The sequence below is a fragment of the Aricia agestis genome, chromosome 1 (genome assembly GCF_905147365.1).
Source record: "Aricia agestis chromosome 1, ilAriAges1.1, whole genome shotgun sequence".
Taxonomy (NCBI): Eukaryota; Metazoa; Arthropoda; class Insecta; order Lepidoptera; family Lycaenidae; genus Aricia; species Aricia agestis.
The window spans coordinates 9083499-9371856 of record NC_056406.1 but is presented as its reverse complement, the minus strand read 5'-3'; the positions used below and the strand labels follow the sequence as shown (position 1 = coordinate 9371856).

The window sequence follows — 288358 nt, the reverse complement described above, 5'->3', positions numbered from 1 at the left end:
AATTTATAACATTTTAATTTTTTTGTTTTCTTGTAAAAAAAAACGTAGCAAGGAACATGAAAACTGTCACCCATAATTAGAACGCACAAACTATAACATTGAATTGACATAAGCCGACTATAACAAGGCGTAGGTCCGTCAACTGCCTAGGAATCAATTTCCTCGTACGTACCATACATTGCAGTTACATATTTTATAAGAGTAGGTTCACACGGCACAATCATGCATGATGCACGTTTTTTTGCAGTATACGTCTTAACATTCATACGCCGAATGTACTGCAACAAATCGTGCAGTACAATCGACGTGTGAATGGTTCTATAATTTTTATACATTGCGCCACTGTACTTAATTCGTTAAGACGTAACTTACTGCAAAATAACGTGCACACTTACAACGTTTACACTACTAAGAGTAGGTTCTCATGGCACAATCTTGCACGTTTTTTGCAGTACTATATACGTCTTAACATTCATACTTACATCGATTGTACTGCAACAAATCGTGCAGTATAACAATCGACGTGTGAATGGTACAGCTATATACATTGTATGCGCCACTATTTATTCGTTAAGACGTACCTATACTGCAAAACAAAAAGTGCAGGAAACGTGCAGGATTGTGCCGTGTGAACCTGGCCTAACAAAATCATCTCAGTTATGTTCAAAGGAATTTCAATTCCTTTACATTCTCCGAATATTTTTTTAGTTGATCGACTAGGTATTAACTCAATCTATACTAATATTATAAATGCGAAAGTATCTATGTCTGTCTGTCTGTCTCGCTTTCACGCCAAAACTACCGAACCGACAGTTGTATACAGATAGTCTAAGGCCTGAGAAAAGACATAGGCTACTTTTTTACTGGAAAAAGGGTTGTAAGGGGGTGAAAATACGAAAATTTAAGAGGTGGTATCATTATACATTCGAGTTCCGATTTTTTTCATACAGTGACGTAACCTTAAAGTGCCTTAAACCTATCAATGATAAATAGTTTATGGGTAAAGTTGTGTAATTGAGGGGCTAAATAAGCTTTAAAATTTAGCATGATAATATATAAAGTTTAATTTAAAAAAATGAAATATTATGTGCACACTGCACAGCTGTTTTGATTTAAGGGGTACCAGGGTTTTTTTTATAAAAGCTTTTGACACCAATTTTGTTGACATCGCGCGCTATAAACTGAAGTCCACGCGGACGAAGTCGCGGGCAACAGCTATACACTGTATATAACAGCTTCAATAACTTATGCGTTCGGCTGTATCTTTTTTTTTTTGTATGTTCAACGATAACTCAACCGTTTGTGATCCGATTTTAAAAATTCTTTTTGTGTTGTATAGGGTTTAACTCAAATTTGGTACCATGTTCACAAAAGTGGTGGTGAAGAAATCGAGGGGACTCCTTGAAATTTGTATGGAAACATATAGAGATTTCAATTTTTTCTGAAGCATTCGAGGTAAATGCTACCATAAAGTAAGATTTTGCACCAGGTTATACCCTGGATCCGAAGGTACCCAACAGAACTTTTGAATCCTTATAGATACAGGTTCGGAGATTTCGGCGTCTTTTAAACAACTGAAAGCATAAGCCAACACATCAATTTAATTGATCATCATCATCACAAAAATAATTATGTCATGGGTCATTACATTATGACCCAATTATTGATGCTTTTCGTGATATTTTGCTGTTTGTGGACCGATTTTCAAAATTCTTGTGTTGTTGTATAGGATATAATCTTGATTTTGTATAATAATCATGAAAGTGGTGAGCTGATGATGGGATCTGTGAGCAATCGAGGGAAATCCTTGAAATTTATCAAAAGACTCAATATGTTACGAATAAGAATAAGAGAAAGTTCATACGAAGGTGTCTCTTGGTCCAAAGGCACTGAACAGAACGCCTGAACCTTTAAAGATAAAAGTTTTTTATCTTTAAAGGTTCAAAAAAAGCATTTACCACAATTTCGCTTACAGTAACTTAATGTGAATAGTTAACATTCGTAGTGGTTATTTACGCAAAAGAGTGAAATTATTATTTTTAACAAAAAATTAAAACCGAATTCCAAGGTAAAAACAATAATAATATGAACTTAAAAGTATTAAATAACTCTTACTCTATAATACCTAGTGCCTTTTTCAGAATTCGTCTAAATCTCAACTATTTATGTACATACTACAGTCTTCATTACTTTGAAGTCGGTACCAGTCCCAAAAGCTTCAGATATTCTGACATTGACTGAACTCACGATAAAATTAGCTGGTACCGACTTCAAAATAATGAAGACTGTAGTACAGAAATAGTTGAGATTTAGACGAATTCTGAAAAAGGCACTATTATAGAGTAATAGTTATTAAATACTTTTAAGTTCGTATTATTATTGTTTTTACCTTGGAAGTCGGTTTTAATTTTTTGTTAAAAATAATAATAAATTCAGTATTTTATTTCCCACGCCTGTGAATTTTTTAACATTTCCAGAAGCAATATTATCCGTTTAGCTGGTTTTTTTTTTAATGATATAGGGGGCAAACGAGCAAACGGGTCACCTGATGGAAAGCAACTTCCGTCGCCCATAGACACGTGCAGCATCAGAAGAGCTGCAGGTGCGTTGCCGGCCTTTTAATAGGGAATAGGGGAGAGGGTAGGGAAGGGAAGGGAATAGGGGAGGGTATGGAAGGGAATAGGGTAGGGGATTGGGCCTCCGGTAAACTCACTCACTCGGCGAAACACAGCGCAAGCGCTGTTTCACGCCGGTTTTCTGTGAGGACGTGGTATTTCTCCGATCGAGTCGGCCCATTCGTGCCGAAGCATGGCTCTCCCACGTACGAAGTGGTAGAAGGGACAAAGACACTTAACTGGACTCTAACGATTTTTTCCACTTTAAAACTTCAAATTTCACAAATGGATCCCTAAATCGGAAAACGATCTGTGAATACTCGTAATATTTTGAAAAAACCGATCCAACGACACCTCACACGGTGGGGTGGACGCGAAAAAAAAACATCCCCGCTTGATGTGTTATAGGGGTAGGGTTGCCATCCGTCCGGATTTCCCCGGATTTTTCCTAGTTTGAAGGGTGTCCGGGGACCGTCTGGCCGGGTTTTTGAAAAGTGTCCGGGTGAAATCCGGAGACTTTTGAAATCCAACTTTTAAGCCAGGCAGCAATAAACGAAAGATAAAAACTCGCTAAGCATACACACTTTCTTTCTGCTTTGATCAAAATCAAGTACGATTTCAAGGACTTAAGTTCATCACATTTTTACAGATTTTTGTTAAAAAAATTGGGACGTATTAAGTAAAAGTTTTTAATGGGTGTCCGGGGAAATAGCCATATTTCGACCAAATGTCCGGGATTTTTGTCGTGCTAGACTGGCGACGGCAATAAAGGTGATGGCAACCCTATATAGGGGAGGTACCGTACTATACGAGACTTATGAAAGCCTTTTTAAAAAAATAAACTTTAATTGGCTAAATTAAAATCACACTTAATTATAATGAAATATAAATTAGGAATAGAAATCGGTTAACAAAAATAATTCGACCGACTGATTCGGAGATTGAAGTGAGACTGCTCTGCGTCCGGCGTCTCTCTTATTTTCTGCTGACTTAAGAAAATGAGTGTGAGCATAATCGCTTACATTGTGGGGTTATAACAGTACCATCATATTTTAAAGATTTTATATAAGTACCATTTTATCGGCATCGTTAATATATTGTGCAATTACGGCTTTATAGGCCACGAGCTTTTGCCCGCGGCTTCGCTCGCGTTAAGAATTATTATTATATACAAACTTTCATCCCCTATTTGAACCTTGAACCTTGAACCTTGAGTTTGGAATTTATCAAAATCCTTTCTTAGCGGATGCCTACGTCATAACATCTACCTGCATGCCAAATTTCAGCCCAGTCCGTCCAGTGGTTTGGGCTGTGCGTTGATAGATCACTATATCAATCAGTCAGTCACCTTTGAGTTTTATATATATAGATATAGTCTCTGAGCAAAACCGCGGACAGACAGACGGACAGACAGACAGACGGGCGGACAGACCGAAACTATAAGGGTTCCTTGTTCACTACGGAACCCTAAAAATAAAGAGTTTGTTATTTTGTTTAAAAGCGCTGAATTGAATTGAAGATAGGTTAAAAAGTGACTTATAATATGATACCAAATAAAACAGAGCATTACTTGATAATTTGTTTCCTTAATTTATTTAGTTAATAACAGTGGCGGATTTACCAATAGGCTAAGTAAGCTGGAGCCTAGGGCGGCAGATTTAGAGGGGCGGCAAATTTAGCTCAATTTTTTTTATCTTACAGAAATAAAAAATCCCACCAAAATATTTCTTGTAAAATATTGCCGAGATGACCACATAAGGTTTACGGTTTACCCAGTGAAAAAGAAAATATGAGATCTCATGTAGAGCCAAGCTTCTGAATCTACACGGCCTAAACTCTACTGACCCTAAATTAACCAAATTCTACATATCAGTAAGTATGTATGGCTTCGCCGTTTCGCTACCGCACAGGGTGAAACCTTGGTGTGGTCGTCTCAGATTTTTTTTTCAAAAAATGTTTTTGTTGGAATATGATTGTGAACTAAACTAACGTGTTGAATTTCAAAGGTTAGTTATGGGGGCGGCAAAAAGTTGAATAGCCTACTGTACAGGCGGCAAATTTGTAAATCCGCCACTGGTTAATAAACGAATAAAAAGTTTTTTTTATTTTTTTTTATGAATTAAGGGGGCAAACGAGCAAACGGGTCACCTGATGGAAAGCAACTTCCGTCGCCCATGGACACTCGCAGCATCAGAAGAGCTGCAAGTGCGTTGCCGGCCTTTTAAGAGGGAATAGGGTAATAAGGGAGGGTAGGGAAGGGAAGGGAATAGTTGAGGGTAGGGAAGGGAATAGGGTAGGGGTTAGGGGATTAGGCCTCCGGTAAACTCACTCACTCGGCGAAACACAGCGCTACCGCTGTTTCACGCCGGTTTTCTGTGAGAACGTGGTATTTATCCGGTCGAGCCGGCCCATTCGCGCCGAAGCATGGCTCTCCCACGTATGAAATTTCTCGTTAGAGTGGCCTTACATGGTCCAGGGTCCTTATTACTTGCACAGATATAGAGTAGAGCACAGGGAATAGGCGGAAATTAATGTACGGCTCTCGCAAGATACCCTATTTACTCGGGCGGAGCCGCATGGATGAAAGAGTAGGTACCTACATGATATTGTATTTATACGACTATTCTATTTAAGGATAATTATCTTTAATCTTCACGGGTAATTGGCCCCAGGCTAAAAGGTTGGTATTCATTTAAGTCACGAATTGGCAGCGACGTTATAGCACTTGCACTCATATTAACTATTCACGTGTGCATACGCTAATACGCTAAACAATGGCATATATTATTTTGTTCCAAAAAAAAAAAAAATGCGGAATTCTATGCATAATACCCTAATGGAGATACACTGATATCTATTATAGGTTTCAGTAAATTAAAGTCTATAATTTTAAACACTTATCACCATTAGTATCAAAATATATCAATATAGGTAATCTATACTAATATTATAATTCTGCAGAGTTTGTTAGTTTGTTTGTTTGTTTGTTTGAACGCGCTAATCTCAGGAACTACTGGTCCGATTTGAAAAATTCTTTCAGTGTTAGATAGCCCATTTATCGAGGAAAGCTATAGGCTATATATTATCACGCTAAGACTAATAGAAACGAAGAAATAGAGGAAAATGTAGAAAAACGGGGGAAATTATTTGAAAGGGCTTATTTGAACGCGCTAATCTCAGGAACTACTGGTCCGATTTAGAAAATTCTTTTAGTGTTAGATAGCCCATTTATTGAGGAAGGCTATAGGCTATATTTTATCACGCTAATACTAATAGGAGCGAAGAAATAGAGGAAAGTGTGGAAAAAACGGGGGAAAATTATTTGAAAGGGCTTATTTGAACGCGCTAATCTCAGGAACTACTGGTCCGATTAAAAAAATTATTTCAGTGTTAGATAGCCTATTTATCAAGAAATGCTATAGGCTATACTTTATTGCGCTAAGTCCAATAGGAGCGAAGAAATAGAGGAAAGTGTGGGAAAAACGGGATAAATTATTTGAAAGGGCTTATTTGAACGCGCTAATCTCAGGAACTACTGGTCCGATAAAAAAATTCTTTCAGTGTTAGATAGCCTATTTATCGAGAAATGCTATAGGCTATACTTTATTGCGCTAAGTCCAATAGGAGCGAAGAAATAGAGGAAAATGTGTAAAAAATGGGGGAAATTATTTGAAAGGGCTTATTTGAACGCGCTTATCTCAGGAAGTACTGCTCTGATTTCAAAAATTCTTTCAGTGTTAGATAGCCCATTTACTGAGAAAGGCTATAGGTTATATTTTATCACGCTAAAACTAATAGGAGCGAAGAAATAGCGGAAAATGTGGAAAAAAATGGGGGAAATTATTTGAAAGGGCTTATCTCACGAACTACTGGAGCAATTTTTCTATTATTTGGCACAGATAAGAAGTAGACCACGTAAAGGATCATATGCTATTTTTGTGGACTAATTTGTCTGTGAAATATCTAATTTACGCGGGCGAAGCTGCGCGGAACGTTATATTTCGCGTGGTCTTGACATCACGCGTAAACGGCTGGACCCATTTTGCTGAAATTTGGTATAAAGATACTTTGAGTCCCGATAAAGATCATAGGATACATTTTGTCCCGGAAAAATTTACGGTTATTGCACAATATACTTTTATCATTCGCGCGTCAACTATTCAATCTATTTTGATGGAATTTGGTATGGAGATACTTTGAGTTTCCGGAAAGGACAAAGAATACTAATTATGTCCCGGAAAATGTACGGTTCCCGCACAATAAACTTTTATGATTATCGCCTAAACTATTCAATCTATTTTGATTTTTGATGGAATTTAGTATGGCAATACTTTCAGTCTCGGGAAAGGACAAGATATACTTTTTATCCCGGAAAATATACGGTTCCTGCACATTAACTTATTATATATTAACTTTTTTTTATGAAATAAGGGGGCAAACGAGCAAACGGGTCACCTGATGGAAAGCAACTTCCGTCGCCCATGGACACTCGCAGCATCAGAAGAGCTGCAGGTGCGTTGCCGGCCTTTTAAGAGGGAAAAGGGTAATTATAGGGGAGGGTAGGAAAGGGATTAGGGTAGGGGATTGGGCCTCCGGTAAACTCACTCACTCGGCGAAACACAGCGCAAGCGCTGTTTTTTTTTAAATGAAAATAAGGGGGCAAACGAGCAAACGGGTCACCTGATGGAAAGCAACTTCCGTCGCCCATGGTCACTCGCAGCATCAGAAGAGCTGCAGGTGCGTTGCCGGCCTTTTAAGAGGGAAAAGGGTAATTATAGGGGAGGGTAGGAAAGGGATTAGGGTAGGGGATTGGGCCTCCGGTAAACTCACTCACTCGGCGAAACACAGCGCAAGCGCTGTTTTTTTTAAATGAAAATAAGGGGGCAAACGAGCAAACGGGTCACCTGATGGAAAGCAACTTCCGTCGCCCATGGTCACTCGCAGCATCAGAAGAGCTGCAGGTGCGTTGCCGGCCTTTTAAGAGGGAATAGGGTAATAGGGGAGGGTAGGGAAGGGAAGGGAAGGGAAGGGAATAGGGGAGGGTAGGGAAAGGAATAGGATAGTGGATTGGGCCTCCGGTAAACTCACTCACTCGGCGAAACACAGCGCAAGCGCTGTTGGACGCCGGTTTTCTGTGAGAGCGTGGTATTTCTCCGATCGAGCCGGCCCATTCGTGCCGAAGCAAGGCTCTCCCACGTATAAAATGATATTTATGATTTTCGCCTAAACTATATTTTAATATATTTTGAATCTGGGACAAGGAATGTTTTTTGTCCCGGAAAAATGTGCGGTTCCCACACAATATACTTTTATGATTTGAGCGTAAACGACTCAATCGATGTACGGGAACAACTATAAACTAAAGTCCACGCGGACGAAGTCGCGAGCAACAGCTAGTTAATAATATTATCGTACTTATTTAAACATGTATATAATAATATTGTACATACTTGATGGAAAAGTAGCATTGTAAAGTAGACTTTATAACGTAGTTATAGTTATTAGTAAGTAATTTTTATTTATATTAAGTACTATGTAGATGTGTTATCATCGGTCAGTCAAGGCTTGGATACTATTAAAATATAAGTAGGTACTTATACTTACTTAAAAAAGATTACGATTATTACATATAGGCTATACCACGCAGAAAAGCGACGCGAGCCGGGCCCTCACAAAGCTCGGCTAGTGTAATATTTTATAATATGCTCCGTAAATTATGTGATACCAGTTGTAACTCATATTATAATAATAATTATGTAATAAGGCTCTAATTTTGAACAAGAATTATTGCAGATCAAGTTGACTGAAATTATGGACATTGGACAGGTACCAGGGTGACCATATTTAAATTACAGATCCTGCCTTACTTTGGTCAAAAAACTGCCAAATCCTGCTAAAGCCTGTAGTAAAAATGCCCAAATACTGCCATCTTTATATTTTACTGTTGTTTTAAAGTAAGAAAAGTAAAAAAAAACATATAATATATTGCATTTTTTATTAGATTAAACATTCGCATCGTCTTCTTCCATTTCTTCATCTTTAAACATAGATTTCTGATTTGTTCATGCGATTCATTTTGTAGGTTTGAAGGAAAATTTGCAATCACTACGCTCACCATTCATGCAACATAAATGCAACATGTTTGTTTATAAAATCAGCCAAGTGCGAGTCGGGCTCGCTCACCAAGGGTTCCGCACCGTTACAAAGAGAAATCAGAAAGTACCTACGCTTATTTATATTATTTATATAATATAAATTATATTGTAATTTAATTATTATTACTATTAATAAGGATTTTGTGAAAATTTAAAGCGTTTAGCTGTTGCCATTATTGATTACGAGCAAAAAAATCACGTTTGTTGTATGGGAGCCCCCCTTGAATATTAATTTTATTTTGATTTTAGTATTTGTTGCTCCGGTTGCTTGGTTTTAGCGGCACAATACAAAATAATTATACTGTCTATTAGAATTTCGCATTTTGCCTATTGCACCCCAAAAATTATCTACACTTAAAACAGAATTTGAATTGCTACTATCAGATTCTAATAAATCACTGACTTTTTTGATGCAAAAATAACATTTATTTTTCATACGCCAATCCTGCCAAAACCTGCCAAGTTTTTAAAACGTCAACCGATCATGCCTCAGGCCAAAATAAGACGCCAATCCTGCCAAAATGGCAGGAACCTGCCACATATGGTCACCCTGACAGGTACATACAGAGGCATCTAGTGGTAACTGCAGAAAGTACTGTTATAAAGTAAGTAGTGACATCTATCAATTGAGGCTAAAAATAATTTCCTTTTGGACGATTTAGTGACATCTATTGACAGGTTTACAAATTACGATGCTTTTGAGTTTTGACGTATCAATGAATACCTGCGCATAATCCAACAAAAGTTAAAAGTCCTCAATTGGCATTTCAAAATCTATGATAAGATGGTTACTGTATTTGGTCGGTTAGCATTTATTTCGATTTCATTCAAGTAACAAGTACAACAGCTTGTATCTAGCTCAGTAGCAAGTAGTTATAAGTACTTATAGTACCTGCGATTATTTTTGGACTATATTCTGACTTGTTTGACCTAAAAACAAAAGTTTACTGTTTAAATTATAAACTGTGTTATATAAATAGAATATTTTGAACAGTGACATAAGTATTTTTACAAGTAAAAGAAGCATAGTTTTAATTTAATGTTGATAATATTATGTATTTATTTTGGAATTTATAATATAATATTTGAATAATGTTGATTAAATAAAGATAAAATATCATGCTTCAGTGAAAGTGGTATTGCTACCTGTTTAGCTAAAATAAGTAATTGTTATAAAATTTAAATAAATAATCAACGAACTCGTTACTCGTATTTAGTAAATAATAAATAATGTCTTTTGTTAAATGTTGTTTTAAATCCAGTGATGGACATGACTTTCTGGACTCTTTTATTCAAAAATGCACAGACCCAGGCTGTAAGTATTTTTAGTACTTATTTTATTTTTAGAATACCCCCTATAGTGCGGCATTCCGCTCACTGGAATATGGGAAAAACCCCTGTCAGCGGCTGCCGCCCGTCACTGGAATGGCACCGGGTCAAATTACACGCTCAAATTGTATGGCTTCAAGGCATTTGCCCCTTAGTGCCGCATTGCAATTAAAAAGAAAAAGAAAGGAGCTTATCTGTGGTGTCTTTACCACGCTCGGCTTGGTACAAAATAAAAAAGTTAAATGTCAATGAAAAATGACTATTTACAGTGACTAACGTCATACATTTAGGTGAAAAATTTCGGCGTGTTCGCATTGATTTTTATAAACCAAGTGAAATAAACTATGGAAGCGTTAGTAATGATTTATTATTTATACTCATTATACCAGATTTTCATTAAAATTCGATAAAAATATGTATGTGACGGTAAAATTATCAACTGACAAACCGCGAACGTGATTTTATTGTCATCTTTACAACTAAGGTATTATTGAAAACATAAGTAAATGTTATATTCAAGACAAACAACTTATTAAGTTTTGGATAAATTCAGTGGGGGGATGTATTTCAATCATACAAGTTTATATTTCAATAAAATACGATCGCACTTCCTATTGTTGACACATAAAGGCGGCCATTATAAAGTCATTGACCTCCGTGTATGTCGTAATCTATCGATTTGTTTGAACGTATGTTCTATCTATATCTTAGAAAATATATAATATTTCTGGTAGTGTTGATAGGCACGCTAAAAATAATGTTTTAATAAAGATCTGATTTTCACACAAGTTTTTATGTTATTTTATTTCTATCCCCTACTCAAGATATATTTATTGTAGCTTTGTGATGCTTTTGTATTAAGTAAATAATATACTCAACTTACTATAAACAAAACATCTGTGTCCATAGAAGCATTAGTCATTTAGTTGTTTGTAGAAATGTGACACCCACTTTTGAGGGTTCATTCAAGTGGCTGACCTTTGTGATTATTTTAAAACATGTGTTGTGTAAATAAAATGTATGGTGGCATGTAAAGTTTTGTTTGTATATTATACCTAATGTGCTGAAGTGTAAATAAAATACAATTTGAGAATCCAATTTTGTTTTATTTAAATAAAAATCATAAAATTGTTTAGATTTTACATTAGCTTTTTTTTTAAAGTTCTTTGCTAGATTCATTTTTATATTTAGTCAGACACAAAGTTAGAAGAAAATAAAGACTATTTAATATACTTTATGATTGTTAATTTAAATTAACATCATTCCAATTAGAATCTGGGAAATCTAACTAGAACCAAATTCAAAAAAAAAAATACCCCCGTCTGCGGGTGAGACCAATATTGGTTTCGACAGATAGCAATAAAATATATATTTGACAGCCGCTGTATAGGGGATACATATTTTGCCTCTAATAAAATTTCCATATTGATTTTTAATTCACCTTTGGCGCCACTCGGCAGTGCCGACTGCCGAGTCTAGCCGTCAATATTTTTTTTCCTTTAAAATGGGTGAAGCTGGAAGCAAAAGATTCAGTGCACCATTTTCTAACTTTTGTAAAACTATTTTATTTTCTATCCTGTTGCGTTACATAAATAATTATCCAGCATTTTAATTGCATGCCTAGGTACTTAACCTAGGTACAAACATGTGAAATCTCAAGTGCAAATATACAAAAACCTAGAACTTATAAAATTGACGTTTTTCATATTTGATACGATATCTGTGAATTATTATCTGTGAGCTCCCAAAATGAGTCAGATTTTGATATCGTTGACTTTAGTGTAAACAAAAGTTTTCGATGATTAATGTTATAAAGACTTAAAATAAACGAAAAATATGGCTCAAGGTAAGTTATAAAATAGCTTTTTAGAGTAAATTTATCTCGTCTCAGCTGATTTATTTTGATGTAGGTTTTATGACATCTGCTCAAGGAGCGCCATCTTGGCAGTAGGCAGAAGTACATCTGTCATTTAACATTTTGTCGCGTTTATTGCAAAAATCTTCGTAATCATTTTCAATAATATATATTGGTAAACTAACGACACTGATTCGTACTGTGCTGTAGACAACTTATCTTTAATAATCATGTATTAGTTATCAAGTGTTTGTGTTAAATTGACATCGATATTATCTGAAGTAAAAATGACTACAACTACCGTGCAGAATCAAACAAAAACTACTAATACCACACCTGCAAAACCACAAAAAACCTACGGAAAGATAGTGCTAACTCTTCACAACTGTTTACTGCCGGAATCAGCATTTAAAGAAACTCCATCACAAGCAGATGGATTGGACCATGAAACAGAAACAGATTTACGAATCTTGGGATGTGAAATGATTCAAACCGCGGGCATCCTTCTCAAACTTCCGCAAGTAGCTATGGCCACGGGTCAGATGTACCTACAACGCTTTTACTACTCAAAATCTTTTGTTAGATATCCAATGGAAACCACTGCAATGGGTAGCATATATTTAGCGTCCAAAGTAGAGGAGAAACCGTGTCGAATAAGAGACGTGATTAATGTTTTTCACCATATCAAGCAAGTCCGTGCTCAAAGGACAATATCACCTTTGATTGTTGACCAAAATTATATTGAATTAAAAAATCAAGTGATTAAAGCAGAGCGTCGCATTCTAAAGGAACTCGGCTTCTGTGTTCACGTGAAACATCCTCACAAGTTAATTGTGGTGTACCTTCAGCTTCTAAAATATGAGAAGAATAAGCAATTAATGCAAATGTCCTGGAACTATATGAATGATGCCCTGAGAACCAATGTATTCATGAGATTTCCTCCTGAGACTATAGCCTGTGCTTGTATTTACCTGACAGCTCGTAAAATTGGCTTGCCTCTGCCAAATAATCCACATTGGTTCCTTTTGTTCAAAGTAACAGAAGAAGATATACGAGAGGTATCAATGTGTATATTGCAGCTTTATAAACGTCCAAAGGTTAATCCGGATGATCTAGAGAGCAAAGTTGATATGTTAAAAAAGATTTATCAAGCCAATAAGCATATACAAGCTCAAAAGGAAAGAGACGCTAAACAAGACGAAAAGAAAATTGATTCTCCAACAGCATCAACATCAAGAGATTCAAAGCGTGAGTCTAAAAAAGAAAAGTCTCCAAAAACTCCTCCACTCTCATCTAAGTATCACAGTAGCCATAAAAAGCGTGAGAGAAGATCGCGATCACCATATGATCGAAAAAGAGAATATTCAAGCAAAAGGCACAAGTCTAGGTCTCGTGATCGGGATACAGAACGGACAAGAGACAGACGATCTGATGACAAACGCAGTCGGGGTTCATCAAGAAAATATGATGATTATGAGCGTTCCAAGTCAAGTAGAGATAGCCGTGATGATAAAAGAAAGCATTAATTTCTATTGTTACCTATTCAAACTTTGATTCTAATAAATTAATAATACATTCTAATATTTTGTGTTTTTACTTCTTATCATTCCTGCTTTTTGAAAATATTCAATATTATTTCTGTATCTGATCATTAAGATCTAAGAATAAGAAAATATATAATTTTTTTATTAGTTCAGTCTGATGAAATATATCTTTATTATTAAGCAGGTATTTGTTTAAAGGTAGAATTTGTTCTTCTATTGTTGACAATAATAAAAGTTACTTGTTACTATCATAATTATTGTCATTAGTCATTACAATTAGTAACAAGTAGCTTTTATATTGTTATACCTTACATTACATATTTGTTATTTATTCATTGAATTGTACTAAAATATCAAGTACGCTGGGGGGGGGGGGGTCCCCTAACGTACAAAAGTGGCCAAGTGCGAGTTGGAATCACCCATGAAGGGTTCCGCCCCAGGAAATAGGCAACATGTTTAGGAAATCAAAAATATTTTTTTATACAATATGTACCGCACCGATTTTAATCGGCGAAGTACATATATTATTGTTGAAATTGGACAAGTAAGATGGATAGTAATGGGGGGGGGGGGGTCCGTACCTCCATGACACCCCCCTTATATACGCCCAACGCCCATGCTACTTAGTAAGTTAATTTTATTTTAATATTCTTTTAAATTTCTTTGAGATTTATATTATATATTTAAATCAAGTTATAATTTAAAAAACTTTATTAAAAAAATCTGTAAGAAGCTTACTTAAGGGCGGGCTGTAACATTTTGCTGTGTTTTCTAATAAGTATTATGATCCCGGAAGACGATTGACTTAAATGAAATTGAGATTTATTTAATCATTGTATACAAGCTGTGCCCCGTGGTGTTACCCGCGGCTTAAGTAATATAAGTATAATAAAATACTATGAAAAGTACCAATGATAGGGTCAAAACGGGTCGATTTAACATTAATGGTTTATGGTAGTGATGATGATGATGATGACGAATGTAATTTGCATAGTAGCATATATGCTTTCCGTTCTTAAAACAACGCCGAAACTCCCAAACTTGTATCTTAGATATTCTATAAAGAGTCAGGAGTTCTCTCAGCATCTTCCGAACCATGGTATACTTTGGTGCAAAATCTTACTTGTTAGTAGTATATGCTTAGAATACTGCTCACGAAACCGAAGTCACCACAATATGTTTCCATATAAATTTTGAGGAGTTCCCTCGATTTTCACAACTTTTATGAATATGGTACTAAATTGGAATGATAACCAGTACATCAAAAGAAAATTTTTGAAAATCGCATCCCAAACGGGGGAGTAATCATTGTTCAACATAAAAAAACGAACATAACACCTCCTCAATTTTGAAAGTCGGTATAATAGTAGCCTATGTGTTATTCTGACATGTAAGCTATTACTTTATTGTAAAGTTTAATTAAAATCCGTTCATTAGTTTTTGCGTTAAAGAGTAACAAACATCCATACTCACATCCAAACTTTCGCCTTTATAATATTATATGATACTAGCTGTCCCAGTGAACTTCGTGTCACTTTAAAACCTTCCCTTTAAAGCATTTGACCGCATAGATCACTCTATTTTACTAAAAGAATTATATAATGCAGGAATTCATGGTAATTTGCTGCGGTGGTTTTCGTCTTATATAGCTAATCGTTCGCAAGCTGTCGCTATTAACGGCTTTATATCTTATTGGACTATTGTTCCTTCGGGTGTCCCCCAAGGCTCACTCCTAGGTCCTCTCCTGTTTGCGATCTTCCTTAATGATATATCACTTTGTTTTAAACACTCAAATTTCTTGACTTACGCGGATGATAAAAAAAAATTCAAAAACATTAGTTCTAATACTGATTCTCAACTACTTCAAGAAGACCTTGATCGATTTAATGAATACTGTCTAGCTAATAAGCTAGATCTCAACATCTCTAAATGTTATGCCTTGACTTTCTCGCGAAATATTAAATTAATAAATTTTTCCTATAACATCAGGGGTACTGTACTTAAGAGAACAATTAATATGAGAGACTTGGGAGTCATGGTAGACTCAAAATTATTATTCGATAAGCATATTGATCTCATAGTTAACAAGGCGTCAAAGGCTCTTGGTTTTATCATTAGGATGAGTAGAAACTTCTCTTCTCTAAAAGTATGCAAAATTTTATATTGTGCTTATGTCCGAAGCGTACTAGAATATGCATCTGAGGTTTGGAACCCCAAATATCACATTTATGTCAATAGAATAGAATCCATTCAAAAGCGGTTTCTACGCTTCCTTCAATTCAAAAGTGGTTACTACTTACCGACCTATGTGGACAGATGTAGACATTTTCATTTTTTACCGTTAACGATTCGCAGAAATATAACAGACTTGTCTTATCTAATAAAAATAATCAATGGTAACATCGACTGCCCATATCTTCATAATAAACTACATTTTAACATCCCTAAAAAATATTTTAGAAATTTTGTTTCACTTTACTTACCAACTTACAACACATATTGCCTTATATATTATACAGAGTTCACTGTGAAAGCATTCAGCGCTGAGAGACCAATTTTTTTTACTTTTGTATGGGGAAACTCGTGAATCGTGACCCATAGGGCACTTGTCCATACAAATCACATAAAAAAATGTTGCTCTTTCAGCGCTGCTACTTTCACAGTGAACTCTGTATAATATATAAGGCACACATACACTCCACCCTAAAGTATTATCACTTAGTTTTGTTACATTCTGTATTTTAAACAATTCATAAGTGACCTTATCAGATTTATTTCTAGAATGACCTTTTCAGGAGACTAATCTTTTCCTGCTGTCACCCCTCTTACGGGTCACTGACTTTGTCTCTGTATTGATATAATTAATTTTAGACTATTGTCCGATGAACTGCAGATGTCTATTTTTGTGTGCTATCCCGTTTATATTTAACCGAAACTGTCGCCCGTTCCAGTTCTGAATTAGTACTTTCGTGCCCTTCTTTGTGAAACGTTCAATGTCTGTGTCTCTCGTTTGAAATCACATTTTATTATATCTAAAATATTTTTTATTCCCTTACAACGCTCACTGACTAACGTTACCGTCATTTTTGCAGTATAGGTAAATAACGCATGTGGGAATAAACCTGGGCACTTTTTCAATCGGCGTCGGTAAAACTGCTAGATCTGGTAAAAGGATATCCGTTTTGTAAGCGACCTTCGAAAGGTGCTTAAAGTTTAAGCAGATATTCAAGAACTTTGAATTTTGATACTCTCTACTTATCTTGGTGTCTACAGTCTATGTGAAATTAAAATAGGCTAAGTGGTAGCAGTGACAAATATCGAATTCAGTGCACGGCTATACAAAGTAGGTGCTTTCTGCAAACAATGTTATAGTCTGTCAAAAAAGTGAAGAAATTAAAAAGTGGCAACATCGTAGTGTCATCCCTTTCAAATCAATCTAAGAAAAAAGGGATGACACTACGATGTTGCCACTTTTTATTAGGGTTCCATACCCAAAGGGTAAAAACGGGACCTTATTACTAAGACTTCGTTGTCTGTCCGTCTGTCTGTCTGTCTGTCTGTCTGTCTGTCTGTCTGTCTGTCTGTCTGTATGTCGCCAGGCTGTATCTCAAGAACCGCTATAGCTAGACTTCTGAAATTTTCACAGATTGTGTATATCTGTTTCTACTATAACAGCCGATACTAAAGACAAAATATTATTAATATTTAAGGGGGGCTCCCATACAACAAACGTGATTTTTTTGGCCTTTATTGCTCGTAATCAATAACGATAAAAGGAAGGCACTTGAAATTTTCACAAAGGCCTTATATAGGTATATATTATGTGTACTTTAATAATTAGTAATAATATTTAAATAAAATAAATAATTAAGGGGGGCTCCCATACAAAAACACAATTTTTGGCCTATTTTTTCTCTATAACGGTACGGAACCCTTCGTGCGCGAGTCCGACTCGTACTTGGCCGATTATTAATTTCTTCACTTTTTTGACAGACTATACATATTACATATGTAGAGAAGTAGCCTTTTCTGGCGGAACGTCTTTAAGGATTACTTGGTTTTGATAGGTAGCTTGGAAGTTTTAAACTTCGGTAGTGTGTACCGAGCTTAAGCCTCTTATTGCTTCTTGTATGTATTTCCTAGTGTTCGAACCATGTTGACACCCCAGTAGATAAGTAGGGCATCGGGTCCATTGAAGCGTGTACTATCTTTCTTATCACGGGCGTTTATTATCTCTCGACATTCTAATGTGCGATTCTTGAAGTATCGGTCAATTTGTATTGGTTACGAATGTCAGCTAAATAACAAACAGTGGACTGTTATACCTAATTATAGTGAAATAAGTGCTTTAGTGAACGCGTCTTAGGCCGGTATAAATAGTCAGTACTCAAGATGCATCTCGGTCTCAAGACGCGGATCGGCTCTATGATTGGTCCAAATTTTGACAGCCACACACCTTAGTGCTTGTGTCAAAGTGCCTGTAACTTAATTTTAGGGAATCTGAGTTGCTAGGTATAGATTGTACACATTAGAGATTGTGTTATCACTTATCACTTATCAGTGTTTCTTGATTACTGTTTATTTTAATACAGTACTGTTGAATTCAAGGAAAAATAACGTGTTGAGTTTAGGCAAATTTATTTTTACGAAGAATTAATGCCTACGAAGACCGCGGAATGGGACGTAGACTTGCGCTACAACGAAGACTATATCGAATGAGACTCTCTGACTACTACAATATGGAAATATACATTAATGATGTATTGAGTACCGTTCAAGATCTTGATGATATTGGTAAAAAAAAGATAGAGGATGTCTCAGTGGCAGCAATATTATTTGCCTAAACGCAACACGTTATTTTTCCTTGAATTCAACAAGTACGTACCTAACTACTGCGTATTTTGTGCTTAATTAATATCGTTCTTTGGCTTATAAGCCTACACAGCAATTATCAACAAAACAATTATCAACAATCAACAAAACTTGGTTGACTACAGTACCCTAAAATGGAACCCTAACCAGCAGATTTTTTGTATATTTGTAGGTTAATAGTTATATAATTTAGGAGTAACATTGTCCTACGAAGAACAATCCATATTTTAGGATCATCAAATCAAAGTATTAAATTCTTTCTATCTCTGTTAGCTACCACTTTCAAGATTTTTCGCACTTAAAAAAGTTGTTTGTCTTATCAAAATAAAGCTACTCACGAAAAATTAGCTTGTTACTAATAAAAAAAAAATTGTTCTAGGGCTCCTAGACTATAATAATATTTAAATAAAATAAATAATTAAGAGGGGCTCCCTACCTATTTTTGCTCTATAATGGTACAGAACCCTTCGTGCGCGAGTCCAACTCGCACTTGGCCGATTTTTTACTTTTTTTCACTTTTTTAATTCATACTGATATTTTTTATGGTTCCGTATTTATTATAATAATTATTTTATTTGTTTATGTTGTGCTTCCTGCTTCCTTCTTAAATTTAATTTAAACAAAAACGTTAAAATAATACCAATGACTGCTGTGTATTTTTAAAATACACGGCAGTCATTGTACAAAATACTATTTTGTAATATTAACTAAGTAGAACCAATTTTACACTATGTAGGAATTTCTTGTGTTTCTCGGGCATTTTGTTCTTAGCTGGCAACTTGTAAGGCTTTTAGTGTCGCGATCGATGCTTGCATAAGTCTCTACTTGGTTGACATGGTCTTTGCTTGTTTATAAACCTGAAGAGTATGTTTGCTTGAACGAGCTAATCTCAGAAATCACAGGACCGATTTAAAAACTTATTTCAGTGTTAAATAGCTAATTTATCGAGTAAGGCTATAGGCTATAATATATTATCACGCTAAGACTAATACGACCAAAGAAACTCAGGAAAATGTGGGAAAAGCGGGGGAAATATTAGAAAGGGTTTATCTCACGAACTACTGGAGCAATTTTTATGGCAATATTTGGCACAGATATAGAGTAGGTACACCACGTGAAAGGAGTATAGCTATTATATGGGAAAATGTACGGTTTCCGTAAAATTACACATCTAGTCATTTATTATTTTCTGATAATTGATGTCCCGAATGATCATATTCTTAACTGGATAGAAATATGTATGGCACCTTATTCACCTACGGTGTCCCTTCATTTAATGGCTATTTATCGAATACCGAGCAAAGCTCGGTCAAACAGCTAGTAATATTTAACCCACATTGTCACCGAATGTCTTTTCTTTTAACGAAAGTAATAATAAACTAAAGTTCTTTCGTTGAAAGAAAAGACATGGTATTTTAGCAGAAGGTTGGCTTTAGCCTTTAGGAATTAGGTGGTACTTCATAGTTACCTACTTTAAATTGAGTAGCTATTAAGTACCTACGTGTGAATCCAACCGCCAATACGTGCTTCTGATACTTTGTTAATTGTTAGTAACTCTCAACAGGAAAATATTATTGTTATTTTGACGTTTAAATTCATTTGTTAAGGATAAATTTAATGAACCCACCCAATATTAGTAATGTTTCCGTCACGTAAGCTGGTGCATCGGACATGCTTCCTACTGAGCAGAACCTTATACCTCACATGTAAGTTATGGTTTACTATGGCTTTATGTAAAGAGCTTTACATTTGCCGAGTAGAGTGTAGAGACAGTGCTCTATCGTCGAGTAAAATTGGCCGAGAGCAGCACAGCAGCGAGTGCTGCTGAGTGCTTGGCTTTGAACACTGTCTCGCCACTCTTCTCGGTAGGTGTGATCAAGCCAGAAGAGATTAGTTATTATACGAGTTTTTTTTTTTATGAAATAAGGGGGCAAACGAGCAAACGGGTCACCTGATGGAAAGCAACTTCCGTCGCCCATGGACACTCGCAGCATCAGAAGAGCTGCAGGTGCGTTGTGTGGGAAGGGAATAGGGGAGGGCAGGGAAGGAAATAGGGGAGGGTAGGGAAGGGAAAAGGGCGAAACATAGCGCAAGCGCTGTTTCACGCCGGTTTTCTGTGAGCCCGTGGTATTTCTCCGGTCGAGCCGGCCCGTTCGTGCCAAAGCATTGCTCTCTCACGTAAAACTAGTAACGCTGGAATATAAACACCATTTCACGTTGCCCCATGATGGACAACCGTGATTGCGCAGCAGTACCTATGCACAATCGAAGTCGATCGTGGATAACCATAGACGATTATGGCAATACGTTCATGATTCATGATATTATATATAGCAATTGTCCACCATGCAGGATCAAGCGAAGATACTACATAAAGTTTTACATACACCCATAATATTGTAAGACCTACCTTTTTAGATTATGTTCTATTCATCTCTGAACTCTACATAGGTAGAGTTCAGAGTTCAGACACATAAGATGTTGAGAACGTCATCACTAGACATCGGATTATATGTACGATCAAAGTGCCGAAATATGCATGCAAATATGCACGAAAAAATGGCCGAAATATGCACAAAATATGCACAATCAAGTCACTTAGTATTAAAATATATTATTTTTTTGAAGAGTTTTGCGGTGGTGCCGTTAATAAAAGCGCCAATTTTTATAATAACATCAAATCCAGGATTTTTCATTTCTTAAACAGCACCAATAATATTTTTCTACCAACGTTTTCCGGTTGCAATCTTAATGCCCATGGAAGTTTATTAAATCGTTAACTACTTTATTTCAAATTTTTTACTAATGTTGCCATCTACAAAAAAAAATGTTGTTTCTAGAAAGATATTATACCTCTTAGATAAATGATTGGTCTCGTGCGCGCGAGCGCGAGACCAATCATTCATCTAAGTTATACCTATTGGGTGTATTGCATTCTTTAAATGGGGATGGAGCCATATATTTGGAGTGTTTTGATCTATCGTACCTCTGTTTTGTGGCCTCGGTGTGTGTCATGATAGCTAGTTTGGAGACTACGAGGGCATAAAACTACCGAAATATGCACTATCAACGAAAAATTGCCAAAATATGCACTATCGCCAAAAATGTGCTATTATATGCATTTGCATATGCAAGTATGCAAATGCATATAATCCGATGTCTAGTCATCACTCTTTCGATCCTAAAATAATATTATGTTATTAGAAGTTATTTGAACTCATTTCACTATCATTATGTTTTGAATCTAACATTTACAAGATTAACTTTTACGGCATATTTCTGTTCACATAATATTGCTGCGGATTTTAGTCCGCTTTATATCGTGATGCGTGTAGTGGGTACATTACTAGTACTTTCTGTGCCTGTGTTATTTCATGCACAGTGTAGATTTTACAAAGTAAGAAATTATATAAGTAGGTATGTCAATACAATTTACCAGCCCGCTGCCCGTACAATGTGACTTGTAATAACTCTAATTAGATAATAGTTGCTAAGTTTATTTTTATTATAAGTAATTGATGGCTTGGCTTAGAATACCTACAGTTATTGCACGAAAGGCGCCAGGCTGTGTACCTTTGTAAAACTCTTCCGCGTTGAGTGAAATATCAAGGTCATCTACAGGACATTGTCAACTTCAGAACATCAATCCCGCAACTTTGCCTTAAACGGGAGAGAGCTGAGAGACCATGGAGTTTTTATAGACCTTATACGGCTGGGCTAAGAGCGTCCGTGGCCTAATGGGTAGACCTTCGGTTCGCACTCCTAGAGGGTGCAGGTTCGAACCCGGGTGGAGGCGTGTACCTATGAGATATTTTCTGATCTCAAGTACATAATACGGACGCTCGTACGGTGAAGGAAAACATCGTGAGGAAACCCGCACATAGTTGGTCCCAGACGTATTGACTAGTTCTTTCCTCTGGACTAGGCCGACTATGATGCGAGAATGCCGTATGCGCTTGGGCAACCATACGGACATTTAAAAATCTTGTCCCAGGCACTAGGTACAGTATTTGAGGAGTGGTTACTTCGCTCTGAAAAATACTGTATAAATCATCCACAACGGATGTAAAGGCCTATTTTTTTTTTATACGGCTGGGCTATGCTGCATACAGCATATCCCGGTTGATGGTCCCCGTCGGGGATGAGGAAAGCTTTTTCCTATGTAAAAATACGCCTGTATACAAGTCGTTCTTTATTTAAAAAAAATTCAATTTTTTCCCAGGTTGCTGCGGCTGCTGCTCCGCCCTCCGGCCTCGCTACAAGAGGCTGGTGGACAACATCTTCCCGGCGTCTCCCCAGGACGGCCTGGTCAAGTCCAACATGGAGAAGCTCACCTTCTACTCCGTCTCCAGCCCCGAGAAGCTCGACCGGATCGGAGAGTACCTGTTCCAGAAGGCTTCTAGAGACATCTATAGACGACGGCATGGGTGAGTGCAATATGGAAAACAATCGAAAACTAATCTTATAGTTTATATTTGTCCTTGTCTGATACGTTAGAAAAGCTTGACAGATCGGACAAAACACTGTATTTACAACGTTGCTGACGATGTAAATACAGTGTTTTGTCTGTTAGCACTCGAAAATCTCTGATTGTAAGTGTCGCTATGATCATAACTAGTAATTTCAGTATCTAACCTAACGCTAAAACACTTTTCCTTTAAATAGGTAGGTAGCTTGTACACTTAATTAAAATTAAAAACTGAAAATCTACGCCAGCATTACAAGGAATGGATTTCCTTGTTAAAATTATTTAATTTTATTTGGTATTATGCTATTATTAACATGAAATTAAATAATAAATATGTAAAAAATTATGTACGTTTTACGTCAATTACAACTAGCTAACCCTGACCTTCGGATCTTTGTAATGGATATTACTTAGGTATATTATGTTGGATTATCTTAATTCTTAAACCGGATTGATGTTTCTTTGCATACAATAAAATATCATTTTTAGAAAAAATGTAGTACATTTATTTAATGTTGAGGTAAACCATCTAACGACTTATTGTTTCTTATTCCTAGTTTTTTAAAGACGGACGCACTGTAGAACTAACGTATTTCCGGACACAAGTATCGTTTTTTTGAGCTCTTAGTGTCTAAACACACCATGCCGAAAATACGCGGCTGAAGTTCGGTATGATTACGCTTGTAATGTATTTTAAATTACCGATGACATAACATGCCTAAATTACGTCGCGTTATATTGTATGCGTATGTCATTACTCATTGCTGACTTAATCATGCCGAACTTCAGCCGCGTATTTTCAGCCTAGTGTGTTTAGACACTTAGGGTTTTTGGCGCAAGCCTGGTATTAGAAATTAGTACATAGTAGCAGCAAACTTGACACCTATTGTTATCATCAAGAGTAGTAGAGTCAAGATAAGCGTTAAGATAATCGTATCTTAAGTGATCGTCGAAGGTAATTTCAGGTCCATCTGGTGACAAACCACTTCAAAATACTTATAGTTTAACAAGAAATGGTTTTACATTGCCAAATTATTGTGTAACACATTTTGGCACCGTATAGAATGAAGTCAAGGTTTTCTATGATGTGTACTGTGTACATTTATGTTGGTTCCTGTTACTTAACTACAGAACAGTTCGATATGTCGTTTTGGACGTACCAACCATCTCTACATTAAATCTGTTCTCATATACTTACCTATTTCAAATAGGTAAGACGTATAGTATAATATGAGTTAAGAAAAATAAACAAATAGCCTTGTTAGTATAGTTGCACGATCAAAGTACTCTTGGACAAAGTTAACTTTGACAAAGATGGGTCTGTGGACAGAAAGAATTAATTAGATCGTAGCGCTGTGGGTCAACGGCGAAATTTTACATAAAGCGTAAACCGGAGTTTGGAAATGATTTGTGTTGTGTAAAAACTTAAAAGTAGATAAGAGTTAGTTAGTTTGTAAGTCTGCTTCGATCATGGCAACGTAGCTTAACAGATATAGTTTGTATATCTTAGCAAAATCAAGGAAGTGTATCCGCAATGCACAAATGCACTGTTGGCTACGATCTCATTACTCGCCGATACCATAGAGGAGACAAGACAGGGCATTTTTTATCACTATAGCCGCACTAGGGGCTGTAGCTCGTAATAAAAAAAACACGTCATGGTTTACAAACTATTAGTTGTTAAAAACGAGTCCTAATAAAAATTTTTTTCAGGTTCGTAATAATAGCGATGGAGGCTATGGACCAGCTGCTACTGGCGTGTCACTCGCAGACGCTGAACCTGTTCGTGGAGAGCTTCCTCAAGATGGTGCAGAAGCTTCTGGAGTCTACCGATCCGCAGCTCCAGGTTCTGGCTACACAGAGTGTGAGTACTATTGTTTATGGCACTTTGCGAAATCTTATAAATTATAACAATGGCGCAAGAAAAAAATGTTAAATGTTTGGCGTTGTCCCTAATTCCCATCAGCTTAAAATCAGACCGCGCACGTAAAGATACGTAAATTGATCTGTCGCTTGTCTCTTTTACTCGTGCCAATTAACGAATTGCTATGGATCACCATGGACCATGGTCCTTTGGAGACGAAATAGCCAACGTGCGTGACTAAAATAACGTAGCGACAGGTCAGGGCCCGTACCACGAAACGGTTTTGGGACTCAAACAATCGTACGAGAATGTTACGTCCTACTCTAACAAACGTGAAATGAAGTTGTTAGAGCAGGACGCGGCATTCTCGTCCGATTGTTTGAGTCTCAAAACGGTTTCGTAGTAGGCCTGTAGTTTACGAATAAATGGAACCATTTATTGCCATTAAGTACACTGCAACTGTCTGTATTTCCAACATACAATGATTTTACTTTCTATGTCTATACAATATATCATAGGATATCGATTTTAATATTTTTTTCAGTGGTTATATATTTTATACCAGTGCGACGCCGGGGCGGGTCGCTAGTGTATACTAATTCGTTTTCTGTTTCCTTAGTTCGTACGATTCGCGAACATCGAGGAAGACACGCCGTCATACCATCGCAGGTACGACTTCTTCGTGTCGAAGTTCTCGGCGATGTGTCACAGCAGCCACCACGACAGGAACACGCAGGAGAGCATACGCCTGGCCGGGATACAGGGGTTGCAGGTGAGATCATACCTAAATAATTATACGTGGGAGAGCCATGCTTCGGCACGAATGGGCCGGCTCGACCGTAGAAATACCACGTTCTCACAGAAAACCACGCCGGTTATGTTACGGTTATGTCACGCCATTAGGTGACCCGTTTGCTCGTTTGTCCCCTTATTTCATAAAAAAATAAAAATATCAGGGAATATTCGTATCCGCATATGCGGAACATCCGCATCGATTTTAGACATCCGCATCTGTATCCGCGTTGCGTTACCATATTGCATACCAAAACAATTACAGAACATACCATAATATTATGTACTATCAGGGAAGTTTATTCATAGGCAGATGGCGGACCAACGGGCAACGTAGTTTGGTCGGGCTATGTTAAACCCAGCCGTCAGATGCTGGTGTCCCTCAGGGCTGTGTGCTGCCTACTCTATTCATACTGCATATCAATGACATGTTACAAACCAACGGCATTCATTGCTATGCGGATGATAGTACAGGTGATGCTGTATATACCGGCTCCCCTAATATTTCTCGGCAAAATGTCACTGAGAGTCGAAACGAAGGTGGAGAATTTTTTGGAGAAGGTCTCGGAATGGGGTAGACGTAACTTAGTCCAATTCAACCCCGCCAAGACACAGGTCTACGCGTTCACCACTAAAAAGTCACCAATGGTCGTTTATCCTCGTTTCGAGTGCACATCTTTAACCATCTCCCCTAGCATTGAGATACTTGGCGTCAACATATCGAGCGAAGTCCAGTTCCGGTATCATCTAGAGGGTAAGGCCAAATTAGCCTCGAAGAAGCTTGGTGTTCTTAACAGAGCGAGACAGTACTTCAGTCCGGACCAACATCTACAACTCTACAAGGCGCAGGTTCGGCCTCATATGGAATATTGTTCTCATCTCTGGGCAGGGGCGCCAAAATACAAACTGCTCCCTCTGGATCGTATCCAACGAAGGGCCGCTCGAATTGTTGACTGCCATAGTGTTTCAAACAGCTTGGACCCCTTGGAATTACGCCGAGATGTAGCTTCACTCTGCATCCTCTATCGGTTGTATCACGGGGAGTGCTCTGAGGAATTGTTCGGAATCATACCACCTGCAACTTTTCGCTATCGTCCCACGCGAAAAACATACCATCCTCATCACCTTGATGAGTGGCAGTCTTCCACAGTGCGTTTTTCGCGTAACTTTCTGCCGCGCACTGTAAAACTCTGGAACGAACTGTCACCAGCAGTATTTCCGGACCGATACGACCTGCAAACCTTCAAGAAAAGAGCGTATTCCCTCTTAAAAGGCCGGCAACGCACCTGCTGCTCTTCTGATGTTGCGAGTGTCCATGGGCGACGGCAGTTTCTTACCATCAGGTGACCCGTTTGCTCGTTTGCCCCCTTATTTAATAAAAAAAATATATTGTAACTTACATTGACTTGACATAATTCGACCAAATAACGTAGATCCGTCAACTGCCTATGAATAAATTTCTTCGATGGTACTTCCACTAGACAATTTTTTTTTTTAGTGTTATTACTTAACGTCTATACTTATGTGCAAACTATTTATGCGGCGGGTCGGGCCTCATTTTCCATTCATTTTTATGACTTATCGCGGATTTGCACCTTACATAATGTGCGCGTACTTTTAAGGTACCACGAAGGCACGTGCACATTATGTCGAAAAGCGGATTGAGCTGCGTTATCTGTTGGTGTATTTAATGACTGTGGCGATAGGTCAGACTTATGTGCGCTTACTTTAACACTAATCGGTCAAAGTCTTTAACATTGCTAAGGTCAACATAATCGAATTATATGTCTACAGTCTAGTACTTACCAATTAGGCGAGTTTACTTAATATTATTAAGATATTTCAGATAATCCTATACGGTACCTAGAGCTTGTCTAATTTGAAATGACGCGCCCCACCACTTCACAAGTTGATATAAATGAAAAATTTTGTACCTACTGTGAATACGAGGGGGGATTTTAAGTTAGACAAGCCCTAAAATGTTTATTTTAACAAGCACGCGCTAACTAAGAGATACTTGACCGCTTTCATATAAGGGCGATATGTCACGTTTCTGAATCTTTTCTCTAAACTTAGATTTAAATATTTCTTTCGAGGTTAGAAAATATACACGTTCTGTTTTTATTTCAGGGTGTTATTCGAAAGACGGTGTCAGATGATTTAGTGGAGAACATCTGGGAGGCGCAACACATGGACAAGATTGTACCCTCTCTGCTGTATAATATGCAGGTAAGCTAACATACTTTGCAAAATCTGGTACTACAATTGAGTCACAAACTTCTGAGCCTCTTACTCTCTGCCTAGCGAGGTGCTAGCGGCCTTGCAGGAGCTCCAAATTGTTAAAAATTCCTTAGGAAGAGTGCGGGCTATTATGCGATAGTTGAATGCAGCACGTCAGGCGTCGATTCCTTTAAACTTTGAGCTCACGCGCGGATTCTAACGTTGCTATGCAATTGATTGTTCAATAACACTTTCAAGATGGCCCTATATACTGGTCCTCACCACCGGTTCGAGAATTACTATAATCGAAAACACACTGAATATATTTTTCAGTGTGTTTTCGATTTGCAGAGCATAATGCGAGTCATGTGCCACACAATGCCGAAATGTGTTTTGAAAGTGCTTGATTATGCGAAGGGTTACTGTAGTTGAAACATTCAACGTCGACTATTATGTCGCATAATGCGGTCTAGTGTTGCAAATGGTAAACACACTAAATAATTTTCATACATTTCTTCTCAGAGCGCTGAGAAGTACGAGACGGTGTCGTGCATGGACACGGACACGCGCGACGGCGCGGAGGAGGACCCGCCCAAGCTGGCGGAGGCGTGTCTGCGCGAGCTCGTCGGCCGCGCCTCCTTCGGACACATACGCTCCGTACTGCGACCCGTGCTCACGTGAGTAACACGTACTGACTGTGATATAAAATGTGTTACGACTCGTTAATATGACAGAAATAATTGAGATACGGACTACAATACCGCCAATAAATGTGTGGAGTTTGGAAAATCTATGGCATATTACAGCGAAAGCCTTGTTTATTATAATTTATTAGTAATTACATTGTTTATTTTCAGTCACTTTGACCGTCACGAGCTGTGGGTGCCCAACGACTTTGCAGTGCACACATTCAAGATTATTATGTTCTCTATTCAAGTAAGTATTGTTTGTCTAAAGTCTAAAGAATTATGATCAAAACCCGAATCAAATTAAAACCTTTTTTTTTCTTGTTTACATGTAGTTAAAAATTTGATTTGTGTTATTTCGATAAAGTATTACACCTATTTTTATACATAGGCGCAGTACTCGTACAGCGTAGTAGAGGCGTTGATGCAACACTTGGACGCTGCGGCGGGCTCGGAGCGTGCACGCCCGCGCGTGCGTGCGGCGCGTGCGGCCGTGCTCAGCAATATCGTGGCCATTGCAGCGGGCGACAGCGTCGGTGTGTTACTCCCTATAATTATATTGTTAGTTACTGAATGAGTATGGATAATTTAATGAAATTAAAATTTTGGAATTGTCTAAATAAATAACGATACCGAGGAAACGATAGAAGAAATATGGATTTTAAAGTCCTCGCGGTGCGTTGGTGATACGAAAAATTAAATTCATTTCGAAGTCTTTTGTAACTTTGCATTATCTACGAATTTGATAAATTGTTGTCAATTACTACTTTCAGGTCCATCTGTGTTGGAGATTATCAATAATCTTCTGACGAATTTGAGGGCTTCGGTTGCAAGAGATTCTGATGTAAGTTATGTTGCAAGAAAAGCCTAATAAATTGTATCATGTTTTCATTCAATCAACATTCAATTTTGTTCATTCATTCAATCATTCATAATGCTTTAATGGTAAACTAATCGTTAAGGTCACAGGACACATATCAACTCGGAAAGGGATCGACATTCGGCACCGTATCGCCTCGAGCCGTTCAATATTGTTTGTATGAAACTCCCTACTGCAACGCACACTAAGCGGAACCGTAACATAATCGCTTCGCCTCGGAACAGGCTCCGAACCGGGATGCGACGCGTGGTCAACTAGCAGTCTCCCCGCTTACGGCTCGTCGTCCACCCGCCTACAGCTCTCCATACTCAACCTTACGTTTCTTCTTCCACCCTTGCCCCTTTCCCGTTCCCCGAGCCGTAAGCGAGGCGTCGCCTAGCCATAGCCGAGTTGCTGTGACCTTAAGGCTTAGTAGTAATTTCTCATTAGTATTTTTTTTATAATTACAGAAAGAATCAGATGAGAAACTTTACCAAGATGCTCTGATCAATGCTCTTGGAGAGTTCGCTGATCACTTACCCGACTATCAGAAGATCGACATTATGATGTTCATCGTGAGCAAGATACCAAGCCAGCGCGGCAAGAGTACCAAGGCCGATGCTATGCTGCAGAGCATCCTGCTCAAATCTTTGCTGAAGGTATCTTTAGTCACAATATAGCTGTGTAATGATCTAACTGCCGCACTCACTCATTCAACTATTACTATTTTAACTTAATAAAGAAATGGGCGGAACATTTATGAATTGTATATCAAAATCTTCATAATAATAAAGCTTAGAATAAAATAGAACCATTAAATTTTTGTGAGTACGGCTGTAAACTAAATAGCCACTTATTTATAGTTCATGTTATGTAGTATGGAAACCTTACTAGTAAAAATAGTTCATATTAGATATTAAGCTGCCCCGATACTTGTCACATGTGAGAGTGCTTGGTGAACTCACGTTGCTTTGTTGCTGTATCACATGTTATATAATGTTAAATATTTTTAGGTAAGTTCGTGCGTGTCATTTTTATTCCCAATGATAAAACGATTTTAAACTTTCTTTGTTTGAAATCTGACGATTTAGCTTGTGGGTATATTTGGATGGAGGCCACAAAGGAAGATCTTCCGACTGATAGAGGTGGTATGCTCGGTCAGGCCGGAGCCCACGTGATACATTTCAGCTGTCGTATATATACCAACGCGCATAGAAAACTTCGATAGCGCGATGCTGGAATGTTAGTCGAATTGTGGGTATCGCCATAAGCTTAAGTTACCTTTTATGAGCTAGATCAATTTAGCGATTTATTAATGTTCCTCTGGTTTCCTAAAATAACAAAAAATGTATTATGATTACTTGTTAAAAATGATTTTAAAGTTCATTATCTATTTAGGTAGGCAGCACATACCGCACAGTGGAACTGAGCAAGGCGTTCCCGCCGGCTTTCCTCGAGGCCTTGCTGCGCTTGTCCAGCGCCGACGAGCCGCGAACCCGTGCGTTGCTACAGCGTATACTGCACACGCTGTTGGACAGACGCACCAACCTGCCGTCACTGGCCACGGTCACGTACGTAAATTATACGCAAATTACGTCCGCATACGTACTCAATTTTGCCATCTTGTGACTTATGTGTATTCATACTTATATGAATGAAAAACTCGGTAAAAGTTTTTGCTCGATGAGAATATTTCTATTTTAATTTATGTGGGAAGTTAATAATACAAAATGTTTATTTTTCAGTGTAGATTATGCAGAATTAGGTCTCGTGGTTGAAAAATGTTCTCGCCCGGACCTCATCTTCATCAGCAAACATGGATATGCTATATTCAGCTCGCTTTATGATGGTAAGTCTGTTAATTACTTGGCAAAAAACTTAACCATTAAAAAAATATATATGCCTTCGATGTAGCCAGTGCTACGAATTCGATGATTTTTATCGTACTGCCATAACATAACTCTCTTGGCGCTCTTGGCTAAAGTGATATACTCAAGATAAAGACAAAGTAATGTACTATAAACAATTTATACAATATCATTGTATCAATTCAGGTCTTCAATTGGAATCGAACACGGCGGAGAACGTGAGCGCGATCTACACGACGCTGGCGCTGCTGTGCATTGAGTTGGCGTCCGACGAGACCGTCTGTGACATGTTCCAACTTGTTCTCTCGTGAGTGTCTGCTTCCAACTTGTACCATCGACATTTTGTCGGATTATGTCAATTCTATATTATGAGTCCTTATCTGTCGGCTGGGTTTGACGAGGTCGAGAACGTCGTCAACTACATCAGTAAGAAGACATCCCTCCACTTGAGGGTCGAACGTCTGCAGTCTCGCCACAAGGTCAACTTCAGTTCCTTTGTGGTGAGAGTACCGACGCATCTTCTATCGACCTTTGAAGCGGAGGAATTCTGGCCGACTGATGTGGCCTATCGGAGGTTCCGGGGGAGACTCCTATTCTATATAATTGATATGTATGTTAGATATAAGGTATTTGTTATATGGGCCTCTGATGCCCGAAATAAATGATTTGATTTGATTTGACATAACGCGACCAAAGTACGTAAGTCCGCCATCTGCCTATGAATAAACTTCTCTATCAACTTAAACATAAGCGAGTACTATCAAGTACTCGCTTATGTTTAAGTTGATAGCGACTACGTTTTGGACTAGCCACGGACCATTGATACACAATTTAACTACCCCTGAATAATTTAAACGGATATTGATGTATTAAATGCAAGCAGTGGATACTCCAAGCTGGACCAGATTAAAACAATTACAGTATTATACTGCATTGTTAGCACTGGTTTGTTAATGTAGTTATACTGGTAACTCACTTAGCGACATTTAGTCACCAACAATTCAATACAAAATGTTTAGATACTCATGTTTCCAGCTAGCCTAGCACCGAACGCTAGCAACGCACCTGCTGGTCTTTTAATTTTGCGAGTGTCCATGGGCGACGGTATTTGCTTTCCATCAGGTGACCAGTTTACTCGTTTGCCCCCCTTAAATTAAAAAAAAAAAATGAATTCCCCAGAATCCAGCAGTCAGCGCTATCGAACCCGGTGCTGACGACGGCACAGCGCTGTCAGCTCGCCACCATCGCGTTGGCGTTGGCGGCGCTAGTGCCGCACGTGCTGCGTCTGCCGCGCGTCAACGAGTATATAGCACAGGTATATTATACGGTCTTGTACCATCGAAGAAGTTGATTCATAGGCACCTATGAATCAATAGGCTACTTGACCTATACTCAATTTCATTAAACAAATGCATATTTCTAGTAGAACTTGGCCTAGGAAACCGTATTTCATCCATATCATCAAATAAAAGCTGATTGATGAATAAAATCGATTTGAAAATATTATTTTTATGGGTTTCTACTGTGTAAAATATTAAAATATTAGTTTTTTTTTGTGAAAATGAATGATTAAGAAGCGATTAGCATGAAGAAAAAAAGTAGGTCATACTTGACCGTCTGCAAGAAGAAATAGGCTACTGCCTATTTCTTCTTGCAGACGGATCTACGTCTTTTGGTCGAGTAAAGTCAATTTAATTTTAGTCGAGATCTGCTGGTTGGGTTTAACATAACGCAACGTAACCGAATTACGTTATTGTGCAATCAACTTCTCTGATAGTAATTACAATACCGCTGTAGATTATTGTTGAATTAAGTCTAATGGGACAAGACAAAAGGTCAATCAAGGATATTTTGTGGTTGTTTATATGCGGTGGTGCATAGAGCCCCGTCGGTCGTCGTATCAGTGACGAACGACAAGACAGTGGGTATATAATCAATGTGGGACGACAAGATAGTGGCGATAAATTAACACGGGGGAGAGCCATGCTTCGGCACGAATGTGCCGGCTCGACCGGAGAAATACCACGTTCTCACAGAAAATCGGTGTGAAACAGCGCTTGCGCTGTGTTTCGCCGAGTGAGTGAGTTTACCGGAGGCCCAATCCCCTACCCTATTCCCTTCCCTACCCTCCCCTATTCCCTTCCCTTCCCATCCCTACCCTCTCCTATTACCCTATTCCCTCTTTAAAGGCCGGCAACGCACCTGCAGCTCTTCTGATGCTGCGAGTGTCCATGGGTGGCCGAAGTTGCTTTCCATCAGGTGACCAGTTTGCTCGTTTGCCCCCGTATTTCTTAAAAAAAATGTTTGTTGAAATTGTGCACACAATGATTTTTTAGGACATGACCATTATCGTAACTAATGTTGCCGTGTTATATTGATTCTTTATTTGTTAGACAGCTGTTGTAAACTTTGCGACACTCACGCCCAATATCATACGATAGTAAGAAGTGTTCTGTAAACTTTAATCCGTTACTCTCTTGTCTCTGCATTGTCAACCTTATAATATTACAGCCATACGATTGGTTTTTTATATTAACCCTAAACTTGTTTACAGATAGTAGACTCGAGGCGCGAGGAAGGGAACCACCTCTTGCCGCCTCTACTCGACGACTACGACATTCCGCCTTCGAAACAACCGAACAAACTGCCCTACCTTATGATCGACCAGGTAACCTATCAGCTATTAAAACGCGAAAATTATGCCAGTAAAAATGTATAGTGGTTTTGATTGCTAAAGGCAATGAACAACCAACCAATTTGCTAATAATTTTGGCAATGTTCGACGTTCGTTACTGTATAGATATTGACAGACGCCGACGATAACTGCATAAAACAACAAGACTTGGACTACATTTGTAGGCTCGAAACATCAATAGAACTGTACCAGAACTGAAAAAATATTATGTTCTCAAATTATGTCAGATGGCGATAGCAGAGCGTTTGACGGCGGACGGAGCAGACGCGTCGCGTCTCACTACGCCGTCGCCGTACGTGCCCGGCGCCGCGCACGCACACAGACACAGCTGGCTCGAAACCGGTGAGTACCAAAGCTGCGTATCAGTTAAAGCCTGTCCACACGGGCGTTACGTCAGCGTTGCGTCGACGCAGCGTTACCGTTTGACGCATAGCCGGCCACACGGGCGCTGCGCTATCGCTGCGTTATTACGAAGCAGTCTTGACGTAAACACCCCCCCTCCCGCTTCGTCTCAGGGGCTGCTGTCCGTCATGTATGCGTTGCGCGCTGCTGTTACGACGCAACGCGCCGTGTGAACACCTTGTTTATCTGTATATAAAACAACGAAACGACAGCGTGCGTCGACGCAACGCGCCTTGTGGACTGGCTCTAATTCACTGCCACTTTTATTACTTTTCTACTTGCCATTTATTTCAGCCTGCATAGGCTTATTTGTGTCACCGTAAAGATGTTAACTACAATATTTGTGTAGAATTGCTTGCCACTAGGGGCGCTGTTTTGATACCATAAAAAATTAAACTTCTTCACGGCGAATGAATCTCTTTGAACAATTTACAAAATGCTAATAAATTATCAATACAAAATATTATGTAACTTTCCGATTGATACGTTTTTCTCGTTCGTATGTCTATAGGAGCGGCGCAAGGTCGCGATAGCTTGGCCGATATATCCGCCGGGCCGGTCACCGAGTTGGACAGCGCTAACAGCTCGCCAGGAGTACAACGAGTAAGTTGCATAATAATATCCTAAAAACAGCAGTAAAAATATGAAACACGGCAAAATTACTTCACGCGACGTAGCGTAATAATGGATTATAACTTTGATATTAATTATTCATAACTTTGACCCCTCACTAAAAGATATACAAAGAATAAATAACCTATTTTTTGTGTGTTAAGTAATGCGTTATAAGAGACCAAAGCCTATGCAAAATTCATGTCATTTTTTGCCAAATTAAGCCACCTAATCGAATTAACGTTAAATTTAAGTTATATTGTTTGATATCAGCGAACAAAATACGACGGCCTTGATGAAGAATACAAGAAGTTTATTGACAAGTATAGTGGTGATCATCTCCCCAATATGCAAGATTTCGGGATATACGTAACTATAGATCATAAAGTTAATATTCCTAGCGGAATAGAGAAACAAAGGCCTGAGCAAGAGAGATGTCACTATTAGTAACACTGCGTGGTAAAAAGAGACCTGTGATACATGACAGCAGCACTCTTTTTTTGACGTCCAATCGGCACGTGCCGCACGTTGACAATTTAATCTCATAGAAATCATGTTCAATCATGCTTGTGTAAGTGTATACGTACACATATTTTACACACAGATGAAACCAATTTCGGTTTCGTTTGATAGCTCGAGATTGTTGCCCTATTCCGCTAGGTATATTAAATTTATGCTATAGCATAAAGTTAATATACCTATCTATAGATTGAGTTTAATATTATTATCATGTAAAAGTTTAAATCATAAAAATATATCACTCAAAGTTTTGTTTAAAAATAAACAGCGGGGCTAAAATGGTTACATTTAGCAATTCCTTTCAATCAATTCAGCAAATGAATTGTCAAAACTGTCAAACTGACAAATGTCACATCAGTACAAAAATACAGAAATGAATTGCAAGCAGAGTTGCATTATGCGATTTAAAAAAAATGAATCATATTATGATTCATGTCATGATTCTTCAAAGCGACCATTTTAGCCCCGCAGTACAAAAATATGAACCTTAGTCTTGGTTTAAAACAATGAATAGAAAGTTTTTTTTTAAATAAGGGGGCAAACGAGCAAACGGGTCACTTGATGGAAAGCAACTTCCGTTGCCCATGGACACTCGCAGCATCAGAAGAGCTGCAGGTGCGTTGCCGGCCTTTTAATAGGGAATAGGGTAATAGGGGAGGGTAGGGAAGGGAAAAGGGTAGGGGATTTGTTGAGTTTTTGTTATTCGTAGGCATAGAAGGATATTATTTATATTTTTTGTTATGTTTTGTATAGAGATGTGGCATTGATTTTTGGAATTGGCAACATGAAGATAAGGACTCATTAACCGATGAAATGAAAGAAGACGAAATAACACTGGTTTTATATTCGATTGAATATTATATTGTGTATAAGTAGTTAAAAATTGTATTTACTATTTTTATAGATATTATTATTCTATTCACACACGAGTAGTAGTAGATTACGTATATAGGAAGTTAAAAGCATCTTAAATTTTCCACTTTGCGGTTGTTGTCTACTATGATTTAAATGTCTCCAGACATTAAAGTCATATAGTGGCTCCTGCGAGTCTTAAGGTACCATTCCGATCAATGCGGCAAGCGACCGCGACTGACAAAAATTCAAATAAAATGCCACTTTACGATAGCTACTTCACTGATTACTTGTTTTATTTGTATTTAGTAATGGCTGTTGCAAAACAACACACGTAAAAAATGTGAAGGTGAATGATCATTGTTTGTTTACTCTGCTTCGCAGCTTCATTCATTCAATAGGCGCCGCAGGAGAGTCAGTGTGGTGCTGACAAATAGTTGTAGCTCATGCGGCCTCTATTCTGCTGTTCTTATGGAACCGTAGGGTTGCAAAAGTTGTGCCTATTTGGCTTCGGAGTGGCTGCTCGAGGTTTGCGTGCATGCTTTAGCCTTGAGCTTAGCGTCTTTGCGATCAACCGGATTTGCTCCAAAGCTCATAACCAGCTAGTTAATTCTACATGGGAGGCTATAGGTTTAATTTTGCTCTACGCCACTACAAAGCAGCGGCGGCGTGGGTCACTATAGGCTATACCAAGGTCGGTAGAAGATGAAACCTATATCTTAAGTCACAAAGTGGTATTTTATTTTAATTTTTGTCGGTCGCGTACGTTTTCGGCAAAGATCGGAACATCACCTTTACGTCAATTAAACAGTGGATGATAATGATTATTATATAGCTATAAAGATAATAATATAATATTAATTTCCAGCACCAATGTTCGAGTGAGAACGTGAGTCTGGAGGCGCTGCGTCGCGCGGCGTGCGGTCCCACGGAGGCGGACAAACGCGAGGCAGAGCGACGTCGCGCGAATCTCAACAACACCTTCCGCACCGCACCCTTCGATCATCTGCTTACGCTCACGCAGCCTAAGGTATGTTGAAATTAAGCTCCTTACTAAATAGTAACAATAATTAATAAGTTATACAATGTTTTGTCTCTGTTTGAAGCTACTTTTTCAATATTAGACAAGTACAAAACCTTGTATAGTGTATCCATGTGTTAATATTTTTATTTTATTTATTGCAGTTTTTTTACTTGGTATTGAACATTTTGAACATACTGTAAGAACTTCTAAGATACCGGCCGCGCTCAGAGATTTAATGATGATTAAACTTCAATTTGATAAAGAGTTTGATAGATAATGTATGGGGCTCAAAATCTTTATTTAGTGACCATTAACCCCGCGATCCACTTGACGTTAAAAACGATACGAAACGATACGCTCAAAATGCCTCCTATTTTGAGCGTTTTGATCGTTTTAACGTCAAGTGGAACGCGGGGTAAGTAGTTAATTAGTATTCGTCTCTGAGTGCGGCAGTAAGATATAACATAAAAATATTTTGCATTGATGACAGTTTTTTTTTTCAATTAAAACATAATTTTCCAAATAACACCATAGATAATATATTCGTCTATTATGTCCAGTACGAGATCCAGGACAAGCTGGAGGAGATATTCAAGTCACTGTCGGAGGAGCCGCTGCTGTGCAGCACCAACTGCAGCTCGCCCGCCAAGCGCCTAACGCCGCCCTACTCTTCGCACTTCCCCGACCTCTTCCTTTACTGAGTTAGTTTATATTCTAAGATTATTTCTAAGTGCTAGTTTAGCGCGTTTCCCGTGCAGAAATCGAGCGGTTAAGTGTTAAGGTTGTAATACAACACCTGTCCTAAGCTGCGAGCGGTTAAAACGCACGGGTCCAAACGGTTTCGCAAAAGCACTTAACGAATGTTAGGCTCAGTTTACACCGGCGCGGAATGGAAGCGTAAATTTAGTCTTACTAAAATGCGAAAGTATGTATATTTGTCTGTCTAAAAACTCTTTGTTTAAACGGCTGAATAGATTTAAGTGAAAAATAGAATGGATATAGGTTTAATAGACGTTTAAACGTAAAATGTACGGTTTCCACGCGATCAACGAAATTCGGCCCAACGGATTTGCGGGCTTCCTCTAGATTACATTTATTTCCAAATCAATCTCACTTGTATTATGAACTAATTTAAATATGTTCTGATGTTTATATTTTTTAAGATTTTTCGCTGAACGAAACTTAAAATAACTTTTAAACTTGCAGATGCTGGAGCTGGACCGGTTTATAGCTTTTGCTAAATAATCGAAGCTATCAATTATGCGCTACTGCCACGAGTTACTTAATGCTTCCAGTTATATCGAGCACACTATAATGTATGTGTATCACTTATCATGTGTTATTGCAAAACTGTAGCTGTACCATGAGTTTAAAGCTATAGTATTTATCGATACTCGATACCGACTACGTAAATATTTAGTATGGCGATTTTAGTTCCACAAGTGACCGCTAGAGGCGCTGTAAAATTTACGTAGTCGGTATCGAGTATCGAAAAATACTGCTTTAAACTCATGGTAGAGGTACTGATGTATTAATAAAAACGTGTACGTAATCACTTATCATGTTAAATTCAACTAACGTTTTTTGTCGTGTTGAAATATTGCTATTGATACCTCGATCGTAGCAATCGCAGACATAATAGATTTTCAATTGTTATGCGACAACCGGGGATTGATGGGTTAAATGTTGGGGAATTAATAACCTAAAAATAGTATGTAGTTTGAAAAACTTGTAATAAGTATGACAATATTAGAAAAGGAAAAATAACTTTTAAAGGTGAAGGTAATGTAACTGAAATGATTCAGAAAATATGTGGACGACAAAAGTGTACTTTAGTAGCTGAAGTGGTGGTGGAACTATGAAAGCGTTAAACATTACGCCGTGTTAATGTCAATTATACAAACGTTAATTTTTTAATTTTATTATAATTTGTATTTATTATAATAATTGCTTTTGTCACATTTTCTTTTCCGGAATAAGCTCAAGTAAACTATCTTATATGAGTGGAAGTTGAAACATTGTGCTATTTTACGTGATATTAATATTAATATTTTTTTTTCATACGAATAAGATGATTATGTTCTAGTACCGGCCTAGTTAGACTTACCAACTCGAATGCAATACTGATATTATTGAGAATAATGGAATTGTTGAACAAATAATTGGAGGTTACGGTATAAAAGTATTCTATTTAAAAAAAATCTAAAATATCTTGTAAATGATATGATTAATTTTAACTAGAGGTTGATAAAATGGTTATGAAGTTAATGGTTCAGATTTAAAATATTTGCGATTTTGCGTATTACATATATATGATGTAATTAATAGTATTCAAACTGTGTTGTATGGCCTTCGGCAGTCTGAGTTTTGCTGTGGAAATGTCAAATAATGTATGCAAATTGCAAAATGACGATTCATGAAAGCCAAGAGTTTGTGGTCTACTGTATGTGTAATATTATTCTATGTTACATTCCATTTAAGGTTAACGTGTAACGAATATAACAAACGAATCTCACAGTATTCGTAGTTTTCAGATATTTTTATTTATTCGTGGATTTATAAGCAGCTTAAATATTATGATATTCTACGATTTACTATTCTTGTTCAAATAAATGCTTTTCCTGTTATTAATGGCGAATGATACAATATTCAAAGGTGTGTAAAATGTAAATTACTTTGCACCATGTAAAAACTTATTTATTGTACATACTTATGTCTTATACTATAATTTTATTATCATACGATATCGCGTGATAAAAATAGTAATGTTCTGAATTGTTTAGCAATCTACAATTTTTTATTCTATTATTATAATCAAAGGTAACAGGTGAAGCATTTTGGTTAGTCTTTTAAACTTTGATAAATGTATCTTACAAAATCTTAGCATTTCATATACTGTACCTTTTTTTTCATCCCGGGGGAAATGGGGACTCCCCCACGAGTATGTGGAGCTCGCTGCGGCCGTAAGGATGGTAAGTGACCGCAGCCCTACCCACTAAAACCCGTCGGTACTCTTCGTCTTCCCGTTGCCGAGTCGCGAGAACGCGTGAGCTCTACTCCGTGGCTCGACAATCGACCGCCCGCGTATCAATAGTTCAAATGTAATAAGCCTTGACGGTAGAAACGTTTTTGTAAGTATTTATTTGCATTTAACAAATTACAATATTATGTATATTTTTTTTCAAATTATACCTATTAATTTAAAAAATATTTATGAATGGACAACTAGAAAAAATATTTAATCATTTTAGTAAAAATACACTTCATAGCTGTACTTTCACAACGTAGGTGTTCATTAGGCGTGTGACTTGCTAGAGGATTGTCAACTCTATTCTTGATAGCGTTAAGTTTGATATTATTTAAGATTGTTGAATCGTTCCAAAACTATATTCGATGTATGAATTAAATGACAAATCACCAGTATTTAAGTGTATATGATATTAATATAATTTTGTTCGTAATGTTTATTGTACCTATTTAGTTTTATTGAGGTTTTGTTATATATTTTTTCATGGTTTGGTTACGGTTAAGAGCAATTTTCGATGTCTATTGTTTCTCGTCAACTTTTTACCTAATTTAAAACTCTTCTATGTAAGCAGTACGTTCAATACGTGTTATTTTATGTCTTTTGTGACAAAGATAAGTAAGTTTCTAATTATTAAAATTGTGGAAATATTGTTTATAGAGAAGACGTAATATTATGTACTTGTGTACTACTTCGCTGACTTATTGTACTTAGGTTGTGTTGAAACAATAATAATGGTGACAATGACGTGTATTGTTTCATTTTTCTCTTATTTAGGCTAATTTGGTTTTAGATACTAGAATAAAAATACTTTCAAGATCATATTATTTATAGCTAAATCGACGGTCAAATATCATGCCTTCTCTTCAATTTTGAAAGAACAAGTGAAAGATAATCATATGAAACTATAGTACATCAACGTATAACTTAGACTAGGTAAAGGCGTAGAACTAATTAATAAAAATATAACAAACATTTACAATAGCTTTATTAAAATCACTATCTATGTACAAGTATTTATTTGTTATTACAAAAAATATTTATAGGGTATTTGATGACTTACGTCGTTTCGTTTAGACATATTTCAATTCCAGAAAAAATTACTTATTGTAAAAATGGTAATAAAAGTATAGAACTAATTTTTTTCTAAATCTTATTAGCACCAGTGTTACCCACAACAAAAATATTGTGATTAGATTTGTGGCAAGTCTTAATGTTGTATACCTAAATATAAAGAAAGTTATTGAAAACGAAAGTAGAGTTATACAATGACTATTGTCATACCCCCTTACTAATAAACGTTGTATAAGCTTTGAACAATACAGTGTTTTGTTCCTGTCACACAAGTGACATTTTTAATTGGATTGAAGAAGACAAAACACTGTATAGTTATACAGTGTTTTGTTCCTGACACACAAGTGACATTTTTAATTGGATTGAAGAAGACAAAATACTGTATAGTTATACAGTGTTTTGTCTTCTTCAATCGAAGCTTATACAGCGTTTATTAGTAAGGGGGTTAAAATACGCAGGATTTTATAAAGGAAGCCTTTAAAATGTATTATTATTAGATGTAACTTTTCTATCTACATAAAACTTATTCGAAGGAACTTTATTGGACGTACATTATATTAGGTTTAATGGAGCCCAAATGAAATAACACAAAATTTTATAAATTAAAAATAAGATGTTTTCATAATATTCTAAATAATTTGTCTAAAAAAAAAACCCTAAAATAATGCAAAAATATCTAAAGATAACTTTGGCAGTTGTAATAAATATGGAAACAAAGTAATAACGTTTTCCAGACATACATAATTGTGCTAAAACATGAAAACCATTCATTAACTTTACACAAATAATGAAATAAAATATTTTATAGTTCGTTATTGCTTATGTATGGCAACTTCACAAATGATGATCGTTTCTGACATGTTTGTAGGCCACGTTTAAACCACTTCAAAAAATTTGAGCAGGATATAATAATTTGAAGATCATTTTGGTAACTAACTAGTTAATACGGATAAGAAAACTTATTTGTGCGCGCTGCCTTTCAAGGACACGTCTTGGGCCTCCTACACAAATTAACTATCTGCAATATATTGTCATAGACGAGTTCACATTTCTTACCTCAATTCACTCAGTACAACATTTAGAATTTACACAATTATTATATGTACACATAAAATCTGATATTATTTAAACACTTTAAAATGACGAAGGAAAAAAAGAGAACTCTCTCTTTCTTTGTCATTTGGTTGAGACTGAAGACATTTTTTGGCATAATGATTATTTTACTGTATGCTGTATGACTGAATAATAAAATTATGACACTTCATAATATCAGGATACAGTGTGAATTTTTTTCACTCCTTTGGGCAGTTTTTAGCTGAGATGATATCGCTTTTTGTTTTTGCTTTTTATGATCGTAGATATGTTATATTCTATTCAATCATATTTTCGTTACACAGTTCGAGTCAAATTTGTTATTTAGCTAGAAATAGGAGATAGGATACTTTCGCATGGCCAAACTTTGCCATTCCTTGCAATTCATTGTCCACTAAAAGTGGCATTTTGCTAACGAGATTTGTGTGAGGTTTCGAGACATTAGTCTATACTCTATGGGAATCGTATGACGGTGGTGCCGACTGCCTCCTCCCCGCAAGCGTGCGCGAGAGCGGACTCGAAGTCTTGTGGAAGATACACCTGAAAAATATGCAGCATGATGAATTTGTTGTTGTAATTTATCTCAATTCTCAATAATAAATTTAAATTCTGATTGAATTGACTATCCCGCCCATTGCGAAGTCTCAGTAATAGGGTCCCGTTTTTACCCATTGGGTACGGGACCTTAAAAACGTTCGACCTAGCTAAAAATTTCTACAAAAATGTCACGTTAATATGAAAAGGCTCACCATCCATGCCCTATACAATACGCTACAGTAGACAAATACCTTATCCAGCACGGGCACGAGTTGTCCGGCGTCGACGAGCAGTCGCAGCGACTCCAGGCCCGGTGCGAGTTGGTGCCGCTCCTCCAGCCAGTCCGTGTGACTGCCCAGACCCACCATCCACTACGAATATAGACTTATATAGTTTGGAAATCAAATGGTAGTAATTAGTATAAAGTTTTGTCAAAATTGAATGATAATAAAAATTGAATCGTCATTATAAAAATACAAAATCGAATCGATCGATGTTTCGATGAATAATACTCGTAATGTTATAAAAATATAAGATCTTGTAAATCTTGATGGATTTTTTTAGATGTAGTCCAAAATTAAAACTAAAAAGTTAATTCTGAATTAAAATATAAATATATTAAATGAAATATAATATGAAAGACGTAATAGAACACACTATGATTTTGATGCCTAGGAATTAGGTTACTTTAATCCAGTTCGGCACAAGTAAGCATTATTTGACTTACCCTGAGCGCCCTGAAGGTGTAGAAGGATGCGATGAAGACGGCCCACAGCGGCAGCGGCAGGCGGTCCGTGATCAGCGGCCGCGCTCGCAGCTCCACCAGCGCACTACGAGGCGCCGTCGCCCTGAAATTAATTATAAAAAATCTTATACTTATATAAAATTCCCGTGTCACACTTATTTATTCATACTCATTTAGTCACTTCAATAAATTAACTAGCTATATGACCGAGCTTTGCTCGGTATTTGATAAAACACGAATAAAATGACATTTTCTAAAAATGATTCCTAGCCAGATCTATGTATCGCCCCCTAAACCCCCTATATACTAAATTTCATGAAAATCGTTGGAGCCGATTCCGAGATTCCAATTATCTATTATATATTATATATATTATCTATTATATATTATATATAAGTATTGATTAGAAGATTTACTCCTAAAATTGAGCTAAAGGTAATTTTAAGAGCATGGCTAGTCAACTTGCACTTTCACCAGAAAAATTAATCTTTCAATAGTATAATTGTTCTTAAGACCATCCTATCGTAATCTATAGAAAGAAATGGTTGTAAACTATTTTTTCTCGTAATTATCTACCAGAGTATTATCAGACTGGCGTTGGACTGGCGTAAGAAGAAGGTGTTCTGTTCGCGTTTTGGTGATTTTTCAGTGCAATACCATAGAGAACCAACATTTCTGGTGGCCTTTCTGTTTTATATTACTTATTGTGAAATATATAAAATATTGTCTGTATAAGATTATTAGGTAGTTGCTTATTATTTTTAAAGCAAGCAAATTATAGGAACCTCTTCATCGCCAGAATCTTCACTATCATTATCTGTTTGTAGTTCATAATGGTTTTCATCAAGAAACGATTTTTAAGACGGTGAATGGTGATTATTTTTCGCAGCTTGATGAAAATAATTGTCGATTCGTTGCTGAATCGATGACTGATGACTTTGAGGGCAAAGAAAGTTGATGTGACAGTCTAGCGCTAACCTTTTTAGGGTTCCGTACCCAAGGGGTAAAAACGGGACCCTATTACTAAGACTTCGTTGTCCGTCCGTCTTCAAGAGCCGAGCTATAGCTAGAATTCTGAAATTTTCACAGATTGTGTATTTCTGTTGCCGCTATAACAACAAATAGGTACTGAAAACAAAATAAAATTAATATTTATTTAAGTATACCCATATTTTTTGGCCTTTTTGTCTCGTAGTCCATAATGGCAACACGTAGGCACTTAAAATTTTTACAGAATCCTCAAATATTACTTTAACAACTTTAATGATTGATACTAAAGTTCTACTAAAATTAAAATAAAATAAAAATAAAGGGGTGCTCCGATACAAAAAAATCACAATTTTTGGCCTATTTTTTTTCTCTATGTATAATGGTACGGAACCCTTCGTGCGAGAATCTGACTTGCACTTGGACGATTTTTATACTTTTCCACTTTTCTCCGAAAGGCTCCTGTCTTTCTAATATTATAATATATCTCCTGCTTTCTTCATGCTTGCAGAACGCTGTCCTTTGTATACTTAATACTCTTAAAATAAAATGTTTAAAGCCTAAGTTCCCTAATGAAGGAGAAAACAGGACTTTCACTAGAGTATACCTACACTATTGAGTATCTAGTCAATAATTCTATTAAGTATAGACTTAAAAAAAAGCCTAACAAATCCATCTAAAAACCTTTTTGATTACTTTTAGAGTAATTGTTCTACAAATAATTTCAATTCTTAAAAACTATTTGTGATAATAAGTCTATAGAGTAATTTAACTACAGCAGCGCTTGTAACAGAGCAAATATAGTCCATAACAAATCAATTTGCTCTTAACTCAGTGTAATGAACTAATAAAGGCACAAGGAACACTAGATATTTTTTTCTATTAGAAACTTAGTTCTTATTCAAAACCATGTATAGAATGCCAATGTCTATTTTATCTATAAAAAAGCCATGATTAGTACTCCTAAAGTATAAATAGATTTAAGGCGTCTGAAGTGTGCTACTTGGGCAGTTGTTTACAATAATACCTGTAAATTAATATTTTATTCATTATTATGCTTTAGAATGAGTAACAATATATTTTAAATACTGAATTCAAAATATGTCACAAAAACGCGGCATTATGGTCACGTGATGTGTGACGTCATCGTTCTTGAAACAAAACAAGCGTAGACAGAGCAAAAGTGAGTTAAAGTGTTTAACGTGACTGTCAATTTTGTTTGACACTTAACGATGACGTCACTGCTTCAGATTAGCGTTTCCAATCACGTGACTTACAGTTAATAAATAATTTTTTTTCAATGTAAAATAAAATAAATCAATAATTATTTTTTCGTTATTTGTATTGTTTTAGAGTTTTTATCACTAAGTAAATCTATAAAATTTAATAATTATTTTAAAATTTTAAAACATACTGTCAACTCCCGGATTATTAACCTCCTTTTTTTAAGTCGGTTAAAAACGAAATGACTACTACTTTAAACATACATGTTATGTCTACAGTTGTAATTACTTGCTACTTCTATAGTCCCACAAAAACTTTTCCGTCTCAGTGCGTACGTATTTAAATTCGTACGCCACTAAAACGAATCGCTTGAGCGAGATGTATAAGTTATACTGTCGCCTACTCTACACGTTGCAGTCATGGGTTTTGAAGTTATCTATAGCAAGCACTCTATTGATCGTAGACTAGATTTAATAATATCCTCCACTGCATGTTCATATTTTTATTGCGCCAACGTGGAGAAGCCGTAAACAGTGGCGTACTAACTTGAGCAGCACTGTGGGGTGCGGGTGCGGCTGGGGCGGGGCGCCGGGGCCCGCACACGCCAGCACGCCGTCCCAGGGGCCCGCGCGTGCCGCTGCCGCCTCCAACTGTAGCCACGAAGCCGCCGCCGCCGCCCCGCCCTCCATCTCCACTATCTCGTGTGCCCCTGGGCATATAAAGGTACCATCGAAAAAATTGATTCATAGGCAGTTGACAGACCTACGTCATTAGGACGGTTTATGTCAATTCAATGTTATTCGTGATCTATCGGCTGGGTTTCAGCTTGACCAAATGCTACCAAATTAGGTGGAGCCGCCATCTGTCTATGAATCAACTAACAACTTCTCTGTTAGTACAAAGTGTCATTAAGTAAACCGACCACAACAATCTCAGGTTTGAAAAAAGAGAAAATCGGATGGATCATGATTGTCCAAAATACATTTACACGCGTAGCACCGTCTTACTAGCTTATACGAGTATAAGGATTTGTCTTTGCCAAGTATCCTTTCCAATGTATCAGGCATTTATAATATAATTTATATGGAATTTTAGACAGCGAGTATTCAAGTTTACATAATTCGTTGTCTTTATGTGCACATATTATTATGTATTTACATTACTTAGCTTGTAGAATGTTTCGTCCTTGTCTCGACTGTTCAAGTATGTCAAAACAGTTTAAAAAATTGTCTAAGATAACCAGTCATCTGATCAGTGACTGTTCAGCTATATCAAGACATTTAAAAAATTGACTAAGATAACCATAGTGAGTATAAATATTTTATTATCTAAAATGTGCGCCATACAAGGCCTGTCCCACTCGCGCGTTTAGGTATCGAACTGTAAGTACCCCTTTAAAGGGACTCACAAACGAGCGGTGACGCGCGCGCAAGATTTTTTGTCGCATATATCTACGTACTGATTTAACCGCTGTGACATAATTGTTTTGTGACATAATTTGTAATTTGTGACATAATATTTTATTGTATTGAGTTATATAATTAATTATTGTCATTATTAAATTTTAGCTTGTCTTTATTTAATTTATATTATAATTTATAAGTATGTTATTGTAGCGCATGTACTTATTACCAATTATTTTAAATTTATATTGCAGTAATAATTTGAATGAGTGTAATGATGTGTATAATTGTAATAGGACTTCAGTTTTATTGTGATAAGTTGTAATTTTTTTTTAATTTTATGCAAATGTATTACTCTGTTGTCTGTAATTATACCTGAATAAATAAATAAAAATAAACAAATTGTTATTAATCTTATAAATATGAACAATTGAAAAAAGTCAAAGAAATATTTCAATAAAGTAATTTAAGACTTTAAAATACGAAAAAAGATAAAAAAAAATACAAAAACATAGCAAATAAACCAATTTGTTACAAACAAACCGCATACTACACATAAATAAACACAAGTTACTATGTTTAAGTTGTAAACAAATCCTGACCAGCTCCTACACTATAATCGAATATAAAACTATTATAAAATATACGTTGGGTTACTAAAATTTGATTATTACTATAAAAAAGTTTGCTATTAGTAGCTATAGTAATTAAAAGAAGATTATTTTATTTTCTAAAAGGTGACAATCTTGATTTCGTCAGAAAGGGTACCTCTTACGCGATAGAAAGAGAGCGTACATGTAGGCAAAAATAATTCCTAGCACTGCGCGGTCGGAATTTGAACTTTATAGTATCGTAGCATGAGTTGTTATTTTTTTAAACGGGTTTCACGAGTGGGAATTCTGTTGGTACTACTAATATATATTCTGTGGCCATACTAATAAAGGTATAAAGCTAGTAACTATAGTTTGTGCGTTCTAAGATGATATGGGTAACAGTTTTCATGTTCCTTGCTACGGGTTTTTTTACAAGAAAACAAAAAAAAAAACGAAATGTAATAAATTATATTCCATCTACAAAAACAAAGGTTTCCTATAATTGTAAATGAATAAAAATGAAAAGATGCTAAATGCTAACTTATTAATAAAAATTATAAATATTAACTGTGAAATAGGAGTACTACTATAACTGTGAAATCTACACTACTATTATAAAGAGGAAAGATTTGATTGTTTGTTTGTCTTGAATAGGCTCCGAAACTACTGGACCGATTTAAAAGATTCTTCTACCATTGGAATCCTACATTAATTCTGCTGAACATAGGCTAAATTTTATTTTGGAAAAAAATAGGGTTCCGTAAGATATTTGGGATTTTCGGACGCAAGGTGTAAAAAATCAACCAGAAATGTTACTTTTTTCGCGTACGCTGCCTAAACTATAAAAGATAGAACCATAAAATGTTCTAAGTAATTGTAGATCTTTTAAATATCTACAAGAAAGTCCGCGACACACTATACCTATCTATGTCGAGTGAGGCACAATAACCATTTTTTTTATTAAAAAATCTTGAAATGTTTTTGGACTACATTTAAATGCCTTTATTTTACTCATGGCATTAATTCTTATCAAAATAAATTATTTCATTACTAAGTACAGTTAATGTAGATAATATTTGGTCTTTGTATGATTAAAATTGGACGTTTGGTTTTAATGTTATGGCAAAAATAATATACTACGATTTCTGCTGCACGTTGCGAATTGGGCGTCGTCAAGGCGCGCCGCGCGGGTGTGCTCGCCCGGAGAGTCCACGTAAATATTAATTATTATTACCTCGATCATGGGAATCGCAGACACAATAGATTTATAATATAATAGTTATGCGAAAGCCGGGTGCCGCTTCATTGATGGGATAATATTATAGTGCTTCATTAATTCATTTCGTTTAGTGTAAACCATTTTTATGTTCTGCTTAACATAAAAATTGAGTAAGAAATAAAATCAATGTCCACCCGTGCGAAGCCGGGGCGGGCCGCTAGTAGGAGTATAAAATTATTGTTACGAAAACATTTGAAAAATGCCATATGCATGAAACGGAACTTATGTCAATAGAGATTGACTCTGTTGAATCGAAATGAAATCGATAAAAAAGGGCGGCCATCTTAAATCGCCGGCACCACTGAAATGTCAGTACGAAATCGATAATTTCGATTGCAATTCCTTTACGAAGTGATTCGATATGTTTAAACTATCGATTAATTTTTGTTAGGTAACTTCCCTACTATTGTCAATTATAATGTGTCACGCATATCATCATAAAACGCACAAACTATAATATAAAACTATACGAGAATTTCTTACCCATCTGTTTGAGCGCTGGTGCGAGCGCGCGCGGCGTGGCGGCGGTACAGCGCGCGCCCCAGCTGCTCAGCAGCTGCAGGATGGCGCAGCCTTCACCACTACTAGCTCCCACTATCGCTACCCTGTGATATGTAATCAGTAATAATAATTAAAAATCAGAAAAGTGCGAGTCGGACTCGCGCACGAAGGGTCTCGTACCATTAGAGAGAAATAGTTAGAAAAAAATCTGTTTTCGTATTCGGCGGAGTCACTCCACTCTCGCGCTTCCAGCTCTGAGGAGCGAACGACGTTTGCAAAATACAATGTTTCTTTATTTATTATATAACAATAATAATTCATAATTAATCATACTAGCAATACCACAATGAAAATGTTTTTCTTTTCTAAATTAAACTTAATTTAATACACACAACTTCAACGCAAGCATTTTACCGTTTCCCCCTACAGTTGTTGGGCGAGTACCGCAACCGGTCTAGTGCCCGCAGAGCGAGCGCGCCCGCGTACGGCAGCGACGCCGCCGCGTCCGCCGCGAGGCTGCGTGGCCGCTTCGACACACGCGTACTGAAACAGTCATGATATTACATGGTAAAATTGATCAATGACAAACATTGTAAACGCACGTTTTCTGTATTCGGAATTTCGTGAAACTAGCGCAAACGTTAGTTTCTTTCACGCACGAACGCGCCAGCTTGTGCTTAAAACGTAAGTGCGGAATTCATTCCGTACGGAGAAAAACGAACGTGTTAATTTATTTTCTACTGATACCATGCTATCGGAATTCCGAATACAGAAAACGAATTCGGAAAACGTATGAATACGGCCGGGCTTAAGGCGGCGGATCTACACTGCGACGCGGCGGCGCGACGCCATACGACACGGTCAAACATTATTTGTGTCAAATCGTATGAGGTTAAATATTGAGCTACGCGACGGAGCTAACGAATGAAATGTGTACATGTAAACCATGAAGTGTCGCGTCGCTCCACTTCAGCGTAGTATTGCTCAGTGCAGTCTCTTCTTTACTGCGAACATTGTTATGATAATTTTGTCCATCAACACAATATCTCCAAAAGGTTTCCGACTATTGATAAATCGTGAAGTATGGTCAGTAGTCACTCACCTCCTGATGACGAGTAGCTCGCTGGCGGCGCCGCCGGCTCACCCGCTGAAGCAGCCCCACAACTCGTCCCCCATCTTCAGCTCGCTGACCCCCACGCCCACGTCTAGCACCACACCTACCAGTGGTCACTCACCTCCTGATGACGAGCAGCTCGCTGGCGGCGCCGCCGGCCCACTCGCTGACGCAGCCCCACACCTCGTCCCCCATCTCCAGCTCGCTGACCCCCACGCCCACGTCCAACACCACACCTACACGAATAGTATAGTTGTTTGTTATGTTATTTTGCTATCGTGGAATTTACAAATATACTTATACAGAGAGCTGACAGCATTTTTTAAAATCTATAGTGTCCTCCTGCTGGGCAAAGGCCTCTCCCAAGGTCTTCAATTTTTCTCGTTCTAGTGCGAACATAGGCCATCATGGCTCATTTCACCATCTTTTTCAAAGCCCGTCTCGAAAAGAATTTCGTTCTTTTTTTATTCAGTTAAATAATACACGGTAAAAAATTATTACAAATTCAGACTAAATTACACATAATAATTATTATGATGTAAAGTGTGCTTACCAGCAAACCCTCTACCGACGGTAACAGGTGATCGTGTGAGTAGGGACCGCAGCGCCGACGCCCTGCCCCTGAGCACGCCTCTGTCCGCGGGGCACACGCTGAACGCCTGCACACGCACCAGCACCTCGCCCGCACCCGCCCCTGTAATGTGAAATGATAGACATAAATTAAAAAAAAACAACCCTCATGCAAATCTATATCAGTAATCTGAATACAAAATATTGAGTGTTGTACTGGAAGTTGATTACAACCTTTCATGAAATAGATAAAACCTAAAAAAATGCAGGCTGTTTTTACCGGGTGATACCGCGTCCTCGACCAGTATGACAGTCTGGTCTGACTGCGTGTGTAGCGCGCGCGCGTGCGGGCCGTTGGGTGCGCGCGTCGCCGCCCGCAGCCCGATGATCACGCCCGCACTGCCGCCCACCATCGCGCCGCACACAAATATTATCATACTCCGACGCCACACTAAAAACATTGTTGTGTGAATTGCTGGTATTTTAGAATAATTTAAACTTAAATTATGACGACTGTAATGCCCATTACAAAAGTCATACTAACTGTGATCTTTAAACAGGGCAACTAGTTCTTGGTACAGCACTACAGGTGACAGTGGCAGTGCTCCCTCCCTGACCCTCTGGGCGGCCTCTCTTCCCCATGCGGCTGCTCGATCCCTACTCTGGGCTATCAACTCATGGTTCCATAGCTCTTGGAAAGCTTCTCGTATCTAAAGAAAAAAAAACTTAATGTTGCATGTGACATGTTCACATGTACCATCAAAGAAATTGATTCATAGGTTGTTGACAAACCTACGTCATTTGGTTATGTCAATTCAATTTATTGTGATCTGTAGGTAGTTACTAGTATCTATAAAAAGTTATGTTTTGCATATTATATGTACATATTTAGTAACAGTGTTGTTCATGTATTTTGTAAGCATGCAGCATGATCAAGATGTAATGCCTAAATAGCTAGTCATATTGTAGCATGAGCAAAGTAAATAAAGTATTAGCCATGAGGCATTGAATCATTGGGTTTTTGTTATTGCAAAAGACTAAGGGATATCGCAGACGACAGACGTTTTGTGTGATCGAGTCAGCGGCGCCCATACAGTCGGCATGGCTTTACCGACTGTATGGGCGCCGCAGACTCGATCGCACAAAAAGTCTGTCCTCTATGATGTCCATAATAAAATATAACAGGGTTATAACTTATAACTGTACAAAATTGTATACCCTTTGAATGGCTTCTGCTGTTTGGTGGAACACATCTTGGACTTTTGTTCTGCTTGAATTTGCTGCAACTTTCGCTGCCTCCTGTATGTTTAATAAATCCAATTATAAATTGAATTTTACTTGATTATAAGTAACAGAATATTTGAGAAAATTGTTTTTAATTCAAAATAGAATCAAAAACTTCATATAAATGAAAACCGAGATACGGAAAAAAGATTTTCCTTATTTTATAAATTGTACTTAGGTATATATAAAAAAGAAACATTTCAAATATTTATTTAACTTTTAGTATCATAACTTTAAATTATAAGTTACACATATTAAGTATGTACTTATACATATTTAAAAAAAATCTTCTGTACAAGACTTACTTACATTCATAAACATAATAATTAAAAACAATATTATGTACTGTAATACATTTTGTTTTTCTTACACAATTTTACTGTACACATATATAATAATAATTGTGAATGTAAAAATATGCAGGATCTCTACATTTATTATGATTTTAATTATTACCATGAGAAGTGTTATGATAAATAAATAAAAATGTAGTTGTAACACTTGTAACTATGTATATCTTATATAATGACTCCAAGGATTTAATTCTTATCAAACACGACCTACATTAGAGAGCCAATATTTGCTTTAACTTTGGCTCAGCGTCATGTGATTATGTAAGATTCAGGGTCAAGAGAAATATAGGCATAGAAGAGCCATACTCAAAAAGCCAGAGGACGTCTGTTATTAACTAAAACACTGCTATATTACAAATAAATTATAAAAGCCTCTTAGAAGGCGCTGAAATAAAGGAGTTACATACATGAAGTGCTCCGATTTTTTCTTCTGCTCTATGCTTTAATTCATCCATTTCAGGAGCCAAGAGTTGGAGGTGGGTGTCGAATTAAACCAAACGAACTGTTACTTCATACCGAAACTCGTCTAAAATTTAACCTTTGGCCGTAATCCATTGCGAATAAGATTCTCAAAATAGATCCTCATTGCCAGTATAATGCGCGCTGAAATTATTATTGTCAGATCAGTTATGATATTTAATCAAAAATATATATAAAATTTATTTTAAATATACCACATTTTTGTTTATTTTGTAAATATTCACTATTATTAAGTTCGTACCCAAACATAACCTCAAAATATTTTGACTGCGACTGACAGACAGCTGAGCTCTTGACTTTGAAGTTTGACACTTATGACGTCTGTCAAAAGTGATTTTTTTTGGCTCTTGGCATTGATGATTGACACCGGGGGTGTACTTTGCCACTAAAAGCTGTTTACACACACACCGCCACCGGTGCCCGCTTCATTTATATTCAACGTAAGTTTATATTTATCCTTGTGTTTCATTTGCCCTTACACACGGCGCCGCCGCGGCGGCGAAAAACGCTGCCGCTGCGGCGCCGTGTGTAAACACGCATGTAAAGGTAGTCAGTCTTCTTCATATTATAATAATATTATTCATCCAAAGACCCTATACTTATGGACCAACAACACTGATGAAATACTCAAACCAGATATGTTACCACCGCGCGCGTTGTGAAGCTTCAAATACGGCCCAATTGGGCCGTCTGTTGTTTAGTCTGCATCGAGCGCAGTCACGAACGTGCCGCGTCTTGTCTTACCTAAATAAATTGAAAATGACGTCGTGCGTGTTTCGAAAATGTACCAATTATGACTCGAAAGTAAACAAAACACATGGAATCTCTTACCACATGTCTTGATTTATGATTGCAATAAATACCTCGATTATTTACATTTTCAATTATTTTTTCGAACAATCTCGAAAAATCGAATTTTCGTCATAGCTCAGGCGAAGAAAGATATAGCGATACGATTCGACTTTTAATTAAAAATAGAACTGTCTCTTTTATGTAAATGGTTTTTCGTATCTTTTGTTTCACTTATCTGTCAAATTTGTCAATGTCTGCAATTTTGAATTTGAAAATTGTTCGGAAGAGATTTAAGCCGGAAAATAGTATGGACGTAACATCCTACTATCCTACTTCCTACTAATATTATAAAGGCGAAAGTTTGTTTGGATGTATGGATGTGTGGATGTATGAATGTTTGTTACTCTTTCACGCAAAAACTACTGAACGGATTTTAATGAAACTTTACAATAATATAGCTTATACATCAGAATAACACATAGGCTACAATTTTAACCGACTTATAAATGGAGGAGGTGTTATGTTAGTTTTTTTTTATCTTCAACGATTACTCCGCCGTTTGTGAACCGATTTTCAAAAATTTTCTTTAGGTGTATAGGTTATCATTCTAATTTGGTACCATACTCATAAAAATGGTGACCTGATGAAGAGATCCATAAGTAATCGAGGGCACTCCTCAAAATTTATATGAAAATATGTGTTGACTTCGGTTTCGTGAGCAGTATTCTAAGCATATGCTACCAACAAGTAAGATTTTGCACCAAGGTATACCATGGTTCGGAAGGTGTTAAGAGAACTCCTGACTCTTTAAAGATACAAATTTGGGAGTTTCGACGTTGTTTTAAGAGCGGAAAGCATACTACTATACAAATTACCATCATTTTAATCATCATCACTACCATAAACCGTTCTTTTCATAGTCTTTTATGATATAATCACTTAAACCGCGGGTAACACCGCGGGGCACAGCTAGTATCTGTAGAAGTAGAATATCATCACAATAGACATAACGACCAGTAGTTCGACTGCAAAGAAACGGACAGGTTTCAATATCTGTCAAATTCGTCGGGTTTCACTAGGATTATGAATGGAATGTGCCTCGCGCTGGCTGATATAATTTATTTTTAAATATTTAAAATAAAGATTTCAAAATTGGATTCTGACAATTTTAATCATATGTGCCAAAACACAAACAACAATACGACCAAAGAGGAACACGTCCATCGTCATATTTTTAAATTCGTAGGTAACAAGTTAACAACCCTAGCGACGATTTTCGTCATAATACGTCAAATTAAAAAATTTCAACATCAGTAATTCTAAGTCGGCATACTCTATCATTCTGTCTACTCTGATATCATTGACCAACAACGTTTTACTATAATTATTATTATCGTCATCAGTCATGTCTAAAGTCTAGTGAATGTCAAAGCAGTCAAAGAATTAACTTTCGACGGAGTTTTGGAGGGAACACAAAAAAACCTTTCTGGAAGTTGCAGCATTTTCCTACAATTAATAACGAATAGCTAATGGTTAATATTCCATGAATATTACACATTAAAAACCCAGTTAACACAATTTTAGGAAAATAATACAAAAACACACAACAGCACAGCTCGAAACACACAATGCTTTCACATTCCCGGCAAAACTCCTCAAAAGTGATTAGTAACTATAAAGTTAATATACCTAGCGGAATATAATATTAACTTTATGTTAGTAACAGAACAGATTGATCTGCTGACGTTAATAGTTTTTATTAAAATAAGGACGTCTTAATAATATTATAAAGCCAGTAAGATCCTTCTCCATGTATTAAACAACAGATTGGCACACTATATAACCAGACAGAATATATCCAAAGAGCAAGCGGGATTCGTAAGGGGCAGGGGTACCCGAGAACAAATTCTAAATATCCGTCAGCTAATGGAAAACAGCAGAGAATTTAGTGTCCCACTGGTCCTATGTTTTGTGGATTACGCTAAGGCCTTTGACTCCATCGTCTGGTCCAAAATGCTGGAAGTGATGAGAGAGATGGGCGTGCCTGATCATCTTATATTTTTACATCATTTTATTTTTACAGAACCTATACCTAGAAGGTCGATCAAGGGTGCGATTAGACAATGATCTGTCAGAGCCGTTTGCTACAGAGCGTGGTGTCAGACAGGGCTGCATCCTCTCCCCACAGCTGTTCAACCTCGTAACCACCAACAATAAATAATAATAATAAAAACTTTATTTACTTTAACCCATTTAGACCCAAATGAAACTGAGCCATGGAACATACAAATTTTCTTTAGTAATTTATAGAAACCAATAAAATTATTAGGAAAACACTAAAAAACTTAATTTTGTTAAATTCTTATATTAAAAAAAATTGCCGTCCTCAAATGGGGCCAATGGGATCATACAGTGTGAAAACGGTGTCGATACATATTTTATGAATGTACCGTGTTTTTACACATTTCTCAAATTGCCTTTGACCTTTTTCATGACGTAATGCTAGCCCATCAGAACAACGCGATTGTTGCGACAGTTTTTCGGGAAATTGACCATTCATGTTGCAGGTTTGGCAGTACAGATATGTAAGTATTGCTGGTTGCAAGATTCTACCGCTTGTATGTCTCAAGTAATGACGACCAAATGCCGCCAAAATTGGAGCTGATGCAATTCTTGTTATTATTACTTTGATGATGCAGCCGCCATGCGTTTGCCACTGCCACATCCAGCATTTGCGTAAACAGTACCACTAACTTTTGTTTCGTATAACAGTGCGAGAAAATCGATTGACCAGTAATTGACTTGACGCCACGCATATCCTTGTTATAGCTTTGATAAAAATGTAGGAAGTTAACGTCCACATTCTTTTAACAGTAATACATCCGTTTACTTTTCCCAGAATAAAAACGCTGTAATAGCTTCCCCCGATTGCATAGACATTATAATCCAGCCGATGTACAACAAATTCTGATTTAGTTGATCGAAACGGTAGTCAAACTCGTCGTTTTCTTTTTTTTTCATATCCTTGACGAATACGACAGGACACTTTTCTGTATTGCCTTAGCTAACAGTATCAGTTGCACAATAGCCAGCTACCCCTTGGAATAGTGAAAAACTGCTAAAGAGACACATGGTTGCGAAGGAAATACGAATAAATAAATCTTTCCACTGTCATCTTCTATCATAGCAACTTCCTGATGTCTGTAGTATTTATCATAGCTATTGAATACCCTTCAGTTCATTGATTATACGATATTGATCGGTGGACAAAAATTGGAATAATTTACGTCCAATGTGCCCATTGGCCCCAAATAGGGACACTTGTATAAAACTACTCCTAATCTTATAAAGACTAAAGCTTTTCACACTAATCTGTGTATTTTTTATAGGTTATAGTGTAATGAGCTCTTTCAAGTAAAAAAATATAAATGCCTAAAAGAAAAACTTTAGAAAAAATAATTCGAAATGACGCCAAGTTAGTAAACTTGGCGTTATTTCGAATGTTAGAAACAGCTTCAGAAAAATCGTTATGAAACACTGTGAACTATTTTAATATTATTTGTTCCTTCTAATAATAAAAAATACACTTTTAACAAATTGACACTTACATTAAAAATAAGTATAAACTTGAAAAAATTTAAGTAATTTTAAAAGTGTCCTCGTTTGGGCACGGCGGGTCTATATGGGTTAAGCATAGATATCGAAGTCTCCTAGTAGACACACACAACAAGATTGGGAGGATGGGATTAAAATTAACGGATACCTTCTCAACAACCTAAGGTTCACTGATGACACCACCCTTATAAGTACTTGCGAAGTGAAACTTGCTGAACTTCTGGCACGGCTCAAAAAGGTTAGTCGAGACTTTGGCCTCCAACTCAATCGCAAAAAAAAACAAACTAATGTACGTCGATAGGCTGAACCAAATACGAAAGACATCCTTACTCCAAGATCTCCAACCCGTAGAGAAGTTTGTCTACCTAGGATCGTTAATAAGCAGCAATGGTAATTGGTAACTGCGAGAGCGAGGTTGTCAGACGGGCCCAAATGGCTAAATCTGCAGTTGGGCGCTTATAAAAGATATGGAAGAACAAGAACATCTATCGCAGCACGAAAATAGCACTAATGCGTTCCTTAATCTTTTCAATATTTTTATATGCCTCCGAGACATGGACACTAAAAGCACGTACTCGAGCCAAGATCGATGCTTTTGAGATGTGGTGCTGGCGCAAAATGCTCGGCATCCCCTGGACTGCACATCGGACAAACACGTCTATACTCCAGCAACTCAAAATTACAACCCGCCTGTCCACTCTTTGTCTACAAAGATCACTCGCCTTTTTTGGCCACATAGCCCGCCGGGAGCCTAGTAATCTGGAGAGTCTCATACTAGCTGGGCAATTAGGGGGGAAAATAGGCAGAGGCAGAGTGGCTACAAGATGGACAGATGCGATTGTCAAGGCTGCTGACTGCAGATTCTAGGAGGCACTGCATCAAGCCAAAAACAGAGACAAGTGGAGAGCCCTATCCCGGAAAGCAAATTTTGGTGGTCACGTCCATCAGCCATGAGGATACGACTAGGAAGGAAGGAAGGAATAATATTATGCACTAACAATAATACATCAACGTTAGTACAATAGTACATAAGAAAGTTCATCAACTTTCTAGAAACTCGTGGATGGGGGACGGGGACAGCTGATCATTGTATATTTTGTAGGCATAACAAAAAATGCTGAACTAAGAGGACAAGGGAAAAAATATTGCAAATAATAAAATATTACGAAGTAATTATAATATTTTCTATTTAAGTTTATTCTGTAATTTCAAGTTGGATAGTGTTCTCTTCACTTTCGCGACTTTCTTTCTTCTCTGTTATGACTTCAACTATCCACGGGATGCTATAGGAAACCTGAAAATATAAATATTACCCAAATACTTAGGTCGCAAGAAGTCTTAAACATAATATTATTATTAAGTTACAAAACCAAATATCAATTTGTGCCAACCTTGGCGTATATGCCAGGCTTCGATTTATTGGCACAGTCTTCGGTCCCGGAAAATATAGCGATTCCATAAAGCGTTCCCGCCGGATTCACGTTAGTGAAGTGGACAGCGGGATCTCCAGTGTCACCCTGAAAAAAGAAAAAAAACATTTTTAAACTTCATAATAAGGGCAATTTGAAAATCGAATAACTGGCGAGTTTCAGAGGGACCATTTTTCGGGGGTTAAAAAAACATACCGCACACAGAGCCACCCTGCGATCTCTCCCCTGCAGGCACATGTGGTCGTGTTGCAGGTAGTAGTCGATGCCGTACTTTGCTCTGCAGACTTTCTTCGCCACCTCATTCACAATCATACGACGAAGCTCCTGGTTCACGCCTTCACGTATTATACCGGTTGTCTGGAATAGTCGATTATCATCAACACTCGTAGCAATATAATCGGCAGGATGGTAACCCCGGATCGTGACAAAAATCTAGGCAAAAAAGTATGTAGACCGTGTGCCAAAACAAGATGGCGCACGGCCTTACCCTCTTTGTACAAAACTTGAGACTCGCGAAACTGGCGTTGGCGACATAATAATAGGTGCCCGTTCCATTGCTGTCGCAAGATAGTTACGTAATCATCCTGGAGGTTTCGGGTATAGCAAGACTTCGACTGAGACTGAGTAAGACTGATTGACTCTACCTGCTACACCCTACAGGGACAGGCATCAGGCATCCTAGTACTTTTTCCTTTGTTCTTAATAATAAAATTATAGTGTAATTACCACAGATCCATATCCAGTGACGACAGTTTCTCCGTAATAAGCCGGCAGCTCGGTGTCGCGCGCGGCCAGCGCTACGGGCCGGATGCGATTATTTAGCTCTGCCTTTGTGTTCATCTGAAATAACAAAATCATAAATTGTTAAAATGAAGCGAATAAGTTCGTTCATTGTGCTAAATCTGTTTTGATATACTATGATGAACGAACTTATTAAAGGTGTGTCGGACTACATACCCTTACATAATATATATATACCACTTTCATAGCCAATGGCTATGTAAAAGGCGTGCTCACAGCGTTTGTATAACCATTTTGTGCTACCTGGGCTCTGATATCATAAATTATAATATTACTAGCTGTCCCGGGGAACTTCGTGTCACTTTAAAACCTTCCCTGGACATCTACGAATATTTTAAGACTAAAATTAGCCCAATCCGTTTAGCCGTTTTCGAGTTTAAGCGTTACTAACACAATTGAAAATCCATTTTATATATAAAAGTGTTGTTTTTAGGCTTTTTCAGGAAATTTAATTATTTTTTTAGAATTTTTCTCTCCGTAAGAACCATCCTCGTACTTCAAGGAATATTTAAAAAAAAGAATAAGCGAAATCGGTCCAACCGTTCTCGAGTTTTGCGCTTAGCAACACATTCAGCGACTCATTTTTATTTTATAAGATATTTTATCAAAATGTTTTTGTTTGAAGGTAACCACAAAAATCCTTATAGTCGGTTGTTGGTTGCTCCTGTTGACTCTGGAGTCTGAAGGTACTAAAGGTTTCTAAAGTACTATGGAATAAATAGAGCCAATCAAAGTAAGATACTATTTCTCGCGAAGCAGTTTATACCTTGACGAGAGCAATGTTATGTTCGGGGTAGTACACCCTCTGTTTGTAAGAGGGATGACGCACGATGTCCACAGCTGACAGAAGCTTCCCGCCGAAGTCTCTGAACACTGAGCCCAGCCTTATCGTCACTTCGTCGACCGTTGTACTTTGCAAAAAGGGTTTCAAATTTTAATCCCTAATTTCATAATAATTAATTTGTTACACAAATGTGTAGGTAACACACATACATTATAATATTATGTAACAAATATTGATCTCTACATAGAGACCATAATATTATGTGCACCTTTGTTAATTAAATAAAATAGTTTCCATATTTTCTTATGCTCGTGGAATATTATAGTTTTTTTTGTGTCATTGATTTGCCTTGCACATAAGCTTATTATATGCATTATGCAAAAGGTTGCAACTTACTGAAGACGAATTTGGCTTCTTAATGAGCTATGGTCAAATCTTTTGTTACTAACTATTGTATATTTTATTACAAACTTACTAATCGAAACACTGCGCAGCTGTTATCACCCATTCTGTCGCAACCAGCGCTCCACCACACCAATGTTTGTCGTGTAATCTTAAAAAAAATATAGTACAGCTAGAGTCATCTTAAAATCATGCTTACATCATCAAAATTTCTTATATATCTTTCTTTTGTAGGTAATTAATGACTATGATAAATTCTGTAAATTTAATTGCCTTTTTTATAAATATATTAAAATACCAACCAACTTTATTATTATTTAGCGCAAGTTATTCTATAACAATACAAATTTTCTTGTTCTAATTAAGTCAACTTTTAAGTTAATTTTCACTTCGCTTTAGTTACTATCTACATAATATATTTATTAGTGGAAACTTGTTATTGGCTCTTAGTATTGTAATGAAATGAAAATAAAATAAATAAATAAAAATAGATGAGTGGCGATAGTGTCGGGAATGTAGGTGGCCTCTACGCCGTAGGCCCTCTACGCCGTAGGCCCTCTACGCCGTAGGCCCTCTACGGTTTAGGTCTTTCTGCCTCGTAGCGTCTATAGTATAATAATTTTGCTGTGAAAGTTGCAGTATACTCGTAACAAGCGCTGAAAGAGTAACTTTTTTTGTATGGAAAAATTCAACACGCGACGCTTGCTGATACAAATCACAAAAAAAATTGCTATTCCAACGCTGCTACTTTCACGGTGAACTCTTTATACACAGGGTGTAACAAACAAGTGATAATACTTTAGGGTGTGTGTGTGTTTCTTGTAGAGAGTTCACTGTGAACGTAGCAGCGCTGAAAGATCAAATTTTTTTTCACTTTTGTATGGAGAAACTCGTGACGGTGGGGCGCTTGCCCATATAAAAGTGAAAAAAAAATTTTGTTTTTCAGCGCTGCAGCTACTTTCACACTGAACTGTCTACAAGGATCACGTACACACCCTAAATTATTATCACTTAGTTTTGTTACACCCTGTATAACTTATAAGGGACACACACCGTAAAGTATTATCACTTAGTTTTGTTACACCTTGTGTTAAATATAGCCGTATGTAGAGATAGGGAGATCGCAGACGTCAGACTTTTTGTGCGATCGAGTCTGCGGCGCCCATACAGTCGGCATGGCGCGGCCATCGGCCATCGTCTGCGATCTCCCTGATCGCGACTTTAATACTTTACCTTACTGAGACTGTGTAAGGATAGTCTTCAAGACACACCACCCCAGTTTCGGTGGTCAATCGCTTTCGTCTGAGATGCCTCAAGTCCTCAGTCCCTTTGGGTGGAAATTCACATTCTAAATCGTCACGCTGCCTAGTTGCTATAAACAAAAATAATTAGTTTGTACCCAAAAAGCAATTTTGAACTATTTATGTTCTTTAAAATAAACCAAGTCCATTTTTATTTTGATACAATTCGAAAAGCACGCGTCTAGTCAGATTTTATGCAATAGTCAGTTTAAGTAAAAAATAGTCTCACCAAAAACTTTTAAACTTGACTTTATATAAAAATACACTATGAATATAACAAGCAATCTAAAGTTGTTCATTGTGATTAAAATTGGTTTAACATTTGCGCCTAAACTAAGAATACTGCTAGGAAATGAAAACAAATTTTGTTTGTTGAATGTTCAACTAGGTAAACCATAAAAGAAGAAAACTCAATGTTTTCCAACATGATTCATATGAAAAGGTAGTCACGTAACGGAAAATGTGTGACTTTAATGGCTTAGCTTAGATAATAATTAATCTGTATAGGTCTATAATAATTATTATAGTCTACACATTGTGGCCTAAGGGTCACCGCAGATATATATTACAATACAAGTTGGCCTACTATCGTCTATCGTACATCTAAATTGCGTAGTTTCACAATTAAATTGGACAACTTTTTAATTTGTAGGTTTATTATTTAGTTGTACAATTTAGTTGGATGCAATGTGAGAGCTCTCATAAGTCGCTATAGCTGTTGGTATATACTATGCGATTTGGTTGGCCAACTTGAAATTGTATGTCTGCGGTCGCTCTAAACTAAACTTGTAGGTAAGTACTGAAAATGATAATACTATTGTTTTTTTTTATGAAATAAGGGAGCAAACGAGCAAGGGTCATCTGATGGAAAGAAACTTTGAACTTCCGTCTCCCATGGACACTCGCAGCATCAGAAGAGATGCAGGTACGTTGCCGGCCTTTTAAGAGGGAATAGGGTAATAGGGGGAGGTAGGGAAGGGAATAGGGGAGGGTTGGGAAGGAAATAGGAGAGGGTAGGGAAGGGAAAAGGATCGGGGATTGGGCCTCCGGCGGCGGAAAATACCAGTGTTTCAGTAGTATAGTAATTTTTTTTATTTCTTTTATTTGCTTTAATTTTGAATGCATTGCCTGGAAATGATCGTTTTCGTTTATTCCAGCCAGACATAATGATCAATTATTTTACAATAAAATGTTATGAAAAATGTCACATCGGTTAATTGCAAGCACGTAGGACTGAACGAATGATTATTATGACCATTTCACGTGTGCTTCTTTTGTTCAATTCTATCAGACAATACAATCACAATATGCATCACAAAAAATTGAAGCCATTGTTAGCTGATATGAAATACTTTATTTTTCTAAAAGTTTCAGATAAATGAGAATTGTATTTTACTTCGTATTGAATATTGATTAATCATTTACCAGAGTTTTGGTGACTACAGGCGTTTTTAATTTTTTTCTTCAGTCCATTGTCAACTCAAACAAAAATAATGATAATTAAGTTAACAGCGCATATTTTTGTTATGTCTTATCTGATTCATGTATTTTATGTTAAAGCAAGTGAGAGTGATGAAAGCATAATATCCAATAATATTATAGACGTTAGAGTAACGGAGGTTACAGCACAGGATTCACGCAGTGCCGAGGAAATTTCAGGTAAGACAAAATGTGTAACTTTGTCAAAATATCCTGTAGATCGTTAAATCTGGTCTACATAACATATTAATCGGGATGTGCTTACTAATAAGACTGCTTTGCGTAACTCACAAACAAATAATTTATTTTATACTTGAAAATGTTTTCTCCTGGCGAGAAGAGCCAGTGTAAGAACCTAGCATAATTTACCTAAACTTTTTATTAAAACATACCAAAGAACAATATTGTGTAATATGTAATTTTGGTCTATTATTTTTCAAATATGTTTAAACAGATATCAAAGAAAAGGACAGTAATCAAGATGGAGTAAAGAAGAAGAGGGAGGTAGAACTACAGAGTTCACGTACTAAGCAAAAGTTGAAGTATTACTTTTCAGTCTCTATCCAAAAGCGTGGTGCCCATTATGCCACTGGAGCAATAGTTGATACTAATTGGATATTAAGCGTCGCAGAACTTTTCTATAAGTAAGTAAGAAAAAATATATTATTTTAATCTTGTTCGATAATTTTACCGGAATTTCAGAAGAAAATTTGTCTTATTACTTCGCTGAGATAGTAGATCAATGGCGCTTAAATTAGTAGTCCTAAGATAAGAAGGCTTTGCTTTTCTTTCTTATATGCCACGAATATGTAATAGTACAACCTACAATATATAAATTGTTATATTTTGCAGCGTTCGCGAGTCAATCAATCTGTATAACGCGCGTGTGGGATCGTTCAATTGCAAGAAAGGTGGGGTAGTGGTGCCCCTGAAAGGAATAGAGATCCATCCCAAGTACAAGTACGGGCTACCCAACTTCGACCTCGCCTTACTCAGGATTCCTAAGATAGACACCGATATTGCGAACTACGTCCACCCAATACAGCTAGCTACTTTTGATGAAAACCAGATACCGTCGAAAAAGTTTTGGAGCACCTACTGGCCGAGGTTGATTGTGAGTTCAGTATGAAGGTTGTTGCGAATATACCAACTGAACAACATGAAATATCAAGTGTTTGTTCATGTTTTTTTTATTTTTTATTTTATTTATTTATTTAATTCAGGCATCTAACTAAAATCTAAAGGCTAACGCTAACGCTAGCGCTACAGAATGTATGCGATTGTCATCGCTTCGCTAGCGAATACTAATGTCAAATCCATACATTTTGTAGTGCTAGGTTAGCGTTAGCGTTTTGCCACTTGTCTACGGGGGATGATCAACATAATGCCTTACGAAATGGGCTTGGTCTATAATCACTGACCTCTATAATAATACACTGGACAGGCGATCGCTATCAATAAAATTTGCCTATTTGAAAGTCGCCATATTGGCCCTGATTGCTATGTGAAAGGAGTAGTGAGTGTACTTGGAACTACTATTTTGCAAACGGCGGTTGTAATTTTCTATGTAATTAGTTCACAGTACGCTTACCGCGGCGCTTCAAATCGGCACAAAAAATAGCTGTCATTTTGTACGGCATAGCCTATCCAGTGTATTAGGTCAGTGTCTATAATCCAACTTTCAGGTCAGAGGAAAAATTCTTTCGCTGAGCGCAACAGAGCGCCACAAGCACAGCACCATGCGAGTTTCTCCACAACAGCTGATACCGAGGAGTGACTGCAGGGAGCTGCTAAAGTCGTCGACAACCTTACATAACTCCAGCATGTGCTTGGCGCCTATTGCGTCGTATCATAGTGGGTGCATGGTGAGTTATTTACTAGGAGAATATGACTTGATGGGATTTATTAATTTCTAGATTTTTATTTCTGAGCATTTTTTTTTATTTGTCTTCTTAAGATCTATGCAAGTAGGCCTTATGCTCGCTTTACACGGGTGACTAACGGGTCGATTTTAGTCGCGCGGCAAGTCACCAGTCGAATCGCCTGTCCAAGCCGAGTCGCCACCCCATTTACACATTCTACAAAAATTGCCTGTGCCGCCCAAGATCTCCGCTATGTATCTGCAGTAAGCGATCGCTTGCGACTGAGCGTTTGCACGGTTGATTTCAGTCACTAGCCGCATGCGGCCATTGGCCGCATGACTTTGGGGCTTGCGGCATTAGCCGCATGCGGCGTGGTCGAATTGCCATTTATACGGTCGATTTTCGCCGTGCGGCATAAATCGTGCGGCTTTAGTCACCCGTGTAAATCCAGCATTAGTAAATAGGTTTCCTACCACGGTCCATAGGTAAGCTGTTTTCTATATTTAACTTCTTTCAGCCGGACGCCGGCGCTCCCATAGTGACTCACAAGTACCTGTGGGCCATCACATCGGGCTGGACGTCACCAGACTGTCCCGACAACAACAGTCCCACCATCGCCACCAAAGTGTCGTCAAAGTTCGTGCTTCCCTGGTTGAAGTTGGTCCTGAATATCTCTACGAGCTTAGAAGAGGATATGAATTGATGCGTGGCGAAAAAAAACAAAGTTATATCAAGTTTACTGTTTGTTTTATTTTTTAAGTCGCATTGTTAATTTTTCATTGAATAAACCGTATAAAATTTATCTTATTGAATTTAGCAACGATTATACCAAAGTTATGTTTATTTTGATTTTGAAATAAAATGAAGGAAATATTGGAGCCTAAATTTAATAAAAAAACATGTTATAAAAATGCTATAATTTATTCATAGAAGAACATCAATTTGTTTTTGAGGTCTACCAGCTAGTATTGCACGGATTTCTTCATCACTCTTGCCTTTTGTCTCCGGGAGGAAAAAGTGGACAAACGTACCACCAGCCAAGTTTATAGCACCGAAGAAGAAAAACGCAGTGTATTGTCCAAAGTTATTAGCTATCGGCGTGTAGATCGCAAGTGAAACGAAAGATTGGAACCAAGCGTATGTTACAACAGCGCCCACGACTTTAGCTCGAACCTAAAAAAACACATTGGAATTAACACAATAACCAAAAGGGCTGTTTAACCGCGGAACCGTGCATTATTAATTCTTCTTCATTTAACTATCTTATTCTATATAACTATACATATAACTATCAATAGTACTAAAAATATTGTATGTAATTAAATAAATTATTATTATTATTGTAAGACCACTCCTGGACTCCACGAGACAGGTCTGACCTAGTGTGGAGTCCTCTAGTAATAAGTTATTATTTGTAATATTTAATGCAATAAAGAATTTATTTATTTATTATAAATATCCTTTCCCGAGGCTCGAACTATATCCATATTTTCTTTCATTAAAATCCTTCCAGATAAAGAAGGTGAAAACACAATTACTGACTGGCCGTCACATTTTTGAGTAATAAATAAGTAAGGATAGATGACTGTAAAATAAGCCATTGATTACCTGAAAACTAAACATCTCCGTCAGTATAACGTAAGGTAGTGGGGCCAACCCGCCCGCGTTCATAGCCACTATGAGCAACATGGAGCTGACAGGTAACCAGCTCGGCAGCCTGTATCCCATTCTCTGAACCAAAACTATGCTTCCCAGAAGTGTCATCCATATGGTGGACATGAAGAAAGCGCCAATGAGAAGAGGCTGAAATAAGACAGTTTTAGATCTATTAAAGTTAGTGAATCTATACTTACATAATATTATAAAGCTGAAGAGTTTGTTTGTTTATTTGTTTGAACACGCTAATCTCAGAAACTACTGGGTATTTAGCCGAAACTTTTTCATCTTCGCTTCGTTATAGAATCGCCGATCAAAATGTATGGAATTGACATAAGACGAGTCGAACGTCAACGTCATATTAACGAACGCTAATGTCAATTCCATACACTTTCATCGGCGATTTTATAACGAAGCGTAAACGAAAAGATTTTGGCTCACCCCCCTGATCTGATTTAAAAAATTCTTTCAGTGTTTTATAGCCCTAATAAATATAGGCTATAATATATTTATTATTACGCTAACACCAATAGGAGCGAAGATACAGAGGAAAATGTGAAAAAAACGGGGAAAAATATTTGAAAGAGCTTATCTCAACTAAACTATTGGAGATTTTTTTATGTTATTTGGCACAGAATATAGAGTATAGTCCACGTGAGACATAGGCTATTTATTTGCGGGAAATGTACGGTTTCCGTGAAATTACGGGAAATGTACGATTTCCGTGAAATTATTAATTTACTCGGGCGAAGCCGCATGGAACCTCTAGTAAGTAATATAAAATCTTGGTTTTCACAAAAAAAATATGAAATTGATATCTATTATATTTATTTATTTTGCCATTGTATAATAAATTATTATCTTTTGTTGTCTTTTTTTTCTGTTTTTTTTAATTGCTTATTTTATTATAGTTAGTATTAGTATTACTTTAACGAGCATAATATATATTATTGTTTATCTTAATGTCACTATTTGTGCACGTCCTATCTGCTGTTTTAATCCTATCTCTCTCCGTAGGGCTGCTGGAAGAGATTTCTTTTTAGAAATAAGCAGATCCTTTGTGCCGTCTTTCTGTATAAACTGTAATGTGTAAAATGTTTTCTGTGCACAATTTATAAATAAAATATGTTATCTTTTAGGGGCAATTTCAACCAAGAAATGGAACACGTTCTGTAAACACTGAACTGGTGAACGAACGTCTAAACGTATTTACGCGTTTATAACACCGATTTTCATTTCACCAGCATATACTAAACGAGTTCACAGCAAATCCGCGTTTTATCTTCTGAACGCCCAACGTTCCAGGTTTAGGGGGATTTCACCAATCACACTTAAAATTTCATTTTATAAAAAATCTTAAAATTAAAAAAGGAAGAAAATGAGCTCGCTCTAAAAAGAGCTAAATTGTGATAAGTATTTGTATAGTCAGGACATTAGAAAAAAGGTCAAGAAAGTAGACTTTTAAAATTATTTACCTTTCTTCCGCATCGTTCTACAATGGACGTAAGGATACTAGAAGCGATTATCATAATGAGGGGGATTCCCAGGGTCTGCAGTTCTGGTCGGACGGAAAACTCAACTCCGGTGGACTTGAGGATGGAAGACGCGTGTGTCACTATTGCGAAGGAGCCGTTCAACGCGTGAAATGTGAAGAGGCAGAAGATGAGGACGATTGCACGACGGATAGGCTTCAGTTTCACTGAAATTATTTGGTAATGTATAAGAAATAAGTAATATAAATACTTCAGTTTGGAACAAGACAAAAAGGTTTACAGCCACAACAGTATAGGGTGGATGCTGCTGTCGGCTTTCTTGTAATTATGACTACAAACTCGGAATTATCAAATGGGCCACGCACAGACATAGGTCAAGATAGATACCGCATGTCACTCCATTTGTATGAAAACGAGAGTGCCACTTTTTTCCTACCTACTGTGACGTACCGAGGATAAGAAACGTGTCCATTACTAGGCCAACATTTCTATTTGAATTTCTACAGCTCAATACGGCACTTTTAGGCATTTAGGAATTTTAAAAATTCCGATTGACGTCCGATTCTTATCGATAGCCGACTAAAGAACAGACTTTCGAAAGACTAGCATTGCTCGTCGTTTGGGAACGCGATATGGCACGCGAAGTACATACACATGCGGTATCTATCTTAATCTGTGTCCACAGACACAGCCACGCGTATAACTAATGAGTTAATAACAAGCATTATTTAACATGGTAATAATTAATAAGGTAAAACAAGCATTATTCTAATTATACTTACAAATATTTCTTATGCTGGGCAAATCTTTGAATTGTTCTTCTTCGTGTATCATTGTATCAATTTCATTCCTGACCATTTTGCTGTCGACATTCAACCCTCGTAGGTAAGCTAGAACGTCAGCTGCGTCCTTGAATAATATAAGGTTTAAATAATATAATTTTTATATTTTTGTATTAATAGACAAGTTAACGTGAGAATCTCAAAATACTATTTCTTATATTTTTATTTATAGGACTAAGGGCCTGTTTCATCACTTCCTGATCAGTGCCGGATAGGCTTTCCACCACTTAACTTGACAGATAGAGTATGGATAATCTGTCAAATAAATTGCGGATAGCCTATCCGGCACTTTATCAGGAAGTGGTGAAACAGGCCCTCTGTGTAGGTACATGATGTTATTTAGTATCCAAAATTTGTTGAAGTGCTCATGAAAATGAGCAATTTTTAGTATTTAAATTTGAATTTTATGTACTCACGTCTATTTTTCCTTGCCTTACAAGAAAAGCAGGAGAATCAGGAGCTTTGAGCATTAAGAAAGCAGTTAAAACAGGCAGTCCAACGACTAAATACAGCACTGTATGGTAGTCCAGAAAAGCGCCCATAGTGAACATAGTGAAAAGTCCAATATTCGACATTAAGATAAGAAACGATCCAAGTATTCCCTTCATACTGTCTTGACTTATCTCTTTTACATACAAAGGTATTACATTGAAGATCCCACCGGATGAAATGCCAAATATTATCCTGGCAACTAATATCACTATGCTGGACGAATATGCTACTTTCAATGTCAGTGCAATCTGAAAATTTATATAATTCTTATGCTACGGCAGAGATACGATAGAGGCTTTAAATTAATAAGAAAATGATAATAAATGTATGTTACATAGCCGATAGTACTCTGCAGCGATAACAAACTTGCAAAAAAAGATCAATTCTAGCATAACGCATGACGCATAGTTGATTGTTTCAAAAGAACAACCTCAAATGTGAAAATTGCCCTCAACAACCCTAAACATTTCTTCATTTGTCCACTTTGGCTCACCATTTTGTCTTGACATTCTAGTATACAAGATTCTTTGCAATTCATTAGCATCAATTAAGATTCAACAGCATCGCCGCGCTGAGCGATGTCATGGCAAGCTCACGTCAATGAAGCGATTCTATTGGTTCTCAAAAACACATTCCTCGCAACACATCTCTGGTGGAAACGCAGGCTTATGCTAATGAATTGCAAAGGAATCGTGTATACTAGATAATAGATATACCTGCTGAATACCTGCTTCAAACTAAATAATTACCGCTTGTGGCACAGCTACCATGATCACTCCAATTTTACTCCCATATTTATCAGCGATGTACGTATACACGGAGACTCCGAAGACCGCCGCAATACTCATGGAGCTGGCTATCCAGGATATCTCATCGTCAGTCAGAGCTACTCCAGTGGGAGACGTGTCAGATTGCAACACTTTGGTCATGGGCGAGATCCACCCACTTTCCATACCACCAGTGAAACTTAAGCAGTTTGCTGTAAACCATGTTGTACTCGTAGTACGTATTTCAACGAAGTGTATTAAAGGTAGAATGAGAAAGTATAAGATGCTAAATACAAAATATGCTTGAGAACATACATTGACCAGTTTGAGAGAGCCTCAGCTCATAAGTGTCTTCTATTGGATAGTAAATGGTATATGATAATAATTGTTACTATTCTAATTTTGTTACATTTTGGGTGTGGTGGACAAAGCAACACTTTCGTGCACACACTTTAGCTCCCTACCACGTAAACATTCCTATTCATACACATCAACACATCCCTACCTAGGAGCGCGAAAACCACTTGTCTGTACACATGTCCTTTGTTCTCGCCATTTTCCATTGTGGCACCAATATCTAGATATGCTACTAGTAGCACCCGGCTCCAATGGCACGCAGTGAACTGTTAACAGTACTCGCCAAATATAGCATCTTATCCAACATATTTGCGCTGATGTGTGTTTAGGCTTACGGAATAATATATTTTATTTACAAGCAATGTACATAATGTATAAATATATACAAGATAACGTGTTTATTTATATTTTTAAAAGGTTGTCTTGGAGTTCAAATCGAATACAACATTTTCAAATTATTCAATTATTCAAGTTCAAATTATTCAAAAAAACGATTTGAATTTTTTTGAGGAAACGTACTCGTATATTGAATTATTTTTCTATTGATTGCAAAAGGAACATTTAGTTTTAGAAGCCGGATGGAGAACAAAAAAAATGTTTTTCCATTAACTTCTTCTGAAGAAAACGGAAGAAGAAACTATACACTGCATGGTTAACTCTGTTCCCAGCAGCAAAGGCATCTGACTCATGAAAGACATCCTCGACACCGTGCTGAGTGAGATGCGCGACATAAATGCTTTTATTTTATACGTGGGAGAGCCATGCTTCGCGCGAATGGGCCGGCTCGACCGGAGAAATACCACGTTCTCACAGAAAACCGGCGTGAAACAGCGCTTGCGCTGTGTTTCGCCGAGTGAGTGAGCTTACCGGAGGCCCAATTCCCTTCCCTATCCTCCCCTATTCCCTTCCCTTCCCATCCCTACCCTCCCCTATTACCCTATTCCCCCTTTAAAAAGCCGGCTACGCACCTGCAGCTCTTCTGATGCTGCGAGTGTCCATGGGCGACGGAAGTTGCTTTCCATCAGGTGACCCGTTTGCTTGTTTGCCCCCTTATATCATAAAAAAAAGCGGCAGCTTCTCAATCTACCTCTCGTCGACGACATTCGTTCCACCAAGGAGGAGATGTCTGCTTTAAAGCAGCATGTGACTTTTCCTGCAACAAATTGGACGAACTAAGCGGCAGAGTTTCAGAAGTTAGAACTAACACATGCAGAGACTTCAAGAGAAAGTCGAATCAGAAATGGAAAAATTGGAATCTGAGTTGAAAAAACTCGGTCAGTTCCAGACGCCAGGCAAGCTGGCTAAAAACAGTTACGACAACTTGTGAATTGAACATAATTTATCACATTATGAATTTGGAGATCACCGAGTTACCCGAGGTTCGTGATGATAGTTTGTAAGAATACGACTAATCTTCGAGCGAAATAACGCGTGTGCATCGTGTACAACAGGTAACCCAAAGAAGCTTAAGGGGGCGACTAACCCTAATGTGTCGATTTTATAATTCATTTTTATACTTGAAAATAAGCCCCGAATTGTTTTATTTTCTAAAATTAGATACTACATTATATTTCCGAGATTTCCATCTGAGCAAAAATACGATATCTTAAAATATTCTCGACAGAAAAAAATCACAAAGATGCATCTAATATTCACGATTTTTTCATTTATTGCCATAACCGTGCATTGAACTAAGTTAATATTTTAACACATTGTATAAAATTCTATCATTGAGAGATCGACCTAGCGGATTTTTAAAATGTTGTATATTTATCGAGTTATTGAGAAAAAACTAATTTTGCGATGAATCCGCGTCGTTCTTTTTCACCTGGCATATGAAAGACGGGCGTGAGTGTGAAGAGAGAAGGACGATGTTTGATTTTTGAGGTTAGTCGCCCTCTTAAAAACAATATAAATGTGCACTACATTGAAAAACATTTCACTGAATTATTTTCTCCTTCACCCTTATATTATCCATCGCGAGACTTTGTCACGACTAACAAGATCAGCAGCAATAATATAAACTTACTGTATTCTTTAGCTGCCAATTTCTTTAAAACCAGTTAATGTTTTTTGCGTGAAAGTGATAAATATTTAGATATACTTAATTAAGGGCTTATTTTTTACTACATAAACGCCTTTCAACTGTTATTTAAACTACATAATACAACGCGTCACAACTCACGTCTTTCTACTTGTGACTTGTAAGTTTGTATGCCAATATTGGTATTGGAATTATTTCGTCCGACGGCGGTATAATTTGTCATTGTTTTGTATATCATGTTGATTTAGAGACGTAGGATCTACGCAAACTAAAATATTTAATAGCAATTAGTAACAGTAAACATGACACGGCGAAGTATTTTGTATAGAACAATGGTTCCAAAAGTGAGCCTTGCGGCACTCACGATTGCGAGGGACATATTGGAGACTGGATTTCCCAAACCGCTTTTTTGCGCGTCAAGGATGAAAACTATAATATTTTTTCAAGATATCGTTTTCATTTTTGATTTTAAAAGTAAAACATAACGCTTATAATTTGGGCCTATTCTAATTTTTTTTAAATAATTATTATTTTCCAAGAAAATACACATAAACAGGCGATTTCCAATTTTGGTGGCTTGTCGCCGAACTATTTTACTCAATATCTAGACCGATTAGCAGAAAACTTGATACTGGATTAGATTTTTATTTTTATGTAGTCGTTTTATATAGTTGACTCTTCTTATATATGAATTTTATTGTACTAACTTCTGTAGTTGAGTTTTTATGACACAGTTTAGGTCTGTCGCGGAGAATTTTTAAATTTTGGTGGGATTTACGAAACGTTGTTTCTACAAAATACCATTCATCCCTTAAGCATAAAAATACGCCATTTACTACTGTGGGCTGGGTCCTTCCAGTTTCCAGCCAGAACTGGAAGAAAACCGTTTTATCACAAAACCCCCGATTTTATGCAATTTTGGTGTACTTAAATTATCCTACTTGTGGCAATAATATCATGTTGTTATTTTGAATAGAGTTTTGGTTTGTTTATAGTTAAGTTAATGTGCTATAACTTTAGTGCACCGTGTAGTTTATTTTTCTCGCAAATTCCAATTTTGGTGGGTAAATTTTGGTGGGTAAGAGGGTGTGTAAAACATTATAAATTAACCAAATACCATTGATTCTTGAAGCATAAAAAATACGCCATTCACTTCATTCTGTCACAAGCTAACTCGTCTAGGTGGTGGTTGTCGTAGGTACCAGTTTCCCGTAAACACCAATTTTGGTGGAAACAAAAATTTCCACCAAAATTATATAAAAAATGCAAGTTGTCGAAATCCACTCTGGAACACAATATTGGTAAATTTTTGGTTTTGATTCTCAATAATAATACTAGCTAAGGTTGTAGGGCTACATTTCTGGGATGCCTTGGCACCGTGACCGGTTACCGCTTCTACGGCAATGTATAGAGATAGAGCGCAATCAAACAGACGCAGGCCCTGTAACCTAACCCTATAGTTGCTTGGGGGCTGGGGCAACCAGAACGAGCAAAAAATTTAAAGTCAGGTTAGGATAAAAATATGTTTGAGAACCTATGGACTGCAAACTATGATAATATGTGATAACACGGGGTGATTATTATTGTTATCAGGTCGAATATAATAATATATTGCATGACTGGTGAGACATGTTCAATACTCGAGGACGTGATATTTGGCTATTATATTAGTTGAAAAAAAAATATAAAAAAATTATATCAATTGATCACTGAGTAAATGTTATAAAGTTAAATAATAATTATTTACCCAACGCATGGACACCGCGCGGGAAGGGTAGCGGCGCGGTGTTTCTTTGATGGCGCACGCCGCCGCGCCGGCCGCATAGTATGCCTACTTGCCTAGCCGCGTAATTTACTTAGTGTCCATGATTTATTTATTTAAAGGGAAATTCGGACAAAGATAAAGTACCTAATTTTATAATATAATTTTAATGAGAATCGAGTACAGACTACTCTCCTTAAGTATTGATCATGTCTCACCAATCATGTTGACAGTATACTGTATCTAAGTATATTATATTCCAGACATTATCCAGATAATTTTTTGTGATGTTTTGTTTTTAGATAGTTTATTGTTGTTATTTAAAAAAAATATAATTAAAGTTCAAATCCACATTTATGTAGCCCAAATCCTCACAAACGTATTGGCAACATAAATATTAGTAGGTTATATTGTATTGTTGTAATGAAGTATATTTTATGTGCTACCAAACAAGTTTAATGTGGAGGAGGTAATGTGGAGATACATTCTGTATTTATCAGCAGGTATTGTCAGCACGCAGCAGGTAACAATTAAATTTAAAATATTTCTGCATGACTTAATAAAAATATTTCAGTATTAAATATATTTTTAATATTAGCAGGGATAATTTAACAGAGCTACGACAGGGTTACACGTTCGTAGCCGCGTAGCACCGCGTAGGCTGCTACGCGTAGCCGACTCCTGCCTCTGTAGACAAGTAGCAAAACGCTAACGCTAACGCTAGCGCTAGCGCTACAAAATGTATGGATTTGACATTAGTATTCGCTAGCGAAGCGATGACTTATGTCAAATCGCATACATTTTGTAGCGCTATCGTTAGCGTCAGCGTTAGCGCTTTGCCACTTGTCTACAGGCCCTGACTCACTGGATAGTTGGATACATCTACAGGGTGTAACAAAGCTGTGATAATACTTTAGGGTGAGTATGTGTTCCTTGTAGATAGTTCACTGTGGAAAGTAGCAGCGCTGAAAAACCATTTTTGTGATTTCTATGGGCAAGCGCCCTAGCGTCTCGAGCTTTCCCATACAAAAGTGAAAAAAAAATTTGCTCTTACAGGCTGCAACTTTTACAGTGAACTCTATACACACCCTTAAGTATTATCACTTAGTTTTGTTACACCCTGTATTATTGTAGGATATCAGTAAATACTAAATAGTATTCTTATTTCTTAAATATAGTGCTCCTTATCGATTTCGATAACGGCGACCCCATAAATTAAGGATTGTTTCTATTATGAGTCCTAATAAGACTTGCTAGACCGAACTTGGTTTTGAATGTCCTATCATATTATGTGCTACCGTAGAGTTGGCCAGCAGAGTTGTAAGTATAATGTAGGAAGGCTTAGGTCTCTCTTTACGCAGTTGGCGCTTTTCTTCAAGCGTCTGTAGACGGTCTTTCTCAAACTTTTTAATCTGGTATTGGTCGTAGACCGCCAATATGTCCGCTTGGTAACAAGCCTTCCCAACAATAGCACAGACATTCAAGCGTCTTTTGAGAACATCCTTATATCGCAGATGTTGTCCACCTTGCTTAATGTTTGCCCTCTGCCAACTCTGAAATAAGACGGCTCTAGGCATACGTCGTAATTTCGTATTTTTACCGACTTCCAAAAAGGAGGAGGTAATATGTACGGCTGTATGTATCTTTTTTTTATTTTTTTTTATTTGTATGTTCAACGATAACTTAGCCGTTTGTGATCCGATTTTCAAAATTCTTTTTGTGTTGTATAGGGCTTAACTGGAATTTGGTACCATGTTCACAAAAGTGGTGATCTGATGATGGGATCCTGGAGGAATCGAGGGGACTCCTTGAAACCTGTATGGAAACATATAGTGATTTTTCTGAAGCATTCGAGGTAAATGCTACCAAAAAGTAAGATTTCGCACCAGGTTATACCCTGGATCCAAAGGTACCCAACAGAACTTGAATCCTTAAAAATACAGGTTCGGGGATTTCGGCGTTGTTTAAACAACTGAAAGCATAAGCCAACACATAAATTTAATTGATCATCATCATCACAATCATAATTATGCCATGGGTCATCACATTATGACCCAATTATTGATGCTTTTCGTGATATTTTGCATCGAAGCAGATGTTTTTGATGATTATTTCGCTGTTTGTGGACCGATTTTCAAAATTCTTGTGTTGTTGTATAGGATATACTCTTGATTTCGTATAATAATTACGAAAGTGGTGAGCTGATGATGGGATCTATGAGCAATCGAGGGAAATCCTTGAAATTGATCAAAAGACTCAAGTGGTTAAAATGTTGTTTCTAGTAACTTAAACATATGTTACGAATAAGAGAAAGTTCATACGAAGGTGTCTCTTGGTCCAAAGGCACTGAACAGAACTCCTGAACCTTTAAAGATAAAAGTTTTTAAATTGCAGGATCGCTTAGATAACTGCATCTGCCACAATTTCGCTTACAGTAACAATATAATGTGAAGAGTTAACATTCGTAGTGGTTATTTACGCATAAAGCCTTATCTTGTAGATAACTAAAAAGAGTGAAATTATTATTTTTAACAAAAAATTAAAACCGACTTCCAAGGTAAAAACAGTAATAATATGAACTAAAAAGTATTAAATAACTCTTACTCTATAATAGTGCCTTTTTCAGAATTCGTCTAAATCTCAACTATTTCTGTACATACTACAGTATTCGTCTAAATCTCAACTATTTCTGTACATACTACAGTCTTCAATACTTTGAAGTCGGTACCAGTCCCAAAAGCTTCAGATATTCTGACATTGACTGTACTCACTATAAAATTAGCTGGTACCGACTTCAAAATAATGAAGTCTGTAGTATGTACAGAAATAGTTGAGATTTAGACGAATTCTGAAAAAGGCACTATTATAGAGTAAGAGTTATTTAATACTTTTTAGGTCATATTATTACTTATTGTTTTTACCTTGGAAGTCGGTTTTAATTTTTTGTTAAAAATAATAATCTTACATACGTCGCAAGTCGCAATCGTTGGTTAGACACACCATTTTTCAGTTAGGAAACTGCATCTAATAAAGAAAGGAGCTGCATTAATGCACCATCGAGGAAAGTGATTCCTAGGCAGTTTAGAGACCAACGTCATTTGGTCGGATCATGTCAATTCAATGTTAATTAAGTCTATTGTGCTACGTAGGTCCCCCATCTGCCTAGAAATCAACTTCTCTGATAGTACAATTAAAATAGGAAATCAGGGAAAGTATATATTTTACTCACCGAGGTTCAAGGTTCTAGGTTAAAACATCATTGTCTAGGTTAGTAAAATACCATGATTATCAATATGTCGTAATAAAAAAAGCTAATTGTACAAAAACATTTATTTTTCATTTATACCAAATATTTACAGATTCATGTCACCGAGGGTCAGGCTAAGTCGTCTTTTCAGTCGTCGTCAACGACTTAAGTTTTACATGTCGTTTTCCCTTAAAGTCTATTAGATATATCATAGAAGTCTGCCATGCTACGGCATCGCGTCTTCTTTGCTGGTTCCCGTTAGTATTCTTCTGATTTCCTCATCGTTTTTCCCCTTGGTCTCCGGCACGAAGATGGCCACGAATATCGCTCCTGTGATGTTGACTACGGCATGAAGGAGGAAGTCCATGTACTGGCCGAACATGGAAGTGATGGGAGCGTATATGAACACGCCGACGAAGGTCAGGAACCACGCGTAAGATACTATGGTACCTGATACTTTATTTCGTACCTGTAAAAAATTTCATTTAAGAACAGGGTCTGGAGTTCAGTCAGTTCAGTAGCTCTACCATGAGTTTAAAGCTACAGTATTTATCGATACTCGATACCGACTACGTAAATATTTAGTATGGTGATTTTAATTCCGCAAGTAGCCGCTAGAGGCGCTGTAAAATTTTCAATACTAAAATTTTACGTAGTCGGTATCGAGTATCGATAAATACTGTAGCTTTAAACTCATAGTAGAGCTACAGGGGTTCGCTAGAAACCGTAACAGAGGTTCATACAGTCAAAAGTTTGAGAGACATTGATTTATTAAACTCGGAAGAGGAGAAAAAAGTCTAAAAGAAATTGATAATAATTTGAACATTTTTGTATTAAATATTCTGTCTTGTGATATTGTATTGTAGTTGAAGCAGTGAATGGAAGAACACAATAACTAACAGTTAAAAAAATGCCGTCTTTTTGCATAAAGTAAATGGAGGCTTTAGGGACGGAAAATGGTTTAAAGAACTGTGCATTTTATGTGTAGCCAGATATATTAGGCAGGTGATGAAGCAGATAAGTTACAAATATTGAGATGAAAATCAGGAGGCTTAAATAAGACAATATCAACAGATAAAGGTAATAAGGAAGATAATCATATAAACATTCCGAGAGCAAGGACATAATATTATATACTACATTGATAATATATTGTTTGTAAATTATTGTGATGGACGATAGCACATAACTTTACTCATATAGTTCAGTCATTGGTTTGTATGTTTCTTTGAATAGGCCATATTCCTGAAAACTATTGCACCGATATAGTTGAAATCTTCCGACATCTACAAATTTCTGCTCTAAACGCAAAATGGGCAAAAACATTAAGGAACTAGTCACTAAATATTTACCTGAAAACTGAACATTTCAGTCAATAAGATATACGGCAAAGGAGATACACCAATGGAGTACATAGAGACAACCATAATCATCGCGAGTATGGGCACCCAACCCGGGACGCTGCCGCCGGCTCGGAGTATCAAAATTGCTGCAGCCAGGGTTACCATGGATATAGCAGTTACGACGAACGAACCAACGAGCAGCCACTGTAACAAAACAAATTTCAGTTTACTCTCAAATTTTTTACTAGATGATTGAGTAGTTTAGAACGAAATTATGTAAACTGGAGAGTGAAGAAAAAGTATCTAGTTTATTATCAGGGAATCAGGGAAATGCATTCACAGCAAAATGGTGAATTTACGCATTTTGAAGGGTTTATATTTTTATGATTAGATGATAATAAGGCTAATTATTAACCTTGAAATTAATTCCTGATGCTCTTTACAATAAAATTTTAATAACAAAAATCCATACTTCCATGCTAATATTATAAATGCGAAAGTGTGTCTGTCTGTGTCTGTCTGTCTGTCTGTTACCCCTTCACGCCTTAACCGCTGAACCAATTTTGCTGAAATTTGGTATGGAGATACTTTAAGTCCCGGGAAAGGACATAGGATACTTTTTATCTCGGAAAAATGTACGGGTCCCGAATTTTGACGCAACGGAGTTGCGGGCGTCATCTAGTGGCTTATAATTTTTTACCAGTGTAACTAGAACTATTAATATGAATAATGTAATGAATACCTTTCTGCCGCATATTTCCACAATGAGAGTGAGTATAAGCGACGAGATGATCATCACGAGAGGAATGCTGAGTGTTTGCAGCTCCGGGCTGATGTTCATTTCCACTCCAGTCGCAGCCAAGATGGCTGAAGCGTAGGTCACGATGGTGTAGGCTCCGTTCAGCCCGTGGAAAGTAAATATAGCTCCGATAAAGATGTATCCACGACGCCATGCTTTGTCAGCAACTAAAAGAAATAGTATTATGGAAATAGTGCAATTATCATGAAAGACTCGCATATATTATTGTCTTGGCATTTCGCGGGAAATTGCACAGGTAGAGTCAGGATAATATCATACATACTTTTAACAGTAATTGCTTTTGTATGATTTTTTTAGTTTAGAATATGGTTGTTGGAAATAGTTTTTCTGGTTACTATCAAGGGCTATTCTTGATTTCAGACTTAGCAAGTGTCTTTTAAATATGATAAAATTACTCTTACACATTGCTTTAAAAGTGATAGCAGGCATGGATTTGAATTTGTCGTCTTCCTTCCTCAACGTTTGCAGTTCAAGTTGCACCAGTTTGTCATCTCTGTCTAGACCTCTGAGCAGGGCAATAGAGTCCGCTGCTTCCTGAAAACAATATAAACTCTTTAGTTTACTTATCTTTGCATGCATTTTATCATGCAGTCTAATTTATGCAGTGTCGCTAAAACTCAAGAACGGCTGAACCGACTTAGGTAATTTTAGCCTTGTAATATTCGTAGAAGTCCAGGGAAGTTTTATATTAGGAGGGATAAGATACGAAGTTCACTGGGTCATCTAGTCATGTTTAGATGATGTTGTTGTGCTTGAACCAATAAAAGCATTATTATATTTATGTACTTAATAAAGTTTTAAGACTGTATGATATAATATAAACAAATATCACCTACCTCTATTTTCCCTTCCCTTACCAGGAACGCAGGGGAATCGGGAGATTTGAGCATGAGCAGTCCAGTCAATACCGGAAGGCAGATCGAGATGTACAATACTACATAGTAGTCCAAGTACGCTCCCATTATGTACATGATGAATACCCCTGTGTTCTGCGTCAGTACAAGCAACGATCCTAGTACACCTCTGACTTTGTCTTCGCTGATTTCTTTTACGTATATCGGAACGACATTGAAGACACCTCCGGCAGCTATTCCTGCGAGTATTCGGGCGATGAGAAGTGTTGTGCTCGTGCTGTACACTATTCTTAAAGCCCATGAGATCTGAAATGAGAAGAATACAATTTTAGCCCTTTTTTGATCGAAAATATATTTACGTATTACAAATTCAAGAGTGTTTGTCTGTTACCTCTTCACGCCTAAACCGCTGAAGCAATTTTGATCGGTAAGAAGAAATTAGAAGGAAGATTGTTTTTATCCCGGAGAATTTTACAGTTCCAGCGTGATAAACTAATTTGGGCACAACAAATTAGCTGACATAAAACACTTTTCGACTTACCGTTTGTGGAACAGCCAGAAGTATAACTCCGAGTTTGCTTCCGTATCTCTGCGATATAAACGAATAAAGAGGTACAGCGAATACGGCCGCCATGCTCATGGAGCTGGCTATGAGGGACACCTCGTTTTTAGTCAATGGTCCGCCGGTAGGTGACGCGTCACTCTGCAGCATCTTCGTGATCGGGGATATCCAACCACACTCCAGACCATACGACATAGTTAGGGCATTCGCTGGAAAATCAATCGTTTGTAACCACTTTGTGAAGACGCTTATTGCATGTTTCACTTCTCTCATCTTAAGTCCTCAAATAGCTCGGTTTCTATTTATGAAATAAGTAGTCAAGAATATAGAATAAAAAAATAGCACTGGTTTGAAAAAAAAAAACTTATGATATTGTTTCCTAACTTACCTAAAAGCGCGAATCCCCATTGTGAATATGTATTGCCAGATTTCGTGTTACTTTGCACTGAAGCTCGTTTCTTCATTGTGAATGGTGATGGTGACTGGTTGTTTGATCACTTACCGGCGAATGCGACTGGTACTTTCATGTCACCTGAAAATATATAATATTATGACTTATGTACGGAGTCTGCTCAGGATGTAATGATAACGGATGTTTCGTTATCAATTGTATACAAGCTGCTCTGTTTCTATTTTAATAAGTAATTTTATTTTATGGAATCTATTTCATCAGATTATTGAAAACATTTTCATTTTAATCATTTGTACGTCCCTCTAAACGTCTTGTGGTGTACAGAAATAATAATATCTACCGTACATTCATCATGATTAAAAAAATAATACATTTTTCGTTACAGTTTAAACATAAAATGTATCTTATCAACATTTAATATTCTCACGGGATTAAGATTTCAGTTATTACAACTTGCAAGGATTTTGTAAGTTATGCTACAAGTGTAGCAAGACATAATATAGGTACAGTTAGTTCCAGAGCTTGACTGAGTGCTAATATAATTTTATTATACACTAGCTGTTGCCCGCGACTTCGTCCGCGTGGACTTTAGTTTATAGTTGTTCCCGTACATCGAGTCGTTTACGCGCAAGTCAGAAAAGTGTATTATGTGGGAACCACACATTTTTCCGGGACAAAAACATTCCTTGTCCCAGATTCAAATTAATATCTCCAATCTCCATGCCAAATTTCATCAAAATACTTAGATTAAATAGGTTAGGCGAGAATCATAAAAGTTTATTGTGCGGGAACCGTATATTTTCCGGGATAAAACGTATCCCTTGTCCTTTCCCGTGACTGAAAGTATTGCCATACCAAATTTCATCAAAATAGATTGAATAGTTTAGGCGATAATCATAAAAGTTTATTGTACGGGAACCTTACATTTTCTAGGACAAAATTAGTATTCCTTATCCTTTCCCGAGACTGAAAATATCTCCATACCAAATTCCATCAAAATAGATTGAATAGTTTACGCGCAAATCATAAAAGTATATTGTGCAGTTACCGTACATTTTTCCGGTACAAAATGTATCCTATGTTCTTTTTCGGGACTCAAAGTATCTTTATACCAAATTTCAGCAAAATGGGTCCAGCCGTTTACGCGTGATGTCGTGACCACGCGAAATATAACGTTCCGCGCAGCTTCACCCGCGTAAATTAGATATTTTACACACAAATTAGTCCACAAAAATAGCCTATGATCCTTCACGTGGTCTACTCCTTATCTGTTCCAAATAACAGAAAAATTGCTCCAGTAGTTCGTGAAATAAGCCCTTTTAAATAATTTCCCCCGATTTTCCACTTTTTCTTCGCTCCTATTAGTAAAAGCGTGATAAAATATAGCTTTATAGCCTTTCTGGATAAATGGGCTATAACACTGAAAGAATTTTTCAAATCCGATGACGGCGTTTTTTACGACGCGCGTCTTGGATTCTCACGACACGGCGCCATACGACGTCGTGCCGTGTTTTTGTGTCCCGGCCCTTATAGGTTTATGGTTGTAACCAACACATTTTTTTTTAATTAGTAGTTTCTTGCATCGAGGAAGGTTTTAGGCTTTACATCACGCTGCGACCAATATAGGCACGAATAATAGAAGGAAAATGAAAAACTTATTTGAACGCGCTAATCTTACAAACTTTTATACCGATTTTAATGTAATTTGGCATCATAGCATTATAGAGTGAATCACGAGGAAGGATATAGGCTACTTGTTTGCTGGAAAATGAGGGGGGTTCCTGCAAAATTCCTTGTTAACGCGTATAACATACTTACAATATTTCAACCTGGGAGAGCCATGCTTCAGCACGAATGGGCCGGCTCGACCGGAAAAACACCACGGGCTCACAGAAAACCGGCGTGAAACAGCGCTTGCGCTGTGTTTCGCCGAGTGAGTGAGTTTACCTACCCTATTCCCTTCCCTACCCTCCCCTACCCTTTCATTCATTCTCTTTATATTAAAAGGCCGGCAACGCACCTGCAGCTCTTCTGATGTTGCGACTTGCGAGTGTCCATGGGCGACGGAAGTTGCTTTGCATCAGGTGACCCGGTTGCTCGTTTGCCCCCTTATTTTATATTAAAAAAATATTCTCTGAGGTATACACTATACATACTTCTGTATATTTTCTTCTGTTGGTAACTTCTTATGTTCAGGGGCCTGTGGCACGAGACTTATGTGACGTTATAAATCAAAGATAAGATAATTACAGTTAACAAACACATAACTCAAATGCCCAATATTTGTTCAGCACATAAATATAGATTAATATATATATTATATAATAATATATAGTTTATATTAAGCAAACTGTATGCAATATACAAGCTTTATACGCCAACTTCGCTGTGCGGCAGCCGGCATCACGACTACTGGTATTGATATAGCTAGATAGTGAGTTGGGCATAATTGAAATACTCGTTATTCTAATAAGTAGTAACTAATTAGTTTACTAATCTAATTGCAAACTAATTAGAATACATTTTAATCTGAATACATTGTAGTTGAATTACTTTAAAATTGTGGTTATGTAGATTACACAAAACAATCGATTCTTATGCAATCCAATATCAAAGAAATCTAATTAATTTCAAATTACTTTTGTACAATTACTTTTGTAATTGGTTTCGACTCATGTAATATTTTTAAAGTGTCAGGAGTTAAAAACACAAAAATTGATAAAATTTATCGTCGGACAAAAGAAATGGCGACTTCAATGTAGCATTATTACTGATGATTATCCATACGTCTTATATACTTAATATTATAAATTGCGAATTTATAATAATACTAGACGTTCCGCGCGGCTTCGCCCGCGTAAATTAGGTATTTCACAGAAAAAAAATTCTACAAAAAAAAGCCTATGATCCTTCACGTGGTATACTTCTTATCTGATCCTAATAACAGAAAAAAAACCGGCAAAGTGCGAGTTGGACTCGCCCATGAAGGGTTCCGCAGCAGCAGTACCTAAGGTTTATTTCTATGAAATTAAAAGGTTTTTGATTTATTTTATATTCACTACTTGCTAGATCTCGTTCAAACTAATTTTCATTGGTAGTTTTTATAGTTATGTACATCATATTTATATTTTTTTTTGAATTATCATGACTTTAGAAGTCAGAGGGGGGGGGACGGGACACATTTTACCACTTTGGAAGAGACTCTCTCGCAAAATATTCAGGTTAGAAAAAAAATATGTTAGAAACCTCAATATGATTTTTGAAGACCTATCCATAGATACCCCACACGCATAGACATAGGTTAGATGAAAAAAAATTTTTTTGTTTCAGTTCTGCCTATGGGGACTAGGGTGGAGCGATAATGTATAAAAAAATTTTTTTTAATTTTTTTTAATGGCATAGCAATAAAAAGGTGCTCTTTGATTAGTAAATATAGTTTACTTGTCTTGATGTTATGAGGTGCCCCAACCCAATTGAAAATTCGAAAAATACGAATTTTTTGAAAACATTGATTTAGTTTTGAACTTTTGACAAATAGTATTTTTCTATATTTGCTGTTCCTTGTAAAAAAAAACTATATTGTAATACATTAAATAAAAGCCTGATGCCTTAGCCAAGACCTTTTCTTTATCGCATTTCTATAGAATTGCCGATCAAAATGTATGGAATTGACTTAAAAATTCGCGAATATGACGTCTACGAAATTCTGCACTTTGTTGTACATCGTTGTTTTTGTATTTTTTAGGAGTTTCAGAAAAAGAGTATAAAAAGTTCAGATTTTTTTATAACAAATTGTTAAGTTAATAAACAGTAAAATTGTTGATAAAAAATTTTTTTGTTTTTGTAACCATATTGAGGACGATCAATCATGATTTTTAAGAGGAATTTTTTTTCTAAACTAATAATTTAAACAAATAACAATTGAAATATTAAAAAAAAACGATTATAAACAATAAAATATTGTTATTAAGAAAAAAAATTGTTTCTAAAAATCATAATATTTTCAAGAGAATAAAGGTAAGAATTTTTTTTTTTTAAAAGCATTGAAATAGTCCATTGGTTTATAAATTTTTTATTAGCAAATGGCGGAAAAAAAAAATTTTTTAGTTAATACATGTCCTTCATTGATATGAAAACAATTACGTGATAATAAATGAAACATATTTTTTTTTGACAATATCACTTGGATTTCTAGTTTTTTGTTCAAGTTAAAAAAATATTATAAACAAAGTATTAAATTTTTTTTAACTTTTATGGCGTGATCTTGTTAAGTATGTTTATATCAAGGGCTCCACGAAGTGAAAAATTTTTACGAAAATTATTTAAGATTTTATATTTTAAAGTACAATGAGGACGGAAGTTCGAAAAAATTTCGTTAGTTAACATTTGTCTAATTTGTTGAAAAATTAACTTGAAGTTAAATTTCCAACGGGAGCAAATTCTTTGAAGTGTTCGGAACACACCATAAGCTTTTGAATTTTTTAAATTAATATTTAATACCTTTAAAAAAATAATCAGTGTGACGTGCTCGGTTTTGAAGCCGCGTGCGCTACCTAAAAATGCCGCGCTTACTTTCAGCGTTAAATTAGAATTATAAATAATAGAGATAGAATTCCGGGAGTTGGGAGTTTTCTTATGGAAATTTCCTCCTTTTTAAGAATCTTTTTTTTTAAACTTCTTAAATGTTAATAGTTTCGGAGTTTTTAACAAAAAACGTAATACCTTTTTTTGGCAACCTAATTTGCTTATAACTTTTGCAATTTTTTGTGTGCTAATACACGCTTCCGATACATTTTTCTAGACGTCTTCCCGAATCTAATGAGCTATCGAACGTATTTTTATGACCCTTATCTCTGTATTTCGCCATTCTCAACTTATCGCTTAGACTAATAGGGCTTTTTTGTTCCATTCAGGGTGATAAAATAAAACTTGGTATTAGTAGACCAATTACAATAATAATGAAATGATATTAAGTTACATACTAATATTTTGGAAATTATTAAAAAAAAATGTTTTGTCTAATTTAATATAACTTTTTGATGTTACTGGCATGTAAGTATAACGTATTGTTGGGATCGATCACTAGGGGCGCAGCGGGAACTTATCAGGAGCAAACCAAAAAAATAATAGTACTGGTAGTGGGTCGGGCCATTCATGCGCCCCCCAGAGTCTACGCCCTGTGCCTGGGCACCGGTGGTACCGCCCTATTTACGGCACTGTGTATTAATGTGACTGAAAAATTCTAGTAAAATCGAGTGTTCACCTTTCCATAGGCAAATTATGTCATCAACATATCTATACCAATAAACAATAATTATGGTCTCTCTATGATGATTTTAGTATTGTTGTTTCTAGATCATCCATAAAAAATATCTGCGCACAGAGGAGACAAAGGGCCGCCCATAGCTAGTCCATCAGCTGTTTGTTTGTAAGTCTTGCCATCGTATATAAAATAATTTTGTTCTAGGCAAACCTTAAAAATAGCCTTCAAATCAATAATCTCTTATACATCTAAATGTGAAGTGCATAAAATTTCATCTATTATATTCAGACATTCCTTCACAGGTATATTTGAAAATAAGTTTTTTGCATCGAACGATACTAAAGTTGCGGTTTCTGGGACTTTAACTAATCTTTTATTTTATTTATTAAATCAAGACTGTCATATATTGTATAGCAAATAGCTAGTAGTAAATTATACGTTATCCCGTACACAGTCCGCTTACACTTAGTTAATATGTGTACAGTAATTGTAAGTTCTCTTATGTTATTGAACCATTGTGTATCATTTGTGACAGGAGGAGAGAGTGAAAGTACATTTACATTATACAAACACTTTGTGATTTGTCTATTGCTATATTCTTTAAAATCTTGTATGTTTGTAAAAATAATTTTTCGGGAAGAATATGTTCAATTGACGAGAATGTAAGCTTATAAACACCAATGACAGATCTATTAAAATGGCCAAAACCATGATTTATATCGCATGTTCCACACTACACAAGACACAAGTACACAAGTTAAAATAAACTTGAGCTTTTGTTCATGACATCCTTCGTCACATGTTCGTGGAACAATCGTTTCACGAACATATTCAGATTACGATTCAACGGAGTCAGAGTGATACATTACAGCTTTAGTTCTCTCTCCATTTTTTAAAACAAAATTATATATTTTTAAGCAGAACAAAGATTTTCAGATACGATTTAAAAGTTCTCTAGTCTCCGTTTCCTATTTTCAAACCACGTTAAACAAGAGCCCTTCAGGGCCTTACCTGCCTTTTGAACCAATTGAAATTTGCACCAGATAAATTCAAAATCACACCTCAATATTTTGCACTATACTTTAGCTCAATCGTCTTGTTTCTTTCGTTAGCACTTGGCAGGGCGACGTCATCGTTATTCTTAATTTAGATTTTACATAACTGTCTCAATGTTGGGTTCGAAAATACATAATATTTTAACCAGTTGGCATCCATTTTGTTTTCACTGGAAGGAAAAAAATGCATTAAAATTCAACGGCGTAAAGGCCAATCCCAATTCTGATGCCAGAAATGGCTTAGGCTTGCAAAATTAAAGTATTGTGTAAATCATAAACACAAGTAATAAAACATGATTTATTGCACTAGTAAATAAAATACAAACACTTAATACTAAGTCATTTATATAGATGAGAAAAAGAAAAGGGTTGAAAATGGACCCAAGGGTCCCACACCTAGTTTTATTTTGGTTCCATCAGACCTTTTGGAATTAACTTCTACTTCTACCTTCTACGGGTAAGGAACCCTTAAAAGGGGAAAATTTCTCTCTTTTTCATTATCTTTGTTATCACTTTTTGTTGACGTACATAACATAATGCGAAAAGACTTTTTCCCCAACTGATTACATAATTTATGAAAATTTCAACCCTCTAGCTAACCGTTCTTGAGTTAAAGCCTGGAGACAGACATCGAAGTCTCAGTAATAGGGTCTCGTTTTTACCCTTTGGGTACGGAACCCTAAAAAGCCAAAGTGCCTAGGAGTTTTTTTACGCACACATAAGAAACAACGTAAATAGCAGTATTGCCATTTAAGGTGGAAAGTTTAATCCGTAAATTAATATTGCCTATATAATAATATTTAACAGTATATTTTATCTTAGAAGTTTGGGGTTCTTAAGTATTTCTTGAAAGTTTTTCAATCTATATAATACTAGATGTCCCGCGCGGCTTCGCCCGCGTAAATTAGGAATTTCACAGAAACCGTACATTTTCCCATAAAAATAGCTATAAATACTCCTTTCACGTGGTCTACTCTATATAAATGCCAAATATTACTATAAAAATTGCTCCAGTAGTTCGTGAGATAAGCCCTTTCTAATTTTTTCCACGTTTTTACCACATTTTTCTGAGTTTCTTCGGTCGTATTAGTCTTAGCGTGATAATATAATATAATAAATGGGGGATGGAGTTACCCGCGTCCGTAGGACTTACCACCTTCCCCCGGGTGGTGCTAAACGGGTAACAACATGGGGGCTTGTGCGCGGAAATAGGTCGCGGAGTTACATTGTGGGGGCGGTCTCGCGCAGCCATTACATGGCCGTTGTGGTATCGTCTCTGTAGTGTGGCTCCGCACCGTGGTTCTGAGTACAAGCCTTCATGTCAAGAACAACGCCGAGTCTCAGGCGGCGGTCAAGTAACCTGATCAACCAGCACAACCAGCTGGGCTGTTAGTGTAGGTAGGAAATGACCAGCACAACCCGTTATCTCGTGGTCATGTTTCGCGAGACCGGGGGCCTTAGCTTAACCGCCCGGGTCGAGAGGTAGAAAGCCTCAATAAAAAATTACTCCAATCCTACGGTGAGTTACGCGCCAATAGGATGCATGGCTGGCGGAAGGTTCAGTCACTAGCGGACAACCTCGGTGGACCTGGCAAACACCGTTGAACTGCCTTCTAGGGGGAAAGGGCGTCACCCTCCTAGCGATCATATACTTCGACCCTACTCGTGGGAACAACATGATGAAAGAAACTAATGAACAAACAAAACCCCCAGAAAAAGCACTTGTGCAACAAATATTTCACCCAGCACTTTTCACTCGACCTCGGTCCTCCTCTCTTAGCAACATCTCATCAACCAGACCTGAAAATGAGCACAACCCTCGCAGTGAAATTATTGACTGTGACAATGATGATCCACAAACTACTACAGCAAATATTGACAATTTACCACCACCATGGCAAAGAGTGCCAACTATAAGAGGCACAAAAAGGAAGAAAGTCTCGACACCATCCCCTGAAAAAATAGACCTGTCAAATAGCTTCAGTGGACGTCCAACAGATGAACAAGAAGTCACGGAAGATATCAAGAAAATTCCAAAACCTCCACCCATAATCTTATATGGCATAGAAGATCTTAAGAAACTTACAGAAGTCCTAGAAAATGTCGTTAGCAAAACTGACTTTACTTATAAAATAGTAAACAAAAATCAATTACGGATTTCCTGCACTAACGTAGAAACATACAAGAAAGTTATAGATACTGTTAGAGAAAAGGGCCTTATAGGACACACATTTAACAGGAAAGATAAGCGACCATACAGGATAGTGATTAGAAACCTACATTACACAACACCTCTTAGCATTATCAAGGATAATGCTAAGAGGTGTTGTGTAATGTAGGTTTGTGTAATGTAGGCTAGAAAGCACAGGCAATACTGTTGTTGGTGAAATTATAAACGCCAAGTATGGCCCTGAAAAGAAACCGACCTCTACTTTCTTTGCCAACTTAGCTCAAGGACCGAATAACAAGCTAGTAAAAAACCTGAAATACATATATCACCAATCCATAATAATAGAAGATCCACGTAAACAAAAGGCAGTTGTTCAATGTCAAAGATGCCAGCAATATGGCCATACAAAAAATTACTGTATGAGACCGTATCGATGTGTGAAGTGTGCACAACCTCATAAAACTGCAGACTGCCCAAAAATTGATCGCAACTCTCCAGCTCAATGTGCTCTGTGCCTTGGTGATCATCCAGCAAATTATAAGGGTTGTGAGGTATATAAAGAAATACTATCCAGAAAATCCATCAAAACTGGCATCAACCGAAAAACAAATCTCACAAGACCTGCTAATCCGAATATTGAATCATTTGCAAACCCGAATATTGAGACATTTGAAAAAAATGTCTCTACAGACGACAATAATGCCAAAAACCGTCGACAGTATAATGAAGTCTTGAGAGGAAACAAAACCGCAGAACGCGAAGGCGAACCCACAACAACACCTACAATTGAAAAAATGTTCCTGAAGCAAACTGAAAAAATGGACCTTATCCTTCAACAAATGAGTACTTTAATTAGCCTCATAACAACACTAGTCTCGAAAATAACAAAATGACCTCCCTCAAAATAGCAACCTGGAACCTGGACGGATTGTCACCGAATAAAGACCAAGTTGAAGTCCTGCTGCACACACATGACATTGATATATTACTTGTTGCAGATACCCATTTCACGTCCAACAGCAGTGTCAAAATAAAGAACTACCAAATATATGCCACCAACCATCCAGATGGCATGGCACATGCAGGTGCAGCAGTGATTATAAAATCTAACATCAAACACAGCGAACATCTGCAGTTCAAAAAAGCACACATTCAAGCTGCTACTGTTGAAATAAAAGATCGAAATGAAACATTCAATGTCTCTGCTGTCTACTGCCCTCCCAAACATGCAATAACTGAAGAACAGTATGAGGAACTATTTAATCACCTTGGACCGCGATTCATAGTTGGGGGTGACTGGAACGCAAAAAATGTACACTGGGGCTCCCGACTAACAAATACTAGAGGAAGAGTCCTAAAGAAAAGCCTGGATAAGAACAAACTTACCACGATCTCAACAGCAGAGCCCACAAACTGGCCCAGTGACCCAAATAGATTACCAGATGTGATATACTTTTTTATCATCAAGGGTATAAGTTCTGTAAATCACTGCATAGAGACATGCCTGGATGCTGACACAAATCACGTTCCAGTCCTACTAACCATCGGTACTACAGCGTTAAAAGTGACAAGAACACCGAAGCTATATAATAAGCGCACAGACTGGTCGTCCTTTCGGGAACTTATACATGACAAGCTGGACCTAAATATAGCTCTAAAAACAGAAGCCGATATTGATCAAGCTGCAAAAACCATCACCACAATGATACAAAAATACTGCTGGCACTGTACACCAGCAAGTAACGCGCTTCCACCGAAAAGAAAAGTATATTCTGAAAACATTAGACAGAACATTAAGGAGAAACGTAGACTGACGCGTGTGGCATATAAGTAGACACTCTATAGATAAGGCAGCACTTAACAAAGCAGCTAGAGAATTAAAAATCCTAATTCAGGAAGCCAATGATACGGCGATAGAAACTTACCTAGAAGGACTGACTGCAACAAAGGATACTGACTATTCACTCTGGAAAGCCTGCAAAAATTTTGATAGACCCCTGCATCATAAGCCGCCACTGAGATTGCGAGACGGAGAATGGGCTAAATCGGCGAAAAGTAAAGCGGAACTATTTGCAAAACACTTAAGCCAAGTGTTCAAACCAAATGACCCGTCGTCTGCTGCTGACGAATCTGATATTGATTTAGTCCTTAATCAAGACTTCCAGATGGACCTTCCACCTAGCCCAGTAACACCCCGCGAAATCCAAAGAAACATCAAGTCTATGGATAATAAAAAAGCCCCTGGATTTGACCTAATTGACAAGAAGGTTTTAGAGGAACTACCACGCAAAGCTATAGTGTTTTTGACATTGATTTTTAACGCCATGCTGAGAGTAGGGTACTTCCCTGACCTGTGGAAAGTATCTCAAATAATTATGATCCTTAAGCCTGGAAAGCCTCCTCACGAAGTTACCTCCTACAGACCCATTAGCCTGCTGCCGATATTCTCGAAACTGTTTGAGAAATGCCTGCTTCAAAGACTGATCTCTGAAACATATAAGAAGTCAATAATACCCGACCACCAATTTGGCTTTCGAAGTAAACATTCAACTATAGAACAAGTCCATAGAGTATGTAGGAGAATTAGAAAGTCTTTTGAACTCAAAGAATATTGCTCATCGGCATTTCTTGATATACAAGCAGCTTTTGACAAGGTGTGGCACAAAGGGCTGTTATTTAAAATAAAGTCCTACTACCCCACACGTTCTATGGAATTCTCAGATCTTATATATCTAACAGAATTTTTCAAGTAAGAGAAGGCGACTCTACATCTCAGTTTTACAACATAGAAGCAAGTGTGCCTCAAGGATCGGTACTTGGACCCTTCCTCTACCTTATCTTTACATCTGACTTACCTGAAACATCCAATGTCACCACCGCCACCTTCGCTGATGATACTGCTCTTATAGCTTCCAACAAATGCCCAATTAAAGCTTCACAAGCGCTACAAGCAAGTCTGCTTAAGGTGCGAAAATGGCTATAAAAATGGAGAATAGCTGCAAGTGTCAACAAATCGGTTCATGTCACATTCACCCTCCGTAAAGAAGATTGTCCACCTGTCTCTCTAAACGGCACACCGCTGCCACACAAAGACACTGTGAAGTATCTGGGAATGCACCTAGATAGAAGACTAACTTGGAAAAACCACGTAAAAGCCAAAAGGGACGAAATTAACTTCAAAATCAGGGGCCTAGATTGGCTGATAGGCCGAAACTCCAAACTGTCTATGGAAAATAAGATTCTTGTGTACAAAACAGTGATAAAGCCAATCTGGACATATGGCATACAACTCTGGGGTTCTGCCAGTGCTCGCAACCAATCCACCATACAAAGAGTCCAAAACAATATACTCAGACAGGCATCAAATGCACCATGGTTTCTCAGAACATCAGAGCTACACGATACTCTCAACATGCCAACAGTAAAAGAGGAGATTACTGCCTATAATAGCAAATACAAATGTAGACTCCAGAACCATCAAAATGTTCTAGCTGGACAGCTAACAATCCCAGAAATAAAACGTCGTCTAAAAAAGAGACGAGACATATTTGACCAGGACAATCAGTGATATGACTGACTAAATAATAAAGGGATGTATTCCACTGGGACTACCACCCTACACTAAGAAGCCAACATCCCATCTGCTTATAGCCTGAAGGCTGATTGCAAGATTCACGTAAAAATATATATATATATATATATATATATATATATATATATATATATATAATATAGCCTATAGCCTTACTCGATAAATGAGATATCTAACACTGAAATAAGTTTTTAAATCGGACCTTTAGTTCCTGAGATTAGCGCATTCAAGCAAACATACTCTTCAGGTTTATAATTTATTAAGTACAGATTTTTTTTAATTATCGCTTGACAAACTCGAGCCTCGATCTAAAAGACTATGAAAAGGCTCATAATCATGGGACGATGCATGGTATAATATTATGGTAGTGATGATGATGATGATGAATGTAATTTGCATAGTAGCTATATGCTTTCCGTTCTTAAAACAACGCCGAAACTCCCAAACTTATATCTATAAAGAATCAGGAGTTCTCTCAGCACCTTCCGAACCACGGTATACCAGGTATACCTCGGTGCAAAATCTTACTTGTTTGTAGCATATGCTTAGAATACTTCTCACGAAACCGAAGTCACCACATGTTTCCCCATAAATTTTGAGGAGTTCCCTCGATTACTTATGGATCCTTCATCAGATCACCACTTTTGTGAATATAATACCAAATTGGGATGATACCCTACATACCAAAAGAAAATTTTTGAAAATGGGTTAACAAACGGCAGACTAATCGTTGAACATAGGAAAACGAACATAACACTTCCCCCATTTTGAAAGTCGGTTAAAATTGTAGCCTATGTGTTATTCTGATGTATAAGCTATATTATTGTAAAGTTTCATTAAAATCCGTTCAGTAGTTTTTGCGTGAAAGAGTAACAAACATCCATACATCCACACATCCACACATCCACACATCCATACATCTATACATCCATACATCCAAACAAACTTTCGCCTTTATAATATTAGTAGGAAGTAGGATTTAATTACAAAACTAGAGATCGCCCAATGGTCGAAAATCGACCTTAGCTTCAACGACATTAGGACTACTACCTATATTTTGTAAAAAATATTGACTTTATCATTTTTTTTTCAACTCTTGTCTCTGGGACTTAGCTGATCTTAGACTGGCCGTGTAAGCATTGTCTAATAGTATCTTAGATTCACTAAAAAAAACTATAATCCATTTTCAATTTGTCAACTTGTTGTCAACAGACTTCAACCATAAATAGAGTATAATTCGTACGTATAGGCTTGTCACTCAAAAATCTGTCATTTCTCATGTGTGTGTGTTGTAGTGTGTGTAATGTTTTGTTTGTTAAAAAAATGTATGATAAAATCATAATTTCAAAATAATATTAGTTCGATGCACTCCTTCACCATATAAACTATAACTGTGCAAAATTTCATGCACCTACGTTTCCCCATTTTTCATAAAAAGGCTTACAAAGTTTTTCGTTCACGTATTAATATTATGATACTTCGCTTAGATACTGTTACGAGAAAAGTATCAAAGGTATTATAAATAAGGAATGCTGTCAAATAATAATAACTAGTATTGAAGACTAGATTAGATTTATTGTTTCCTTGTAATTTTGTAATACAACATTGTAATACATTTTGTATTTTTTAACAAATTAATTAAGGACATGAATAGTTGAAGTGAGTAAGTAACATTTTGAAAACTGCCTTTTTTGCAATTAATAGAGACTTCAGGACCGGGAAAATGTTTTTAAAATAAAAAAAAACGGTGGATTTTATGTATAGCTATTTATATAAGCTAGATGATGAAGTGGGTAAGTTAAGAGCGTGACTTAGGTACCCAAAATTGTCAATTTTATATTTCATTTTTATGCTTGCAAAAAAGCCCCGCATTGTTTCATTTTCTAAACATAGATACTACAATAGATGACGCCCACAACTCCGTTGCGCCAAAATCAGTTTATCGCACGGGGACCGTACATTTTTCCGGGATAAAAAGTATCCTATGTCTTTTCCCAAGACTCAAAGTATCTCCATGCCAAATTTCAGCAAAGTCGGTTAAGCGGTTTGGGCGTGAAGAGGTAACAGACAGACAGACACACTTTCACATTTATAATATTAGTATGGATTATATTTCCAAGAATTTGATCTTATATCTTAAAATTTTCTTGATAGAAAAAAATCACAAAAATGCATCAAATTTTCACGAATTTTTCATATATTGCCATAAACGTGCATTAAACTAAGTTAATATTTTAACACATGGTATAAAATTCTATTCTTGAGACACTGACCTAGTGGATTTTTAAAATGTATATTTATCGAGTTTAAGAAAAAACTAACATGGCAATTATTCCGCGTCATCCTATTTCACCTGGCAAATGAAAGACGGGCGTGAGTGTGAAGAGAGAAGGACGATGTTAGATTTTTTAGGGTTAGTCGCCCTCTTAAGCAAGATTTGTTATGTTGTAAAATAGTAGTTTCCCACTTCATCCACTCATGTTTCCAATTAGGGAACTAAATAATTTCTACTTAGCGACATTTGAAATCTGATACTTTCATCTAGAGAATAATCCTTTTAAGGAAATAATATAAATAACACAGGCCCCTGAGTATACTGTAATGGTATTCGTTATTATTTTCAGAAACAAAAATAAAAACTTGCTTACTTAATATACTTAAATTAACCCTCATGTACATACCTAATACTCTATCCTTTACCAAGTATACCTCATAAAACTGAGAATTTAGGCAAAGACAAAGATAATTTGAACACATGCTTGAACTTGTCACATAAAAATATATTATATCCCTGGTAAGGCATAGATTTTCATTGATATAAGTACGACCACAGAAATTGCTTTATAGTTAAATGGCGAACCAACGCGATTTGGTCGAGTTTTGTCAAGTTCAGTAGACAGATTGTGATTAACATCAACAGAACCCGACCGAATAACGTAGATCCACAATCTGTCTAAAAATCTCTGATCAGCAGATCCAGTGAAAATGGTGGCTTACGTATCAATCACTTATGTAGAGTTCTGGCAATCGCCTTTTGCTCTACCACTTAGTACTAAGCGTATTTCTTCGCTGTTCTTTCCTTTTGTTTCTGGTATGAATACAGCCACAAATACGGCTCCTATTAAATTGCACGCCGCGTATACAAAATACACTGTGTATTGTCCATACGCGTTGGATATCGGGGAAAAGATCGCGATGGCAATGCAAGTGGAGAGCCAGGCGTAGGTGACCACCGCTCCCATTACTTTGTTCAGTATCTGTAACAAAAAAAAGTAAATTAATGAGGACAACAAAAACTTGTAATTGAATAGACAGGCCACCGGAGAAAAAACAGGTAAAAGAAGTCCCGAAGTAGAGTTCACCGTTCACGATTTTATTATTTCGTAAGGGTCATATTTTCACTTAATTATCTAATTACAACGTTTTTTTTAAATAGGTAGGTGAGTATTTAAAATATACTAGACGATGAACTTAAAATACACTTTAAATTACACTAGAAACGACTCCGCGCTAACCCGGTGCAACTTAAAATTATACTCTGACAAACGCAGCATCATTCACCTCGTCTTCTTGTGAACTGACGTCTTGTGCGACCTACTTGTTTACCAAGAATATGTTATTTGTGCGAACGAATTCAAAACAACTGCGTTTTTCATTTTTATGACGGCATTGTTATTGTAAAGGTTATTTACCTGGAAGTGGAACATTTCTGTGGTAATGAGATAAGGTATGGGCGAGAGAGCCCCCGCGAAGGCTGTGACGGCTGATATCATTGCGACGACAGGCAACCATCCTGGGATACTCCCCCCTAAGTGCTGCACCAACATCCCTCCACCTAGTGTCGCCATAGAAACTGCTATGACGCAAAAAGCGCCAATCGCTAGTACCTGGAAATATTTTTAACGTTATTTTTGACTTTTCTAAAATAGGAAAATAGGAATCCTATTTTTAGATTTTAGTAATAGGTATACCTTTAAATGCCGAACGTTTTAAATACCTATGAATTTTTGATCACTTAGTAACATTATTAAAAAATACCAATCTTCTAAATATTCAGGAAGTAGGTAACTTTTAATAAATATTATACATTGGAAATATTACCTTCCTCCTGAATCTGTCAATGATGACGGTGAGCAGTATAGAAGCAACGATCATCACGATCGGTAGACTCAGGGTCTGCAGCTCCGGGCTAATGTCGTACTCCTCAGTGGAAGCCAAGATGGCGGATGCATAGGTAAGGATGGTGAAGGTGCCGTTCAAAGAATAGAACGTGAACATAACAAACATTATGATAACTCCGCGTCGCCAGGACTTTTCTTTCACTGAAAAGAAAATGTAGGCTTTATTATTAGAAAGAAATTTGGTAAAGAAAAAAACATTTACGGTTTATTTTACTGAATTTACATACGCAAAAAGGTTTTATAATTTTGGGAGGCATAATGAGTCACTACTTAATTTCTACTTACAGATGCTTATCATGGACACAGCTGGTAGAGACTTGAAGAGAGCGTCCTCGTTCCTCATATAATCTATTTCGTTTTGGACGACTTTCTGATGTTGATCCATTCCTCTGAGACTCGCTATGGTTTGGGCTGCTTCCTAAAAAAACATGAGATAGTTTAATCACAATCTTTACTACACAGAAACTTCAAAAGTTTAGCGCAATTACTTAACAAAAATTAAAATTATTTTCAAAGAATCTTACCTCCATTTTTCCCTGTTTCACCAGGAATACAGGAGACTCGGGAGCTTTAATCATCAACACCGCCGCGAATATCGGCAATCCGACGCTTAGCTGCATTACCGTGTAATATTCTAGGTACGCTCCCATCAAGTACATGCTAAACATTCCGATGTTCTGACTGAGAACTATCAGGGAACTCAGTACCCCTCTCGTCTCATCTTGACTTATTTCCTTCACGTACATCGGTACAACGTTAAAGATTCCACCAGCTGAAATTCCTGATAAAATTCTCGCAGCAATGATGGATGCGGTTGAAGAATTTACGATTCTTAAGATCCACGATAGCTGAAAGCAGATATTATTTCTAATGAAAATGCTATATATATAGAACTTGAAGAAGCTATTGGAAATCTCTTGGAGCCAAACATTGGACAAAAACCTTCAAATGTAGTAAAATAATTAAGGTAATCTTACCGCTTGAGGCAACGACAGGAGGATTACGCTTCGCTTGCACCCGTATCTTTCGGTGATATATGAAAAGATGAGCACTCCGAAGACAGCAGCAAAGCTCATGGCACTGGCTATCCAGGTAAGCTCATTGTCGGACAGCGCCTTACCAGTTGGGGATGAGTCGGACTGTAAGAGTTTGGTTATGGGCGACACCCAGCCGCTTTCCAGCCCGTAAGACAGCGTTGTCATGTTAGCTGTAAAAATGCAGCAAATTAAAATCCCGTAATAGTTTTTACGGGTATAGAGTCGATTTGATCTATGCTGTCATTTTACTGAAACACGACGTATACAAAATACTTTACAAAATAGGCATAATAAAATCTACAGGATAACAGGACTCAACAAAAACTGCGCAGATTAAAAAAACATTTGAAAGTAAAAAAATAATAATAAAATATTTTTTACCCAATAAAGCAAACATGAATTGCCTGTACGAATGACCCTCCTTCTTTCTTTGTTCCATGACCATAGCGAAAGATTTCAAATATTATAATCAAAGTTTTTAGTCCAAAGAAGTGAACACTCCAACTATGTGGCTCGTAGTGCGAACAATACAATATATAGAAATAAGGAATGACCAGTCACCTAAATAATTAAAGCAGCAGATGAAAATATGATAACACCAACTTGCGTCATTAAAAGTATACAAGATGTTCATCGATTGTTTCTAGAACTTTGGGGTCATCTTGTAGCAAAGCCTATAAGCGTAGGATTCTGAAAAAGTTGGCAAAGACTCCTAAAATCTCGTATAGATTTTATAGACGTTGGTGTTACGCGCGGCCCAATCGCAAGACAAGTTTTATTCATTGTGTGAAATTGTGTAATGAGACTCGTGGTTTGGATCATGAGGTACCTATGCAGTTCTATGAAGGGACCTACCATCCCTTATCAGACACTGGAGGGCACCGTTGTGCCTAATAAGTTACATCAGCTCTTGTCGCTGTACAGCAGGTGACGCCGCGTTAAAGTAAAATACCGTTTTGGATATGTTTTAGATTGCTTGTTTTCTATGAGAGGCCGGCTCGGCCTCTCATAGAAAACAAGAAATGGAACGGCAAGAAATGTAAAGGGCGTAAGCGACAAAACGGATTTTGTCGCGTAATTTAAAAACCATAAATATATTTCATATAAGCTATGGGCAAATTAAAGTGTATGCTTGAACCAATCTATGTACAAATTTTGGAAGCTTAAATGACTCTCCTCTATTGGCAAAATTAGAATCCCTTTTATTACAGAGGTCTTATTGATTGATTATTCTGAGTTATAAAAGTTGACCAATCGTGTTATGCTATGGTTAATTCAAGGACAAAGACATGATAAATACTGACAATGAACTTTAATTTCTTAGCTTTAGTCATTGCTGAGAAAAATCGATATTGCTACAGCCAAGCCAATCGCTATCAAGGCTAAACCTTAACTTTTGTTTTACCACACATTACAAAATAGTTTGGCTTGACTCTAAAGTAAGTTAAAATTTCAAAATTTTAAACTTAAATTATTTGAATATACATTAATTTATTCGCTTTGCAATTCACACAACTACATTGCCAAAAGCTTACAGAATTGTTTCGATTGCTTGGCTAAAGCTTTAAATTAAGTCTTTAAATATGCGTGTTCATCAATGAATTGATTTTCCCGCGACTCCGTATGCGAAAATCTTATATAGAGAAAACCATACATACCTACATTATTCATGATTTCTTCCTATGGTCAACTCTACATGTGTAAGCAAATTCTAGTATCAAAATTAATCTAGTAGTTTCGGAGCCTATTTGATTGGAAAAAACCATTGCTCTTTATAACATTAAATTTATATTTAGTTGTATAGATTAGGCATAGCTGTTGAGTATTAGCTCGGTAATTAATGGCTTATTACAAAGTCAATAGCTGTTTTAATCCAACTGTGTAATTCCGTGGCTTCTTTCAACTTTGACTAGGTACTCTTAGTTTTCCTTAATTAATATTAACTGACACTAATAATATTATACTAGCTATTTGACCGAGCTTTGCTCGGTATTCGATAAAACACGAATAAAATGTCATTTCCTAAAAATGATTCCTAGCTAGATCGATTTATCGCCCCCGAAACCACCTATCGTTGGAGCCGATTCCGAGATTCCAATTTAAATATATACTGTAAGAATTGCTCGTTTAAAGATAAAAGATTTGCCAATAATTAGGTACCTATAATATTGAGTTTTTTTTGTTTTTATAGAGAATTTGATTATAAGACACAACAAAGACTCTACCAACGAAAAACACGCATATTATTAAGGTAACCTACATTCAATCGTCCTGTACAGTTTTCGAAAATTTGCAAATAATTTTCAGTTAATTTCCATCAAATGTACGGTAAATATGTTTGCATTTTGATTAGTGCAGCCACACGAGGGAAAACTCAAGTTCTATTTGACTTTCGTTTATCTCTACGTAATACATTGTTTATGTTTGGGTGTGGTATTATTCTAAAAATAGAAATCTAGAAGTTTTCTGAATTAAAAGTACTAAGATAGTGGTAGATTTATTTGGTCTTAGTAGGCTGTGTTGCTAGGCGGCAGGCTTGGGCTAGGTGTAACTTTCGATGAGATGACAACGGGAAATATTGCACTCAACTTCCTATTCCTGTTATATCCTGAATAATTTTCTTGCATATCCATAGACGTTTTACTCCTAGCTTAGCTTGTCCTTTCATCAAAGCTATGCGTCATTACCCATTGGTTGCCGCCGTGGTGTCCGAGCAACTCTCGGTAGTAATGATGAGTAGAAAATATATTTTGTAGTGGGCCAAAACTCGTCTTAAAATATGAACTTTGATAGGGAAAAAGAATGTAGTAATAGAGCTAGAAATTAGAAAATTATCACTTCCTATTTTTATGACTACATAATATTATTAACTAGCTGTTGCCCGCGACTTCGTCCGCGTGAACATAGTATAATAACAAAGATGGATACCTACTCCGCTAACAAATATGAAAAGAGTAAAATATAACCTCCTCCTTTTTGGAAGTCGGTTAAAAAGTAGCCTAAGTTACACCTTACTACATCAGCTATCTACCAAAAAAAGTCCCCGCAAAATAGCTCCAGCCGTTTCAGAGATTAGCCGGAACAAACAGACAGACAGACAGACAGACAAAAATTGTAAAAAATGTTGTTTTGGTGTATGTATCGTATATAAATTCATATGCATGTAGTAAAAAACGGTTCTTTCAATATTACAAACAGACACTCTAATTTTATTTATATGTAGTATAGAGTATAGAATATGTATAGATTAATTACTGTTAAATATGGTTCTTATGCATTATGAAAATGTTTACATTATAAAATTACGTTAAAAGTCATGTATGTGGCTCTCAATATTTTATTATTTAATTTCTGTTCTATATTCAACCAAAGCGTTATCTTTTATCAGTGAACACACCTGGACATTTTATTTGAATAATTATTAAATAAAGTGCAAATATTTCGGTATTTGCAATCTTGTTGTTAGTAGAATAATATACGTATTCTAAATATGTAGGTATCTAGTAGATACGGCCATGGCGCTTACACAGTTATACATACCTACTTGTGTTTACATACTTTCCGCGTGTCGCTGGGCCACTGAACGGACCCGCCTAAGGCGAAAACTGCAGCCGCCCAGTCAGCGGCATCTGCTCTACCAGCAGAACATCCGCGCGGCTTCTGCTGCTTTCTCCGGGATAGCGGTCCGAGCTTATTTTCCTGTTCTGAGGGTCCGAGGCAAGCTCGTGCGAAATTATTATTATATATTATATTGCCTATTATGGCGGAAGTTGACGCTCATGTTGAGTGCGTAGACCAGCTAGTTACATCAATAGCGCCTAAAGCAGTTGTGGTTCGCACACTTTAACTTTATGAAGTTACGTTTTTGATGGACCCCCAAAAATGTTTTGTCTTTCAATGCATAATATTTAACTCCATGCTGGTGTTTGATGTCACATTATCTAAAATCAATTTACGTTTCTCTTGCGCAGCCCTTGCAACCCTTTGCGGAGGCCCAGAGCTCCGCGGTCCGCGGAGTCGAGCGCTCACTTTGAAAAAGGCTGGTCTAGGGATATCAGATATATTTTTATGAAATATTTGTGAAATATCTAAAAATCTGATGCCGTGATGGAATTACCTAGGTAACACTGAAAATGTTTAGAAAATGAAAAACGGCTTAATGTAGAAAGTTGACAATACTTTTATTGTTTTTAGAAGTAATCTCCGTTCCTCTCTACACAACGTCACATTCGATGGAATCACCGAAAAAGCAGTGGGTCCAGTCTTCCTTAGGGGTCTCTTCTGTGGCATTTTCGTACGCTTTCATCGCATCTTCAGGGCTCGTAATGCGAGTACCTCGAATTTTATCTTTATTTCTTGAGAATAAATTAAAGCCGCAGGGCGCCAGGCCAGGACTATATGGCGTATGACTCAATATCTCAACACGTGCCATAGTCAAATATTCAACAGTCCGTCTCGCGGAGTGCGCTGAAGCATTGATGTGGTAAAGGAGTGTCCTGCTTTGAGGGCGCTGCTGTCGAAATTTTTCAAAGACGACAGGCATACAGCGATTGACATACCATTCTGCAGTAACTGTCCTTTCATCTTCTAGCGCAACTGTCGCAAAATTACATGTCCGACCAAAGAATGAGGCAATCATCTTTTTGCCTTGACTTCTTCCTTTCTTTACCTTAGTTGGCCAAACCTCGAAAGGAAACACCCCTTGAGCTGATTGTCTTTTGGTTTCGGGTTCGTAGCAATTGAGTCACCGCCGTTGAACTTATCTAACATTTGGCGACACCAGTCCATGCGAAGGCGTTTCTGGTCGTCGATTGAAGTATGGGGAATGCATCTGGTACAAAGCTTCCTGAATCCTGACGCCTAAATGTTCATATAATATTTGTTGAACTTGACTCATAGCAATGCCTAGGCTTGCCCGTATCTGCTGGTAGGTCACTCTTTTATCTCCCTCTATCATGCGTCGCACAACACTAATGTTAACTTCAGTAGTCTCTGTTAAAGGACCTCCCTCACGCGGATCATCAGTGAGATTGCTGCGTCCACGCTTAAACTCGTTAAACCAATTGTAAATAGTGTCACGAGACGGGGCTTCATTATGAAATGGTAATAGCAGCCTATCAAAGCTTTGTTATTGAGTAAGCCCACAACGAAAGTCATAAAAAATCATTAACTGAAAATTTTCTCGCGTTAAGTTCATTTTCACGTGTAACAAGAGTTTTAGATTTGCCGCCCATTCACCAGGTGGGTGAAACTTTCGAACAAAAAAAATTGGGTTCCAAATTTAAACGTAGCAACTAAATTAAGTTGGATAATCTGTGCAATTTTTAAGCAAGATCGACTGTGATTGGTTGATAAAAAAGACGAAGAAGAAGTTTAAAACTCAAAGTTAGATTTTCAGTTAGTGAAAATTATTTTGTAGCAACTCTTTCAAAAATTGTAAATTAGTGGATTAATTATTGAAAAACAAAAGGTAAGCCATTGTAAAATGTAAATATAACCGTAAATTGATAAATTGAAGCAAAACATAACTATGTCATACTGTGTTCTAATACAAAGTATGTCATAGTGATTATTTGCATATTTGTATAATAATTTACAACTTAAACTATAATAATATGAAAAAGATAGATTAATATTTCATGGAAAATATTATAATGTATCAGTATGTATGCAGTTAATTTCGAAAATGTTGAAATGTGTCTATTGATTTATTGTAGTAATTAATTGCACGTTAAGGTTATGAACTATAATAATTTATGTAGGTATAGAAATGTAGTAAATGAAAAACTTTTCATTAATTTCAGATTTTTAGGTCCCTGTACTAGTTTGCAACATTTTAGTCTGCAGGCAATGGTTGTTAAGAAGATTTAAGGAGAAGGAAGGTATGGGATTATGAGAGGTGCGGCCACTAAGGGAAAATCCTCTGATCGAGTGAGGTGGTATACAGCTGGCCTGAGCCCACGCGATATATTTCAGTTGTCGTATGTACAGGGTCTAACAAAACAAAGTAATAATAATAGTTATGTGTGTATGTATAAAGATGCGCGTCCACTGGATCGGAATCGGAGCGTAAGCAGCGGACGGATTTGTTGCCTAAGCCTTGTGGATTAAATCTGTTTTATTGTTTTGTGTTTATTTAGCTATGTACAATAATTTTTATTGAAATAAAACATTTATTTGAGCTCATTTCTTTTTTTTTAAATTTTTGGTATGTTTAGAGTGGAAGGTTTTGCACTTAAAAATTTTAACTTTAGTTTCAATTAAAAAAAAAATGTTAATTTTTTTCTTCTAAGTCCGACCTCTTGTTACGTAGTATATGACATTCTCTTTGCCCATTCACCAAAACAAACGACAAATCATAGACTTAATAGGTTTATGCTTAGAGTATACATTAGCAAGCTATAGAGCGCGCGCATCGCTCGTTCCCCGTTGTGCCGATCGTAAGCAGAAGTTTTATAGATACTTGTCAAACGTATAACGCAAGTCTAGTGATGTTCCATGCGCCATCGTAAGACGCTTATAGGAAAATATGTTCACACTCGTGCTTACAGTTCATACCTTGTTAGAAGCACTCTATAGCTTGCTATAATGTTTACTCTATAGGTTTATGCGACAAATAAATGTAATATTATCATAGACTTAATATATACTGTCGTATAGACCACCTGACAACCCGAAAATGCGTGACCATTTTCGATCTGTCAATGTGTGCGTGTGCTAGTGATGTATATTTTACTATCGATAGTATAGTATTTTGCTATCGATAGTATAGTCCGTTCGAGTTATTTTACCTGAGTTTCTATAAGAAATAAATAATATGCAACTTTGACAGATTTGTATTTCAAATTAGGTATCATAAATTTTAATTGGCAAAAAAAGGTGACGATTGAAAAGTAGATACACATTTTCTTTTGGAATGATTTTTCAATCGTCGGATATGTTATGACATGAGGTTCTTATAGGGGTAAATAATATGCACATAACACATTATAAAGTTACTTATTTATTACTCAGGTAAAATCTATCTGGTAAATCATCCCTTACATTGAAAGTAAACGTTGAAAGTAAACAACACACATAGTATATTATATTTTATTCTTAAATTAAATATATGTCATAAAATATCATAATATTTTTTATTACAATTATTTTTAACCGACTTCCAAACAGAAGGAGTCTAGACGTTCGGCTGCGGATATATTTTTATGTATGTTCAACGATTACTCCGCCGTTTATGAATTTTCAAAATTTTTCTTTTGTTGTACATTGTATTGTTCCGAGTAGGTATCATGTTCACAAAAGTGGTGGTCTGGTGATGGAAACCATGAGAAATCGAGGTGACTCCTTGATATTCAAATGGGAACATAATATTATGGTCCCAGAAAACGTTCAAAATCTTTCGATTAATAAATTTAAAAAAGTAGTCAAAGAACGTTTTGTGCCAAAGCCTATTATAAGGTCAATGATTTCATAAACGATGGCACATCTTGGGAGTAGAATGCTGAATTACTGCTTGCAAGGCTACTTCTACATGACTTACAATTATTATGTATCTATCTATGTTTATATTGTATAATTTTTAGTTACAGCATTGTAAATTTTATTTTAAAAGATTATTTTTTTTCTCACTTTTCTTGGTAAAAAGTGGTCCCCGTGCGAGTTTCTTACGCCGGTTCTTTTCGTCGGCTTAGGCACCATATATTCTGAAAATATATTTTATTTTAGATTTGTTCAGAAATAAAGCAATTTTGATTTTGATTTTTTAAAACACCAACTGTAAGTATAGAAAACCTTAAGGACAGCTAAAAAGAGTAAAATTATCATTTTTTAAACAAAAAATTAAAACCGACTTCCAAGGTAATGACAATAGTAATATTATACTTAAATGAACTAAAAAGTATTAAATAATTCTTATTCTGTACTCAGTATTAATTCTGTTCTCAATCTTCATTATTTTGCAATCGGTACCAGCTAACCTAATCGCCAGTTCTCTGACATAACTGCAACTTATATACTTAGGACTGGTACCGATTTCAAAATTATGAAGATTGAGTACAGAATAAGGATTATTTAATACTTTTTAGTTCATTTAAGTATAATCTTAAATGAACTAAAAAGCAATAATTGCTTATAATTGCTTATTTTTAATAATTGCTTCAGTAACAAGTGCAACAGTATGTCAAACTACTGGCACAAATAAAGTTGGAATAGCTCCTTTAACCAAAATAGTATTTATTCTACTTTTTCTTTAAAAATTTTCAATGAAATGTTTGCTACATATTGTTGAATTTTTCTTGGGATTCCAACCAACACGCCCAATTAATTTCAGCCATTTTCCTCTTATTAGAGGATCTTGAGGGAATCTGTAAAACAAATGATTATGATTATATATAAATATAAACCTTCCTCTAGTTTTAGAGTCACTCTATATTATAGTAGTTATATTATATTAGCTATATTATACTATATTATATTAGTTAAAATAAGATAATATGTCCTTTTTAGTCCGGCCGCACATTATCCGAATTTGTGATCACTAAAATTCGGACGCCCCGCACAGCTCATACATTTTGACACGTCAGAAATTCTTTTAGTATGATGGGCCTACAACAAAATGTATGAACAGAGTGCGTTCCGCCGGGCGTCCGAATTTTTCTGATCAGAAACTTCGGATAATGTGCGGCCGGGCTTAAGGTGATAAATATAAAGTTAAATGTTTTTTAATTTTAGTTTTATGTTATTGTAAAATATCGATAAGCATATCGATAAATTTGATTCAAGCACTAGCGTATATGTAAAAAATTATGATGAAAAATTTTTCTTCAAAATTTGTGTAATATAAGAACAATAGTACCTTTAGTTACGCAAAATATGAAAGTAAAAGGGAGGATTCATAATATTTTATTTGAAATCTATACTAATATTATAAATGCGAAAGTATCTCTGTCTTTCTGTCTGTCTGTCTCGCTTTCAGGCCAAAACTACCGAACCGATTGTAATGAAATTTTGTATACAGATAGTCTAAAGCCTGAGATAGGACATAGGCTACTTTTTTACTGGAAAAAAGCGTTGTAAGGGGGTGAAAATGCGTAAATTTGTTCAAATTAAGTTGGTTCCAAAAATTCAAAATAGATGGCGCCGTGCGTCTCCTACATCGCGCTAACGCTTGCCCAGAAGTCGTTCTATAAGAGGTGGTATTATCGTATAGTCAATTTTTTACGTTACTTATTTTTTACGTTACTTATTAAATCAGTACTTTATCTATGCAGTGACGTAACCTTAAACCTATCAATGATAAATAGTTTATGGGTAAAGTTGTGTAATTGGGGGGCTAAATAAGCTTAAAAATTTGGCATAAAATATAAAGATTAATTTAAAAAATTGAAATATTATATGCACACTATTAGGGTTGTTGAGAAAGTGATTATGAGGAAGAGCCTCGAGGAAGAGGAATTTTCACGCGCAAATTTAGAGGATGCGGATGAGGAAGAAGATATTTTTTGAGGAAGAGGATGCGGATGAGGAAGCGGATGAGGAAGAGGATGATAGGAAATTATAAATACTAGCGGACCCAACCCAAAAGTCTTTGTCCTATCTATCCATAACTAGATACATAGTTATGGATAGATAGGATAACGTAGGTATCAGCAACCCTACTGACACTGCACAGCTGTTTTGATTTAAGGGTTACCAGGGTTTTTTTATTAAAGCTTTTGACACCAATTTTGTTGACATCGCGCGCTATAAACTGAAGTCCACGCGGACGAAGTCGCGGGCAACAGCTAGTAGAGAACTAAAGACAGAATAGAGCAAAAATAAACACATCGTAGCAATTAGGACATGAAGATTAATTACCTGTGAAATGTATATTTTTCAGGATTATTCTTATGATTTACACTGCAAACAATTACAGCACAAGTTAACATTTTTAAATATAAATAATATTTATTAAAAATAACAAACAAATTGAACAGTATATTGGAAATACCGAAAGGGCATAAAAACGACTGACGACTTTTGACGACCTGTCAAATAAAAGTGCTTACAATTTTCATTAGACTGCCTCTCTCTTTTCATCTTGTTATAATTCCATAAAGGATTTTCTTCTCTCTCGCACTCTTTGTTGGTCTTTAGCATTATAGGTTTATGGGTTTAAGATATATTTTTGATTTATGTCACACTTGACAGTACACTGATATTTTTTGGAAACACAACCCATATGTAGTCAGTGATGCCAACCTGCAGATAATTTCAGATCGGTGAGGAACCAATAGAAAATCTAGAAGTGTCTATCCTTACGCCATCTAGTTAAGATTGTTAAAATTAAAATTAAAAAATATAAATGAAAATTCCTCATTAAAAGCAACTTTTGTTATAAAACCACTTTCATAAACGCAATATTTAATATACCTATCCGGCGCCATATTGGCAATAGCCAAGAACTAAACATGGCGGTCTATAGTGATGGGACACTCGGTTGATATTTGTCGAGGATATCGATAAACTAAGATGTTATAAGTGAGCGTCCTGTTATATTATATATATTAATATCAAAAATGATTTTTTTATATTATATAAAAAAAATCATTTTTGCCTATTTTGTCTCTATGTAAGTACATAGAGACAAAATAGGCAAATATGTTTTTTTTTTATATAGGAGCCTCCTTAATTTTAATAAAACTATTTAATTTATTTTAAGTTTATTAATTATTATTTAAGTTGCCATTATTGATATCGGGCAAAAATTACCAAAAAATCGGACAAATACTAGTTGTACCCGCGCACGAAATGTTTACAGTTTATTTTAATTTTACCATCAATTATTATTATTATTAAAGTATGTATACAACTGAGTATTTTGCGAACATTTCAAGTGCTTATTTTTTCGCGATATATCGAATCCAATATTGATATTTTTTTAAATATCGATATATCGATATTTTCTTTCAATTTCGACATCCCGATAATACGACACTTTGACAGTTTATGTACCTCGGAGAACCGGAACATAAAATGGCGGACCGGCCACAGTATTTTGATTTGGTAGAGACCATTATGCCGAGTCCACTTAAAAATGTCAATGGTCAATACAGTCAACACTGACCTCTATAATACACTGGACAGGCGATCGCTATCAATAAAATATTCCTATTTGAAAGTCGCCATATTGGCGCTGATTGCTATGTGAAAGCAGTAGTGAGTGTACTCGGAACTACTATTTTGCAAATGGCGGTTGTCATTTTCTATATAAATTAGTTCACAGTACGCTCACCGCGGCGCTTCAAATCGGCATAAGAAATAGCTGTCATTTTGTACGGCATAGCCTGTCCAGTGTATTATAGAGGTCAGTGACAGTCAAGGAGTCAAGTCGGTCGATTCAGTAAGGTGGTAGACGCTTTACTGAAACTTTCGATGGAGTTTTGGAGGGAACACAAAATAGCTCGTTTCTGGATATTGCATCACTTTCCCACACTTGTGCACGATAACGAATATCTAATGGTTAATATCCTACCAATATTACACATTAAAAAACCCCATTAACACAATTTTAGGAAAATAATACAAAAACACAACATCACTCTTTCACATGCCCGACAAAACTCCTCGTCCATCCTTGTTCTAGAACTGTAGTCTTCTTTCACATAATATTTTTTTATGGCATTTTTAAAGGCTCCCGCAGACAGCGCGATATAATATGGCGCGTTCCTTGCACACAGCCGCGATTTTATCGACCGATCTCCGAACGATCCGAAACTCTGGTAAGAAATTACGAGAGAGCGCCGCGCCGGGACCTGTGTTGCCAACTCTTCAAAAAATTTTCTCCTAAAGCATCTTAAAAGATGCTTAAATTTTTTGAAGAGTCCCTGTTTAAAAACAGGGACTGTAACCGGTATTTCAATTTTACCGATATTTAAAAATACCGATTAAAATATCGATTCACGTATCGATATTACTCGAAAATCATATTATGTTTCATATTATGATTCATATTGTGAATCATATTATTATTTTTTGTGCTCTGCCCAATAACTACAGTAGGTATAACTGTCCAATCACTAGTATACATAGTTTTTTTTTCTTACCATAAAAATATAAGCTAATATATACGTGGGTCACACTGAAAGTGTTTAGAACTAGCCAGTTAGAAACATTACTAATGAAAACTTTTTTAAATTACAATTTTAGAACTCTTTGGTAACATATTATTCATAAACCTATATATATTAAGTCTATGGTTGGAACCATAAACCTATAATTATTTATTAAGTCTATGACTGCGATAATAACGCCGCAGCACGCAATAGAAGTATATATCGTAAGAACGCGGTATTGCCAGATGTACGATATATTTTTTTAATTTAGTGGGAAAAGATAAATATTGTGGGTTTCTAAAATTTTTTGGGGATATTTTTGGAAGTAAAATTTTTACAGCATAAATAATTTAATTTCGTTTTTAGTACTTACTGTTATTATCATTTTTATTGATAACAATAAAAATGATAAAAAAAATTATAATTTTTAATTATAATAATTTTATTATTATAATAAAATATAAATTTAATAAAATTTATATTTTATATTATAAATTTTATTAAATTTATATTTAATATATAATAATAATTAGAGATTATCTAATTTGAATAATAATAATTATTCAAATTCAAATTAGCAATTCCTCTCGATTGAGATTTGATTAATTGATTAATTTAGCAGGTTGATTAATTTAGATTTATATAATGATTCATATACAGGGTGTAACAAAAATAAGTGATAATACTTTAGGGTGGGTACGTGTTCCTTGTAGAGAGTTCACTGTGAAAGTACCAGCGCTGAAAGACCAAAATTTTTTTTCACTTTTGTATGGAGGAACTCGTGACTCTCGGGCCCTTGCCCATACAAAAGTGAAAAAAATTTTTCGTCTTTTAGCGCTGCTACTTTCACAGTGAACTCTCTACAAGGAACACGTACACACCCTAAAGTATTATCACTTATTTTTGTTACACACTGTATAATGATTCATATTATGATTCGTATTATGATTCACAATATGAATCATAAAATGAGTCGTATTAGGAATCATGTTATGATTCATATTATGATTCATATTGTGAATCATATTAGGATTCATATTATGATTCATATTATGATTCATATTGTGAATCATATTATGATTCGTATTATGATTCACAATATGAATCATAATATGGAACTTAATATGATTCATAATATGAATCATAATATGAAACATAGTATGAATCATAATATGAATCATAATATGAAACATTATATGAATCATAATATGATTCATTTTATGATTCATATTGTGAATCATAATACGAATCATAATATGATTCACAATATGAATCATAATATGAATCACAATATGAATCATAATATGAATCATAACATGATTCATAATAAGACTCATTTTATGATTCATATTGTGAATCATAATACAAATCATAATATGAATCTAAATTAATCAATCTGCTAAATTAATCAATTAATCAAATCTCAATCGAGAGGAATTGCTAATTTGAATTTGAATAATAATAAGATAATCTCTAATTATTATTATTATAATAATAAAATATAAATTTTATTAAATTTATATTTTATTATAATTAATAAAATATATTTTTTTATCATTTTTATTGTTATCAATAAAAATGATAATAATAGTAAGTACTAAAAACGAAATTAAATTATTTACGCTGTAAAAATTTTACTTCCAAAAATATCCCCAAAAAATTTTAGAAACCCACAATATTTATCTTTTCCCACTAAATAAAAAAAATATATCGTACATCTGGCAATACCGCGTTCTTACGATAATTATAACTTCTATTGCGGGCTGCGGCGTTATTATCGCAGTCATAAACTTAATATAATATAATTAAAGGTTTATGGTTCCAACCATAGACTTAATAATAATATATAAGTTTATGAATATTATGTTACCAAAGAGTTCTAAAATTGTAATTTAAAAAAGTTATCATTAGTAATGTTTCTAACTGGCTAGTTCTAAACACTTTCAGTGTGACCCACGTATATATTAGCTTATATTTTTATGGTAAGAAAAAAAAAACTATGTTGAACATTGACTAGTGATTGGACAGTTATACCTACTGTAGTTATTGGGCAGAGCACAAAACACAATATTTTAAGGTATCTAGCTTTACAGCACAGACATGAGGCAGTTTTTAAAAACTGCCTGTTTTTCTTTAAAATCAGGCGTTCAATTTCTTTAAAACAGACAGTTTTTAAAGCAACCTTAATAAATTTTGTGATTTTTGCTTTGTCCAATGACCGTTACAGTGTCCAATCATTAGTCATTTACCCTTTTTCGTATTATTTACGTAAATAATTAATGGCCGTGTTCGTCGGCGTATTTTTGGACAAACCTTTTACTGCGCATGTCCAAAAGATGTCATGGCAACGCCATAACAAGTTGCTGGTCAAGTCGTAAACAACGTCTTAATTGTTTATACATGATTAAAATAATAAAAGCTAAACATAAATACATAAGCCTATTGTCTAACAGCCGCACAAATAATTTATTTAACACTATGATAGAGTTTGATTATTTTATTTTGGAAAATATGGATATGGATCACTTGGAAAAATTTAAAAATTTAATTGTTTTTTTTTATGAAATAAGAGGGCAAACGAGCAAACGGGTCACCTGATGGAAAGCAACTTCCGTCACCCATGGACACTCGTAACATCAGAAGAGATGCAGGTGCGTTGCCGGCCTTTTAAGAGGGAATAGGGTAACAGGGTTGTCGTTGCCATGGCATGACATGATTTGGACATGCGCAATAACTAGGTTTTGAAGCGAATGCGCTAAAAATTACGCCGACCATAGACTTAATATATAGCATTATAGGTTTATGACGCCGACGAACACGGCCATTAACATGAATTTTTTGATGGATGGATGATAGAAGATTTGCCATAAATATGATACTGTCAGCTACCTGTGAGTTGTGTTGTACTTGTGACATAGGTCACTTGAGTTTTGCCGGGAATGTGAATTGTGAAAGAGTGATGTTGTGTTTTTGCATTATTTTCCTAAAATTGTGTTCTGAGTTTTTAATATTATGTAATATTGGTAGGATATTAACCACTATCGTACACAAGTGTTTCCTACAGTTTTTAAAGCAACCTTAATAAATTTTGTGATTTTTGCTTTGTCCAATGACCGTTACAGTGTCCAATCATTAGTCATTTACCCTTTTTCGTATTATTTACGTAAATAATTAATGGCCGTGTTCGTCGGCGTATTTTTGGACAAACCTTTTACTGCGCATGTCCAAAAGATGTCATGGCAACGCCATAACAAGTTGCTGGTCAAGTCGTAAACAACGTCTTAATTGTTTATACATGATTAAAATAATAAAAGCTAAACATAAATACATAAGCCTATTGTCTAACAGCCGCACAAATAATTTATTTAACACTATGATAGAGTTTGATTATTTTATTTTGGAAAATATGGATATGGATCACTTGGAAAAATTTAAAAATTTAATTGTTTTTTTTTATGAAATAAGAGGGCAAACGAGCAAACGGGTCACCTGATGGAAAGCAACTTCCGTCACCCATGGACACTCGTAACATCAGAAGAGATGCAGGTGCGTTGCCGGCCTTTTAAGAGGGAATAGGGTAACAGGGTTGTCGTTGCCATGGCATGACATGATTTGGACATGCGCAATAACTAGGTTTTGAAGCGAATGCGCTAAAAATTACGCCGACCATAGACTTAATATATAGCATTATAGGTTTATGACGCCGACGAACACGGCCATTAACATGAATTTTTTGATGGATGGATGATAGAAGATTTGCCATAAATATGATACTGTCAGCTACCTGTGAGTTGTGTTGTACTTGTGACATAGGTCACTTGAGTTTTGCCGGGAATGTGAATTGTGAAAGAGTGATGTTGTGTTTTTGCATTATTTTCCTAAAATTGTGTTCTGAGTTTTTAATATTATGTAATATTGGTAGGATATTAACCATTAGATATTCGTTATCGTGCACAAGTGTGGGAAAGTGATGCAATATCCAAAAACGTGCTATTTTGTGTTCCCTTCAAAACTCCATCGAAAGTTTCAGTAAAGCGTAGCACTTTACTGAATCGACCGACTTGACTTCTTGACTGTATTGACTTTTACTTATATCGTTTTCGGCATCTACACTGCCCCGGGGCAAGGTGGGCCGACAGGATACGGAAACATCCGAAGTTTAAATAAAGAACATAAACCACGTACCTATTGCATAGTACTAGTGCAATACGTAGTATAAGTTCCGTAAAATGGGGGAATCGGGTCACTTTCCAAGTTCAACATTGATTTTTATTGACTTTATCTTCAGATTAATAAGAAGAAAATGTATCAATAGAGTTCCGGTGGTTCCTAGTTTTGTTTGCAATACATCACAATTTTAGTTTATTAAATAAAATATACAAAAAGGTCCAAAAACTTACTAGACCCAATTCACCCACAGTCTGGGGTGAAAAGGGACGCATATGGGGTTAATAGACATTTTTGCTAGGGCTGCCACTTTCCCGATGTTTCCAAATAGGTATTACCTACTCAGGTACTTATATGAAATAATGTTTTTGGCATAGCTGTATAGGTATGAGGTATATATTATACAAGAATTAGTACAAAATCAAACAACAGATCCAATCAAGCATTATCACATTATTATTATATTTTTATATAAATACGAGCTGTTGCCCGCGACTTCGTCCGCGTGGACTTCAGTATTGACATCGCGCGCTATAAAGCGCGCGATGTCAATAAAATTGGTGTCAAAAGCTTTTATAAAAAAACCCTGGTAACCCTTAAATCAATACAGCTGTGCAGTGTGCACACAATAAGTACTTCATTTTTTATATTAAACTTTATATTTTATGCCAAATTTTAAAGCTTATTTAGCCCCCCCAATTACACAACTTTACCCATAAACTTTTTATCATTGATAGGTTTAGCCCCAATTTCACCAACGTCTGTTAGTGTTAACAGCTTGTTAAAATGTCCTGTCTTCTCTTTCATTCATATGAAAAACGAAACAGCTAACGTGATACTAATTCGAGCATTAACTTTAACAGTCGTTAGTGAAATTTGGTCTTAAGGTTACGTCACTGCCTGCACAGATAAAGTACTGAGTTATTTAATACCGTAGAATAGATATAACAATCGAAAAAAATCGAGACTTAAATGTAAGATGATACCACCTCTTATAGAAAGACTTTTGAGCAAGCGTCAGCGCGATGTAGAAGACGCACGGCGCCATCTATTATGAATTTTTTTAACAAATTTACGATCCTTACAACCCTTTTTTCCAGTAAAAAAGTAGCCTATGTCCTTTCTCAGGCTTTAGACTATCTGTATACAAAATGTCATTACAATCAGTTCGGTAGTTTTGGCGTTTGGCATGAAAGCGAGACTGACAGACAGACAGAGATACTTTCGCATTTATAATATTAGTATAGATTATGTGCACACTGCACAGCTGTTTTTGGGTATTTTGATTAATTAAGAGCCGCGCTACACCGGAATGGCAGCAGCGAGGCGAGCACTTTCAGCGCTGCCATTCCGGTGTAGCGCGGCCCTAAGAGGGGTACCACTTACCAGGGTTTTAAAAAGTTTTTAAATTTGACACAAATTTTGTTGACACCGCGCGCTATAAACTAAAGTCCACGCGGACGAAGTCGCGGGCAACAGCTAGTTATGAATAAAAACAATAATATATAATAAAGTAGGTATGATTAGTTCTGTTACAATAATGAAGTAAAAAAAAAACGCCATCTGTTTTCATTTATTAGAATTAAAATGTTGATTGCATTGATATATTTTCTGGATGGAATATAGGCCAACACGGTACACTCGAACTCCTTTATTTTAGAGCGCCTTCTGCTGTCAACTTGTCACATATATTAGAACTGCAGTAGGAGTTCTATAAGATAAGATAGATTGATTATTATTATACCAAGTGATAATATTATTAAACATAATATTCTAACGTATTAAAAACTATAAACAAAAACATAATAACTAATAAGTATGATTAGTTCTATGTTACAATGAAGTAAAAAATAAAACGCCATCTGTTGAATCGTATTAGAACTAAAATGTTCATTGCATCGATATATTTCTGGATTTTTTATAATATTATACATAAAATATATTTAAGATTTTTGAAATATTATTTTAATACACATCCAAGACACAGGAACATTGAAAACTTTTTGTTCCGCCTGCGGGACTCGAACCTGGGCGAACCTGGATTCGCCCAGGACCCCCGGGATGAGCGCGCCACGCGCAATGCGAATTAATTTTCATCGATATTTTCATGGAAATAAGATATTTTCCCACATCAAAATGTAGCCTATGTCCTTTCTCAGACTCTAGAATAACTGTGTACAAAATTTCATTGCAATCGGTTGAGTAGTTTTGGCGTGAAAGCGAGACAGACAGACAGACAGACATACAGAGATACTTTCGCATTTATAATATTAGTATAGATTGAGTCACTCTTCTTCGTCGTCTTGTAACTCGTCTGGTGTTGCGACTTGCGTTCCTGATCTTTAAAATTCCCAATCCCTCACGCACTCAGCAAAACACAACGCATGCGTTGTTTCACGCTAGTTTTCTATGAGGTGATGGTATGTATCCGGTCGAGCCGGTCCATTCGTGCCGAAGCATGGTTTTTCTCCCCTTTAAACAACAAACACCGGTACGAAGAATGATGATAAAATAATAATACTAGAATATATCCATCGTGACAACCCTATCCATAAAGACCCAATTCACCCATAGGCGTCCCAATTCATCCAAATTAGGTCCCTATTAAACACATATTCAGCCCAATTTCCCCCACATACGACCCTTTACACCCCGATTTTTTCTTAAAACTACCTTAGTGATAAAAAATTTAAATACTATTTAAAAAAAAACTGAAATCCACTTACTTTCTTACTTATTCAATGCCTGAATATCCGCTACAACGGATGCGATATTCACTTTCACACAATTATTCCAAATAAGTAAAGAAAATTAAAATGTTTTTCGGAGCAAATTTCAGACGATTTTGACTCAACTCTTTGAAGACCGTTATTTTCATCAAATTCAATGACAGGACGAGCAAATGTTGCCAGAATATATAAAAAATGTTGTAAGCTTTAAATAAAAAAGCTTACCATAGAGTGTAAAATTAAGTCTACATCTATATATCTATGTTGAAAACACTTGTCATTTGTCAGTTGTCACTTGTCACTTATCACCTGTCAATGTCACAATTCAAAAAATCTAGACCGTGCTGTTTTGTTTATTAAAATTAAAACATTTTATTACATTTTTTTCTTTCAAAAGGATGTGATTTTACAAAATACTATTTTATAAAAGCAAAGGAATATAAAGTAGTGAATATGGGCTTGCTATCTGACCCAGAATACAGTTCAGTAAGATGGGTAAAAGTGCTGAGAAGATTACACTCTCCTCTTTGCATTTTATGTTATCTTGGAGCAATCCTGTGGTTTTTCATGTTAGCAAATCGTGAATTCAATAATGAGACGTACTTTTCGGAGAATGCTCTATTACCTGGGCTCGTTACGAACGAGTTTAACGGAGAACAAGCAGCCAATAGATTTTACACCGAATTCCTGCAGGAGCTAGAGGTAAGTAATAATTGATTTTAAGACACCCTCTATCCTCATAGTGTAATAAACTGGTAAAACTTTAACATAATAATTATATGGTTTCTTCTCAGGAAAAATATGATGAAACTGATGAAATGCCCATACCATGGCTTGTAGCAAAAATGTCCCAGTTGCACCTAGAAGTATATACTCACAACTTCACTCTGAATTATCCATTGGGGCAAGGACAGGTAATGTTTTATTTTTTAAAGCTTAAGCTTGTAAAGTCCTAGTACCAGACTGGATTTATCTAAATACCATAATGTTTATAAGCTATGAAAGTCCTTATTGTTTAGTAAACATTGCTGGATAAGATTGTTTTTCTAAATGTAAATCTGTATTCAGATTCTATAAATATGCATCTATTTACAGACACTGAGTGCTTAGTCAAGTTTAATTCGCTAGTTTTGATAACAAAGTGAGATGTAAAAATGTATGGGATTTGATGTAACGCATCACTAAATGTCATGGCGCTTGCAATGTGTTAAAATTTTTGAAAAATTTTTGACATCTTACTTCATTATCAAAACTAGCGAATTCAACTTGACTAAGCACTCAGATACTTTTGTAGGTTGTGTTAGAATTCAAATACATAAACAATTAAATCAATCTTAATCTCAATCTTATGCCAATTTTAAATATATCAGGTATTCAAAGGTACCAATGTGTATGGTATTCTCCGTGCTCCGAGAACCTCATCTTTGGAAGCAATAGTTCTGTCTGCTCCTTACCGATCCATCTCCAGCCACCAAAAGGGGACTGCAGCTGGAATTGCTTTGATGCTAGCGTTCGCACAATTTGCTAGACGTAAGTACTTGATTAAATTGTTTTGTTTGATGCCACAATTAACAAAACTTCTTCCTACAGTGACTAACATAAAAAGTAAATTACTAAAGCCTGGTCAATAGATATTGAATTTCAGCCATTAGCCTGCAGCTACATGTCTCTTTCAATTGGACACAAGAGTATTGGCATCTTATTTCCACATTGTACATAGTTATTATGTGTAAATGTTATGTAAACAGGATACTAATATTTTAGTATGCATGTAAAAGTGATGAATAGATGAATTTTTCTCCATCCTGTGACCAGACTTAATTTTTTCTTAAACAACCTTTTTTTCAGCACAAAAGTACTGGGCGAAGGATATAATTTTCCTAATCACTGAACATGAACAACTAGGAATGCAGGCTTGGTTAGAAGCTTATCATGGCTTGAAGAGAGATTCAGAAACATTCTATTCCAGCCTCGGCAGTTTTGTGCTGCCTTACACATATGGTCCAGACTTTGGAAAGCTGACCAAGGGTTTTGAATGGTTGAATGACCATAGCAAATGCTTAGACCCAGGTACTTTAAAGGGCAGATCAGGATCCATACAAGCGGCTATAAATTTGGAGTTCCATACACCAAAAATAAGTAAGTAGGACTAAACTATTTCAATTTAATGTATTGACAAATTTAAATTACTTGTAAAATTTTCATATAGGTACTTTCAGAGTTTGTTAACATACTTAACAGAAAATTTACAGTATTTACAAACTTTTTTTTTCAGAATATATTGAGGTTAAAGTTGAGGGACTAAATGGTCAGCTGCCAAACCTAGATCTAGTCAATTTAGTTCACAAGCTGTGTGTAAAATCTGGAATACACCACTCATATAAAAATAGGTTAGTCATGTTACAACAATTATCTCTTTAAATTATGTAAGATGAATAATATAAAATATAAGAATCAATTAAAAATCTATAACTGCTACCATTAACAACAATAAATTGTTAATATAATAAGATAATTAATTTAATATAATAAATAACACTCTGCACTTTTGCAATGTTATTTATATAAATTGTCTTACAGTTACTCATGGATAAGAAATCTTAACCCAATGGACGAATGGGTTAGTGGCATTTGGACATTGCTTGGCATGGTTTCTGCGCAGATTGCTGGTGTAAGTAAATTATTTACATACAAAATATTACAATAGAGTAATACCTTGTATGAGTATTAGAACTTGACAGCACTAGATATTGCCTTCAACTTCATTTGACTTAAAGTTACACACATTGGTGTGAAAAATTATCCTTTCTCATTTCCAATGACTATAAAAATGTCTTTAAAGCAATAAAAATCCGCAGTTTAGGCATTAAGAAAGAACAGATAGACACATTTTGATATTAATTGTAACATTATGCATTAAGCTGATCGCATATTAATTCCCCGCACCGTACGCGCCGCCTTTCGTGACGTCATTTCATACAACGAATTCTGGGATGCGGCGCGTACGGTGCTTGCGGTGCGGACAAATGTGTGATACTCACAGGTGCCAAACGGGAATCACGGTCTGTTCCATCGTTTTGGAATCGAAGCTGTAACCCTGGAAGGTCGGGACGCTAACGATCCTATCGCCCCCCGCGTGTCGGCGCTCAGCTCAGCCAACTTCTACAGACTTGGACTGACACTGGAAAGTGTACTAAGATCTCTAAATAACCTGCTAGAGAGATTCCACCAGAGCTACTTCTTTTATATGCTGGCAGCGACGAATCGATTTGTGTCAATAGGTAAGATTTTGAAGGCTTAAAGAAAATTTGAATTACGATTTTTTCTCTTTTTCATTTGTACATTTTTTTTCCAAAATCAACAAAATAGTTTTCAAACTGAAATGTTCTACTTAGGAAGCCATATTTTGTATAGACATCAATCATTATTATTGTTTTTCAGGTCAATACATGCCTTCACTGTGCTTACTCTGTGGTGCTATGCTCATAAAGGCTCTAGCTCTATATGTCTCCATGCAAAAGGAGCAAGAAAAAGAAGAGGAAAGTAAGGAGAAGCAAGATACAGAAGAAACAGAAGAAAAGAAAGACACAGATTATAAAAAAGATTTTAAAACAAGGCGCGAGATAGATGCAGCGTTAAGCAGTAATATAAGTGTAGCAAATATCGGAACAAATTACTTGTTAGTGCATTTATTAGGTTATGCAGTTATGAATTTACCCGTTGTGTTCAGCCAAATCGGTAAGTTGTAAGATTTGAATTCAAATATTCCTTTTTTACTTATGAATACTATGAATTTTTAAGTTTGAGTATATAAGTTATGATGGGGCTGGCATGCCATGTATAGCAAAAGCCAAGATTTAAATAAAAATATTAAAAAAAAGTTGAAGTATATTTTTCGGTCATGTGAAGTTTCCAATATGCCAGACAGAGACAAGCAAACCTTGTATATTATACATAGTTAAGTCAGATAGAGAGGAAGTTTTTATTTATGACTAGCTGTTGCCCGCGACTTCGTCCGCATGGACTTCAGTTTTTTTTTAATCATAAAAAGTTTATTGTGCGGGAACCGTATATTTTCCGGGATTAAAAGTATCCCCTGTCCTTTCCCGAGACTGAAAGTATTGCCATACCAAATTTCATCAAAATAGATTGAATAGTTTAGGCGATAATCATAAAAGTTTATTGTGCGGGAACCGTACATTTTTCGGGACAAAATTAGTATTCCTTGTCCTTTTTCGGGACTCAAAGTATCTTTATACCAAATTTTAGCAAAATGGGTCCAGCCGTTTACGCGTGATGTCGTGACCACGCGAAATATAACGTTCCGCGCAGCTTCGCCCGCGTAAATTAGATATTTCACAGAAAAATTAGTCCACAAAAAAATAGCCTATGCTCCTTCACGTGGTCTGTGCCAAATAACAGAAAAATTGCTCCAGTAGTTCGTGAGATAAGCCCTTTCAAATAATTTCCCCCGTTTTTTTCCACATTTTCCTCTATTTCTTGGCTGCTATTAGTCTAAGCGTAATAATATATACCCTATAGCCTTTCTCAATAAATGGGCTATCTAACACTGAGATAATTTTTTAAATCGGACCAGTACTTCCTGAGATAAGCGCGTTCAAATAAGCCATTTCAAATAATTTCTCTCGTTGTTTCCACACTTTCGTCTATTTTTCACTCCTCTTAGTCCTAGCATGATAAAATAGAGCCTATAGCCTTCCTTGATAAATAGGCTATCTAACAGTGGAAGAATTTTTCAAATCGGACCTGTAGTTCCTGAGATTAGTGCGTTCAAATAAGCCCTTTCAAATAATTTCCCCCCGTTTTTTCCACACTTTCCTCTATTTCTTCGCTCCTATTAGTATTAGTTTAATAAAATATAGCCTATAGCCTTCCTCGATAAATGGGCTATCTAACACTGAAATAATTTTTCAAATCGGACCAGTATACAAACAAACAAACAAACTCTTCCCAATTATAATATTAGTATATATTCTCTTAACTTCATTAGCGCATATTACATATATTATCATAATATTAATACGCGAACGAAAAACTTTGTAACCCTTTTTACGAAAAATGGGAAAACGTAGGTGCATGAAATTTTGCACAGTTATAGTTTATATGGTGAAGGAGTGCATCAAACTAATATTATTTTGAAATTATGCTTTTATCATATTTTTTTTAACAAATAAAACATTACACACACTACAACACACACACATGAGAAATGACAGATTTTTGAGTGACAAGCCTATACATACAAATTATACTCTTTTATTTGTTAATCGTTATAGTCCGTTGACAACAAATTGACAAATTGAAAATGGATTATAGTTTTTTTTTTATTGAATCTAAGATACTATATTTAGACAATGCTTACACGGCCAGTCTGAGATCAGCTAAGTCCCAGAGACAAGAGTTGAAAAAAAATAATAATGTCAAAATTTTTTACATAAATTAAGGTCGAATTTCGACCATTGGGCGATCTCTAGTTATTATAATTACTATCACTGCATTTTATCGTTTTCTTGTCCTTTTCAGGTGCAGATCAATTTGGCCAACCCTCCGAAGTCTCCGTTTACTACGGACTCATCATCACATCAGTATTAATAACGGTGGTGTCACCGTTTCTATTGGGGATCTTCCGGACGAGATTATCCCATGATGAAATGACTTTAGTCAATATTCTGTTGCTGGTTGAGCTGGCGACCGCCTGCCTGGCTATAGGCATGCATAACTATCCTCTTGGACTGGTTATAGCGGTCACTTATACACCGTTAGCGTTGCTTGCTGGAGTTGTTGATAGCGAGTCGAAAAGGTAAATTAATTTTTACTACTTTTTACTATCATGAATAACTTGCTTGCGATGAAGAAGTTCATCGAAAGTATTTTGTTTTATTTAAAAATTTTTGAACTGCGCATGTGCAGCTTCAGCTAAATAGAAATTATCATCAATGTTTGTCAGATTTTAGCACATTATACTGACACAAATTTTCAACTTAGCGCATGCGCAATGTGTTGAAAAACGAAACGAATACGACTATTCAGGGCTCGGAACCGGTATTTTTTAAATATATAAAATTGTTCAAATTGGACCAGCAGTTCCTGAGATTAGAGCGTTCAAACAAACAAACTTCCGCTTTATAATATAATATTATAATATGATGAGATTAGTTAGGGTCTAATCACACAGAACACTTATTCAGCTTTGTTCAGCTTTAATACGATACACTATAGCACTACTTTGATAATATTAGAAATGAAATTAGAAAATACAATACAACAAAGTTTTTGTTAGAAGCTTATCTTCAGTTTTGTTTTTAGTTTTTCGTAGTGCTGCTGCTAAAAATAAATGGATTATGGATAGGTACTGCTACTTCACGTTATCTATGTATGAAATCGTTGTTAATTTAAATATGTAGTGTCTGTATTATTCAATTTAATATTTTTGTCCTAATGGTCGATATTATCTGAATCTGGAAACATTTCATCGATAATAGAAAAGACAGTTGTACATCACTAGTATTAGTTCCAAATACTCCCACTACTGCTATCAGCGCCAATATGGCGACATGATGGCGACTTTCAAACGTCATTTTTACGTCAAATTTAGTTCCTATCCCTAATAATGGGAGAGCTGATTCCGCTTCAAATAGGCACAAAAAATAGCTGTCATTTCAAAGGGTATCATCAGTCCAGCGTACTTGTATAATGGAGGTCAGTGGAAAGAGACTAGCAGCATTAACACTTATTCAATTTAGCGTGCATTAGGTACTTACGGATGCCCTACATTACTTCGTGACTTATATTTGTACTCCTACAAATTACGGTTTTGCCACCTTCAACTAACATCATCTTTTGTTCCAGCACATTCCTTCTGATGCTAAAGAGGTTATTCTGCTTGGTGTTGCATCCGCTGTCCGTGTTGACGCTGTCTATGATTGTGTATTCGAGTATTCTTTTCCCGGAGGAGAATTTCTTGTCTATGGTGGGGCGAGGGAGGGATGCAGCCATGCAGGCTGTCATGTTCGCCATTGTGGACTCTATGGTAAGATATACTTACACCTTCTTAAGAATAAAAATATATTTTATACAGCTAATAACTATGAAAGATTAACGAATATTATTAATTATTAATATTATGCATTAACACCTCCATCCTGGGTATCGCAGACACAATAGGTTTTCAAATGTTATGCGGCAGCCGGCTGTCGCTTGGGGATTGATGGGTTAAGCTCCTTACTAATAAAAATATTTACGCAGTCGCAGCGTATAGCTTCTCTGTTTCTGCCTCATAGGCAACGGTCTATGAGGCAGAAACATGGACAACGGTCTATGAGGCAGATACATAGACAAGCTAATAGATATACCTACGCTGCGTAAATATTTTTATTAATAATCTATTTATACTTTATACCTTACTAGACGACAGCCGCAACTCCGTTGCGCCAAAAATTCGTTTATCGCACGTTTATATGTTTTTTCGTGTTGAGAATCCTATGTCCTTTCCCGAGACTCAAAATATCTCCTTAACAATTTTCTGCAAAATTGGTTCAGCGGTTTGGGCGTGAACACACAGACAGACAGACACATTTTCGCATTTATAATATTAGCATTAGTATGTATAGTTAGAGTAGCCTAATCAGAGTTCATAATTTTTAAAAGTGTTTGTGGAAATTTTCTTTATTTGGTCCGTATTAAGGTCCTATCAGGTTTAAGTTAGTAGTTAGTTAGTTAGTACAGATTTTATAGAGCACTGGCTCTGAAAGCTTTAGTGGACTGCCACACGGCGCGTTGCGTCAGCGTTGCGTCAACGCAACGCTGCTGCTGCGTTGTTTTACATACAAATAACCAAGGGTCTAAACACACTAGGCTGAATTACGCCGGCGTAATTTACGTGTCCAAAATTACGTTCAGCCGCTTATGTCTGATGCGACACACTATAAATAACGCGAAGAGTCGAAATTTCGCGGCGTAGTTTCCGTTGCGGAACGCGCGCGTAAGTGAGTATTTAAAATTCTCAGATGTAATGTGTGCGTTAACGCTTTGGAGTTAAGGTTGGATTTGCTATGTTCGGGTTTGATAATTCCGTTGCGTATAGTGTATTGCTATACAAAACATTACCGCCGAATCGCTGCCGAACTTTACGCTCTACTCGGCTCGACGGAAATTCGGCTCGCGACGGAATTTCTGTTGCGTTCCGTCCGTATTTTGTAAGCGTTTGAAACGCGGCGGAATTTGCGTCGGCGTAATTCAGCCTAGTGTGTTTAGACACCAAGGTATTCACACGGCTCGCTGCGTCGTCGCAACGCACAGACGACGGACAGCAGCCTCCAAGACGAAGCAGGAGGGGGTGTTGACGTAAAGAGTGCTTAGTAATAACATTGCGACGACCCAGCGTCCGTGTGGCCGGCTATGCGTCAAACGGCAGCGCTGCGTCGACGCAACGCCCGTGTGACAGGCTCTTAGGTTCAGTTCAGACCGCATCGCGACTTGCATTTCTAAATAATATTAGGATTTCAATGTATCTTGCGTGACGTCTCACGCAACTGGAACATGAAACCGTTTTGAGATTCAAACAATCGAACGAGAATACCGCGTCCTGCTCTAACAACGTTGTTTTACGTTTGTTAGAACAGGACGCAGCATTCTCGTTTGATTGTTTCAGTCTCATAACGGTTTAGTGGTCGGGTCCTGAAGTCAATTACTGAAGTACAGAAATGCATCTCTCGATATCTACGCGTCGCGTTGCGGTCTGAATTGACCCTTACATGCTTTCATATCAATCCTTCAGTACCAAAAAAATCCGTCTAGCACTCTTGTGTCTTTGACATGTTGCAAATAAAAAATACAATGTATTTTTCTTTTTCAGATATACGGCAACTGGCTATTCAACGTCGGCGCTTGCGTGATCTTACCCACCTGGATCATATTCTGGCAGATCCTGTGTAATAGAGTTCGGAATGAGTAATTTATTTAGTACAATTTTCACACAAGTCATTCCAAAGAAATAAAAACATTTTTGACGGATTCTCCTATTTTTAATTTAAGGTTAAGGTGCCTTTCTTATGTTATAAACAGTAAACATTTTATTCTAAATGCAAACAAAGTGACGTGACGTGAAAAAAAAAGTGACGTGACGTGAAAAAAAAATACTTACGTCTTAACGAATAAACAGTGGCGCATACATGTATAAAGAACCATTCACACGTCGATTGTACTGCACGATTTGTTGTGACTTGTGTCAGTAAAAAAACTAGGCCTTTACATCCGTTGTGGATGATTTATACAACGATATGAAAATACTTCTACGTTCTAATTCTATGGATTTATACAGTATTTTTCAGAGCGAAGTAACCACTCCTCAAATACTGTAGTGCCTGGGACAAGATTTTTAAATGTCCGTATGGTTGCCAAGCGCATACTTCATTCTCGCATCATAGTCGGCCTAGTCCAGAGGAAAGAGCTAGTCAATACGTCTGGGACCAACTATGTGCGGGTTTCCTCACGATGTTTTCCTTCACCGTACGAGCGTCTGCATTATGTACTCAGATCAGAAAATGTCTCATAGATATACGCCTCCACCCGGGTGCGAACCTGCACCCTCTAGGAGTGAGAACCAAAGGTCTACCCATTAGGCCACGGACGCTCAGTGTGTCAGTAATGCCATTATATATTATAATTGTATGCGCCACTATGACGTATGCTGCAAAAACGTGCAGGATTGTGCCGTGTGAACTTAACCTAAGGAGTACCTCGACTTCAAACAAACGGGCGAATATACGAGTGTGGGCGCGATTGTCACTTTACGGCATTACGGCGCGCGCCGGCCGGCGACTGACTACGTCAAACGTATCGAGATCTCTTCTGTAGGCCTACTACGAAAAAGTTTTGAGACTCAAAACAATTGGATGAGAATGCCGCGTCCTGCTCTAACAAACGAGAAATTACGTTGTTAGAGCAGCAAAACGGTTTCGTAGCAGGCCTACTTAGTCGGCCTACTCGTTAGTTCTGTTTACTCTGACAGCCGATTGGTTTAAATAGCTGTTCAATCAATAGCTATTTAAACCAGTCGGCTGCGACATAGATATTATGTAGATTATAGTATTATAATTTATTTATGTACTTACAACACAATAGTGCATTTAAAAAATGTGTTTCTGACTTTATTATATTGCATTAAACACGTGGTATTCACCCTTGGAATTACCAACTTATGTTTTGACGAGACTTAAACTAAATTAAGTAATAACTATTATCTCCGCTTTATGGGTTGTATTTTGGCATAACCGGACGATGTTGAAGGAAAACTGCCTAATATTAAGCATGTGAATTTTGGCTAAAACAAACAACAGGGATTCTCACGCTAATAACAAAAAATTAATTAAAATTTGCAATCTTTTTTAGACTGGCAAAATATTTTTTATTTGTTTTCAGATTTTTAGCAAAAATTGGTAAGAAAATTTTCAGAACAGTTTTAAAGTTTAGAATTATGCAACAAAAAACCGGCCAAGTGCGAGTCGGACTCGCGCACCGAGGGTTCCGTACAAAAAGTAATAAGTTTATATTTATTAAAAAATATATATTTTGTAATGTAACTAAAAATTTAAGGTTTTCGGAATTTTTCCTTTATGTGTGCTATAAAACGTTGCTTCATGCCAAATTTCAAGATTCTAGGTCGACTGGAAGTACCCTTTAGGTTTTGATTCCCTTGCGAGTACTTGCGAGTTTCAAAATATGCAGCTTAAATTGCTGTTTCTTTTGATTGCGTTGACATAGAAGTTTGATTTTGTTACAGCTTAAAGGTATTATAGACCTGAGTATTTGGTATGAATTTCAATTTAATACCTCTACGCGTTTATGAGGAAATGGGTAGTAAGTTTAAAATTATTAAAAAAAAAAAATTATGTGATGTAACTAAAAATTTATGGTTTTCGTAATTTTTCCTTTATCTATGCTATAAGACGTTGCTTCGTACCAAATTTCAAGATTCTGAGTTCACGGGAAGCACCCTGTAGGTTTTGATTCCCTTGCAAGTGTCGAAAATTTGCGGCATAAACGGCTGTATCTTTTGATTGCGTTGGCTTAGAAGTTTGATTTTTTCACAGCTTCAAGGGACAGTAGACCTGAGTAATTGATATAAATTTCAGCTTCATACCTCCACGCGTTCCTGAGAAAAAGGGTCTTGACAGACGGACAGACGGACAACAAAGTGATCCTATAAGGGTTCCGTTTTTTCCTTTTGAGGTACGGAACCCTAAAAATTACTGAAAATAGTGATTGTGTAATGTAGAAATGGGAATTATTCAGCAAATACTCGGTACCGTGCTAAGTAAGTTCATAAATATAATTGGATTATTTTATGATAGCTTTACAACTTTACGCGTCTGATGCTGTAAAGACAGAATGTTAATTTGACTCATTGGCATGGCGCACTATCATGTATTTAAATAGCGATCATGTTTTCTTGATCTTACTGCAGGTGAGAGAATCTTCTATCAATAAAATTACTATCAGGGTCTCTTGTTGAGAAATTTTATATTTTATAGTACAAGATAATTTATACGAGATAATAATATATGAACCAATGTGGTTTCCCTAGAGGCACTGGATTGATATATAGGCTACTACGGTAGACGGTAGATAGGAATTTGGCCGCTATACCGCGAAATCACAAGCGTCAAGCCCTTTACAATTAAGGGCTTGACGCATCGAAATCACAAGCAATTTTACTTATGTAAATAATTTACATAAGTACAATTGCTTTCGAGCTATATCTAGCGGCCAAACCCAAATTTGGTTTTGACCAAAATCCCTAAAACAGCGGTTCCCAAACTGTGCGCCGCGGCGCCCTGGTGCGAAAGACAAGAGGGGCGCCGTGAGTCGATCCTCCATCATTATTCGAAACCACACAATACATTATAATATAAATTGCAAAAAAAAAAACCTTGCAGATGATGAAATAGGTACATATTCGTTTATAATTTAATATTATATTTTGCCTGCCTAACCTAATTACTTTATTTATGTATCTTTTTGTAATAGTTAGCCAAAGTAGGGCGCCGTGACTAAATATTGAGACGTGTAACTGAAAAAGGTTGGGAAACCCTGCCCTAAGCGTTAACGTACTTTATTTCTTCTGAGAATTTAAAAAGGTGTGCGGATCCGCGCCCATTGGCGTGGATGCGCCCCACCAACGCCGATTGGCCTCGCAGAAGTGATGTACGCCTACGCGTTACGCTCTGGAGTTAAGGTTGAATTATCTGTGTTCAGTTTTTGGAAATTCGCTTCGTAGCGCTTCGCTTCGCTTCGACTCTGCTCTATTATAAATTGACCCTTATAACTTATTTGTTTGATGTGTACTTTAGGCCGCGCGTAAAATCTGTGCTCGGATTCTGTTATCTTAATTCAACTTTAGAACAGCTTCAATCGTATCAGTTCGGTTCCTATCAAAGAGACTCCTAGTAGTGAGGAGTGTCATTTCAAAAGGACTTATTTCCACTTTTGGAAAAAAATTAAGTAATGATGGGAATCCATTCTCTGCATACGTTTGCACCTCTATACTAATTTGTTAATTACGAAAACACATTGTAAATTTGACTTTCAATTTACGTGTTCAAAACAAATACGTATTTGTTTTGAATATTGTTAAGTTTTGAAATAGGACGTTTTTTGCATTAATTGAAAAATTGGAAAAGGTGGAAATAAGTTCTTTTGAAATGACACTTCTCAATTATACAGGCCAACAAAATTGTTTTTTTCCTGAAAACTAAAAGCTGTACCTGTAAGAACTTTGTGCCATGATCAATGATCATATTACGTTTGTAAGAAATTTTCTTTCTATCAGCTCAGGTTTTTTAGATATTACATTCGAATTTTCATTTTACGCCATTCGAGAATCAAATTGCAGTTGAAAGTTTTTCATTAGTTTTCATAAATATATTATGCCAGAGTAATACACTTCTTATCGAGGATGTAACTAATTGTTTCAATGGGTTATGACTAAATTCCTTAAAGTTATGATGGTTTTTAAAATGCTTTCCTGAGTGGAAAAACATATTTTGTGTGAAAAAAAAACAGTTTTCAACATTTTTTTTTCAGTTATTTACATACAAAATTTAATACTTAATGGAATTTAAGAATGCACCTGATCCTAACTTGACTACATACTTAAACCGATCTTGAAATCTGTAAGGTCTAGAAAACTGTTTTTTTCGATAGTTTCTTTTTTTTACAAAAAACCTTGTTTTAGACACATTTTTGCTTGGATCTTCGAAGTTTGCTGTATTTTATTTAATATTTTTTAATATCTAAAAAGACATTGATAAAACCTACATTTGTTCAAAATACTTTTTACATAATCATTATTCATTATAGTTCGTCTTTTATTCAAGTAAAACTAACTTGGCGATGATTCCGCGTCGTCCCTTTTCACCTGGCATATGAAAAACAGGCGTGAGTGGGAAGAGATAAGGACGATGTTTGATTTTTTGGGTCAGTCCGAGCCTTCTTAAATTAAAATCTAAAATAAAGGTGTGTATCTTTACTTACCATATTTTATCAAAACTCATGAAAATAAATTATTCCAGACGCTGCAAGATGATTATGAAATAGATTAAAATGCGTGATTTTTGAAAATTTTAAATGAAATATCTTAAAAACCCCAGCTGATAGAAAGAAAACTTAGAAAGAAATCAGGACACAAAGTTCTTACAGGTACAGCTTTTAGTTTTCAGGAAAAAACGACTGTTGGCCTGTGTTATTATATCAGCGCGCGTTTGACGTTGGATAAAATATCCCTCTTCACTTTGGGCCATAGTCGTAACTCGACGTCAATGATAAATGAATTTGCCCCACGGCTTGTTCGTACAATTGCTTGTTGGTTGTTGGTTCCTCAATCCTTGTGGATTAACGTGGGGAGGCCGCACAATATTTTGTAGTTTTGTTATACAGTGACTACATCGAAACTGTATTAATACCGAATTTGAAAAGTAGAATCAGTGTGCTGAAAATTTGTAGTATCTTAATTAGAAGTACATAATCACTTTAATCCCTTGAGAGCCAAATTACTTTATGTCATAACATTTAGTACATACAATAATATTTAGATAACGTTCTATATAAACGAAAACATCTCAACACCGATGTGACTGGCGCGTGTTTTGTTTCTACCATGGCGGGAATTTTTATGCAACTTGTGGCCACGAGTATCAGTGAGTAATTAAGTTTTTTTTTAAAGTGTAAGTGCAAAAAGGTTTTAAAATAAAAAAAACGGCCAAGTGCGAGTTGGACTCGCCCATGAAGGGTTCCGCAGCAGCAATAAAGTTTATTTTTAGGGTTCCGTACCTCAAAAGGAAAAAACGGAACCCTTATAGGATCACTTTGTTGTCCGTCTGTCCGTCCGTCCGTCTGTCAAGACCCTTTTTCTCAGGAACGCGTGGAGGTATGAAGCTGAAATTTATATCAATTACTCAGGTCTACTGTCCCTTGAAGCTGTGAAAAAATCAAACTTCTAAGCCAACGCAATCAAAAGATACAGCCGTTTATGCCGCAAATTTTCGACACTTGCAAGGGAATCAAAACCTACAGGGTGCTTCCCGTGAACTCAGAATCTTGAAATTTGGTACGAAGCAACGTCTTATAGCATAGATAAAGGAAAAATTACGAAAACCATAAATTTTTAGTTACATCACATAATATATATTTTTTTAATAATTTTAAACTTACTACCCATTTCCTCATAAACGCGTAGAGGTATTAAATTGAAATTCATACCAAATACTCAGGTCTATAATACCTTTAAGCTGTCGGAACCCTCGGTGCGCGAGTCCGACTCGCACTTGGCCGGTTTTTTTATGAAATTAAGAGGTTTTTGATTTATTTTCATATTTCAGTTGATTAAATGAAAGTTAAATTAAGGTTTACCATTTATGACGTATAAAAAAACTACTGGCTAGATCTCGTTCGAACCAATTTTCGTTAGTAGTTTTTGTAGTAATGTACATCATATATTTTTATTTTTTTTAGACTTTACAAGTAAGAAGGGGGGGGGGGAGACACATTTTACCACTTTGGAAGAGTGTCTCCCGCAAACTGTTCAGGTTAGAAAAAAAATGATATTAGAAACCTCAATATGATTTTTGAAGACCTATCCATAGATACCCCACACGCATAGGTTAGATGAAAAAATTTTTTTTTGTTTCAGTTGTATCTATGGGGACCCCTAAAATTTTTTAATAATTTTTCCATTTTTGTATCAAAATCTTAAAGCGGTACGAAGGCTGCTATTTATGTATCCGGAACTGGCCACTTACAAGAACAATATTTAAAAAGTAATTACAACATTTGAAAATAGAACTCTTTGGTTGAAGAATACATTTTGTTTCATGTGACTGTCAATTATTTTTCCATTGTGGCGTCATTTTGAAAATTGCGTGTCTTCATTTGCCATGGATTTAACGCGTGAACATTTTCGTGCAATGATTTACTACGATTTTCGGCGTGGGCTAAATCAACAACAGTGCTTTATTCAACTCACCGCAACTTTTGGAGATGAAGCACCATCAAAAACCACTGTTTATCACTGGTACAGTGAGTTTAATCGTGGGCTCACGCTCATGCTCACGAATGAAAATAAAGAAGGTCGCCCAAAAACAGCTGCTGTCCCACAAAATATAGATGCTGTGCGGGAACTAATAATGCGTGATCGTCATGTTACATATCGCGAGATAGAGGCGTCCTTAGGCATAAGTATGACGAGCATACATAAGATATTACACGAACATTTGGCTGTAAAAAAAATATGTTCGCGTTGGATTCCGCACAACTTGACAATCGATCAAAAACGGGCTCGTGTCGATTGGTGCAAAAAAATGATAAAAAAATACAACCGTGGTACGTCAAAAGCCGTTTATATAATATCTACACAGGTGATGAATCTTGGATCTATGCATATGACCCCGAAACTAAACAACAGTCAACGGTGTGGGTGTTCCAAGATGAGCCGAAACCAACAAAAGTTACTCGTGCAAAAAGTACTTTGAAGCAAATGGTCGCCTGTTTTTTTGGAATTAATGGACATGTGGCTACAGTGCCATTAGAGAATCGTAAAACGGTTAATTCTGAATGGTATACGACCATTTGTTTACCAGAAGTCTTTGAAGAAATAAGAAAGGACAACCGACAACGCAGAATCATATTACATCACGACAATGCTAGCTGTCACGCCTCAGCTGAAACAACTCAGTTTTTGGAGGGTCAAAAGATCGAATTGACTGGTCATCCGCCGTACAGCCCTGATTTGGCACCTAACGATTTCTTTTTATTTCCATACGCGAAGAAGAAATTACGTGGTCAACGTTTTTCGAGCCGCGAAGAGGCTGTTGATGCGTTCAAAATGCACGTTTTGGAGATACCTCAATCAGAATGGAAAAAGTGCTATGAAAATTGGTTCCAGCGTATGCAAAAGTGTGTCGATCATCGCGGCGAATATTTTGAAAAGCAATAAAACCATATTAAATGATATATGTTTGTTTCTTTTTTTAATTCCGGATACATAAATAGCAGCCCTCGTACAGACTACATCTACTTACCAAGTTTCAAAAGAATAGCTCTTATAGTTTCGGAGAAAAGTGGCTGTGACATACGGACGGACAGACAGATAGACTGACAGACAGACAGACATGACGAATCTATAAGGGTTCCGTTTTTTGCCATTTGGCTACGGAACCTAAAAAAGGGTTTACAAAACGTTAGCATTTAGTCTGTCTGACTGTTACCTCTTCACGCCCAAACCGCTGAACCGATTTCGCTGAGGTATGGAGATACTTTGGAGATACGGTTCCCGCGCGATAAACGAACTTTGGCGCAACGGAGTTGCGGGCGTCATCTAGTCTATATATATAAAACTGAAAGGTGACTGACTGATTGAAATAGTGATCTATCAACGCACAGCCCAAACCACTAGACGGATCGGGCTGAAATTTGGCATGCGGGTAGATGTTATGACGTAGGCATCCGCTAAGAAAGGATTTTGATAAATTCCAACCCCAAGGGGTACAAATAGGGGATGAAAGTTTGTATATAATAATACTTCTTGATGCGAGCGAAGCCGCGGGCAAAAGCTCGTTACATATAAAATACTTTCCTTCCAGTTAGCTACCTTGGCGTGACCATGGGTATAATGTACACGTGGCCGTCTTCTACGTTCCTTCTCTTCGCGTCTCCGAACACGACTCTCAACCGGCCGATGACGAGCACGGAGCTCTCTCTGCTCGGGAGTCTCTCTTCCATCGCCACTCTCATCATCACGCCGTTCACCAGCAGCGTGATAGATTACTTGGGAAGAAAGAAGTCGTTTCTACTGCTGGGAGTTAATCAAGTGGTATGTTAAAAATCATTATTATTATTATGCTGTTATCATTATCCCTGCTAAATAGCTAAATAGGTTATAGCTGCTAAATAGGTTATAGCTTCCTTTTTGGTTACTATCTCTTTTACTTTCCAAAGCATAGTTAAAGCTTATTCATAGCATGTGTATTAAAAAGCTTTTAAATCTTTCGAATGAAACATTCTGCACGATTTGAACACACCCCCTAAATTCTTCTTGCGAAATTCATGAATTTGGATCGTTTTGATCCATCGCAAAACCCAAAACCTATTTTTTTTTTTTGATGAAATAAGGGGGCAAACGAGCAAACGGGTCACCTGATGGAAAGCAACTTCCGTCGCCCATGGACACTCGCAGCATCAGAAGAGCTGCAGTTGCGTTGCCGGCCTTTTAAGAGGGAATAGGGTAATAGGGGAGGGAAGGGAAGGGAATAGGGGAGGGTAGGAAGGGAATAGGGCAGGGGATTGGGCCTCCGGTAAACTCACTCACTCAGCGAAACACAGCGCAAGCCCTGTTTCACGCCGGTTTTCTGTGAGAACGTGGTATTTCTCCGGTCGAGCCGGCCCATTCGTGCCGAAGCATGGCTCTCCCACGTATATAATATGTACATTTTTCCGGGACAAAAAGTATCCTGTGTCCTTTCCCGGGACTCAAAGTATCTCCATACCAAATTTCAGCAAAATCGGTTCAGCGGTTTGGTCGTGAAGAGGTAATAGACAGATAGACAGACAGACGGACAGACAGACAGACACACTTTTGCATTTATAATATTAGTATGGATGGAAATGATTGATTTCAAGTAAGTGGCTGCCCCAACAAATACCAAACGCTCATTATTTTTTAAACACGCTTATATAGCTTGGGCTATATTTATGTAACAGAATCTTTTATCTCCAGTAGTCTTATTAAAACTTTGCATACGCTTAAGAGACAATAACAATGCAATACTTTGTTAAAATTTTTGAAAAGTGTATTTTTTTAGTTTTTTAAACTATATTTTTTTCAGTTGACATGGACTATCCTAGCAAGCTGCGACCGAGTAGAAGCGGTGCTCGCCTCCATGTTCATATCCGGATGTAGCGGGTGTATGATGCTCGTCATACCTATGTACATTTCGGAGATCTGCAAGGAGAGTATCCGAGGATCGATGACGTCAGCCGCCGTTATATCCTTGGGTATAGGAATGATGCTGTCCTATATTTTCGGAGGTTACCTGGAGTATCACGTAATGAACTATACGTGTCTGTCCCTGAGCGTGCTTGGGGTGGTGCTGCTGATGATGGTGAAGGAATCGCCGCTGTTCCTACTCCAGAAAGGATTTGAGAAGGTAATGCATGATAATATTTAGAGCTCCCACACATTACTGCGAATTTGTGCGAATGGGGATTGTCCATTTTTTTTTTTAATTTTGCTCATTACAAAAACATTTCGAGGAATAAGGTCAGTGATCGTTTTTCTGTATATAAACGAAAATAATACCCATTAGTTACTTATATTTTTGAACAAATATGTTTAACCTTTGTTTGACCTTCAATGGCGTTAAATTAGCAATAAATTCGACCAACATTACGTTTCGAACTTTTGATAAGCTTCTCAGTATCAGCTTTCACATAACGAGAACTTGCATTTAACGAACCAGCCATTATAAATAAGATTGAAAGGAAAAAACATACTGCAGTGGTCAATTATTGACCGCCGATGATGACATTGATGACGTCAGAGCGAAACTTTAAAAATTTATTGAGAAAAAACTAGCCAATGAATTTCAAAATTATTTAATTTATATTCTTAAAATACCCTATTTTAACGAAAAATAAAATAAAAAGTACATGTGATTTTTTTTTGACAATGCCCATTTGCATCGCAATTCGCAACGTCATTTTTTTATTATGAGTGTTGTGGATATTTGCGATGCGATGCGAATTCGCAGTTTTGTGTGGGAGCTCTTAGCCGGATTGTCTAAATCTTAGGCCCACTTGCAGTAGTTTAATTCCTAGTAGTTTGTCAAATTATCATGCCTTGTCTTTCATAATGATGACAGAAATCAAGGACCGATCTCGCCCCCCACCCCCCTTAGATCGGGCCCTGACAGAGCTAACATTTATTTATTCACGACTAACCTTAGCTAAGACTGATACATCAGTTAAACGTAGTACTGTGGTTACATCTAAGTATAGTATATTTGTTTTTTTCTCCCCTAAAAATAAACTAAGATTTCAATTATTTTGTTAAGTTTACAGTTGCATTAATCTACAGCTTAGTTTTGATAAGAGAGATACTTGTTTTAATTCAAATCATGACAATAAAATTCAGAGCACTTTTTATCAGTCACCATAAAAATGAGTTCAGCAGTTTGGGCGTGAGAAGGTAACAGACAGGCAGATAGGCAGATGCAACTTTTCGAAATTATAATATTAGTATGGAAGTACCTATGGATTATGGGATCTATCCAACAAAGAGCGGTCACGCGTTCAAGCGTTCTGCGTTCGAGCCACAGAAATGGATATCGAGCGGTCAGTCACGATAGGCTCAAACTGATTCCTAATCTATTATTTGGTATTTTCAGGAAGCACTAAGATCTTTGGCATTCTATAGAGGAGAAAAAATTACGTCGAAGGAAGTTATTGAGGAGCTCGAAACTATTAAGCGCACTCTTAATGTCGCCTTAGACGGTAATTAATATTATACTTTTTTTTTCTAGTCTATGCTGTCCCACTACTGGGCAAGGGCCTCCCCCAAGGTCTTCCATTGTGCTCGCTCCTGTGCCACTGCCGTCTTTACTCCCACGTCCTTGATTCCAGTTTTTGAGCGCAGTATACTGTTTCTCATTTTATCGAGAAGTTCAACTCCTAGCATACTGCACTCCATCGCTCTTTGGCATACCCCGAGTTGGGACTTTTGCAAATCGGTTAATGACCAAGTTTGTGCACCGTAGGTTAGGACGGGCAGAATGCACATGTCGACGAGTCTTCGCTTCAGGGAGATAGGTAAATCCAAGGGGGATTTACCTATCATCAGCGTCTTCATGGACCAGCTCCTCCAGGCGTTTTCGATTCTGCGATCGACTTCCTTCCCATGTCTATTTTTAAAGGAGACTAACTGGCAGGCGCGGTCCGAAGGGGGGGGGGGGGGGTCACAGAGGACATGACCCCCCCCCCCCCCAAATCTAAGGTCAAATTGAAAAATCTCAAAATCTTGCCGAATAATAAAATAAATTTTCTAGCTACCACCACCACCACCACTGCGGTCTGCGTCCGACCTTAGACAGCTGTCAACCCAAACCTTCCGAGGGCGCAGATAAAATAAATAGTGTAGTGACTAGTGAGTGACCCTCCCCAAAATTTCAGGCTGCGACCGCGCCTGCTAACTGGCCCAAGTAGTTGTACTCGTCCACATATTGCATTTCTTGCTCGTCTACCTCGACCCTACGCTTCGTGCTGCACGAATATTATACTACTTAACACAAATTAAATAAATTACTATAGAGGTAGATTATAAATAAAAAGGCGTCAGTTTGTAACCGTTTTTTTTAGAAATTGTAGCTAGTACATATTCCTTCTTGGTAGCCTTTGGTTTTTGGACTTTTGAAGTTTGGTGGGCATCGCCACCTATATTATTTAGCCGTATTCTGAAAAATCTTCGGTACAGTCAATAACACATAATCACTATGTTGCTGTATGCCAAACTACATCTTTATACCTTTTTCCCTAATATTCGTGAACGGCTGTTCAAACACTGGATAGATAATATTGATCACAGCGTATCTCAATTCCTCAAAGTCATGGAAATTTTAAAGCCAAAGTTTACGGGTTTAAATTAGTGCCATCACCTATGTGCGAGTGCTCAGACCAAAGGCAGTATGTTTGAACAACCACTCATCATGTTCTCTAGGAGTGTAGTCTCTGGCAAGACGAAAGAACTACAATGCAAAATAACCTATTTTGTTAATCTGGAGTCGCATGCGTTAACAATTTTCAATATTAACTGAGCTTAGTAGTCACAATTTACTAACTTTTATTTCCGTGGTGCCCCTTAAGTTATTTGATTTTCTGTTATTGCAACATTGTGCTATCTCCCGCTTTGTATGGGGAGGGAAATTGGAATCCCTCCTACTCCTCCTACTTTCTTCTGATTAATTTCGTTGCGGGTCCCAAGAGAGTTTTGGCTTGTCGCTCGGGCCCCTGAGATCATATCAAAGGGTGTTCGACCGCTGTCGATCCTGGTGACACAGGAGATACAGTAGTAAGAATGTGTGGTGGGCCAACGACCGTTTAAAAAAAGTATGCCAAACCATTGGGATAACCAATCTAAATGGACTAAAATTCCGAACCCTCATCATCACACTTTTTCAGCCATGCCGGCAGAACGTCGCATAATTGAGACGTGATGGGTTTTGTATTTTCTACTGTCGGCTTTCATATTTGCTGCTAGATATTAAAGAAACTTAAAATTTCAGAGCAAACGCCTGAGGAAGAAAAACTAAAAGCAGATTTAGATAAGCCAAGAGAAAAACTCTCGCGCTGGGCATTCCTAAGTAAGTAAAATTACTACTTACTTACTTATTAAACCTTAACACTACGAAAGTTTCATTTTTAACATTCGTTTAGTCAATGTAAATTGACTTTTATAACTAAAGTCCAATTCTACGAACCAGAATTACAATACATAATAAACATTTTATTTCCAGAGAAATCCAAGTCCTCCCGTCGCGCGTTGCTCGTGGTGATCATGCTGTACACCGCCGCCATCTTCCAGGGCCTGGTAGTGGTGCAGGTGTTCGCGGAGCCGCTGTTCACGGAGGCCACGCCCACCATCTCCGCGACGCTGTCCAGCGTGCTTATGGCGCTGCTCTCCACACTCGCCGGCTTCGTTGGCGCGTACTTAATTGAACGATACGGGAGACGGGTGAGGAGTTATTATCTTCTAGGGCCTGGTAGTGGTGCAGGTGTACGTGGAGGCCACGCCCACCATCTCCGCGACGCTGTTCAGCGTGCTCATGGCGCTCCTTTCCACACTCGCCGGCTTCGTTGGCGCGTACTTCATTGAGCGATATGGGAGACGGGTAACTGCACTAATCGTATACGCGCAAAACATTATCCTCAAAATATTTTCAACGGATTGCGGACATAGGCGATAGGTATTTGGTCGGTTTATGTCATGTCACGTAGTCGTTATCTGTCGGTTGGACTTGACACAATCAGAGCAAATGAAGGTCCGCCATCTGCCTATAAATACATTTTTCTGGTAGGTGGGTACATAAATAAAAATATAAAGAACCACAAACAGAGGTCACCTTGTATAGCTATATGTGATGAAAAAAAACGTAAAAAAGACGGTTGTAGATGTCAGATGAAACGGTGGTTAAAAGAAAGGAAAACGTTGAGCCATTTAATCATTTTAAAGATATTGGACTCTGATGATTTTCTCAATTATTTTAGAATGGACGACAATGCTTTCAACGAATTATTAGAAATGTTGCGACCCTTAATTGGCTGCTGTTAAGAGCGTTTACGTCGTACGCATAAATTCAAGTTTCATGTAATTCAGTGCACTTTTATTCACACAGAAGCAAGTGCGACTGTGTGCGTGAGTTGGTTCATTATAGTCAAATCAAAAGATTTTGATCCGTGCGGAATGCGGATGCAATGTCGATGCGAGTCGATTTATTATTATTGATTATGATTTACTATTACATTTTAGCATACTATTACTACCATAGACTTAATAGGTAAATACTGTCGTATAGACCACCTGATAACCCGAAAATGCGTGACCATTTTCGATCTGTCAATGTGTGCGTGTGCTAGTGATGTATATTTTACTATCGATAGTATAGTATTTTGCTATCGATAGTATAGTCCGTTCGAGTTATTTTACCTGAGTTTCTATAAGAAATAAATAATATGCAACTTTGACAGTTTTTATATTTCAAATTAGGTATCATAAATTTTAATTGGCAAAAAAAGGTGACGATTGAAAAGTAGATACACATTTTCGTTTGGAATTATTTTTCAATCGTCGGATATGTTATGACATGAGGTTCTTATAGGGGTAAATAATATACACATAACACATTATAAAGTTACTTATTTATTACTCAGGTAAAATCTATCTGGTAAATCAGCCCTTACATTGAAAGTAAACAACACACATAGTATACTTATTATATTTTATTCTTAAATTAAATACATATCATAAAATATCATAATATTTTTTTTACAATTATTTTTAACCGACTTCCAAAAACGAGGAGGTTAGACGTTCGGCTGTGGATATATTTTTTATGTATGTTCAACGATGACTCCTCCGTTTGTGATCCGATTTTCAAATTTTTTCTTTTGTTGCACATTGTATTGTTCCGAGTAGGTACCATGTTCACAAAAGTGGTGGTCTGGTGATGGAAACCATGAGAAATCGAGGTGACTCCTTGATATTCAAATAGGAACATATGGTTATTTTGAATTTATATGATGTATTTTGACAACATTTTTTTGTAAACATTTTTTTAAGCTTTTTGCATTAAATATCAATATAATTAATAATAAGGTTTTAAAATACATTAAAAAAATCAATAATTATTTTTTTCTGAAATACTCAATTACGGGACCAGACTGATGTGTCGTGAAGCATTCATAAATAGCTAGCGACAGCCAGACTTTTGTCATTTAATAAAAGCTGAAAGTTTGCCTGTTTCTGACCACTACAGAGGTAAGAATGACCAGCAACTATGGAGTTTCGGTCGCGACTCGCGGTTACTTAAGGAGGTATCCAGTTCTGAAGGTCTACCTGACCTTCGAGAAAGAGTAAAGTTCAATATCATAGTTTGTATTCTTCGCAGTTAGTTGAGAAATCTCGTCTTCCAGAGCTGGACATCTTTGACAGTTGTTTCCCACTGCCAGACACCCTCATGACTCAAAGTCTAATACTTTAAGAAGGTTTAAGGGTGCCTGGCAGTGGGAAACAACTGTTAATTATTATTTTTAACAAAAAATTAAAACCGACTTCCAAAGTAAAAACAATAATAACATCCATATTATATGAACTAAAAAGTATAAAATAGTTTTTCCTATCTAATAGTGCCTTTTTCCAGATTCGGCTAAAAATCAACTATTTCTGTACTCAATCTTCATTTTGAAGTCGGCATTCATCAGCATCATCATTACTACGACAGCGTAGTAATGATGATGCTGATGATGAATGTAATTTGCATAGTAGCATATGCTTTCAGTTCTTAAAACAACGCCTAAACCCCCAAACTTGTATCTATAAGGGATCCGGAGTTCTCTTTGTATCCTCGGAACCATAGTATACCTCGGTGCAAAATCTTGCGTTTTAGTAGCATATGCTTAGGATGCTTCTTATAAAACCAAAATCACTGTATGTTTTCATATACATTTCGAGGAGTTCCCTTGATTACTCATGGTTTCCATCATCAGGTCACCACTTTTGTGAAAATGGAACCAAATTGGAGTGAAACCTCATACAACAAAACAAAAATTTCAAAAATCGGTTCACAAACGGCGGAGTAATCGTTGAACATACACAAATAAAAATTAAAAAAATATATATATCCACACCCGAACATATAACATCCTCCTTGGAAGTCGGTTAAAAATGTCCGGCACTGAAAGAAGTGATTGCTACACTTACTGTAAATAATATAAGCTATGAAATTCAGCTTTACTCTTCCTCGAAGGTCAGGTAGACCATCAGAACTGGATACCTCCTTAAGTAATCGCGGCCAAAACTCCATAGTTGTTGGTCGTTCTTTTCTCTGTAGAGGTCACAAACAGGCAAACTTTCAGGTTTTCTTATAGCTTTCAGCTTTGCAGATAGATATGATTTAGGCATGAAACTAGCACATATTATTCTATTAACTGTACTAAACTTCGGAAGTCGGTCAAAATACTGCTATTCAAATACGAAAGGTACCTTTTCTGCGTGTTGGTTTTCACATTCATCTTTTTCCGTTATTGTTTCTTCAGTTGATTTACTTTTATATTGCCTGAAATACAAACAGAAAGCACACAAAACATGTTATTTGTAAGACTAAGTAAGTAATTAAATGAAAAAATAAGTTGAAGTAAGGATAACAGTGATAATTATAGCAACATTTTGGCCTCTCTTGCCTTTTCCAAACTTTCCAAATTTTCTACATTTTTGCGTTTTCTTTTCTTTGCTAAAAACATCTTCATTTTGTTTCCCATTAGTTCTGTAATGTAATGTATTTTAATAGTAAAATTATTTTCCGCCATAAAAAATACATACATAAAATATAATATATTACTTACCAACAAAATAAAATATTTTTCTTACCAAAGAACCAAGATTTTTCGATCGCGCTATAAATGTTCACCAGTCTGGTATGCGCGACTAGGGTCAACAAAGGTCATGCGCAGCACGGAGCGATACGTCCTTCCTTCAGCAAGCCTCGCGGCGGACTAATTTGAATTGCTTTGCGCGCAGCGATTTATAGTAGTTTTAAAATATTTATAGAAAAAAAATGACAAAATATTTGTTGATTTTTAAAATGTATGTTTTTAATTAAAGTGTTCTTCTATCATATGAAGCTATTATTATATTGAAATAAGTAAGCTCAATAGGTAAAAATAAGGTTTTAAATTCTTGATATTTCTCATTCTTTGAATTGAAATTTCTTATAGTAAAATAACAAAATGAAAAAAATTTTTCTCCTAACTGTTTGCTTAAAGATCTTGTCAATAGGTTATTATTTTTTTCTTATTAGATATGTCGCTGGTTTCGTAAATTAATAGCTTCGAAACTGATACTAAAACGGAATTTAAGAAAACCTCTGTTAAGGTATCGAGATTTAATGTACAAATACTCTAAAAATCGTATTTTTTTCTCTACTTACTGTAAGGACAGTGAAATTTCCTATAAAAATAAGTAATCAACATTTTTATAAAGATAAGTGGTTGATGACTTATTCAAGTTTTAAAAGTACAGTTTTAAGCCAAATTGAGCGTGAACGGCGTAAACGCTCTTAAGCATTAGTGTTTCATTCCACATAAAATCGGATTTTGAGTTAATAATGCAGTTTTGTTCTTTATAACATAAGGTTTACGACAGTGAAATCCATTTTTTTGAAAACCAACTGTAGCGTATTCTAGAGTACAAAAATGGTTAATGTTTATTCCTGTAAGTGATGTTTTGTATATAGCATTTATGTAGTATGTTTCTAAAATGATTTGCGCTTAAACCGCTGAACTGATTTTGATAAAATTTTGTATGCAGATACTTTGAATCAATTAAAATTACATTAGATACTTTTTTCCCGGAAAATGTACGGTTCCCGCGCAGTCAACAAAATGATTTTGGCTTATGATATCGATATAGAGTACATGTAGATATTAGTGTAAGGTTTTGGAGAAGGACATAGGATAATATTTTTTATCATGGAAAATGTTCGGTTTTCACGCAATAAACTTTATTAATTTGCGTTTAAACTGCTGAACCGATTTTGATTAAATTTAGTTAATGTAGAAATAATTAGTTTATCACGTGCAGAGTTGGGCAAAAAGTAATTAGTAATTTTAATCAGATTACAAATTAATCAGATTGATGAAGTAATTGTTGTGCATCTGAAATTACCCGTAAGTTAATTAGTTAATAATATGTACTTATAAAATGTATTCTAATTTTAGTTTGCAATTAGATTAATAATCTAATTAGACTAACGAGTATTTCAGTAATTATGCCCAATGTCCAATGCTGGTAATTATAATAAATAAAAACCGGCCAAGTGCGAGTTGGACTCGCCCATGAAGGGTTTCGCAGCAGCAATAAGGTTTATTTCTATGAAATTTAATGAAAGGTAAATTAAGGTTTACCATTTATGACGTATAAAAAAAGAACTACTTGCTAGATCTCGTTCAAACCAATTTTCGTTGGTAGTTTTTTATAATGAACATCATATATTTTTTTTAGAATTATCATTTCCTAGAAGTTAGAGTTTCCCCCCCTCTAACCCCTACTTTAGAAGTTAGAGGGGAGGACACACACATTTTACCACATTGGAAGAGTCTCTCTCGCAAACTATTCAGGTTACAAAGAAATTATATTAGAAACCTCAATATGATTTTTGAAGACCTATCCATATATACCCCCACACGAATAGGTTAGGCAAAAAAAAATTTGTTTCAGTTGTACCTAGGGGAATCCCTAAAATTTTTGATAATTTTTCAATTTTTGTATCAAAATCTTAATGCGGTTCACAGACTACATCTACTTACCAAGTTTCAATAGTATAGCTCTTATGGTTTCGGAGAAAAGTGGCTGTGACATACGGACGGACAGACAGATAGACAGACAGACATGACGAATCTATAAGGGTTCCGTTTTTTGCCATTTGGCTACGGAACCCTAAAAACTCCCACACCGGTTTCGGTGGCGGTGGCCAGTTTCAATAAAACCAGGCCAGTTACGCAGGAGTAATATCATAGTGCCCAAGTGTGTGCGCAATACATTAGAGCTCTCTGCGGGAAGTGCGTGAAGGGAAGAAGAAGCGATAACTCTCTGTCTTTTCCCGAGACATAACGTATATCTGCATACCAAATATCATCAAAATCCATTGTAGCGGTATAAGCAGAAATCATTAATTTATTTAACGCCTGGGAACCGTACATTTTTTCGAGATAAAAAGGATCCTATGGCCTTTTCCGGGACTCAAAGTATCTCTATATCAAGTTTCATCAAAATTTGTTCAGCAGCTTAGGCGCAAAATAGGAAACTTTATAACGCGGTAGCCGTACATTTTTCAAGACAATAATTATCTTATGTCCTTTCACGAGAGTCAAAGTATGTGCACACCAATTTTCATCAAAATCGGTTCAGCGGTTTAGGCGCAAATCATTTTTGTTTATCATACGTATACCGTACCTTTTACCCGGATGTAAAGTATCCTATATCCTTTCCCGACACATAACGTACCTACATACCAAATATCATTGAAATCCATGTAGCGGTATAAGCAGAAATCATTTTTATTGAATGCCTGGGAACTGTACATTTTTTCGGAATAAAAAGGATCCTAGGTCCTTTTCAGGGACTCAAAGTATACCCATACCAAATTTCGGAAAAATCGGTTCAGCGGTGTGGGCGTGACGAGGTAATTTTATATAATAGGACATTAATGTTATATGTAATAAGCCCTATAGCAATATAGCATTAACCATTTTTATACTTTTTCTCTTAAAAACGAATGTAAAATTAACTGCTTTTTTCATAATCATAATCTACGCATTTCAACAAAAAAAAAATGATACCGCACAATAACATTTTTTTGCTTAAAATAAGCAGAAAATAAAGATTATTCCAAAAAAACTTAAAACGCCGATTACTCAAAACTAGTCCGATGTGGGATGACACACCAATGCTTAACAGCATCCATTAAGGGTTCATTAATCACTGTTGATGCGAAAAGCTGTGTCTGTGGAGGAACGTTTAATAGCAACGTTAAGATTTTTGGCTACTGGCGCTACACACTACATGCAACGCATCTGGCGATCAATGTGCGACTGAGCGCCAACAAGCGTCTACACGGTTGCGTTTCAACTCAATGTTCTCTATTTGACTGAACTACTGACTACCAATGTAATTGAAGGTTATTGGTGGGTCAACCAAAAACAAGCGTCTACACGGTTGATTTTTGTTCCAACCCTACCAAGGTGACCTCTGTTGGTGGTCGGAACCGATCGTGTATACGGCTTTTAAAGGGTATGTATGTGTCCGTTATATAGTATTTGTGAATTGTATGGACAAGAGCCCCAGTGTCATAAAGCTCATACAAAAGTAAAAAAAAAAATAGTTAAGAAAAAGTAGTTTTTTAAACTCTGACATATCTATTGCAGCACCTAATGATCTACGCGTCATCAGCCACAGGTGCATGCTGCGTGGTCCTGGGGGTGCAGATCCAAGTGGGTTTCGGTCCGAGCTGGTTGACCACGGTGCTGCTATACGTGTACTGTGTGTCCTACACCCTGGGCGCGGGAGTCGTGCCGTATGTTATCAATGCTGAGGTGTTCTTGCCTGAGGTAAGGATTCATTAATTAATTTAGGTATACCCGAGGAAATTCATTCCTAGGCAGTTGATGGGCCTATGTCAGTTGGTCGCGTTATGTTAAACCCAGTCGCTTTGGAGAATCATTTTATGAATCATAATATGATTCATTTTTTGTAAAATCGCAAAATGCAAGTCTGCTTGCAATTCATGTCTAGTAATTTGTACTAATTTGACATTCGTTAGTTTGACAGTTTTGACAATTCATTTGCTGAATTGATTGAGAGGAATTGCTAAATGTGACCATTTTAGCCCCGCAGATCACAGCTCTTTAACATTGAATTGACATAATCCGACAAAATGACGAAGGTCAGTCAACTGCCTATAAACCAAATTCTTCGGTGGTACCATCGTACAAATTGATTCAAATTCAGAAGCTATTGTTCCCAAGTTCATTACACAAGAGCTTCGTTATAAATTATTGCGCTATTTTGCTATAAAATCCACTTGTTGGTGGTATCATGACATGATCCTATTTTCAGTTCTTTTTGTAATATGTTTATTAATCTTCTTGAAATTTTCTTTTCGTACTGTTTCAGATAAAATCGTTCGCATCAATGATCTGCATGGAGTGGGCGTTTCTGTGTAACTTCGTCGTGCTGTTCATATTCAACCCTCTAGTCACTGCAGTCGGTTAGTTTTATATTGTTAATCAAATACCAAACTTATTAAAAAGTAGGTATGTTTGTGGATCAACAAATACTTATTTCAAAAGTCATGAATCATGAAATACCCACACGAAAGTCGAGTCACATTGTAATTCGTATATTGACTTATCACAATTCACAACTTACCTCTTCTTCGCTCATGAGTAGACATCGGATTATATGCACGATCGAAGTGCCGAAATATGCATGCAAATATGCACGAAAAAATGGCCGAAATAGGCACAAAATATGCACAATCAAAAGTCGTTTAATATTAAAATGTATTATTTTTTTTAAGACTTCCGGTGGTTTATGTACACCAATAATAATTTTCTACCAACATTTTCCGATTGCAATCTTAATTAGGGAATGCAATCTTGATCTTGCAAGATCAAGATTCCACCAAGATCTTGAGTGATTTTCCAAGATTCAATCTTGAAAGCCATCAATCCTGAATTTCGAAATCCTGTTCGCGATCTTGACAAAATAGTCCAAGATTGTAACAAGATTTCGAGATTTTCAGATTGTTCATACCTGCGCGGCAAAGCGTGAACCACAGTTTAGGGTATATATTATAGTAGACAGATAAGCGTCTTAGAAGAGTTTGACGGCTCACGAAACGAACATTTGATCTATATCCTGTGGTTTGATCTAGCGCCATCTGTAGTTAAAACAAGTAAACTTCACAGGTGCGTACTGCGTATGTGTGTGTGTTAGCGTTTGTATGTGTGTATAGGATAGGATAAGGAGCAGGCCGCAGCGCAGACGACAGACTATCCGTGACACACTTTTTAGTCCGTGGAAGTAGAACCTATGCAATTGCCAAATTATATGCAGTACGTCTGCGCTGCGCATCGTGTGCGTTTCTGCATATAATTGCATAGGTTCTATTTCCACGGACTAAAAAATGCGTCACGGATAGATAGTCTGTCGTCTGCGCTGCGCCTTAACTTGTCAGATTTTTATGTTTCAAAAACTTGAATTTGTAAAAACTGAGTTTTTTTATGTTTAGTTTATATAACAATACCCAATTTTCTCAAAAACAAATTCTTTGAAACATTACATAATATTATATTACTTGATATTAAAATACTGGTTACTATCAATTTGCAGCAAAAAAACGCTTTTATTTCAATTATTCTGCTCAATCTCGAAAATCCCGAAAATCTTGATTCGTGACCAAGATCTCGACCCCAATCTCAACAGGATCTCGAACTGACTAATCTTGATTCAGAAAAAAGACGCCAAGATCTTGAATAGTCAATCTTGGTCTAAGATTGCATTCCCTAATCTTAATGCCCATGAAAGTTTATTAAATCGTTTAGTACTTTATTCAAATTTTTTACTAATGTTGCCAACTACAAAGAAAAATTTTGTTTCTAGAAAGATATTGTACCTATTGGGTGTATTGCATTCTTTAAATGGGGATGGAGCCACATATTTAAAGTGTTTTGATCTATCGTACCTCTGTTTTGTGGCCTCGATGTGTGTCATGAATCATGATAACTAGTTTGGAGACTACGAGGGCATAAAACTACCGAAATATGCACTATCAACGAAAAATTGCCAAAATATGCACTATCGCCTAAAAAGTGACATTATATGCATTTGCATATGCAAGTATGCAAATGCATATAATCCGATGTCTACTCATGAGTCATGAATATATTCTATATGGTTCCCATAGTTATGCGCTAGTGAGTAGTGACAAGCTATACTTAGGTCAAAATTCAAATTCATTATTTTTTCATGCTTTGTAACCGGACTCCATAGTCCGGTTACAAGCTAGCGAGCTATGACGTCACACCGTTATGCCATCATAACGGTGTGATGTCATAGCTCTGTTTCCGGCCCTTTCTAATATTATCTCTCTTTTTAGGTCTCGGGATCATATTCTACATGTTCGCAGCGTTTTGTTTCCTGTCGAGCGTTTTTTGTTGGTTCTTCTTACCGGAGACCAAAGGATTGGCCGTCGATGTCATACAACAGTCTTTTGTTAATAAATGTTACAAATGAAGCACAAGTTTGTTTATTAAATCATAAGGTAAGTTACCTTGTGGCTTGTGTCACTATTACCTACTAATGCAGATGCGGACGTATAAACCGGCAGGGTTATTACGTATCTTGCGACAGCAACGCAACAGGCATTTGACAGCAGATAGTTATTGCATAGCTGTTGCAAGATGCGTTAATATTAGTTATTAGCCTGCAGTTTCCGTGACGGTAGCCATTTTTTTTAACTATTCAATGCTAACTACCGAGACATCAGCGAAACTATTATATTTGATTGGAAAATAAGTACACAAAACAATAATTTCAAACAATAACATTTTTATTGGCTGTAAAATATACATTTGAGCAGGTTCACAAAAATATACCATTTTATTCCTCGCAAAATAAAAATATACAAAAATATCAATCGGTCATTTAAAAGTCACGAAAATAAATATTCCTTAGATTAAAGCAGCTACGAATAATTAAAACCAAGGAAGAGTAAGCCCGGCCGCACATTGTCCGAATTCTGATCAGAAACAGTTGAATTTTGCCGGACCGCCACACCGCACACTATCCGAAATATCCTTCCGGCGAGTTCGAGCTCACTCGGCTCAGTACAAAATGTAAGAGACAGCGCGGACGTTCAACTGTTTCGTATCAGAAATTTCGGACAATGTGCGGCCGGGCTAACTGTGTCAAAAAATTTGTACCGATTCCACAAAATGTGACCCGAATGCATGCAATTACTTTATGCAAAAAGAGACCCGAATACAATTTTGTGTAATTATAAAAGTGACAATTACTGTCCACAGCTTTATTTTGTCAATTTGAATGTAGTGTTTCGTAGCTATTGCCATATTATTTTAGTGTGCGAAAAGAACCTTGAGAACCAAATTCAAAACGATTGAAGTGTGTGAGTTATGTTTCCTTAGTTTTTATTATACGTAGAATTCAGGCTTATTTTACCATTATTCGCTCAGCTTACATAATATTATTTGTTGTCTATAATAACTAGTTAGCTAAAAGTTAGTCTTCTTTCTTAGTAATTACAACATTTTTTGTAGATTTTTTGTATCAGATCCAGTCTAACAATTAATACTTATTATACGGTGGTTATTCACTTATTCTACTGTGCTATAATTCTAAATCTATTCACAGCCTAATGTTGCCTTGCATCAGATCATCATACACCTTTTCTGTTAATGGCACGTAATTCCCAGTCTTCTGATCCATGAAGTATAGCGGATCGTTGTGGAGATTCAGCTTGTAACCTTGTTCTATTAGCTCCTTCTTCCTCAGCTTGAAAGTGACTGTCAGAGGTGGCTCAGGCAGTATCCTGAGGAAGATAGGCCTGGCGTACGCTGGCAGGGACGAGCGCAGACCTTTGGCTAGAGATTCTAAATCCAGTTTCTTCTCCGGATCGGCTATGGCGGCCATTCCCGCTTTTCCTTCTACGTTGGGAATCTGAAAACACATTTAAGATAATAATATTTTTTTATATAAGCATAGATAAAACGTTTTAAAAATCTGAATAAAATGCGGCAAAAAAATAAAAGCCCTCTTGCGGCAATGTTTCTTCATCAGACATCATATTTCTAGGGTTTCATACCCAAAGGGTAAAAACGGGACCCTATTACTAAGACTTCGATGTCTGTCCGTCTGTCTGTCTGTATGTCTCCAGGCTGCATCTCAAGAACCGCTATAGCTAGTTTTCTGAAATATTCACAGATTGTGTATATATTCTGTTGCCGCTATAACAACAAATACAAAATAAATTAAATATTTAAGGGGGACTCCCAAACAACAATAGATAGGCACTTGAAATGTTCACAAAATACTCAATTGTATTGATACTATAATAGTTAATAATAAACTTTAAATAAAATAAATAATTAAGGGTGTGGTGTAAAAAATGTATATTTTTGTATGGGAGCCCCATACAAAAATATACATTTTTTATCTATTTTTGCTCTATAATGGTACGGATAACGGAACCCTTCCTGCGCGAGTCCAACTTGCACTTGGCCGATTTTTTTGTTTAATATTTACGTAGAGTAGATAATAGTTATGGCTTTAACAGCAAGTTGACCCAAAAATATTTTAAACTACAATGTATTTAGAGGTGTATCAATAGAGAAAGGTGTATCGCTAGAATGTCGCTCTGACAATACTTTCGCAATATTGAAAGCGAGTTTAAGGTCATTTGTGTAATGTGTTGCAATCCTCCTCCGAATCGTAAGACTTGGGCATAACAGTCAGTGATAGTAATTTTGACTGTAGCTCATTTAAAGTTTTTTAAATGAGTTTTATTGATACTTATTATTATTGATTACTTTATTGATACTTACAGCGACGCCGTAAACTATCGCATCTTTTAGGCCAACTAAGTTACTAATGACCCCCTCTACTTCAGCCGTAGAGACGTTCTCACCGCGCCATCTGTCAAGAAAATTCACCAAAATAAACTAATACTATACTAATAATACTCCCCACACCGGTTTCGGTGACGGTGGCCGGTTTCATTGAAACCAGACCAGGTACGCAGGAGTGATTTTATAGTGCCCAAGTGTGTGCGCAGTACACAAGAGCACTCTCTATTACTTTACTCTCATAACCCAGTGGGACGGAAGACCGACACGACCGGCGAGAGATCAGGCGCAGGACCGACTTTTTACATGCCCATCCGACGCATGGATCATCTTACTTGTCAGACAATCAGGTGATCAGCCTGCATTGTCCTAACCAAACTTGGAAATAACATGTTTCCAACGCGGGATTCGAACCCACGACCTCCGGAGTCGAGAGCGACGCTCTAACCACTAGACCACGGAGGCGTCAATACTATACTAATGTAAGTACGTATAAATACGATTTAAAGAAATATCCACCGGAAAACTTATTCAAACAACGATTGGTTCCTGTTCAACGCGATTATTTTTAAATATTTTAAAACAAGCCTGACCTGAACGTATCTCCAGTGCGGTCCTTAAAATAGAAGTATCCGAAGTGGTCCATGACCAGTATGTCCCCTGTGTTGAAGTAGCAGTCTCCTGGCACTCGCACGTTGCGCACCATCTTCTTCTCCGACGCCGTCTTGTCCGCGTAACCCGCGAATGTTAGGATCGCCTTCCTGGGATCAATCTTCCCAAGTAATAGACCTGAAATAGAGCAGAGGTAATTTACCTTTTTTATACGGGCCACAAACACCGTTGGGTCTTGGTGTATACGGGCCGTAACCTACATTTTTACATTCTTGAAAATTTGCGATTTAGAAGTGGAAAAATTTTCACGACTTTCACGACGACATTGCTCTATATTGCCGGTGGGCGTGAATTTCAAAATTTTAAATTCACACGGGCAACTGATAAAGTCCCAGCGGGCCGCAGGTTAAGTAAAGCTGTACTAGAGGTGTACATTAAAAGGTGGTAGAAGATTTCTCATTAGTAATTAAACGTTTGTATAGTCAGAGTGCGAGCTTTGAGGAATAAGGGTCTGAGGACTAGGACGGTGCAGGACTGCTCTAGATAATAGAAATTTTCTCGCCACGTCTTCCTAAAAATTCCTTAAGATTTTTCGGAATTCGTGAAATGAGTTAGTGTAGGTATGTGTTCCTCGTAGAGAGTTTACTATGAAAGTAGCAGCGCTAAAAGAACAAATATTTTTTTCACATTTGTATAGTAGTCCGTGAGCCCGGTCCGAAAATGCCTACGTCACGTGACATCAATATAAAATGCATGGCACACGGTCGGAAAATATATGCCAAGCGAGGATCAGACGACTTTCGCATCTGAAATTAGCCGGAAGTCGGAGAAATCCCCTCACTTCCGGTCAAATTTTTGGTGTCTATTTACGTCACGTGACATCAACGTGAAACATGTGGCAGCATATAGCCCTATAGTTGTAGAGTAGGGAAACATAAGTCTGTCAATTTTAAAATGGCCGGAAGTACTTGACAGACGGCGTCAAAGTTGGTCCTTGGGTACCCTTTTTTACGTCACGTGACATCTTGATGAATTCTTTTTTAAATGTTTTGAAATAATAGTGTCTTAAAGAATAAATGAGGCTGCCAAGCCAGATCTGGCCGTAAGTTCCATAAAAGTGATTGTTAAACTGCTCGTGAATTATGAGAAAATCGCATGACTAAACAACATGACCGTTATTCGAGGCTTAATATTGAGATAGGCACTTCCATTTCCCGCCTACTTTTAATGATTTTACCGCCTAGTACCGTCACATCCGGGTCGAATCAGCTCCTCCCGCCATTACCAGGTGCTTGGTGGAGCTTGCGAGGTGAAGAGCGAGGTGGGAAGCGTTTCCCATCTTTAATCATTGGCGTTTCGATTCCCGTCGATTGAACACTCTTCCAGTTTATTAAATAGAGTCATAAAAAATCGCCATTTTATGAGCTTGCCATTCCTAAGACTCCAGATGATTATTTTAAGTATTTACTCGAAATTCAAAGGCTAAATAGTGCAAATTGGAACGATGTTCGCTATGCGGATACGCAAAAATTATACAACCATACGCCAGGTTATTGCGAATTAGAACGAGGTAAAGGCGTATGATTCAAACCGTCATATGTCTCATTCCGATAAGTCATACGCAGCAATAACCTTCTGTGTATTAAAACAACGCGAAATTATACAAAATAATTTAAGTTCTTTGATAACATGGGCAGATACAAGTGGCTTTAATTCAGAAGTGTTAAGTACTAACCTTCAGGAGTTATTTGTTAAAGGTGAATTCCATAAAGTTTCTAGAGATTTATTGCAATTAGCCTGTGGTCATAGGTCAGAAAGTATTGAATATCTATCTTACTCATGTAGGCATTCCTTTAATGAAATTGACCTTGAACAAGATTCCACCCTCTTGTACCAATTTGTTTAATGCTAACGCCTTCATAAATGCTCTAGAAAATGCTGGTGGTATTCGCAAAATCTTTTAGCCTAATAATAATACAGGTTTTGAACGCTCTTCGCAACCTGGTACCAGTAAACGATCAAACCAACCCTCGGGGGAACCGGCTTCATACAAATGTTAATCTCGTGGTAATTATAGATCGTACGATTTACCTGTAGATCGTTGGAATTATTGTTGTCCACTCTCGGGGAGTGGTTCACATAATCATGGCTCTTCGGGAGAGCCCAGCCGATAGGAGCCACATCATTATAATGGCCCTAAGCACACAAAACAAAAGGATGGATCCGTGGTGGAGGCTCAAGAACCGGATCAAGCCTATAATGCCTAGCGAGGTGGTCGTAAGCGGTATCATTCTCCCTCTGCCAATAGAGGAAATTCTAGAAGATCGAGACAATGACTCGAGACATTTTCAGGCCGGTCAGCTACAACAATTTCTGGGGAGGTGGCAAGCGATCGGCGCACCAAATGTAATTTTAGAAAGGATTCAAGGGTATCGGGTACCCTTTGTAAAGAAACCTCCACTTGCCATGCCAAATAAACGGTTTGCCAAAACGAGCAAATCAAAGGAGATGACTCAAATAATACAAAAGATGAAATCTCAAGGTATCCTAGAACGAGCAAGGATTTCTCCAAGTTTCGTTTTTTCGATGTTTTTGGTACCCAAAAGCGATGGATCGATGAGACCCATTTTCAATCTGAGAAACCTCAACCAGTTCATCAAGCCAGACAAGTTTCGCTTGATAAACATGCACCTAATACCGGACTTCCTGCAGGAGTGCGGTTGGCTATGCAAAATAGACATTTCCCAGGCGTATTTCCATCTTCCGGTTGCGATATGTCACAGACGCTTTCTGAGAGTCATTCACAAAAACGAGTTGTTGCAGATGACTTGACTTCCTTTTGGACTAAGTACAGCTCCGAAAACGTTTGCTACAATATCCAATTGGATAGCTCAGGTACTCCGCAATCAAGGTGTTCGGATTGTCGTTTACTTTGACGACTATTTCTTGGCTCATCAAGACCAATCCACTTTAAAAAATCACGTATACATGCTTATAGCACTTCTAACACATCTCGGATGGCATATCAATTTCGACAAATCCATACTAGTCCCTAAAAAAAATTTGGTGTTCCTGGGAATCCAGTGGTTTCCTTGGGAAAACAGGATAGCACTTCCGAAAGAAAAGTGCAACCAGATCGTTCAAAGTTTAATTGCGATTTTGCAAAGAAAGCATGTCACCTTTAAACAGGTGCAAAGCACCGTGGGTCTGCTAAACTTTGCCAGTTTTGCAGTAAAATATATGAAATCTATTTATCAAATATATAAAAGTAAACTTAACTTTCTTAACTACTAAAATAAACTATCTACGTTAAGTGTGTCACTGGTAAAGTAAGGAGGGAAGGAACCTTACAAGTGACTCAAATAAATAAGTCACTTAAATAAGTGAGTTGCACTAATTGTAGGATATGTAGTATAACGAGTAAAAAAAATCCACAGCCGAACATATAACCTCCTCCTTTTTGGAAGTCGGTTAAAATATTCATTAGACTAGTAAAGTGGAAGAGTGTTCACTCAACGGGAATCGAAACGCCAATGATTAAAGATGGGAACTTCTTCGCTCTCCACCTCGCTCGGAAGCACCTGGTAATGGCGGGAGGAGCTGATTCGACCCGGATGTGACGGTACTAGGCGGTAAAATCATTAAAAGTAGGCGGGAAATGGAAGTGCCTATCTCAATATTAAGCCTCGAATAATGGTCATGTTGTTTAGCGATTTTCTCATAATTCACGAGCAGTTTAACAATCACTTTTATGGGACTTCCGGGCAGATCAGGCTTGGCAGCCTCATTTATTCTTTAAGACACTATTATTTCAAAACATTTAAAAAAGAATTCATTAAAGATGTCACGTGACGTAAAAAAGGATACCCAAGGACCAACTTTGACGTAGTCTGTCAAGTACTTCCGGCCATTTTAAAATTGACAGACTTATGTTTCCCTACTCTACAACTATAGGGCTATATGCTGCCACATGTTTCACGTTGATGTCACGTGACGTAAATAGACACCAAAAATTTGACCGGAAGTGAGGGGATTTCTCCGACTTCCGGCCAATTTCAGATGCGAAAGTCGTCTGATCCTCGCTTGGCATATATTTTCCGACCGTGTGCCATGCATTTTATATTGATGTCACGTGACGTAGGCATTTTCGGACCGGGCTCACGGACTATAGGAAAACTCGCGTGACGCTAAAGTGAAAAAATTATTGGGTTTTTCAGCGCTGCTACTTTCACAGTGAACTCTCTACGAGGAACACTACACACCCTAAAGTATTATCACTTACTTTTGTTACACCCTGTATATTTGGTAGTATTAATATACCGTATATTTGCAGTCAAAATTATTTACCTGGCTCATGAGGGCCACAGCTGATACAGGTTCCGTCTTTGTTCCTCAATATCTCTCCTGTAATTTCGTCACACCTGAAATATACCATATAAGTAAATATAAGCTATTTATTATTTACACGAAAGCCTATGCATTGTTATAACATTACGAGTTGAATTTGTATCAAAACTTACTTGACTAAAGTAAGAGGATAGATGGACGAAACCAGGCGACTCAAAAATCCGATAGCACCCACTTTGGAATCCAGATTTACTGTAAGAAATAGTGTGACATTATAACCTATTGAAAATTAAACGTATCAGTTGCATAAACAATGGGGCTTATTAAAAGCGAGACACAGAAGGTGTGGCACCACAGCTTTACTAAAAATTCGTGTGGAATTTAACTGCAGCTGTGCATTATGTTTCTAACTTTATTAACCTTACGAACTTTTGCCCGCGGCTTCGCTCGCGTTAAGAAGTATTATTATATACAAACTTTTATCCCTTATTTTAACCCCTTGGAGGTGGAATTGATCAAAATCCTTTCTTAGCGGATGCCTACGTCATAATATCTACCTGCATGCAAAATTTCAGCCCGATCGGCCCAGTGGTTTGGGCTGTGCGTTGCTAGATCACCATGTCAGTCAGTCACCTTTGAGTTTTATTTATATAGATTATTATTAACTTTTATAAGCCATAGAAGTTGTAACTTCATACATACTGTAGCTACTTGTTTTAATAATCTAAATACCTAAATTGCTGTTCCCTTCAGTAGCACCGTAGAATTCAACCACGCGTTTTACTCCAAACCTCTCGACGAACTCTTGCCAGATCTGAGGTCGAAGACCATTGCCGACCATGACCTTCAATTTGTGACCACGATCGTGCGGCCCTGGGGGCACAGTCAGAAGATACCGGCATATCTCACCGATGTACTGCGCTACCTGTAATTGAAAATGACAATAAAATTAGATGCTAGTAATGATGTAGAGCAGCCTAGAGGTAGCGTAAAAATTATTTCATATTCGTGCAATATTTACTTTCAAGATATGACGCAGATGCATATTTTTGAATTGCGTTGTATCATGTATGTATTTAAGCAAAATAACTCAAGGAAGATGAACGGAGCGAACATTAAGTAGATAAGTCGTAGCCTTTTGTACCGTGCACTTATATTTAGCCACATCGCTCCAGTAGTTGCTGGCTGAAAATTTCTTCCGCAGCACCACGGTGCAGCCCAATATGACGCACTGACCAGCGCCCAGCACCCCGCCCGCCGTGTGATGAAGAGGGAGAGGATCGTAGATCACATCTGACGCGGACAACCTCGCGGAGTTATGCACTCCTAGTGGGATCAGGAGGAACCTGCAAAATAAGGGATAATTTTTATGAAACTGGATGTAGACCACATGGTATTGATTAATGCATCAAATCACAAAAATGTAGTGCTGAACCTTTTAATCCCCAAGCGGCCGGATCCGGCCGCCACAGATTATACTGCAGCCATTCCGTCTACACCCAAGCGGCCGGATGTGGCCGCGCTCTTTCGTTCGATTGAATTACGTATTTCGTCGACTTAGAGACTACTTTTGTATGAAGAAGTTTGGTTAGTTATGATCTACGATAAATTTGCCACATTCTGAATGCAAAATATTATACAATCTGTGGTCGACGAATATTTGTCAGTCATTTGAAAATCGTGAATTTTTCGTGTGTGTTCTGCCATGTTGTGTTGTTTGTTTGATATTATTGATGGATTTAACGAATGTAAGTAGTAAAATAGTTTAATTTATTAATTATAATTTATAAATAGTTTTAGATAATCATTTGAAAGAAATACTTACATCGTAATAACTTCTAGTTTACACGAGAAAATTTGGTTTTTATTTATGGGATTTGAACGCGATTTGTGTAATATTTTTGTAAATAATTGACGTTAAAAGCGTATATTATCGTGTACAAAACGATTTAGATCCTAGTAATAGTATATAATAGTATCGTTTTAGTAAAATAATCAAGATAAAAATTACCTATTTATAACGGCTTTTTGCCGGCCGCGGCCATTTTGAACTTTATTTGTATTGCAATAAGGACGAAGTTTGCTTGTGTATAATACCAAAACCGGTTTTTATTACTCTTATCTCTTATCTGTTTATTGATAACAAGTTAAGTTATTTCAAAGAATTGTTTACATAAACAGTTTGTATAGCTCTGTGTTATTGAGATTATAATAATGTATTAATATATTTGTTGCGAAATAGTTAGAAACATAGATTTCAAAGTTTACAGTGGTGAGACAAATATCACATCTGACTAAATACTATATTATGATGGCTTGATAGATAGAAAATTTAACATATATTATAATATTTTTCACACAAACATAAAATATGGATTAGATGTAAGGTTATTACATTATTTGTACAAAAAGGGGTAGGCCGGGCGCCATTTTTTTTTGCAAACCACGTACCCTACATTTTTGCAAAGATTTTGGACATACATACATACAAAGTTTAAGTTAAAGAGGTCACAATGTACGTATACTTTTTATGTAGGTACGAGTAAGTAAATATTTTAATAAGCTCCTTTAAAGGGAACCATTATTCAGATAACCATATTCAAGGCTTTACCTTGTATGCGTCACGATGGCTGCCTTCGGGAAACCTGTTGTGCCACTCGTGTAGATATACATCAACGTGTCTCTGGGCTTGGCTTGCACCACTTCAGTGAAGGGTTCCGCAGATATCTCATTCAGCTCCGTGGCTAGAGGTATCGTGTCTTGTATCAACGAAGTCGTCTCCCGTTCAGGTGAATTGTACTGGAATAGCGGCATATCTGCGAGCTCGTTCTGAACTTCTTTTATTGCTGAAATTGAAAATTATTTGATGAAGCTAAAAACTTGATGTAAGATATTTAAATCTAGTTAATTAGCATATTTCAAAAAAATGTCGAATAAACAATATAAAACTCGAAATATAAACATGCTACCATCTCTACCAAAAACGCGCATGGTGAATAATATTCATCATTGGTAGATATGCCAAATTTTTGGATCAGTATCTACCTGTACAGGGTGCAACAAAACTAAGTGATTATACTTTAGGATGTGTATGAAGAGTTCACTGTGAAAGTAGCAGCACTGAGAGAGTTACTATTTTTAACCGACTTCCAAAAAGGAGGATGTTATACACACACTGGCAAAATTAGCGGAACATAGGTAAAAAGGGCCAAAACTTGAACTCAAGTGGGTCGGGCTTTCTGAAAGCCTTTTTTATAGCTTCTAAGCTCATTCAAGAAATAAAATATTGAACAAAACTGGCAAGTTGACAGGTTTTTATAGCAATTATGCCCTAATAAGTGTTTTTCGATTATTGACGTTGTAAGTGTTCCTGATAAGAATGGCGTTTTAGCGGGGTGCAAGGTATGCTCAGCTCATTTGATTGTTTGGTTTTTGGAAGAACACATTGCTTAGATACAAAATTAGTGATTTCCCAGCATCTGCGACAGCTAGAGCTGTAACCACGATAGAGAAAGGTCACACCTACCGTTCGGTCAGTCAGGCCTTAGGTGTGTCGGCTTCCGTGGTTCATCGTAACTTTCAACGCTTCAGAGAGACTGGATCTTACGTTCGGAGACGAGAACAAGGCAGATATCGGGTGACAATGGTTCAGGATGACCATTTTGTAAGGAAACAAAACTTAAGAAATCGACCTCAAACTGCTATGCAGACACGAAACCTGTCGGAACAGGTCCAAGATGAACGTGTAAGTGATTGTACAGTAAGAAGAAGACTCAAAGAAGTTAAATTAAACTCAAAAGTGCCAGCAAGGGCACCAAAACTTGAGACAGGACTCCGAAGAGCCAGGCTAAGATTTGCGCGTGAACATCAAAATTAGACAAGTGAGTGAAATCTTGTGATGTACAGTGATGGGAGCAAATTCTGTGTACATTGTATTGACAGGCGATAAAGAATGTGGATAAATCATAAGGAAAGCTACAGGCCATCAAACTTACCGGAAACAGTGGCCTATGATTCAGGCTTCGTAATGGTTTGGAGTTGCATATGATTTGGAGCCCGCATGGAGCTGATGATTATAGATGATGGTACTTTGACAGTACAGGGCTTTAGCACCGACATCCTGGAACTGCATGGTGTGCCTTTTACACAGTTTTAGGTAGTAATTTCAATTTTATGTGCGTCCATAGAGTAAGAAAATCGGGCATTATTACCTAAACGATGCTGGCGTAGCCCAGGTGGAGAGGCCAGCGTGGTCTACGGATGTAGATCCGATTGAAGACGTGTGGCATATCAATGGGTGAACGGTACGAGTTAAAACTCCAGCTCCAAAATGTGTCCAGGAGCTCGAGTTGGCGCTACTGGAGGAGTAGGAGAATATCCCACAGGAAATGATTGACAATTAAAATGCAAGCATGGAATGGCGTATCCAGGCCCTCTTGAGATCCATAGAAGGCATTAAACGCTTTTAACATGGCATTTCTTTAATAAAAATGGAGAATTTATCTTAAAAACTTACTACTGAAATTTCAAAGATTTTCTTAATTTTTTGATTTTTGCTAATTTTTTTTTTATTTTTCACGTTTTTATGCCACAAATTTATATAAAATTTATTGTTTAATAATCAATTAGTAAATAAATAAATAAATATATAAAAATCAGTGAACAATTTAAAAAAAAATGAAAATTTTGTTATGTTCCTCTAATTTTGCCGGTGTGTTTATGTTCGGCTGTGGATATATATATATTTTTTTAATTTGTGTATGTTCAACGATTACTCCGCCGTTTGTGAACCGATTTTTGTTGTATTAGGTTTCACTCCAATTTGGTACCATGTTCACAAAAGTGGTGACCTGATGATGGGATCCATGAGTAATCGAGGGAACTCCTCGAAATTTATATGGAAACATATGGTGATTTTGGTTTTATAAGAAGCATCCTAAGCATATGCTACCAAAACGCAAGATTTTGCACCGAGGTATACTATGGTTCCGAAGATACTAACAGAACTCCGGATTCCTTATAAATACAAGTTTGGGGGCTTAGGCGCTGTTTTAAGAACTGAAAGCATATGCTACTATGCAAATTACATTCATCATCATCATCATCATTACCACGTCAGGGTCACCAATGTCACCAAAATTAAACATAACAAATTCAGCCTTAACTCCAGAGCGTAAGGCACACATTTGACATTACTTCTGAGAAGTAAGCTGCTTCGATAAAGTAACATGCATGTCTCACTTCCATATAAAGTAATACAAACTGCGCGAAATTGCCGAGATATTATTTACCTACTATTCTGGAAAACAACCTAATTTCAACCTTATGCATTGCGTTTAGCGTTCATTAGTACAATAACTGTCTGCCGTCTAGCTTTAATCTGTCAAGCGAGCGGCGCGGGGCCGGGTGCGCACTAGCGGCGAGATAGTAATAGATAGTATGCAACCGCCCGCGCCATAGACCACACGCACCAGGGGCATAATTCTCAGGATGTGAGAAAAGTTCTTACGAGCGTAACACAGTTTGTGTATTCTCAAAACTTCACATTCAAATATTTCGTGCAAAGATCGCTCGAGTCGAACGAGTGGGACCGGTTATAGATGTCCGAACTCCGAATTCGTACACCACATGTGGCCGCTTGGGAGTTGAAGCGTTCGAGACCGGTTTCCTACACGATATAATTTGTTGCTAATAGTTTGTGTATTCTCAAAACACTCGAAATATTTCGTGTAAAGATCGCTCGAGTCATACAACTTACAAGTGCTAGGGACCGATAGATGTCCGAATTCGTACACAAATTCACCTCCTATTGGTGGATATGTAGCAAAGTAGTTGTCAAATAAATAAATTACGAACAAATATTCGTGCTTGTGTTTCTTTAACGATATAATTCCCTACTTATAAGTTAATGTGTTTAAAAGAAACTATTTATAATTTCGTTAAATTAGAGTAGCTTGTACAAATGTATATTCTGTGGATTTGCTGAATTAGACTATTAAAATTTTATCAGAACTTTTGTTCTATTATGTATAATATGGGAACTAATTTTTTGAGCGGTTATTTAAATATTTGAGATGTTATTATGATAAGTTTAGGAAAATATTGAGCAGTTATTTAATTTTATGGCGGTTGATTAATTATTGCGACTGTAAAACATGGACAGTCATAAAAAAATAATTGGGCAGTACAATAACTGAATGAGAGATAAAAATGATGGAATGAGCGGTTCGATAACCTAACCCTCCATGGGCGAGTTCGACTCGCACTTGGCCGATTTTATTATATTTTACCACCTCATTGTTTAAAAAACTGCTTAGAATGAGATTCCTTACAGACAAATTCCGATTCGTTACTGCCCACACGAAAAAAACACTATCATTCATTAATTTTTACCGCTCATTTAATTATTTTACTGTTCAACAATGTTTTCAATGATCCATTTCATTATTTACTTGTTTACTTATTATATAACTCATTTTTGTTTAGTTTACTGCTTAGTTTTAACTGCTAAACTAGTTATTACACGTGCCATTTATAATTTTTAACTTACCAAAACTGCAATTTACAACTGCCCCTTTAATTAAATAAGTGCCTTATAATATTAATGTTTAATACAATAAATAAGTACATCTTCTTATCTTCATACATTATTTAAAATTCTCGTGTCCTTACTCCTCCGAAACGGTTTTACTGATTATACTCCTATTAATCCTTCGATCGTGGATTCTTGGAAATCTATTGTTATTCTATTGTGTCTCGCTCACCGGTGAGCTTGTAATAAGATACGTAGAATAATATAGTGTATTAATTATTCTACGTATAGTACGCGATAGTTTACTAGGTAACTAAAAAGAGTGAAATTATTATTTTTAACAAAAAATTAAAACCGACTTCCAAGGTAAAAACAATAATAACATCCTTATAATATGAACTAAAAAGTATTAAATAATTTTTCCTATCTAATAATGCCTTTTTCCGTATTCGGCTAAAACTCAACTAGGTATTTCTGTACTCAATCTTCATAATTTTGAAGTCGGTGCCAGTTACAAAAGTTTCAAATATTCTGGCAAACTGAAGATTCAGCTATATCTGGTACCGACTTCAAAATGATGAAGATTGAGTACAGAAATAGTTGAGTTTTAGCCGAATTCGGAAAAAGGCACTATTAGATAGGAAAAATTATTTAATACTTTTTAGTTCATATTATAAGGATGTTATTATTGTTTTTACCTTGGAAGTCGGTTTTAATTTTTTGTTAAAAATAATAATTTCACCTTTGTATGGGAAAATTCATGACGCGCGCCCATACATATTACAAACAAAATTGTTATTTCAGCGATGCTACTTTCACAATGAACTCTATATAAGGGACCCAGATTCACCTATTATCATTTAGTTTTGTTACACGTTGTAATATAATATGTTTGCATATTATAGTTACCTCCACATAATTCGTCTCCAAATATAACGGCTTTGCACCCCACGATTTTCAGACAGTACACCAGTTGGGCAGCTCGTAAGTTTGTGTTGACTAGCGCGGTGACCACCCCTAACTTGGCCAGGCCCAGCCATATGAACACGTACTCAGGCTGAGTCTCCATGAACAAGGCGATCACCTCACCAGTCTTAAACCCTTGTCTTTTGAAATACCAGGCGATGCGGTTTGTGAGCTCGTCACCCTGAAATTTTAATATTTTAATATGAACAAGGGTAACTTGTTCATCTTTTGTTTTTCTTTTATAGCAAGCCTAATTTAACCTGTTTTGTGTTTGTACTAATTATTTAGCACTTGAGCTCAAATAAGTTGGCTATTTTATTTTTTAAATGTAAAGATTTATCATACTCATCTGAATTACTTAACTTCTATTTGCTTTATTGTTTAATATTTGTTTTAGTAAAGACAATTTTAAATTAGAGATGAAACGGATTTTAATTAATGAGGTCTATATTATGATGGTTCTCATTGTTCAAAATAATGAGATTTTTTCAGTTTACAGATAATGTTATGAAATAATATGTTGTCTACAACTTGGTTACTCTGAAATTCGTTTTTCAAACGGATGCCGTTCATATTATCGCAGAAACTGTCCGAGATGTCCTTTCGGGACTCAAAATATCTAGAATATATCAAACAACTACCTAAATTAAATACAGCGTTTAGCGTTAAATGGTAAAATACTGTTCGAAAGCCCGACAGACAGACATTTCCGCATTTGTAATATATTTTATGTTGTTTGATTATACGACTTCTCGAAACATGCTTGCCTATATAGTATACTAGCTGTCCCGGTGAACTTCGTGTCACTTAAAAACCTTCTCTGGACTTTTACGAATATTTTAAGACTAAAATTAGCCCAATCCGTTCAGCCGTTCTCGAGTTTTGCGCTTAGCAACACATTCAGCGACTCATTTTTATATTATAGAAGATATAGACAAGCATGTTTCGAGAAGTCGTCAGCCCGTCCCTAACTCGCTCGCGCAGAGTATTCAGTATAGGTACTATCAGAGAAGTTAATTCATAAGCGGATTGTGGACCTACGTAAATTGGTAGCGTAATTCAGACCGCAACACGAATTGACAGATTTTAATTGCGTGAGACGTCTTGCGAATCTCTCAAATTCATACTAATTTAGGAATCGCGTTGCGGTCTGAATCAACCCTTATGTCAAACCCAGTCGATAGATCACGATTCACGAACAATGAATTGACATTCCTCGACCGAGTGACGTCCGTAACCTGCCTAGGAATCAATTTCCTCGATGGAACATCTAACTGATCATTATTTGTCACTTACTATTAGTAAACATTAATTAAGTAATGGCTTATCATAAGACGTGCTGTTATCAAGACATTAACCTCTGTTATCTCACAAAAGTACATCTTTACTACACAATCTTAATCGAATGTATTGTTTTTAGGTAAGTACTAAATATTTCTTTCTATTTTAATTTCTAATACTATAGTGTACACGGCGAAACATGGCGGTAGCGGTCATTGGCCCTTTTAGTCTAGGCGCTATATATGAAAAATATATAGCGCCTAGACTAAAAGGGCCAATGACCAGACCACTGAGCCAATGAGCACTGTATTTAGAATATTCAAGAATAAAATTTACCTCTTATAAAGGTCACACAGATTATTACAGATTCATCGGAAAACCTCTTGGTAACTCTTAGAATGATAATCTCCAACTTTTAATGAGCTCTAAGTGATATGCTGTATATTCAGTTCACATCGAGTATGCAAAATACAATCTCGCCCTTAGACTAGGACCATCTGACACTTAATTGTCAATCGCAGTTTGTATAGAAAATGACAAGACAAGTTTGACAGGCAGTCAATGACCGCTACTGACATGTTTCGCCGAGTACAGTATACTTATAGTTATTAATTTATTTATATTGTATTCTATTTTATCAATTCTTCGGTTGTTTTTATTATTTTTAGGATTCCGTACCCAAAGGGTAAAAACGGGACCCTATTACTAATACTTCGATGTCTGTCCGTCTGTCTGTCTGTGTGTCTCCAGGCTGTAACTCAAGAACCGCTATAGCTAGACTTCTGAATTTTTTACAGATTTTGTATATCTGTTGCCGCTATAACAACAAACACTAAAAACAAAATAAATTAAATATTTAAGGGGGACTCCCATGCAACAAACGTAATTGTTTTGCTATTTTTTGCTCGATATCAATAATGGCAATACAAAGGCACTTTAAATTTTCACAAAATACTCAGTTTTATTTGTACTTTAATAATTTATAATAATATTTTAATAAATGAAATAATCAAGGGGGGCTCCCATACAAAAAAAAAACCCTTTTTTCGTCGTATTTTTGCGCTATTGCGGTACGGAACCCTTCGTGCGCGAGTCCAACTCGCACTTGGCCGATTTTTTATTAATAATATGCTATCGATAAATTACGAGAAATTACTTTTTATTAATCTTTCTGAGTCATATTATAAGAGATCTTTATGAGCAGTAAGTAATTACTAAGTGGGTATATTATAACTATTGTTTTCAACGTTATATTTTTAATTACCTCTCGAAATGTCAATGATCTATCTCCCATGATAAAAGCCTTCTTGTCTGGGAATTGTTTAGCCACTTCATCCCATCTTGTCACAACTGTTGTACCATTTCTCTCCCAGATCCGTACCCTGGACATTGTAGTCAGAAGAACTCGAACGCCTCTGGAATAAAATATAAACAAATGAAAGTTGTGCAAGATGCTGAGCGTTTTTACATAATATATCATCATAATAATTATTAACCATCTTTTTCTATCTCTTGTATTATGTCTTCGAAAAATCAACATATTCTTTCATAGTGAATGCATAGACATTCATTAGTTTGGGCTTTTAATTATCAACTAATACACTCATTACTGAAACTCCTGTTTAGCAAGAAAAGTTAAAAAATATAACCACCCACAACAAATCATTCGTATGTAAATGTAGAGATTATTATACTCTTTTGTAGCTAGTACGGTATATTTGGAGAACGCTTGAAACCACAGTATAGCCACAATAGACATAACTACCAGTAGTTCGACTGCAAAGAAACGAACAGGTTTCAATATCTGTCAAATTCGTCGGGTTTCACTAGGATTATGAACGGAATGTGCCTCGCGCTGGCTGATATAATTTATTTTTAAATATTTAAAATAAAGATTTCAAAATTGGATTCTGTCAATTTTAATCACATTTGCCAAAACACAAACAACAATACGACCAAAGAGGAACACGTCCAGCGAATATGTCATAGTTTCAAATTCGTAGGTAACAATTTAACAACCCTAGCGACGATTTTCGTCATAATACGTCAAATTTAAAAATTTCAACATCAGTTCTAAGTCGGTATTTTTTTTTTTATGAAATAAGGGGGCAAACGAGCAAACTGGTCACCTGATGGAAAGCAACTTCCGTCGCCCATGGACACTCGCAGCATCAGAAGAGTTGCAAGTGCGTTGCTGGCCTTTTAAGAGTGAATAGGGTAATAGGGGAGGGTAGGGAAGGGAAGGGAATAGTTGAGGGTAGGGAAGGGAATAGGGTAGGGGTAAGGGGATTGGGCATCCGGTAAACTCACTCACTCGGCGAAACACAGCGCAAGCGCTGTTTCACGCTGGTTTTCTGTGAGAACGTGGTATTTATCCGGTCGAGCCGGCCCATTCGTGCCGAAGCATGGCTCTCCCACGTATATATATATATATATATATATATATATATATATATATATATATATATATATATATATATATATATATATATATATATATATATATACTCTATAATTCTGTCTACTCTGGTATAGCAATATTAGTTACTAGCTGTTGCCCGCGACTTCGTCCGCGTGGACTTCAGTTTATAGCGCGCGATGTCAACAAAATTGGTGTCAAAAGCTTGTATAAAAAAACCCTGGTACCCCTTAAATCAATACAGCTGTGCAGTGTGCACACAATAAGTACTTCATTTTTTATATTAAACTTTATATTTTATGCCAAATTTGAAAGCATATTTAGCCCCCCAATTACACAACTTTACCCATAAACTATTTATCATTGATAGGTTTAGCCCCAATTTCACCAACGTCTGTTAGTGTTAACAGCTTGTTAAAATGTCCTGTCTTCTCTTTCATTCATATGAAAAACGAAACAGCTAACGTGATACTAATTCGAGCATTAACTTTAACAGTCGTTGGTGAAATTTGGTCTTAAGGTTACGTCACTGCCTGCACAGATAAAGTACTGAGTTATTTAATACCGTAGAATAGATATAACAATCGAAAAAAATCGAGACTTAAATGTAAGATGATACCACCTCTTATAGAAAGACTTTTGAGCAAGCGTCAGCGCGATGTAGAAGACGCACGGCGCCATCTATTATGAATTTTGTGAACAAATTTACGACCCTTACAACCCTTTTTTCCAGTAAAAAAGTAGCCTATGTCCTTTCTCAGGCTTTAGACTATCTGTATACAAAATTTCATTACAATCGGTTCGGTAGTTTTGGCGTTTGGCGTGAAAGCGAGACTAACAGACAGACAGACAGACAGAGAATCTTTCGCATTTATAATATTAGTATAGATTATGTGCACACTGCACAGCTGTTTTTGGGTATTTTGATTAATTAAGGGCCGCGCTACACCGGAATGGCAGCGGCGAGGCGAGCACTTTCAGCGCTGCCATTCCGGTGTAGCGCGGCCCTAAGAGGGGTACCACTTACCAGGGTTTTAAAAAGTTTTTAAATTTGACACAAATTTTGTTGACACCGCGCGCTATAAACTAAAGTCCACGCGGACGAAGTCGCGGGCAACAGCTAGTTATGAATAAAAACAATAATATATAATAAAGTAGGTATGATTAGTTCTGTTACAATAATGAAGTAAAAAATAAAACGACATCTGTTTTCATATATTAGAATTAAAATGTTGATTGCATTGATATATTTTCTGGATGGAATATAGGCCAACACGGTACACTCGAACTCCTTAGAAATGCAGTAGGAGTTCTATAAGATAAGATAGATTGATTATTATTATACCAAGTGATAATATTATTAAACATAATATTCTAACGTATTAAAAACTATAAACAAAAACATACTAACTAATAAGTATGATTAGTTCTATGTTACAATGAAGTAAAAAATAAAACGTCATCTGTTGAATCGTATTAGAACTAAAATGTTCATTGCATCGATATCTTTCTGGATTTTTTATAATATTATACATAAAATATATTTAAGATTTTTGAAATATTATTTTAATACACATCCAAGACCCAGGAACATTGAAAACTTTTTGTTCCGCCTGCGGGACTCGAACCCAGGACCCCCTGGATGAGCGCTGGCCACGCGCAATGCGAAATCATTTTCATCGATATTTTCATGGAAATAAGATATTTTCCCACATCAAAATGTAGCCTATGTCCTTTCTCAGACTCTAGAATAACTGTGTACAAAATTTCATTGCAATCGGTTCAGTAGTTTTGGCGTGAAAGCGAGACAGACAGACAGACAGACAGACAGACAGAGATACTTTCGCATTTATAATATTGGTATAGATGTCATATTGCTATACTGTGCTTGAAACGTTGATTTGGATTTGACATTTATAAGAACACCATTTTGGACAATGATATTCTATGTTACTAACGTAACTAGATTGGAAGTTTACGGTAGCAACGCGTTGCCACTTCGAAGATGCCTGCAGGCATATCTCACATACATAATGACATAACGAATATATGACTTGACAGCAATGATATTCTATGTTACTAACGTAACTAGATTGGAAGTTTACGGTAGCAACGCGTTGCCACTTCGAAGATGCCTGCAGGCATATCTCACATACATAATGACATAACGAATATATGAATTGACATTGTCTTTTGAACAAAAAAGTGGTTACGCATTTATGAGAATCTTTTGTAAGACATTGCTACTCTAGTATTTTAGAAACTCATTGCTTGACAGTGTCTTTTGAACAAAAAAGTAGTTACGCATTTCTGAGAATCTTTTGTAAGACATTGCTACTCTAGTATTTTAGAAACTCATTGATTTTGGAGTTTTATTATTGCATCAAAATGGAGCAGCCATAAAGTTAGATCCAAATAGAAGAATTAGGGTACTGATCGGATAATACTCGTGTCCAAAGTCCAGGTGCCTATGGAAAATTTTGTAGAGGTGTTGTGGCCTGTCAATTTGCCCAGCTCCATGCGCCGGACGTCAATGATTACTCTATTGAGCGTGATAGAGTGAGGTGTTTACCATTGGACCTTGGCCTCGTCGGATCGGACGATTCAAAGGGGAACGTGTCTTAATATACTTACTTATTATGTCAGGAGTAAGGACCCCTGGAAGTTTCTTGGCGTTACGCTTCTTTGGTTAGTAACCGAGATCAATCGGTTTCAAAGTTTTCAAAGTTTATTTGGGACTAGACGACGTACATTGCATGTTTTGTACTACGGTCTACGAGTACTGTGTGTAAAGAAATTTGAATTTAAATCTCAAATTGATACGTCTTGTTGTGTAAGTAGAAGTTTCCTATTGTGTGACAATAATATTCCTTTCGCTGATTCGGGTAGTCAAAGTTGGACCTTTGGACACTGATAGCAAGCGGTAGGTACAAGGGGTCGCAGTCGCAAACAAAACAATTAGAGAATAATATTTAGGTCGTTTACTTACATAATATCGCGGAAAAAGGTTTTCTTCCAAATGTAAACCCATTGGTATCTGTGACCGGTTAATAGGTATGCTGATAATGCTATCGTAAGGGGCAGAAGTACGATATAACTTGATGACAGCCATATTAATATCGAGCATACACCAGCTATCGACGCTAGTATTTGGTACTTCCTTCTTTCGGCTTCTTCGAAGCGCACTCCATTTTTCTCTGTCATCCTGGCTTCTGGATTACTGGATCATAGTTTTGGCAAGATCTGAAAGAAAAAATACGTTATAGAAGAATATTAGCAATAAGTAGGAAAATAAATGGAAAGTTTGTAAATGATACTTGTTTTAAAATTGTTATATCGTCTAAAAACATTCAGAAAAGCATACGTTCTCATGTTTAGAATTCTTTGAGCTATATCTTATGCCAGTTAGTCTGACGCCAGTTTCGTTATGATATCTGATTGGACTGTAATATTGTGATTAAAAATTGCACGCAATTCTCAGTTCCTTATACCTTGTATGTGTTTCTTGTGTACTAAATCAATGCAGTCTTAGCTCATCGCACAAATGCGAACCTTATTGTTGACTAGACATATAGGTACTTATATTGTATTATTATACTACACCTCACTTATGTTATTATTCTGAAACCTCACTAACACTATTCACTAAATGGATTACTAAGGTCTCTACGTCTTTACTTATGTATCGCTTCGTGATTAACTTGAGAATACTTAATCGTTTTCCAAAAATTTGGACACTTCGAATGTTTAGTTTTTTGGTTTTAATAACATATTATTTTCACTAAAATATATGCTATAGACTAAAATATAACTTATTAAATAACTAACCACCTAAATAGCAATATAATTTAAGACTAAAAAGTATGTAATATTAATAAATAAAATTACTAAAATGTAAACTATTCAGTAAAAGCTACTCGTTGGTTTGTGTTTATTAAATTGCTGTATTTGACGTAAAAGCCAGCCAGCTTATGTCAGTTGTGTTGTCATGATACGAAATTACTACTCAGTTAACAATGGAGAAGTGAGTTTTGTGTCACGTGACCACTGACTGGCTGGAAAATAGAGGTCATGGTACCAAAATGCGAGCCAGTCAGTATTCTGGCTGGCTTTAAGAGCTCATGATAGAGGCCCATGTCAATTAAGTGACTATGCTGAACGGGTGTAAATGCCAATATACACCTAGCACAGTATGCGTACTTACCTACTTTTTCATAGCACCAAGTCACATAATATATAATAGTACTCCGTATACCAAGTGTTAGTTCTTAACCTAACCGAATAGACAATGAAGTCGTAAATTAGTTTCAATGCGTCATAACTCATAACTCATAAGAGATCTGTTAAACTTAGTATTGTCACAGTATTACATAGGGTATATATTGTAATACTGTGGTATTTTTAAAGAAAATGAGTACATGTAATTTTATCTATGTGACAAAACATTATGCATGCTTTTAAGTTTTGCAGCAAACTTAAAGTGACTGCTAGGTGCGGGGTATTTTCCATTGGCGGAGCCTACAAATAAGTTATATTATGTTCAAGCTGTAAATGTTTTCAAATCAAATTTTCAGCAGATCTACTATGATAGAGGTAGAGGCAAAAATGTCGTACCTACTGAAAAGTAAAAAAATTATGTGACTTTCCTTTCAACGAAAACTCTACTAAGTATATAATAATATTTTTGTCTAGGTTTAAATATGTTCCTACCTGCGTCTTTATGTTGCCGCAAATTATATGCTCAAATATATTATGTAATTCATTTTCCACACCCATATACAATGTTGCCATTGTAGTATGTTTGTAGTACTACTAAATCACATTGACCTTTGTTGAAGGGTTCAACAAGCGGCCGGTATGTATCATTGATTCTCTCGCGCTATTGGATTTCTCACCGCGACATTGTATACCGTTTGTAAAAACCGCGATACTGGGAAATATCTTGTTAAATCAAGGGTTCATAATTATTAATAGTGTACACATATTGCAATCATAGAAAATTATATTCTTACATGATGCCGTTCGTTTTATGATTATTTTAAGTTCGTACTTTGTTATTCTCTCTACCGGCAGCTTCATGATTTCTTATGGATCCATAACAATGGAAACTGCGTTTCAGTTTATTAATTCCTCGCAATTTGTTACATGAACTCAATAATGCCGTTTCATGTATGCAGACCTCCATCATCGATGATTCGCATCATTATTCTAATTTCAAAATTGGCCAATTCATAAATGCACCATGCAATTTGGTGTCGTGCTGGTGACAGTGATGTAAGTGCTATGCACAATTGCACGTGCAATGGCGATACAATTTCCTGGTTAACAAGACCAGGAAGTACCAATTTGAATTATCGAATTTAGAATTTGAAACCCATAGTTTACTCCACATAGTACTTGTCTGTTAGTACATACTTAAGTATAAGAGCTGATAATATTTTGGAATAAGTGTGATCAGCACAAAATTATTATTATTAGCGGTCGCGTTGTGAGTGACTGCTTTTTGACGCTTATTAATTCATTTTAAGGGCAGCTGTTTCACCACTTCATGATATAGTGCCGGATAGGCTATCCACAACTTTTTTGACATAATATTCTTACTTGACAGCTAAAGTATGGACTTTAGCTGTCAAGTTAAGTGGTGGATAGCCTGTCCGGAACTTTATCAGGAGGTGGTGAAACAGGCCCTAAGGATTGCGTCGTAACTCGTATCTATATAAAATACTTATAGGTTTATATTAAACCTGTTGATTGATAGTTATATTAAAAAGTGATTCTGTGTGGTTGTCTTATTCAAATTTTAACTATATTATACAGATAATATACACACTACACAGTCCGCGACTTTGTTAAGAGGATACACCAGGGGCTAGAGAAATGAAAAAAAGTACGTGTAATATCTATAGCTGTCTCCCTTACCTCAAGCCTATACCGCAGAACGCGATAGAGACAACTGCAGAAAATCCAGAAAATCAACGATTCGTTCTCCCCTGATTCCTTCTCCAAAACTTAACCGATTTAAGTACTTTTTTCATTAAAGATTAAAAAAAGGCTTGAGCTGTGTTCCTATGTTTTGCTTTTTTTTGTATAATCTAGCCAAATCTGTTTTCTGGACGTTTGAACACAGCGGAAAATCTGGCCATTTTTTTAGGTTTTTGAACGTTCATATCTTATTTAATAATTAAATTATGAAAAAAAAAGAAAACATAGGGACATTGTATTAGTGGCCGTAGATATTCAGGAAAAAAATTATAACTCTACTAGCATTATCCAGGGAGGAAACAGGGGACAACGCTTGTATGGAAAAAATGGCGGTGTGGAATCCTCTTAAGCTGGCCTTTTTGTGTGGTTGACGTTTATTGTCCGCGACTTTGTTACTCTACTTATTCTCGTAAATGTTCATTAAATACGAAACGAGCACATCGTGTTTAATTGACACAGATATTGCAGTTTGTAATAAAATATGATTACTTAAATGCAAAGTTATTTCATATTTGTAATTAATTATTTTAGTAAATAACAAAGTAAGTCATAAAGTTCACTTGTAATGTAACATTAATCATTATAGACTCATTTTTGAGCATTACATTATCTCATAAAATAAAAAAAATACATTACAAAAATACCTCCCTGACCGACGAGCATTCGCCATTCGCGTGTAATGTAATAATATTAAATATTCAATTTTGACCATTACATTACAATATAGACTAGCACGAGTCGACGCATGAGTACCGAAAACTATTCCACCTCAATTTTTTTATGCGATCCTCTCCAAATTGCCCTCCTGATGATATGAATGCATGTTGCCAGGGTGCAACCGGTGCCATATTGTTTAAACAAACATTGTTTAAACAATTGCAAGGAATTGTTATTTTTCAACCAAACAATTTTTTTATATTCTTTATTGAAATACCAATAAAAAAGGTTCTATGACTTTTTACGATAAAGTTAATATTTTTAAAGATATGAATTTTTAAAGGTTCGAAAAACCTCAAATTTGGGTACTTTCGGCCGATGAAAAATATATTAAAAGAAATAATATTAATAATAATGTCAAAGAAATATATTTTTTAAATTCTATATAAGTACAATATTTAATAATATTGTTAATAGAGATTTCAAAAAATTTCATTGTTTATATCTTTTTTTTATCTTAGCAAAAGTAGACAAAAAATTGTGTTTTTTGTATGGGAGCCTTTTGTGTTTTTTGTATTGATTCTTAATTAAACAATCACTTTATTTTAATTTTATTATTAATTATTAAAGTACAAATATAATTAAGGATTTCGTGAAATTTTAAAGTGCCTTGCTGTTACTATTATTGATTACGAGCAAAAAAGGCCAAAGGAAATGCTCAAAGTCGAATGTTACATACATTGTAATACTCGGATCTCCTTCTCTCTTCTTCGTAATATTATTTGTAAGAAAAATTTTAAACAATGCAAATGTTTGTTACCGAAATCTTTTCTTTCATATTTTGGTCGGTGAACGGGAAGAATGAAGATGCCCCGTAATTATTTCAATTGGAAAATTGACTAAACAAATCCAGGTAGCTTACTGTACCTACTCGTTTTTAGGGTTCCGTGCCCAAAGGGTGAAAACGGGACCCTATTACTAAGACTTCGATGTCTGTCCGTCTGTCCGTCCGTCCGTCCGTTCGTCCGTCCGTCCGTCTGTCGGTCTCCAGGCTGTAACTCAAGAACCGCTATAGCTAGACTTCTGAAATTTGGACTTTGGATTGTGTATTTCTGTTGCCGCTATAACAACAAATACTGAAAATAAAATAGAATAAATATTTAAGGGGGGCCCCCATACAACAAACCTGATTTTTTCGGCCTTTTTTGCTCTATGTATAATATCAATAATGGCAACAGGTAGGTACTTGAATTTTTCACAAAGTCCTTTCTTATATTTGTACTTTAATATTTGATTATAATATTAAAATAAAATAAAAATTTTAAGCCCATACAAAATTTACAATAATAAAAAAATGTTGGCCTAATTTTCCTCTATACCGGTACGGAAACCTTCGTGCGCGAGTCCGACTCCCACCTGGCCGTTTTTTTTTCCTCGTCAAATTTAGAGGCAGGATTACTAGTACTTAAAGAGTTAAAATTCTATTGGTCTCTAGTAGAGTACGAGTAAAATTTTCAGTGTCCAGTAAAGCACAATTTTCAAAGTTCTCTACACCATATAAATAAATCGTTTGTACGGTTGTATAACATGTCAATTGATTTCATTTTTGTTACAATAAATATATTTAAACCCGTGCGGTGATGAAATTGATTCCTAATTTATTCGCCAATTAAGAGAGATCAGTTGAGTGAGCGATCGCTTGTAGAGCAGTTAAGTATAACAAAATGGTAATACTAAAAATACTAAAATGTGTTTATTTAAGTGAGTGCTGAGCATTTTTGTTGTTAAAAAAAGTAAAAGATGAGGAAAGTCTTCTTAATTACTAACATTTTTTTGCAAATACCTAAACATCGAAAAAGTTAATTGGAGATCTTAATATTTTATAGTAGTAAACATTAAACAAGCGAATCCCTAACATTTTGAAAACACTACGTCGTAATAATATTATAATGTTGACTTACATCTTCACTAATTCAGGAAAATTTCAGGTAAGTGCCTATCACTATTAGTGCAAACGCAAATATTGAAAATATTTAAGTTCTCTAAGCCGTAAAGATTAAAAATATGAAACGTCGCTCTACTGAACAAGCAATGTAATACGCGAAACAATAGTAATAGCTATTTTTGGAAGAAAGTACCTTTATTTCTGTGTTTTTCACCGAGAAAATCTAGTTTAAACAAGTTCACTGTGGTATTTGCACCGAGATAAGTTTGTTTGTTGAGCACAGCACCCACAAGAACAGTAACGCTGCGACTGCGCACACGCAGCCGGTTAGGAGTAGGGAGGAGCAAGTTTTAGTTACTACAGTTAAACAGTTGACCGATATTAAAGTCTTGATGATTCATGTGCAATTGTTACCCTTTAATAATAATGATTTTTATTAATTACCTGGTATAATAAGAATTAAATACATGGTTTATTCAATACTAGTAAGGTTTCTTTCATTGTCTTTCTCTCTTCACACTTACCCTCGTCATTCATATTATAGAAAGTCCGCGCCGCGGAATCGGCCCGAAAACAAATTCAATAAAATATTATGTACAAAATCAAAAAAAATCCACTAGTCCAATCCCTCGGTAGGTAATAGAATTTTACATTACTTATGTATTAAAATATTGACTCAGTTGAATGCAACGTTTTAGAAATAAGTATACTTATTGTAAAAACTTGAAAATTAGACCCATCTTTGTAATTTTTTGTATACATAATAGTATAATTTTTTTTACGATATGGTGTTTTCGCTAATACAGATTAAACATTAAACAATTCGTGGCTTACATATTATCAAGTATCAAATTTAAAAATGAATTATAAAATCATCAATTTTGCTTTCTACGCCCTCTTAAATTATAAGTGAATATTCGTTTGGAACGAAAATAAATCGGTACTACTTAACCCTAGAAGCCCAAACATATTTTTCCAGCTATAAAGCCCAATCATACGTCACAACGACGTGTATATAGTAAAGTCACTCGATTTCACCTTTTTATTTTAGAATATGCAGATTTTTTAAATTATTTATTTAAAGTATGTTATAATGAAATGAAAAAATGCAATTTTAAAAATATATAAATTTAATTAATACTACAATAGACAAAATAACAAAAAAAAATAACAAATCCTCTCAGGTTTTTTCTTATAATAATAAAATTTCTATTTATATCAACTTTTTAAATGTTTCTCCTAAAAATTAAATCATCTCTTATCAATAATAAATAAGAAAATGTATGTAATTCAGTCTCTAAATACATTATTCACAAATGTTAATATTATGTTCTCCGCATACCGCTTTTTTGCATTTCAAGCACTGCGATTTGTTCATCCGCCTTTTTTATAGGAACAAAACCCACGATATCGTCGTTTTATTTGGTTCAGGCTCATCACATGATGTCCCTGGTATTGTCTGTGGTGCAGGTTTTATTATATTCGTTAAATTTTGTCGCACATTCTTCTGCAAAGTAGGTGTCTCCAAATTTTTTGCCATCCACGGTTCCGTCAACTGTGTGCTCAATATCTCCATAAAGTCTTTACGACTAACTGGTTTTTCCCTTTGGTTTACTTTGTTATGAAAATATATAATATAGGAATTCACAAAAGCCATGTTTAAAATACCATAGAAGACCGCCATTGGCAACCTATAAGTTTTCCTATAAGAACTAAACTAATTCCGGAAAAGATGCAGGATTTTGTGGGTTTTATGGTCCATTTTCTGGACTTGTATTTTCCACGTAGTCCACCACTTCATCTTCTACGTCACTCATAACATCATCATGAGTAACACAATCTTCATCTTCAGATTCTGTATCAAGTGCCAAAACATCATCTTCATTTGCCGAAATAGCAGCAATTTCATCTTAATTGAGCTGCCGACTGGACTTCATGGTATGGTTGGATCCAAAAAGTGAATATAGAATGGAAAACCACTCAAAACAAAATATAATTAAATAAAAATCCGAATAATAAATCATCAAAGCTATTAGCAAAAGTTACAAAAAGCCCAAACATACGTCGAATCGACGTGCAACATGTGTGTAACAACAAAATGTCGGAACTTACCGAAGCGAAACAATCGTCCCCTGTTTCGTCTCGGCGGCTACTAAGTTGGTTCGGGAGTTTGCAGCGATCCGATCTTGCGCGAGAAAGAGAGAGCAGATTTTCGTCGGAGTATACGTCGAAACGACGTAGATTGGGCTTCTAGGGTTAATACAATTACATTACGTGCCACATCACTAGCTTCCGTTTAATGCTCTCTCATTCATAGGAGTTATCGCCTGTCGGCCATTATTCCAAGGAAATTGGAACTTAAATCCCTTAACAATATGGCACAAAATCGATTATCGGTTTCTCTTGCAGTGATTAACTCTTACTTGAAACAATGGAAAATCAACTTTGTTTTAACTAAGGCGCATGTACATGATAGGTGCGTTGACATTTGAAGCAGATTCAAGAGATCATACTATCAGGATACTCCTGTATCATGGAATTATACTAAAACTAGATATTATAGCCCATACAGAAAACCAATAAATATGCATCCCTCAATGTCTTCTCTCAAAGTCCTTAAAATGGATTTAAATTATCTCTATACCAAATTATATTATTATGTTTTAAATTATGTATCTAAAGCAGTTTAAAAACTTATGTGTGAAGAAGTAACAGGTCGACAGACTCATTTTCGCATTATGTATAGAAGTAGACTCCATCTCTATGTTGTAGAAATGGAAAGAAAGGAAATAAAAATAAAATGCTTTTCTGTTTAAAAATCCTACAACCACTAATACTGTTTCTTTCTAACTAGAAGAGTCTGGATAACATCTACTGTCAGTTCCTTGGTCTCAGGCATGTAGATGAAAGAGAAAACGGCAGAGGCGAAGCATATAGCGCCGAAGAGGTAGAAGACGCAGCCCAGACCTATCGCCTCCACCAGCGGGTTGAAGATGAACAGGATGATGAAGTTGCAGATCCACGCCCATTCCGAAGCTGCCATCGTCATTACACCTCTGACCTGAAATTGATAGAAAAGATTATATGCCACCAAAAAAAATTTCATCTAAAATGTTGCCGAGACGACCACATAAGGTTGCCCCTGTGAAAAAGCTTCTGAATCTGTACGGCCTAACTCTACCTATCCTAAATTCATATTATACATATCAATAAATATGTATAGCTTCGCCATTTCGCTACCGTCGAGGAGGTGGTAATTCAACCAATTGGTGAAAGTCTCATATAAAACTCCACCCCCAATTTTAGGGGATGGGGGGCGAAAGTTTTAGTTTATGAATTTTATTGTTGGTTGTACACTAAACTTAGATTACATACCAAATTTCAGCTTTCTAGCACTTCAGGAAGTAGCCAAATATTTTGATGATCATCGGTGTCAGTGACGAAATCGGTGTATTTTAGAAATTAATAAAATCTAAAGTAGTAGAGCTATTTAATTCAGAATTTTATATGTTAAATTAGTTTATTCTAGATATCATACCCAGAGAATATGAGCTATCTGGTACATCGGAAACCAACTATATGTGTCTAAACACACTATGCCAAAAAAACTCGGCCGAATTTCAGTATGATGCCTGCAATGTATTTTAATTTACCGATGACACACCATGTCTAAATTACGTCGCGTTATATTGTATGCGTTTGACATTGCTGACGTACGTCATGCCGAACTTCGGCCGCGTATTTTCGGCCTATTGTGTTTAGAGTTTAACGGTCTTACCACAAAAGATTGAAACATATTACTTATATTGAACAGTTGTTTTGAGACCATTATGTACTGAATTTTAATTTAATCAACGGTTCAACAGGTGTTTAAATATTTTGTAGTAAGACCGGAAGACTAAGATGGTTAAAAAAACGACGAAATACTTCGAGAAAAGGTAGGTACTTAGTGCCCTTGCGCTTCGTTTGGCTCGCCTCGCACTACCGTGCCCTAGATATCCACAGCCGAACACTGAACGTCTTCATTTTTGGAAGTCGGATTATGAATGAACAATATGGAAAACCTTTTATTACGTACCTATTGCAATCAAGTATTGGCAGATAGTTGATATAATAAGGAGTAACTTAGGCTACTTTTTAACCAACTTACAAAAAGGAGGAGGACATATTTTTACTTTTTTATTTTTCACCTATGTATTTTACATTTTTTATATAGATTTATATATAGATTCAGTTGGGTTTGACATAACCAACCAAATTACGTAGGTTCGCCATCTGCCTATGAATCAACTTCTCTGATAGTACAATACTCTTTTTGAACGTCGAGTCTACAATAATGTCTACCACTATCGATCGGTTCGTCATTAAAGTTTTAATCGACATTCGACATAAGGAGGCACAAAATTTCATAGAAATTTTGAAATTTTATCAGCGTATATTTTGTACCTCGATTAGCCGTTTGAACTTTAGAAGGATCATTGACACGAGATACTTATATTGCGTTATTGATACCTTAAATCTCTTAGTGCGCCATTAACCAATAGGTTGATAATGCCTTAAGTCTAAGCCTAGCCTAGCCTAGGCTCTAAGCTAAGCTTAGACTGACTTAGAGTACAGCTTATTGGCAAAATATTGATGATGAACACAGCATAGCATAGCTTACCACTATCCTACCTACCTCTGGCAAAAACAGCTCACTTATGACAACATAAGGTACGGTGCCGGCACCCGCGGTGTAGAAAATACAGAAGGCGTATAGAAACACAGCGGTCACCCAGAATGGACCCCAGTGCAGCTGGATCTGAGTGCCTAGAGCCACGCAGCTTATACCAGTAGCGAATGACGAGTAGATCATTAAAGGCTGAAAGAGAGCAGGCAACTCCATTGAAAATGATTTCGCTTAAAATAGTCTAAATTAAAAGAAGATTAGAAGCCTCAAAGGAAATTGAGTATTTTTTTATGAAATAATGGGGCAAACGAGCAAACGGGTCACCTAATGGAAAGCAACTTCCGTCGACCATGGACACTCGCAGAATCAGAAGAGCTGCAGGTGTGTTGCCGGCCATTTAAGAGGGAATAAGGTAATAGGAGAGGGTAGGGAAGGGAATAGGGGAGGGTAGGGAAGGGAAAAGGGTAGGGGATAGGGCCTCCGGTAAACTCACTCACTCGGCGAAACACAGCGCAAGCGCTGTTTCACGCCGGTTTTCTGTGAGCCCGTGGTATTTCGCCGGTCGAGCCGGCCCATTCATGCCGAAGCATGGCTGTCCCACGGAATTAGTGAAATAGAGTAATATCTTTTAAATCGAATGAATGCAAATCACGAAATTCATAGTTATTACTATCCTTATTAGATCCTAGTTCCTACTTACCCTTCTACCAGTCAAATCTGTTAAATACGCAGCCACGAAGCCGACAATAGTGTTGACTACGGCAAAGGCAATGCTAGTGATATTGGACGAAACGTTTGGCATGGCCTCTCGGAACAGTGGTTCTGCGTACACCTGAGCTACGACAAGTCCTTGGAAAATAGCAAACGTGTATAAGGCTGTAACTACCATCAAACCCTGACGAGTCGACTTAGACTTTTCTGTGAAAAACAAGTGAATTGTTCTAGACAAAGATTTGTCAGAAATATCAATTTGTAACTCTGAATCTCTGAATACACAATTTTGTTAACGACGTAAGACTTAAAAAATTATATTAACTTACTGATAAATTGGAACAAAGTTAACTTTTCACGAGGCTTTCCATCGCCCTGTAACTTCTCGTTTTCTGGTGCATCATCTGGAAAACACAAAAGCAATTTTCGACTAACCCCAAAAATCAAACATCGTCCTTCTTCACACTCACGCCCGTCTTTCATATGCCAGGTGAAAAAGAACGACGCGGTTTCATCGCCAAATTAGTATTTTCTCAATAACTCGATAAATATACAACAGACAGATAGAATTTTATACAATGTGTTAAAATATTAACTTAGTTCAATGCACGGTTACGGCAATAAATGAAAAATTCGTGAAATTTGGATGCATCTTTGTAATTTTTTTCTATCGAGAAAATTTTAAGATATTGTGTTTTTGCTCAGATCGAATTCTCGGAAATATAATGTAGTATCTAATTTTAGAAAATGAAACAATTCGGAGCTTACTTTCAAGTATAAAAATGAATTATAAAATCGACACTTTAGGGTAAGTCGCCCCCTTAATATTTTTTATTTATTACCTCAAGCGGCCACATCCGGCCGCGATAAAGGTGCCAAGGTGCCACGGGACAATTTGTCGTTTCGATCGATCGTCAAGAAAATCGTCCAATCGATCTTTTGAGCGTAAAATCGTTTGCGATATTGCTACACACGTACAATTTGTCGTTCTATTTTAACATCGAGTAGATAAATCGTTACGATAATTGTCCCGTGTATGGCCACCTTAACAAGGGCCCTCTCTCCCTAAATTAGCAGGTCGATTGTCTGTCAGTGCGAATATCGACGTAAATGACATTAAAATAACGTTCATAACAGCGCGCCTTGTACGGTGGCGGTTACGCTTACGACGCTCGCCGCGTCCATGATAGGGCGAAATAGGAGAAAAAACCTTTTTAAGGCTTAATATAATACATATTTCAAAAAAGTAAAAAAAACCAAATTATTAACTTATGTATTGCAAAGCAGTAGATATTTTTTTATATATTCTATTGATAAATAATGAAGGAGTAAAGTGGTTTCATTCAATGATTTAGAGGTGATTTGGTTGTTTATTTCTTTATTATGTGATACCGATAGAAAAAATATGGCAAAACCAAATTACGTATCATATCATTTAGATTACTAATTATTTTTTTCAGATATAATTTCTCTGTTAATTCCGATGAAAAGTTGTTTCATCTGCACGCTTTTTTCGAAAGAGCAGCCTTAAAGGCACATTAATAGAAGCGTAGTAGATTGTGGAGTCATTATTTTGCGCAGACCGTTCTATCTTGAATTAACTAATCTGTAGCTAGATTACATTACATACTGTTTCCATTTATCTTTGTTTATAATCCTCGTCCTGAGCAATATAATGCAAGTATCAATAAACTATGTTGTTGGCTGAAGAATGGCTAGATAAAAATAGGGACAATAGATTCAACTTTATAAAATTGTTAATATTAAGTACAAGCTATAAAATTCTTTATAAGGCTTTAAAATAATTAGAAGTTTTCCTACCATCCATTTCAGGGTTCAGAGTTTTGTGAATCAACGCCATTGCTTCCAAAACTTCCTTAGATTCCGGTTTCGTTCCTCTATAAAATGCAATATTACGTGCAGCTTCCTACGAATAAATAGACAAAATATGTTATGTGTTCTTCTTTTTTAAGTGAAGTAACGAATTATGAATCTTTAGTAGCTTTGCTGTTGTGATTTCAGAACATTTCTACGACTAATCACTAGGTCAACAGTCGACACTAGTTGTTTTGCAATTTATAAAACGGACTGTGGCAACTGGTATACAGTTTCAGTTTTTAACCGCCTTCCAAAGAGAAGCAGGTTATATTTTTAAGTATAAATAAATTTAAATTGTTTAGAGCACTGGTTGTACCTACTTTATCCTGGCCTTTCTTCATCAAATACGTTGGTGATTCTTTGACCAAGCTCAATAATAACACTTGAGTGATACTGCAGGTTAAGCAGGTGTATATCATGCCTCCGTAAGATAACCACCCTCCGATGAGGTAGGACAGCAGTATCCCAATACCGTAGAAGATAATGGAACAGGCCGTCATGGTGCCTCTTATCTTCTCATGACAGATCTCCGAGATGAAGACTGGTGTGACGTTGAAGAGACAGCCGCTGATGCCCGATATTGACATGGCGACCAGCACCAACTCTACTCTCCGGCTTACGGCAACTACGATCCATGCAATCTTAAAATATGAAAAATATTTTACTATAATATTTCAATAAACTATTAAACTGATAATACGAGTATTTCACATACAGTTACAGTAAAGAGATCATTTAATCTTATATCTTTAAACGACCAATTCTTGTACATATATATATATGTAATTTTCATGAAATTTAGTTTAAAGGGGGTTTCGGGGGCGATAAATCGATCTAGCTAGGAATCATTTTTAGAAAATGTCAATAGCTAGTGAATAGGTAGATACTAATATCATAACCATACAAAAGTTTGATGATTTCTCTATCTTCTCACGTCTCACTTCTGCATTGTGGCCAACATCAGACTTCTAGTTGTTGGAACTTACTAATATATAATTTATTAAAAAACTTGCATCATTTTAAATATTTTAAAATGCTTATAATAATAATAATAATAATAATAATAATAAATCTTTATTTCAACCCCACAATTCAACGCCCCATTTCAACCCTTTATAATGAAACTCACAACTTGAGGCAAACTGAATATAACCGACGTGTACTTTCTTCCCACATAATCGACCACAAACCCCGAAATGGGGGTGCTGATGAGGGCCGTACAAGAAGACAAGCTCCCGAACAGAGCCACCTCAGTCTCAGTCATTGGCCGGTTGAGGGTTGTGTTTGTGGACTCAAACAGTTTCACGGTGGACGAAGGCCAAGCAAACATCAGGCCAAAGTTGATGCATGTCGTGCTTACTGAAATAAATTATTACTCGTAAAGATACTAGTAAAAACATAATTATTATTATTATTTCACAATCAGAAACTCACTTTCAAGTTTCACGTGCCGTTCATGGTATTTAGTATAAATTACATATTGGAGTGAGCACACTGAGACGGGCCGTGCCGGGGCTCATCGCAAAAATCCGCCTCCATACAATTTGTATGGAAGCGGATGCGCGTATCGCACACTGTGTCGGGGCGCAGCGGATTTCCTCTTCCATAAAAATTGTATGGAGGCGGATTTTTGCGACGAGCCCCGGCACGCTGAGCCCCGGCACGGCCCGTCTCAGTGAGCTCACATACCTTTATAGCAATAAAGGTATGTTTTTTTTTTATTAATTTAATTTAGGGCCGTTTATGGGCTCTGCGCCCATATACTTTTTTTGCTATCTTTGTATTGTTTTTCGCACCCAGGATAATTGAAATAATATCATTAATTGTAATAATTGTAGTCCATCACGCCATGGACATTTTTTTTCTTTTTTTATGTATAATAGAATATAATATCATCATAATATAATACAATAGTTATAATAATAATATAATATAATAATATATAAAGGTATGTTGGAATCGCCAAGTATTTTTCTCTTCCTCTACTCAATTTTTCCTATAATAATATTATTTATCTTTGAGGTGTACTTATAATGTTAAATGTACTATCACAGGAGTTGGTTCATATATGCACTAGGCAGATGCGGACTTACGTAATTTGGTCGCGTTATGTCAAACCCTGCCCAATTATCACAAATTCATTGAATTGATATAGTCCAACCAAATGACATAGGTCTTTAAACTGCCTATGAATCAATTTCTTCGATGGTACAATACCAATTTTGAATAGCAACATTTTGAATTTAGAATTTTCATCTTGCTTAGTTGAAAGTGTAAAATTATTTTCAAGCATTACAAGCGCTCGTACGGTGAAGATTGAAAAGAGCCTAATTAAACTCTCAATGGTGGTCTTAGACATTTAAATGCATGTTCTTGAATATCCACACGGGCTTTTAAAATAATCTGTCCTGGCGCTTTTAGAAAAGAGTGGTTACTTTGTTCCGAAAATGCTGTACCTATTAATTATATTACATATTTATATTATATTACAAGTTTAGGTACTTACTCATAAATGTACACAGCACTTGCTTTAGTATCCCCATGGTATTTACTTTTGTCTAACACCGTATGCTTCCGCCTTGCATCTGATTGTTACAGATTGGCACCTTTGGATACATGATTATACTTTATCAAGTAATATACAACATTCAGTAAACATTAGTAATAGATAATATAGAGAGCAATCTAGTTTATTGCACTATATTTTCTTTCGCTACCCAGTATCTAATATGACCCATTATAGTAGGCACTCATCGGGTTTATTTTAAAAACAATTTTAAAGTTATTTACGATAATTTTATCATATTTTGCCCCATCAAATCTAATAAACGCAGGTTCATCGCATCAAATTTACAAGCGGATTGAGGTTTTTTCTTCTCTCTTGTTCGAAATAAATATTTGAAAGCAGTGAAGGGTTAGAAAGTTGGAATTAGAAAAAAAGAAATAATAATAGCAATAACTTTATTAAAACTAATAACATAATTTAACAAACTAAATAATATACTCAGTCGTGTTATTAAACTCAGGTACTTAATAATGTTTCTTCCTAACTAAGAGTGTTTGGATGACGTCAACTGTTAATCCTTTAGTTTCGGGCACGTAGACAATAGCGAATACAGCAGAGGCGAAGCATATAGCGCCGAAGAGGTAGAAGACGCAGCCCAGACCTATCGCCTCCACCAGCGGGTTGAAGATGAACAGGATGATGAAGTTGCAGATCCACGCCCATTCCACCACAACCATCGTAAATACGCTGCGAACCTGTCAAAATTACAAGTGTTTCAATCCGGGAATGTAATGAAATCTTTGATGCCTAATTGTTAAAGGGCATCATGAGGGCAATTTGTATCAATTTTATATTATTAAAGTCTAAAATAATTATTAAAAGTGAAGTCGATTAGGTAGATGGAGGACCTACGTCTTCAACATGCTAACTGTTTTTTATGTGACATCGAGTAGGGTAGCTAAGAGCTGTCATTGCAATTTTATAGGAGCAGGAGGAGCAAAAACTAATTTTAGTGCTAAAAGCTAATGGTCGACTTTCCCCTTGGCCCATACGAAATCCATCATCCGTCGTCACTAACAAAAATAAACTAGACCACCAAGTAACAAGTCTTGTACATAATCATGAACTTACCTCTGGTAAGAATAATTCGGCTACAATCACATAGGGCACAGTTCCTGCTCCAGCAGTGTAGAAAATACAAAAGGCGTACAGAAACACTCCAGTCAGCCAGTGTGGTCCCCAGTGCAAGTGGATTTGAGAGCCCAGAAGAACGCAGCTTATACCGGTCACGAACGATGAGTAAATCATCAAAGGCTGAAATGCAATGTCTTTAATGATGAAAAGTAGTAATTATGGGTGAAGGTAAAATTAGATTCCTTATTACACGAGCAATTATTACTGTTTGGTAAAGTTTTGTCACGACTATTTAAAGCAGGTAATCAATATGACAAACAAGAGCCAAACGAGAACATTATAATAAAAGTAGGAAAGAAGTTTTGCTATATCAAAAGCATTTCGTATTACAATAGCAACTTACCCGTCTACCAGTCAAGTCTGTCAAGTAAGCTGCAACGAAACCAACCACCGTATTTATCACAGCAAATGTCACACTCGAGATGGTTGCTGAAATCGTCGGCATAGCTTCTTGGAACAAAGGCTCTGCGTACACCTGAGCTACTACCAGTCCTTGGAATATGGCGAACGTGTACAAAGCAATGATGATGAATAATCCCATTTGTGTAGATTTTGACTTCTCTGAAAAAGAAATATAATATTATGTTAACAGTTAACAAACTTTGTTTAACTGCTCATTGTTTTGTTTATTTAAAATCTACAGAATATCTTTTAAAATATATTCTGTAGATTTTTAATAAACAAAGGTTACTCGTATTGGCTAGAAAATTAACATTAGTAATTATTGTTGATCGACTCACTGTGACTATTTTGTCTATGATCACTTATTTATCAGCCGGGCTACTAGTAGTAGTTATCATTATTAATATCATCACTTACTTATAAATTGAATCAATCCAAGCTTCTCCGGAGATTTCACTGTGTCGTTCAGCTTTTCGTTTTCTGGGCTCTCCTCTGAAATAACAATACCTATAGATACTTACATATATTTTTTTATATTTTATAAATTAGATAACATTAATATCGTATGTAGTATGCTTGTATATGTTATAATAATGATTATTTATGAAGTAGAATAAAAAGTATTAGGGCCAACCCACATGTACCACAACCACACCACATCGCAACGACAAGACGTGGAGCAGTGGTTACATGCGAATGGTGTCGCTCCACAATTCACACGTAACCTACAGCTTTAATTGTAGTTGCGTTGTGGTACCGACAAAATGCCGACGTGGTTGCGTTGTCGCCAGTGGTTGCGATGTGGTTATGTACGAAAGTCAATGAAACGAAGGGGGGGGGGAAAGAGCGCGAGCGGTGTGCGCACACTGTCATTGCATCTACGCAACGTTGTGGTTGCGATGCGGTCGGCCGTGGTTGCGATGTGGTCGGTATCACACAAGTGGTCGACAACGATTGCAAAATGTGGTACATATAAATGGTCCAGTTCATTTACAATAGGAAATATACGCCCGACCACGTGGTGTGGTTGTGGTTGTCGTGCGGTTGTGGTACGTGTGGGTTGGCCCTTACGCTCATATAATATTATGCATCAAAATTTTTAACGTACAGTTAAAAATAGATACGCATCTCCATTTTTCGACTTTATTTCTATGCATTAAGATTCAAATGTGATAGACCGGATCTGTCTTCCACCGTACGTAAATAAGTGACAAGTTAAGCGCCATTATTTAGACATAGTAAAACCACGTGCACATAACACGGAGATTATAAGATATAAAATAATAAAGGTGTTGTGTGATTAAACATAGGCATAAAATGTTATTGGCCCCTGTAAATTCTTATAGCACTGGAAAATCCAATGGAAAAAAAAATATTTTCCGTTGAAACAATGTACAAATGACGCAAAAAAATACTAGCCTGATGCAAAATGCATTACATTTAAGATAATTAAAACCTCATTACCGTCATCTATTTCAGGATTTAGAGTTTTCTTTATGATCGCCATTTCTTCTAAAACCTCTTTTGAATCGGGTTTCGTTCCCCTATAAAACGCTATTGCACTAGCCGCTTCCTGAAAATAGCACATACTATGAAGTTTTCAGATTTTTCTGTCTAGCGTTTAATATAAAATTCACAACTATTGTATTTACCTTATCCAATCCTTTCTGCAACAAGTAGGTGGGTGATTCTTTCACCAAAGTCAGCAATAAAATTCCAGCTACGCTTAGAGTCAAGCAGGCATAGTTCATAGCCTCAAAGGACAAATACGCTCCTAGGACATAAGACAGTAATATTCCAATACCGTAGAAGATAATGGAACATGCTGTCATAGTTCCTCGTATGTTCTCGTGACATATTTCTGATATGTACACCGGTGTCAAATTGAAGAGACATCCGCCTAAACCAGATATACACATCGCGGCTAGTATTGTCTCTACGTTCCTGTTTATGATTATGAGGGTCCAGGCAAACTGAAATACAGAAGAGCAAGATCGTAGCAATAACTCTAAGTTTGGCCCATTTGCACCAGTATAAGCTATTGTTAGATTTAGAAAGTAACACGCCTTATCTTTCATAAATAATAATATCAATAATAATAATATCTATGGACGCTTCACACCACGTCAGTCTGGTCCCGTGCTATGTATCTACCTGATGGACTTGTGTTACGGGTACCAGACAACGGAAATATATTTAATACTTTTATACTGTACATATTATATTTAAGATTTTTATTATATGATACACATATTTAATTCACATGCATGACCCAGGAACTTTGAAAAATTCTTGTTCCGTCGGCGGGATTCGAACCCGCGACCCCCGGCTTGAGCTACCAACAGCCCACCAACTGAGCCACAGAGGTCGTCAATGTGATTAAAAAGAGTAAGATATTATAATTCCAGATTAACCATAAGAAGTGGGTCACATATGCATTGGAAAAAAAATGGTTTAAGGAATGTGAGTAGCTGGACTGATTATGCTTCAATTAAAAGCTCAAGAATTAAAAGTTCAAGTTCAGGTTATTAGTCTGTGTACTTACAACTTGAGGTAAACTAAAAATTATAGTGCTATATTTTCTTCCCAGATAATCCATAAGGAATCCCGAAACTGGTGTGCCAATAAGGGCAGTAACTGAAGACAAACTTCCAAAGAGAGCTAGCTCAGTTTCGGTCATTGGACGATTCAAAGTCGTGTTTGTCGATGCAAAGAGCTTCAGTGTAGTTGAAGGCCAGGCGAACATCAGAGAAAAGTTCACGCAGATGGTACATACTGAAACAAAACGTTTATAAAGCAAGTGTTTTTAAAATCGTGATTTTTCACATCGATTAACAGACGATTAGGTTTTTTGGACGTTTGAGATACAATCCCTAATTGGTTTTAAAACACATTTTTCATTAAAATATTATATCTTATAATAATATTCTATTATGAACCCCAAAACACTTGTTTAATTTCGTTACACTTATTTTTAGTTACTTTAGTTATTTTTTCAAAATATTTTTATTATAATAAAAATATATTAGACTGGATACTGTACTCACTTATAAATGTGGAGGTAACTTGCCGTATTATTGAAGTCATAATATTATTTTTCTATTATATTTTTCTTCAAATAATTTTTTAAATTATCGTTTTTCGTCTTTCACTAATTGTAATGACACTGCCTTCTTCGTGATCCAGCGTGGATTGATGTGTGGTGAGCATGCTTTTATTTTATCTAGCGAGTTTGGTTAAAACAAACAGTACTGACTTAACGTAATTTATTGGACAAAGTTTCGCGCAATATTTTTTACGATTTTCTTACCAAAATTGTAATTAATAAACAGGGTGAAATTTTAATTGCGCACTGTATAATTATTAATAAATTCCGGCCCAATATATTGACCCTTGTTAAAAATAGAAATACACGTATTTTTTATTTTATAAGCACTCAGTACTCAAATGTGGAAAAATAGCTTCCGAAAGTTTTCCTAAAAGACTCTACGCGTCGCCGGCGCGTAGTGTCCATTGCCTAGGAATTGTATAGACTGTCTAGTGTCTACAGGGTGTAATAAAACTAAGTGATCTTCAGGGTAATTCAGTGATAATACTTCAGGTAAAAATTTTGATCTTTACTTCTCTTTTCACGGTGAACTCTCTACAAGGAACACATACACACCCTAAAGTATAATCACTTAGTTTTGTTACATCCTGTATATGTATAAACATTGTCTAGGCATTGCATTCAATGCCGCATTACAATATAATATTATAATCTTTTTATTTAAACCTTCTATCTTTCTAAATAGGTCGCTTTGTGGTTAATATTACCCAACATTTTTGACAATTTGGAAACCTTTGGAATGTTTAGGCAGGTAATTGCAATTTTTCACATGAGGCAAAGAAATTAATTTTTGAAAATATCAGATCATTTAAACGCAAAGACTGTATTTGAATAAAAAGATAAAACACTCACAATCTCTTACAACAAACAAGTTTGAATTATAAAGATTAAAATACATAATTCACTTGGACGATTACGCAATACACGACGACTAAGTTATTTTTAACCCTCGACGCAAACAGGGGGGGGGGGGTGTTATGAGTTTGACATGAATGTGGGTCTGCTTGTGACATTGTAGAATTCCTAAATTATCCTGATTTACAGAATTTTATTTCTTCTTTGAAAACGACGGATATATCGGATGGCTTATTTCAAACTTTGTTTTCGGTTATATTTTACGGAGTATTTTTTTTCATATTTTCGTTAAGTTTTTATTGATTTAACAGGGAAAAATAATTTTATGGCAAAACAACGTTTGCCGGGACAGCTAGTGTGAAATAAAAGTATAAAGTTTAGTTTGGTTGTATTTAATCTGTTTTACAAACTATTTCATAAATGGACACCAAAATACTTTAATTTTTGCAACAACATTAATTAGAAAAATATTCCTATGTTTATACTATTTTCACTATTTCATGAAGGTGAAATACTTAAATTGAAATATAATGCAATATTATATTGAATTTATGTATTATTATATAATATATTGAATATTATAATAAACTGAAATATAAGTTTTGATAACGCAACATAAAATAATATTTGACTTATAAGTTTTTAAATACCCAACTAATAACCACATTCTTTTTGTGTTTTGGAAAATTTGATACTTAATATATTTTGTCACTGCTTTAATATAATAGAAATATGAAATTATTATTAGAAATAGGTATTGTTAAAAAATCTAAATCTAAGCGGCTTAATATGCCTAGCCGCAATTCTATGTTTCGTCTTGCCATGGAGTTATGATTTTTTATGGGTCAGTTCATATTGCATCGTGACGATGACATTATTTCATGTTTTATGCAAAACGTATGATTGGGTTAAAAATAATTATAAGCGTTTCTTCCTACATAAAAGAGCTTATTTTTATACGGATTTGTGAGCCCGTTATTCTAATATTATGTATATTAGCAAAGTTCTGCTATTACTGACTGAATGTAAATAAAAAATGAGTCATGATTGCCAAAATACGTCTACGACATATTATAAAAATCTACACAAAACAGAGCCACGTTTCAACTAGGCAACATTTGAAGCTCAACATGTAGCCAACATTTTGATCGTGCAACTTTTATACAACGTGTAGTAAAACTAAGCGATAATACTTTAGGATGGGTATATAGAATTTACTGTGAAAGTAGCAACACTGAAAGAACACATTTTTAGTGATTTCTATGGGCAAGTCCCCGAGTCATGATTTTTTCCTTAGAAAGTTGAAAAATATCTTACTCTTTCAGCGCTGCTACTTTCACAGCGAACTCTATATAGGTCCCCTACACACCTTATGTATTATCAGTTAGTTTTGTTACACCCTGTATAATATCAAGGTTTTCTTTTTAATACTTAAGTCCCCTTTCCGCTTTCGGCCATGACTAAAAAGGATAACTATATGAATTCCACCATGATTACTAAGCTGTCTACAATATGCCTAAATCAACGATCGACGATCATGCTAACGGTAGCTGATAAGAATGATGACTTTAGGTAAAAAAAAAAAAAGGTAGGCACTTGAAATGTATACAAAATACTCAGCTATATTTATACTTTAATAATTATTAATAAAATTTAAATAAAATCAATAATTAAGGGGAGGCCTCCCATACAAAAAAACACAATTTTTTACTATTTTTGCTATAAAATGGTACGGAACCCTTCGTGTGCGAGTCCAACTCGCACTTGGCCGATTATTGGAAATTTGCATGGGCAAATTCGTGACACTGGGGAGATTGCCCACGTCTTACGGCCGTTCCCAATATTTGATCTATCTCTGGTTTTGCCCTACTAGAGATAGGAATGTGAGCTATTCCTATCTCTAGTAGGGCAAAACCAGAGATAGAATTCACGAATTTGCCCATGCAAATTTCCAATAATCGGCCAAGTGCGAGTTGGACTCGCACACGAAGGGTTCCGTACCATTTTATAGCAAAAATAGTAAAAAATTGTGTTTTTTTGTATGGGAGGCCTCCCCTTAATTATTGATTTTATTTAAATTTTATTAATAATTATTAAAGTATAAATATAGCTGAGTATTTTGTATACATTTCAAGTGCCTACCTTTTTTTTTTTTTTTACCTAAAGTCATCATTCTTATCGAGCAAAAAATGTTTTAAAAATCACGTTTGTTGTATGGGAGCCTCCCTTAAATATTTAATTTATTTTGTTTTTAGTATTTATTATTATAGCGGCAACAGAAATACACAATCTGTGAAAATTTCAATTCTCTAGCTATTACCGTTCTTGAGTTACAGCCTGGAGACAGACGGACAGACACATAAAATAACTAAGCTCAGTAATAGGGTTCCGTTTTTACCCTTTGGGTACGGAACCCTAAAAATGCACTTTCAACGCTGCCGCTTTCACAGTGAACTCTATAATATAAGAAACACGTTAGTTTAAGCACGTTCGAAATCATAATATTATACCCGGACCCCGGTTCCATCATGTGGCTCATGACATGGAGAGGCTAATAATGTAAGTCTTCCAATTGCAACACTAGAGCGCATTATGCGGCATAATGTTTTTTTTTATGAAATAAAAGGGGCAAACGAGCAAACGGGTCACCTGTGGAAAGCAACTTCCGTCGCCCATGGACACTTGCAGCTTCAGAAGAGCTGCAGGTGCGTTGCCGGCCTTTTAAGAGGGAATAGGGTAATATGGTAACTACGTTACACACACTGCTGCTGAACAAGTTGCGCGGCCACGTGTTGAGCCCACAAATGCTGCTTGGTGGATTCCTGTCTTTACAATAACTAGCGTAACACACAAGTTGATTGTGTTTAAATTCCTAAGAATAATTGACACAACAAATAACATCTATTATTACACAAACATGTATAAAATTAATTTTATAAAAAAGATACGAGGGATATGCAACTATTTCTCTGTTCGTTGAAACTGAATGGGAGATATTAGACTCCATTAAAACAGTATCATTTCCATTTAATCAACGTATAGCATTATTTGCTAAATTAATACTGATACAAATAACAAAATTGTAACATTGGTTGTACTGACATAATATTATAGTATAATTATTAATGCCCCTAAAATCTGGTGGACATTACAAAATCAGAGTCAGATTAACCTATGTACAATGTATTGCATGTTTTCACATCATATCACTTGCATATCCCTCGCATACTTCGTCCTTGGCTTACAATAATTAGTATTTTTATGTAACAACTAACAACATTTATGCAAGGTACGTGATTTTCAACACTTCTTTACCTTATATTTTTACAACTAATAGGAATATTTTTGTGCTGTACGACATTTTATTTTATTAACCATGGTCATTCGAACATTTATTTTGTAATACGATAATTTTTTGACAATTTAGTAATTTTCTACAGTACCTATTGTTCATGATCTTTCCATTAAAATATCCCCACTTTTTCTTAAAATACAGTAGATGAGTACTAAGTATTGATCATAACTGTCTTACATTAATAATAATGTTATAACAAAAATCGGCCAAGTGCGAATCGGACTCGCGCACGAAGGGTTCCGTATAGATACAGAGCAAAAATAGGCTAAAAATTATGTTTTTGTATGAGACCCCCCCTTAAATAAATATTTATTTTATTTTGTTTTCAGTATGAAAATTTGAGTAAAAATTTCAGTATGAAAGTATGAACATTTCAGAAGTCTAGCTATACCGGTTCTTGAGATACTGCCTGGAGACAGACAGACGGACAGACAACGAAGTCTTAGTAACAGGGTCCCGTTTTTACCCTTTGGGTACGGAACCCTAAAAACTATTTTTTTCTTTCTCATGAATAAACGACTTAGCAGAACTTACTGAGATTATCATTGAACATTAAAATAAACTTAGTACTGAAGAACAAGTTACAAACGAAGTTTACATAACCTAACACTTTTTGATGAAATATTTAAAATGTCATGTGATACAGAAAGTACCTTCACATTCACAAAAGTGAGTGGGCAAGAAACAAAAACTTCAACCGTGTATAAAAATAACAAAATATCAACTATGTATATGTCGTAGGACGATTTGATAAATCGAATTTTCGCGAAAATTCTAGGGATTTCGCGAAAACACGGATTTATCAAATCATCCTACGACATATATTCAAACATTCAATACATTTATACTATGTTATTCTGTATATTAATTTTTTAACTACTTTCCTAGATCCTAGGTACCTTCTAAAAGTTACAGATATGATTTTCTATAGGTACAAATTACGAATTTTAGTACCTACGTACTCCTATTTGTAAAACTCCTCGTGTAAATAAAAATGTACTCCAAAATAAATTTATCAAGTCTTGATATTATATTCATTACTTTATGTCTTTACCTCAACGATCTTGTGATTTCAGTCACATCTCGGTGCTATCACATTTCACATAAATTGGCATATTAATCGTAATTTTACGCTTTGGCATTTCAATCGTAATTCCTATCTTCCACCGTGAAGACTTCCGTCTTTGATTGTCATCGTCCATTCTTCTTCTTCTCTCGTATCAGGAACCAGGGACCTTCTAGAGCTTCGTTGATTTGGTCCTGCGATTTGCCCTTGGTCTCTGGTAGAATGTAGTAAATGTATCCAGCACCGAGGAGCGTTATGGACGCACAGATATAGTATGTTGCGTGCAGCCCGAGGGCGAAGGCCAGGGAACCGAAGTATCGTAGAAGCAAGAAATTGCTAAGCCACATCCAAGATATTAAAAAACTAGACGCAAAACTTCGCACCTGAAAAGTGAAAAAAGATAAATTAAACACCATTTCAATATTTTAAAATAGAGGATAAATAGACGATTGCTGAAACTAGCATTAAGGTACGCCAATTTACGACTCTATAATGCTAAGTACTGACATACGGTTTTGCTCGATAGTTTTACTCCAAATCGAGCAATAACCACCGTGTGGACCGCCAAAACTGACAGCTCGAAGGCTCGCTTCGAGCTGGCTCGATGGAATTAAATATGTCAAATATGTCATTTCCTTCGATTTGGAGTAAAAATATCGAGCAAAACCGTATGTGAGTATTGAGCATGAGATATACTTACATTCATAGAAAAAAGTTCTGATATTAGCACAAAAGGCACTGATCCGAGGCCAACATTATACAAAAACAGGACTAGAGACAATATAAACACCGGCAGCCAAATCTCAAAGTCTCCTTTGGTTTGCTCATAATTATTTACATGCGTGATATTATCCGCAGTAAAATTTTCATCGGCTATTCTGTGCCATGGCTTCACTTCGGCTTCATTTTCTATTGCACTTATATTTACTAGCGTATTGTTTTCGTAAATTCCCAATTTTCCGTCTTTGTCGTTTGAATTTCTCTGAGGCCACCAACGGGACGAATACCAGGAGTGCATGTTTAGATGAGGATCACAGTACACTCCGAGAACTGCTAAGCTGAAGGCTATTCCTGAGCACGAGAGAAGCAGCAGGGTCTGGAAATTAGAACGCCATTTTTTAGGGAGACATTAATTACCTTAATGCTAAGTACTCACATACGGTTTTGCTCGATCGAGCAATAACGTCGAGCGAACCCGCGGCTCGGGCTTTCGTCCACACATTAACATTGATCGATAGTTTTATTCTAAATCAATATATTTCATTCCATCAATCCGGCTCGATCCGGTTCCATCAATCCTTCGAGCGGTCCGATGCGAGCCTTCGAGCTGTCAGTTTTGCGGTCCATACAGTAATTATTACTCGATTTGGGGTAAAACTATTGAGCAAAACCGTATGTGAGTACTTAGCATAAGGTTAAGAAGAAGAAGGTTTTAAATAAGATGGTTTTTCTTCGTTAAGGAGTTACCTTTCTTCCGGCTTTATCTACAGTGATTGTAGCTATAGCTGCACCAAGAACTAGAGCCGTGCCACACAAAATAGATCCAGCTTCTGAAGACTCAAACAATGTGCGTGATTCGGTCCTGTTGGCAACGAAAGTAACAACTTCATTACCCGTTCAAGGGCATCTTATTATTTAATTATTTCTTATAATAACGCGAATATCGATCAAACAATAGACTGAATCCGTAATTGCTAGAAACTATTTCTAGCCATTACGGATTTTGTCGTGGAGCACTTTTCTTATTCCCGACTATACGGCCCTGCCACTACAAAAATATTTGAGTACCATTGAGGAAATTTATTCATAGACAGTTGACAGACCAACGTCCTTTGGTCGGATCATGTCAATTCAATGTTAGTCGTGATCTGTCTGGGTTTGACGCAACGCGACCAAATTACGTAGGTCCCCCATCTGCCTAGGAATCAACTTCTCTGATAGTACATAAAACTAATATTCTTTTAATTTTTATAATAATATGACAATTTCTTACCCGTTATATATAGTGAAATTGTACGCTGTTATGTTCAGAATTGGCACAGGATGGACAGAGTATCTGAGAACTGCAGCAGCGAAGCTATTGACGGCAGCCGCCCCGCTGCCAACTGCAGTGAACAGCACGACACAGCACGATATTAATGCTCGACGAGATGCCCGGTCATAAACTGAAATTAAAACATAAAAATTGTATTCAAATGTAGTCATATCACGTATTATGTTACTCTTACATAATATATATTTTTTTGTTTTTAAAGAACAAAAGAAGTTCCCAGAACCAGAAAGACAAATTATACTTGAAGAATAACATTTAGGTAATACGAAATAGATCTGTTATCTATTTGGTATTACCTAAATGTTATTCTTCAACAATAACAATCTAAACACTAAAAAGTACAATCTGAAATATACAAACTTAAAGAATTAAACTTACATAGTCTTTTACATGAAGGCTCCTGCTTTTGCTCCCTTTCTGAATTATTTGACTCCAACCCGCTACTTCTTTTTATCATCGGCTGGAATGTGTCTGAATCTCTTCTTCTCGACACTTCTTTTCTTCCGTAACCTTCTGATATTCTTATTCGCACTTCCTGCTGTTCTATTACGTCTGTTAAGTCTTCTCTAAAATCTGATCCATCAAACCAACACATTACTTTGGCTGCTTCCTGAAAGCCATCACGCAAAACATAAGAAACTGGAAAGTAGATATTAAGTACTAGATAAGGCCCGTAATTCCGTTGCGCTAAAATTTATTTATCTCGCGGGAATCGTACTAAAAAGTATCATATGTCCTTTCCCGGGACTCGAGGGATCTCCACAAAACAGCAAAATCGGTTCAGCAGTTTGGGTGTGAAGAGGTAAGACAAACAGACGGACACACTCTCACGTTTATATTGAAAAAAAATTATTGATTTGTTTGCTATTATCTTTTTCTTTGACCTTATAAACTTCTGGAAATCTGCGTACACTTACTTGTATTTTTCCAACCCTGATGAGAAAAGACGGAGTCTCTGGCAGCCAGACGAGTGAAATTAGGAGTATTAAAGGTGGAATGTTCATTGACAAAGCCAAAGCGTGGGCTGAAAGCATTCCGCCAGCTGAATATGCGAAAAGAATCCCACAGCTGAAATTTATAAAAGTTAAATTTAATAAAGGTTACAAAAACAATTATTTCGGGTATCCGAATAATTATTTTTGTTGTATAGACCCCCTTTCTTTTATTATTAGTTAAATCTTCATAAAATTAATCAAGAAGACTTATTTTGAAAATGTCTGATAAAGTTGCGTAAACAAGTAGGTACTATGAACCTATAGTATGTTATTAATGAAATCTATCTTATACATTAGAAGTTTGTAGAGGCATTGCACCAACCCTAAAATGCAATATATTATACAAAAAAATACAAAACATTATCACCTGCAGGCCAAACAAGGCATGGCGGCTAACCCTCTGGTTTTGGGCGCTATTTCCGCGCAGTACAGAGGTGATAAAGCTAGGGCCCCGGCGCCGCCCGCCCCCGCCGCCACGCGCGCCGCCCAAACACCGCGCCCGCCGCACCATGCTGCTAACGACCAACTCACCTAGAAAGAACAAGAGGATTCAATTTCGTACTAATTTTAAAATAATGATTTTATTTATAATATAAATAAAATATTATGTATCCAGTCAAAAATCTTTGAGAAATTTGGACTTTCATTAATCTACTCAGGCCTCAGGGTTTGGCCTGAAGATATTTTGTGTTGTCTCAGATAGGGTCTCAAAACTGTCTAAAGGTTTGTTCGGTAAAATTGGTATTTCATCTTTATAATAACGGTCATTTTGAGAAGAGGTAATAGTAATACTATATTTTGTAAAGTACTTTAACACAACACACACTTGTTGTTTCCTTATTTTATGTTAGTTTTTCATACGAATTATCTTTACCGAAAATGATTTGATGATGAAAACATATTTTATTCAGTCATTTTTCGCATCATGTCTCCGTTTACCTTATGCGGGCTCCACGCTCGCGGCGCGAAAGCCCGCGAAGGCCGCGAACCGCGAGTATGGAGGGTTTCACGGCTTTCCCCGTCCGCTGTCGGTTTTTTGGCCTGCAACAAGGGCTCGGGAAGCGCGAACGCAAACATCATCCACACTCGATTTTATTCGCTGTCGCACACAATGTCAGAGCAGCAGCAACAGTAACTTCAACGTCAATTTTACTCAAATGCGCGAACGTAAATGCGAAGATTGCGAGCGTAGAGAGTCGTATTTGTTTGCATCATGTTCACGGTGCGTTACATCCGTGAATCGCGATCGCAATTCGAAGCCAGCATAAAGTATGACGCGAATAAATGTGTGTCATGAAAGTGTAATGGACCTCAATCTTAATCTTGGCACGTCTCTGAATAGCGTAGTGAGACTAGTGAGATGGATTGTGGCGGTAGCATTTATTCAGATGAACCAGCCCTACGAAGAATTTTGGTATTTATCTGAATTTTGATCCGTGATAATAGCCACATGATAGACAATTACGGGCTATCACATATTATATCACTGCAATATAGGCCGTAAACATTATACCGGGGTCACCAATCTTGCTGTGTTCAGAAACTACGATAGCACGATTCAGGATTGTGGAATGTGGATACCGCTACAAGATAATTTATGCAAAAAGGCAAGAGGAATGATCGATTTTTGGGTCGCGAGGTCACATATTATCATCTCCTTCAGTTTCACCGAAAAATTTTATAGTTTTACGTTTCATGTACTTACTTTGATAAATACGCAAGTAGTGGCTAGTATAAGTAACGTAATATACAAACATACTATAAAGTTATATAAAGTAAGTACTTTACTAGCGAAATAAATAGCAAAAGTATCTTTATCCAATCCCAGAGCACTGCTATTAAGCCTCTTTACGGCCTACAATATTTATTAAGTAATCTAGAACATATAAGTCTTACTCTATTTAACGACATGTAAACGTTTAATGTTTCTCAAAAAATGTATTACAACTTCAAAATCTGGGACCAATGTTTCTAGAGTTCATTGATTTGTGTTTATAATTAACGACGTTAGTGGAAGAACCAGATAACTAACATTTTGTAATGTGAGGGCAATAAATATTATTCACTTTTTCCTTATAATTTTAACAAACACATTTACCTACATCATCATCTCTACTTCATCATCATCTGGCTATACATAAAATACTCATTTTTTCTTTTAAATCATTTTTCCGGTCTTAAGACGTCCCATTAACGCAAAGAACGGCTTTTTGTCAACTGTTACTACTTACCTGCTTATTCCACTAACGTCTTCATTATTATTATTTTTAAAGCTAGGAAGAAACGCTAAAAATGTAGTACATGACCCGAAATAGATTTTTTCTTTTCACCCAAGCCGGTCGTTTCGTGTGCTTAAAATAAATAGAGGTTTTATAGTAAATCCAAAAGCGTAGTTTGGGTCTACAGTTTTATGTTCTTAATCGTCAATAAAGAGGAGAGCTCGTACATTAGCGTCTCGTGTCACTACTTTTATGGGGACCCTTAATGGCTTTCTCATGCAGCTTGTGTTGAGTTGATGCTGTGGTTCCTTTTTATTTACTTTTATACTGTCTTTTGTTATAGTCCAGGCTCCAGCTACTATTCTTCATTAAAAAAATCAAGTACATATTTTGTAACTTTAACGGAGCGAATTCTCCTAAAAAACTAGGAAGTATTTAAAAAGAAAAACTTTGTAGATGAACCATTGTAATTTCCGTCCTATGAAGTTGCCTCATTAACAAACAACACTTTTACAACTCGTCGAGTTTGTTAATAAAATGAGAATAAGTATGAAAAATTATGGCACATTTTACGAAGACTTACTCGGTTTTACTGTGTTAAGTTTAAAGTGGATTAAGCCATATCTACTGCCCACACTCGTTTGACAAAGTGTATATTTTATGCCGAAAAACGTGTCTCAATAATAAAGTTAATATCCTAGCGGAATAGAGAAACAAAGGCCTGAGCAAGAGAGATGTCACTATCAGTAACACTGCGTGGTAAAAAGAGACGTGTGATACATGACAGCAGCACTCTTTTTTTGACATCCAGTTGGCACGTGCCGCACGTCGACAATTTAATCTCACAGAAATCATGTTCAATCATGCTTGTGTAAGTGTATACGTACACATATTTTTACACACAGATGAAGCCAATTTCGGTTACGTTTGACAGCTTGAGATTGTTGCTCTATTCCGCTAGGTATATTAACTTTATGGTCTCAATACTATTATATTGAATTACTTTTTCAGCGTCAAATATAAATAATATTATTATTATAACAAACATAATGTTCCAAATTACCTGATGATCATATCGTAATCAATGAACTGTAAAATGTGGTGTTTATACATTGCACACACGAATGCTAATTTGGGTTTGTATTGAAAACGTCATGTCGGTATAGTATAAGCGTCATTATTTTGTACAAATGGGGTAAGTACCAGGGGCTTAATGCTTACCCATTCAAGATTGAAATCAGGATAAGTGTGTTTGTGCGCTGTAACGTCGATTTAGATCGCCAAATGATAAGATTTCGATCAATCCTGAATCCCAAATGAATATACTTAACAAAACTCAATTCAGTGCCTGCTCTTCTTCCTTCAACCATCTACATTTATCTCTGTCTAATAAGATTACAGAGGAAATACTTACTACGTTATTTGAATAACTTTATTAAAAGGTTGCCCAAATAGTAGTACTTTCAGAGAAGTTGATTCGTAGGCAGATGGCGGACCTACGTAATTTGGTCGCATTATGTCAAACCTACCCGACAAATAACTACTTACATTAATTGACATAACCCGACCAAATGACGTAGGTCCGTCAACTGTCAATGAATCAATTTCTACGATGGTACAAAACTAATTATACGACGTAGTCATGAGGTACTCGCATCAATTCAGCGGTTAAATGAATAGGCGCATCGGATCCGATCCAAATGAGATTAATTTGAATTTCAACAGATTCGCTTCGATGCTCATTTGCTCTTTGTCTGTTGTGATATCGGAATCGCACGTCGTTGCATCGCAAATTAAAATTAAAATGCAAAGGTCACTCTTCAATACGTTGTGGCTTCGAATTCCGTTGAGAAAAGCAAATGTTTTAAACGTTTTCTGTTTGCGTTAAGCAGACACAAACATAAAATTACCCATCTGGCTAGATCAACGCGAACATTCAAAAACAGGATTAATGGAATTAACGGCTTGATGGAATTAAGTATATCGATTTAGAATAAAACTATCGAGAAATGCTGAATGTGTGGACAAAAGCCCGAGCCGCGAGTTTTGCTCGACGTTATTGCTCGATCGATCAAAACCGTATGTGAGTACTTAGCAATATACAGCATTGCTCGATAGTTTTAGTCTAAATCAATATAAATTAATTCCACCGAGCCGGCTCTATGTGAGCCTTCGAGCTGGCTCGATGCGAGCCTTCGAGCTGTGAGTTTTGCAGTCCACACAGTAATTATTACTCGATTTGGAGTAAAACTATCGAGCAAAACCATATGAGAGTACTTAGCAATATTATTGTACTGTGTTTTATTGTACGCTAGTGTGAATCTTAGTATCGAAAATTATTAATTACGTATACACTATACAGCATAAAGCATTCCATGCATAGGGCCTAAGACAGTATTGTAAAAATTTAATAAAGACTACTCAGTACTCACAATAAAACTCAAACAGATACAAAGCGCGCCCGCCTTCCGCCCGCGCGCGTCGGCCAGTATCGCGAACATGGGCGCGGCGGGCAGCGCGATGAGGCAGGGCAGCGCCGCCAGCCACGCACCTCCCGTCAGAGCCTCGTTACCCAGCACCCCGGACACCCAGCCCGTACTGCAGCCATGGGTGAAGCAGGAGAGGTTGTCTGAAAGTAATGTTTCATTAGACAATATGAGGAGCCACTAGGCTACTGCTTGATTATTGGAACGAAGTTCCTTATCGCGCGTTCAGCGTAAAGAGGGCTAGAAAGAACGTTATTTGACCTCGACACTTTTTTATTAGTACCTGCATAGTAGGGGCAGAGGACGTTGATAGTATTCCTGTGCGTCAACTAGATGGCGTTTTTTGAGAATAAAGTACAGTGACAAGTTGTTAGTATTCCTGGGCGTCAATAGATGGCGTTTTTATTTTTATTTTTGAGTGTATAATATGTATACAGGTTTTTTGAACATAAGAAATAATATTTAGAAAATCAGAAAGAGCCCGGAATAAGTCTAATGGAAAAAGCCGCTGCTGTTTGATCCATGCAGTCAAAAGTCTCATGCTAGCCTTTCAGGGACAAAATCCTTGGGCCTAACTTCAAATATTTTTAGAATACTTAAATACCACTTTTACTTACAAACACAAGCAGCTACTAATCGACGCACAGTTCCACGCCACCGTTTTGATGCTGTTCTCTCTATACGATTTCTGGAACAAACAAAAAATTATATTGGTATGAACTATAATCAATAGTATAATATTATATTATGCTATACAGGGTGTAACAAAAATGAGTGATTATACTTTAGGGTGTGTACGTGTTCCTTGTAGAGAGTTCACTGTGAAAGTAGAAGCGCTGAAAGACCAACATTTTTTTTCACTTTTGTATGGGGAAACTCGTGACGCTCGGGCCCTTGCCCATACAAAAGTGAAAAAAAAAATCGTCTTTCAGCGCTACTACTTTCACAGTGAACTCTCTACAAGGAACACGTACACACCCTAAAGTATTATCAGTTATTTTTGTTACACACTGTATATACTAGATGAGTTGCGCCAAAATTAGTTTATCGCGCGGGAACCGCACATTTTCCGAGATAAAAAGTATCCTATGTCCTTTCCCGGGACTCAAAGTATCTCCATGCCAAATTTCACCAAAATCGGTTCAGCGGTTTGAGCGTGAAGAGGTAACAGACAGACAGACACACTTTCGCATTTATAATATAATATTAAATATTAAAATATTAATATTATAATATTAATATTAAATATATTAAATATTAATATATAAATTAATTATAGTAGGCATTTTTTCGCGAATTGAGTCGGAAAACTTAAATGAAAGATTTATATCTATTAGATTATGATCATTGTAAAATTATGAATTGAAGACGTCAGTGGAAGAGCACGATAAGTAACAATAAAAAGACTGTACCTTTTATATGTACTTAGCCAGATATTTATTATTAGCCAGGTGATGAAGTACATTAAAGTTACAAGGTTTGTTCAAATCATTAGGGAAAAAATGAGTAAATGTCCGTATGTTGCAAAATTTTACTTATCGTGTCGTACAGTAGGTACTTATGCATTAAATTTTATACTGTCATATCTAACGGTACCATTTATAACAATAAATGTATGATATTACTGCTTAATTTAAATAAATCTCATTAAGATGGAATTCACACGGCTCGAAGGACCAAGACGGAGGCGGCACAGATGCGACGGATGCTAATTTGAATAATACAATTTCATTTGTTATATTAAAAGCTTTCTTACGCATAGAAAGTCCTCGTGATATAAGCTTAAAATGGCGACTAACAATCATTATTAAGTTTAAGCTTAGTATTGGTTACAAATCTTGTCGTAGTAAAATAAACGTTAATAATATTTCGGACTCATTAATTTATTCATACAAGCATTAATATATTAATGAGTGTTACCGATATTAAAAATGGCGCCTTTTATTTAAATATACCAATAACAAAAATATTTCCGTCAATTTCAGCACAATATAAAGTTTCCGTAACCTACGCTAGGACCCCAATTAATTTTAACGTGTCTACGGAGGGCACTTACCCTTTGGTCTCATATTACCAATAAATCTCTCGTACGAGCCACGCGCTAAAATATATTTACTTGGCAGTTTAATTTAGCCAGAAGTGGTATGGTGCTAGAGCATTACAAAAACCCTAAAACAGGTCAAGACGCTTCATTTGCTTACGTTTGTAAGAGCCTTGGCAAAAATGTAATAACTTTGTTGGAAGCGCTGTTAACAGGCGAACCGTTACAGATATTTTTATGGTTTATACCTTGTAAGATTGTCAAACGACAGTACCGTATGCGTAATAATTAGTGATTAGAATTGAAGACAATATATGAGAGGTTGAAGTGGAATTAATTAAATTAAAAACTAACTTTTTTGCATAAATGGATGCTTTAGGACAGGAAAAATCATTTTAAGTTAAAAAATGTGGATTCTCAGTATAGCATTGTTCAAATTATGTTGCAAAATGTAAGTTACCCACTTCATTCACTCATGTCATCAATTATAGTACACACGAAATATACAGTAGTGTCAAATTTTTGTGATTGATGCTATCTCTACCTCTGGTTGTAATAACTTTCTTTCTGAGAAAGAATTACATATAGCAAAATTGTCTATGGATAGAGGCTTTTCCCATCTGAATATCATAAATAAACCTACCTTATATAAGTAGATACACACAGTCAAAAAGTTGAGAAAATAAGTTACTGTAAAAAATATAATATTATATTGAACTAAGGTGCGTAAGAATGCAAGGTGTAATGTTATCACATCAAATTTTTGTATAACAACATTCACAAAAACTGTATAAAATGACACCATGCAGGTTTACCCAACACCTTTTATTTGTTAATCAAACTGAACAGACCGGGGCTTTAACACAGGCGCGATATTATGCTGATGTACCGAAATGTGAGGTGTTGCATAAAATTTGTATAATGTTTCATGAAAATTACATGAATACGAACGCTAATGTGGTATCGTACATTTTGTTATTATATAATTTCCCGGGAGTGATGAAATTAGGATATCTAGTGGCGTCTGTCTGTCGGTACTTTCACCTTGACAAGCTCTACAATATTCGTAGAGCAATCTGTTATGTTTTACTACTTTTCCGTCTGGTTTGTATTATTACTGCTTTTTAATTCTTATAATAATATTAATTTTTTCTAACCTGAATAGTTTGCGAGAGAAACTCTTCCAAAGTGGTAAAATGCGTGTCCCCCCCCCTCTAACTTCTAAAGTAGGGGCATGATAAGTCTAAAAAAATATATGATGTACATTACTACAAAAACTACCAAGAAAATTTGGTTCGAAGGGGATCTAGCCAGTAGTTTTTTTTGTTCGTCATAAATGGTAAACTTTAATTTAACTTTCATTAAATCAACTGAAATATGAAAATAAATCAAAAATCTCTTAATTTCATAGAAATATACCTTATTGCTGCTGCGGAAACCTTCATGGGCGAGTCCAACTCGCACTTGGCCGGTTTTTTTCTTAACTTAATTTAAATCTTCACACCATTTTAATTTACTATCAACGAAACGTAAACGAAGGAATTTTCAATTGTGTTAGTAATGCTAAAACTCGAACACGGCTAAACGGATTGGGCTTATTTTAGTCTTTAAATATTCGTAGAAGTCCAAGGCCTGTAGACAAGTGGCAAAGCGCTAACGCTAACGCTACAAAATGTATGCGATTTGACATAAGTCATCGCTTCGCTAGCGAATACTAATGTCAAATCCACACATTTTGTAGCGCTAGCGTTAGCGTTTTGCCACTTATTGTCTACGGGGGCAGGGAAGGTTTTAAAGATACACGATGTTCACCGGGACAGCTAGTTAAATATAAATTTTGTCAAACAATTTTTAGCTTTCTAGAGTAAGTTATTGTAATGGGTATTTTTTTTCATTTATTATTATTATATTATTCATTTAGGGCCTAAACACATAACCGCGTTGCGGCACTGTACTGCCAAAATCGGCGGTAAAACATTCCAAACTCATAAAAAACCGCTGATTTCAGCATTTTGGTGCGCTGTTATATTTCGATTTTCGACCCTTAGACCAAAATGAATTGAAAGGGAGTATTGTACTACGTGAACGTACTAGTGTGAATAAATAGGGCCTGCAATATTGAACTTACCCTTTTCCGCTCCCCTATAATCATAAAGAGTGGATTGCTCCGGGTAATGCAACAGCAATAGGGAAATGGAAAATAGCTATCTAGAATGTAAGGCTGGCAGGAAATTAATATGACTTGAGAATACAAAGAGCTATATTACTGTGTGTGAGCTATATTACTGTGTAGATTGAAGTTAAGTCTAGTACTCAAGTAGTATTTTTTACGAAATTATGTTGATTTGAAATACAGGCAGTACACTATTGCAAGCATTTGTCCTAACTCCTATTACAATATGTTCAACGTCCAAAGCTGTTTTCCTCTCTCATAAGGATGAGGAATAATTAATAATCTAGATTTTAGCTCAAAAATGCAATCCAAGTTCAAACCCACTTTTTTAATTAATGGGAAAATGCTTTACGCATCCCCGGCAAATTGGGGATATCGGCCGGGGTATGTGGGACTCTACCTGCGTAGTCTACCCACTAAAACCCCATGGTGCTCCACTCATCGCTTAAGGCAGAGTTGCGGGTACAATAGAACCTACCGCAACATTCAAGTTCAAACCCAGTGTATATAAATTAATAGTTTGAATTTTAAAGTTATAAAAATTTAAAAAGCGGCTTCGGTATAATATAAATGCAATTTATGTATTCGCGAACATTGGCGTGTGTTTTTTGCGAATGTGCAATTATAACAAGGCAAGTTTTCATGGCAAGAAACTGGTCATGCTTTACAACTATAAGGAACTTAATTGCAGTAGTGAATGTGTGGCGGAAAAAGAGCTCGAATAACTTTGTTTTTGTAGCAGATTTAATTTTACCAATGTTTAATGCCTTCTCTTTTAATGATACGACAAAAACAGAGGTAACATGATATTAAATCGACAAGTATAACAGACGTTGACAAACTTCGAGTCTCTAAAAACAGACAATAAAATATTTAATTATTGTGTCAATATTTAATTTAATCTTTCTTTGTTTTGTTTCAACATTGAAAGTTTTTATGCTCTCATGTTTTATAGTATTTAAATGACCCCTACACTCAACAGTAGTTGCACGAAAAACAAATTCGAAAATATTACCGTTGCCTTTTATTTCCTAACCTTTATAGCTAGGAGCTGGAAATTACTGATGTCGATAAGGGTTTTTCCGTATATATAAGTTTTAGCTTTTATGTTGGCCTACAAAATAGCCTCTACAGTCTACATCTAACTAGATTTTTTTGTGGTATAAAATTAGGGACCTTCAACCACATACTTATATGGTCGTTTAAAAATAGGTCATACTTAGAATGTCTAAGCGGTCGCGTGTTCACTATCACACTTCCTGCAATATTTACCTTCGTGAACTGACAACAGTAACTAGTAAAACAAAAAGCTTAGCATAATTATTTACGAAAGTCTGGCGGCTGCAACACGAAATTTGTCGGAAATATGAAACCGCTTAGCAAAGGCATAATACTTATAAGCATTAAGCAAGCATAATTAGTAATTTTGTTGTAATAACTAGACATTAAATCGACAAGTATAACAGACGTTGATAAAATTCTCACTTAACCCAAGTTAATTACTCTTAGAACGTAGGGCATTATACTTACTCTATAGGGTGTTGTAATATGATAAGATTTATGACGATGAATCCACTCTCCCCCGTCATGTCGGTCCGTTGTGGGCCGTGGCCCGTGGGTGACACTGACAGGGAAAATATTGCACGTTTTGTGATACACAAGCGCAATATTTCCTCGTTTCGTGAATGACAGGATATGCGCAGTTAAATTATTTGGATGTGTACAATTATGAAATAAAACAATTTTGATTTGATTTGATTTTGACAGTTTATCTAATCGCTCGATTAATAACGAACGTACAGAGCTGTACGTTCGTTATTAATGGTTTAAACGTTTAGCGTTGAGTTTATTAATACAAGCTCTAAACAAGAAAAATTAATAAGCAGTGAATCACTAATTGTATCCCATCTAGTATCTACTATTCACGTGATTTTTTAATTATTTGCATATTCAGAAGAAATTATCTTATAGAGATAAAATATATTCACTTTTTAATCATGTAATTTGACTCTAAGCTAAAACCTTCAATGAAAATAGCCCGTCCCTTATGATTTAAAGTATGCAACAAGGTACTTCCGAACTAAAACGTAATTTGTTCTGAACCAAACTATTCTCAACAAAAACAATCGTGACAAGTACTAGACTTGGACTCCAGTTTCTCGAGAACTAATTACTATGAGGTCACTGGATAGACAATGTACTATAATAGAAAGTTTACTGCAATCGTATTTGAACCGTAAAACAAACGCGATAAAAGTTAAAATAAAATAACAACGAGACGCCACTTTTCTAGACTTTTCCAATAAACAAAGGGTTGGTAGGGTGATATATTTTTCCAGTCACAGTTTTATAATTGGAACGACCGTGTAAAGAAATTGGATCTGAAAAAAAAACTTCGAGTCTCTAAAAACAGACGATAAAATATTTAATTATTGTGTCAATATTTAATTTAATCTTTCTTTGTTTTGTTTCAACATTTAAAGCTTTTATGCTTTCATGTTTTATAGTATTTAAATGACCCCTACACTCAACAGTAGTTGCACGAAAAACAAATTCGAAAATATTACCGTTGCCTTTTATTTCCTAACCTTTATAGCTAGGAGCTGAAAATTACTGTACGACAATGTCGAACTTCACTCGGAAAACTCGAATTTTCAACCCCAATATACGTTCGCAATTTCGAACAAACAACCCTAAAATATTCGGGCTGATGGTTGAACCGAAATTAAGCGTATTACTATGCTAGCTACGCTTCGGTCCAATCTTTATGGGGAATATGCTAACTACTGAACGAAACGACTACATGTGGGCTCTATCAACTGCCAAATCAGTAACCCAATTCTACTATTTTAAGGTACAAGTAGGAACCGAGCGAAACGCGACAACTGCAGAAGACGTGTCGTCGCGACATTTCTATGTAGTTCTATAAAACACCCTCCGCAGCTAACGACACTTAATTTATAGCAATACACAGAAACCAGTAGTGTCGCGACGACACGTCGTCTGCTGCCGCTTCATATTGTAGCCGGCTTCCAATGCGTCCGCGAGATCACAAGCGATTGTATGTAATATTTACATACAAATTGCTTGTGATCTCGTGGTATAGCCGCCAAACCGCGCGTTCGGTCGGACGCATATAAAACAAGCCTTAACGCAACATTAATATTGCGATCCAAGCACGTACTTTGAGCCTTGTTCTTATCCAGAACGTTTCCTATCAAACTACAAGTTGGTATTTGTAGTTAGTACTTAGTAGTAGTATGGTTTGGTTTGATAAATACCTAGATTCCGACTGAGATTGTTTTGCTGGTTCTACTCAGCGGCCGCTTGAACGCCGGCACGCCCGTCTTTCATAATATGCCAGATGAAAAAGGACGAGACAGATTCATCGCCAAATTAGTTTTTTCTCAATAACTCGATAAATAAAGGATATTTTAAAAATACGGTTGGTCACATTCTCGATAGAATTTTATACAATGTGTCAAAATATTAACTTAGTTTAATGCACGGTTATGGCAATATATTATGAAAAATTCGTGAAAATTAGATGCATCTTTGTGATTTTTTTCAATCGAGAAAATTTTAAGATATCCTGTTTTCGCTAGGTCGGATCCTCGGAAATATAATGTAGTATTATGTTTAGAAAATGAAACAATTCGGGGCTTATATTTTCAAGTATAAAAATGACAGAGAAATAAAATCGACAATTTAGGGTTAGTCGCCCGCTTAAGTTTTAGTTACATTAACACTGTCTAACACCTTTAACATTTTCTTTGAAGCGTAAAGCACCAACAGATTAGAAGACTTTAGAAAAAGCCGTTTATTTTTGATGCGACATTTATAAAGCTAAAATTCTTATCCTAACAGAGTGTTCTGTTGTGTGTAATATCTCAAACTCATCTAGGACATCAATACTCGTTCGTCGAAATACCTCTATTATTCTTAGGCCTTACGTACAGCCTTTGTTCGTTTTATCGCATTCTCTTTTTGTGTAGTAAATGTTATTAAAATGTACTGAATAGAGCTGGAAGTCGGTTCTATTTATTCATACTAATATTATAAATTCGAATATTTTTTTAAAATTATTTAGGAACATATGTATCACCCACTCTTCTTGCTAATGCCATTTTTTTTATGCGCAGGGGAAACCCTATATGGGTGCCCCGGGTTGGGGATGTGCCTCAGTTAAGCTGAAGCACCCCGGGGGTATGTAGGACTCCCAGCGAGAAGCGCCGGGCTTACCCACTAAAACCACCTGCGGTTTGCCTTCAGCCATATACGGAGGGATATCCTGGATCTGTCTAACACATGACTTCCTCCTCGACCGGCCGGTCTACCTCAAAAGGGACCGGGTTTCCACCAAAATAACGCTTCGGCAAACTAAAGCATTCCTCTCGGCGCCGGGACTAGCTAAGCCGGGCAGGTTCCAATCCTGACCCGGAGCCCCGGATTCTTGCTAATGCCTATCTTGTTGGCTCTTAATATGAATTAAGTTGTGCATAGTTAAGTAATTTTTTATGTTCATATAAATGAAATTATAAAAAAAAAACTATTTCATAACCCTGCAACAATCATAATGTTGTCTTTAAAGAATAATCGATGTTAATGGCCACACAATAATCTATGAACAGCAGCAATTTGAAAGCTCTTTAATAATTAAGCAACGAACTTTTTAAGCTCTAGTGTAACTCGCTAGAAAATGGGCTTAAAAAGTGGCAAATATGTGTGTCAGCTATTAGTCGAGCGCTAAAGGCGTTCAGCATGAGGGGCTTTTCAATACTTGTCCTTGAGTTTGAGAGCCGCTGCCAGCTTTTTGTTTGAAACTACTATTTGTAACGGCATCTGAGTGCTCTTTTTATATGAGCCTCTAATTAAAAAAAGATAAATTAGCAAAATCTAAAGCGCTCTTGCCTTTGACGATCTTTTGATATGTTTGAGTGACTTCCGCCATCTTCTACCTACTTTAAAAAGTGGTGTTTTGGCTGTGAATTCATAATTCATACATTCAAATCCAATAGCGTGTCTATCTATGTGTTACGTCGTGCTTTATCCACTTAACCGATTTTTACATCTATCTATATATATAAAACTAAAAGGTGACTGACTGACATGGTGATCTATCAACGCAAAGCCAGCCAAAACCACTGGACGGATCGGGCTGAAATTTGGCATGTAGGTAGATGTTATGACGTAGGCATCCGCTAAGGAAGGATTTTGATCAATTCTACCCCCAAGGGGTCAAAATAGGGGATGAAAGTTTGTATATAATAGTATTTGCTAACGCGAGCGAAGCCGCGGGCAAAAGCTCGTTTGGTAATATAATGACAATGGTTATATGATAACACTTTAAGATCCGCAAAATGTTGAATAATAAAAATGACACATTTAACAAAAAACTGTATGTAGCTGTTCACAATAATAGCTAAACCCGCTATTAAACCCGATAGGTATAAACTCTTCTGTGGAAGGTCGTTTTTGTGATGCATCATCGGATCACGTCCCTCATTGAAGGGCACAATATAGAGAGTGAAAATAAATTTAAAGGGGTGACATGCATGGTTGCATGCGATAGACTAAAACCAGTCGGAATTCTATTTGTTAGAAATGAAGAACGTTCATAAAAATATTTTTCTGAATTTTTTGGAAAAATATTTTATTCTGTGTTACGAGTTACGAGTATGTATGATACCTATTCAAACATGGAATATATAAAATGTTTGGATTTATAGGTTATTTATTCCCACTTCTATTTTCTGTTCATTTTAATCTTTCATTTGGCGTCTTTTACTCCAAGCAGATGCTTGAAGTGAAAGATGCAAAATGAAAGTTTATCTAGCAAAAGTAAAACATTCATACCAACAAATAAAATGTAAGATACAAAATGAAGGATACAAAGTGAACAAAAAACCATCTAAATTTATGGTTCAAGTATATTTTCTTGGTTATGCGTAGCAATAACTTCAAAGGAACATCAGGTGTCTCACTGTCAGTAATCTAAGTTGTGGGGCTCTGAATAAGTAAAGCGGACGATCGATGGATACAACTGCTGTTATTGACTGCACAATCCAATAATAGTCTTTACCTACTGTATTGTAGAAAGTTATACTAGCTAATATCATTTAAAGGCGAGTCTGCCTGTATTTCTGTCTGTCTGTTACCACTCAATCTATTTTTAACCGACTTCCAAAAACGAGGAGGTTATATTATGTTCGGCTGTGGATATATCTATATATTAATATGTGAGAGAAAAACTTTGTAACCCTTTTTACGAAAAATGGGGAAACGTAGGTGCATGAAATTTCGCACAGTTATAGTTTATATGGAGAAGGAGTGCATCGAGACAATATTATTTTAAAATTATGCTTTATCATATATATTTTTAACAAATAAAACGTTACACACACTACGACACTACTACTAAAAAAGATGACAGATTTTTGAGTGACAAGCCTATACATACGAATTATACTCTTTTATTTATGGTTGAAGTCTGTTGACAACAAGTTGACAAATTGAAAATGGATTATTGTTTTTTTATTTAATTTTAGATACTGTTAGACAATGCTTAAACGGCCAGTCCGAGATCAGCTGAGTCCCAGAAACAAGAATTGAAAAAAACTATGATGAAATCAATATTTTTTTACAAAATATAGGTAGTAGTCCTAATGTCGTTGCAAGTTAGGTCGAATTTCGACCATTGGGCGATCTCTAGTTATAATAAATATACAGTATATATTTTTTTATGTTAATTGTTATGGACCATTTATCCAGTTTTCTGCTAATAGTTTCGTCGCGATAAACGGATTTAGGATTAACCAAATGGCGGGAAAAATTTTGTTATTGTCCCAGAAAATGTCTTAGTAAGTCTTGATCTCATAAAAAGAGGCCCAAATCACATTAGTAATTAAAACAAAATTGCGATCGTCAGATTTAATATTTATATCTTATTCCTTCTTTAGTAATAAATAATAGTGGTGTATAAAGAAATCTAACTCCCACATTGTGAATTTCGCAAGATGCCTTGTGCGGTACTAAAAATCTACAATGAAGATTTCCATCTAAAGAGAGAAGCGCTGGTTTTAAGTAGGTAACTCCACAAGTTGAAATACCACAGGGAAAGCGCCCACGGCTTCGGGATCAATGTTCACATTGAACCCACACGTGCACGTGCCATATCAAAATTCACCTGAACATTCTGATATTTGGGCACGAGTCCACGCCTTATCGCTATTAAAATGCACCTGGATATCGCTTATAAAATTCACCTGGATATCGCCATTAAAATTCTTTAGGGTATGTCTGGGTATGGGTCCACGTGCCAAAATGAACTTGTGATACCACGTAATTTGGACATCTATACCCCTCTTTGGTCCAGTTGTTTAGAGCGTGGCCCTTAACTCCGAGTTGAGAGCCACGCTTCCACAGTCGTCCGTTCCACTGGGTTTTGAGAGTAGAGGAAAGAGTGCCCTTGTGTAATGCGCACGTACTTGAGCACTATGAAATTACTCCAGCGTAACGTCCTGGTTTTAATAAAACCGGTGTGGACATCTATATATTAATACGCGAGCAAAAACTTTGGATCCCTTTTGACGAAAAATGAGGAAATGTAGGTGAATGAAATTTTGCACAGTCATATTATATATATTTGAGGTCGAATTTCGACCATTGGGCGATCTCTAGTTATTATAATTTGGACACGAGCACACGTGCCATTCGTTATCAAAATGCATGAGTATCGTTCTTGAATTTGGGCACGATTAGATTTAGCTAATTCGGGCAGGAATATAAATCACATGGCCGTGCACAGGGAAACTGATTTACATACCAGGCGACTGCTCGCAAACGACGATAAAATTTGAATTTGAACTACTAATCTTGCTTTCATAAATTCGGATAAAACTATTATATTCCTAGTATTTGTTCTAATATTTTACATGTTTGCGTATTTGTGGTAGCGTGTATTTGTAATACTCAGTTATTCGTTTGTTCCTTTATTATTATTTGTTGAAGCTAATGAAACTACCTATAGCTCTACAAGATAGAAATATCAATAGTTATTTTATTAACATTCGAAAACAAATATTATGGCTTTGAGCAGATGCCTCGTGGAACGAATTCGATGTCTGTCTCTCAAACTGAAAATTGCTGATTATTACCAGTCGTTCCGCGCTCGTTAATAAGTAAATTTTCCTGCACATTTCCCCCCAAAAAGCAGCCTATATCCTTCGCATTCTGTCTGTTCTATATCTACGCCAAATTATAAAAAATCTGCCAAGAAGTTTGTAAGATTAGCGAGTACAAACATAATCTTCAGCTTTATAATTATAAGTATAGAATATAGTAATTAGCTCAAGAGTCTTGGCATAACCTGCGAAGCCTCAAACGTCATTCACGTCCAATATCCGCCGACAGAGCGAACGGAATGGACTCGGTAATGGCTCCTGAAAATTAAAACGAGGGCTCAAGCAATCGCTTACCGCACTAACTGCTACACCGATGTTACTCCATCACGGTCGACCGGGTGTAAAGCTCCAATTTAAACTGCTATTTGAATAGCTCGGTTGTTACAGACGCTCATGTTATTTTTATTTTGGTATTCGGAAAGAACAGAAAGCCTTTTTACCCGACTACGAAGCCAAAAATAAGAGTGTTGGACTATTGATAGTCATACCTATATTCATAATACATATAGGTAGGGTAGTATATAGTGTTTAGTGTATGTAATATGTATGGTGTTAAAAATTAACGTTTATGTGTTTTTTATGTGTTTTAGTTTTTTGACTTATCACTTGTTTCATAACTCATTGTTATGTATGCGTAGCCTTATTTCGATTATTCAAACATTATCAAAATAATACTTGATTACAAGAGAGAATGATCTATGAAGATGAATATATACTCACTATGAGCTCTTATCAGCTATTCCGTCTTATTTATTGTCCATCTAAACACTTATATACAGAAATTACAAGATCATCACATTTTTGGCAAAAATCCGAAAACACCATCAACATAATATTATGTATTTGCATAGAAATTCAAGGCTATATTGCACAGAGTATATTGTACTAGCTATCATAAATCAAAACTATCAAACAAGGAACCAAGTTTGTCGTTTGGGCTTTGGGCTTTGTAAATACATCGACGATACAAGTATATGGACAGTCATGGCCGTTACAAATTCTAGACCTAAGATACAAAACGGTGCAAACTCCACATTAACAATGTTATTTTAGTACAGTCAAACAGATGACCTCAATAATCTCACATTGAACAGGTATCTGACACCTAATATAGGTAGGTAGCTGTAACATAGTAACATATTATTACGTTTGTACACAACATTTTATCTTTAGTAAATCTATTTTCTTCAGATTTACGCTTCAACATTTTGTTTTCTTTGGCTGTCAGGTAGATTTCGCATCGTAATTCGTATCAGATAGAGTACTCGGCCCGGACAAGTTAAGACGAGATATAACGTTGATGAGTAGTAAGTATATGCACAAATGTTTCTTACTTGAAAGGTCATTGTACCACAGAAATATCAAAAATTAAAAGGAATATAAAATTTTCTCGCCCCACAAAATTTCGCTTAAGCCCTCATAATGTTCATAGCAAGTGACCTGTAAGGCGGAAGATTAATGGATTTGGGGAAACCCGCTAGTTAGGGAGGACCTTGCTGGTTAAGATGTTAGTCAAATATCGTTTATTTGTTGAAATGAGTTTTCCTTTCGGCACCAATGACTACGTATTATAATATAGTGTTATTTCTTGACTAATGAAATATAAATCGTTAAAGCCATGTTTAGGCAAAATTGTTACAGTCTTCTTGATACACGAAATCAAATAAAGTGGTACAAACTACAAGTACAGATTAATAGGATGGCACAAGTATTAATTTTTTTTCCACTCCATGGTAACACTTTATATTTATTGATATAATATATCATCAAGTGTAGTGTAATTCTGGTAAAATTATAAGCCCCATGCTCTACATAATATCGATCGTAGTCGATCATCGTAGACATCGATAAGGTACTAGTCGTAGGTCATGTGAACTCATACAGTGCAAATTCCAAGAAAATTAAAGTCTATTTAAGACAACTATCAGAGCTAAGTTGATTCGTAGGCAGATGGCGGACCTACGTAATTTGGTCGGTTTCGTCCACAGACCTAAAACAACGGTTTCGTCAAACCCAGTCGACAGATTACAACTTATATTGAATTGACATAATTCGACCAAATTACGTAGATCCGACAACTGCCTGAATCAATTTCTTCGATGTTACCAACATAGTTTTTTTTTATTGAAACTACAAAGGTATTAATAACAACTAATAATTATTATGAAAAAGATTACCAAAATATTTTTAAGTATAGTTTTGATTTAAAGTTTTATCTTTTTGTCAGCTATTTTTAAAAACCTCTCCATTCTCGCTTTACGAGTAATCAGTACCGCATCATAATTGCATCAAGTCAAAAATAATTACACATCAAAGCGATGTGGTGATGAAAAAGCTGTATGAAACCAAAGCAAAGAACCTAATGGGATTTATAATGGATTACTCGTATACAACCATAGCGTCTGGTACATTATCAAGGTTACCAGATAAAGTGGGTATACTTATAAGTAAGTGGGTTAAGTCTTGCATTGAAATACAAAGATAAAATAAACACAATTCCTTCACCTTTCCTTTGACTTATCTAAATTAATTTTATGATCAAAACCAAACCAAATATAGAATTGGAAAACTATTAAAAAATCTATTTCATTAATAACTTTAAAACAAAACAGAACTGACGGTAACTCATAGTCTTATAATATACTCAAAGTTAGAAACCTATCAGATAAACTAATTATTATTAGTAAACTCTTAAGAAAACCTAGACTATTTCTTTGAAACTTTGCATTGATATGACTTGACTGCTTGCATTTCAGCGCTGATCAATAAAGTACTCGTACTTTGAAAATGTTCGAGGAATTCAACCCTCCTAACTTAACTTAAACCTCATACAACTTCAGCATTTGTATAGCTCTCGAGTAGAAACCACGCAATGGCAAAGTTTATATGGCTTTTCTCCTGCGCGTTTATATTTTGCGAGGTTTTCTTGCTAATGTTAAAGTCTTAAATATCAACAAAGCTTTTTGTAAGTAAAACTCGAAATTATCGACACGTTATACCCATTTTGAGGTACAACATGAGAATAACAACACAAAACTAAAATAAAGTTACAATGGCCAGATAGCAAAAAAAAAACTAATAACTATACTATAAAACTAAAATAAAGTTACAATGGCCTGATAGCAAAAAAAAGCTAACCTAACCTAACCTAACCTAACTAAGTAAGCACCAAGTTCGAAGAAATCGTAACAGAAAACAGATCAAGACCTTCTAGAGTTTTCCCAACAGTCCTAAATCTGTAAAGTGTGACGTCAGGCATTGTTATAGTAGTTTATAACTCAAACAGGATGGCTCTAGCAATTCAATTAAGTGTCTGTCAACAGAATGGAAAAGTTATACGGACATGTTTTGCAAACTGATACCTCGCTAATTGAAAAATAATGAAGTTTAATAGAACATAGTACCTAATCATAACAATCAGCAGTTTTGAAATATTTGAAAGAATAAATTAACCTAACATGCTTCAACTCCCAAGCGGCCACATGCGGCCGCGATAACAATAGATAAGCTATTGTGTCTGATTTTTGTACGATCGAGGGATTATGAAAAACTTCTATTATAATTTAAAGCTTTCCTACTAAAAATATAAAAAAAAACTCATTATAATTTAAAGCTTTCCTATTAAAAATTAGAAAAAAAATATATGCTACTTGGATGTACCAATAAAAAATAAGGACATTCATCATCATCGTAGCAAGCGGTGTCCTGTAGAAGTCCAAGGACTTGCAGGTATAATGACACTCAGAATGGTTAAGAGATAAAGAGTATAAGCCCATTAAAATACGAAAATTACTTCGAAATAATTACAAATAGAAATATATATCGTACAATATCGTGTGACGTGTCCAATACAAAGTAAACAATAGAAAATGACACCCTGAAAGTGAAACCTGCGTCCCCGACATTAGAATTAACTATTTAGATACGTGTCATTTTTGAACCGATGCTATCGGCCTGAAAATAAACCACTTTTCATTTATTTTTAGATAAATCGATGCGGACGAATAACCCAAATAGATTTCGTTCGGTCATAACTCATATGTTGTATATAAATATAATGTAACTGTTGTAATTTTTATTGAGCTCTGGCCATTTAGTAATCTGTGTTTTGGCCCACCACACACTCCCACCGCTTTATCTCCTGTGTCGCCAGGATCGGCAGCAGTATCTAACCATGAAAACCCTTTGATATGTTCATGTGGCGATACCCACAATAAGAACCACATTTCTACATCGCGCTATAAGTTTTCTAAGTGCGTTTTCTAAGTGAGCTTCGGCCTGAGAGCATACCGCCTCGCTCGGTCGGAAGATCTACTTTTGCGGCCTCCACGTATATCCCACAATCTCAGAGAGCCCGAGGGACGTGTCACGTCCTAAAGCTATCTTGAGACCCGCAAAGTAATTAATGAGAAGAAGATATGATTAAGTATCCTTTATGTAGCTGTAGCTTGCATAATCTGGTATGACATGGAGAGGGTACACCTTTGCCGTTTTAAAACCGTAAAGTGAATATACCTAGCGGAATAGAGCAACAATCTCGAGCTGTCAAACGAAACCAAAATTGGTTTTCATCTGTGTGAAAAATATGTGTATGTATACACTTACACAAGCATGATTGAACATGAATTCTATGAGATTAAATTGTCAACGCACGTGCCGACTGGACGTCAAAAAAAGAGTGCTGATGTCATGTATCACACGTCTCTTTTTACCACGCAGTGTTACTGATAGTGACATCTCTCTTGCTTAGGCCTTTGTTTCTCTATTCCGCTAGGTATATTAACTTTATGTTTAAAACCGACAATGACATACATCTGTAATAAAAGAACTGGCATGCTGGCCTCTTGTTATTATAACTCTTTTGTAAGAAATGTGCCAGCGTTGAATATACCAGCGTTATGAGCTATTATATTCGCGGGAGTTTCAAGAGTGGCAAATCAGGTTTCGAGTGAGACAAGTAGCAATGGGTCAATGTATATTTTTAACCCACCGACAAAAAGAGGGGTGTTATAGTGTGGCCGCACACGGGCCACACGCGACAGCCAGAAACGCCGTTTTAAGCTAGTCTATTGATCGTAAAGTGAATCGTTGTAGTGTGTGGCGGCCACCGGCGTCAAAAAATGAATGAAAACTACAGGAAATATGCCGGTAGCGGCGTTTTGTGGTTGTGGCCGGTGGCCCGTGTGCGGGAGCCCTTAAGTTTGACGTGTCTGTCTGTTTGTCTGTGTGTGTGTCTGTCCGTGGCATCGTAGCATCCAAACGGCTGGACCGATTTCGATCTAGTTTTTTTGTTCAAAAGCTGACATTATCGAGAGTGTTCGCTATTTATATCGTGTATATATTCATAGTATCGTGTGTTAGCTATTTAGCTCATCGTCATCAGTCCACTCAGTGCAGAACAAGTTGGTTTTATTTACTTCAAATTTATGAATCGGGGGTTGTTTTTACATTTATTTAATGAAATAAGAGGGCAAACGAGCAAACGGGTCACCTGATGGAAAGCAACTTCCGCCGCCCATGGACACTCGCAGCATCAGCGTTGCCGGCCTTTTAAGAGGGAATAGGGTAATAGGGGAGGGTAGGGAAGGGAATAGGGTAGGGGATTGGGCCTCCGGTAAACACACTCACTCGGCGAAACACAGCGCAAGCTGTTTCACGCCGGTTTTCTGTGAGAACGTGGTATTTCTCCGGTCAAGCCGGCCCATTCCTGCCGAAGCATGGCTCTCCCACGTAAGAGCATGAGCACATTTCTTATATTTACAGTGTTTTGCATCAACCTTTAGCTAAAGTAGGTAAGTCCTATGTAATATGTATGTTTTTATAGATATTTCTACTACCACTGTCAATCTGGACCACGGCGGCGTTAAATTAAATAATAGGCTGACGCCAAATATTAAACAATCAAGAAGTCGGTTAATAACTGTTGAAGATTCTGTTAATTGTATTTACCTAGAACCTTAGAAACCTGGCTCATACCGAGAGACTTGCTAACTGCTTAGTGTTTAATCGAGATGCATTCAATGAATTTCAACATCGAAATTCGCAGGATACGTAGTTTAAAGTACTGTCACTTGGCGATTTGATTTAAAATTCATAGATAGGTACTCAACCAGTAACAACCCTTATCCCGATCTTACAATAGAACGATAACGAAGTCAAATCACAGTATCACTTAGTTAATTGTTCTTTCATCCGTAGCAAGCTGTTACCTCAATTATCTTGACCATTAAATAAAAGCTGGAAAGGAAGACAGCCGCAATTATTGCTTTCAGTGGGACGATTGAGGATTGATGAACTCGAGTTACTAGCGCTGGTTGCAATCAGAAATTTTCCACACAATTTATCAGCGATCGGCATCCTGACATTTAGTAATAGCTCCACAAAATTAAATTCTCTTTGGTATCAATTCGCGATTGAATTGGATACTTGGACAACTTGGTATAAAGTCACAACTGATTTTAAAACTGGTAAGTACATAGACAACTTACATCATAATATTAAATTAATATTACAAATACAAAGTGTCTGTCTGCTACCTCTTTACACCCAAACCGCTAAACAGATTTTGCTGGGTATGGAAATACTTTGAGTTGGGAAAGGATATAGGAGAAATATAATTTTGGAAGAATGTAATTACGGTTTCCGTCCGATAAAAGAATTTTGGCGCAACGGAGTTGTGGGCGTTATCAAGTTTGACGTAATATCAAATCAGTAGATTTAGGTACCTATCGAAGTTAGTAATAAGAATTGTGTCAAATACGGCATTTGTTAAGGCAGGTGCCGTGGAGTTTAGCGACGCTTAATGCGTCGCTAAACTCCACGATGCCTGCCTATATAATAAGACTAGATGTCCCGCGCGGCTTCGCCCGCGTAAATTAGGAATTTTACAGAAACCGTACATTTTCTCATAAAAAATATTTCCCCCGTTTTTCCCACATTTTCCTGAGTTTCTTCGGTCGTATTAGTCTTAGCGTGATAATATAATATAGCCTTTAGTCTTACTGGATAAATGATCTATCTAAATCGGATTTTTAAATCGGACCTGTAGTTCCTGAGATTGACGTGTTCAAGCAAACACTCTTCAGGTTTATAATATTAGGTAGGTATAGATTTTTTTAAATTATCGCTTGACAAGCTCGAGTCTCGATCTAAAAGACTATGAAATGGTATAATATGGTAGTGATGATGATGATGATGATGATGAATGTAATTTGCATAGTAGCATATGCTTTCTGTTCTTAAAACAACGCCGAAACTCCCAAACTTGTATCTATAAAGAATCAGGAGTTCTCTCAGCACCTTCCGAACCACGGTATACCAGGTATATCTCGGTGCAAAATCTTACTTGTTGGTAGCATATGCTTAGAATACTTCTCACGAAACCGAAGTCACCACATGTTTCCCTATAAGTTTTGAGGAGTTCCCTCGATTACTTATGGATCCTTTATCAGATCACCACTTTTGTGAATATAATACCAAATTGGGATGATACCCTATATACCAAAAGAAAAATTTTGAAAATCGGTTACCAAACGGCGGAGTAATCGTTGAACATAAGAAAACGAACATAACACTTCCCCCATTTTGAAAGTCGGTTAAAATTGTAGCCTATGTGTTATTCTGATGTATAAGCTATATTATTATAAAGTTTCATTAAAATCCGTTCAGTAGTTTTTGCGTGAAAGAGTAACAAACATCCATACATCCACACATCCGTACATCCATACATCCATACATCCAAACAAACTTTCGCCTTTATAATATTAGTAGGAAGTAGGAAGGATAGTAGGATATAATAAGCAGACTTATTTCTACTATTTTACCACCTTACCTAATGCAATTTGCTTATGCACTTATTTTCTCATTTTTATGAAGCTACAAAGGCGTGAGTTGATGAGTACACCTGTGGTCTGAGTCACTGTTGTTGACATGCTCATACTCTAGCTTGATAACATCCACTTTTTACACGTGACACATATTCTTGTCAAGGAAAATCGTAAACTTTACTATATTGAATTACAAGTTGTTGCCAGTAATTTTGTTGCGCAAAACTGTGACATCCAAAAATACATTGTACCCTGGGAATTCTTCGTCGTGACAAAAACTTCCCTTGGTCCATTCCCAGCGTCAGATGCATTCCCTAACCATTTATTAATTTTAGAAGCAGTAATGGCCATAAGCATTTTCTCATTAATAACATTATAATAATAATAATAATAGCTCCCACACCGATTTCGGTGACGGTGGCCGATTTCACTAGGCCAGCTACGCAGGAGTAATTTTATAGTGCGCAAGTGTGTGCGCAAATACACAAGAGCACTCTCTATTCCTTTACTCTCATAACCCAGTGGGACGGAAGACCTACACGACCGGAGAGAGATCAGGCGCAGGACCGACTTTTTACATGCCCATCAGACGCATGGATCATCTTACTTGTTAGACAATCAGGTGATCAGTTTGCATTGTCCTAACCAAACTTGGAAATAACATGTTTCCAACGCGGGAACCGAACCCACGTCCTCCGAGTCAAGAGCCGCGCTCTATACCACTAGACCACGGAGGTATTCTTACCATGTTAATAACATTAACATGGTAAGAATACTTCGAATTTCAGTTGCAAACATCTTCAGAAGATACATAGTGCAAAAGCGTATCGCTAGAAATTTCCACAAAATCCATCGACACAGTGGCCGTGTTAACAAGAACAGTATAGCCTAAAGCTGTAAATCGAGAAACCCAGTCCCGCATCCAGTGAATAACTCAAGGGGCTTAGAGAGCATAGCCGAGGAGCTTAAAATAACAATCTGCTAGTGCCGGCTCACACGAACATATCAATATTACTCAGAAATCGCTTGAGAGTTACACAATCTGCTCAATACAAAAATTGGGAGATATTGAATATGAATTTGTGCGAAACTAAAATTTCTTTCACAAAAAATTAAAATTTACTCACTAAATATTTCATGTACTTATCTGGTATTTCTTACTTTATTAGTAAGTCGAACACCTGCACATTTTTCCGGGATAAGAATTAAGATCTGTCCTATGTCCATTTTCGAAACTCTAAGTGCACCCTATTTCGGTTTAGCAGTTTTAGCGATAAAACGAAAAAATAAACTTATCATAGTCAAACTAGAATTTGGGTGTTATATTTTGTTTTCGCATACTGGCGTGGCCCAAAGATAATAAATTATGATCCAAAATCCAAAATTACTTTAATGCATATTCATCAAAAAAAATCTACTAAACAAGAACGAACACAAGAAACTTGTCTCGGCTTGATCATTAAAAGAATTGTTCGCAATACAAAAGAAATCGCAAGGGAAATGAGAACAGAGTCATATGGAACAAGAAAATGAAGTTTTGACCCAATGATAATATAGAAAACAACTTTTGCAACAGCATTTTCATGTATGATTTGAATCACTAGGCTATAAGTCACAAACAAAAATTTTGTCATCCACGAATTTTCTACGCAAGAAAGTTTGTTTATTTATTTTGAATAGGCTCTGAAACTAATGGACAAATTTTGGTGACATTTGGAAAAAATATACCACGAACCACAGAGAAGGAGGAGGACGATTCTTTTAATCGCCGGAAAGTGTACGGTTCTGGTGAGGTTCTGTTTTTATACAGGTGGAACCGCGCTAAACATCTAGTTTTTATACAATGGCATTATTACATAAAATATATTAAACAGTTTATAATTATTATTACGTAAAAGCTTTATGACTCGCCTCACGTTTTGGTCCATTGTCCATAGGTAGTTTGGACTTGTTAACATAACGATCAATACTAGCCTTATTATAAATAATTTAGTTTTAAATTAGCTACAAGTGCGACTAATAATAACATTAACCTTGAATTTGAAGTTGAAGAAAAGCGTTAAAATATTAAGTGAATCCAATATTGTAATACATACTTTTGTGGTAAGATTTAATAAGTATTACCGTTTATTACAATATAATATTTGAAATACAGCGACTTAAATCTTCGCTAGGACAAAACTCGTAGGCTGAACTCCTGAAGATTTTCTGATTAGTTGATGGCCATACAATTAATATTGGTTCTTCTTTTTTTACCGCTGCCTGCTAGACTTAGGCCAAGTACGCACCGAAACAACATCCGTGTCCGGTGAGTACCTGTGCAAGGCGGAAGGTGAGGGGTATACTAATATGCGAGTTTCTTACGTTGGTTCTTTTCGCCGGGTTAATCACCGAACCAGTGGTGGCAGGACTCATGTAGACGTTCTTGTTAATTTTTAACCGAAATAAAACATTTTTAATTATTTAATTTTCAATGGTCCTACGCCATCCAAAAGTAATATGCTTTTACACTATTTTGCCAAGCAGAACGTTAAAAACAAAACATTTAGTCCTATTTCAATTGAGTTAAATGTAACGTAAACATACTATGTGAATCTTTTCAAGTATCAACAGACGGGGAGCGCAATTGTTATTGGAGAAGAAATAAAAGCAACGAGCTTCAAAGTGGAAAGGCTTTTATTTTGTTTACAATTGTTTAAGTTATCCCTGGGCCGTGAACCGTTTCTGGAAACGTTTAATAAGGCTTTGATTTAATATTTCCAATGGAGAACCAAGGATCTTGAAGGCTCTTGAAAATTAACTAGCAATTTTAAAGAGAATTCTTATTTGATGTCAAAATGTAAATAGGGAGACATAAATTATTTTATATTTTATACATAAAAAATGTGATAAAATATAGGTATTAAAAGATTTAGGACCATAAGCGAAGATAGTAATAATAATGATCTTCTTACAGTTTAGATTCTCTATATAGATCTTATCGACTGTTATAAAAATTATATACATGGGGCACACTAAAAGTTTTGCACTTCTAGCTAATCGGAACTATTTGAGTTTTGAATGTTATATTTTTTTAAACCTTGTAACCTTCCTAGCAACATAAAAAAATTTGGCGGGAAATCATTTGTCAATAATTATTGTTTTTTATCACGCATCAAAGTTCTACGTACGCAACGAAATAGGATAATTCCTATTTCGTTGCGTACGTAGAACTTTGATATTTTAGAGCGATGATTTTTTATGATTTTAAAAGTTCTCTCTCTCCGCAAGACTGTGCTGCTCGTCTTCAAAATGGTTTTGGGAAGAAAGTACCTTGTTTGAGCACCGTGAGGAGATGGTATACTGAATTTGAGAGAGGTCGAGTTTCTTTACATGACGAATTTCGTGAAGGGCGGCCTTCAACGAAATTAACGTGGCTACTGTTAAGCGGCTAATTGAAGAAAACCTATGAGACAATTTGAGGACTATTGGGGATTGGTATGAGCCAAATTAAAAAAAAATTACACGAAGAATTGTGAGTTCGGAGACTTTGTTGTCGTTGGACCCCTCATGAACTGAGAGCAGAGCAGAAGCGGGCTCGCGTGGAATGATGCTCACAGATGCTACTGAAGCACGCCCACGGACATTCTAATGCTGTTTATGACATTGTCACAGGAGACGAAACGTGGATTTGTTGTTTTGAACCCGAAAACGAACAGAAATCTTGTGAGTGGGTGTTTGAAAATGAGAACAAGTCAACAAAAGTGAGGCAGGCAAGAAACGTTGGTAAGAAAATGATCGCGTTTTTTTTCTGACCTACGGATCCCATCTGTACAATTCCACTTGGAGATCAAAAGAGTGTTAATGCTGAGTGGTATACTACCATTTGTTTACCCAGGTTATTAGAAAAGATTCGCGAAAGACGACCAAAAAGCCGCATTCTCCTACATCACGACAACGCCTCTTCACACACGGCCAACAAAACAAAGTCATTTTTAGGTTCAGAAAAATCACAACTCGTCACCCATCCTGCACATAGCCCCGACCTAGCACCCTGTGATTTCTGTATTTTTCCCAAAATTAAAGATTTAATGAGAGGTTTCACTTTTACCAACTCCGAAGAGGCAGTGATAGCGTTCAATCAGCACGTAGAAAACATGCCTTCAGATCTGTGGTCCTCCTGTTTTAAAAAATGGTTCGATCGCATAAAAAAATGTTTAGAATGTAAAGGAGAGTATTTTGAAAAGCAATAAACATAATATTTTGGTTATAACACGTCGTTTTTTTAAGTTACGCAAAACTTTCAGTGTGACCTACGTATATTATGTGAAATAATGAAAAAATTATAAAATAATTCGGTTGCGACTGCGTAGACTCAACAGAAATCGTACTTCACAATTTATTTCCGGTAAAATAACATTATATTCCTTCTCATTATCGAACTATGTAACTCGAAGCTTATATTATGAAGCAAAAGAACAAATTAGTATTTATATAATCTTATAATATTATGCAATAAAGTATAGAAATAGATATACAGACAGAAAGCGCCATTAATAATAATAACTAGCTCTCGGTTTTCAAACGTGTTGAGTTTTCGCATGATTGGGCAGTTAAACGGAGTTATATTACAAGCGCTAATAACAAGCTGGTGTGAACTACGTAGGTATCGTAGCTGCCAGTATAAACTACATAACGTAGTTCCAGCTTTAAAAAAGCTAGTAAGCTGTTAGGGTATTACTATATTTTTACGTGTCAATATATTATGTAAAAGATAATTAATAAATAAAATAAAAATGAAAAAGGCTTTAATTTCACGTTTGTCCACAGTATTTATGTTTTAAACTATTTCAGAATACATAATAGGTTGGGGGAGAAGTCTTTTCGCATTACAGTATGTATCAACTTGTCATAAAATCTCTGGGGCTATACCAATTGTATATCTGGTTGATTTTAGTATCATTAAAAAGTTTTACTTTTACAGAAGACAATTCCAAATTCAAATTAGGTAAATGTGAGATTTTCGTTTGTTTTTCTTATTGTTAAAATGAGTGATTCTAATGAAGAAATTTGACACATTTTAAAATTTTGTTACAAAAAAGGTAAAAATGCAACAAGATGGCAAAAAGTTATCGAACAAAATGGCACCTATATACTTACTTTAGTAAATTTTAAATAAAATTTATTAAAACACCTTTTAAATTTTTATATAAATGCGAAGAAATTTTTTCCCCAACCTATATACAATATAGACATGAAAAGATAAACATAGAGACACCTTCACGCATTCAAAATATAATAACATTACTTTAGGGTTATTGAAATATCTGCTACGCGTTGGCGTGGCGCATTGCTACGACGTAGACCGTAGTACATACTCGTACTATGTACACATGTAACATTTTCATTTTGATTTTAAATGTACGAATATTACAATAATAATTTTTGTAATTAAAATGTTTAATTTATTATTCATTATTATTTATCTAAACTAATAATTAAATTTCAAAGTGTGCATGTCTATATTCTGTCTAATATTTTTTTCAAAATTAAAATGCTGGACCGATTTCGATGTTTCAGATAGAGATATTTGGAGTCCCGAGAAAAGACAATAAGTGGTTTATCTAAGAACGTACGGTTCCCACGTATGATAAAAAATTGACACAATTTGTAGAAGGTGAGGACAACATCTACAAGTTATAACTAGAATGCTGTTTAGATAACGTTACGACACATGAAAATCCTAATAATATTATTTCATACAGGTAAAATGTACTTAAGAATGTGTGTATTTAATATATTATATATAAAATTCTCATGTCACAATGTAAGTTACCGTACTCCTCCGAAACGGCTTTTCTTTTCTCCGAAATTTTATATGCATATTCAGTAGGTCTAAGAATCGCCTACTGGCTACTTTTTATATTGATAAGTGCATTTGTTGAATAAATAATAGTAAATTATTACAACTCGCGACTGACAGCGACCATTGTTCGTGCAACGGGATAGCGATGGACGTTGCCATGGGTATACTTATTCAGTCACTTCAATAAAATAATATGTGCGAAATACTTTATATGGCAAAACAACGTTTGCCGGGACAGCTAGTAATATTATATAAAATATGTGTATTCAATAATTTTAGATACCGAGTAGCAAATGTACAAGAAAATTCGTACACTTAAGTAGGCATTGTTATACCTATCTTGAAGCATCACTTTACTTTCGTATCGAAAATACATTAACAAAGGCTGGTGAAGAGAGGCCTTTACATTGTTATCAGGTTACTTTGATCTATCTGGGATCAATGAGTTTTCTTAAACATTTTTAGAATATAGAAATGGTACAAAAAATTGCCAGTAAGTATAGTCTGTCAAGAAAGTAAAGAAATTAAAAAGTGGCAACATCGAAGTGTCATCCCTTTCAAAGCAATCTAAAAAAAAGGGATAACACTACGATGTTGCCACTTTTTAATTTCTTCACTTTCTTGACAGACTATACCATCGAGGAAATTGATTCCCAGGCAGTTGACGGACCTGCGTCATGTGGTCGGCTCATGTCAATTCAATGTTATAGGTCTACTAGAATCTTGATGGCTGATGGCAAATTTTCAAAAAATATCCTTGATCATTGGATACATTTTTATATTTGCATGTTTCACACACAAAATAACCGAATCAGAAATAAGTATTTTGATTTTGACCAGTATAAGGAAAAGGATCAAAATGTTTTATTCCAATTACCCCGGTATTACTAGAGTCAATTTATTTTCTCACTTTTTGCCATCAGATTCTGGTAGACCTATATAGCTGTGATCGGTCGTTTGGGTTTGACATAACGCGCGCTTAGGTCCGCCATCTGCCTAGGAATCAACTTCTCTGATACTAGTAGCTTTGGCCTATGGTATCAACAGCCGATCAATCAGAAAAAGTATAATAATAATCCCTTTGAACCATGTATAACTCACATAATATCGTATTATCATAATTCATACTTTCATACTAATACATATTATTACTAGATGTCCCGCGCGGCTTCGCCCGCGTAAATTAGTTTTCCCATAAAAAATAGCTTATGTCCTTAGTCCCTTCACTTGGTCTACTCTATATCTGTGCCAAATATTGCCATAAAATTGCTCCAGTAGTTCGTAATTTCTAATATTTCCCACGTTTTTCCCACATTTTCCTGAGTTTCTTCGGTCTTATTAGTCTTAGCGTGATAATAATATATTAATATAGCCTATAGTCTTACTCGATAAATGATCTATCTAACACTGAGATAAGTTTATAAATCAGATCTGTAGTTCCTGAGATTGACGCGTTCAAGCAAACATACTCTTCAGGTTTATAATATTAGGTAGGTAGGTATAGATTTTTTTAATTATCGCTTGACAAACTCGAGTCTCGATCTAAAAGACTATGAAATGGTATAATATGGTAGTGATGATGATGATGATGAATGTAATTTGCATAGTAGCATATGCTTTCCGTTCTTAAAACAATGCCGAAACTCCCAAACTTGTATCTATAAAGAATCAGGAGTTCTCTCAGCACCTTCCGAACCACGGTATACCAGGTATACCTCGGTGCAAAATCTTACTTGTTGGTAGCATATGCTTAGAATACTTCTCACGAAACCGAAGTCACCATATGTTTCCCTATAAATTTTGAGGAGTTCCCTCGATTACGGATCCTTCATCAGATCACCACTTTTGTAAATATAAAACCAAATTGGGATGATACCCTATATACCAAAAGAAAAATTTTGAAAATCGGTTAACAAACGACGGAGTAATCGTCGAATATAAGAAAACGAACATAACACCTCCGGCCTCCCCCATTTTGAAAGTCGGTTAAAATTGTAGCCTATGTGTTATTCTGATGTATAAGCTATATTATTGTAAAGTTTCATTAAAATCCGTTCAGTAGTTTTTGCGTGAAAGAGTAACAAACATCCATACATACACACATCCACACATCCATACATCCATACATCCAAACAAACTTTCGCCTTTATAATATTAGTAGGACTAGTAGGAAGTAGGATATTAGTAGGACTAGTAGGATAGGAAGTAGGATAAATGCGAAATGTGTCTGTCTGTCTGTCTATCTGTTTGTTACCTCTTCATGCCCAAACCACTGAACAGATTTTTTTTGCCATCAGAATTCTGCATGGAGATACTTTTTGTCCCGGAAAAATTTACGGTTCCCGCGCAATTAACGAATTTTGGCGCAACGGAGTTGCGGACATCATCTAGTATAATATATTACTATTTTAAATGTACAGCCAGTGCGGTCATTTTCGTTGCATAAGTGCCTTTTTATGGCGCCTTAGTGTAAAGGCACACTTTTTGTGAATAAGGCCAGTTTTTAACAATGTCAAAAAATATTCCTTTATGTCCCAAATATCTAAACAGTAAGTTATAAGAAGTATTGTCGACATATGTGCATAGTACCCATACCATCTCGTTACAATACCCCTGAGGTTTTTTGGGACCTCCAAGACTCTTGGCTACAAAAACTTGTTCTTTCCTGTCACTAACTTTAAATAACATTATCAAACTTACACAGATACTAAGGAAGGTGGAAGTTACTGAAGCATGAAGAGAATTCTAAAAAATACACGTACAGGGACAGAGATTTCAGATGTTTTTAAGTATGAAGCAACAAAATTTAAAGTAGGTATTTAATTTTCAATGAATCGTTTATTTTAAGCTTTTTCTTTAAATATATTATACAACATGCTTTGTAATAAAAAAATGAACAAAATAATCGATCAATTTCACCATTAACATTTTGACAGGAAAATATTTTTTTGTGGCTTAATTTTTACCAAATAACACAAATGGCTAAATAAACACAACGCGTCGACCTTAATTACATTTCACCGAACCTACGGTAGTGTTGACAATAGTTTGGTCAACAAACTATATTTTTTTAAACAGTAGTATCATCGGTTAATTTATTGATAATATTATAATTTATAATTAATGCTCTTATAATTAATGCTCAATGTGTACTATGCACTTTGACGCTTCAGCCTCTGATGATTAAATTTTACAAAGTGAATAGGCACACATTTGATTCCCGGGAAAGAATTTAAATTAGAAATTATAAATATCATGTCATGGAAATATGTGTCTATGCAATGAATGAATTTTCACGTAAACGAATTTGCGGCAACGTCTTGTAGACAAATAAGTTCGAATCTGAGATTTAACTATCGCATAACAATTAACATAAAATATATAGTAGATATTGCTAAAATAAAAAGCTGCCTCAATCAATTGCGTTTTCAAAAATGAGGCAGTTTTTAGGCTGTGTTACAAGATTATACTTCTAAAATTATCAACTGAAGTTGGCCTAAACACATTATTATGCTCGACAATGTCTTACAAAAGTTAATCTTGGGCCACTTTGTCACGTCATGACGTCTCGTTTGGAATACGAAAAATGAGAAAGATTATACGATATCTGGATAAAATGGGCGTTAAAATATAAAAAGTTACATCAAAATAGGTCGATACGTTTCGTATCTCGTCATCTAAATACCGCAGCCTCTCGGCCAAGAAAGTCGTTAATTAATTTTATAAAATAATGGGCAAGGCTAAATACCACGCATTGTGCCTTTGTTCTTGAAGCTCGGAGACCGGGTCGGGATTAATTCGCGTTTAATGAGGAGAGTCACCGTGACGTAGACCTGTGTCATCGTGACGTGACGTGTCATTGAATCCCTATCGGAGGCAATTTACGTGACGCGCCAATCTTTCTACTATGAAAATCAATATTGATATCTCCAGATGTTGATATGTCCAGATGTCGATATCAGTTGGAGATCAGCTGATGCTGATATCTCCAGATGTTATAGTAGGTACGTGATAGAGCTTTGCACGAAGTTCAAAGAAATATATTTTATAAAGCAAAAAAGCGGTTTTCTACAGATGAATTTCTCAGCCCAAAATTCGCTACAAATATAAAGTTCTAAACACATACGGCCGATGCTGAGAAATCGATTATTAGTTATATAAAAATACGACCTATAGGACCTACACGAATATATCAATATTTAAAGTGGAAGATATTATAATACTTATTAATAATACAGTATAGCTTTTTCAAAAATTAAAAAGGTTAGGAACTATCTTTGTTACATAATATTACTGTGTTATAGAATTGTCTAAGATGATTTGAAATTAGAAGTTGGAATTATGTTTCATAGAATCAGATAGAAAAGTTGTGAAGTTTAAGTTTTTTATTTTTTATTTTATCGCCAACTATAGCGAATTTGTAATTTGTCGCCAACAAACTGCTGCGCAGTTTGGCAAATTTTAATGTATAATGTAAAATGTTAATTTACTCTGAATAAATAATTTAAAAAAAATAAAAAATAATAGTATAGTAAAAAATATATAAAAATGTTTCGCTTCTGCTTTTCGTCTTAGAAAGTTTTTGACATTTTCACTTATAGGGTGGCGTTATTCCATAATAGGGGTAATTTCTGCAAAAGCCCTACAGATGCCTTTTGTGCTTTAATTTTTTTTTGAAAGTTTTGTACTATAAAACTGTACTGTGATGAGTCATTTATAATGTATTTTCTTGTTGATTAATAGTATTGGAATTTCTTTACAGTATATCCAAATACATATATTTTAAGAACCTACACTCTACAGTGACCTATACTAATAAATATCTAATAAAAATAAGTCGGGTTTTCCTTCCTGACGCTATAACTCCAGAACGCACGAACCGATTTCCACGGTTTTATATTCGTTGGAAAGGTCTCGGGCTCCGTGAGGTCTGTAGAAAAAAAAATCCAGAAAAAACTTTAAGAGAAAAGCAGGAAAACAGGGAAAATCATTTTATGGCAAACAACGTTTGCCGGGACAGCTAGTCTATATCTATACTAATATTATAAAGCGGAAGAGTTTGTTAGTTTGTTTGTTTGAACGCGCTAATCTCAGGAACCACTGGTCCAATTTGAAAAATTATTTCAGTGTTAGATAGCACATTTATCGAGGAAGGCTATAGGCTATATTTTATTGCGCTAAGACTAATAGGAGCGAAGAAATAGAGGAAAGTGTGGAAAAAACGGGGGGAAATTATTTGAAATAGCTTATTTGAACGCGCTAATCTCTGGAACTACTAGTCCGATTTGAAAAATTATTTCAGTGTTAGATAGCCCATTTATCGAGAAAGGTTATAAGCTATATTTCATTACGCTTAGACTAATAGGAGCGAAGAAATAGGGGAAAATGTGGAAAAAAACGGGGGAAATTATTTGAAAGGGCTTATTTGAACGCGCTATTCTCAGGAACTACTGGTCCGATTTGAAAAATTCTTTCAATGTTAGATAGCCCATTTATTGAGAAAGGCTATAAGCTATATTTCATTACGCTAAGACTAATAGGAGCGAAGAAATAGATGAAAATATAGAAAAAAACGGGGGAAATTATTTGAAAGGGCTTATCTCACGAACTACTGGAGAAATTTTCCTGTTATCTGGCACAGATAAGAAGTAGACCACGTGAACGATTATAGGCTATTTTATGTGGACTAATTTGTCTGTGAAATATCTAATTTACGCGGGCGAAGCTGCGCGGAACGTTATATTTCGCGTGGTCACGACATCACGCGTAAACGGCTGGACCCATTTTGCTGAAATTTGGTATAAAGATACTTTGAGTCCCGAAAAAGAACATAGGATACATTTTGTCCCGGAAAAATGTACGGTTACTGCACAATATACTTTTATTATTTGCGCGTAAACTATTCAATCTATTTTGATGGAATTTAGTATGGAGATACTTTGAGTCTCAGGAAAGGACAAGGAATACTAATTTTGTCCTGGAAAATGTACGGTTCCCACATAATAAACTTTTATGATTATTGCCTAAACTATTCAATCCATTTTGATGAAATTAGGTATGGCAATACTTTCAGTCTCGGGAAAGGACAAGGGATACTTTTTATCCCGGAAAATATACGGTTCCCGCACAATAAACTTTTATGATTCTTGCCTAAACTATTTAATCTATTTTGATGAAATTTGGCATGGAGATTGGAAATACTAATTTGGGTCTGGGACAAAAAATGTTTTTTGTCCCGGAAAAATGTGCGGTTCCCACACAATATACTTTTCTGATTTGCGCGTAAACGACTCAATCGATGTACGGGAACAACTATAAACTAAAGTCCACGCGGACGAAGTCGCGGGCAACAGCTAGTGTGTTATAAAAACCTTTTAATATTACTTTGCATTCAATAAAAACTGAACAAAAAAACATAGGTAGTTCAAAAACTATTTTTGTGTTTGTAAATAAAAGTCGAGTTTTTTTAAATTGTAAGTTGTAAGTTTGTAACTAAGAAAAGCTATAACTGTATCAATATAACTCCGCATTCATTTAGAAACCCTGCATTTTGTTGTTCCAGTAAGCTTGTGATTCGGGAAATGACATTAAACCCAGAAAGGACTTTTCTCGGGAATGACATCATATAGCGCAAAAAGGATCTCACCCGGAAATTATTTGTTTCTGGGATTAAATGAACACAGAATTCACCAAAATAACGGAAGTCTTGCATTATTTTGGAATGAATATTGCAAAATAATCCTTAAAGTATTATAATAATGCAAATGTCTGTCCGTTCCCTCTTCCTCTCTCTACGCCTAAACCGCTAACCGATTTTGATTAAATATCGTTTGAAAATACATTAAATCCGTGGAAAGGACTTAATATGATATTATACCGAGATAACTGTATTTCAAAAATAAAACCGACTTCAATTCAGAATTACCTACTGAAATCGGAATGGTAGTTCCAGAGATATTATGTGAACACAAACATAAAAACATACACCTTTGAAATTTGGCACATTTGCTTAGACGCTGATGTAGACTAACATATACGAAAATTGGACAGTTCTGGAAATATTACATACATACGCGTCGAATTGAAAAAAATTTTTTGAAGTATACTTTATGCCACTAACATTTTCTCTCAACCTTTCAGTCCAATTTATGAATATTTCACAAAATCCTCGCCTAACGCTGAATATGATATTCGATCTAACCTGACCAAACCACTGCGTATTCGAGCTAAACAATATTTAACTGATATAAATTTTTGTTTTCCATCATTTTTCCCTAAAAAAATTCCCGCTTACGGCCCGTGGGTCGATATTGATTTACCTATAAACCTTGAATTAACTAAACATCCTAAAGATAAAACCCCAAATTTAATTTACAAAAGCCAATTTAATGAAATAATACATAAAAATCAAGATTATATACAGTTATATACAGATGGATCAGTAATTGATGATAAATCAGGATGTGCTGTCGTTACTCTCGATAGTAGTTACTGTTATAAATTATCAGATTATAATTCAATTTTCAGTTGTGAAGCTATTGCTATCTGTAAAGCTCTTGAAATAATAAAAAGTGGGAGTAATTTAGATAAATTTATTATATTCTCTGTTTCTAAATCGTGCCTGCAAGCACTGCTTAACATTAATAATATCGATCCACTCATACTATGTATGAGAGAAACAATTGAAAATAATTTTAAATTTGAAATATTTTGGATCCCAAGTCATCAGGATATTGAAGGTAATGAGAAGGCTGATATGGCAGCAAAAAGTGCTACGAATTTAAATTTGGTAGATTTTTCTATTAATTCTAATGCATTAGATGTTAAAAGACACATAAAACAAAAAATTAGAATACTATGGGATACTGTTTGGAAGGATAAAAATTCTAGTAGTAAATTATACAGAATAAGAAAAACAGAATTTCATACTCGAAGAGATCAAACTGTCATTACTAGACTGCGTATTGGTCACACAAATATGACTCATGTATACTTAATGAAAAAAACTGGTAGACCAAAATGTAGATGCAGAATGGATCTAACTGTACAACATCTGTTAGAAGAATGTCATGATTACGATGATATTAAAATAGCTTGTAATTTACCGAATAATATGAAAGATTGTTTAAGTGACAAAGGATACATACAGACGATTAATTTTGTTAAAAATTTAAATATGTATGAAAGTATATAAATGTTAACATTACTGTAGTCGCTAATGACCTTAGCTGTTAAAAAGCGACTTAAAATAAAGAAAAAAAAACTATATTTTTTTAAACAGTAGTATCATCGGTTAATTTATTGATAGTATTATAATTTATAATATTCTCTCTACGCCTAAACCGCTAACCAATTTGGATTAAATATCGTTTGAAAATACTTTAAATCTGTATAAAGAACTTAATATGATATTATACCGAGATAACTGTATTTTAACAATAAAACCGACTTCAAAATTGTACGTAATTGAGAATTAAAACTCCCTATCTCCAAAACGACTGAACCGATTTTGATGAAACTTATACTATTCCCTAAGTTGAACAATACCTAGTCCAACAAAAAAAGAATTACCGAAATCGGAATGGTAGTTCCAGAGATATTATGTGAACACAAACATACATACATACACTTTTGAAATTTGGCACATTTGTTCAGACGCTGATGTAGACTAAAACATAACGAAAATCGGGCAGTTCTGGAAATATTACATACATACGCGTCGAATTGAAAAAATTTTTTGAGGTATACTTTATACGTGGGAGAGCCATGCTTCGGCACGAATTGGCCGGCTCGACCGGAGAAATACCACGTTCTCACAGAAAACCGGCGTGAAACAGCGCTTGCGCTGTGTTTCGTCGAGTGAGTGAGTTTACCGGAGGCCCAATCCCCTACCCTATTCCCTTCCCTACCCTCCCCTATTCCCTTCCCATCCCTACCCTCCCCTATTACCCTATTCCTTCTTAAAAGGCCGGCAACGCACCTGCAGCTCTTCTGATGCTGCGAGTGTCCATGGGCGACGGAAGTTGCTTTTCATCAGGTGACCCGTTTGTTCGTTTGCCCCCTTATTTCATAAAAAAAAGTCGGTTAAAAATATACAGCCCTTGCGATAGAAACGAATTTCGGAGTAAAAATCGGAACTTCTGGTGTATTGTAAAGGTAAAATGCACAGATTCACAAAAATATCACAAATTAGATGACGCCCGCAACTCCGTTGCGCCAAAATTCGTTTGTCACGCGGGTACTGTACATTTTTTCGGAACAAAAAGTATCCTATGTCCTTTCGAGGGACTCAAACTATCTTCATACCAAATTTCAGCAAAATCGATTTAGCGGATTGGGCACGAAGAGGTCACAGACAGACATACAGACACACTTTGGCATTTATAATATTAGTTTTAATATTTAGTATTAATACGTGTCAATCGACAACTTTAATTTCATACAAATATAAGGAATTAGGAAAGGTACTACTAGAATTTGTATGTAAATATATTTATTATTATTGATCTGACAAATCACTAACCAAGCGTCCATCCAATCTACCATAATATTGTAGATATAATACAAATAATACATTTCAAAATAACATTTTCAATTAAAAAGTAATAATTGTAAAGAGCACTTAAAAAGGTAACAACATTAAATATTAAACATCAACGAAAGATTAATCGACCGCCATTAACAAAATTATCACATTACTTTGGAGGAAAATTTCGTTTGTCATAAATTTAAAAAATTAGGTCAGTATGAGGAACCCTCGTGGATATCACAGATCCATTCGTAAGAATTATCTCGACATCCCTCATATTGGTATCCTTGATCAATAATTATAACAAATTATATGCTATACAGTGACAACACGATAATGATACTTATCTATATAATATACTAGATTACATATTTTATTATGTATGTTATAAATCGAGTATATAATTCGTACTCACCTGTGCATGGTGCGCGTGTTCTCACTGTGAAGGCCTAGGGCGTACTGACGCTGGCCGGTTGTTTAGGGGTGGTTTTCCACATCTGTATAGAGCTGATAATCCATACTTATATTATTGGGCGAGCGAAGGAACTTCGCACTTTATCTCCGGACTCTAGGGTTCGGACTTTACGAATAAACTATCGCACTTTCGGGCTTTTTTTATATGGTAATAAAATGTGTTTGCCTGTCTATTTCCACTTCGTGTCTAAGCCACTCAATCAATTTTAAGGTATGCAAATACTTTTGAGTAATGCAAAAGATACAGGGTAGTTTTAATCTGGGAATAGTGTGTATTTCTGGCGGGACAATCAACATCTGTTATATATTCCAATAATTAATTAATGTTTCTCTTAAAATTAATCGTATTGTCTTTGTAATTTAAATAAGTATAAACAGAGCGAACAAAAAATAGTTTTACTTTCATAATAAGTAACTTTTTAAATAATAACTAAGTTTTCAGTGCTTGTTAATGGTTTACGTAAAATAAAACTTCAATTTCATAAATTGTAAAAATAAAGAAATATAATAAAGAAATAAATATTTGCCTACAAGGAGAATAATACATTCCCAACTCTATACCTCGCTGTTTGCCGTTCTTTCTCATTGTAACCGCTCTATATAATTCCCGAAAGGAGCCTGAAAGCTCGTTGGGAAGATGCGCCCCCGGCCCCCTACAGCAACAGTTTGTTAAGGGATACCAGTCTATAAAATGTCACCCACCGATATAAATGAATCTATACGTCTGTCTTCTCTTATCTTGTTGGGCACTGATTAGATACTTTTCTCTTAATTTTCCTTTAATTAATGTGCTTGAACATTAACGTTGTAATTTTTAAAATAGGAAGTTAGTCTAGAATTTTATTGATTTACAATTAAATAATACTTCATCATACGAATGTATTTTAAATTATTTTGTGAAAATGAATTTCTTAAAATAACTCGAAAAGTATGTACTTATAAAGTGTTTAGGTAATTAGAATTCTTCAATCAAGAATTGAATTTTGTACTCTAATAGAAAAACTTTCGTTTCTCTTCTTAAAAAAGAAATTTAATTTCAGTTTTTGCTGGTTTCATTTCGTATTTAATCTGGCAACATTTCAAATTAATTCGTCGAAAGCGTATAATCCTCACAATTAAAAAATGTACCACAATGCGTGATATGTACTTTACAAAGCTGTAGTCGCAATTCGGTCGCTCTGGGACGCGACGTCGTCAAACCGTTTTAAATTGTATGTAATTTGTATTTAATTCATGTTGTTTTAAAAGAAAATTGTATTTAAGTGACCATTGAATACTGACAATCACCGATAATCTTCTTATATATACCTATAAAATTCTCATGTCACAATGTAAGTTACCGTACTCCTCCGAAACGGCTTTACTAATTTTTACCAAATTTTATATGCATATTTAGTAGGTCTGAGAATCGGCTTTTGGCTACTTTTTATATTGATATTAGTGTATTTGTTGAATAAATAATGTAAATTATTACAACTCGAGACTGACGGCGACCATTGTTTGTGCGACGGGATTTTGGAGGGGATAGCGATGGTCGTTGCCATGGTGTAATACTTATTTCATTATTAAATTAAATGGCAAAACAACGTTTACCGGGACAGCTAGTGTTTTATGTAATTTACATTAAAAAAGTTATTTTGCATAGGGTGTGTTCCTAATTTCCTATGTAATACCAGTATATTGATTTTTCAAATTGATACGGTGTGATTGGCTATCCAGACAAAGGTCGAAATGATCCATACTTCCATATCCATACTAATATTATAAATGTGAAAGTGTGTCTGTCTGTCTATCTGTTACCTCTTCTGCCTCTTCACGCCCCTACCGTTGGATCAATTTTGATAAAATTTGGTATGGAGATATTTTGTGTCCCGGGAAAGGACGTAGGATACTTTTTATCCCGGAAAAATGTACGGTACCTTATATAATATTATGTCCGAACGAAATTCTTTCAAGTATAATTTACTTTGACCCAGGAATTGATACTGCATTCAATTTGCATTAAGGTTTCCCACACAAAACTGCGAATTTGCATCGCATCGCATTTCAATTTTCAGCTTTGCCGCAAATATATGCGATGCGATTATAAAGGGTTATTCATAAAAATCTTAGAAATGCAAGAAAAAAAAAATCATACTACATTACAAACCTACATTAGAGCCAGTCCACACGGCGCGTTGCGTTGCATGCATTGCGTCGCCGCAACGCAACGCAACGCGCGAATATTTTGACTCATAGCTGTTAAATTACGAAGAGTCTTAACGTCAACACCCCTCCCTCCCGCTTCGTCTCGGGGGCTGCTGTTCGTCTTGTTTGCGTTACAATAAATCATTTGATTTGATTTGATTTGTTGGGACGACCTTGGTTATTTGTATGTAAAACAACGCAACGACAGCGCTGCGTCGACGCAACGCTGACGCAACGCGCTTTGTGGACTGGCTCTTAATATAACACTCATTCAATTATCACATACAAAAATAGTAAAAGCAATAGTCACGACACCACAATATACTCACATTGCAATTTATTAACATTATGACTTCTAATTGGCCAAATAATATCTTTAGGTGTATGAAAATGAACCCCCATGACAGAGTGTTAACACCCACCAATTATGCTTGATTGCTTTTTAGTTGATTAAATTGTGACGAGTAATGAGGGGAGGGTAAAGTTTTGGTGTCATGTTCGCAGGAAAATTAAGATAGTTATGGTTGCAGACGAGCAAAATACAGCGGTGTTTTGCTTAATGCCTGGAGCACCAACCGTTAAGCGAAAAATATTATAGTTTTACCATCGGTAACTCCAAAGATTGTCGTCCGTCGAACAGTACTGCCGCACCAATATCTGCACAGTCGCAACAGTATTGGCCGATCAAATTTAGCTTATTTATATATACAAAGCTCTACCACTCTAAAGGCCCTCTCAAATTTCGATCATGATGGTAATAGCCTTGCATGCACAATCGACGACGATGATGGGCAATCAGACAAATCATAAAATTATTGCCCCTCCATATTATGTTCATAATAGCTTGTAATATTCAATGAGTAAGAGGGGATGCAGCTGTAATGAGTTTATGCCTAATAAAGTATACTTTGTCAAGTGTGTTTAAAGTCCCATAATAAATGTTCTCCTTCCGAAATGCCATGTTAGATAACGGCTCGCGTGTGTGGCAACTTGGTAATTAGCCTGCCTTGATGTGAAACAGTTCTTGAAATAACATTTAAAATGGCTTGAAATAACATTTCAGAGTTTTACTTACGGCATTTGGTTTTATTTGTAAAGTCTTTTAAGAAAACTAACGTATAAAACAGGCTCACAGAAAACTGGCGTCTGTGTTTCGCCGAGTGAGTGAGTTTACCGGAGACCCAATCCCCTACCCTTTTGCCTCCCCTCCCCTATTCCCTTCCCTACCCTCCCCTATTACCCTATTCCCTCTTAAAGGGCCAGCAACGCACCTGCAGCTCTTCTGATGCTGCGTGTGTCCATGGGCGACGGGAGTTGCTTTCCATCAGATGACCCGTTTGCTCGTTTGCCCCCTTATTTCATAAAAAAAAGAAAAAAAATTGTTCGGTTGCATAATATAATATAGTTCGGAAATACTTGACTGGTTTTGATGAAATGAACATAATATTACAAAAAGTAACCTACACGAAAGGACGCACGCCCACAACTCCGTTGCGCCAAAATTCATTTATCGTGCGGGAACCGTACATTTCCCTGGATAGAAAGTATTTTATGTCCTTTCTCGGGACTCAAAGTATGTCCATGCCAAATTTCAGAAAAATCGATTCAGCGGTTTAGGCGTGAAGAGGTAACAGACAGACACACTTTCGCATTTATAATATTAGTATGGATTGCGGTAAAATGTACCATTTCATTGAAATTTCCTTTTTAACACATAAAGACGCGGTCAACAACTAGTAAAGCAATGTATTACCAAATTCTTTAGCAGTGCATGTAAATATTGAGCCGCATTGCACCGGACCGCTTTCATGCAGAAATACTTTTCACTCACAAACAAAACGTTGCTTTGTCATTATGGACCTCCTATACTGCGGTGGGTAGTTTCTATTGTTGTACCCAGTTTTTGTTTAATCTTATTACGCTGTATTGTTACATAATAAACTTAATCTACCTCGTAAATCAAGTATGCTATAGTTGCTTTACAAGTAACTTATACCCGGTTTCTTATGTTTTTTGACAGGAGTTTATTTACTAGCGATTTTTGACCAAGAGCCCGCGAGGGCCCAGAGGCCGTAGCCAAAGTCCTTTTCGTTAAAAAAGATGACGAAATTCGTTATCAAAATGTATGGGATTTGACATTAGTCTTCGCAAGCGAAATGTCATTTAGCGATGACTTAATTGTCAAACCGCATTCATTTTGATAACGCATTACGTCATCATTTTTTACGAAAGATACTTTGTCTAATGGGGCAGTTCATCCTTCGTTTCGTAAAGCTGAAACAGAGATAAGAACGACGAGCAACTATGGAGCTTCGGTTGGGGTTAATTTAGGAGGTATCCAGTTCTAAAGGTCTACCTGACCTACAAGAAGGAGTAAAGCTCAGTTTCCTAAAGTAACCGCGACCGAAACTCCATAGTTGCTGGTCGTTCTTACCTCTGTAAAGGTCACAAAGAGGTAAACTTTCAGGTTTACAAAACGAAAGAAGGTCTGCGGGGCTAAAATGGTCACATTTAGCGATTCCTCTCAATCAATTCAGCAAATGAATTGTCAAAACTGTCAAACTGACAAATGTCAAATCAGTACAAAAATACAGAAATGAATTGCAAGCAGAGTTGCATTTTTCGATTTTAGAAAAATGAATCATATTATGATTCATATCATGATTCTTCAAAGCGACCATTTTAGCCCCGCTGGCCCTCGCGAGCTCTTACCCTATTTTGATTAGCTAACGTCTAAACGATAATTAATCAACAACTCTATTGCATAGATAAATTGAGCCGTTTTTTTATCGTTTCTTTATAGAATCGCCGAACAAAATGTATGGAATTCACATAACATAAATTAAACTTCATATTATTATCGAACACTTATGTCCATTGCATACGATTCTATATAGAAGCGATAAAGATAACGTTTTGGCTAAAAAGTCGGCTGTCAAAATACTTAGAAACTCGCATTATTAAAGCAACAAAATTTTGTTACGGGTTTTACGACGGCTTAGTAAAGTGCACATATCAAATCCACGCACAGCCGTCAGTTTCAGCAATGCATAACACGTTGGGTTGTTAAACAAACCACTGAAAAGAATGCATCAATTCACGTTGCGCGAAAAGTACAGTAGCGACTATAAAACCCGATTCGCTTTTTATCACCAGCTATAAAACAAATCCATAAATAACTACGTCGTAACAATCGGATTTGAAATTCAGTTCTAAAAGTGCTTAATAATCACCAATGGAAAAGGACTACTAAATTTATTAACGTTTAAAAACTTACGGAATTTTCGCAAACGGCAAAACACTTTACTTATTCGGTATTCTATAAAAGTACCTCAAGATTTATCGATTATTATTTTGTGCAGAATCTATGCAGAAGTCAGAAGTCAGAACGCACTCACAGAAAAGTGTTCCGCGAAAAAGTTCGTAAGAATTTAAAACGTTATGAATATTCGAGTGGCATTAAATCATTAGAATATGTTTACATCAACATTACTACTATCACAAGAACAATAATTGTTCAAGACATAACAGTTGTTAAAGCTCACTAAACAAAGAATATAATGTATACCTAATAGATTCAGCAAAGCCTTAGAAGTTAAAATTTAGTATGAAAATGGAGCTCACCCAATTTTTCATATTTCACCTGACACTAGCAGCCGAGTTCGTAGCAACGAAAAACTATAGTTATATACTCGAAGATTCTGACGAAAATGAAATTCTTGGACACGATAGCGAAGACTCTCACGAAAGCAATGAAATTATAAACATTTTTGATAACCTCTTCTTTGTGAATAATAAAACTTCGAGAAGGTTTCAAATAAAGGATCGACCTTTAAAGGGTAGGTTTTAAATTATTGTACATTTTTTTAATAAATATATTTATGATAGAATACTTTGATGATAAATAAACTAGTAGATACAGATATATATACCCAACCTCATGTACTACATTGCAAGATTGCCTTGCTTTGTTACGAAATGCTTTCCTTTTGTATTTCAAATCTTTTTCTATCACATTTATAGTAAAACAAAGTTCTTCTTTCTTATTCAGACCACAAGAAACGAGTTCCAAGAACGTTTGCTAGTCGGCGGATACTCGGTGGGAAGCAGACTAGTATCCGGATGCATCCCTACAATGTCGCCATATCCAGGCAGGGGATGCACTGGTGTGGGGGCTCCGTTATCGACGAGCAGTGGGTCCTCACAGCCGGCCATTGTATGGAGGTGTCAGTATTCTCTTTTATGTAAATTATACCTTTTATCATTTATGTAATCCTGGTAGCATTATAGAAATCAATTTATAGATTACCGACCTACGTTATAATAATTAAATATTTGTGCCAATTAAAATCAGGGTTTGGCTTGACAGACCAAATTACGTATCTGACTATAAATAAACTTCTCTGACAATGAAATAAGAACGTAAATACAGTGCATGAGCTTCGAAGAATCGTGGGTTGAGTTCGAGGTGGATTAAATAAATTTCAATTTTCAACCGCAACATTTTTGTCAATTTCTAGGAGCTTGCGTCGAGTATGCATATTCATCGTTTTCCTGTGGAAACGAACAGACCTCTACAAAGTGAGAACATTTTACGAAACAAAAACAAGTTTGCCATTTGACTGCATGTCATCATTAAATCGATTTATTAGATTACCGAGCGATATGAAATTTTCGTGCCAAATCTGTATAAGTAGGGCCAAATCGGGTCGCCAATTTTGCGGTAAACCAATCTTAATTAATGTGGTTACTGGTTAGATATTGCATTAGTTTATTTAATAGGCTTTAAAGATTTTTAGTTAGTAGAATATCGGTGTCAATATTAGTAGAAAATTAATAATGAAATCATAAAGAGCAACACCTGTATTTTTCTTATAATATTGAAATCTACTACAGCATATTATTAATTATTATAATTATAAAATGTGTCCCAACATACTTACTGGTTAAATTCATAATAATGAATAATCTTCGTGGACATCCACTGAAGCTATTGGGGATACCACATAATAGCAATCCCCTAAAACTCTTCCTACCTAATATATTAGTTTCTGAGTGGAACAAGCTACCTGAGAATGTAATAATAGACACTTACAGTAAATTCTCTAAAACACACTGGACAAACATTTAATCGTAAGATACACACGCATCAGCTTATAAATATAAGCTGCTAGTGTGCCTATTAATATAATAATAAAATAATAACAATGGTGTCCAACCCTTTAAAGTTAAGAAATATGGACTTTTTTATCGACGAAATAGCTCTTACTTAAAGAGCCATTTCGTCGATAAAAAATTCCATATTTCATAACATAAAAGGATCGGGCACCGGTATTGGAACACATTGTATAACCTTTTATTGTATTGTGATTTCAGTGGTGTGGAAAAGTTGAGCCCGTTCGTGGTGCGAGCCGGTAGCTCGTTCCACAATAGAGGGGGCTATCAAGCACGAATTAACAAGGTATTTGGCTCTGTGTTTCCTTTTATCTAAACAGGGTATATCAAAACAAAGTGAAAATACTTTGGGGTGTATTATATACATACTAAAGTATTATTTATATAGATTTCATAGTGAAAGTAAGCTGATCTGCTATTTCACACAGGCGATGCATCTGGATAGAGCTAGTTTTGAATCCAAATCATTAATCATAATCATATTTTTTGTTATAATCATCTATTACATTATAACATAGCAAGTATTTTGAATAAAATTCACATAGGTAGGTTTGTGAAAAAAAAACAATAACTTTTTATTTGCAAGAACGTTTTTTGTACCGATGCAACTAAAGTAATTTGTTTAGTATGTTTCTGTGTGTATATTTCTGTGCTGTGAGGAATTCAGTGTTTATTGTTTCCGGTTTTATTTTATGAAAATGAAATCTGTTAATTTTTTGTAAAAATAGTGTGAAATCTAGTTTTTAGCTAAACTAGTTTGTACCGGTGCTTGAAAACCAAAAACTTTTATATTTTTTATGTTTTTAAGAATTAAAGCCTATTATTTCGTATAAATTAGAGAACCAATAAAACTTTTAAGTCTGTTACATATTTTTTTCATCACTAGCTTTATGTTCACATCTAGTCGTTAGAGTATCCGAGACCCGAGTACAAAAAGAAAAGATGAGGCAAATAGCATCGCCATGCGTCCGATGCGGGCCTATGGACACTTAAAGAACTTTGATTAAATTTATTGATAGACTAGGGTTCCGCCCCGTCTCCGCGCGGTTCTACATTAGCCTATAGCACTCAGGGAGATCTTAGCCATACTTTGGAGAAAGATTTTTTAAAATCGATCCATTAGTTCCTGAGATTAACACGTTCAAACAAACAAACAAACTCTTCAGTTTTAAGTATTATTTGATTTATTAATTAACGAGCTTCTGCCCGTGGCTTCGCTCGCGTTAAAAAGTATTATTATATACAAACTTTCATCCCCTATTTAAACCCCTTGGGGGTAGAATTGATCAAAATCCTTTCTTAGCGAATGCCTACGTCATAACAGCTACCTGCATGCCAAATTTCAGCCCGATCCGTCCAATGGTTTGGGCTGTGCGTTGATAGATCACATGTCAGTCACACACTGACCTTTAAGTTTTATATATTAAGATTTTTCAGGCGTTCTTTCCCCCATCTTACATACCTGGTAACGCGGACTACGACTTTAGCCTGCTGCGGCTGGACCGGCCGCTGCCCATCGGCCGCAACATCGCGGTCATCGACCTCCCCTTCCGGAAGTACCGCATGGTTCCGGGGGACATGGTGGTGGTGACTGGGTGGGGAAGCATGCAGGTCAGTGCAACTGATACCATTAATCAGAAGTAAGCTGGCATAAAAGCCACATACTAAGATTCGTCAGTTTTTTTGTAACTTAAGACCCTCGTATACGAATCTGGCAAAACTGATCACATAAATATGTCCTCCTTACCGGACTCGTTGTATAAAAGTTACTGTGTGTACCATTTGAAATCAATCTGCCTCCCCGTTTATGGGGGTTCTTAAAATCATCAATTTTCATTTATTTTTAATTTTTATTATTATTTGCATATAAGGTAAGGTAACTATTAAAGTATTCAACAATTTGTCTAGAATTGAAATGAATTATGACCGAGCTTAACTCTTACAATACTTCACATCAATTCCCAAATTTTTGTACTTTATCATGTTTTAAGAAAATGCTACTAATTTCGCTGTAACCGACAACTGCAAAGAACCGGGCTAAAAATATGACCTCTGGACCTCTGGCTGAGAAGGAAATAAATTGAATCATAAAATGATTCAATTTTTTTAAATCGAAAAATTTCATGTCTAGTAATTCGTACTAATTTGACATTCGTCAGTTTGACGGTTTTGACAATTCATTTGCTGATTTGATTGAGAGGAATTGCTAACCCCGCGTTCCATTTGATGTTAAAAAAGATCAAAACGCTCAAAAAAGGAGGCATTTTGAGTGTTTTGATCGTTTTTAACATCAAATGGAATGCGGGGTTTATGTGACCATTTTAGCCCCGCAGTTTCAATAACTTTTACAGAAATCTGGTAGAGGCGAGATGTCATCGCGGTTGAGGTTCGTGTTGGTGCCGGTGGTGGAGTCCCACAGGTGTCAGAGAGCGTACCGCTTCTACATCAGCCCGCGTATGATGTGCGCCGGGTATCCCAGCGGGGGTAGGGACGCTTGCAATGTAAGGGAATATAACTCTTATAAATATAACTATCAGGTAATAATTAATGTATAACTTTTAAGACTAGAGGTGCTATAATCGACATCGCAGAGCACCTTAAAAACAAGTACCACTTTTGCATCAGCCCGCGTATGATGTGCGCCTGGTACAATGGACTTAGCTAGCATGCTAGCAATTTAAGGCATTATAACTCTTAGGATAAGGGTAAATAAAATAATCAATATCGCAAAGTAGGCAGACAAAAAAAAGGGCCATAAGTCGTGTTGCTTCTACAATATCAGCTCGCGTGTGATGTGCGCCGGGTGCCCCAGGCGGGAAGGGACGCTAGCAATGTATTATGTAAAGCAATATAACTCTTAGGAGTTAGGGTGCAATAGTGAATATCGCAGAACACATGATAGACAGACATACAAGTGCCAGGAGTCGCACCGCTACTACATCATCTTGTATATAATGGGCGCCTGGTACAAAAGCGTGAGCAAGGACGCTTGCAATTAAAAGCATTATTAGGGAAATATAAGAAAGCAATAAAATTTCAAATTAAGCAATAAAATTGCAAAAAAAAAGTGCATCAGACCGTGCACAGTGTCCATTTAGTCAGTTTACCTTCAAATCTAAAAGAAACTTTAGGGACTAGGAAATTCACTTTCAAAAGCAAGCGAACAGTTTATCGCACGAACCTATAAAACTTATATCTGTTATCCCAGAAAAATGTTTCCTGAGGGATACATACATTTTCGTTCCAGGTAAAGAAAGTTACAGAGGAATGAAATAAATATTTAGTGGATATTTTGTGAAGAAAAATCTTAGGTGCCGTGTTCGATTGTAGGTCTGATTACGTAATGTATTGAAGTAAGGTAGAAAATGAGTAGAAAGAAATAATATTGTTATCCTACTTCCTACTAATAATATTATAAAGGCGAAAGTAGTATTATAGTTTTATATTTAAAGTTTGTATATATAATATATCTGTATATTTTAGATAGTATTTTAGTGTTTACATTTCTATCATATATGGACAATAATATTATGTTAATTGATCTTAAATAAACCCATATATTTCCTAAGGCGAAAGTTTGTTTGGATGTATGGATGTATAGATGTATGGATGTATGGATGTGTGGATGTATGGATGTATGGATGTTTGTTACTCTTTCACGCAAAAACTACTGAACGGATTTTAATGAAACTTTACAATAATACTTTAATACTAATACTTTATAATTCTTTAATACTAATACTAATATACTAATACTTACTAATATACTAACTAATCCATACTAATATTAATATTAATTAATATTATAAATGCGAAAGTATCTCTGTCTGTCTGTCTGTCTCGCTTTCACGCCAAAACTACTGAACCGATTGCAATGAAATTTTGTACACAGTTATTCTAGAGTCTGAGAAAGGACATAGGCTACATTTTGATGTGGGAAAATATCTTATTTCCATGAAAATATCGATGAAAATGAATTCGCATTGCGCGTGGCCAGCGCTCATCCCGGGGGTCCTGGGTTCGAGTCCCGCAGGCGGAACAAAAAGTTTTCAATGTTCCTGGGTCTTGGATGTGTATTAAAATAATATTTCAAAAATCTTAAATATATTTTATTTATAATATTATAAAAAATCCAGAAATATATCGATGCAATGAACATTTTAGTTCTAGTACGATTCAACAGATGGCGTTTTATTTTTACTTCATTGTAACATAGAACTAATCATACTTATTAGTTATTATGTTTTTGTTTATAGTTTTTAATACGTTAGAATATTATGTTTAATAATATTATCACTTAGTATAATAATAATCAATCTATCTTATCTTATAGAACTCCTACTGCATTAATTCTAATATAATATGTGACAAGTTGACAGCAGAAGGCGCTCTAAAATAATCTCAACATTTTAATTCTAATATATGAAAACAGATGGCGTTTTATTTTTTACTTCATTAGTGTAACAGAACTAATCATACCTACTTTATTATATATTGTTTTTATTCATAACTAGCTGTTGCTCGCGACTTCGTCCGCGTGGACTTTAGTTTATAGCGCGCGGTGTCAATTTGTGTCAAATTTAAAAACTTTTTAAAACCCTGGTAAGTGGTACCCCTCTTAGGGCCGCGTTACACCGGAACGGCAGCGCTGAAAGTGCTCGCCTCGCCGCTGCCATTCCGGTGTAGCGCGGCCCTTAATTAATCAAAATACCCAAAACCAGCTGTGCAGTGTGCACATAATCTATACTAATATTATAAATGCGAAAGTATCTCTGTCTGTCTGTCTGTCTGTCAGTCTCGCTTTAACGCCAAACGCCAAAACTACCGAACCGATTGTAATGAAATTTTGTATACCGATAGTCTAAAGCCTGAGAAAGGACATAGGCTACTTTTTTACTGGAAAAAAGGGTTGTAAGGGGGTGAAAATGCGTAAATTTGTTCAAATTAAGTTAGTTCCAAAAATTCATAATAGATGGCGCCGTGCGTCTTCTACATCGCGCTGACGCTTGCTCAAAAGTCTTTCTATAAGACGTGGTATCATCTTACACCTAAGTTTCGATTTTTTTAGATTGTTATATCTATTCTACGGTATTAAATAACTCAGTACGTTATCTGTGCAGTGACGTAATCTTAAACCTATCAATGATAAATAGTTTATGGGTAAGGCTGCGTTTCCACTGAAGCGGAGCGGAGCTTAGCGGTGTCGAATTGACCAATCACCATGCTCGAAAATACTCGAAATCTTTGCTGTCATTCCGCTGGAATAGCACGATTGATCAATTCGGGCACCGCTAAGCTCCGCTCCGCTTCAGTGGAAACGCAGCCTAAAGTTGTGTAATTGGGGGGCTAAATAAGCTTTAAAATTTGGCATAAAATATAAAGTTTAATATAAAAAAATGAAATACTTATTGTGTGCACACTGCACAGCTGTATTGATTTAAGGGGTACCAAGGTTTTTTTATAAAAGCTTTTGACACCAATTTTGTTGACATCGCGCGCTATAAACTGAAGTCCATGCGGACGAAGTGGCGGGCAACAGCTAGTATAATTATAAAGGCGAAAGTTTGTTTGGATGTATAGATGTATGGATGTATGGATGTGTGGATGTATGGATGTTTGTTACTCTTTCACGCAAAAACTACTGAACGGATTTTAATGAAACTTTACAATAATATAGCTTATACATCCGAATAACACATAGGCTACAATTTTAACCGACTTTGAAAATGGGGGAGGTGTTATATTTGTTTTCTTATGTTCAACGATTACTCCGCTGTTTGTTAACCGATTTTCAAAATTTTTCTTTTGGTATACAGTGTGTAACAAAAACAAGTGATAATACTTTAAGGTGTGTACGTGTTCCTTGTAGAGAGTTAACTGTGAAAGTAGCAGCTCTGAAAAACGAAAAAAATGTTTCACTTTTGTATGGGCAAGGGCCCGAGCGTCACGAGTTTCCCCATTCAAAAGTGAAAAATTTTTTTGGTCTTTCAGCGCTGCTACTTTCCCAGTGAACTCTCTACAAGGAACACGTACACACCCTAAAGTATTATCACTTATTTTTGTTACACCCTGTATAGGGTATCATCCCAATTTGGTATTATATTCACAAAAGTGGTGATCTGATGAAGGATCCATAAATAATCGAGGGAACTCCTCGAAATTTATAGGGAAACATGTGGTGACTTCGGTTTCGTGAAAAGTATTCTAAGCATATGCTACCAACAAGTAAGATTTTGTACCGAGGTATACCTGGTATACCGTGGTTCGGAAGGTGCTGAGAGAACTCCTGATTCTTTATAGATACAAGTTTGGGAGTTTCGGCGTTGTTTTAAGAACGGAAAATTTAATTACATTAATCATCATCATCATCATCACTACCATATTATACCATGCATCGTCCCATGGTTATGACTTATGAGCCTATAATGACCCTGTTATTGGTACTTTTCATAGTCTTTTATATCGAGACTCCGGTTTGTCAAGCGATAATTAAAAAAAAATTATACGAGTACCTACCTAATATTATAAACCTGAAGAGTATGTTTGCTTGAACGCGTTAATCTCAGGAACTACAGGCCCGATTTAAAAACTTATTTCAGTGTTAGATAGCTCATTTATCGAGTAAGACTATAGGCTAAATATTATCACGCTAAGACTAATACGACCGAAGAAACTCAGGAGAATGTGGGAAAAACGGAGGAAATATAAGAAATTACCAACTACTGGAGCAATTTTTATGGCAAAATTAAGCTCAGATACAGAGTAGACCAAGTGAAGGGAGTAGGGACATAAGCTATTTTTTTGGGAAAATGTACGGTTTCTGTAAAATTCCTAATTTACACGGGCGAAGCCGCGCGGGACATCTAGTTTATAATATAGGGACGACCCATATTTAGGATTCCATGTCTCCACGCATTCCCGGGGCCTGGGGAGGACTACCAAGGTATGTGGGACTCTCCAGGGCGGACGTAAGATCCGCACCCGGGACTACCCACGGTGTTTCTGCTCCTGAAGGTGGATCTACGGGAAACGCCTGATACACCATCGCAGACTAGGAGAGCGCCTAAAAAATTACATTGTTTTTTATGTTTCAAAATAGTCACTTTTAAGTTTCCAAGAGTCACTTCCATGTTACAGCACGACTCGGGCGGTCCGGCCGTTCACGACGGGGTACTAGTCGGACTCGTGTCATTCGGCGGGCGAGTGTGCGGCGACCCTAAATCCCCGGGAGTGTACTCCAGGGTGTCAGAGATCTCGGACTGGGTCAACTATACCGTACACCACAACGAGGCCAGCGCTGTGCCTCAACTGAGGGAGAGGATCAGGAAAGCGAGGATTAAGGACAATGAGATTACACGGTACTGCCTCTGATAGATTGTAGCAACCATAGATTTAGGCTCGATTTATATTATGTGCTCGTGTGATAGAGCGGTTTGGTCTAAAAATAAATTGTAATATTGTTAATCGTACATGCAATAATTGCTTGTAACCTGGTTGTGCCTACACAACATGCGACAGAACGGTTGCCAAGCCAAACCGCTCTGTCGCGCGGACGCATATTATTATACGTCGTGCCTTGGAATCAGTCCATTCCAAAGCACGATCATTAATATGCGATGCGTCCAATACAAATATATTGGCCAATACTTATCTAACGGCTTTACTCAGAGGCACTTGAGGATTGGTTTACTAAGAAGATTTTGACACAAACTATAACTGTAACTGATGGGAAGCAACTACCGTCGTCCATGGACACTCGCAACATTAGAAGAGCTGCAGGTGCGTTGCCGGCCTTTTAAAAGAGAAAAGCTCTCCGTGATAGAGAGAAACTGTTTCTTCAGTGCACTAGTCATAATTATTGTCGGTAAAATCATATAAATATGGCTCCTTAATAATTCTTTGCGACATTTTCTAAAAATCGATTTTCTTTCATAGCATCAAGCATGATGCGAGTTGCGACAGGTGGAATTGTCCTATCAGTACCTACATCTATGTCATTTATTATGTAAAAGCCCTTGCTTTGAAGTTCAGCATGTGTTCATAATTTTGCAGTAAATTAGTCAAACTAACACATTTACTGATATTTTTATGGGTTGATGAAGCCTGAAATAAACATATTTTATTTATTTATTATTTATTAGACTAATCACAAACTCATGTTACAAGGGTTACTTTGACTCTGATATAACTTTTGAAATTATAAATTACAAATCTACGAGGATTAACTATGTGTCGCGTGGATGAAAATATTATCAAAGGATGGATACGAAATTATATCTGACAGTTGACGCTCAAAATAACACAAGTCATGGTTATAGTTAAGGCTAATTTAACTTTAACTTTGACCACAGAATTTGACAGAAGACGTTGCTGGTCGGACAAGGCTTTATAAAAATGTGGCGGGGGCGCTGCTGGTAAAGGAGAACTGTCAAAAACGGCGTTTTTGTACTATGATGACAGCGTTAGTTCCTTTTTTCGCCACGTGCATTTATAGCCTTGTCGAGCTCTATGGTTATGGTTAAATATGGCGTCTTGATGGCGTCCATTTTTAACTTCAACCAAAGATTTGATATTTTGCATTGTAGTTAAAGTTAAAGTTATAGTTAAAGTTACAGCTGTTATAGTTAAAGTAAGTTGGTGCAACCCTTACGGCCGTTCCCAATATTCAATCTATCTCTGGTTTGACATACAACCAATCGCAGCTAATATTGAATTGACATAAAATATATGTCTCTAATGTCTAATGTGAGCTATTCCTATCTCTAGTAGGGCAAAACCAGAGATAGATCAAATATTGGGAACGGCCGTTAGAGAAGATCGTAACAAACTTATAAGTTATAACTTATAAGATAATTTTATTATACGAGACAGTTATAATTATGTTACCGGATTTATGATTTTCAGAACAAACAAGCAAATGAGAAATAAAAATGATGCAATAAAAAATTGGCTACGAAATATAATACGCTCGCCTGTGTTTTTATCAAAAGTGAAGAAGAGACTTCAAGCTGGACATTTATAATAAATTCATATACAGGGTACAAACTACAAGCAAAACTATGTGGTAATACTTTATGATGACCCTTCCTCCGTTCCGCTCTGCCGGCGTAGGACGGGAGTAGACGGGCCGGGTCAGGATGACAACCTGCCCGGCTTAGCTAGTCCCGCCGCCGATGGGAACGCTTCAGTTTGTCTAAGAGTTCTCTAATTTTGGTGGAAGTCCGGTCCCTTGTGAGGTAGACCGGCCGGTCGTGGAGGGAGTCCTGTGTTAGACAGATCCAGGACTTCCCTCCATATAGGTACGGCTGAAGGCAAACCGCAGGTGGTTTTAGTGGGTAAGGGTGTGTACGAGTATGTATTCCTTATACATATTATATTATAGAGTTCACTGAAAAAGTTGCAGCGCTGAAAGAGCAAAATTTTGATTTGTATGGGCCATTTCATAACGCTGGGACGCACATACACACCCCAAAGTATTATCAGTTAGTTTTATCACACGGCACCCTAAAGATTAATATTACATAATATTATATGGATCATTAAAATAATATCTTCACCATTCGAGATTATTTTACTGTCAATCCTCATCCTCCAACATAGCTATAAACACTAAACAGAAAGTCGTATAATTATTAATTTGATAAAGTTTTAACTGTAGAAATTTTGATTAAGTACTTAAGTATTAATTTAATAACCTCACATAAAGCGTGAATCAAATATAAAAAACTACGGTACCTTGACCTTAATAAAATTTGATGTCTGTGTTAAACACAGCTATAATTACCATTTAAGTACCATATATTACTAAAACGAAAACTAATGAGTAATGACATAAAATAAATAATAATATGAAATTTGAGACCAGGGTAATTAAGTAACTAAAACTAAAACTCTGCTAAAAATGACGCTTCAGTACAGTAGTCAGTAGTGCATTGGAATCACGGAGCTCATATTATTAGCTCCGTGATTGGAATCAACTTTAATAGGTCAGACTATAGACATCTAGTGGACAAAACTAGAACTAAGATATGTGCGTACTCGTCAAACTAGTTTAAATGTTTTACGATAGATTGCACTACAAAGATAACCATTCAATACAACTACTTGATACTAGATGGCAGTTTTGTGTACTTCTTAATTAAATTTTAGTTAAGTTTTGGATAGCTTATTTAAAAATATAAATTGTAATCGTTGATTGTCAATCAACGATCGTGAGCTATGAGCACGGTGACTGAATCAAGAAATTCCGTAACGAAAATAAACGTAACGTTCGTCTGACGTCGTTTCAGTTCGGCAGACTTCGGCACGGTGTTTGTGTGCGTGCGACTAGACGTATGCGTGTAGACTAGCTGCTAAATGCAATAGCTTTACCCCGGCAGGCCCCGAGTGCCATATGTGTTTTATTTATTTTTAGAGACAAAGTCATATTTTTATACTCTCTGCGGACGTTGCAACTTGCAGCTCCCATGGGTGCAGAGCGACAGAAACTAACTAACTATAGGCATTACGTTGTACCTAACTACATACCTATTAAGTAATCTATATAGGCAACAACGAATTATTATGGTATATTGCCAATATTCGACTGAACCATAATTATTATATTTTAGTTTAAAGCCTAATAAATAGTTCACACTGTTCAGATTACAGACTTGCACTTAGTCCGATAAGTTAAAAATGGCTTGACTTAAAAGGAAATTTTTTATAGCTGTATAATTTGCTATACTTAAATATTAAATAGTTTGGATCTTTTTATCAATTAAGAAGGTACGCACTTAGGCCGTGCACCCATTGCGACTTTTTGTAGCGATACTGTCGCGTATTTGCATCGATACAGTCGTGATGCAACTTTGCTAGCTGTGCGTTTTGTATGGAGTAGTTCGGGGTTAGTCGGGGTAATGCGACAAACGCGCGTTAGTAGTAATGCAGTGGTAGTGATACAATCGTGCTTGTCGCAAAAGTCGCAGTGGGCGAAGGCCGCGCGCCCATTGCGACTTTTTGTAGCGAATAGCGATGCAGTCGCGCGTTTATGAAGTGCGCTACAGCATCGCTAATAACGCGTGGGGTTGATTCGGAGTACGGACCGCAAAGCGACGCATAGATGCATTTCTAATTTTATATGGATTTGACAAGACGTCTCACGCAATTGAAATCTGTCAAATCCATACAATTAATGTATGCCGCACCGCGCCTCGCCTCGCCTCGTCGCGTTGCGGTTTGAATTGACCCGTCACATTTGTAACAGGACACACAGTAGCTAGCGACTGTATCGATGCAAATGTTATGCGATAGTATCGCGACTGCATCGCTACAAAAAGGCGCAACGGGCGCGCGGCCTTAAACGTATTTTGTTATCAACAATCAAATTACAAATAATATGTATTTTCTCTAGGCTTATGCATACGCATAATATTTTAGTATCAGTGCATCAGGAAAGACTTGCAGATCGGTGTACGATAAAAACTGCAATGACTGATAAAGCGGAGGCCAATAACTTCACGCGCATAATGAGGTGTAGGAATTACCTCCATTCATAGTATTTACAAATGGCTTTTTTATGAAATAAGGGGGCAAACGAGCAAACGGGTCACCTGATGGAAAGCAACTTCCGTCGCCCATGGACACTCTTATCTATTCTGTGGTAAATGTAAGTTCTACAATTACATATTATTATAATATATTATTATGTATTATTATAAGGTAGTCGTGGTAGTCGCCCGGCGCCGCTCGGGTATAAAATATATAGCCACTGAAAAAATGATTAAAATCGATAGCCTATGATCCTTCACGTGGTCTACTTCTTATCTGTGCCAAATAACATAAAAATTGCTCCAGTAGTTCGCGAGATAAGCCCTTTCAAATAATTTCCCCCGTTTTTACCACATTCTCCTATCAGTCTAAAATATAGCAGCCTTCCTCAATAAATGGGCTATCTAACACTGAGAGAATTTTCAAATCGGACCAGTAGTTCCTGAGATTAGCGCGTTCAAATTAGCCCTTTCAAATAATTTTCCCCGTTTTTTCCACATTTTCCTCTATCTCTTCGCTCTTATTAGTCGTAGCATGATAAAATATAGCCTATAGCCTTCCTCAATAAATGGGCTATCTAACACTGAAAGAATTTTTCAAATCGGACCAGTAGTTCCTGAGATTAGCGCGTTCAAATTAGCCCTTTCAAATAATTTTCCCCGTTTTTTCAACATTTTTCTCTATCTCTTCGCTCTTATTAGTCGTAGCGTGATAAAATATAGCCTATAGCCTTCCTCGATAAATGGGCTATCTGACACTGAAAGAATCATCAAAATTCGTTGCATAGTTTTAAAAATTAAAGGGAACAAGATTAAAGGTACAAGGGTCATGAGGGAAAAAAGCGACTTTGTTTTATAATATGTATAGATATAGATAGAATATAATATTATAGATGTGCACACCAACGTACATATTAGGTATAGTTCCAAAATTATAACCTCCCTTTTCGTTTCGCTGTAGCCGCGTAAAAATAATAAAACCGGCCAAGTGCGTATCGGGCCATGCATAATATAGGGTTCCATAGTACCGCTGGTTTTTGATATCAGTTAGATATCAGTTACTTTCAAAGGAATTTGAACGAAAAGTTCCTTTATACTTTGTCGAAAACATTTTACTTGAGTGGATCGACTATAACTCAATAACTTATGAAGTCTTCTTAGCCGTGATAGTTTTCCTTAAATTCAGCATATTTCCTACTCCCGTGAATCATTTCCAGAAACAACCGTTTAGTTGGTAGAAGGGCCCGGGACAATGGACTCTAACGATTTTTTCCACTTTAAATTATTTCACAAATGAATTCCTATATCGGGAAATGATCTATGAATACTCATAATATTTTTTACAAACCTATTCAACGACCCCCCACAAGATGGACGCGAAAAAAAAATTCAACCCCGCTTGATGTGTGCCATAAAAAAAAAATATGTGCATTTATACGTGGGAGAGCCATGCTTCGGCACGAATGGGCCGGCTCGACCGGATAAATACCACGTTCTCACAGAAAACCGGCGTGAAACAGCGCTTGCGCTGTGTTTCGCCGAGTGAGTGAGTTTACCGGAGGCCCAATCCCTTAACCCCTACCCTATTCCCTTCCCTACCCTCAACTATTCCCTTCCCTTCCCTACCCTCCCCTATTACCCTATTTCCTCTTAAAAGGTCGGCAACGCACTTGCAGCTCTTCTGATGCTGCGAGTGTCCATGGGCGACGGAAGTTGCTTTCCATCAGGTGACCCGTTTGCTCGTTTGCCCCCCTTATTTCATAAAAAAAAAAAAAAAAAAAATTCATGCCAAATTACAGCTGTGTAGGTCCTGTAGTCTTTGAGAAAAATTGCGAACAGACAGGCGAACAGACAGACAGACTGACGGACAGACTGACGGACAGGCGGACGGACAGACGGACGGATAGACGGACGGACAGACCGAAACTATAAGGGTTCCTTGTTGACTACGGAACGCTAAAAATAAACCTGCTTACTGCTTAGCTATCAGGCCCAATTTCATTAAAATCGTCACCAAATTCAGTGTTTTTTTTTTTTATATCGAGCAATACCTACGTGTGCCTACGTCTTGGTCAACATATTAAATTTATTGTGGTTATTTGTGCGTCCCTACATCCTCGAATTAAATGTTCAACAGGCTGTGGTTTAACGCCCACTCAAAGTTCAGCTTCGGCTACCAGGGCACCAGAAATACATAGCAAGTTCGAGCTTAGAAATAGACCACTCTTGGCCACATCTAAATACGCATTCAAATAATGAGTCAACTGCATAATTATTTGATAATCTTTTCGATCAGATCATTATCTAAATGCAGTTCTAGGACCTTGCTGTGGCTGATAGCGGTAGTATTGAACTTTCGTGTAATCGGACGTTGGGTTACGAAAATTTGTGGAGCAATGTTTTAACATAGACACACACACAGTGCTGACGTATGAAGTGCACTTCGGGTCAATCCAGAACTCAACGCTACGAGGCGAGGCGAGGCCATTTCAAACCATATTTTTAAATAAATTTTAGCATTATCACCGACTAAATTTGCATTACCGAATTTTCTCCAATCCCAAACATCCGGGATTTTTGTTTAAAAAAAATGTTATACAGGGTGTAACAAAACTAAGTGATAATACTATAGGGTGTGTACGTGTTCCTTGTATTGAGTTCACTGTGAAAGTAGCAGCGCTGAAAGACCAAAAATTTTTGTCACTTTTGTATGGGCAAGCGCTCCAGGCTCTAGCGTCCCGAGTTTAACCATACAAAAGTGAAAAAAAAATTGGTCTTTCAGTGCTGCTAATTACACAGTGAATTCTTTACAACACATACACACCCTAAAATGTTATTTATCACTTAGTTTTGTTACACCTTGTATTCTAAAAAGTCGCCTCCAAAACTTGCTTACCAAAAATTAAAACTAATGTGAGGGAATAGATGCATTTAATTTAAAATGCATCCAGATGAAATGAAATTACAAATCACCACCCAAGCCTCTAAACAACGCCCCATTTTTTAAGGGTCTCACAACGCCCCCCTTTAGGCCTTCAGCGCCTACAAGGCGGCGTTATTGCCCACTTTGGGAAACGCTGGTCTAGATTTTAGGCATCTTAAGAAGTTTCCTTAAAACTAGAGTTACTGAGCAGCTGTATAAAGTTTTGGTTGTGTGTTGTTGTTGTTTTTTTTTATTAAATAAGGGGGCAAACGAGCAAACAGGTCACCTGATGGAAAGCAATTTCCGTCGTCCATGGACACTCGCAGCATCAGAAGAGCTGCAGGTGCGTTGCCGGCCTTTTAAAAGGGAATAGGGTAATAGGGCAGGGTAGGGATGGGAAGGGATTGGAATAGGGAAGGGTAGGGAAGGGAATAGGGTACGGGAATTGGGAAGTTTATCGCCTCATCACTCATGATATGCACCAAAAGAACTAGAGCCATCTGAACCCATGCAGTCGATGGTCAAAATATGATAATGTGTTGCCTCTTTACATAAACCACTCAAATATTATTGAAGGTCCAAAACTAGGGCAGTGACATAAACTCACCGACTGACTGACATGACGAGGAAGTGATTGGCCGATTCTTCTCAATTTGCACGCTCTTGCGTAAAACTGTGCAACCGCCTTAATATATACAGCATGATACACTTTTTACATACATTAAAAATGGTATAATATTTTTAACATTTCTCAATGAGTCGTTACGTAATATGACGATACTTATTTTTGGTGCGTGTCAGTTACATTTGACCCAATTAAGCAAAACTTACTATACATAGAACTGAAGGAAGTACATATTTGAAGGTGCATAAAAAGGTTTAATGTTTAAGAATTTGGAATTAGAAAATAGAAATCGAAAATGAACCGATTGGATTTTGTTGAAATCGCAAATAAACCGATTGGTTTCTGTTTTATTGTGTGTGCTTAATGATGTAGGTCTGAGAATAGTGCAGTCCAGTATCTATTATAAACCGACTACAAAAAAGGAGGTTATTATTATATAATAGGTGTACAAATTAACGTATATGACGAATCAACGTTTACGTCAGCAACCAGCGTGTTACATGATTTTATAAACATTTAAATATTCAACAAAATGAAGTTTTGTGAACAGCTTGTAGATATCGTTCCGGTCTAGTTGTCCGCGGAGTGCGGACAGTTGTCGCTTATATAATATTGAGGCAATCGTTTATGGTCAAACCACCATAATTTAAGGTTGTCGAAATAAATATTGAAAGCGAAATCAATACTCATTAAATTTTGTGCTACCGTAACTGCTGGCGCTAACGCACTTTTGCTTGTATAATATAAGTAGGTACTTTTTTTTGATGTGTTATATAATTTTAGTATTGTCAATTTGTCAGGTATTGTCCAGTTTCTGAGGCTTTATGACAAGTTTATCTTTAATCACTAAATCGGATTTTTGTAGTTCCAGAGATATGCGAACAACATAAAATTAAAAACATACATAATATAACATTATTGTATACATACATACGTTCTGGAATCATATACTGTATACGGGTCAAAATGACCTCCTTTTTTGAAGTCGGTTAAAAATGCATCGCATCACCACACTTTGCAATATGAACTGGCTCTTACGCGATCTAACCGTTTTCCGAAGTATATTGTAGTAACTCGAGTACCAGGATCACAGCAAACCCTAAAACTAAGAAGGCACAGATTCCTGCGAGGACAGCATTTGGTATCCGTTCCGGAAAACCAGGGTAACATAGCATGATTAGGGTAAAAGGTATTTTTCTCCAGAATCCGGTGTCGTCATTCGGCGAACGCTTGAATGGTCATTGTTGGTGGTCTCTGCTGATGCGCAGTTTTCATTCATACTTACATTTATTTACTTACCTTTAATTTGGCACACCTACAGTCTTGATGTTATGATTTAACACTTACGAATTATTATGACTAACTGCTGCACTGAGACAAAGATGATTAAACTTCAATATAATGAAGAGTTTGACCTATTTCATAATCAGAATAAGAATGGATTTATTTTTAGCATTACACAATACATATCACATGATAAAGTTCGACTATAATTATATAAAATTAATTTACTACAATTATGGTGTGTGACACCAAATATTGACCCCAGCTCAACATACGCAGCAAGCAAGCCCGCTGCACTGATATTCTGCGGAGGCCAATGAGTGGCTTAACAACGCTTATACTAAACTAAACTAAACTTTTGCGGCGGAAACATATTAATAATACAGACTTTGATCTCAGAATAAATAATAGTACACTTTGATTTACATTTTACTTAAAAAATATATGTAGAGCATGCAGTACCTACTACCTACCCCTAATGACTAAATAGTAAATTCTAATGCATTTGTTCTCAGTACTATCATTTTCTTATGTAAGATTAGTGCGGGGCTAAAATGGTCGCTTTGAAGAATCATGAAATGAATCACAATATGATTCATTTTTCTAAAATCGCAAAATGCAACTCTGCTTGCAATTCATTTCTGTATTTTTGTACTGATTTGACATTTGTCAGTTTGACAGTTTTGACAATTCATTTACTGAATTGATTGAGAGGAATTGCTAAAAGTGACTATTTTAGCCCCGCTGGTCATGTATTGGGCACTTATTAGTACAATTATTATTATTTATTGTAGCGTGATACACGCGTAATTTGAATTTTACGATAAGTAGTATACTTACTTAATATGCTATAAGTAATAAAAATTTATACCGCCAATATAAAATTTATTGCTATTGAAATAATAATTATTAATTATTACATTATTTTCTTATAATAATAAAAACCCATAATCAACATTATTAAATAAACTCTCAATAAATAGTATCTTAGTTTGATCCTAAATTTCGATATACTTGTCAGCAGTTTCCGTGGTGTAGCGGTTATCACATCTGCCTAACACGCAGAAGGCCCCCGGTTCGATCCCGGGCGGAAACATGACTTTTTTTGATATTCAATTTTAGATTTTATTCATACTTTTATGAATTATTATATTTTGTTTGTTTCTTATTTTTAATTTTTCTCTGTACGTTCAGGTATGGTGGAAAACAACTCCCATTAGGCGACGTCCTTTTCTTTTTTCATAGCTTTTAAGTTTTAAACAAAAATAATGTTATCATTTATATTATCAAAATTTTTGGCTACTGATATGATATATTTTTTAAATATAAAATAAGGGGGTTAACGAGCAATCGGGTCGCCTGATGGAAAGCAACTAGCGTCGCCCAAAATATGTACTCGCAACATTAGAAGAGCTGCAGCCCTGCGGATTGTAGTTGGTCCTTCTCTTCTCACCTCTGATGCTGCAGTGAGTCGGTCGCTGACCCGTCCTTGCACGTGCGTGCACATCCACAGGGGAACATGATTGTCGTCCGGAATCATTCCGGAATAATAAGTTTCAACTTTCAGCTAATTGTTTTGCTTTTTAAACAACGGTTAATGTTCAGTTTCTTAATCGCCATAAAAAGATTCCTATAATAGCTTGTAACAAAATGTGAGAAAGTAATACTTAAATAACAATAATTATAGTTATCTACTAACTATATAGGCATGCAATATATTTTAATATTATGGATTCACGTTTTGAAGAATTCCAACTCTACAATATACGACCTAAAGCGTAAGCAGATTTTTTATTTACTTATTTATACATTCTACATTAAATTGTTATATAATTTATAAGCATAATATTATTTTGTCCCTAATTTATAAAATAATTTATGTTTAAGTCATATTAATTATTATAATATGAATTAATTAATACATAATACTCATATCAAGTGATCTACTTACAGAGACTCCATTGCATAAACTCTATCTCAAAATTCATGTCGGTGTGCAGCTTCGTACTTCAACCTGCATGGTGATTGGTGACAGAACAATTTTCAATCATTTTGCTCTTATTAAAATTTATAAAAAAATATAAGAAGTAACTTTAATCAAGAAATAATTTTTACAACATTATATAATTTAATAACATTATGAAAGGATTTGAATAATGCCGTATTGCAAATAAATTAAATCTTAATAATGTGCTAATTAAATTAATTACTCGGGTATTGTAAGTTCAATTAACTACATAGTTAGTAGCTAAACCTGTCTAAACGTTGCCTAGTAACTAACTTAGACAGGCCATAAGAACTAACGCTATATCTTATATCTTTAAACGAGCAATTCTTGTATATAATATCGCTGGCCCCGGGCAACAAAGCGGTAAACGCCGGTTACGCCCTTTTTAATGTTATTTTATTTTCGGCTTCTCTGAGTATTAGTCTATCACCCCTATTTATTTCATATTTTGAAAATAATATTTTGGGTATAATAAATGACAAAAGCTTTATTGAATCGAAAATTCTCTTACGACTAAAACTGTATTCTTGCATTATATATCGGTCAAATAGCTAGTTATTAGTTAATACTAGATATCCATGTATTGCAATTTTCAGACTCTCCAAAAATAATTCTGGTAGAAGCCCCGCGTTTATTCTTGCATTGACCTACCGAAAATTAACCTTACTAGTTACTACCTACCTACTACATAAAGTAACGATTGACGATCTATCGACATTTACTGATTACATCAGTAAAAACTGTATAATTATAGTTAAGCTTACTACTCAAATTACAATCGTATCAATCATAACCCGTACTGCTAGTGAAAGTTCACATTTTGGGGATCACTTTCCAAAACCGAAGGTACAGGTCCTGAGGGCATTAAACTATGATCTATAGATCACTGGGAGAGTTTATTGACTCTTGTGTCATGGGGTTTTTAAACTCCTAAATTGTGGAAATTTGTGGTTATGTCATAAATACATATTGGACGAAATATCGATTTATATTGATCTTTTACTTTAGAAAAATTAGGAAAATTCTAAGTAAGAAATAATGATAATGTTTTACAATAGCTTATATTATATAAATAATTTCACACAATTTATTAGCCCAAACCAAGCCTAAACCAAAGTTTTACTTGCTATTTTTAAATAGCAAGTAATTTAAGTATTTCCTTTAATATCAAAAAATAATTTTTAAGACGCATTGAACATTTTCATCTCAATTTTTTGCTTAAAATACCCAAAAAAGTTCAAGCGCGCATTCCTAATGACAATAATAGGAGCTTTTTCTATTAGAGCTTTTTTTCCAAAGTGAAATGCTGGAGGCATTGCACTGTGAACAGGCTCCGGCGCCAGTGGATTCCACTGTCGCTTTCCGAGCTTTCGAGCTTTCTTCCGCCTAGCCTTGGAAGTTTGGGACAGGGGACATGTAGAGTCGTGTTTCTGTACAGATCTTTTGTAAAGTGTATTTGATTTATTTTATTTTGAATGAGTAGATTTCGTGCCTGGATTATTGTACAGAGCGACCTTCTATAGTTACGTTAGTCACATGTTTTCCTGAAATGCGGAAAACTCTATATGTTCGCAGTGTGTAACTGCAGTAGTCACAAACAAAAAAATAGCACCTTAGCATGTTTAAGTTTTTTATAATGTTACCTCTTCTTTACTAGATTTTATATTATGTTTTATTTTTATTTATTTGGAAAACAAACAGTGTTTATTTAATTTATAGCAGGCTGTATGTAGTCTGAAAATTATTCTTAATTATTGTAATATAATATATTGTAATCTATATATATCGACGGGTGAAAGCGGAAGTGGCGTAACTTGAATTTTGGCTAAAATCACTTTTTAATTGATTGTTGTATGAAAAAAATTCTGCGTCGAATGGTCTATATCTCGTCTTAGTCGAAATAGAAAATTCACAGGAGAAAGTCTCTGAATAGGATCGACGTTATTTATTCCAATTCAACCCCGCCAAGATACAAGTTTACGCGTTCACCACTAAAAAGTCACCAATAGTCATATATCTCCTTGTTTTCAAGGTACCTCTTTAACAATCTCCCCCAGCATTGAAATACTTGGTGTAAACATATAAAGCGAAGTCCAGTTCCGGTGTCATCTAGAGGGTGAAGCCAAGCTAGCCCCTAAAAAGCTTGGTACACAAAAGCTTGGAACAGTATTCCAGTCCGGGCTAACGTCTACAACCCTACAACTGGACAGGGTCGCCAAATACCAACTACTCCCTTTGGATCGTATCCAACGAAGAGCCGCTTGAATTGTTGTCTGCCATAGTATTTCAAACAGGCTTGACTCCTTGGAATTACGCCGAGATGTAGCTGCACTCTGATTCCTCTATCGGCTATATCACAGGAAGTGCTCCTGCAACTTTTCGCCATCATTCTTCACGGTGTAAGACTGCCACTCATCACCTTAATGAGTGGCAGTCTTCCACCGTGCGTTTTTCACGTAATTTTCTGCTGCACACGTGTAAAATTCCCCGTTTATTTTCTTATATTATAAACAAATAACAGTAAATAATCGTATTATTTCTTATAATATGTTATAATGACATTCTTTTAAAACAAACAATTCATTCACTTTAAGATACAACATTCCATTATAACAACGTCTGTCACCGATTTTGCACGTTGTAATGCAATTTAATTAATTAAATAAGATACGGCGAAATGAAATTTGTAGCGGCATGTCATATTTGAGATACGACAGATCCGTCGCTCAAAAAAAATTGCTTTTTTAAGTTGTCTATACATTTCCTCTCAAAGATACAACATTTCTGCTGCATAAAATAGAAAAATATTTTGTCGTAACTTGTTAAAAATCAATGAAATATCAACTTTAGAACAATTTGAAGAAACTCATCGTATAGGCTTCAGATTAATATACATACGTTCCAATTTTTAACTTTCTATGTTGATAAATATAGAAGTTATGAATTTTTAAAAAAGTTTTTTGGCTCTACTGTAAAGTTGGGGTTTTCGAGATACGCCACTTCTGCTATCACCCGTCGATATATAAAACTCAAAGGTGACTGACTGACATGGTGATCTATCAACGCACAGCCCAAACCACTGGACGGATCGGGCTGAAATTTGGCATGCAGGTACATATTATGACGTAGGCATACGCTAAGAAAGGATTTTGATCAATTCCACCTCCAAGGTGTTAAAAAAGGGGATGAAAGTTTGTATATAATAATACTTTTTAACGCGAGCGAAGCCGCGGGCAAAAGCTCGTATAATAATTAATATATTTAAATTTGTATTTTTCCTAGTAAATAAAGAGATATATATATATAACTATATTTGCGGTACTGACTGGCACTGTATTGTTTGGATTACTGATCGAGACTGATCTAGATCGTACTGATTTAGACTGTAGAGTCAAATTAAGAAAACTAGCCCCTACGCAATACCTAACCTACCTACTACAAACCTACCTAGTACCTACTACCAACCTACCTATACCCCAACAGCAATGAAAATGAACGACGTATTGCGTGTTTGAAATTCTTATCGTGCAAGCGCCTCTATGGGTGTCGCTGTTCCTCCAGAAGAAGTGAATGAACTAAATGAGCGAGATGCTCCAAACTAGTACTTTCACCGGGGTGAAGGCCCTACGAGGCCCTTGGCCCTGCGGCCGATGCACTTATCTGCACCGTGACCGATAGAAAAAATACAGGACACCGCGTTACGGAAGAGAAAAATTTTCCCTCGAGGAAGCGAACGAGTTCGAGAAAAATCGTAAAATATTGAGGAAAATTGATGTTTTTTATTGGATCGTAATTATATTATTAGATATCATGTTCTTGAGGTCGTTGTTAAGCCTTTAATAAAATTTTCATGAGACTTGGCTGATCCAGTAGTCTTTCGGTAACTACTGGTAAATTAAGAAAGTAATAGTTTAATACATTACTAGAATACACCTACATTATTAGAATTATGTAGATTACAATAATTTCAATCATTAGTCTATTTGATTCGGGTGCTAGTAAATGTCTGGCAATTTATTCATCTTCTACTATTTTTGAGGTTGTTATGCTCTTCCACATAATATTTTAAGGTTTTACCCCTAAAAAGTTTATATGGTAAATATCTATAAAACTGTTTCGTGCGAAGATGCACGTAACTCTTAGGTTTTCAACCAACTTTTTTTTCTGAATCATTCATAGTATGACTCACCGATCAATTAACAATCGTATCTCATAGCGATTGAGTAAATTATTTATTTAATACTAGCTGTGCCCCGTGGCGTTACCCGCGGTTTAAGTGATTATATCATAAAAGACTATGAAAAGAACGGTTTATGGTTGTGATGATGATTGAGATGAAGGTAATTTGTATAGTAGTATGCTATCCACTCTTAAAACAACGTCGAAACTCCCAAACTTGTATCTTTAAAGAGTCAGGAGTTCTCTTAGTACCTTCCGAACCATGGTATACCTTGGTGCAAAATCTTACTTGTTGGTAGCATATGCTTTGAATACTGCTCACGAAAACGAAGTCAACACATATTTCCATATAAATTTTGAGGAGTTCCCTCGATTACTTATGGATCTCTTCATCAGGTCACCATTTTTATGAGTATGGTACCAAATTAGAATGATAACTTATACACCTAAAGAAAATTTTTGAAAATCGGTTCACAAACAACGGAGTAATCGTTGAAGATAAAAAAAAACAAACATAACACCTCCTCCATTTCTAAAGTCGGATAAAATTGTAGCCTATGTGTTATTCTGATGTATAAGCTATATTATTGTAAGGTTTCATTAAAATCCGTTCAGTAGTTTTTGCGTGAAAGAGTAACAAACATCCATACAACCACACATCCATACATCCAAACAAACTTTCGCCTTTATAATAATAGTAGGATACTATCTATAATTTTCACTTCGCATATTAATCTTTTTGGGCCATCTTTTGAGAGCTGATTTTAATAAATTATAAATATTAATCCTTTTTTTTTTTTTTTCATTCCTAATTAGTCATATTTAATGATGATTTTGGCCAAATCAATCACATTATTGTACGAAGCTTTTCTTATAGTGATCTTTCAGGTATTTTCTATAGTAGAAAGTGACCAGGATAATCGTTTACCCCAAACCAACCATAATTTTTATTTATAAATCAATCCGTAACTCATTTTAAGAGGAGTCCACACCGCCGTTTTTCCATGCAGACGTTGTCCCCTGTTTCCTCCCTGGATAATGCCGGTAGAGTTATGATTTTATTCCTGAATATCTATGGCCACTATTAGCATGTCCCTATGTTTTCTTTTTTTTTCATAATTTTATTATTAAAAAAGATAAGAACATCCAAAAAACCCAAAAAAATGGCCAGATTTTCCTCTGTGTTCAAACACCCAGAAAACAAACCTGGCTAAAATATACAAAAAAAAAAAAAAAACATAGGAACACAGCTCAAGCCTTGCTTTAATTCTTAATGAAAAAAGTACTTAAATCGGTTAAGTTTTGGAGAAGGAATCAGCGGACAACGAATCGAAGATTTTCTGTTCTTTTATTATTAGAACTTTTGTCGTGTTGTCTCTATCGCGCTCTGCGGTGGGAGACTTGAGATTGGTGAGACAGCAATACATTTTCAAATACCTATTTTCAATTTTTCTCGCCCCTGGTGTATCCCCTTAATACGGTTGGCTTTAGCTAATCAAATCTTCTACTCTGTAGGATCTCGTCACTCGTGGGATCGTTCTCAACGTAATTGTTAACTCCTAACAATTACTTACCACCTGGTACAAATGTGCAACAAAAATGTTATCGCGTTGATTGGCTCAGATTCCTATAAGTCACAAATTGGAAGGTGTCAGCCAAGGAAGTCAACCAAGTTTTGTTGATTACAGAACCCTAAAACGGAATCCTAACGAGCTGATTTGTTGTATATTGATAGTTAATAGTTATATAATTCAAGAGAAACATTATCCTACAAGTAGAACAATCCTTATTTTAGGACCATCAAATAAAAATATTAAATCCTTTCTATCTCTGTTAGTTTCGAGAATTTTCGCAGAGGAAATTGTTGTTTGTGTTATCAAAATGAAGTTACTCACGAAAAATTAGCTTGATAGTAATAAAAAAAATTGTTCTAGGGAACCCGGACTATGTTGTTGATTGATAATATTGTAACGTAATCGAAAACGCTAGTGAATAGATAAAGTCCTGTCAAAAGTTTTGATTTTTTTTTTTTATGAAATTAGGGGACAAACGAGCAAACGGGTCACCTGATGGAAAGCAACTTCCGTCGCCCATGGACACTCGTAGCATCAGAAGAGCTGCAGGTGCGTTGCCGGCCTTTGAAGAGGGAATAGGGTAATAGGGGAGGGTAGGGATGGGAAGGGAAGGGAATAGGGGAGGGTAGGAAAGGGAATAGGGTAGGGGATTGGGCCTCCGGTAAACTCACTCACTCGGCAAAACACAGCGCAAGCGCTGTTTCACGCCGGTTTTCTGTGAGAACGTGGTATTTCTCCGGTCGTGCCGAAGCATGGCTCTCCCACGTATAAATTATATAAATTAGGCATTAGTCGAAACTTTATTACAGTCCGAGCTGAAATGCGACAGGCCGTAGGGTCAGCCGAGACTCTACTTGACTCTACCACACTTGAGATTACTATCATAAGTCTTAAATAGTTGTATTTTACTTTTTCTTATTATTTGAAATAAACAGATTTTACATTATTATTTATTATTATTTTTAAAAGTAACCAATCATGAAAGAATTAATCTTTAATAGACATGGAATTAGGAACTATATACTTACTATCAATCAATTATTGTTATATTGTAATGAAACTAAGCCGACGCTAATAAATTGCCTAACTTAATTCCGATTTAGTTTAAGCGACATTAAATGTAAATATATTCTAATGATATTCAAATTAATTTAAATTGAAAGTAAAATGAAGTTGGATGAAGCTATTTCCCCTAGTTCTGTTCCATCACTAGATTTCCCCCCGGACTATAGGTTTCTCGTTACGACTGTCTTGAGAATGAATTTGAGGACACCGATAAATAATATATTTAGATCCTGACATGTCCTAGATGTCCTAGATCAGTGTTTTTAAAACTTTCGCGAGTTCGCGACCCTTGGCTAGCTACTGTACCAGTCGTCCGAGGTCGAGATAACTATTTCAGTAAACAACGATAAAGATAAAAAAATAAGAAAATTTTAACAAAAAAATATACAGGGTGTAACTAACATAAGCGATAATACTTTAGTGTGTTGTGTGTGTTGTGTTTGTGTTCCTTGTAGAGAGTTCACTGTGAAAGAAGCAGTGCTGAAAGAGCAATTTTTTTGGTGATTTGTATGGGTGAGCGCCCTTTGAGTTTCCCCATACAAAAGTGAAAAAAGTGTTTGCTCTTTCAGCGCTGCTACTTTTACACTGTTACAGAAGCAAAGGGTGGCAGGTGGCGAAATTTTTTTCATACCATGTTGCATTATCAAAAAAGTTGAAAAAAAACAGTCCTAGATATATTGGAAATAGACAAAGACTGGTGGATAACAATTTTCAGTTACCTAGGAGTTAGGACCTAGGTAAAACACCGACAGGCGGCAACAGTGGATGCTTAAAATCTTTTAATAGTTATTGATTATAATTTATAACTATGATAATTTAATCCTAAGCGAACGCTATTATTAGTCTACTTCACTAGATAATATTTATAATATAAAATACTTAGCTTTTATTGCCTGTCCCTATGGTCGCCTATGGATATTCATAAATATTTAAAACTGAAGAAAAAAATCATCAAAATCTGTCCACTGTTCAATTAAAAGAAATAAAACCTTATGTAGACAATCAAATTTATATAAAAGAGATGGTATTAATAGAAACGTACCGTACGTACATTACGATAAAATTTACCTTTAGGCTTTACGTAAGTATTATTGATATTATTATTTCTGGCATTGCCTAGACGCAATTCAAATCAGATTTGAACTTATTAAAAATCTATAAGTACGGAGTTTTTACCCTTTGAGTACGATATTTTTGGTACCCTAAAAATGATAATAAACAACCTATTGATGAAAATACAATATAATATTATGTATTTTTTCCATATTCTCTACATGAAAAGACTACGTGCAGGTCATCATACACCAAAATCCGCATTTACATTCTATTCTGCTCCAGCGCATACCCCCTCCCCCCCTCCAGTGCCGGCGACGCAGCCATACTTTCACTTTTCATTGTAGGGCAAACTCGTTAGTCGTTAATATACAACGGATGCTTCTAATTTAGAATGCCGAACGAAAATCATCCTAAAGCCCGAGCTATAGGGTCCACCTTTCGTTTCCAAAAGTCACCACTTTGGAACTCTGTCAAACTAAGTGGTGTAGTTGAAGAATGACCGAAGGGATCCAAAATCTGTATAGGATTACGAACCTTAACGTGTGCATCGTGAGGTTGGATTTGACCATCAACGATGTAGAGTTGCGCCCTTAGAGCATAAACGAAGAGGCTTTGGTTGTTCCGCTAAGAGAGATTCGGAGCCTTATGACGGACCGCGCTTGCTGTTATGAAATCGAAGTATTTCGAACCTTTAATGTGAATTATTTTTGTGATCGTCAAAATCGCGAAATTATCCAAATCCAAAACAATAGATTTGTTTCGTTACGTTTATGATTGATGTGCCTTCATATTATTATTATTACTTATATTTTGTTATAAACAAACCATATTCATTTTAGTTTCAAGCACAGGACAAAGCAAATATTTTCGGTATATCTTTAATAGAATAATTGAAGGTCTGTAAAGGGATAGGTGAAGGTAACATTCGGTATTAAATAAGTACACGACTTTTGATTAGGGACTTAAATACATAATATTATAGCAGTTAATGATGGCTGATACAACACTGGTAGGTATACTTACAATCCCAGTACAAAAATCTTTTTGCACTAGTTGGGAACCTATTTGAAATGGAAGTGTAAGAGTTTTTCATTTATTAGGTGTTTACACGAATGGCCTAAATTAGGTGGTCTATAATAATTTTCAAGACCTTGAAAATGTTTAATCCTTTTGACATAAAATTACTCATCTTTCAATCCGAAACATAATAATATTCTTTTTTGTACGTCCATGAATATTATTATGTACCTTTAAGAACTTCTTTAATAATTGTAGTCTTGTCTTACACATTTAGATACAATGTATGTTAATACCAAGGTATCGAAAAAGGGCAGACAAAATCGCAATAAAAGGAACATACGAACACGCATACATATTGTTTTAAAAATCTAGACATGTCATATAGTTTACGACTCATGAGAACCACTTTCCCTTAGAAATTTGAATAAAAGTGTAGATTTCCTTAGTACTTTCGGTTTCGAGGCGTATGTGCCATTTTGTGAAGAAAACAATGACCTACTTACTGGTGATTCAGATGAAATCCGTTATAAGGATCCTCGTATGACACCGATTGCTGATATAGTATTTTTGGAATATTCCTCGAAACACGCATGTTTTATGGGAGCCAATGATTAAGTTTGGATTTGCTAAATATTTTCAGGTAGGTGATTAAATAGAATAGGGAATGGAAAAGACTTAGGACTAAAAAGTTAAATTCAACCATCAAAAATCACAAAGAATTTTAGGCAATTTCAATGTGTGGTGTAAGATTGAGCAAGATGGTTAACAATAAAATTTAATGTATAAAAATACCAAGGACTACGGAGTTTTTTTTTCTAATGCAGATTCGGCTATATCGTTTTACCTATCTCGATGGTTTTACCCATATTCTTTTCAATTAAAATACATCCTAAATCTTAATCTAGTTTAATCTATCACACCTTAGGAAAAAATTCTTACAAAAATTACTGTAGTTAATAAATGTAGTATAGAGCTACGTAGCTCAAATAATAATTTCCTTTTTCAATAGTTAAGTAGGTCGAAGAGTATGAATAATATTCTGCAATATACGCATCGGTGTGACAGGGTCTGGTTATTCGCGGATGGCTACCGGATCCCGGACACCACTTTCCCCGAAACAAATCCGTGAGATCATCGGGCGGTGGAGCTTCCAGGATATAAAATTTAATCACTTTAATGTCACTTTTACTTTTAACGGTGGTACCCGGTGGTCAACATGTAAAATCTTCTAATCAGCAACAGAACTAAATCAATTTTTAATCAATGTCCAATGTAAACATTGGACTCCTTACTAATAAGAATAATTACACTGTGAATACTATACAAGATTGAATATTGCTAGTCGTTACCAGGCATATTGGAAAACACCTCCGTGTTCCAGTGGCTTAGAGTGCGGCTCTTGACTTGGAGGTCGTGCGTTCGATTCCCGCGTTGGAAAGAATATTTTATTTCCAAGTTTGGTAAGGACAATTATGCAGGCTGATCACCTGATGTCTGACAAGTATAAAGATGATCCATGCTTGATCACTCGCCAGCCAGTCGTGTCGGTTTTCCGTCCCACTGGGTTATGAGAGTAAAGGAATAGAGAGTGTACTGAGCACACACTTGGACACTATAAAATTACTCCTGCGTAACTGGCCTGGTTTCAATGAAACCGGTCACCATCACCGAAATTGGTGTGGGAGTTATTATATTGGAAAAGTCACTTGACAGACCTGGACTTGGAGAGTTAATTGCGTTTCGTAAATTAATTTAGAAATTTAAGATGGTGTATGTCTGGGTAAGTCTGAATGTGTATCCTTTTACTATGATTTTCCAGTGGCAACATTTCTAAGGTCATTAGCGTAAACTTTAGAGTTTAGGTGATGAGAAGGACCGTATAAGAATACGTCATTAATTTATCGTGGTAACTTACTATGACCAATACGACCTAATGTTTACGCGATAAAAATCTAGAACGCGAATAAAAAAGAGAAATCGCTTATTAATCTGTCGTTTGTTATGGGACTAACAGCTGTGTAAAATTCTCAGATAAATTTCCGGTTAATTAGGTAGCAATTATTCAATTAACATGGTTTAGTGTAAAGGGGGTTGCCAGAACAATTGTGGTTATATAAGCAAATCGAATGTCGGTCAAGCGGTGGCGTAATGGAGAAAGGTTGCATAACCTGCAGCTTAGAACACGAGATGAGACTTGCGCCATAACGCTGAGTACGCAACCTCAGAGGTACCAGAGGTTTGGAGTTTGGACCTACGGGTATGCTGGTAAAACATGTGTCCTAATTCGTATTAGACCAACCAGTGACAAGGTAATGTGACAAATGTTTATTTGCTATAATTATTAAGATTTTTTTTACATATCTAGACTAATTTACAGGTATTTGAAAAAGTGATTCAGTAAGCTTGTAATCACAACAAATAAGATATATAATATTATTGTTTTCTTTTAATTTGCATAAAGTGAAAGTAAAACAAAAAGAATACAGAAGCAGAGTTAGTTTCAGTTAATAAAAAAATCACGTACTGCTTTATGATAAGCACTTGCCGTGCGTGCATTATCTTGGATGGATCTTAAGAAATTCTGGAAAAATTCTGATATGACAAGTCATGGAAATAGTTTTGAAACGCAGAGAGGTTTTTATCAAAAGAAAAAATGCTATACATATCGTCTTTCAATGACAACCAAATATGTCTATTGTGCAAATAGGCTACATCATCATCTTATTTTAGAGATATCCATGCTGTTCGAGTTGTGTTACAGAAGTTGTCTCTCAGAGGGCGATCAGTTTTCATTAAATACCTATGTGTTGATCTATAGGCAATCTCAGCGCCAAAGAGGGGATGAATGTAGGTTGCCGTCGGCGCTTCGCCCCCACTTCTGCCGGTATTTCCCACCACCAGCGAACCGGTCTGTACTGGTACTGTTTGCAGATTTTAATGCCGTTTCGGAAGTAATTGACTGTGACATCGCCAGCTGACACTTTTAGTGTTATTTGCGTGAGAAATAATTTAGTAGGTGTTAAATAGTTGTTCTGTTTTGATGGTCATTGCATAATTTGATCAATATGACCGATACAATAATTTAGTACTTGTAAAATAGTGGTTTGAATGAATTTATAATAATATTTTTCTTCTTCCCTTACCTGAGAAAATGTGTTGCTGCTAACTCTTCTATGTCTAATCAACGCATTTTCCAGTAATTTACCTTCTTTGGAAAAAAATCGAAAAAAATGTTTTTTGTGACCTTTAGCACATGCTACCTCTGAACATTGCCAAAAAAATATACCAAGGTCAATGGTCTCAAATTACAGATGACATGTGACAAAGTAACACACCTATTATGTGGTAAATGAAATAATAACATACATAATATTATGCACCGGATGTAACAGTACCTATCCACAACGATATCAAAATACTACGTTTAATTAAAAAAATAAAAATACGTTCTAATTCTATGCCTAGCCACACATTTTACCCATCGTTGGCGAAATTGGAACTAATACCAACTACCAATTCCAAATACCAGCAGCCTTAGCCACATGGACATTCGAAAGAATAGAAACACTAGTGGTGGCTCTAGGAGACAATAATATTATGATCCCCACCAAAATTTTTTTTTTTTATGAAATAAGGGGGCAAACGAGCAAACGGGTCACCTGATGGAAAGCAACTTCCGTTGCCCATGGACACTCGCAGCATCAGAAGAGCTGCAAGTGCGTTGCCGGCCTTTTAAGAGAATAGGGTAATAGGGGAGGGTAGGGAAGGAAGGGAAGGGAATAGTTGAGGGTAGGGAAGGAAATAGGGTAGGGGTTAGGGGATTGGGCCTCCGGTAAACTCACTCACTCGGCGAAACACAGCGCAAGCGCTGTTTCACGCCGGTTTTCTGTGAGAGCGTGGTATTTATCCGGTCGAGCCGGCCCATTCGTGCCGAAGCATGGCTCTCCCACGTATAAACACACAATGACGAAAAATATTTGAGTATTTTTCGTCATTGTGCCTAATATTATCGGTGACAGAAATCTCTCGATGTCCCAAAATTAAAGGGTGCCACTGTTCCTGGAAGTAGTGACAGTTTTAAGGGAAATACATGGAACAGATTTTTCTTTGTCAACCACTTAGTCTAAGAACTAGGGTTACACGGTCAGTCTCAAGTCTAGCATCAGTTTAGTCCATCAGTATGTGACTGACGCCAGTATGTTCATCGGAAAGTACATAATAAAAAAAATAGTGAGTCAGTCTGGATCACTAATGAATTGACCATGTGACCAATGACTAACGTTTGGTCTTTTGAATCCTATGTTCTCTAATAACCATAACTAGCAATGTCGACGTCTTGTGGTACACCGGACGATGTTATATCTTCCACAAGTGTAGTCGTTATCCTTAAAATTATATTATTAGTTAAATATTTACTTCTTGTTACTTTCATTAACTAACAACAAAACTACCTCTTTTTCGGAAAGTTTTTGAGGTTTTGGATGTCCCGGTGTCATAGGGTCCCAGTAAAGCGGTGTCACGTTATCCCTGTGTCGCGGTGTCCCGGTGTCGCGGTGTCGCGGGCGAGACGCGGCCGGGTGAACGCTCTCGCGCGATATCATCCTAGTTGAGCGCCCGCGCAGAGACTTTGTTACTGTACTGAAGGGCTACGACTTTTCCACCAGCTTGAATTAACTTTTTTTAATTTACGTAAAAGCAATTTAATATCTAATGATTAATTAATATTGTTTTCTAATGGGCGCATTGCTGAGCCCTAATTATGTCATCAAAATATGTCGTTTGTAGTATAGTTTTTCATTAATATATTTTTTACTGCTATTGTTCACCTTTTTCAGTTTATTCAAGGTGCTTTCGTTCTTATAGCTTGCATAATGCTTTCATATCACAATATAATTAAAGCATTGTGATGTGTGTACGGTCGAACATAGAATTTTCTTGTGTCGCATTATTTATTGGGAAACTCCTCTAAAGCAGCTACACCGATTTTGGTGACATTTCGTGAGGAGCTTATTGGGTGGATCTGAGAATTGGTCAACAACTTTTTTTCATTGTACGTACGTCGCGTCGTATAAAGAAAATAAAATTTGCCGAGTCACGTAGTACTATAATTATTAAAGTTACATAATAATAGACAAACGTACAGCAGTAAAGTCTCAGCCCTAACACGTGTCTCTCCTATCTCTATGACCTACTTACCCACACCATAAAAATGCGTGCGCACGCATGCATCTATGTGCATTGGCGCAGTGTGTGTAATTTTTTGGAGTAATCTTGCGCATGTGTGCGTTTTTTGGAGTAAAATTGATTGTGTGTGTGAGTAAAGCGGGCGTTTGAATGGTGTGTATAGTGTGTACTCTGGTAATTTCCTTCGTGCGGTTATGTGCCTAGGATATACACACACTTTAAGTCCTTAAAATCCATACTAACATTATTATAAATGTGAAAGTGTGCCTGATTGTCTGTCAATTTATTATCACCTCTTCAAGCTGAACTGATTTCGATGGAATTTGGTATACAAGTACTAATGGAAGAGGAAATAGGATACTTTTGGATAATGAAGACGCATTTTTGTGCAACGTTTAGTTTTTTATAAGAACCTACTAAATCAGTTTCTTTTAGCATTTGAAAATATAATAGGTAAATAAACATTAATATACGTTTCAAAGTTTAGTTAATCATATTTGTTGCTGATTTAGTAACTACAGTACATTAGCAAGTAACTCCTAACCATAATTTTCTTCTATTTCCCTTTATTCACAAGCTATATTTATAGTTTGAGCTGTCCTATAGGTACTATGTGTGCGTCGTGTGGGCGCGACCAGCGACACTTCAAAACGCAGTACTTATTTGCATGGAGTTTTCGTACTTTGTGAAGACTTTGTATTTCATCCTTCTCTACCCTGAAAATACTAGTACTAACATTTAGCACAGAATAATATCAATAGTTACTACTTACTACGTAATTATTAGCCATGATTCAGCTCTACAATTTGGATCGTGCATGAAAATTATACAATTCTTGTGTTGCGGTCTTTGTTGCTAAACTCCTCCGAAATACCGAATTTATACAACCAACTAACAGCTTTACAATATTAGCCTTACAAGTTATGTCATAAAAATGTTATTTTCATGCACTCAAGCTATATTATGGTATTTAGTATTATGTAAACCTAAATATTAGCTTAATTTAACCTGTTACCTGACACCAAAAGTTAAGCCGAAATATTACACAACTCTACAAATAACAGTAGCATTATTTAATATGCCAAACTATACGTAAGTCATTTAAATTAAAGAATATATATATATATATATATATATATATATATATATATATATATTTCCACCCCGGAGTTGATATTGCGTCCTACATGGCGGTTTTTACCGATGATATTGCGTCCGACTGACTTGTTGCATCCTGTATACGGACGCAAGATTGACCATCTCTCAAATTCAGCCAGAAGTAGTGTTAAGGTTAGTACAATGGCTGGGTGAAATATTGGCATGGACGTTGTTTTGTCACCGGAGTGCTTTTCGGCGTATTTCTTAGTTCCGCTATTTGGCGCGCGAATTTTGGAGGTCGCTACTGTGCGCCGTATATCGGTGGCGTATATTCGATACTTTGTTTACGTATAACACGCCGATAATGTGGATTCCTGTATATAATAAAAGTTTTTAAGTTTTTATCAATTCTAATGTGTGATTTAATTACGTCCCACAAAACGACATCGTCCCAGAGGAGACGCGGGGGTGACAGAGGCGAGGGGGCGGAGTTCGCACGCGACATGCAAGGGCATGTTTTTGTTTATATTTTTTGCCGGCCAGCGCGGACGTAATGACGCTTGTGGTATAAATATTGTGTAGTGGGGCGAATATTTGAGAGAGACTAAATTCATGTCTTCAAAGTTGGGTTCACAACGCCTTCGTAAATTTGATGTAACATTACACATTTCAATGTCTAATTAACTTACAAAAATGCTGCTAAAACTATTTGAAAGTAGAGTTAATTTTCAAAAGTTATTATAAAAAAAAGTACCAAATTATGAAATTTTTGCGTGTCGTTTCGATTTATTATTTATACAATTCGCTTACAATTTATTATTTATAAAAAAAAATGAGCTAGAAAGGATTAAAAATTTAATGTTAATTTGAAGATAAAGAAGAGAAGAATCCGATACCAACAAATAACACATCAACTTACATTAAATAACTAAAAATTATATTTTTAAAATGTTCATAAAATTCGCGTCATTGTCCTGCGCATTGTTTGTTTTGAATGCCTTGCCGATATACTCAACGTGACGGGTTGAAACCTATTTTGCGATAAAATCTGCTGGCTCACTTTATTTGATCGCAGTGCTTTGGTGTGGATAGAGGTCTTCGTTTTATGCTCTCTCTCTCTCTTTGAAATACGTTCTACAAAAATTTCCAAATAAGACGTCATTTACATTTCTCGACTGTGCCAACATTTGTCTGTTTTTCACTACTTTTTTTATACCAAGTTATAAAGGCCCGCAACATTTCTAAGTTCTTAATAATTTTCTTTATATCAATACTTAATTATAAACGAATTTAGTGAATTCCTCATTTTCCTGAACGTCTTTTTCCTGAATAGCCCTAAAAACATAATGACGATCATTCAGAATAATGATTAAATCTGTAACTGTATTTCAGGAAAACAGGAACAAATATATCGAATCGATGCAATGTCGATATTACAATTAGGTAGTTATTTGACACATTTTCGAAAAATAGTAGTAGAATAGTAAGAAAAGTAGTAAAAATGTTATCTACACTTCAATATTATAAAGCAGGAGAGGTTGTTTGTTTGTTTGAACGCGTTAATCTCAGGAACTACTAGTCCGATTTGAAAAATTCTTTCAGTGTTAGATAGCCCATTTATCGAGGAAGGCTATAAGCAATATTTTATCACGCTAAGAATAATAGAAGCGAAGAAATAGAGGAAAATGTGGAAAAAACGGAGGGAAATTATTTGAAAGGGCTTATTTGAACGCGCTTATCTCAGGAACTACTGGTCCGATTTGAAAAATTCTTTCAGTGTTAGATTGTCGTGTCAATGGTTGTTGTGATTGATGTAGATCGTTTTTTTTAAAAGAAGTGATTTTAAAAACTATTTTAAAGACAAAATAAAATGGCCTTGGCCGTCGACCCATTTTGTAATACAAAAAAAATGTTTTAATTGTGGTGCAACGACCAAGAATAATATCAATATTATTACAAATAATTTTGTTCTACCTATGAAACGAAAGAACATAAAATCGCTTTATAAATCTTCATTTTTCTGGTGCAGCATATTTATTTACAAATAAATATGCAATTTACGATCATTATCCTGACGTCCAGTGTCCTGTTTGTTGTTGAACTGTTTATATACTTACCTGTCTAAAAGTATTTTGGATCGATTGTATTAACTACTATGTCCCTACCTACATACCTACGTATATGATTTTCTTTGATAAGTACTTACCTATTGTATATTTTAAACAAAATCCCATCAGTGAGTGAGTTTAGACTGCGAATTGGGTTGGGACTAATGTATTTTTAAATATCTATACTTACTAATATTGTAGAGACGAAATATTTAATCGTTTGCTTATTACTATTTAACTTACGAGTTACGAGACTACTGAACCAATTTAAATAATTCTTTCGCTATTAGAAAGCCACGGTAATGAGAAAATAGCCCAAAGTGCATCGAAACTCAACGTCAAGTGGTTACCGGGTCATGGGCTAGGCTGTACACTGTACAGTGTTCTGAGATTTTTTTTAAATCTTGACTTTGTTCATTCATAAATCGACACCCTTGACAAGATTTATAGTAACTGTGATGGCATACTTATAATAATAATAATGTACTTTTATTCAGCTCGATAACATAAAAACCTTAATCTAGACAATTACAACATGCAAATTATTTTATTTTCAATGGTTTTTTATATTAGAATGTTAAGATCGCAACCGGCAGCTTAGCTAGGTTACAGTATAACCTGTGTTAAAGCCACCGGACCCTTTCCCAACTACTGATCGCATATCGCTGATTTTACATTTCAGGCAATTAAAATTAGATTACGAATCAAATCAATGTTTAAAATTAATCAAACTTGATACAATAAACGGGGGCGGTGATTACTCGCGTCCGTAGGAATTACCTTTTACTACCCTACACGTGTCCCCCGGGTGGTGCTAAACGAGTAACAACGCCGAGTCTCAGGCGGCGGATATGATAACCTGACTCCTAGGCAGTAGTGGCCTTGAGGACTAAATACCCTCAAAAAGTCTAGCGCGGAAAGCAACGGGAAACTACCGCGACTATAATCCCAAGAAAACCACCATGATTAAGAACGCCACCAGAGATAATATGATGTCATGCGACCCGACTAACGCTCGGCGTCAGCTTGGTTCCGGGCCGACTGGTGTGAAATTGGCTACCGGCTGCAGTTGGAAACATAACATCTTACTCTAGCAAACTAACACCCAAGGGAAGGGCAATAACAATAGGAACCTGGAATGTCCGTGGACTTTTAAGGCCAGGAAAAATCGAAGTTGTTGAAGCGGAGATGGAGCGCTATAATCTGGCTATACTAGGATTGAGTGAGACCCATGTCAAAGATAACGGATACCACATCACACCTGAAGGAAATATGGTAATCTACTCTGACAGGCAAGACAATAGTTTTAGTGGTGTGGGCTTCATAGTTGCTAGCTGGCTACGAGACAAGGTATTGGGGTATAATACCATCAACAATAGAATTATATCCTTAAAAATTTCAGCCCATCCACACCCAATTAACTTTGTACAGGTCTATGCGCCGACCACTGCAGCCACCGAAGAAGAGATGGAGCAATTTTACCACGAGCTAGAATTAACCTGCAAAGCGTTACCAAAGAAGGAATGTACTATCATCCTGGGAGACTTTAATGCTAAGATAGGGCACACTGATAATGATCAACACCTAAGGAATGTTATTGGGGAATACGGCTTAGGAGCCCGCAACAGTCGAGGTGAGATGTTGTTAGAGTTTTGCATTGAAAAAGGACTATTCGTAACTAACACGGCATATAAACAACATCCAAGACGCTTATGGACATGGCGATCGCCAACAGGTCATAAAAATCAGATTGACTTCATATTAATCAGCAGCAGATGGAAGTCGTGCATAACTCTCTCAAAGACTTTTCCGGGTGCAGATTGTGGCAGCGACCATCAGCTGTTAATAGCTCAATACAGAGTCCGCCTCAAAGTAGTTTCAAAGCCTCCACCATCCAAAAATATTCTTCTAACACAAGAAGCGAAAGCTTTTGAGGACACACTACAAACTCGACTGGACAGTGAAACGTATTGCCCATTTGACTCAGCCAATACATCATGGAATCAGCTTAAGGCCGCATTAGAAGAGACAACTAGAACAATCACAAATGGACGGAAAGTAAAACACCCTAGATCTGAGTGGATGACCACTTGGGAGGCAATCGCACAAAGAAAGGCTCTAAAGACTGGAGGAATTCGTTCAAAGGAAGAACAACAGCGATACTCTGAACTTGACTCACTAGTACAGCGTCTCTGTAGACATGACAAGAATGCATATATCAATTCTATATGTAGAGATATACAAACACACTCTGATACCCTACATCCAAGAGACATGTTCCAAAAGGTATAAATTCTCACACGGGAACGAAAATCAAAATCTTGGAACATAGAAGATGAAAAGGGTAACCTGATTTTAGACAAGAACCAAGTGATGACAAGATGGAGGAACTACTGCCAAGACCTGTACAAATATGACGCTGATGAACCTGACACTAGATTAGATTTTACAGATAAAGAACCCGACATCGTTCTACATGAAGTAGAAGCAGCTATAAATAAGCTAAAAACAAAAGCTTGCGGTGGAGATGGTATACAGGCACAAGTGCTTAAGAGCTTGGGTAAGTGTGGAATCAGAGTAATGCATTCAATATGTCTTAAAGTATGGAGAACAGGACAGTGGCCAGACGATTGGACAGAATCTCTCGTGATACCACTACATAAGAAAGGGTCGACTAAAAAGTGTGGAAATTATCGGACCATCTCACTAATTTCACACGCCAGTAAGATTCTTCTCCATGTTATAAACAACAGATTGGCACACTATATAACTAGACAGATATCCAAAGAGCAGGCGGGATTCGTAAAGGGCAGGGGTACCCGAGAACAAATCCTAAACATCCGTCAGCTGATAGAAAAGAGCAGAGAATTCAATGTCCCAATAGTACTCTGTTTTGTGAATTACGCTAAGGCCTTTGACTGCATCGTCTGGTCCAAAATGCTGGAGGTGATGAGAGAGTTGGGCGTCCCCGATCATCTCATATTTTTGGTACAAAACCTCTATCTGGAAGGTCGATCAAGGGTGCGATTAGACAATGATCTGTCAGAGCCGTTTGCTACAGAGCGTGGTGACAGACAGGGTTGCATCCTCTCTCCACAGCTGTTCAACCTCGTAGGCGAATATATAATGCGTCGAGTGTTGGAAGATTGGGAGGATGGTATTAAAATTAACGGATACCTTCTCAACAACCTAAGGTTCGCTGACGACACCACGCTTATAAGTACTTGCGAAGTGAAACTTGCTGAACTTCTAGCGCGGCTCGAAAAGATTAGTCGAGACTTTGGCCTCCAAATCAATCGCAATAAAACCAAACTGATGTACGTCGATAAGCTGAACCAAATACAAAAGACATCCTTATTACAAGATCTCCAACCCGTAGAGGAGTTTGTCTACCTGGGATCGTTGATTAGCAACAATGGTAACTGCGAGAGGGAGGTTGTCCGACGGGCTCAGATAGCTAAATCTGCGGTTGGGCGCTTAGAAAAGATATGGAAGAATAATAACATCTATCGTAGCACAAAAATAACACTAATGCGTTCCCTAATCTTTTCAATATTTTTATATGCCTCCGAGACATGGACACTAAAAGCACGTACTCGAGCTAAGATTGACGCTTTTGAAATGTGGTGCTGGCGTAAAATGCTCGGCATCCCTTGG

The 288358-nt window shown here is 36.2% G+C and overlaps 14 protein-coding genes and 1 non-coding gene across 21 annotated transcripts; 7 read left to right on the top strand and 8 right to left on the bottom strand.

The window, feature by feature from the left end:
- Positions 1-9968: 9968 nt before the first annotated feature.
- LOC121740193 (protein EFR3 homolog cmp44E) lies at positions 9969-38608 on the top strand. 3 transcript variants are annotated; one of them, XM_042132820.1, is made up of 20 exons: positions 9969-10085; positions 22593-22797; positions 24552-24702; positions 25322-25474; positions 27625-27723; positions 28237-28391; positions 28572-28650; positions 28792-28936; positions 29174-29244; positions 29730-29918; positions 30658-30830; positions 31005-31108; positions 31314-31434; positions 32307-32442; positions 33682-33795; positions 34050-34164; positions 34736-34827; positions 37076-37237; positions 37792-37932; positions 38438-38608. In XM_042132820.1, the coding sequence occupies exons 1-19, from the start codon at positions 10001-10003 to the stop codon at positions 37930-37932; spliced, it is 2490 nt and encodes an 829-aa protein (XP_041988754.1). In that variant the 5' UTR covers positions 9969-10000; the 3' UTR covers positions 38438-38608. The 3 variants fall into 3 exon arrangements, with proteins under 3 accessions (XP_041988754.1, XP_041988771.1, XP_041988763.1); XM_042132837.1 differs by lacking the exon at positions 9969-10085 and adding an exon at positions 11840-11945; XM_042132829.1 differs by lacking the exon at positions 9969-10085 and adding an exon at positions 19950-20076.
- On the top strand, positions 12055-13537 carry LOC121740208 (cyclin-L1). The gene has a single exon (XM_042132847.1). The coding sequence runs from the start codon at positions 12242-12244 to the stop codon at positions 13478-13480; it is 1239 nt and encodes a 412-aa protein (XP_041988781.1). The 5' UTR covers positions 12055-12241; the 3' UTR covers positions 13481-13537.
- Positions 38609-41742: 3134 nt separating the features above from the next.
- On the bottom strand, positions 41743-53779 carry LOC121728693 (reticulon-4-interacting protein 1, mitochondrial-like). 4 transcript variants are annotated; one of them, XM_042116935.1, is made up of 13 exons: positions 53734-53779; positions 53420-53615; positions 52594-52674; positions 51920-52085; positions 51656-51826; positions 51359-51499; positions 50927-51041; positions 50106-50234; positions 49674-49795; positions 46462-46624; positions 43687-43807; positions 43211-43330; positions 41743-42962 (listed from the first exon to the last, which is right to left on the bottom strand). In XM_042116935.1, the coding sequence occupies exons 2-13, from the start codon at positions 53465-53467 to the stop codon at positions 42876-42878; spliced, it is 1464 nt and encodes a 487-aa protein (XP_041972869.1). In that variant the 5' UTR covers positions 53468-53615; positions 53734-53779; the 3' UTR covers positions 41743-42875. The 4 variants fall into 4 exon arrangements, with proteins under 4 accessions (XP_041972869.1, XP_041972876.1, XP_041972882.1 ...); XM_042116942.1 differs by lacking the exon at positions 53734-53779 and adding an exon at positions 53687-53714; XM_042116948.1 differs by lacking the exon at positions 53734-53779 and adding an exon at positions 53690-53708.
- A 5290-nt stretch (positions 53780-59069) lies between these two features.
- LOC121726302 (hypodermin-A-like) lies at positions 59070-62978 on the bottom strand. The gene is made up of 8 exons (XM_042113601.1): positions 62847-62978; positions 62550-62688; positions 61390-61467; positions 60897-61041; positions 60056-60169; positions 59525-59686; positions 59291-59416; positions 59070-59193 (listed from the first exon to the last, which is right to left on the bottom strand). Exons 1-8 carry the CDS (start codon positions 62914-62916, stop codon positions 59095-59097), a joined length of 933 nt encoding a protein of 310 aa, XP_041969535.1. The 5' UTR covers positions 62917-62978; the 3' UTR covers positions 59070-59094.
- Positions 62979-64021: 1043 nt separating this feature from the next.
- On the top strand, positions 64022-66760 carry LOC121726755 (trypsin 3A1-like). The gene is made up of 5 exons (XM_042114242.1): positions 64022-64276; positions 64551-64740; positions 64949-65210; positions 65782-65961; positions 66476-66760. Exons 1-5 carry the CDS (start codon positions 64111-64113, stop codon positions 66659-66661), a joined length of 984 nt encoding a protein of 327 aa, XP_041970176.1. The 5' UTR covers positions 64022-64110; the 3' UTR covers positions 66662-66760.
- Positions 66761-66864: 104 nt separating this feature from the next.
- Positions 66865-88931, bottom strand: LOC121731440. Its single transcript, XM_042120869.1, has 16 exons — positions 88884-88931; positions 82586-82729; positions 82177-82406; positions 81618-81941; positions 81183-81315; positions 80704-80927; positions 79971-80165; positions 78849-79087; positions 76670-76922; positions 71714-71831; positions 71191-71420; positions 70366-70689; positions 69890-70016; positions 69090-69313; positions 67567-67761; positions 66865-67131 (listed from the first exon to the last, which is right to left on the bottom strand). The coding sequence occupies exons 2-16, from the start codon at positions 82659-82661 to the stop codon at positions 66883-66885; spliced, it is 3141 nt and encodes a 1046-aa protein (XP_041976803.1). The 5' UTR covers positions 82662-82729; positions 88884-88931; the 3' UTR covers positions 66865-66882.
- A 59-nt stretch (positions 88932-88990) lies between these two features.
- LOC121726747 (facilitated trehalose transporter Tret1-like) lies at positions 88991-100394 on the bottom strand. Of its 2 annotated transcripts, XR_006035575.1 has the most exons (8): positions 100289-100394; positions 99848-100077; positions 99395-99718; positions 99156-99288; positions 98791-99011; positions 98382-98576; positions 97371-97946; positions 88991-89097 (listed from the first exon to the last, which is right to left on the bottom strand). XR_006035575.1 is itself a non-coding variant. In XM_042114225.1 (7 exons), the coding sequence occupies exons 1-7, from the start codon at positions 100350-100352 to the stop codon at positions 97698-97700; spliced, it is 1416 nt and encodes a 471-aa protein (XP_041970159.1). In that variant the 5' UTR covers positions 100353-100394; the 3' UTR covers positions 97138-97697. The 2 variants fall into 2 exon arrangements, 1 of the variants encoding a protein (XP_041970159.1); XM_042114225.1 differs by lacking the exon at positions 88991-89097 and having other exon boundaries at positions 97138-97946.
- An 18865-nt stretch (positions 100395-119259) lies between these two features.
- On the top strand, positions 119260-127928 carry LOC121733840 (glycosylphosphatidylinositol anchor attachment 1 protein). Its single transcript, XM_042124222.1, has 11 exons — positions 119260-119597; positions 119690-119809; positions 120266-120425; positions 120744-121034; positions 121171-121285; positions 121476-121566; positions 121939-122176; positions 122337-122633; positions 124440-124716; positions 125766-125946; positions 127771-127928. Exons 1-11 carry the CDS (start codon positions 119349-119351, stop codon positions 127867-127869), a joined length of 2118 nt encoding a protein of 705 aa, XP_041980156.1. The 5' UTR covers positions 119260-119348; the 3' UTR covers positions 127870-127928.
- A 2236-nt stretch (positions 127929-130164) lies between these two features.
- LOC121733858 (facilitated trehalose transporter Tret1-2 homolog) lies at positions 130165-151036 on the top strand. Its single transcript, XM_042124247.1, has 9 exons — positions 130165-130230; positions 136052-136281; positions 137294-137614; positions 138854-138959; positions 140744-140821; positions 140975-141192; positions 148158-148340; positions 148906-148999; positions 150893-151036. The coding sequence occupies exons 1-9, from the start codon at positions 130194-130196 to the stop codon at positions 151027-151029; spliced, it is 1404 nt and encodes a 467-aa protein (XP_041980181.1). The 5' UTR covers positions 130165-130193; the 3' UTR covers positions 151030-151036.
- A 1014-nt stretch (positions 151037-152050) lies between these two features.
- On the bottom strand, positions 152051-178448 carry LOC121733848 (long-chain fatty acid transport protein 1). Its single transcript, XM_042124235.1, has 12 exons — positions 178314-178448; positions 172524-172778; positions 168380-168530; positions 165778-166015; positions 160948-161182; positions 159481-159682; positions 159069-159261; positions 158510-158588; positions 158337-158410; positions 153971-154166; positions 153357-153447; positions 152051-152472 (listed from the first exon to the last, which is right to left on the bottom strand). Exons 2-12 carry the CDS (start codon positions 172736-172738, stop codon positions 152161-152163), a joined length of 1986 nt encoding a protein of 661 aa, XP_041980169.1. The 5' UTR covers positions 172739-172778; positions 178314-178448; the 3' UTR covers positions 152051-152160.
- Positions 178449-180931: 2483 nt separating this feature from the next.
- Positions 180932-187972, bottom strand: LOC121733866 (facilitated trehalose transporter Tret1-like). The gene is made up of 8 exons (XM_042124259.1): positions 187883-187972; positions 186506-186735; positions 185697-186017; positions 185320-185425; positions 183828-183902; positions 183488-183705; positions 182797-182979; positions 180932-181179 (listed from the first exon to the last, which is right to left on the bottom strand). The coding sequence occupies exons 1-8, from the start codon at positions 187917-187919 to the stop codon at positions 180949-180951; spliced, it is 1401 nt and encodes a 466-aa protein (XP_041980193.1). The 5' UTR covers positions 187920-187972; the 3' UTR covers positions 180932-180948.
- Positions 187973-188372: 400 nt separating this feature from the next.
- LOC121733871 (facilitated trehalose transporter Tret1-like) lies at positions 188373-192557 on the bottom strand. The gene is made up of 8 exons (XM_042124273.1): positions 192526-192557; positions 192024-192253; positions 191131-191451; positions 190943-191051; positions 189896-189970; positions 189420-189637; positions 189014-189196; positions 188373-188637 (listed from the first exon to the last, which is right to left on the bottom strand). Exons 2-8 carry the CDS (start codon positions 192222-192224, stop codon positions 188407-188409), a joined length of 1338 nt encoding a protein of 445 aa, XP_041980207.1. The 5' UTR covers positions 192225-192253; positions 192526-192557; the 3' UTR covers positions 188373-188406.
- A 5067-nt stretch (positions 192558-197624) lies between these two features.
- LOC121729001 (plastidic glucose transporter 4-like) lies at positions 197625-241653 on the bottom strand. Its single transcript, XM_042117372.1, has 10 exons — positions 241629-241653; positions 206234-206304; positions 205563-205759; positions 201279-201442; positions 200834-200984; positions 200295-200526; positions 199857-200028; positions 199331-199445; positions 198564-198959; positions 197625-198246 (listed from the first exon to the last, which is right to left on the bottom strand). The coding sequence occupies exons 1-10, from the start codon at positions 241634-241636 to the stop codon at positions 197989-197991; spliced, it is 1764 nt and encodes a 587-aa protein (XP_041973306.1). The 5' UTR covers positions 241637-241653; the 3' UTR covers positions 197625-197988.
- Positions 241654-247074: 5421 nt separating this feature from the next.
- On the top strand, positions 247075-258194 carry LOC121729009 (trypsin 3A1-like). Its single transcript, XM_042117385.1, has 10 exons — positions 247075-247188; positions 247237-247293; positions 247528-247713; positions 247926-248102; positions 248878-248888; positions 249252-249335; positions 250487-250660; positions 251401-251550; positions 256187-256407; positions 257954-258194. Exons 2-10 carry the CDS (start codon positions 247242-247244, stop codon positions 258069-258071), a joined length of 1173 nt encoding a protein of 390 aa, XP_041973319.1. The 5' UTR covers positions 247075-247188; positions 247237-247241; the 3' UTR covers positions 258072-258194.
- An 8238-nt stretch (positions 258195-266432) lies between these two features.
- Positions 266433-266505, top strand: Trnav-aac. Its single transcript has one exon. It is a non-coding gene; the product is annotated as a tRNA-Val (tRNA).
- The last annotated feature ends 21853 nt before the right edge of the window (positions 266506-288358 follow it).

Excerpts from the sequence above, each read along its gene's own strand:
- LOC121740193 (XM_042132820.1), top strand. The coding sequence starts at position 10,001 with ATGTCTTTTGTTAAATGTTGTTTTAAATCCAGTGATGGACATGACTTT. Across the intron at positions 31,435-32,306 it reads ATGTTCCAACTTGTTCTCTC|AATCCAGCAGTCAGCGCTAT; the intron begins GTGAGTGTCTGC and ends TGAATTCCCCAG. Across the intron at positions 33,796-34,049 it reads CCTACCTTATGATCGACCAG|ATGGCGATAGCAGAGCGTTT; the intron begins GTAACCTATCAG and ends AAATTATGTCAG.
- LOC121740208 (XM_042132847.1), top strand. The coding sequence starts at position 12,242 with ATGACTACAACTACCGTGCAGAATCAAACAAAAACTACTAATACCACA.
- LOC121726747 (XM_042114225.1), bottom strand. The coding sequence starts at position 100,352 with ATGGTCATGGAACAAAGAAAGAAGGAGGGTCATTCGTACAGGCAATTC. Across the intron at positions 99,012-99,155 it reads TGTGTCCATGATAAGCATCT|TGAAAGAAAAGTCCTGGCGA; the intron begins GTAAGTAGAAAT and ends TTTTCTTTTCAG. Across the intron at positions 98,577-98,790 it reads TTGACAGATTCAGGAGGAAG|GTACTAGCGATTGGCGCTTT; the intron begins GTAATATTTCCA and ends AAATATTTCCAG.
- LOC121726302 (XM_042113601.1), bottom strand. The coding sequence starts at position 62,916 with ATGAACAACTTTAGATTGCTTGTTATATTCATAGTGTATTTTTATATA. Across the intron at positions 60,170-60,896 it reads ATAACATTGCTCTCGTCAAG|ATGAACACAAAGGCAGAGCT; the intron begins GTATAAACTGCT and ends TTGTTATTTCAG. Across the intron at positions 59,417-59,524 it reads GCAGGGTGGCTCTGTGTGCG|GGTGACACTGGAGATCCCGC; the intron begins GTATGTTTTTTT and ends TTCTTTTTTCAG.
- LOC121726755 (XM_042114242.1), top strand. The coding sequence starts at position 64,111 with ATGATAATTAAGTTAACAGCGCATATTTTTGTTATGTCTTATCTGATT. Across the intron at positions 64,277-64,550 it reads CAGTGCCGAGGAAATTTCAG|ATATCAAAGAAAAGGACAGT; the intron begins GTAAGACAAAAT and ends ATGTTTAAACAG. Across the intron at positions 65,962-66,475 it reads CGTATCATAGTGGGTGCATG|CCGGACGCCGGCGCTCCCAT; the intron begins GTGAGTTATTTA and ends AACTTCTTTCAG.
- LOC121733840 (XM_042124222.1), top strand. The coding sequence starts at position 119,349 with ATGGGCTTGCTATCTGACCCAGAATACAGTTCAGTAAGATGGGTAAAA. Across the intron at positions 121,567-121,938 it reads TTTCTGCGCAGATTGCTGGT|GTGCCAAACGGGAATCACGG; the intron begins GTAAGTAAATTA and ends TGATACTCACAG. Across the intron at positions 122,177-122,336 it reads GAATCGATTTGTGTCAATAG|GTCAATACATGCCTTCACTG; the intron begins GTAAGATTTTGA and ends ATTGTTTTTCAG.
- LOC121733871 (XM_042124273.1), bottom strand. The coding sequence starts at position 192,224 with ATGTTCGCCTGGCCTTCAACTACACTGAAGCTCTTTGCATCGACAAAC. Across the intron at positions 191,052-191,130 it reads TGCAGAAAGGATTGGATAAG|GAAGCGGCTAGTGCAATAGC; the intron begins GTAAATACAATA and ends TGCTATTTTCAG. Across the intron at positions 189,638-189,895 it reads TGGATTGATTCAATTTATAA|AGAAGTCAAAATCTACACAA; the intron begins GTAAGTGATGAT and ends TTTCTTTTTCAG.
- LOC121729001 (XM_042117372.1), bottom strand. Across the intron at positions 201,443-205,562 it reads GTATCTGTTTGAGTTTTATT|GTGAGTTGGTCGTTAGCAGC; the intron begins GTGAGTACTGAG and ends TGTTCTTTCTAG. Across the intron at positions 200,985-201,278 it reads ATGCCTTGTTTGGCCTGCAG|CTGTGGGATTCTTTTCGCAT; the intron begins GTGATAATGTTT and ends TATAAATTTCAG.
- LOC121729009 (XM_042117385.1), top strand. The coding sequence starts at position 247,242 with ATGCAGAAGTCAGAAGTCAGAACGCACTCACAGAAAAGTGTTCCGCGA. Across the intron at positions 250,661-251,400 it reads CTGGGTGGGGAAGCATGCAG|AAATCTGGTAGAGGCGAGAT; the intron begins GTCAGTGCAACT and ends TAACTTTTACAG. Across the intron at positions 256,408-257,953 it reads AAGGACAATGAGATTACACG|AACAAACAAGCAAATGAGAA; the intron begins GTACTGCCTCTG and ends TATGATTTTCAG.
- LOC121728693 (XM_042116935.1), bottom strand. The coding sequence starts at position 53,467 with ATGGATGAATTAAAGCATAGAGCAGAAGAAAAAATCGGAGCACTTCAT. Across the intron at positions 52,675-53,419 it reads AAAAAATCGGAGCACTTCAT|GAGGCAGCGAAAGTTGCAGC; the intron begins GTATGTAACTCC and ends TTAAACATACAG. Across the intron at positions 43,331-43,686 it reads ACACCTTCAGGGCGCTCAGG|TGGATGGTGGGTCTGGGCAG; the intron begins GTAAGTCAAATA and ends CTATATTCGTAG.
- LOC121733866 (XM_042124259.1), bottom strand. The coding sequence starts at position 187,919 with ATGGGGATACTAAAGCAAGTGCTGTGTACATTTATGA. Across the intron at positions 185,426-185,696 it reads TGAAGAAAGGCCAGGATAAA|GAAGCTGCACGTAATATTGC; the intron begins GTAGGTACAACC and ends ATTTATTCGTAG. Across the intron at positions 181,180-182,796 it reads GTGAGCTGTTTTTGCCAGAG|GTCAGAGGTGTAATGACGAT; the intron begins GTAGGTAGGATA and ends TATCAATTTCAG.
- LOC121733848 (XM_042124235.1), bottom strand. The coding sequence starts at position 172,738 with ATGACAGAGAAAAATGGAGTGCGCTTCGAAGAAGCCGAAAGAAGGAAG. Across the intron at positions 168,531-172,523 it reads ACCTTTTTCCGCGATATTAT|AGGCGTTCGAGTTCTTCTGA; the intron begins GTAAGTAAACGA and ends ATTTTATTCCAG. Across the intron at positions 159,262-159,480 it reads TGGCTAAATATAAGTGCACG|GTAGCGCAGTACATCGGTGA; the intron begins GTACAAAAGGCT and ends TTTCAATTACAG.
- LOC121731440 (XM_042120869.1), bottom strand. The coding sequence starts at position 82,661 with ATGAAGAAACGAGCTTCAGTGCAAAGTAACACGAAATCTGGCAATACA. Across the intron at positions 82,407-82,585 it reads ATGGGGATTCGCGCTTTTAG|CGAATGCCCTAACTATGTCG; the intron begins GTAAGTTAGGAA and ends TTGATTTTCCAG. Across the intron at positions 76,923-78,848 it reads AGCAAAGAAGACGCGATGCC|TTGGCAGAGGGCAAACATTA; the intron begins GTAGCATGGCAG and ends CTTATTTCAGAG.
- LOC121733858 (XM_042124247.1), top strand. The coding sequence starts at position 130,194 with ATGGGAATTATTCAGCAAATACTCGGTACCGTGCTAA. Across the intron at positions 137,615-138,853 it reads TCCAGAAAGGATTTGAGAAG|GAAGCACTAAGATCTTTGGC; the intron begins GTAATGCATGAT and ends TGGTATTTTCAG. Across the intron at positions 149,000-150,892 it reads CCCTCTAGTCACTGCAGTCG|GTCTCGGGATCATATTCTAC; the intron begins GTTAGTTTTATA and ends CTCTCTTTTTAG.